The sequence below is a fragment of the Myodes glareolus genome, chromosome 8, assembly GCF_982192425.1.
Source record: "Myodes glareolus chromosome 8, mMyoGla1.1, whole genome shotgun sequence".
Classification (NCBI taxonomy): Eukaryota; Metazoa; Chordata; class Mammalia; order Rodentia; family Cricetidae; genus Myodes; species Myodes glareolus.
The window spans coordinates 73,332,500-73,620,857 of NC_142033.1; the positions used below are offsets into that span (position 1 = coordinate 73,332,500).

At 43.9% G+C, this 288,358-nt stretch overlaps 3 protein-coding genes and 1 pseudogene across 4 annotated transcripts; 2 read left to right on the forward strand and 2 right to left on the reverse strand.

Moving 5' to 3' along the window:
• The first annotated feature begins 25,722 nt into the window (after positions 1-25,722).
• Positions 25,723-184,384, forward strand: Znrf3 (zinc and ring finger 3). Its single transcript, XM_085692073.2, has 9 exons — positions 25,723-26,186; positions 117,859-117,984; positions 170,107-170,181; positions 171,299-171,430; positions 172,892-173,002; positions 173,949-174,116; positions 177,158-177,260; positions 178,097-179,800; positions 180,824-184,384. The coding sequence occupies exons 1-9, from the start codon at positions 25,896-25,898 to the stop codon at positions 180,859-180,861; spliced, it is 2,748 nt and encodes a 915-aa protein (XP_085548199.2). The 5' UTR covers positions 25,723-25,895; the 3' UTR covers positions 180,862-184,384.
• Positions 108,724-109,138, reverse strand: LOC125410402 (anaphase-promoting complex subunit 10 pseudogene; annotated as a pseudogene).
• Positions 184,385-185,142: 758 nt separating the features above from the next.
• C8H22orf31 (chromosome 8 C22orf31 homolog) lies at positions 185,143-187,877 on the reverse strand. The gene is given in 6 exon segments (XM_087909485.1): positions 185,143-185,306; positions 185,309-185,361; positions 185,363-185,477; positions 187,637-187,701; positions 187,703-187,775; positions 187,778-187,877. Coding segments are annotated over 6 exon segments (525 nt in total). The 5' UTR covers positions 187,833-187,877.
• An 11,341-nt stretch (positions 187,878-199,218) lies between these two features.
• Positions 199,219-272,798, forward strand: Kremen1 (kringle containing transmembrane protein 1). 2 transcript variants are annotated; one of them, XM_085692074.2, is made up of 9 exons: positions 199,219-199,396; positions 218,810-218,972; positions 223,522-223,613; positions 249,912-250,036; positions 254,513-254,666; positions 262,726-263,058; positions 264,677-264,886; positions 266,207-266,291; positions 269,299-272,798. In XM_085692074.2, exons 1-9 carry the CDS (start codon positions 199,306-199,308, stop codon positions 269,465-269,467), a joined length of 1,422 nt encoding a protein of 473 aa, XP_085548200.1. In that variant the 5' UTR covers positions 199,219-199,305; the 3' UTR covers positions 269,468-272,798. The 2 variants fall into 2 exon arrangements, with proteins under 2 accessions (XP_085548200.1, XP_048305806.2); XM_048449849.3 differs by having other exon boundaries at positions 264,677-264,835.
• Positions 272,799-288,358: the final 15,560 nt, after the last annotated feature.

The window sequence follows — 288,358 nt, forward strand, 5'->3', positions numbered from 1 at the left end:
TAGGACAAGCAGGATACAAGAAAAAAAAGACTGTCAAATCTTGCCAAGACAAGGTAAGACAGTTTTGAAAAATTTCCTGCCTCTGAAAATGGTCTGTCAGTTACTCTAGGCCTTGGCCAAAGTTGGCTGTTCCAAGGTTGTAAATGAGACTTTGGGTGATTGCCCAGTTGTCTCTGTCATTTGTTGCACATTTTGGAAGTTAATTAATTGCACTTCCTGCTTACTCAAGTAGTATTATTTTCCTTCTCAGGTCTTCGATGGGGTTGAAGACTAGATAGTTGTAGTTACTTTCCTCTCATGACTTGGCCAAGTTATTTATAATACAAGATTTAAACTCCTGGGGGCTGGAGAGATGGCTCAGCAGTTAAGAGCTTTGCCTGTTCTTCCAAAGGTCCTGAGTTCAATTCCCAGCAACCACATGGTGGCTCACAACCATCTGTAATGAGCCCTGGTGCCCTCTTCTGGACTGAAGAAAGAATACTGTATACATAATAAGCAAATAAATAAATATTTTTTAAAAAAAAGATTTAAACTCCTTATGATAAGATAATTATTGAAACATTTATCACATATTTCTTGTTTGATATTGTTTATGCTGGTTGTAATTCTAATTTATACTGGTTGTAACCTGATATTTATTCTTATTGTATATAATTTTGTATCTAGGCTTAGAACTTTCTTATTTAAACAAAAGGGGAGGTGCTGTAGGAATTCCTACTGCCAGTAGCCTTTAAATTACCTGCCCACTTGGGCGTGGCCTATTATCTATAAATGCCGATGTAATGCGCAGGTCCGGCTCTCTTCTGGTGGCATGATTCGGTTCCTGTTCCCCATTCTTGCAGAGGACTGTAATCTGTGAGTCTACCCCTAAATAAATAATCCTTTGTTATACTCAATTCTGAGCTAGTGTGGGATTTCCTTTTAGCGTCCTTCTTCAGGTGGTGATGGCACGTGCCTTTAATCCCTTTAATGCACTCAGGTGGCAGAGTACATGAATCTCTGTGAATTTGAGGCCAATCTGATCTACAGAGTTAGTTCCAGGACAGCCAGGACTGCTACACAGCGAAACCTTGTCTTACAAAAACAAACAAAGCAAAGAAAAAAAAAATCTCCTTAGCACTGACCAGCTTCAAATGCTTCAAATTTACTAGGTTAGGTAGTGGAGGATGGGATTGAACTTGAGTCTCCTACCTGCACATTTGGAGCCCCAGGATTGCAGGTGTGTGTTACTACACCCAGTTCAAACAGCACTGGAGATTTGGTGTTGAGAGACTACATCCTTCTTATGCATAAGGTTGTGGGTTCAGTATCTAGCAACACAAACATTCAAGAGTGTTCAGATGAACACACACACACACATACACACATGTATACATACACACAATAAATTCAATTACTCCTGTAATCACACCGTAGTGAGACTCTGTTTCCAAAACAAAACAAATCCGGATCCTCAGCCCTGCTGATCTCACTTCAGACACTCAGTAGTCAAATTGGTTACCTTTTTTTCAGATAGGGTTTTGGTATGTAGCCCAGGCTAGTTTCAAATTCAAGATCCACCTGGTTCCGCCTCCCCCGTGCTGGGATCACAGGAGTGCGGTTACACCCAACTTTCCAATGCCTCATTATAGCCTGTTTTCCTCTTTGGACGCCCTGCCTCAGGCACTGCGAAAAGACAGCAGAGGGCACTAGACTTAAACACGAGGATGCCCTGTGCCCTGAAAGTCCACTGCTGGCCATTGCCCTGCCAGAGTGAATGTTAGACTGCAAGACATATTCAAGAAACTTCTAAGCTAGACTTGGTGGCACATATCTTTAATCCCAGCAGAAATAGAAGAGGTGGGCATATCTCTGTGCATTGGAAGCCAGCTTGATCTACATCATAAGTTCTAGTCTAGGTCCGGCTACATAGTGAGACCCACCTACCCCCCCAAAAAAAAAGGAAAAAAATATTCTTTGCAACTTTGTATAGAATACCCTCGCACTGGACCCAAGCGCCCATCAGCATGCCACAGAGTTGTCATTTTGAAGTTCAACAGCCTAAATTAAGTCATACTGACAGGAGTCAGAATAATGTTCACTCTTAGGGAGCTGCAGTGGCAGGGGTATGGGGAGGCTGCTGGGGTGCTGAGACATTCCTCAGCATGGTCGGGGTGTGTGTCACATGGTGGAATCTGTGCAAACATCCTGAAATGACACGGTACTCACCACAGCAGAGGGTATTTTTTGAGAGCGCAGTACTGGGTCCGTCTCTTCAATGCCCAGCACTGGCCTCCGCCCCTTCACAGTAACCAGGACTATCCGTGTCAGCCAACTCCTGCTGCCAAAACACAAAAGCACAGATGTGGGGATGAGGAGCTGGCCAGTGGGAAAAGTGTTTGCCACCAAAGCATCATGACCAAAGCATCTCCAGAATCCACATAAAGTCGGCAATGACAGCATAATGCTGTCATCTCTGCTGAGATGGGAAGTGGGGTCAGAAGCTCAGTGACAAACTACAAGACACCCTGTCTCAAACAAGGAGAAAAGTGAAGATCCACATGACCTCCTTATGTGCACTCTGGCATGTGCACATTTCATACAGACACACAGAGAGATGAAAATATAGACAATGACTTAAGGCAAAAGGCATTTATTTTCTTATTACTCTAAACCAGCAGTTCTCAACCTGTGGGTCTTTACCCATTGGGGTTCGAACAACCCTTTCACAGGGGTCCCCTAAGACCATCAGAAAACACAGATATTTACATGATGATTGATAACAGTAGCGAAATTACAGTTATAAAGTAGTCACAAAAATAATTTGATGCTTGGCGTCAGCACTATGTAAGGAATTGTATTAAGGAGTCGCAGCATTGGAAAGGTTGAAAACTCGGCTCTATAATGATGTCAGAAGTCCCAGGTCAAGGCTCTACCACGATCTGGCATCTGCTGGAGGATCTTCTGTGGCTTCCAGAAGGTCACCTTCTTCCTGTTTAATCACATAGCCTCTTTGCACTCACAGTGAGAATGGAGGATGATGGTGTCCATCATTGAGTTCTCAGGGATCTCTGCTTTTGTTTGTTTCAGCGTCGCTAAGTCCAACAATAAATACAACCCAAGCCATATGGTCCATCTTCTCTTCTTAAGACAGGGCCTCATTAGCAGATCACGCTGGCATTGGTCCTCCTGCTTCTCACTCCTGGGTGTTGGGTTGCAGTTGGATTTTCTTGTTGAACTTTCTTTGGACTGTCAGCCCCCAAATTATGACATGGAGACTTATTATTAATTGTGAAAGCTGGCCTTTAGCTTAGGATTGTCCCAACTAGCTCTTATAACTTAACAGCCTGTTTCTATTAATCTATGTTTTGCCACGTGGCTCGTTTTCTTTCCTCCATAATGCATGTCTGCCCCCCTCCCTGTCTCTCTGGCATCTCCCACCTCTTTTCTTCCCAGAGTTCCTCTCTCTCCCCAGAGGTCCCACCTATTCGTTCCTGCCTAGCTATTGTTCATTCAACTCTTTATCAAATCAATCAGAATATGCCTTAGGGGGAGACACATGTTTCCATGGTACAAAAAGATTATCCTGCCAGACAGTGGTGGCGCACGCCTTTAATCTCAGCATTCAGGAAGCAGAGGCAGGAGAATCTCTGTGAGTTTGAGGCCAGCCTGGTCTACAAAGTGAGTTCCAGGACAGCCAGAGTTAAACAGTGAAACCCTGTCTTGAAAAAAACAAAAAGAAAAAAAGAAAAAAGAAAAAGGAAAAAAAATTATCCGACAACACGGGGTATATGCCACCCCTGGGGCTTGGTGTCTCTTCGTTAAAGGGAATGACATCCTTATGACATCATGCATCTTTATAATCCCATCTCTAATTGTTCACATTTGGGGTTTGAGCCTCAGCTATGAGTTTTCAGAGGACATGGGTTATTCGGGCCAGAATACCCTGTATTGGTTATTAATGTGTTTGTCACCCATTTTGTCTCCCTGATTAGAATCTAGTCTCTCTGACTCTGTTTTGGCCACAGTAGCAGCCTCAGCACCAAGGAAGTTAACTGGCACGGAGGATGCTGGATGTCCGTGGAGTGAATGAAGGAAAGCCAGGGCACAGAGGCGGTTGTGTTAGACAAGCCTCACCAAGTCCCGCGTCAGGCAAGTGGGACAGGCACACAGCGGCTGAGGACTGTCGGCATCTTTGTTGCCATTGCTTAATTTAAATCCATTTTAACTAATTCATGAAACATCTAAATTGTTTTAAGGAAGCCTTTTGACATTTGGATACATGCACATTGTGTAACGTTCTGTTTGTTGGCATGGAAGATGGAATCCAGCCCCTGGAGCGTGGCAGGCAAGCTGCAGAGCTCACACCTGGCAATTGTGGAACACTGAAATCAGGCCCAAACTACCCAGCCTGTACCCTTGAACATCTGTCATGTCTTTTAACAATTATTTTAATTTAATTTTTATTTATTATTAGTGTGTCTGTGACATGTATGGGAGAGTATGAACATTCATGTACCACAGCATGTATGAGGAGGTCAGAGGACAGACAACTTGTAGGAATTGGTTCTCTCCTTCTAGTGAGTACCAAGGATCAAACTTAGGGAGTTAAGCTTGGCCCGAAGGGCCTTTATCCGCTGAGTCATCTAATCAGCCCACTTTGCCATTTCTTTTTCTTTTGTTTTGTTTCTGCTTTTGTTTTTCTGTAGATTTGAAACCTGTCCTGGAACTCACTCTGTAGACCAGACTGGCCTCTAACTCACAGAGATCCACCTGCCTCTGCCTCCCGAGGCATGCACCACCACTGCCGGCCACATTGTCACTTCTTTTCTTTTTTCCCCCCCTTTGGATTTTTTTTTTTTTGGACAGGGTTTCTCTGTGCATCCCTGACTGTTCTGAAACTCTCTCTGTAAACCAGACTAACCTTGAACTCAGAGATCTACCTGCCTCTGGCTCCCACGTGCTGGGATTAAAGGGGTGTGCCACCACTGACCGGCCACAGTCATTTCTTTATGTGGAAGACATTTAAATCTCTTCCAATTTTATCATGGGTACTTGGTGTATCACCTACAGTCTGTGTCTTTAAACACATTCTAAAAAAGGAACACTTGGAGGTTTTGGTTTTGTTTGTTTACTGCAGAGACTGATCCTAGAGCTTCATAGTCAAGCATTCCACAGAGTCACATCTTCTAACCCCCAAACAGACTTTCTTTTTGTATTTTATGTACATTGATGTTTTTGCCTGCATGTGTGTTCACGTGAGAGCATTGTATACCCTACAACTGGAGTTATAGACAGTTGTGAGCTTCCGAGAGGGTCTGGGAATTGAACGTGGGTCCTAGTAGAGCAATCAGTGCTCCTAATCGCTGAGCCATCCCTCCAGCGCCCCCAGTAGACTTTTAATGTGCATTTTGCTGTGTGTTTTAGAGCATGTTTGGTGTTAGATTTCTCATTGCTTCCCCTAAGGAAAATGGGGTACAAAACAGGCTCACAGGATGCTCTTTCAAATGAGGGGGGATGTATGTTTCTTCGTTTCTCTCCCCACATCCTGGAACTAAAAGTATCCAAGTTAAGGACTTGCTTCTAGTCTCACTTTCCTACTGAATTGCCTGTGCCCTGGTGTCCCCTCTTCTTCCCTTTCTCAACTACCATATAGTAGTGGCTCAGAAGCCAATTTGCCACTGGAAAACGGTATCACATGCTGTTCTTGATTCTAACACAAGAGGGCAGTATAACCAACACATTTGGTTAACCTGGGTCGTGGCATAATACCTTGGCAGGGACTGCCAAAAGGTACCCACTTTGCTCTTCTTTTTTATTTATCTATACCCACGTCTAGCTTCACATGGCCTCTGAGTAGTCAAAAGAACTGATGTCCTCATGCTTTACGGCAAGAGCTTCACCTACTGAGATATCTCCCCTATGCCCCTTTTTCTCCCTTTTTCTGTGCTATTGACAATCAAATTCAGGTTATGCTATGCTAAGCAAGCCCTCTGCCACTGAGCTATATACTCCTAACCCCAAACCATAGCCGGTATAATGGATAATAAGTTGGGGTATAGTCATTCTGTGGGAGCTATCTAGCAGTGAGAATTAAGTAATTAAAATGAATTGCTACAATAGGGTAAATCTCATGAGTGTAATGTTAAACTAAAAATGCAAACTTAAAGTCATCTGGAAAGATGGCTCAGTAGTTAGTCACCTGGATTGCTCCCGATGACACCATTGCCCTTTTCTGGCTTACTCAGGTACTGCACCCACAGGCACAAACACATACACCAATCAATCAATAAATAAAATATTTTAAAATATAAAACAATCAAATAGTTAAACACTTAAACACACATGCACTTCACCTGGAATAGTGGTACATGCCTTTAAACCCAGCACTTGGAAAGCAGAAATAATCTCTGTGAGTTTGCAACCAGCCAAGGCAATATAACAATACCTTGTTTCAAAAACAACAAACAAGCCAGGCGGTGGTGGAGAACACCTTTAATCCCAGCACTTGGGAGACAGAGAAAAGCTGATCTCTGTGAGTTCAAGTCCAGCCTGGTCTACAGAGCAAGTCCCAGGACAGGCTCCAAAGCTACAGAGAAACCCTGTCTCGAGAAACCAAACTAAACAAACAAAAACACAAACAAATAAATAAACACACACTCAAAAGACTGCATGCCTTTTAATTTCATTTCTATTAAGTTCACAAGCAAGCCTGATTGACTGGTGCTGATTGAACTGACGCTGCTGGTTTCTCTCAGGGCAAAGGCAGGGTCTGAGAGGAAGTGTCAGGAGGGTTCCCAGGGGCAGAAAATATATCCAGCTTCTTGTGCTAGGCTCTTAGTACACAGGTGTGTTCACTTTGCTAAAATTCGGAGCGAGGCCTAGAGAGGTGGCTCAGCACTAAGAACACTTGTTGCTCTTGCAGAAGAGCTAGATTTGATTCTTGGCAGCCACATGGTAGCTTCCAACCGCCTAAAATTCCAGCTCCGGGGGATTTGATGCCCTCTCCTGAACTCTCTAGGAAGCAGATACAAAAGTGGTGCACAGACAACAGACAGACAAGACACCTGCACACATAAAATGAAATAATACCAACTCATACAGGACTTATGGCCTTTCGTGGGACATTTGCCTGTAGTCCCACCTATTTGGTAACCAAGGGCAGATGGGTCACTTCTGCCTACCTGGAGGTTAGCCTGGGTGACATAGCCCCATTTCTAAACAGCAATGACAAATCCTCCAGGCTGTGCCATCTCTGTGCACCCTTTCTGACCACGTTTCTCCTTCCCCGAAGTGCACCCTCTCCCCCAGCCTGATGAATTACTCTCATAATAAAGACTTCACAATTTTATGATGTCTATATGCCCATCCTAACAAGACGTGGTATTGTTTTGTGTGTTTGTACAGCTTATTTAAATGAAATCAGATATCATGTGCTCTTGGACTTTTTATATCACATTTATGAGTCTACTAAGTTGCTGCCTGCAGCTGCAGCTCATTCAGCTCCCTGGCTCTTCGCCATCTCACACTGAACGCACCGTATCCAGCCATTTGCCTGCGAATGCTCATCCACTCTCCAGTTTTCCTTCCTATTACAGTGTCTCTCCTCTCAACATTTTCCACATGCTTCCGTGTGTGCATGAGCAAGAATTTCCTCGGGTACACACAGGAAGGCAGACAACTCAGAGCTGTTGGGGTTCTGCATCATTGCTGGGGGTGCCAGATGCAGCTTGAGCATGCCTTATACAAAACGCTTGGGGTTATAAATGCTTTCAGTTTCTAATGTGTTGACCGGAATATTTGCGGGCTGGGGACAGCTCAGTTGTTAGAGCGCTTTCCCAGCATCCGTAAAGCCCTGATTTGACCTCTGACACTACATACTCTATATTTGGTGATACACACCTGTAATTCCAGCACTCAAGGGGTGCAAGCAAGTCTGGGTGGTGGTGGTGCACGCCTTTAATCCCAGCACAGGGGAGGCAGAGGCAGGCAGGTCTCTGAGTTCTAGGCCAGCCTGGTCTATAAATCGTATTCCAGGACAGCCAGGGAGGGCTACACAGAGAAACCCTGCCTCAAAAAAACAAAACAACAAACAACAACAGCCAAAAAACAAAAACAAGTGGTGGATGCAGAAAGTTCAAGGCTGGCTTGAAATATTTAAGGCCATATCCAAAATAATAAATAAAGACACTGAAAAGGCTTTGAGACGGCTCTGTGGGTAAAGTCCTTGCCATGCAAATGTGAAGACTTGAGTTCAGATAACATCACCCATAGAAAAGCCAGGGATGCATAGGGCTGGAGAGATAGTTAAAAGCACTATCTGGTCTTCCAGAGGACTCAGGTTCAATTCCCAGCACCCACATGGCAGCTCACAACTGTCTGTAACTCCAGCTCTAGGGGATCCAACACCTTCTTTGGGCTTCCATGTACACTGCACAAACAAGATGCAGACATACATGTGAGCAAAGCACCCAAACACATAAAATAAAATCAATGTTTAAAAGCTGTCACGGTGCCACGCACAGGTAACGCCAGAGCTGGGGAGTGGACTCCTGGGGTTTACTGACCGTTCAGTCTAAACTAAGAGCAAGCCCCTGCCTTAAGAATGAAGGTGAAGGAGGAGGTTGGAGAGATGGCTCAGGGGTTAAGAGTAGGCACTGCTCTTCCAGAGGTCCTGGGTTTGATCCCAGCACTCATATGGCAGCTCACAACTGTCTGAACTCCAGTTGCAGAGAATCCATTGCCCTCTTCTGGCTTTTGTGGGCCCAGACATGTTGTAACCATGTATAACACACACATACACACACACACACACACACACACACACACACACAGAGGATCAGAGAGAGAGACACCTTGAGGATGAGACTGGATTTTAAAAGTTGACTCATGTCATGAATATTACATATGGGCATGTTTACAGCTTGCTTACATAACCTGGCATAGATTTTATGCAAGGTGTGTTATGGCCACAACCTGTCAAATGAGGCCAGGTATGGAATTTACTGCCCACAGCATCATTTAAAACTTGGTTTTGGAGCATTTCATATTTTTGATTCAATCTGTACTATGAAATTGCTCTCCAAATCCCAGTTCCATACCACACCAGCACTTGTCAGACTTGATTTCTTTATACTTTGGAGACAGGGTCTCACTGTGTAGTCCTGATTAGCCTGGTACTTGTTAGACAGACTGACCTTGAACTCAGAGATCTACCTGCCTCTGCTGAGATTAAAGACATGCATTAACATACCCAGCCCTTACAGTCAGATTTTTCAATTCTTGCTAGCCTCCTGGCTGTTTCTCTGTGGATTAAGCTGGCCTTGAACTCAGAGATTCTCCTGCCTTAGCCTCCCTAGTGCTGAGATTAAAGGCATGTGCCGCCACTAGCCAGCATATTTATGGAAGATTTTATGGGTTCCCAAACACTGACTTTAATTGATTACATGTTGCCAAAAATCTTATCTGTGGCTTATTTAATGATGTCATTTGTTTAACAAAAGATTTTTAAAGATTAATTTTTATTGTTTCTTAAGTTATATGTAGGTGTATGTCTGTATTGGGATAAGCACAGGTGACCTTGGAGGCCAGAGGTGTTAGATCCCCTAGATCTGGAGTCAGACGGTTATAAGCCACCTGATGTGGGAGCTGGGGAACATAACCAGCTCCTCTGCAAGAACAGCAAGTGCTTTTAACTGCTGAGCTGTCTCTCCATCCCTTTAACAAAGGATTTTAAATTGAATCTGTCTGTTTCTTTAATGGTAGAACTTATTTAAGAACTCCATAGGAAACTAAGGCAGGTCAGCAGTTAAGGCCTTGCAAGCATGAGAACCTGAGTTTGGTGCCTCAGAAGCCATGTAAAAAAGTTGGGCATGGTGATACTCCTGTAATCTCAGCATTTGGCAGGCAGAGACAGGCAGATTCCTGGGCTCACTAGCTAGCCAGTCTAGTTTACTTGGCAGCTCCAGATGAATGTGAGAACCTATCCCCCCAAAACAAGGTAAACTATAGCTGAGGAATGGCAGGTTCCTCTGGTTTCTGCATGCATATGTATACATGTATATGTTTACCCCCAACAGGTATACCTGCACATACATGAACATACAACACACACAAACACACATAGATACATACACACAATATACAAAAAAAAACTTTTCAGAGTTATGCTTGGCAGTAGACCCTATGCATAGACCCTATGCTGTGTTCACTGCCCAGCAACACACACACACACACACACACACACACACACACACACATTTTGCCAACCAAATCAAAACAGTATTTGTTTCCATTTCTTTCCTTGAAGTTTTTTTTTCAAATATAGGTCTTTAGTTTTCTTTCTGTTCTTCTTTTTTTTTCTTTCATTTTCAAGAAAGGGTTTCTCTGTGTAACAGCTGTCTTCAAACTTGCATTGGAGGCAAGCCTGGTCTCAAACTCACAGAGATCAATAGTCTCTGCCTCCCAAGTGCTGGGATTAAAGGCATGTGCCACCACCCCGAGTTCCTAGTGCGCTTTCTATTGCTGCAATAAACACCATGGCCAAAAGCAGGCTGGGAAGGAAAGGATTTATTTGTCTCACATGGCCCTGTCACAGCTGATCACTGGGGGAACAGAGCAGGAACTTGAGCAAGAGCAAGGCAGGAGCCATGCAGGAATGCTAATTGGATTGATTGCTCAGCCTGATTCCTTACATACCCCCAGGACCACTCGCCCAGGGGTGGCACTACCCACAGTGCATTGGATCCTCCCCCATCAATCATTAACCAGAAAAGTGCCCCACAGACTTACCCACAGTTCCGTCTGATAGACAAAATCCCTCTGTTGATCTTCCCTCTTCTTAAGGGATTCTAGTTTATGTTAAGTTGAAAAAAATTGCCAACAATTAACTTTTTGTCAACTTGACAAATACACCACTACAATTCATAACCTGTTTTTCTTACCTTATGTAAATATTTAGAAATACAACTTTAAAAGCACCATAATCTTGGGACTGGAGAGATGACTCAGAGGTTAAGAACACTAGCTGGACTTCCAGAGGTCCTGAGTTCAATTCCCAGCAACCACATGATGATTCACAACCTTCTATAGTAAAATGTAATGCCCTCTTCTGATGTGCAGGTAGAACACTGAACCAGAACACTGGATACACAATAAATAAATCTTTTTTAAAAAAGTACCACAGTCTTTAAAAATTCCAATGGTCTAAAAGGTTTTTTTTTTTTTATTCCAGTCTGTAGCAGCACACACTTTTAATTCCAGCACTTGGGAGGCAGAGGCGGGTGAATCTCTGTGAGTTCTAGGCCAGACTGGTCTACAAAACTAAGTCAGGGATACACAAAGAAACGCTGTCTCAAAAAAAAATTATTGATTATTTTCTTTAAAATACTCAAAGTCTCTTAACTCTGGGCTTCTGCAAATCAAAAACAAGCTAAACACTTTCTTACTCCAGCAGAGAAGAACCAGAGCATAGTTAAAATCAGATCAAAGCAAAACCAAAATTCAACAGTATAAACATCCAGTGTCCAACATCTGGAACTCATTGATTATCTTCTGGGCTCTGCAGTGTCCACTGTCTGTCATAGGCTCAAGAGAGCCTATTGCACACCTGCTACCATCCGTGGTGGTGTTACCAGAGTCCTGGAGCCTTCAATGTGCGGGGTCTCTACTCTAAGTGAGGTTGCACCTTCTCCAATGGTTTCCTGGCTTCTCTGCAAGAGAGATTCCAAAGCTGCCACATGGTACCAAGCCTCAGCTTCTCTCCATGAACCTCTAACCTTCAGGTTACTGCAACCGAGGCTGCACTTTCACTGTTGACTTCCCCTGGGTTCACAATGACAAACCTCAGCTGTTCTCCATGGCTCACCCCTGATGCCTCAAAACCGTTACCATGTATGAAGTTTGGCCATCAGCCTGACATCCGGCCTTGGCCATCCTGGACCACAGCTTCAGTGTACTGACCCTGAGAAAATACTCCTAGAGGATTTCACCTCGGTGATGATGGCGGGCTCTTCTTCACCACAGCTGACTTCTCAGTTCCAACTAACCAGCCATTGTCCCAGTAAACAAAGGTTTTGCTTCAGTGACACTGGTCTCTTGTTAATCACAGCTGATTTTGTAGTACCAGCTCACCAAAGCCACTTATTATTATTATTATTATTATTATTATTATTATTATTATTATTATTTTGATAAAGCACACAAAGACCCTAATAGAATATTTGTTTCTGAAATTTTACAAGCCAGGTCTCCATTATCTGCAATTCTTTCCTCATTCATGTCTTCCAAGCTCCCACAGAACAGTCTATTAAATCTTTGAGAGCACTCTGGTTTTTCCAGAGCAGGATTCCAAACAAGTCCACAATCCTCCCCAAAACAATTTGGTCAGGTCTGTCACAGCAGTGGTCCATTTTCTGCTACTAAAAAGCCCAGTGTTATTTCCAAAATATGCACCCGATTAGAATAAGCAAACACAATCAATCCTCAAAACAGGTTTCTGCACAAATCATTAAGATAAGGATCTCATTTATCTAACTTCATCCTGTATTTCCTGGCTGGAACTTGAGCATAAAATTAAAAGTCCTTATAAGAGACCGAAGAGAAAAAGATGCACAGAGCTGTGGTGGTTGGAAAGGAAACGGCCCCTATAGGGAGAGGTACTATTAGGAGGTGTGGCTTTGGTGGAGTAGGTGTGGTCTTGTCAGAGGAAGTGTGTTAACTGTAGAGGTGGGCTTTGAGAAATTCCCTCCTATGTTCAAGCTAAAGCCAGTGACACAGTTCACTTCCTGTTGCCTACAGATCCAGAGGTAGAATGCTCAGTTCCTTCTCCAGCACCATGTCTGTCTGTACATCACCATGTCCTGCCATAACAATAATGGACTAAACCTCTGAGAATGTAAGCCGCCCCAATGAAATGTTTTCCTTTGTAAGAGTTGCTGTGGTCATGGTGTCTCTGCACAGCAGTAGAAACTCTAAGACAAGAGGGATGGAGAAGCCCATCTGAAGATAGGAGAATACCAAAGTGATGGAGTTAACAAGTTAAGGACCCCTGGCAGCCACTACAAGCTCAGAGAAAAAAAAGACGTGTCCTTCCCTTCTTTGGAGGGAATGAAGCCCTGGTGACACCACCGTCATTTACATCCTCCATTCTCCAAACTGTGAGAGAATAAAATTATATTGCTTAAAGCCACCAAATTTGTGACAATGTTCCAACATAGCCCTAGGAAATTACTCCAGGTATCTGGGTGGGATGGTACAGAACTGGAACCCTAGAACTCAAGAAGCAGAGGCAGGAGGATCAAGGGTTCAAGTCTAACATGGAACGTATCACGAGAAACTGTGTTAAAAAAAACAAAAGGGGGAGAGGCTGGAGAGATGACTCAGTGGTTAAGAGCACTGGCTGTTCTTCCAGAGGTCCTGAGTTCAATTCCCAGCAACCACATGGTGGCTCACAACCATCTGTAATGAGATCTGGCGCCCACTTCTGGCATGCAGGCATACATGGAGGCAGAATATTGTATACATAATAAATAAATAAATAAATAAATCTTTAAAAAAAACAAAAAAAGGAAAAAATAGAAAGAAGATGGTGGAAGGAAAGAGAGAGGAGAGAAGAAAGGCAGGTGCCTGTACTTAAAAGCTGTGACTAGGGAGCCCAATCTAGAAGGCTAGAGAAGACAAAGAGAGCCGTGGGATGAAGCTGTTCAAATCCTCTGCCGAGAGTGGCCATTCTGCCTGCCGATGAGTAGAGTCGTTACTCCAGGCGTGGGAGCTAAAGAGTTGAATGAGTGACAGGGCCAAGTTGTAAACAGCTTCGGCTCTCAATGTCCTCAAAGGAACGAACAAATCTACCAAGCACCTCCAGATGTCTTATTCACGAGAGAAGGAAGAGGGAGACCAGGGAGGCCTGGGAACACAGCGCAGCAAAGAATCAGAGGCATTAGGATGGCTTGGGGTGAGCTCTTGGTAGTGCAGTGTTCTGGAAGCAAAAACGGGGTTGGGGTGGGGTGGGGGAGATAAAGACAGAGGAACCAAGGCCGGGTGGTGGTACACGCCTTTAATCCCAGCACTCACGAGGCAGAGGCAGGTGGATTTCTGTGAGTTTCTGTGAGTTCAAGGCCAGCCTGGTCTACAGAGTGAATTGCAGGACAGCCAGGGCTACTTACAGAAACCCTGTCTCAAAAAAAAAAAAAAAAAAAAAAAGCACCAAAGAGCTGGAGGGTGCATGGTTTCCTGGTGGCCCCAAGGGAAGCCTACTAATCTCCAAGAGAAGGGCTAACCAGAGTGTGGCTACATGCAAGGTCAAGGGGCAACAGGGCAAGAGTAGGTGCCAGCGGGCTAAAGGACAATTCCGGGAGACGGCAGTGGGAGGGCTCCCGTGTCTTTGGGTGTCTTTGATCTCTGAGCCACTTTGGCCAGGGAAAGAGCCATGGGTACCAACGGGGTCGTGTCTGTTTAAACAAAATTAAACACTGGCGGTAAATCATTAACTCGTGGAAGAAACAAGCAGGGGTATAAACCACATCTCCCACACCAAGAGCTTACGGCCATGAGACTGGGAAGGACGCTTATCAGTAGTGGCAGCTACGCATTCCCTGAGCCAGAGCACGGGGCTGCCGAGCACCTTCCACAGTGGCGTCCCAGTGCCAGGTTCTGTGGGAACAGAGCATACAGCAGGTTAGAATCTACCCTGTGCTCAGAGCTCTCATCATGAGTACCCAGCTGCAAGTCGCAGCCCATCCAGCATCTCACGTAATCCTCAGGATGACCCTTTGATGTAAAGCAAGGATCAACTGCATTTTCCCGGCAAGGAAATCCAAGATCAGAGAGGGCGAGCAACTTGCCTTGGTCACACAGCTTGTCAGTCACGGAGGGAAAAAAGCAGGAGTTTCTTTGATCTCTGAGGCACTTTGACCTGTGACTTTCCCCTTAGCTAAAGGGGGAGAATTTGTTAGAGAAGGTATATAGGAACATACCAGCAGGGAAGGACGCTGGCTCTCCCAAATAACGGACGGAGTCAGCAAAGCTCTGGAAGGCAAGGCGACAACTGTCTTTTTCAGGCATTTATTTTCTATTGCTTTTGAATTTTACATGTGTAACAGGAGCTTGTGGGTGCAGTACCTAGGGAGGCCAGAAGGAGGTGTCAGAGCCCCTGAAATTAGAATTACAAGGGGTTGTAAGCTGTCTGCCGCGGGAACTGAACTCAGGTCCTCTGGAAGAGCCATATCTCCAGGCCTCACTGGCTTTCCTGGGACCCCATAGCCTCCCAACACCACTTCTCACTGAGCGTTCTTTATATCCATTCTTCTACTCGGGGTTAAGAGCAAGAATTCTGGAGTCAGATCTGGGTGCAGTCTTGGCTTCACCTCCATGTCGCTCTGTAACTTCAGGGGAGTCCACTTCCCCTTCTTCTCTAACTATAAAGTGGGAATACTACATGCCTCGGGTAGAGATCAAAGGAGTGAACCTGTGCCAAGCGTTTGGCCCAGTGCCTGGCACACAATAAATACTCAATAAACACAAGCTGTTATCATCTCACACGGAGGAAACTGCCTCTTCAGTCTTCCTGGCCCCCATACCAATGTGCATGCATCTCCCGCTCCGATTCCCTCAGTTGGGGAACCAACTGTAGCAAGGCAGGGAGGCGAGGTCACTTCATGCAAACAGTGTCAGGTGCGGCTGGACAAGTTGAAAGCAGAGCGAAGACGCTGAGCAAACTGGTCAGAGGTTTCTATGACTGAAATCTCAACTGCAGGGTCTTACGATCACCAAACTGGTTCGCCAACCTTTACAGATCTTTCCATCGGGAGTCTCTGGGGCACCTGGAGGACCGTCTTGCAGAGGATATCGCAGAATGAAAATGGGGGAGAGTGCCTGCTGCAATCGAGGGAGCTGCTGTGTGCTTGAGAGGGGTGCAGGGGGTGCAAGAAAGGTCAGAAGGATGGTCTGGGGTGCAATCAAGGAAAAATTGGACAGTTGGACTTTTATTTTGCCATAAACTCAAGAATCGGTCATTCATTTAGCAAATATTTATTGTGTGCCAACTGTATCTGAGGCATTTTGCCAGGGATTAGCTACGGAAGCAAAAGGCACAGTCCTTGTCTTCAGGAAAAGTGGCCTCGGAGGGGGAAACACAACAGGTCAGAAGCGGCTCAAGGGGCTAGAACCGGAACTCGGGCACCTGCCCACTCTGGGGTGGGGAGCCAGGAACCGTTAGGGGAGTCGACTCCCGGAACTGCTGTTGCCTTAGCACCCCTGCCCCACGTTTCCTAAGCAGGAGCAATCAGCCAGGATCAGTCCTTGCACTCCTGGTCCACCCCCAAGTACCAGAAAAAGGCTGTTAAAGCCAATCTAGACACTCAGCAGATGCCTTCCCGCGGGCCGTGGTGACGTCAATTAAGTCTGCCCAATGACAGTCAATCAATGTCTTGGGCGGGCCCCAAGAGGAAAGTAGCTCTTTTCCTGGGCACCCAGGGCAACGTGGGAGTTTTGCTCCAAAGAGAGGCGACTCCTGTAGTAAAATGACGTCGCAGAGGTAAGGACCGCGAGCTCGAGAGAAGCGGTACCTGATAGTACCCTTTGAGACCCTCAACCCTGCTGGGTTTTTTGTTTGTCTTTTTGTTACATTTTTTTGTTTCTTGAGACAGGGTTTCTTTGTGTAACCCTGGCTGTCCTGAAGCTCACTTTGTAGACCAGGCTGGCCTTGAACTCAGAGATCTACCTGCCTCTGCCTCCCCAGTGCTGGAATTAAAGGGGTGTGCCACCATGGCCCGACTGAACCTTGGGCTTTTAGACCACCCATTAACCCCCTCCCTCTTTTTTTGGGGGGCGGGGAAGCAATCTAAATTGGATTTCTGTCACCGTAAATGAACAGGTTTCAATATGTTCTGCCTCTTTCCTAGACTTCCCGTACTTCAATTTTGATATACATATGTATGTATATTCATGCACATTGAAATACTTACACATGCAATTATTTTCTCTTTGCACAAAATTAAAAACAATACTCATTACCCTGCGTTGCTTTTTATTTAAAAAATATGTGTATGTGTGAGTGTACGCATGTGTTCCACACACGTGCAGGAGCCTGAAGAGGTCAGAAGATGCATTGGGTCCCCTGAAACTGGAGTTAAGGACTGTCATGAGGTAGCAAGTGGATGCTAGAAACTAAAGTTGAGGATAACAATGAACCTCTGGTCCTCCTGCCTCCACCTCCTGAGTGCTGGGATATAGCAAGTTACTCCTATCAACTGAGCTACAAACACCAGCCTCTAGACTTTTGCCACAGTGACTCACTCACTTACCTACTTATTTTGACTTTTTTTTTTTTTTAACGACAGTCTCACTATGAAGCCCTAATTGGCTGGAACTATGTCAACCAGGCTGGCCTCAAACACAGAGATATGCCTGCTTCTGCCTCCCAAGTGCTGGGATTAAAGTTATGCACTGGGTTTATTTTAAAATTTCTAATTGCTTTTTTAAAAAAATTATTTGATGTGTATGAGTGTTTTGCCTAGATCTATGTTTGTGCACCGCCTGCATGCAGTGCCTTTGGCGGTCAGAGGAGGGCTTCAGATGCCCTGGAACTGGAGTTACAGACAGTTCTGAGTAGCCCTGTGGGTGTTGGGAATTGAACCTGAGTCCTCTGTGAGAGGAGCCAGTGTTTTTCTCTTTCTTTCTTTCTTTCTTTCTTTCTTTCTTTCTTCCTTCCTTCCTTCCTTCCTTCCTTTCTTTCTTTCTTTGTTTTGTTTTGTTTTACCTTCAAGCCACCTACCCAGTTTTTAGTTGCTTTGCTAACTTTATAAAAAAGTATTATAGTGAATTCAGTTGGGGGCTCATATCCTCTTCTGGGTAGTATATTGTTAAAAAAAAAAATCTGTCCATATTTGTCATTGCAGAGCAGAAGTCAGCTCTATCTACCAGGTGGGCAGTGAGCTAATTTCAGAGAAGGCTCTGATTAGTTCTGCTTTGCCACGGTCACTGTAGAGCCAACTGATCTGGTTAAAGGAGTGAAGTACTCGAAGTGGTCATTGTTGAGTCACATGTCACCCATATGGCCCCCACCCAACCACCCCCAGCACACACATCCAGGGTTTTCCTATCTCACCCTGACTGGCCTCGAACTCACAGGCCTACCTCTGCCTCTCAGATGCTAGTATTCAAGGCGTGAGCCACTACTCCTAACAACCTATAAACTTTCTAAGTCTTGTGTTTGACTACTTTGTGTTTAGGCCAGGAAGGGGTGGAACAGGATGCTGAGTTGATAATACCCGCTCGTCATACCCTCCCCCGCATGCTGGTGTTTTTCAGGCATGGTAAATGGAACACACATTTCCATGCTATCCTCCAAATGCTCGTTGGGCAAAACCAAGCAGGCAGCCTTTATTTCCTCTGGTTTCTTTCCCCTTTCTCTCCTAATAGAGGTTAACCCACATAAAAGCAGCCTGGCTTGTCTCTCTTCAAAGGTCTAATGACCCCTCATCCACCATCAGCCTTTCTTGGCCAAGTGGGCCTGTGATTCCACTTCCACTTCTGTTAAATACCTGTGTGTGCTGGACGAGAACTGCTGCCCCGGGACACGGCTGTCCCTCCCACATAGTGTGCTGTTCATACTTAGCTCTAAAAATTACTTCTTGCTCTATCAGCACGGCCCGGATAAACCTTATTTCTTAAGACAATCCGTATTTCTGTGTCTTTTGAACCAAAAATGACCTGTAAATATATTTAGCCCCGTAATAAGACAAATCTCCAAAACCAATTGCAAAAGCTTTTCTTTTTTTTCTTCTCTCTCTTTCTCAGTCTCAACTTCTTTTGAATAAATCAGAGGAGCTATGTGTCTCGAGCTTACATTCCCCACAGCAACTAGGCGCTGGAGTAACCTTCTTAAAATGGCCAGGCATTCATTCCCCAGGCCGCCACTCCCAAGGGAGTTTCTGTTTGAAGCCCCACCATCGTTTACCATGGCATTTGCTGGTTATTTTTGCTTCCACCTGGCCTACTTCACTCACTCCCATTCCCTGCCTGGCCCCTGGAGCATTGTTTGAGTTTTGTGACTCCTGGTTGGGTGGCCATTGCAAATCAGGGGCAGGTTGAAGCAGGGTTTAAACCACCGATGAGTCGGGGCCTAGATTGGCCTTCTGCCTCAAGGCTTGGGGGAGACAGAGATTGATGGCGTACATCAAAGGCAGAGGAGACACTTCTAAGGGGTTTGAAAGAACTGCCGTTACTTGTCTGTATAACTACTATTGTACCTTTCAAGAGAATTATATGATGTTTAAATACAATAAATGAAGTTTCCAGAAATAGATATAAATGCTGCAGAAGAATGCTAGCATAGCTTAAATTTGAATTGCCTAAAAGAAGTAGGATAAGATTCAAAGTCTTAAAACCATTTTGTAAAATAGTTAACGTGTACTTACATTTTATGGAAATCTTTTATTGACTTCTTTGTCTGTCTCATATAGTAATAAATGTTTGCAGAAGTAGGGAAGGCAAAAGAAAAAAGGCAGAAAGATAATTGAATACAGGGAATACTTAATACAACTGTAGATTTAATCTTTATTTTTTAAATAATTGAAAAAAATACAGACAGTCCTGTGTGCCCACTGTGCAGTTTTTCCCAATGATGACATCTTTTTCCATAACTATAGGCCAATCCCATTTGTCTTCTGGTGTCATGGCTTCATGTGGAAAACCTTATTGCTATTCAATAAAGTTTATTGAATGAATGTGTTTGCATATAGAAAAGGAATGTTATCATTTGTTGATTTAGTGGATTACTCTCTTCATTTATTTTTATTCTTTTGAGAAGATAATAAATATATGCACAGGAACAAAATTAGTCTTAGTCATTCAGGGAAATCCATTTATTTATTTACTCTTTTTCTTTTCTTTCCTTTTTTTTCTTTTTGGTTTGGTTGAGACAGAATTTCTCTGTGTAGCTCTGACTGTCCTTGAATTCACTTTGTGGATCACGTTGGCCTTGGACTCACTCTGCCTGCCTCTGCCTTCTGAGTGCTGGGATTAAAAGTGTGTGCCACCACACTTGGCTATTTATTTATTCTTAAAGATTTATTGGGTCTGGAAAAATGGCTTAGTGACTAAAAGAGTGTACTACACTGCAGAGGACCCAAGTTCTCTTCCCATGCAGTATGGATCACAACTGCCTGTACATTCAGCTCCAGGGAATCTCCAAGGGCATGTCACACACACACACACACACACACACACACACACACACACACATCTTATATCCCTCCAAGGGCATGTGACACACACACACACACACTACACACACATACACACACACACCTCACATCCCTCCAAGGGCATGTGACACACACACACACACACCTCAAATCCCTCCAAGGGCATGTGACACACACACACACAGATACCCACACATACACACACACCTCACATCCCTCCAAGGGCATGTGACACACACACACAGATACACACACATACACACATACCTCACATCCCTCCAAGGGCATGTGACACACACACACAGATACACACACATACACACATACCTCACATCCCTCCAAGGGCATGTGACACACACACACACACGCACGCACGCACACACAGAGAGATGTTTACTTAATTAAAAATAATATGTCTTTTAAAAGATTTGCTTATTGTTTTAGGTGTATGTGTTTTGGCTACATGTACTTCTGTTCACCAAGTGCACGTCTGATGCCCAAGGAAAGAAGAAGGTGTTGGATCCCTGGGAACTGGAGTTAGGGATGGTTATGAGCCACCATGGGCACTGGGAACTGAATCTGGATCCTCTTTGAGATGAACAAGTGCTCCTAACTGCTGAGCCAAACCTGGAACCCCCATTTATTTCTTATACCTCCTTCCATACAAACATCCATGTATCTGTTTTCCCCCATCCATGCCCTTTTCTGTTATAGCATTTTTTCACTTAGAAGTATATTTTGCAATAAAATCATATTCTATACATATATATTATACATACAAGGATGTGTACATATACATACCTTTTCTCACTTTATGAGTATATTTAAATCATTCCGTACAAGTTCATAGAATGTCTTTAAAAATTTGAGTTAGTATACAAAGTGATAAGTTTATGTAATTTTCATTTTTGTGTGTCATTGTACTTTAATTTTCATTCTCATCCTCTGCTGCCCTGTCCCCAAATTTCTTTTTTTAAATAGTTGTTTAATGTGTGTCCCCTTATGCAGTAAGTAGATGCACTTTCTGTGATGGATGGATACAGAAAACGTTTTCAACAGCTCGATTACAGCTCACACCTTGGATGGTTTACCGGATGTACCATGTATGATGGCCACGGGTCACATTGACAAGTAGTTCCAAACAATGTTTCTGAAAAGCGGAAATGCCTAAAGCTGTTTCCGAAAGGTGCTCTGGACTTCTTCCCCATGCCACATCACATCCCGGGTGCACATGGCAGAGCTCAAAGGCCACTTTTGAAAAAGAAAAACAAGAGCTGGGCGATGGTGGCGCACGCCTTTAATCCCAGCACTCAGGAGGTAGAGGCAGATAGATCTCTGTGAGTTCGAGGCCAGCCTGGTCTACAAGAGCTAGTTCAAGGGGAGGAATGCAGAAGGCTGCGGGGCCTTTCCCACATTGCCAGTGTTCCAGTGTTCTGTACAGCGACTCCCCAGCAGTAGCGTGTGTGGCACAGCTTTTGATGAGAGTCTCACCCTTTGCACCCTTGCGTCGGTGCACTGTCCTCTCCATTCAAGGGCTGTCAATTTCTCATTTAGTGCTGTGAGTCTTGAACGAGGAGACGTTGGAAGCATACCGAAAGAGTTGACAAAATCCTAGATTCTCTTGGTGCTGCTGACGATGATCTCAACACACTCAGGGTTTGGTCAGTCCCGGTGAACCTCTGGGAGCACGAGGGCCTCTAGTCCTGCCATGGCCTCTGCCTGAGAAAGAAGGTTGGATGTTACTTTCTCTCTCCGTTTTCTGCTTGCCAGATTTTGGGGAAACTTCATTACTTGGCAAATACCTCGGATTCTAAGTAACATCAGCTTTTGGAGAGGCAGATCACGTTATTTCTGTTTTGCTAGGATGTGTCTTATTGATCATCTCTTGAAGCAGAATTTAAACAATCAAAGTCAGCAGGTATGGTAGCACAGACCTGTAATCCAAGGGCCAGGACAGGAAGCCTGCTCTGAGGTCAGCTTGGGCTACACAGAGAGTCCCTGCTTGAGAAAACCAAATATAAAATAAAAGCCAGTAGCTTTTGTTTGTTCATTTATGTTTTTGAAACAGGGTTTTTTTTCTATGTAGACCAGGCTGGCCTCAAACTCACCGATCCTCCTGCATCTGTCTCCTGGGTGCTGGACTTAAAGGTATGTGCCACCACTGCCCGTCTAAGACCAGGTGGTCACAGAACAACTTGTGGGAATTGGTGCTCTCTCTCTATCACGTGGGTCCTAGGGAATGAATTCAGTTCACCAGACTTGGCAGCAAGTGCCTCTACTCCCAGAGCCACTCCACTGGCCCTAAACGAGTTTCTTTTCTGACCCTTGTGTGTGTTGTCATTGTCACTGAAGTTTTTGTTTTGTTGTTTGGTTTTTCAAGACAGGGGTTCTCTGTGTAGCACTAGCTGTCCTGGAACTCAATCTGTAGATCAGGCTGGCCTCGAACTCAGAGATTCACCTGCCTCTGCCTCCCGAGAACTGGGATTAAAGGTGTGCGCCACCACTGCCTGGCTGTCACTGAAGTTTTTGAGAGAAGCATGGTTGTTCTTATCCATATTCAGAATTTTGGACTCATAAAACCCAGTGCTCCTAGCAGCTGTTGACAAGCTGCCTTCAGTGTCTGAAGAATGGGAGGAATATGTGTTGATGAGCTCATCCCTCAGCCGTTTACTCATTAGTTCATGCAACAAATATTTACTGAGTGCCTACTCTGGGCCAGACAGCTCCAGTCTAGATAAGACAACGGTCCTTGCCGTTATAGCTTTCCTTTCTGTGGCATGTGTGCATGGAGACACAGAGGACAGACAAAATCAAATGACCATATTATTTAGTATGTTGGGTTGTAAATGCCATGGGGTCAGAAGAAGCAGATCTAGGGAGATTGGGAGTAGGGGAAATGCTGAAGTTTAAGTAGAATAGTCAGAATAGGCCTTTAGTGAGAGTATGAGATTCGAACTGAGACTTCAAAGAACACAAGATACTCAACATAGTATTTTATCTGTGGGCTCAGAGGTTAAGAGCACTGCCTGTTCTTCCAAAGGTCCTGAGTTCAATTCCCAGCAACCACATGAGGTCTGGTGCCTCCTTCTGGCCTGCAGGCATACACACAGACAGAATATTATATACATAATAAATAAAATATTAAAAAATTATTTTATCTGTGTATACTTGATGAAAAGATCACCAAGAGCTGATTTTTTAAAAGAGATTTATTTAAATGTGTATGGGTGTTTAGCTTGCATGTATATCTGTGCATACAACACATGCATGTAGTGTCCTTAGAACCATAAGAGGGTGTTGGATTTCCCTACAGAGGGTGGTGAGCCGCCATGTGGGTGCTGGAAACCAGACTTGGGTCTTCTGCAAGAAAACAAATGCTTTTAACCACTGAGTCATCTCCAGCCACTATTGATTGAATTAAAAGATTTTGAAAATCTCTCTCTCTCTCTCTCTCTCTCTCTCTCTCTCTCTCTCTCTCTCTCTCTGTGTGTGTGTGTAAAAATTGTATGCCCCATATGAACAGAAGAGAGGGCCAGATCTCCAGAAGCTGGAGTTACATGCGATTGTGAGCTGCAACTGGCTCCTCTCTTAACCATCTTTCCTGCCTCAAGACTCCATTTTGTTTGTTCGAGAAAGGGTCTCACTACATAGCTTGGCTGGCCTGAAACACACTCTGGACCAGGCTGGCCTTGAACTCATAGCTCTACCTGACTCCATTCCACAGGGCTGGGATTAAAGGAGGGCACCACCACATCAAGCACCCAAAGAGTTAATTAAATTTTAGCGGCTGTTTTGAGATGTAATTCATACACTATAAAATTCACCCTGTAAAAAGGTACAGTTTGATGGGTTTCAGATATTTACAAAGCATATAATCATTATCTAATTCCAGAATATATTCATTACCCTTAAGAGAAATTCATTAGCAGTCATACTATCCAATCCTACTTCCAGCTCAGCGTCTGGCAACCACTAACCTTTCCATCGCTCTAGATTCTTGGCATTTCATTCAGATCAAACACTATATGCTCCACTTAGTATAGTTTTGTGTTTCATTCATTCAATATTCAATATTTTGTTTCTTGGTAAGATCCCATTGTAGCCTTACTTTTATCATTTAAAATGCAATTGAAGATTGAAACTTTACCATGTTAAAAAAAACCCATAAGATTCCATTGTCTGGATAGACCATATTTGCTTATTCATTTTCACCAGTTGATGATGACCTCATACTTTTAAGAATTACGATGTCAAGCATGGGCTGTAGTAATTGTCCTCTCCTTAAAGACTGGGTTGTGCCTTGGTGGGTGAAATCAGAAACCTTGGTATTGACAGTGCTCCCATGTGCTGATTAATTTGGCTCGGGGAAACTAACAACTCTGTTGCTTTGTCAGGTGCCTTTGTGCCAAAGCTTTGGGTGGTCCAAATATAGTAACACAGTTGTATAAATTTCTTTTCAATTGTATTTTCTATTCCACACTCTGGCAAAACATTCCTTTTCAGTTTAAGCGGTAACCTCGTTGAGTTGATTACTCAAGGAAACCCTCAATGACTTTTCTTTTTGTCTTAATATTTTGGGTGCGGTAGCAAGTAGAAGCAGATCACCCTAACCAAATATTTAAACAAAGTCATTCAGGTCAGGGAGGGAAGATGGACTGAGGAAGCAGAAGTTAAATGTGGCTTTTAAAGGAGGGTTTCTCATAGACTTATTGAGGAAGGAAAAAGCCTGTTCAAAAAAGGCAAAGGGAATTAAAAGTTTATCTTCTGGGTGACTGGGAACGTCTGTGCTCGGAGCACGTGTCTTTGGTATGTTTGGCAGCCAGCAGTTTGTGCATTAAGCGTGTTGGACTCTTCCGCCCTTCTGCACATGGTGAGATTCAAACGTTTCACAACTTCTTCTGAAGTGGGGGTTAGAGATCGTCTCCAGGGCTGCAGAAAGATGAACTCCATTAGAATCCAGATAACTTCTTCAAGTTCTCTGCCACCCGTCCTCACTCTTTTAGTTGAGGGTAACTTTCAAAGCGACACCCACGCAAGAACTGGACATGTACCGGCGGGTTGCAAACTGCCCCTGACGGCCGCGGGGGCCTTTCGCGGTCCATGGAGGTGGGGGCGAGCACCGAGAGCGGATGGCAGGCTCGCATCGCCGGAACTGTGAATGAAGCATCCTTCCACGCCCCAGTGGCTCTAATTCCCGCGTCAGAGGAGGACGCGCCGTTGCGGCGAATAACCCGGGAACAGGTTGAGGTCCTTATTCTCGGTCATTTCAGCAACTGCCTGGAGAAATGTCCGCCGCGGAGGGCGGAGCATAGATGAGGGGGCGGAGCAATGGCGAAGGGGCGTGGCCCATGCAGAGAGTCGGGGAGGAACTCAGCCGATGGGGCGGGGCGGGCGGGGCCTCGGAGCCCCGCCTCTCGCCGCAGGCGCGCCCGCCCCGCCTACCGGCTCCCCTCAGAGGTGGCCGCGGCCGAGCGCGGGGAGGGAGGGGAGAGCGGGTCACGACGCTGCGGGGGCGGGGATAACCCCTCACGTGGAGCAGATGAAAGGGCCGCGGCGCGACGGCCCGGGGAGCGGAGCAGAGCCTGCGACCCACAAAGCCGCCGCTGCCGCCGCGATGGTGCTGTGAGGCGACCGCCCGCGCTCGGTCCTCCGCCGGCCCGCGACTATGCCCGGCCGCGCCCGCCCTCCGCGCCCTCCCGCCGCAGGACCATGAGGCCACGCTCGGGCGGGCGCCCAGGGGCCCCGGGCCGCCGCCGCCGCCGCCTCCGCCGCGACCCCCGCGGTCGTCGCCTGCCGCCGCCACCTCCGCTGCCGCTGCTTCTCGGACTGCTGCTGGCGGCCGCGGGGCCCGGCGCGGCGCGGGCCAAGGAGACGGCGTTCGTGGAGGTGGTGCTGTTCGAGTCGAGCCCGAGCGGCGACTACACCACCCACACCACCGGCCTCACGGGCCGCTTCTCGCGGGCCGGGGCCATGCTCAGCGCCGAGGGCGAGATCGTGCAGGTAGCTTCCCGGGCCCCGTGCTCCGCCGCCACAAGATGGCTCCGGGGGCTGCGCCCGCCGACCCCGCCGCGGGCTAGCGGGCGGGCGGGCGGTGGGGGGGGGGCGCGGAGCCCGGCGGCATCCCTCGCGGGCGGGCTGGCGAGCGGGACGCGGCCTCCGGGGCACTGCGGCTGGGGCTAGCGCACGTGGGGGCTCGGCCTCCGGTGGGGGCACCGCGCCGGGGTGGGGGTGGGGACTCTGGGTTGGGCATGGGCGCCGGGGCGGCAACTCTGGAGTTGGCGGGACGTTTTTCTCCCTCAGGTGAAAGTCCCGGCAACTACCTGTTGAATGCCAACTTTGCAAAGGCGAGTTGAAGGATGGAGCGGCTGCTTAGGGTCGCGGGCGTTGCTTTCTATCCATGCTGGCTCTGTTTTCGGAGAGGCCAGGTTGCCGGGGCGCACATCCTCGGGTAATTTTTCTTCCCCCACGCTGGGATCTACCGCCCGTCTTACCTGGCCGCTTACTCTCTGGCCGGGCTCTGGACAGGCACCAGCAGGAAGGGGAGCAGGCGGAGTTGGCTGGCGAGTGGGCATTGGAGGTGCACTGTAGTGACGGTGGAAGGCAGCCTTCGCTGCTTGCCTCAGATTACAAGGGGATGAGAGAGACCGCAGACTCGCCTCTGGATCAAGGACTAATACCGAAGAGGCCTGCAAAGCCAGGGTCGCTCACTGACAGGGCCTCCACCTTGTTCCAAAATGCTAGAGGTCTGCGTTCCAAAGGAAGCTGGCTGTGGAGAGCTTTAAGCTGTCCCCAGTCTTTGAGGAGCGACTCTCAACTGAAGCCTCTGCGGATGGTTAGCTGCATAGATTTCCCGCTTCCTTGACCATGATTTTAATCAACTTGTTATAGGGCCAGCGCACTTGTGGGCTGTTAGCAGGCACACCTCTAGTGGGGGCGATTTGAATATGGTTGGCTTGTCTTTTAATTTTGGGGGGGGGCTATAAAGGCCTATAGTTTGGATCTTCGGTGCGTTGTTCTTGGGTGAATTATGAAGAGAAAAGGAACTGTGTGGAATGACTTACTACATAGCAGCTTTGAGTGTAGACAGCATAATTCCCTTGCCTCTCCCGGGTGCAGCTTCAGAGCTCTGAGTTGATCGGACATAGGCCAGTACAGTGTGGCTCCTTAAAGGTGTCTGTCCTTCCAAAGCTAGAGGAGGTCCCGATGCCTGTACTTAAAAAGCATTGTTCCACGATGCTCTATTCCCATCTATAGGAAACGAAACACACGCTTGACTGATTTCTGTGACTACAGATGTTGCTAAATGTGATGGGACTTTTTTCCTTATAATGTTGTTACTGCCATTAACATACAAGCTTTAGAGAGGATGCTTTGCTGAAGATTCCTGAACATTGCTGTTGCAGGCTTTGAGAATAGTTTGAATCTTAAATCTTGCTTCTTGTGACTCTTGTCTTTCTTTGAGGCTTTCACTATGCCCTGGTGACTTTAGAAATGTTTGATTTACAGCCTGAGGGGGAGGTGGCAGCTGAGGGGGAGTGTGTTTTAACGTGGCACTTCACTTTTTGAAGGAGACTTTTGAAGTTTCAGATTTTTATCTGCAGTGTTTAAACTTGAGCCATTCTCCATGGCAGTTTGTCTGGCGAGCTATCCATTATGCATAGTGCTGTGCTTTGCAGATATTCTTGGGTGCACCATTTAATACAAAATTAGCCGTTTAAACACACCATTTGTAACTATTTTATCCTGCCTAGTAGAGAGATAATGTGTGAATTTGGCAGGACTCTGGTCTCTTGAAGTTTTTGAAGTACTTATCTAACTCTTTTGTAGTCTATTAGACTAGCACCTCCCAAATTAAGTCAACAATTGCTAAGGGAAAAAAATGGCTTAAATGGTATTTAATAAGTTTACCTGTTAGCCAGTCACTGATGGTGTTCTTAATTCCCTTATAACTGCAGTAATATTGATGTTCTTATCTGAGCTCTCTGAATAGTTAGTGCTTGGTACACTCTATAGTTTTAATAACTTTGTTGTGGTCATCAACATGTTGAACTTTGTGTCCACAGACAAGCACAGTGTCTTTCAGAGAGCTCTGTGTATGTACACAGACTGGCATGCTTTTATCCTGTGAATACTGCCAGACTGAAGGAACTGTTGTAGCTCCTGCCTACCAGCCCTGAAGTAAGTTTTGTAGGGAATGTCAGTGTTTTAGGACTGCTGAGAGGGACTATTAACAAGAGAGTGTGTAGTAAGAGTGTGGAAGTGAAGACAGTGTATAATTTCAGATTAATCATGTTTCCTAAGTACTCATTCAACTTTGGTTTTACCACCTAAAAAACTTCATTTGCCGTCTAGTGTGTCATAGTCTTTGTTTATTTCAATGCATGTTGCATTGTTTTGGTGATTTCCAGTGTGATTCTCTAGCAATTTTGTTTTTAATTGGGAAGAGGAGGGAAAGAGCTGTTTAAAAGTTTCTCTTTAAAAATTCTAAGATAAGAAATGTTTTGTAGTACTGATTTTTTTTTTCAATTTACCAGTGAAAGTGTGTGAATGAGTGTGTGTGTGTATGTGTGTACATAGTAGATACCTTATCATAGTCTGGCCATCCCAGAGACTTCTAGTTAGGATACCTGTTCAGTCTTTTGCATAAGTTAGGATGGGAGGAAGCCTGGATGTATGTGCTTTTGTAGAAGTAGGGTTAGTAATTCAGATGAATGTATTGGGATGAATGTATTAGGCATAAATAATTATCCTAAGGTCATTAGTCTGTATGAAGGGCTGTTTGTGTGTGTTTGATTTTTTTTTCCTATTTTGTTATCTCCGGCTGTGAACAGGATATTTGGGTGTGAAATTAATTGCTTTTATTATCTTGCCACATTATAGCCTGTTTGCATCTAAGTGAACCAATCAAAGATCTAATTGCTAGAAGAATTACACTTTAACTGTACTTCTGAGTTGTGTACCTTTAAAGAGCTTTTAGACATACTGGTACGTATTTCATCTTTAAACCAATGTGTTGCTGTTAATGAAATTATTATCTGAAACTTGTATACATGGCTGTGCAGTCCATGTGGTTGGTGTTGTTAAATGAAGGGGCTTGATTATACACTGGCTAGTGGTATGTGGATTGGCTGAACAAACATGGAAATTTGTATTACTAGAAATAAAAGATTGTTTTAAAGTGGAAATACCTATTTCTCCCATTGAAGTAAAATATTAAAATATTGAGAAATTAATTTGTAGAAGGAATTAGAATGATTGGTTCTGTGCAACTTTCAAATCAGTTATTTCGGATCCCAGGTTAAATGTCTGATGGACTTGAAGCTAAGAACATGAAGAACTAAGGAAGTTCTTTTAGCTGTTAAGAGTGAAATGAGAGGTAAATGGTGATTAGATAGTCTGGGTAACTAAAGGTATCACAGGGAATAATTGTAGGAGGCTAATTCCTCTGCCTTGTTTCCCTGTCAGTGTGTTTTTACAGTTCAGCATTTGATCAAGCACTTTCTTTTCATCTCCATTTGAAGTTAACTTAATAGGCCTGCCTCCAAAAATTGACTTGGTCTAATAGAACAATTGCATGCTGACAGCTGACTTAGATTTATGCAGAAGAGGGCTTACCAACCATTTTGTCAGATGGTCCTTTATTGGTTAAAAGCAAGCATTTCATTGTTGGGGGGCGGGTTTAGTAAATTCCTACGATCTCTTCTCTGTTTTTATACCCTGAGACCTCCTGGCAATTCCCAGTAATTCTGACTGGGGATGGGAGCGTGGAAGAAGCAGTCTTAGCTCCATTGATGAGCCTTATTTTGTGTGTGCAGGGTACTGTGTGCCAAGAACATTATGCTTGTTCATTTTATCTTTCATTCATACAGAATCAGACTCTGTGTTTACTCGGATTTACAGAGGAAGAAACTGAGGCCAAGAGAGACAGGTTTGTTTCTCTAATGTGACAGCTAGCAAAACCTGAATTGAAACCATGACCTGTTTTTGGTCTTGTCAAATAGCTAACACTGGGTTTGTAAGGATTTTGACATTTAATACAAACCTACTTCTCATAATTTGCTGTTGGAGTTCTTTCAGGTCTGTGATCCCCTGAAATTATGCACATATTCTTGTGAATGGATGTGTTTATTTTTCTGATAGCTTCCCAAGAAGGAAAGGGAAACTCCCCTCTAGTACTTGTCTTTGACCAGTACAGCACAAAAAAAAATTTGAGTGGAGGGCTTGAGAAATTGCTCAGTGAATAAAGGTGCTTGCTCTCAAGCCTGAGGTCCTAAATTTGATCCTCAAAACCCACATGGTAGAAGAGAACGGATTCCTGAAAGTTGTCTTGTGACCTCTGTGGCACACATGCCCTTCCCATAAATGTTTAAAAAAAAAAAAAAGTTGAGTGAGGTAATAGGTCACTCAGACTGGCAGGAGTTGGAGGGAAGCTGGCAACTTTGTAAGCCTCCATTGAACACATTTATTTGATAGATGTCTGTCAAAACCCTATCCTTTTCAGAATAACACTACAGTGCTGCAGTCCTGAGACAGGGTTGTACACAGAACTGACCCCTCTTGCCCACAGACATTTATATCTCAACTAAATTTGTGCATCTATCTCCTGCTAGTTCTGTATCATCCTTGGGGGAGATAAAAAAAGCAACCAACCAATCAAGGAGTTTTCTACATTTAGATGAAGTACAAGAGATGGAAATGAAAGATTTGAGAAAGCGAAGAGTTAGACATGTTTCCTTCTACTATAACATTACACAGCGAAGCAGAACAGCTCCTGGTGTTGGAAGGCTGCAAGAGCAGCCCCTGCCTTCTGGTGGACCTAGATCTTCAGGGAGACAGGTCTGTTTGTTGATCATCCCATTGTTAGAATACCAATTGTCTTTTTATAGGGTATTTGTATTCCAGAACATGGTATCTAGTCTGAAGATGTCTTTCCTGGTAGAACACTGAGCAATGAGAAATCCCTTATGTGGAATAGGTTGTACAGATGGAATGGCGTTTGAAACTTTAGTGGTGGTGGGAGTAACTATGAAGATCTGTTATTCATAATCGTTAACCTGTGTTACTAAGAGCCTGGCTTGTGGTGGATTCCTAGTCTGGAGAATATGAATTTGTAATACACAGAAAAATTATTTTTAAATTAATCTTCATAATCAAAAGAACCAAGTGTGTGTGCTTAAACATAGGTCAGTGCATAAGGGCCCTGGGTTTCATCCCTAGAAATGAAAGAAAGCAAAGTACCAGATGTAATACTTTTTAGTGCAGCAGATTTAATGCAAGGCTAGAAAGATGGAGTGCCATGTTTTGGGCCATGTGGTAAGAGTAGTGTCAGCTATGATTAACATTTAATTCGTGGCTTCTCAGTCTTGGAGCCTCTCTTCACCCTGGTGCAGAGACAGTGTCTCATGGAAGAGTGGGTGCAAAAGTATGGCTTATGATTAAACTAAGGAAAGTCAGACATTCTTGAGTTATATATTAAATATAAGTGGTTGCTTTTCTCCTGATTAATTTAAATTTTGAGTCTTCCAGTATTCTCTGTCAGAGCTTTTAAAAGTAGCAATCAGGGATAGACCATGGTGTTTTATACCTTTAATTCCAGCACTCAGGAGGCAGAGGTAGATAGATCTCTGTGAGTTTGAAGCCAGCCTGGTCTAAAAAGCGAGTTCCTGAATAGCCAGAACTGTTACACAGAGAAATACTGTCTCGGAAAATAAACAAATAAACAAAAGTAGCTCTCAGGGACTGGGGATATAGCTCTTTGGGTAAAGTACTTGCATTATAAACCTGAGGACCTGAATTCAAATCCCCAGCACCAAGAGAAAAACTAGGCAAGTAGTGCATGCCGATACTCTCAGTGCTGGAAAGGTAAAGTTAAATGAATCTTTTTGAGTTCCTGGTCAGCCATTCTAACTGAATCAACAAGCTCTAGGTTCACTGAGAGACCCCGTTTCAAAAAAGAAGGTACAGAGTAGTTAAGGAAGGTACCCAATATTGACTTCTGGTACTTGCATAAACACATAACGTGCGCACACACCTACAAAAAGTAGCTACTAATAAAACTTGGCACTGTGATTTTGGGTGTCAAACATCTCTAATTCCAGATATTTACGCTGAGGCAGGAGAATCAGATGAACCAGGAGTCCCAATCTAGCCTGTATAGCATAGTGAGATACACAAAAGACAACCACAACAAAAACCAAGCCTAAACAGCAACAACAACAAAAATCTAATGTTCAAATGCTTGTCATGTAAGGCACTAGGCACAGTGCTTTGTTTTAATTTGACAGACAAGGCTGCTGGCAGTTTTTAGGAAGCCAGGAACAAAATGGTAAAGTCACCTGTGACAGTCACTAAGCAGGTGTGTAATAGATAAGATTCAAACTGATCTTACTGATGCTGATACATATTTTGTTTCCCTGAGGTTGCTTTGCATGACACTTTTGTGATAAGGTTATATGAACTGGTGTTGGAATTCAGGTTTGGGTTTAGACCCAGAGCCATTGACTGAGAAATGAGTTTGTAATTTCAACTGAGAAAACCTCTACCCTATTAGAAATTTCTTTCTCTCTTGTCACTCCTTCCACAATCACAGAAGGCTCATTTCAGCTTGCTTTCCCCTAGAGCCAGGCTGCCAAGTTTACAAAGACAGTGACTGTAACTATGTAGCTATTACTTGATGGCACTTGTGCTGTTTTGGGCCATTGGCAAAGCTGGAATAGCTGAAGCAGCCTGGCCTTTAGGATGATTTCTGGTGTGAGACACAACTCCTTCCTGTGCTGTACCATTTTCTTCATAGAAATTATGTCCCATGTACATGCCTTTTTTTTTTTTTTTTTGCACAGCCTGCATATATGCCTGTTTGATTTAATGATTGTAAGAACATGAAACTTGGGACTGGAGAGATGCCTCATCAGTTAAGAGAACAGGCTGCTCTTCCAGAGGACCTTGGTTCAATTCCCAGCTCCAATATGGTGGTTCACAACTGTTTGTAACTCTAGTTCAGGGGATTTGAAACCCTCACACAGACATACTTGCAGGGAAAACACCAAAGCATGTGAAATAAAAATAAAGTATTTAAAAAAAAAAGTTGAAGCTCTGGACTGTCCCTCCTCTTTCCATTGACAAGACAGTCAGTGGTGCTTTGTGTCCACAAGATCCTGGATAGGGTATGGCAGGGAACATGAATAATGCTTTGCTTCTGTCTGCAGGCAGCCTAGTGTGGGGACAGTACTACTTTACCCTGGAACATGTTCTGTCTGTAGAATTCTGTGGGACTCCTGGGAGAGGGAATTTGGCCCTACTGCTGAGTTTGGGTTGGTCAAGCCATTGTATGCCACAGCTAGTATGTGAATTTGAGCATTTGAGCAGTCTCACCTTTTCCAACTAATTTTTTACCTATGTCTGAGGTTAAAAATGATAAACCTTTTGTGGAGACGTGCCTTTGTAACTGTCAAACAGAAAGGCAGGAGGCAGAGTAGAGGCTCTTTGTTCCCCTTGTAGGCTGAACTAGATATTTTAAAATCTTACTTCTAGCAGCTCTGTTGACTTATGATAGTGTGAAAAGACTAAGGTCAGCTGGCCCATTGTGGTTCAAAGGAGAGCCTTTTATTTTTATTACTCTTTAAGATGTGTTGTAAGAGTTGATATTAATTCCCTTCTCTGTTCGGCAGCCAGGGTGATATGGTTATTTAGAAACTGACTGTGAGAGTTGACTTGGTGAAAGTAAACTTTGATGATACTAGAAATTTGATGAGAAAATGTTGGAATGGGAACTTCTGGCCACCTAAGGGCTGCTGCATTTTGAAACTGGAATAGTAAAGATGGCTGAATTTTAAGTACATATAAAATCTGATTAAAGCACACTTTTTTTTTATGAGCCTAGAAGATGACTTAGTTGGTAAAGTGTTTGTCATGCAAGCATGCAGACATGAGTTTGGCTCCCCAGCATCCACATACACAGCTGGGTAAAGTAGTATGTGTCTGAATCCCAGTGCTGGCAAGGAGAGATAGGCAGCTCCTTGGAGCTCACAGGCTAGCCCTTGCTAAATTGATGAAACCCTGTCTCAGAGAAAATGGAGAGTAGCTGAGGAAGACACCATATCAACGTTTACCTTTGGCCTCCATGTTCTTGCACAAATATAAGAACACATATAAGTACATATCACACACAGAGAGAAAATGCATTTATACAATACTTGGGAAATACTGAAAATTATGAAAAAGAAAATCTTTTTATCTACATATCACTCTGTTAGCCTTTGTGCTTTTCCAGTGAACTGAATGTGGTTTTAAAGAAAATTAGAAAAACCTAGTGGTGATAACCCTTTGTCTACCTTGAGTGTTTAATTGTTGTCAAATATTTTGAAACATTTACAGAAACCATGTCACAGGTTATTATTTTCTGTTGTTATAGGTCGAACTATCAGGGACATCTTTAGAGTTACTAAGTATGAATATCTTCAAGGTTCTCACAGGTATTGTCAGATTGCAGAAGTCTTGTTTTAGTTTATAACCCACCAGTCACCATGCATGGAGAATGTTTACCTTGTGGTACATATCTGTTTCTTTAGAAAGTAGTGTAAATAAAACAGAACTTGGTAAGGTGGAAATCTGTATATTCTTGTCATTTAGTAAATAGCAAATATTGGTTCTTTTCTCTGTTGGAGTACTGAATGATAGCTAATTCTGCATAGTGATGTGCTGTTGGTAGCATTGAATGCCTTCCCTTTAGGTGTCTGTGAGCTTGATTCTGGAGCAGCAGCAGGTGGTGCCCCTGCTCTGGGCAGGGGCAAGATGACTGTCTACTCCAAGTTGGCTGAGCCAGCTTGAAGATCTGGAGACTGCAGAGAATGCCACAAGATGCTGCAGCTTGGTGCTGGGGATGGTAGTGGTGCTATTGTCTTGGATATTTTCTACTAGGCCTGTTTATCACAGAGTAACTCTCTGCTTATGAACAGCCTGGGTTTTTTGTTTGTTTTTGTTTTGTTTTGTTTTGAGATAGGGTTTCTCTGTAGCTTTGGAGCCTGTCCTGGAACTAGCTCTTGTAGACCAGGCTGGCCTTGAACTCACAGAGATCCGCCTGCCTCTGTCTCCCGAGTGCTGGGATTAAAGGTGTGTGCCACTGCCACTTGGCTGAACAGCCTGGGTTTAAGGAAGGCCAAACTAATCGGAATTCTAAGTGACACTGTCAGCTATAGGTGAGCAGATAGAGCCAAGCATCAAACAGACTCTCAAGTGCATCTCAAGACAGATCCGTGGGCTGAAAGCTTCTAGAAAGGTGGTTCCTCTTTAATGTCTACAACATGCAGATCAGCTCTTACTGAGAAATGGAAACTTCTGGCAACATTAGACCACAGTCCTAGAGTAGAGGAATAGCTCTTCCTTTGAGTGGGACAGGAGCTCTCCAGCTCAAATTCCTATGATATTGCCCAGCCTGTAATGGACTTTGCAACCCGTTCTAGCTCTGAAAGTTCTGAAGGTGGACCCTAAAGGTATGCTTCCTCAAACATTCTGTGTTAGATGTCCATCACTGGGCCCCAGGAACCTCACACTATGCTCTTGGAGAAGGCCACACCAGCTCTAATGTGACCTAAGTATTCTTTTTTTATTCAGACCACTTCCTATCACCCCAAAGGAGAGGCTGGGCTCAAATTCATAATCCTATCAGCCTCCCTAGTGCTGGTATTATAGATGCTGCTTCTTTGTGTGAACTTTCTTTTCTTTTCTCTCCTCCCTCTTTCTCTTTTTTTCCTTTGAGACAGTTTTATGTAACTCAGGCTGGCCTTTAACTGGGACTTGCTATGTAGCAGAGGAAGACTTTGAATTCCTAACCTTGCCTCTCCCTCCCAAGTACTAGGACTATAGGATGCCCACCATTTGTTTTGGATTATCTTCCTCTACTTTTCCTTTCTTCCCTCCCCTTTTTTCTTTCCTTCCAGTGCTGGGGATTGAACCTAGGACCTTAGCTCCACCAATAAGCTAAATTCTCAGCCCACTTTTGGGGTTCTGTCTTGGGGCCATTTGATCTGTGTGTTTGTAGGGATCTTCTCTCCCATCCACTGCTAAATTCTTAAAAAATTATTTTATGAACCTGTATGTATGTCGGTGCCTGGTGTCTTCTGAGGTCAGAAGAGGGTGTTAGTTCCCCCAAGACTAGTGTAGATGCCTATCAGCCACCATGTGGGTTCTAGGAATTGAACCCAGGTCCTCTGTAAGAGCAAGTGCCCCTAACTGCTGAATCAACTCTCCAACGTTTGTTTTTATTCTTTGAGTTTAGTTTTTACTCTATAATACAGGTTGCCTTGGAATTTACAGTGTAGCCCAGGCTGACCTCAAACAGGGCAATCCTCCTGCTTCAGTTTTCCAAGTAGTGGAATCACAGGCATGAGTCACCATGGGGTCTTGCTTTTTTTTTTTATTACAAGGGATAAGCTAGATACTGCATTGTAAATTTCATCACTCATTTCTCCTTTAGCATAAGGGAACTATGAGCAAGGGTCCAAGAGAGGCTGGGCTTAGTGTTCTCCTTACAGTGGTCTTTTAGAACAGTATTCTACTTTGGTTCAGTTCCAGGAAATCTCTAATGTGCCTGGTGCTTTAGAGTCCCTAGTGCACTTTGACTTGTGTTGTCTTTATCTTTCTTCTCTTCTGGGAGTGAATCATACCATTTAGGGGGTCTTGGTTGCCAAAGCTTGTCTCTACTTGACGGTAAATACTTCTTTGTACCTAATGTGTATTTTTCTGTAAATACATTTGATATTATGTATTTAACTGCTTTATGGAATGCCCCCTCTTTTTTTGTACTATCACTGAAACTTGGCATCTTTTCACAAAGTACCTCAATCTTGGAGTAGATGGTGAGCAGATAGCTGGTGGCTTGTAAAGAATGTTGCAAGCTTGAGTAGCAAAATTTTCAAAATGTAAATCAAGTTAGCTAGGGATTAAGTCACTGCAAAAGGAGTCCTCCAGGATGGTGTTTGATCTGCTCTGCCTGTTATTGACCTTGCTTTCCCTTCTTTTAAAGATACTTTTATTATTTTTTAATTATGTGTACTTATTTGTGTGTACATCTGAGTGCATATGTCTGCGGAGGCTAGATATGAGGCAAATGCCCTGGAACTGGTGAACTGCCCGAGGTGGGTGCTGGGAACTGAATATGGGTTCTTTTCAAGAATAGTACATTTCTGAACTGCTGAGCTATCTCTCCAGCTCCGACGTTACTTCTTGCTCTATGATATCTAAGTCTCCTCCCACTCTTACCTTCCCTTTCCCATCACATTTACCTTACTGCAGTAACTTCTGGTCACATCAGCCCTTGGTCAGAATCTTTGCTTGTTCTCTGAAGGATGGGTCCTGGCCTTCTTCCACCTGTGCTTTCCTTTCCATTGTCCTCTTGCTGAAAACAGTTCTACGTTTCAGCATTCCTGCTCTGTTATCTTACCTTCGATTCTTTTTGCCCTCTTCCAGCTCCCATCTGAACCAAAACTTGTAGACCTTCCATCAAGTTCTTTCTAGCTCCACCAGCATGGCCTTTGAGCCAGAACATTCCGTCCTTCTAGGTCTTTGCATGTACAACTTTGTTTCTTTATTTTTTTCATTTTTGTTATTTCAAGATAGGGTTTCTCTAGTTTTGGAGTCTGTCCTGGAACTCGCTCTGTAGACCAGGCTGACCTCAAACTCAGAGATCCACTTGCTTCTGCCTCCTGAGTGCTGGGAATAAAGGTATGTCTCACCACCGCCTGGCTGCATGTACAACTTTTAAGGTAATTACTGAACTGAAATGCTTCTAGAGCTATTACTTTGGAATAGCATAGAGGGAGTATTAGTGTAGGAAAAGACAACCTGTGACAGAGAACTGTCTCTGATTTAGCAACTATTCACAAGCAGTTTTCATACATGGTTGTGTCCCAGGTTATTCCAAGTAATCTGGGTAGACCAGATTCTTAAAATGATTTCACCTTATTGGGCATGGTTGGCATACTGTGATCCTTGCCATGAAGGAGGTTGAAGGCAAGGATCATTAGTTGAGGCCAGTTTGTGTTAAAGTCAGCCAACAAACAAACAAAAAACAATCATCTTCCTACCAAATAAAACTCCTACCTTGTTTGTGCTGTCTTTTGACTCCCTCTTCCTCCTCCCAGCCCTGGAATATGACTGCCTTGGGCATGTGTTGTGAGCATGTTGCAGAAGCAAGCATCTCAGCCTGACTCTAGACTTTAAGGATGTGTTTTATTTAAATTGTATGATGTTTAAGTGTCACTTACTAAATTAAAAGCAATTTGTTTGTATGTGCGTATGTACGCACACATGCTTTGGGGAAACCGCTCCTGAATGCCAGTAGAAGCTACATGTGAATCTTTAAGTGTATACTGGATGCTCCTGCAGAAATTTTTGCCCCTTTGGAAGCTCTGTCATGGGCCTTGATCAAAGGGTGATAGTAGTATTTCCAAGGCAGTCTATTTCTTTTACTCTTTTGTATGGGACAGTGTGGATTGCGTGGACATCAGTATCTTCAGGAATATTCCAGAAACAATCTATAGTGTGCTGTATTTTACATGTATTAGAGGATTTTTATGACTGCTTTTTTATGGCATGTTTTCTCCATATATGGTCCAGTGCCTATCAGTAAATGTCACCCTTGTCCTAGTTATTAAGTGAACAGATAATACAAGATTTTGAAGTTTTGGTGTTACTAGGTTTAAATGTCTAGAATGGTTTGTGATATTGAATGTGCAGTATGGATGATTGAAGGTTGAAGAAGCAGTGGTAGTTTTTGTTTCCTGATTCTTATATTTAAATTTGCAGTATCAACATTGCATCACCATAGGTTTTCACATTTAATGAATATTTATGTTGAGCTGTATTTTATACAAATGTGAGTTGCTTTTTTTTCCAAGTTGATTATAGTTTGCTATATACTGTGGCCAGGAGTGCCCTACAGACAACAGAGTTGGCACATGTCTCAGCATGCCAAACCCCAGCGGATGTGGTTAGAGACCATGGTGACTGGCCTTGGTTGCCATGCCAACCTTGTTTTTTTGGAAAGGGGAGACTCTAAAACAGCTCATGGTGTGGAGGCAAAATAGTTCTGGATATTTCAAGCAAAATAATTCCTTTCAAAGAGATGTAGAAAGATCTAGAACTCAATTTAATTATTATTAATTTTTTATGTACTTGAATGTTTTGCCTGTGTGTGTCTGTGCACTATGTGTGTGCCTGTTGTCCTTGGTGGTCAGAAGAGAAAGTCAGATCTCCTGGAACTGGACTTACAGGTGATTGTAATCTACCATGTGCTGGGAATTGAACACAGGTCCTCCAGAAGAGCAGCCAGTGCTCTTAACTAATGAGCCATCATTCCAGTCCTGTAAAGCCCTAGAATTCTTTTTGCATACTTGACAGCATTAAATTAATTTTCCCACTCCTCCCATTCCCTCCATACACCCTCCCACCCAACCCCCATCCAATCCTCAGAGAGAATAAGGCAGTCCAAGGAGTCCAAGGCCCTCCCTACTATATCTAGGCTGAGCAAGGTATACATTCAAAGAGAAAAAAGCCAGTTCATGCAGTAGAGATAAATCCTGGTGCCACTGCCAGTGGCCCCTCAGTCTGCCCCAGCCATGCAACTGTCAACCACATTCAGAGGGACTAATTTGGTCCTATGCTTGTTTCTTCCCAGTCCAGCTGGAGTTGGTGAGCTCCCATTAGCTCAGGTAGACTATTTCAGTGGGTGAACCCATCATGGTCTTGACCTTTGCTCATATTCTTATTCCTCCTATTCTTCAACTTGACTTTGGGAGCTCAGTCCATTGCTCTGATGTGGGTCTCTCTGCCTCTGTTTCCATCAGTTGCTGGATGAAGGGTCTATGGTAATATTTAAGATATTCATCAGTCTGACTACAGGACAAGTCAAGGTTGGGCCATGAATACCCTCTTTTTACCTCCTACAATACCTTTGTCCTTTGGTACCACTAGCCTAGTGATGACTGATTGGCGAGAGAGGTAATAGAACAGGAGAAAGGGTAGATAAACTCCACCACCTACAGCTTCTTATTCTCATTTCTTCCTTTATCTCCTGCCCCAGAAGACTTTCCTGTTCTCTGTCTTGTGTATCAGCAACCACCATGGCTGTAGTTGGAATGCTTTTGTTGTTTCTTTTGAGTTAGGATCTCACTCTGGCCTGGAAGTCACTATGCAGCCTAGGCTGAACTTGAATGTTGAATCTCTTGTCTCAACCTGCCTAGTAGTTGGGACTGCAGACCTCTCCTAACAGACCTGGAGTCTTATGTTTTCCTGCCCTCAACTGTTGGCAGGGAAAGCTAGGATTGGGGATAAACTGCCATGCAGATAGTGTTCTGCATGGCACTTCATCATGCGAGACAGGGAATTAATTGATCAGGCTTAGGAAGCTAGCTAAAATCCAAGAGTGCAGGCAAGTACGAGGTTTGCTGATGCCAGTTCTTGCACCTCTTTAGAAGAGATCTGTCAGCCGCTGGAGGCTGCACCCTGTCAAGGTTCAACAGCCTAGGCAGTTTGGCGTGTAGAAGCCTTGGTCCTCAGGTCTCCTTAATGCTTGGATTGGCCGCATACAATCTTTGCTTGCTATAACAGAATCTACTCTGACACTCTCCATTAGAATGAAACATTCTTCCCAAAGTGCCCCTGCAGATTACAAAAAGCTATTATAGGTTTAGTATGAGGACAGCTGTGCAAAATCCCTTAGAGTTGTACAGTTGCTCATGCTGCGTGCCCTTGAGTTGCCCCTATCCCTGTGATGGGTCTTATACCCGTCTATGAGTTGCTGTCACTTCTGCATTACTTCCTCTTTGCAGTCTGGCTTGTTCCTTCTGATATCTGAAATTCCTTCCTGGAAAAACATGGAATCTTGTATGTAATATGAGGAAACAGACACCAAGGGAGTGTCCGATTTAGTACATAGAATCTTGGCATCTGCTTTTTGAAATATTTTGTGCCAACTTTTTGAACATGAGTTGACTAGTGCATGGGATCCTCAGAATTTGGAAACATACTACATATATATATATATATATATATTGAGATAGGGTCTCATTGTGTAGCTTTGTCTGTCCTGGAACTCACAGAAATCTTCTTGCCTTTGCCTCCTGAGTGCTGGGATTAAAGGCGTGTGCCACTATGTCCAGCTGAAAATACATATTAATAATTCACTTGCAAGTTAAATTTTGGACTATAATCTGGTTTGTATATAAATTTTCTTTAGTTCTTGGTAACTATACCAGTTAGTCAACTGTGTCTGAGGGCTTTAGAAGGACACCAACATCATCAGCATTAATATATTGGACCAGTGTTTGCCAGATTCCTTAACATGTTGTGAGCTTTGTAGAGAGCTACAGTTCTGTTTCTTTTGATAGAAAGAGAGACTGCTCAATGTTTTGTCTGGGGCCAGACCATGTGGGTCTGCATTCTTACACTGCTTGTTACTATTGTGATGTTGCTTGACTTTTCCTGTTTGTATTTACCATCTGCACATAGGGCTACAACAGGCTTAAAGAGACAATTCCCCTTTAAAACCAAGTTTAATCAGAGCTACTTAGTGTATGGGAGGCAGAGGCAGGTGGATCTCTGTGAGTTCAAGGCCAGCCTGGTCTACAAGAGCTAGTTCCAGGATAGGCTCCAAAGTTACAGAGAAACCCTGTCTCAAACAAACAAAAAAACAAAACAAAAAAACCCACACAAACAAAAAAATCTCAGAGCTACTTAGTGAGCATGAGTAAAAGGTTATTTTCAGGAACATGAGCATCTTACAAACAGCTACACCACCAAGGAAGAGTGTTTCTGTTTGCTTATTGGTTTGGGGTGTGTGTGTGTGTGTGTTGGATTTATTAACTGCCTGTATATTCTTGAGGAGGAATGGGCCCAAAGCCTCCTGTCCCTTATGGACCTTACACGCCTCATAGCTCTTCCTAATGAGGGATGTTGGTGGGCCAACCTTGTAAAAGGATTCATGTGATAATCATAGCTGCTTTAATATCAAGATAAGCAGAGGATAGAGTCTCACAACAGATAGAAGCTGGGCTTTGTATTTGTGGAGCTCAGCTTCTTTATATGTCCAAGATTTGTCTCAAGGAAGACCTGAGTTATTGACAGTATGCAGTGCATGTTGGATCAGGGTGAGTGAGGATGAAAATCCCAGACATAGTTCTGAGACATTCTCATGTACATTCTACATGTACCTTATCTTTGAGCTGTGGTTCCCAGTGCTTAATCATTTTTACTCTAAAGCCCAAATGATAGCACTGATTGAGGAGTGACCAGATTTTAGGATTTTTTTTTTCTATTTTGTTTAGTACTAGGGGCACATTCTAGGCAAGCACTCTACCCTTGAACTATATTATATTCTCTAGCCCTTTTCCCAGTTTCATTTTGCGAAAAGATCTTGATAAGTTACTGAGGCTGGTCTTGATCTTGGAGTCCTCTTTTAATCTCTTGAGTTGCTGAGAGGACAGGTTTGTGTCACCAGGATTTTTTTTTTTTTTTTTTTTTAAGCAGCAACACAATCTATGCTCAGAACTGTTCTTGCACCTTTGTCTGGTGTAGAGGCTGTGGCTTCTTCCCTGGAGTGGTTTTGGAGACTGAGAGGCTCAGGCTGCTTGTTCTCTGGGACTCTTAGGATCTCTTAGCTCTGTGACCTGGGAGGCTGGGGGTTTTGCCTCAGCATTGCTAACTCAGCCCCGCTCTGTCCAAGTCAGACATTGGCCAGATAACCAGTTCCATTGCTAATGAAGGAACACAACACACATGAGTTCACATTCACTCTCATGCATACTCACTCACATATACCCTCTCATGCAAACACATACTCTTGGCACACACACATACAGGACAGGAAGTGTGGTGCAGCCTGTGTGCTTCTAGGTCGCCTTGCCTGTTTTTCCTGAGTCCTATGGTCTGCGTTTGGTCAAGGCTGTACTGACGGAAAGTGGGACAGATGATTCTGTCCTTCAGAGCACAGGGAGAGCTGTGGTATATTGAGTCCACACTGTGGGCCTAGTTTCGTGGCAGGCACAAATGACTTCAGCACTTGGTTTAATCCAGCATGAAATTTGCCAGAGCAAGTACTTTATTAATCTTAACCCCTCAATTTAGACATATTGGCTTTTTCTAAAAATGCAAATAGTTGGAGTGCATTGTTGGCTTTTAAAGTCTACCCATTGTCGTCCCCCCCCCCACTCCTACCTTCAAAGGCTAGACAGTGCATTTCTGTCCTTGAATGGAGAAGGTGCTTTTCATCACTGGCGGTCTCCTCTCACATTTTTAAAACTAGGCAATAGAAAGATGCCCCTTGAAGGGTGTTTGTATTTTTATGACAAGGTCTCTTGTAGCTCAGTCTGTCCTTGAGCCGAGGATGACCTGAAACAGTTAATCATTTTGCCTCTGCTCCCAAGTGCTGTGATTAGAGGTATCCTTCACCATATTTTACTCATTCTTTTAAGGCCAAAGGAAGGATTTGCTGTTAGGATGGAGTTTTACTGACTGGGAACTTGTCTTTTTTTTCTTGGGATTCGATTGAGGCTATGTGCAAGGAAAACTGTTGGATGACTTCTGTTAGTGACCTTGAGTGTATCTGGGAGAATCAGTCAGAATTTTGTGTCTAGTTTGCCTGAGTAAATGAGTGATAGCTAGAGGGCTTCCTGACACCCTGAGTCTGTTCACAATCTGTTGAGTTAAGGAAAGCTCACAGGGTATATACTTGGTATTGAAGGGTGAGTTTGTTCCTATCTATACTAGAAAAAAACTGGCTCTAAACAAGCATGCAGCCACACCTTACCCCACCCCAGAAAACTGTTCTTGATTTACTCTTCCCCCTTCCCCCATAGCTTCCCAGATAGCCTCTGCCTGTCCTGTCTGAGCTGTCCTGTTGGGAGCTAACAACTTTGAAGTCCTAAGGTGCCATTTTAATACTTTCTTTACGGTGCAGGTTTCGAGAGCAATTTAACTAGATTCTGGAGGGAGCTTACTTTACAGCATTCTTAAGAGCTCTGACAATCTTGAAAGAGTTAAACTCTAATTAGCTCATTCCTAAGGTATTTAATGCCCTTATTAAAACTCAACTGCTTGTTCACTTTTTTCTTTAGTGAATCAGATTTCTTGAGGAGCTGAGCCCTCACTCCTCAGATCACAGGCTCACATGTTGAAGCTGGCAGTGCTAGAGGCTAGTTTCTATCTGTGTGACAGCATTTTTAATTTAACAGGACCGCCTTTGATGTTCCCAAATATTTATAGGCAGCTTTAGATCATTTCAGTATGTGCTTTCTTTTTCTCTTCTTCTGTCTCTCAATCTTTTTTTAAAAACTGGAGCAAAATTCTTCGTCATGCAGCAGCTTTCTTTTTATCCTGCTAGTTTATTTTGCTTCCTTTGCAGCCTTGAAGACCACTCTGGCTGCATCCACACACAGGAGGCCAACTCCTCTTCTTGCCTCTTCAGTAAAGGCCCTCTCTCTGTATCATACTGTCTACTTGAGATTGCTTGAGGCATTTCTGTTTGTTTCTTGACCTTCTAAATTCTGAGTTCTTTTCAGATTTGGCTTGGAAATCTGTTTTCTGGCAACCTGAAAGCATTCAGACTGCTGTGGAGCCTTTTGCAGTGCATGTGAAAGATGACCAGTGGCCATGTCTTTCTCTGCCTGCCTGGGATGTCTGGACTTCCTAAAGTTGTGACTTGTAAGAGACCCTTGGAGACAATGCTGTCTTGATTGTGGGTTTGTTTCATGTGACTTTACTAGACTTGTCTAAATATTAGAGAATCAAAGACTTAAGTCTCAGGAATGGGATAAACAAGTAGTATAGAGACTTTTTAAGCCACTAAGAAAAAGAAAGAAACTTTGTACCAATGAAAACATGTGGCAAAGAGAGGGGACAGAGACCTGTCAGCTTAGGCTCAGGTAAACATTCTGCTTGTGAAACAATCCAAGTTTTTGAACTCTTGGCCCCCTGTTACTTACCTGGCCGAGACAAGCAGAAGCCGGGGCACTTGATGACTTTTCTCCAGCACCGCTGGCTCTGCCTGCTACTACATTGCTTTGTGAGACTGAAGGTCAAATAGGTGGTTGATGAAATGTTTGAATGAATGGATGCTCTGTTAGACACTGTCCTTGGGCTTTACACTATGTCACCAGATCCTCAGGAGGATTCTGAGTGATGAGGTTTCCTCCCTGTTTTTTTGGATGAGGACACCAAAGGGTAGTGAGATTTAGCACAGTTGATGACTAAAGAAACTAGCTGGAACTCTAGTAGACTTTGTTTGTAGGCTCACTGCATGCTAGTTCTGGGTAGGTGTATCCTGTGCTGGTCTCCTAGGCTTTTACAGGTTTTAAAGGGTGGGGGCTCTTGAGACTAAAATCTCCTGTGTGTTATGCTCTGAGAGTTCAGAGCTGACAGATTTTTGCCATGTAAAAGCCACAGTGGTGCTAGATATATATGTGTCAGCTTTGCCATTGCCAGTGACATAACCATTATAATCTTGGTCAGGTCATCCAACCTCTGAACTGTTTTCTCATCAGTAGCATGAGTTACTTAGCTTCTACCTCTAAAGAATTATAAAGGTTAAGTGAAAAAATACATTGCTGACTTAGTACTACCAAATTGTCATTGTTTGAAGGAAGGAGTTCATAGTCCTGTAGGGGGACAGGTAAATCAGTCATTAGAAAACACCATGGCAGCTATAGCTGGGAGGCCTGTCATTTACAGCAGGGTCCAGGCCAGAACCACTGGTGAAGAGCTTTACATTTTCTTTAAGCAGATACTTTTGAGTGCCTCCTTGAAGCCAGATGATACTAAGGGGAACTATCCTGTCAAACTGATTGTGTGTCTCAATTATCCCCAACCCCTGTCCATTTGTCCTTCTATTAGAATTTGACCTCTAAAATGTTAATTGCTACCTGAAGAAAGATTTCCTGAAAAATAAAATCTCAAGGTGCCAAATAGCACAGACACATTGCAGTTAATATCCAGTTTATCTTTTATGGTCCTTCAACTATTTAATCTTATCTAATTTCCCTTAAATTTTCTGGTCTCTTCTATATAAAAACCTTATAGTACTTGAAAATGTACTCGAAACTTGCCAAGGGAGCAGGTGGTGACGGTTTGGTTCCCCACAGTGCCCAGATGGTGTCCGTGCTTTCTTGTGATCTGGCTCCATGGGGATTTGTTGATAAGATTTTGCTTTGATTTGGTTTTCTCCCCAGCACCATGTTCAGAATCAGTTATGGCTTTTAGGTGTTTTCCTCTGCAAGATTCCAGTCATTGACAGTGCTGAAATGTAGGCCCTGTGCTATACCCTTGACTCTTTTGCACACAGTGAGGGATGGTTGCATGACAGAATTGTTTACTTTGTCCGTGGTACTTGGTCTAGAGTAGATGTCAGTGTACATTCAGTCGATTGATACATATTTAATCTAGACCAGAAGACTCATGGAAAACAATTGCTATTATTTCTGTAAACTTCTCCATGAAATAGACTTAAATATGACTTTTCTGTCGAGTTGGAAAGTTAGAAAACAACTCTGAAATAGTATTGTCTACTGTGTAAGTCCATTGGAGGGTATATGTGGCCATTACTAACTAGCAACATTTGAGTAAAAAGAAGATTGACTTAGTACCACTGGGGCTCTTGTGTGGCGATGTTTGCATTTCTTTTTCTTCCTTCTTTCCTTCCTTTTTTTTTTTTTTTTTTTGACAGGGTTTCTCTATGTGTCCCTGGTTGTCCTGGAACTCATTCTGTAGACCAGGCTTACCTTGAACTCACAGAGATCCTCCTGCCTCTGCCTCTCAAGTGCTGTAATTAAATACATGTGCCACTATTACTCTTTCTCTTTTTTTTTAAGATTTATTTTTTATTATTTTAAATTATGTACATGTTTGTGAGGGAGTCAGTTCCTCCTGGAGTTGGAGTTAGAGGCATTTGTGAGCCACCTGACATGGTGCTAGGAATCAAACTCAGGTCCTGGAAAAATAGTACACAGGAGGCCAACTCAGAGTCATGTTTCTGACCCCTGGAGCCATCTTTCTAACTCTTGGTTTGCAATTCAAATACAGAGCATCAATTTGCCCTGTGTCATGAAGTATTCCTGTCCCTGTGTGTATCCTATCTCCCTAATGTCAAAAATAGGAACAGAAGCAAAATCCTTTCTGCATTGACCCTTCTCCAGGCTTAGCTGTATTGTTGGCTGTGTGATCCACTAGGTTTAGTCTATGTTTGATGGAGAAAAGGGAAGGGCCTGCAGTTATAGTACAATGTTAGATAGGGCTTGCTTTCCATTTCAGTTTTAGAAATTGGTGATTAGATTTGTCTCTGGGAGCAAAGCTGAAGCTCATGGTGTAGTACAGATCACTGGTCCCCAGTCAAAGGCCTAGTGCCTTAGTTGGTATTTTTGGATGAAAAAGCTTTAATATTTTGAACTGCTTTCTAAAGCTCTGCTAAAGGTTGTCCTGCTTTTAACTCTATTGTCTGGGGAAATTTGCTGTTTGGGAACAGGCAACAATTAGAGCCAACAGCTTTTTTTTTTTCTTTTTTCTTTCTTTCTTTTTTTTCTTCCCGAGACAGGATTTCTCTATAGCTTTGGAGCCTGTCCTGGAACTAGCTCTTGTAGGCCAGGCTGGCCTCGAAGTCACAAAGATCCACCTGCCTCTGTCTCCTGAGTGCTGGGATTAAAGGCGTGCACCACCACTGCCAGGTAAGCCAAAAGCTTTGAAGCTAGAACCCTTCCTAAGGTCTTTGTGTATCAGTCCCACTCTGCATGTATTTTCCATTTAGATCCTTTTGACCAGGATGATTTTTGTGTGTGTGTAAAAATCCTCAAACCAAAACTCACCCTAACAGGAATAGAACAATTATGCAAATTAGATCTGTATGCTTGAATTCTTAAAGAGATGCAGTTCTCACAGGCAGGAAAAGGCTCCTTTGCTGGAGCCTCTTTCTTACAGAGGGTTCATGGATGTGGAGTTTGTGGTTTTCTGGATGGTGCTCACGGAATCATGGTTATCTCCTCTTGGGTATCTATCTACTGGGTTAGGTTTATTGGCCACTCAAGAAGACAGGATATGAATCTCCGATGGTGGCAGTGATAATAATGCATACTGAGTGCTACATGCCTGAGGCCAAAAGTGTGTCATGAAATCAGAGATTGGTCCTGGACTATGCCCCATTTAATGAAGGCCTGTTCTTGGATTTGCTCCTGATACTTCACTTCCTTTGCTGAGACCTAGGCTGGGATGGCACTTAGTAGGGGCTTAATTTTTGCTGTATAGATCAAAGTCAGCTGGCATGAATATGCCCAGGGCAAAATCAGGAGAAAGGAAAGACCATGTGAGGCATGGCCAGAATCATGACACTGAAATGAGACCTAAGGGTAGCCAGCTCTCCTCTCCTGATCCTTAGTCCTAATTTCTGTAGATTGGCAGGAGTGTGGACTAGGGGCATGAGGTCTCAAGTCAGAATTCTGGGAATAGGAAATCTGTAGCTGGATTTCAGCTAGGTGGGAGAGCACCTACCTGGGGAGAGAGGACAGCACATAGCTTAGAAGGTAGGGATGGCTTTGGGTATAACTTCTGTCTTAGGATCAGTGGGCCCCTCAGGCAGAAAACAGATGGCATCTGTGTTCAGTGCTAGAGTTTGGATGGCATGACCTCTCTCCTGCTCCATGTTCTAAAGCAGCACAGTTAGCAGGGGCTGGTCCAGCTGTTACTCCTATGAAGAAAATAGTTTGGAATGTCAGGGAGTGACGTTCATGTGACAGCCTTGAATTCACTTTATTAAAGATAAATATACCAGCTTTGACTTTTAGCGTTATTAGTAACAAATTGCTCTCTACTTGTTCACAACAAACACCTTGGGAGAAAATTGCTGTTGTGACATTTGACCTTGACTCAAATTATTTTCTAAGGTTTTGAAAAATAGACCAGGAGTGTGTGGACACTTGTGGAGATCAGTTCATTAGAGGCCTTTTAAATCCTGTCCCACACCCTTCAATCTGAAGATGTCTGTGAACAGGCGTATGGGTTTTAGTAGGGAGCTCGTAAGCACTTCCCATCTCCAGCTTTAGGATTAGGCAACAGAGTGATAGGCTGGTTTGGACCTTTTTCTGGTTATTGATGGGACTTATTGTGGTGTTTCCAAACTGAATGAGGAATTTTTTTTTTTTTCAAATCCAGCCTGTGAGCCAAATGAGCCACACCGGGATAAACTCTGTTTGTTTACAAATTATGTAAGAGAAGGGCCCGCCATTAAATTCTTCTGAGCCAGAATTCCTACTCCTCTTCAAAGTTGTAATCAAACTAAACAAACACTTTCCTGCAGGAGAAACGGGAGCAGATGCTCCTGGGAGGCCTTCAGCAACTGTGGAATGTTTAAAGTAGAAACACGCAACCAAGGTGGAGCTGTTCCAGAAACAGTGCTTGTTCTAGCCAGAACCAAAGCACGTGTCAGCTTTTTTATTTAGGGCAAGAGGTGCAGAATGAACCAGGCCAGTGCAGGCAGAGTTTTCTTCAGAATGTTTAACTGGGTTTTCTTACCCTGCTTCAAACCGTGGATCTTAGTCCCCCCCCCCTTTTTTTTTCCTTAAAAAAACAAAAGTCAAAAAACTTGATCATTATCTCTTACTTTTTAGCCAGCTGGATTACAATTGATCCTTATCTCTAAACTATGCTGGATTATAGTTGGGAGTCTAATAGACCTTCTGTGAGGATCATTCAGGGGAGAGAGGCAGAAACTTTGCTGGCCTTTGCTAGTGTCTCTGAGCCTGGGAGACTCTGGGCATAGACAAAGACTCCTAGGCTCAAGGACAGAGTTTTCTAGCTCTCACTAATTTGGGTTTTTACTGACTGACTTGATTTAAGATTAACTCATTTTTATTCATGTGTATGTGCCTATATCTGCCACATAGTGAATCCATTTTGACCAAGGGAAACCACCTGAGAGATCTCCATTAGGAACAGATGGCCCAGAGTTCTTCATCCAAAAGAGGTTCAAGACTGCTGCCTGAGATGATCAAGACTCACAGGATTCTCCAGTTAGGACTTGATTATAACTCTAAATTTTCATTAGTTTCCCATAAGATTTTCAGCGCCCCCAACCAGCAGGAAGTAGCCTACAATACTACGCCCACATTCCCTAAAAATGGACTATGGCTATTTTCCTTTGTTTAAAAAAAAAAAGAGGGAAATGGTGCGGGAGAATTGTCTGTATTCTGTCAATCATATTTTAATAAAATGCTGATTGGCCAGGCAGGCAGTATAGGCGGGAAAGCCAGACAGGAAGTAGGAATGGAACAAAAAGACTGGGGAGTGTTCTGGGAAGCAGGAAGCTCCCTCTGCCACTCCTGCACAGACCACCGAAGAAGCAGCATGTAACCTGCCCAGCTGAGAAAGGTACTGAGCCGTGTGGCTAACGTAGATAAGGATAATGGGGTAACAAAAGTTATAAGAGCTAATAAGTAGCCTGACCTAATGGGCCAATCAGTTTATAATCTTATGGAGTCTTGTATGTGATTTTCTTTGGGGTTTGCCAACTTGTTGGGGTGCCGGGTGGGATAGAAACCCCAACAAACCGGCCCCTCATGTTACAGAAGGTGCCCACAGGGCCAGAACAGAATTTCAAATCCCCTCATGCTAGAGTTAAAGGCAGTTGTGAGTCAGGATTTGGGTTCTAGCAACCAAACTTGGGTCCTCTGAAAGAGCAGTTTGTACTTTTAACTGCTGAGCCATTCTCCCATCCTGGAGTGGCTTGATTTAATTTGGCTTGGAAATATTATAAATTTTTTGAGACACCAGATAGCTATATTTAAATAGTTGTGTTCTTTTTTGTTTGTTTTTTGGAGACAGGGTCTCTATATAGTTTTGACTGTCTTGGAATTCACTGTATAGACCAGGTTGGCCTGAATTCAGAGATCCTCCTGCCTCTGCCTCTGCCTCCGCCTCCGCCTCCTAAGTGCTGGGGTTGAAGGAGGTGTGTTTTACAATGCCTGCCCTAGATGTGTTCTTTTCTTTTCTGTCTTCCTTTCTTTTTCTTCTCTCTCTTTCTTTTTGCTTTTTGAGATAGGGTGATAGGGTTTCTCTGTGTAGCCCTGGCTATTCTGGAACTAGCTCTGTAGTTAGGCTGGCCTCTAACTCAGATCTATCTGCCTCTGCCTCCCGGGTGCTGGGATTAACAGTGTATACCACCAGGTATCTTCTCAAGGTATCTTAAAAAAAGACACCAATTGCAGAATGTCCCAGTGTGAAAGAATTCTATGAACTAATTTTAAGAAATGGTGTTTATTATATTTTCCTTTTAGAAATTTTATACTTTAATTTGGTTTAATTAATTTAGCGAATTAATGGCTATAATAAATTCTACTGAAGAAAAAAATTATTTTTAATTTTTTTAATTTTAAAATTAAAATTTAAAATAATTAAAATATTTTAATTTATTTTAAATGTTTAATCTGGCATTACCCAAATACATTTGATCACAAAACTTTTTCTCATGGAACCCAAGGATTTGGGAAGATTCTGTTCTATTAGGCTAGTTTAGGATCTGTGCCTGTTGGATTATGAGTAGGACAGGCCAAGAGCATAGCCATTTCTATCTTAAAGGCCCTGGGATATATAGTCACCACTACTACAACCAAGGGCACACCTTTAAAGGTGATGTGATTGTTTTAACTTCAGCTCAGCAGAACATGGTCTTTGTGAGTGATGGCGTGTAAGAAATTAGAAGCCATGCCATAACCTCAAAGTGAGCCTAGCCCTGAACCCAAGAAACTTCTTATGTGGTATTTTGGGGGACAGGGCTAGCAAGAAGCAATGGAGGCTTTTATTGTGATAATTTAGCAAGCTCTTTTCAGGTTCAATATGTGTGAGAAACCTGGAAAGATCACTGTCCAATGTTCAAGTCTCCATCTGTTGGGTTACCATCTTGGGGTTGACGTGGCTATGTTTCCCAAATTTACTTTCATGCTGTAAGTTATGGTGGTCTGTTTCTGAGGTTCAGCTGCGTTGGAGATGATTGTCTGGGTTGAATGGATCTACTTCCAGACTTGTCTACCTTAATGTATGCATGAAAGTTGGGAGAGTGTTTAGCACAAGTTTGGCTAGTTTAGATAATCCTCTTTGAGGTTCAAAGAGGAAAAACTCTGAGGTGAGAAGTTTAATCTTCTCCAACTAAGTGCCATATATAATAGAGTTTTGACCTAGCACCCCTAAACTTTTATTTATTTAATTGAAGGCAGGGTTTCACTTTATAGCCCTGGCTTGCCTGGAACTCTTATGTAGGCAGGGCTGGCATCACACTCACAGAGAATTGCTTGCCTCTGCTTCTCAAATGTTGGGAATATTAAAGTTGTACACCTCAATTTTCTATCCCTCCCCACTGAAGTATATCATCACCAGCAGCTGACTTCCTATTAAGAAGCATCAAGCTTTTTTCCTTGCCAACTTTTGTTGTGATTCTAGGCCCTGCTTTTGCACTTACAGGAGCTCAGTTTCTCTTTAGGGTGTCTCTTGTTCCCCCTTCCCAATGGAGGAGCCATTTTTTTATTTGCAGAGAACTGATGGTTAGAAAACTTCTCCTTAAGTAGAATCAAATGCTCTGTAATCCCAATGCTACCTTCTAGTGTGTATCTTAAGGCAGGCATAACAAGTAGTGCAGACTGGATAGCCTGCAAACACATTTATTTTCTCACAGCTCTGGAGGCTAGAAGTCTAGGAGCAGGGTGTTGGCAGAGTTATTTTCTTCTGGGCCCTGGACAGAGGTCCATGGCTTAGAAGATGGGAGCTGTATTATTTTTGTGTCATATCTGTCTTAGTGCCCTAGAGAACGACTGGAAGGAGGAGGGGGAGATTTCTTTGGGTTCAAGGTTTCATAGCCTACAACAGTCATTAAGGCATGATGGTCCTTCAGGTTTTTGAAGAACCTGAATTTCCTTTTCATCAATAAAATCAGTAAACTTGATTTTTCATTGCTGAGCACCCCAAGTTCTTCCTCTTTTTCATAGGAGATGGTTTTGGAATCCCTCCTCATCATGAAACCTGGACTTTGTTCAGTTGAGGAAGGAACATGAATACCATGCACTTCTTGTGATGTTCCATATAGCAATCACTAATGTTCTACCCCAGCAAGAAGATGTGGTGATATCTGGGGGAGAGGGCTCAGATAGTCCTGCAGAGTTTACATTGCAGCTCTCATCTTCACTTTGCCTGAGTATGTGTGACCACTAACCATGATTCGTACCATGAGATGGTCAAGTAATCATCTGCTGCAGCTCTGCCCAGCAGTCGTGAGTCCAATGCTGACTGGACATCTTTGACAAGGCATCTGTGTTTAGAATAAAGCACCCAAAGCCATACTCACTTATCACTCTCTTGCCTTCCTCATAGACTTCAGTTTTAGGAAATCTTGAGGGGATAGATATTTCAAAGAAACAAACAAGCTTGGAATTTTTTGTTTTGTTTTAAAGTTTGGAAAGCTTAGAAGTCAATTACTGGGCATAACTTAATTTAGATACATAGTTTTATGCCAACCTGTACTGTAACTAGATTTAAAATTATACGGTAACCTCTTCATTTTGGCAAATTGTGTGCATTCATTATCCATCTTCTCCACTAGAAATTCTCAAAAGACGCTTCTTTGTTCTTTGTATTTTCAGTACTTAAAGTTCAGAAAGTTTGTTGAATGGCTAAATGAATCCTTTTACCTTGTGTTTATTTAACTAGGGACATTGTGTTTTAGAAGACTAAATGAAATAAAAATATCGACTTAAGGTTTAGGAATTATTCTGCCCCTGCCCCCACCAGGAATTATTCTGCTGGGGATAAAACCCTGGGCACCGTGCATGCTAGGTGCTTTACCACTAAGCTACACTACCATTTCCCTTTACTGTTGAATTGTGGAGCACTCATGAAAAACTCTTGGTACTCTACTGCTAACCTATGGTCTGTAAATCTTGATTGATAGTTTTGACAGCCTTTCTCGCTTCCTGTAGTCTCATGACATGGAGTTCCAACACTCTTGGAGTAACAGTCTTTAGTTGAAGAGGCTTTAACTGCACTGCCCAGGATTTCCAAATTATAGCCCTTTGAACCCTAGACTCCTGAGTCTCCCCCTCCCCAGCTGTTAGGCACCCTTGTTCTGGAGGCCTGACAACATTAAAAACACCAGCTATTTATAGCTTTCTTTTCAGTGTCAGTAAATTACAGACTGCCCTTTGCCAGTGGGATGAGGCTAACATTCATCTGCTGTCACATCTGATTGCCTGGCAGCATCAGCCAGGTGGTGGGAGGTGGGCCCCACCTGAGTGCTTCCGAGGTCTCCCCTGGTTCTATTAGGATACTAAGGCTTTCTGGAGTGTTGTGGAGTTTCTAGAGTTCATAGTCTTTGTGATGGAATGGTAGCAATTGAAAAGAGAGACATGTAGACAGACACACAGACACACCAAGGTATATGTGCTCTTGAGATAGAGGCCCAAGCTGATTTCACTGCCAACCTCCAACTTAAATTGGGGCTATGTGTATAGCTTAGTTGGTAGAGTGCTTTCCTGATCCAGGCATGGTGGTGAGTTCTGTATTCCTAGAAGTCAGGAAATAGGAAGCAGGAGGATCAGAAATTGTAGATTGGGCTAGTGAGATAGCTTAGTGGGCAAAGGCTCTTGCTGACAAGTCTGACAACCTGAGTTTGATTCTTGGGACCCATATGATGGAAGGAATCAACTTCTTTAGGTTGCCTGCTTGTATACCAGGGTACACACATATTTGTCCCTTACCTTTACAATAAATAAAGACATACTTAATAAAGAGGTTGAATTCATCTTTGTTACATAAAGAGTTTGAATCCAGTCTGGGCTACATGAAACTTTGTCTCAGAAAAAAAGGCGGGGGATAACTTAAATCACTGAACTGGAGGGTATCCTGTGCATTGTCCATTTTTGGGAGGGTCCTTCAAATTCAGCAAGGTAACTGAAGACCATTCATTCTAAATGTGGGCCAAATAATCTGCAGAGTGCATATTAAGAATTAAGAGTATGTGAAGGCCCTTAAGGCCTAGAGTTTTCTATCAGCCAACTCCTGACCTACCTGGGGGTAGGGAGCAGCTCTACTAGGCACTGTTTAGAAAGGGCTTGTTACTAGAAGGCTGCTGAAGTCATAATGCCCGGGTTAGACTTTTAGGAGCAGGTTTTGACCTGGTAGCTTTTGATTTGTGCAGTTCTTAGCATGGCTCAGGGAGGGCTAGGACAGCAAAAGAGGTCTGTGCTGTTAGCTGGAGTTTCCACTGAAATGCTAACTGCTGGCTTTTTTGACCTTCTAGCCTAAGAGGGTATTTATAACTAGCTGTTTGTATGCTTAGAGAAGCCCAGGCCCTGCCTTTCGGTAGTGGTTTAAGAGCTGTGCCCTTGCTGTGGTCTATAAGGGCAGGCCTGGTGAATGTGGGAACTCATGCTTTACTCCCCATGAACTCGTCCTCCTACCTTCCATCCTGCCAGGCCAGCAGCCCTTTCAGGGTTAATTTCTCTGCTTTGGAAGCAGCTGGCCAGTTTACACTCCTCCCTGAGCTGTACAAAAATACTTCCTTTGAAGTGTTAGGAGAAGCGGTGAAGGGTAAAACCTGGTGAAGAATAAAATCTGGAGTGGGATTCAAATACTCTTCTCTCCCAGGGATTTTGCTGGGGAACAGATTGTTCAGCCTTCATCTGAATCTCTCAGGCAGTGTTACTCCTCCTATAGTTTGCAGCTTTGAGCTTTGGTTTCAACCCCCGCCCCCATGTGTTCTTTTTCCACAAAGGAATTATTTCTCACCAAGGGGGATAGTTAGAACACAGTCATCAAGCCACTTGGTAGCTGGAATCCCTTTTGAAGACCTTTCTCTCTGGAGGCTGCTGCGTCCCTGCCTGCAGGAGTGATAGCTTGGAATATAATGTGAAGTTCTAATGCAGCCAGCCCTGCTCTTGCTTTCTCCTGGGGAAGGAAAGCTATCATGGATCTTCTCTCTTTTCTTCAGGTCCAAGGCTAGCATAGCAGTCCAAATGAACACTGATCTCAGAGTCAGGAGTTCTCACTTCTACCTTGGGACTCTCCTTGGTAACATGGAGCCAGTTTCAGAGGGTGCTTCAAGGATCTATATGGACATACTGGGGTAGGGGGCCATGTAGTGTAAGGCATTTTCTCTAATGCAGACCTACTGAGGAGCAGAAATTGGCATTTAGGTTAAAGGGACTGAAGAGAATGCCAGGGCAGAAATGACACAGAACAAGGCTTGAATGTCTTCTTAATCCCTGAGTATTTGCAGCCCAGGAGGGGTTGGGCAAGAGTAGGAGGAAAGGCAGCTGTTATATTCTGGAGAAGAATGCCAACCTGCTGCTTTTCACAAATGGGGCCTCTCACAAATTCCTTCTGAACATGGCTTGCTATCCTTCCTTTCTTTCCTAGGAGATAACCTCATTGGATCTCTCTTTTTTCTTTTCTTTCTTTCTTTTTGGTTTTTTGAGACAGGGGTTCTCTGTGTAGCTTTGGAGCCTGTCCTGGAACTCTGTGCACCAGACTGGCCTTAAACTCACTGAGATCCCCCTGCCTCTGCCTCCTGAGTGCTGGGATTAAAGGCGTGTACCACCACCACCTGACTCTCATTGGATTTCTTACATCTTCTTACATGACTTCCTCTGTCTCTCAGATAAGGGATGAGGGCCGCAGATTTAAAAATAACTCCATGTGGCTAGCATTTATTGCTGACTTTTGCCAGGCATTGTGTTAAGCAGCGGCATGAATGACCTCATTTATTCCACCCCAGAACAGCCCAGTGCTGTTAACTGTTCTTGTCCCCATTTTATAAATAAGAAAGGAAACTGAGGCCAGAAGAAACAGTTTTCCCAAAGTTTTACTTTCTCCTGTTCAAGGGTGCTAAAAGAGACCTCCATCACACTGACTTTAGAATGTTTTTGATGTTTTTTAGAGACAGGGTCTCATTATTTAGCTCACCAGCCTCCCGAGTGCTAGAATTTCAGGAGTGTGCCATCAAATCAAGCCCTTTATTTGTAGTAAAATAGAAGCTATAAAGTGATGGAGGTGAGATTTCATTCTGTATTCCAGACTTGGTTTTGTACAGATGGGAACTAGTTTTCTGTTAGAATGCCTTTTCTCTGTGCTGAGGCTTTCTTAATTGGAGATCTAGTTGTTGGGAGAAATAGGTAGTCTGTGCCTTTGCTGTAGGGTTTGGTCTTTCCTTAGCCTGGAACCAGAGTTTGCACTTCCTTCAAGGGGTTTTAGAACCTTCTTTGACCCTCCTTTATTACTGGAAGTGGGGAGAGATGGGGGGGGGGACTGGGAAAGTTAGAGGGATTTGCCCCTACTCACACATGGGGCCTGACCCTGGACCAGGCTGGCAGGTTCTCAGTGTACTGGCCACATGCCTCCTTCCCACCTGAATTTCACACAGGAAAAAAGATGAAAGGACTAGAAATGACAAGTCAGGAGCAGGAGGGCTCTCATTTGCAAACTGTTTCTTTTCATCTTCACCCCTTTGTTTCTACACACACACACACACACACACACACACATGGAAAATCCCTCTCCCTCAACTTGTAGCCCAAGCACATGGCTCCCTCTAGTTCACAGAAGGGCAGCTATTTCTCTTTTAAGTGGTCAGACCTCTACTCCCAGTAATCTATTTCCTTAGGGTCCTGGATCTCCTCTTGCTGTCTGCTGCTCAGCTTCCTGGTGCCACGGTCCTCTGGTCCTCTTTACAAATTTCTCAGAGCCTTTTGCTGATTATAGGATGGGGTCTAAATCCTGCCTTACCTTCATAGCCCAAATCTCTTGGTTCTTTGTTTCTGTGAGTCATCTTTGCATGATTTTAGTGTTTTGCAGAACCTCTCACCCCAGTCAAATGGTTCTTCCAAACATGCTTTGACCACAGCCTGCTCTTCTTTCAAGGCTGTCATCTCCAGAAACCTCTCTTGGACCAATGTAGTAGAGTTGTCTCTGCCATCTCTGAACTTGAAACAACCTTGTCTGGCTACTCATTTGAAATTTAATAATATATTATTTTGTGTTGTTTAATTTATAGGTATGTAGGTATGTTTATCTCCCAACTAAAATACAAGCTCACTAAGGTCCATGATATGCCATGCAATTATTGTTTGTTTGTTTGTTTGTTTGAGAAAGAGTCTCATTGTAGTTCAAGCTGGCCTGAAACTAATGGCAATCCTCTCACTTCAACTTCCTGATTGCTGGGATTACAGATGTGAGCCACCATATCTGGCCCATTATTTGACCTCCCCTTACACCACTATAATACATTTTTCTCTTAAAATATTTTATTCACCTTTAGCTGTTGTGAGGTCATACTTAGTTTTCTAGACCCCTTCTTTAGTTTGTGTGTGTGCTCTGCCTTTTGGCCTGTGTGTATGAAATTCTTGCCTTGAACACACCTAGTAGTGCTGTCACATGTCCCTTCCTCAGCTCTCCACCAGTCAGCTCTTCTGTGTCTGATCTATATGTGGCATGTTCTGTTGCACTTGAGGGAAGAACTGTTGCTTGCATCCTTTTTCTTTTGGCACGTTTTTCTTCTTTGTGCTCCAGTATATATCAGAAGTGTCAGGTGTATATCAGAAGTGCCAGCATTAATAGCTCTTGATTAAAGAATACAGAAACAAGCTTGGAGAGGTTAGGCCACTTAAGACCACACAGCTAATCATTTGGGAGCAAAGTCGATCTTACAATGCAGCCCAAGAATGTGACCATGTCCCATGCTTAGCTCCATATGTTGATGCTGGGAATTCGGTGGCTTGTCATGTACCTGCAACTCATGGAGGGAAGGAGTTGTCCAAGGGAAACAGCAGTTTAGAAGGCTTCCTCCAGGGACCATTTCTAATTTGGTTCCCACAGAGCTGGTTGTGGAACCTCCTCACTGTTGTATATTCATGGGTAGTTTTTTGCATGGATGGGCTCTCCCCAAAGTGAAAAGTTGTGAAAATGTGATACTGATGTCCTGGACAGTGTAGGAAAAGTGGACTCTGGTCTGCATGCCCTTTATTTCCTATTACAGTAACTCCCTGGGGATATAGTAGGAAAGTCAGATGAAATCTGCCCTCACCTTCACCCAGTCTCAAACTACTAAAGATCTGTGAGGAAATTGGGTCTGCTGATTTGCCTCATGTACATTAGTACATGAGAGGCCAATGTTAATTTAGTGATGACTTTTTCCCCTACCTGGCTCCCCTCCACCCAGAAAATATATGCCCTTGAGTACTTGGGAGGGAGGAGAGGCTCAGAGGCTAGTGTCTGGTAGCTAATGACCAATGGGCACTCAACCTTTGAGGCTCCAACCCTGCACTGGCCCCTGCCATCAGGATCTGAGATCCTGCTTGGGCGCCTTGATGGTATCAGCTTTGCTGCAAGCGGGAACCACAAGATCAAAAGCGCCGCACTCTGAGGCGCTTCAAAGCCGCCTGAGCAGCTTGGATTGATGTCGAGAATGAGAGCGCCCTGCTGATGTAATCATAGCCTGTGAGACAGGTTCTCTCTCTTTTTTTTTAAATTTAAACAAAGACTCCCCTTGTTTATTTAGCGAGGTGAAGCGGGTGCTATGAAGGGCACACGTGCACTGTGGGTGTGGGGGATGTCCACTCTAGCCTGGTTGGTTTGTGGAAGGGCAGTAGTGGCTAGTTTGCAGGTAGACTTGCAGATTTTCCATAAAAGACAACCTGTTTGTGTTGGTAACAGTTAATTTCCTCACACTTTTTTGGGATATTCAGGTTTGTTCCGGGGTTATATTGCTCAAATCTTGAAAGCAGCATTCCTCAACAGAAGAGACCTGGTGAAGCAGGTAGGGAGTGGCAGTCTGTGGGCTGCCTAGCCAGCCTGCCTTGGCCATATCTTGGAAAGAGGCTCACCTTTCTCTCTACAGAGACTTGTGGGCAGGAGCTTCAGCATGTGGCTAAGTACCAGGATTAACCCATCTCTATACTTGAATATTCATCCAATTTCTATAATTATTACTGACATTTGACATTGGCTGATCTTGGGGATTACTAGATTACACCTGTTCCCCCAGCCTTTAATAGAGGCATACAACTCTTTGATACCCTGTAATGTACTCTATGGATAAATATCCGTATTTTGTTTTCTTACCTAGTGAATCTTTTTAAATTTTTTAAAAGTTTTTTAGTTTTTTGAGACAGGGTTTCTCTGTAGCTTTGGTGCCTGTCCTCGAACTCGCTCTTGTAGAGAAGGCTGACCTTGAACTCACAGAGATCTAGCTGCCTCTGCCTTCTGAGCTTGCCTAGTGAATCTTACAAATGTCTACACAGACAAAGCAGACTTCTAAGTTGAGTCACATTGTTAGATGCTGAGTTTCTTTCCAAGACACCCCTCCTCCAATAAAACAGGATCTGTGTACTCTGTATCATTCCTCAGTTTAAATTTAAATCATAGTGACTGAAATCTATCTTTATATCTTGCATAGGTCCTAAGCAAACCTGCTATGTGTAACCATATTGCTCTTCTCTCTTCCCATGTCTGTTTCTCTTAGGATAATCAGTGTCTGTTCTTCAGCTAAGGAACTGATATCTTTCTAGATTATTTATCCTTCTCTTGCCTCATGCTTTTCTGTCTGTCCTTGTACATAGAAGCCCTAGAAGGCAAGAATGAAATTCATTCATTTTTTTCAAACCTTCCTCCTCTCTTCTCTGTCCTTCCTTTCTTTTCCAATTACAAATGATTTCCTTTACCTTCTCTACAAGCACATTCCCCAAATATTTCATTGTGAAAAACTTCCAGCAAAGGAGCATAGAAATAATTTTACAGTGAACACTCATACATACCTACCCCTTATATTCTACCATTAATGTGTTACTATATTTACTGATCTACATATTTAGCTATCCATACATGACTCTTTCTCCTTCCCCCTTTTCCCAGACAGGGTTTCTCTGTGTAGTACTAGCTGTCCTGGAACTAGCTCTATAGACCAGGCTGGCCTCAAACTCAAGAGATCCACCCGCCTCTGTCTCCTGAACGTTAGGATTAAAGGTTTGTGCCACCACTGCCTCTTTCATATATGATTTTAATATTTACAACACAAGTACATGTATATCCAGCTTAGGTATGCTTACCTATTCTAATGATTGCAAGGGGTTTTGAGGGCCTCTTTTAAAAAAATTATGTTAATACCACTTTTATTTGTAGATCTTTCCTATCCCCACACATTGGGAACAAATTTGGAGATCTTAACTACTTACTGTATTCAAACATTCAAGGGAGCCCAGGAGGTTGCAAAGACCAAAGGCTACCTGGTAGCTGAGTTGGTTGTGGAGACCCTTTTATGCTCAGGTGACTTGCCTACCCAAGTGTCTGAAATTTAACTTGGATATGGTGCATATGTGCATGTGTGTATGTGTTGGGTTTTTCAACACAAGATTTCTCTGTGTAGTCCTGGATGTCTTGGAACTAGCTCTGTAGAGCAGGCTAATTTTGAACTCTCAAGGATCTATCCTCCTGCCTCTGTCTCCCAAGTGCCGAGATTAAAAGTGTGTTCCATTTCCTGCCCAGAGATAGTGTGTGTTTTGAGACAGTATCCCTCTACGTAGTTCTTTCTTGGAGCTTGCTGTTGTAGACCAGGCTAGCCTCAAACTTAGATCTTTTTGCCTCTGCTTTCTAAGTGCTGGGATTAAAGGCATGTGCCAAAGTGCCACCAGTGCCTCCTAAATTGGAATTGAAGGTGTGAACCACCATGCCAGCTCCCATCTCTTTATAAGTGCAGATTTTGACACTTTTATTTTCATAACCACTCATGGGATAACTAGAGGTATTGTGCAATGTAAAAGAAAAAATAATATTGACCAAAACTGTTTTCTGTTTTATCACAAAACAAGAAATTCAGGAGATATTTGAGTTTTTTTAAGAACACCATGAAGCCTGTGGACTTTGAGTAATATTTGAATGTATAGGGAGAAAAAGGAAATCAACTCTTGCATTAGGAGCTTCAGAAGTGACCTCTTTGTGATGTTATAGAAATGTCTGGAGCTCCTAGGAGTTCTTTTTCTTACACCTGTCAGGGTTTCATGCTGTGAACTTTTTTTTTAAAAAAGATTTATTTATTTATTATGTATATAGAATTCTGCCTACATATATCCTATAGGCCAGTAGAGGGCACCAGATCTCATTACAGATGGTTGCGAGCCACCATGTGGTTGTTGGGAATTGAACTCAGGACCTCTGGAAGAGCAGTCAGTGCTCTTAACCTCTGAGCCACCTCTCAAGCCCCCATGCTGTGAACTTTTAAGTCAATTCCAATTTGAACATCTAGGAGTTGCTAGATGTTGAAAGTAAAAGGATCAGAAGTTGTTGAGAAATGAAAAGAGTTTTTTTCATAATTTTTTATACTTTAAGAACAACTTGTTTGTCTGAGACTATTAGGATCTCTAGGTGGTTGAGTATTTTAAAAAGGTCAGTTCATTTGAAGCACAAAATGGTTTAAAATGATAGTTTAAAATTACAGGTCTAGATCCAGGCTTGGTGGTGCACATTTGTAATCCCAGTACTTGGGAGGCAAATGGATCAGGAGTTCAAGGCCAACCTCTGGTTCATAAAGTTTGAGGCCAGCTGGGCTCTATGAGACTCTGTCTGGAAAAAAACAAACTAAATTTAAGGGACTGATAGTGCGTAGTTCAGCAATAGAGCACAGGCACTGAAAATGAAAAAGTAAGGCTTGAATAAGCTTTCAAGCCCAGGTCTTTAGGAATAAGACCACCTGCCTAGTACTAGTTTCAACCCTGATACCCTGATACATCACTTAAATATATACTTCCTTTTTTTTTTTGATAGCAGATCAGAAATTTAAAGATAGTTATAAAGCTACCAGGAACCTTCTAGAATTTTACCAGTTTTCCCCTTTGAATTTTCAAAAGTTTCAGTTTGTTCTCAGCAATTTAAAAAAAAAAATTGACAGGGCTTGAGAGATGGCTCAGTGGTTACAAGCACTGACTGCTCTTCTGGAGGACCTGGGTTCAGTTCCCAGTATAGCTAACAATTGTCTGTAACTCCTGTTCTAGAGGATCCAACACCCTCACACAGACATACATGCAGGCAAAACACCAGTGCACAGAAAATAAGAATAAATAAACCATTTTTTTTAAAAAAAGAGAGCATTATTTAATCTTTCCAAAGCATTTGACTTAGATTTTAAAGGATAAAACTTAAGGTTTTGCTTTGTAGTATTTAAGTGCCTAATTATAGGAGGTGAGCTTTCTTAAGCAAATATAGATGCAGACAACTCAGCTGGTGGGAACAGTGGAGCAACTATAGTGTAGTTTCCTGTCTAGGAGTGTGCAGGAGGTGGGTGTTCGGCAGAGACAGCACTTTCATTTCCTGGCCACCCAGACCCAAATAATCTTACAGAAACTATATTAATTACAACACTGTTTGGCCTATTAGCTCGGGCTTTTTAATTAACTAACTCTTACATCTTAAATTAACCTATTTCTATTATTTTGTGTATCACCATGAGGCTGTAGCCTACCCGTAAGGTTTTAGCAGTGGTATCTTTTTCTCCTTCGACAGCTACATGGTGTCTCTCTGACTTTGCCTACTTTCTCTCTATATCTCTTCCAGCCTGGCTATATTCTACCCTGCTATAGGCCAAGCAGCTTCTTTACTAACCAATGGTAATAAAACATTCCAACTTGGGCACCATTTGTAAACAGAGACTGCTCATTCGGTTTCTGACTGCTCAGACCTGAATAATCACACAGAAATTATATTAATTAACAACAGTGCTTGGCCAATAGCTTAGACATATTCCTAGCTAGCTAAATTAACCCATTTCTCTTATTCTGTGTATTGCCACGAGTCTATGGCTTTCCAGGTAAGGTTCCGGTGTCTGTCTCCTTCGGCAGCTACATGGCGTCTTTCTGACTTCACCTACTTTCTCTCTGTATCTCTTCCAGTCTGGCTATATTCTGTCCTGCTATAGACCAAAGCAGCTTCTTTATTAACCAATGGTAATAAAACATCGCATACAGAGGGGAATCCCACATCAGGTGGGGGCAGTAAGCAGTAGTTGGAGCATGAAGTTACCCTTAGAGAAAAGTTGGAGAGCTCTTAATAAAAGAGTGTGCCTCTTGCCAAGTGGTGGAAGCACACCCCCTTTCATTCCAGCACTCAGAAAGCAGCGACAGTGGATCTTTGTGAGTTCAGGATATCCAGGAATGTTACACAGAGAAACCCTGTCTTGAAAAAAACTGAAGTGCGTGTGTGTGTATGGGGTGCCTGCTTCCTTAAGAATTACAAGAGTGGCTTCAAAGCTCCATTTTTCATGCTTTCTGCATGGTTTGAGGGGTGGCTGATGGCTACTTTCCTTGGGTTTCTGTCTGTCAATGGGAATGATAGTAATGCTGGCTTTTGCTGTTGAGCAGGTTGTCCTGCAAACCACATAACAGGAATTGTGCTTGTGATTGTTATATTGGACATCACTTTGTTATTAATGAGCCAGCTATTGCTTAGCTTGAGAAAATGATGTACTCTGCTGTTAAAGTAGCATGGGTGTTCTGATGTTGGAGTTGAGAAAAGGGAAAACAATCAAAGAGGCTACTACACTCTTAGGGAATATGATGTATCCATCCGTTCAGTTGTGGGGTCTCTGCTGCAACTGAGGCTGCACACCTTTACCAGCAGCACTTTGGGTGCTAAACCTGAGCTTCTTTCTATCTTTAGTCATAACAGTAGGGAGACAGAGGCAGATGGATCCTGAGTTCAAGACCAGCCAAGCTATTCTATATAGTGACTTCCAAGACAGCCAGTGTTACATAATTGAGACCAAGTCTCAAAAAATAAAACCACAACAACAAAAAAGTGAGAGAAGAGAAAGAAAAATGTCCCATAGTTATGCTCACAGGTCATTGTGACGAGCCTCAGTTGAGGTTACCTCTTCTTAAGTGACTCGAGTTTGTGTCAGGTTGACAAAAACTAATCAGAACAATTGATCCCTTGTCAACTGGATACACAAATACATTACTATTAAACCATAGCTTCTTTTGCTTATCCCAGAGATCCTCATGTTCATATCATAGTATGAACATGAAAATAATCGAAGTCTCTAAACTGAGTTCCTGTATAATGGGAAGGATAGGATGGACAAAACAAGTTAAATACTTTCTTACTTTAAAAGAGAAGAACCAGGGCATAAGAACAACCATACTTAATCAAAACCAAAGCCCAGCAGAGTAGCTCCAGATCTTGTAGCTCAATGCCTGACTGACATCTGGGATGTACAACAATCTTCTGGGCTCCAAAGGGCTTGGGCACATCTATGTTTCCAGCTCTGCCTTTAGTAACACACAGCATGTCCTGGAGATTCAGGCCAGCTCCAATATTCTGGGGTCTGCATTGCAACTGAGGCTGTAACTTAACCAAGAGACTGACCTGGCCTCTTACTGTCCCAGGCCTTACCTTCTCTCTGTAACTTCTTCAATTCTGGAGTCTCTCCTGCAACTGAGACTGCCCCATGGGTACTAAGTTGTTCTCTACGACTCCTTCAAGTCTTCAAAATCAGTACACATTCCTGTGTTCCGCTGCCAGTTTTAGATCCAGCTGTGGCCTTCTCTGGACAACAGCTTCTGTGTACTGACCCTGAGGAACTACTTCCCAGATTTCAACTCAGTGATGATGGTGTCTAAATCACAGCTGATTCTTTAGCCCCATTTAATTAGCAGTTCCAGTGAAACACAGATTTTACTTCCATAGATTCTTATTTCCAAATATTACACAAATAGCACAATAGTTTTTGTTTTTCTTGGAAACTTCATATGCTAGGCTTCCATCATCTGTTTTTTCTCTATTATCTTCCAAATTCCTACAACAGCTCATTAAGGTCAGCACTTAATGACTTTTCCAGCCCAAAGCCCTCAAATCCTTTTCCCTCAAAGGCAGTCTACCCCTCTCTACACATGCGCGCACGCACGCACGCTCGCGCGCACGCACACACACACACACACACACACACACACACACGCACACACATGCACACACATACCAGTCTAAAAGGTATAAAGAACACATGGTCAGGCTCATCACAGTAACATCCCACTCTCTGGTACTAATTTCTGCTCCAGTTTGCTTCTGTGGTGGCAATAAAACACTGACCTAAAGGGTTTATAAGGAAAAGGTTATTCAACTTACAGTTCAGCTTACAGGTTAGAGTCTATCTGTCATTGAGGGAAGCCAGGGCAGGAGCTTGAGGAAGGAACTGAAGCAGACTATGGAGGGATGCTGCTTATTGGCTCACTTTCCATGGCTTGCTCATTTTGTTTATACAACTCAGGATCACCTGCCTAGAGGTGGTACTACCCACAAGTCTACCCCCACCCCTTCCCCATATATCAATCAAGAATCAAGAAAATTCCCCACAGACCAGTCTAGCGGAGGTAATTCTTTAATTAAGGTTCACTCCTCAGGGTCTCTAGTTTGTATGAAGTTGACAAAAACTAATCTTACACAGTCACCATGTCTAGCTGTACTCATCTTGACTCAGAATATCTTTGCTCCCTAGATATTCAGAATAGACAGAGAAGTGTGCTTCTGTAACTGGAAACCTGGTGTTAGAAAGGGTGACCTGATTTTTCACCTGCTTGTTACTGACTGGCTGGCCTAAGGAACTGCCATAGATTAGCTTCACTAGATGTTTGCTCATCAGGAGTTTCTGTAGCCCTCCTCAGCAGCAGTGACTCTTCTGAGAGTTGCTGTTTTCTCCCTTCTGCCCATGTCCCCCTTCTTCCTCTCTTTTCATTTATTGTGATAGAATGGAACAAAACAGCTAATTATATAAAAAAAACAAAGGGTTGCCAGAGAGCTTTAGGCTGAAGCTTTGGTGGGCATACCTCTGTGTTGCACTTATTGTAGTGGCCAAATCTATCAGAGTACACCAGTTGATACTATAGAATGCAGACTTCCTCTGGTAGCAAAGCTATATTTTAATAATAGCTTGTGGTTTATAAAATATCACCTAAACTCTAAAACAAAGGCATTCTTAATTATACCCCAAATTTACCTTAATCTTCTCTCTATTCTCCTTAATTTCTCTAGATAGTATTGGAATTTACTTTTAAAAAGTAGGGATTATATAAAAAAGTTGTTTAAGCACAAATCAAATGAGGCTTCAGTTTTGGGTGTAATTCAAATTGTTTCTGAAGCATACTCTGAACTTGAATGAATTCACAGCTGGGTAAGTCAAAGACAGTTACCTGGTGTTCACCATAACTATTAAGGAGTTAACATTACCTCTGCCATGCTTAAACATTAACACAAGGGTTTCTCTACTATGTCTGTCCTCAACAATAACTTGGAACACTTTCTGGCAGTCAGCTTTGTTCTTTCTTTGAGGAGATGCTAGAACAGGATGATACTAGACATTAGGCCACAACAAAGGAAGGTTCTTGATGATGTCCAAAGAAACATCGACCTTGTGATTCCTTAGTTTGCTCTTTTAACATTTTGAATTCCTTGTTAAAGGCTTTCCTGACCCCTGTTTACCTGGCTCTGGGGTAGAAAGAGGAAGTGATTATTTTATTGTGAAACAGAGAATAGTACCTCTTTTTCTGTTGGGGTGCTAACTCAAATTGATTGATGGAGACCGTGACAGTGATACTGGGGAGCAATTCAAGTGCTTTAATCTTAAGGATTAGGGTATTGATACTGCCTAGGCCACTCATATTTGGGAGGGTAGGAGAAGGGAGTTACTGCTTTACTGTACATGTGGTCATTTGGTTGTTAGCAAAAGGCTGTGTGATCCAGAAACCTTTTTTAAACAGGGCACTAGAAACTGAACTTAGGACTCACATGTCCTAGGCAACTGACCTGTATTCCCAGCCCCGACCCAAGAAGAACAGAAATAACATTTAGGAAGATCTCAGAGGCCCTGAATAGTGCCTCTGCTTTGCCACCTGCCAGCTGCTTCAGCCCTATGGCACCTAATAGCTTGTCAGCCTAACATGTCCCCAAAAAGTTTAGCATGTTTCTATATAGTATGCCTTGTAGTGGCCATTTCTCTGCCTCTTATTTACTTTGAAAAAACCTTTAGAAAAAGTGCTGATGAAGTGTATTGAGATTTGGCGTTAAAAGCCATTCATAGGTAGTTTTTGTATAGCCCTCCTGTACTCTTGGTCTTAATTTTCTTTTCTTTTTTTTTAATTGATATTTATTGAGCTCTACATTTTTCTCTGCTCCCCTCCCTGGTTCTCCCCTTCCCCCTTCAATCCTCCCCCAAGGTCCCCATGCTCCCAGTTTACTCAGGAGATCTTGTCTTTTTCTACTTCCCATGTAGATTAGATCTATGTTAGTCTCTCTTAGTGTCCTCATTGTTGTCTAAGTTCTCTGGGGTTTGTAGGCTGGCTTTCTTTGCTTTATGTTTATAAACCACCTATGAGTGAGTACTCATAGGTGATATGAGTAATTGATATGAGTAATTGATATGAGTATATGACATGATAATTGTCTTTCTGTGTCTGGGTTTCCTCACTCAAAAATAATGTTTTCTAGCTCCATCCATTTTCCTGCAAAATTCAAGATATCGTTATTTTTTCTGCTGTGTAGTACTCCATTGGGTAAATGTACCACATTTTCTTTATCCATTCTTTAGTCAAGGGGCATTTAGGTTGTTTCCAGGTTCTGGCTATGACAAACAAAGCTGCTATGAACATAGTTGAGCACATGTCCTTGTGGCACAATTGAGCATCCTTTGGCTATATACCCAAAAGTGGTACTACTGAGTCTTGAGGAAGGTTGTTTCCTAATTTTCTGAGATCGCTACACTGACATCCAAAGGGGTTGTACTAGCTTGCATTCCCACCAGCAATGCAGAAGTGTTCCCTTTTCCCCACTACCTCTTCAGCATGAATTGTCATCAGTGTTTTTGATCTTAGCCATTTTTACAGATGTAAGATGAAATTTCAGAGTTGTTTTGATTTGCATTTCTCTGATGACTAAGGATGTTGGTCTTAATTTTTGTCTTAAAAAAAAGTCACTTTAAGTTGTTGGTGGTGATGCACGCCTTTAATTTCAGCATTCCGGGGGCAGAGGCAGGAGGATCTCTGAATTCGAGGCCAGCCTAGTGCATAGCCTGAGTTCCAGGGATGCAAAGAGAAACAAAAACAAAATATCACTTTAAAGAATTGTAATGCCAAAAGACAATGCTTATTGAAATCTAAATAGTGCTCTTCCTGTAAGTGGCCTGAGGTGACCTGTAAAGATGGTTTGCTACTCTTTTGACTCAGAAAACCCTACGAAATCATGCAAATCAAGAGGTTCAAATCTTCATATTCATCTTAAGAACACCCGTGAAACTACACAGGCCATTAAGGATATGTATTCCTCAAAGCCGCCAAGTATCTGGAAGATGTCACCTTAAAGAAGCAGTGTGTGCTGTTCTGGCGGAATGATGTTAGAGTTGGTTGGTGTACCCAGGCCAGACAGTGGAGCTGGAGACAGGGTCAGTGGCTAAAAAAAAAGTACAGAAGTTTTGTCACATTTGCTTAAAAATGTAGAGAGTAATGCTGAATATAAGGATTTAGATGTAGATTATCTAGTCATTGGGCATATGCAGGTGAACAAAGCATCTAAGATGCACCAGTGAACCTATAAAGCTCATGACTGGACTAACTTATATTTGTGCTGCCTCTGCCACATTGAGATGATTCTCACTGAAAAGGAACAGATTGTTCCAAACCCAGAAGAGGAGGATGCACAGAAGACAAAGATATCCCACAAGAAACTGAAGAAACAAAACTTAGAAAACTGGAATTAATTCAGCATAAAATAAGTGCAGATAAAAGTTAAAACAAGGGGCTAGAGAGATGGCTCAGTGATTAAGACCACTGACTGTTCTTCCAGAGGACCTCGGTTCAATTCCCAGCACCCACATGCAGCTCACAACTGTCTGTGACTCCAAGATCTGACATGCAGGCAAAACACAAATGCACATAAAATAAAAATTAAAAAAAAACTTAAAAAAAAAGTTAAAACAAAATCTAAATAGTGAATGTATAGAAGCCCTCCCACCCAACTCTTCTTACAGTAGATGGGTTTCTGGTTTTGATATTGAATGCATTTAGTTATAGTCAATGTCATTTTGCTTTGACAGGATTATTCTGTGCACTTGTTACAAGCCTGGGACTTCTGTGGATACAGGATGCTTTAAAATGTACTATAACAAAACCTTATCTTGATTTATGACTCAGACTACGAGGCAGGACATGCTTCCAAGCACTTGTAGGGGAGTGGTGCTTACTTTTTTTGTTTTGTTTTGTTTTTTTGAGACAAGATTTTACACTGTAACCTGGAACTCTATATTCCAAGTAGACTGTGGTGGCTGCTATCTCACAGGGATCTGCCTGCCTCTGCCTCCTGAGTGCTGGGATTAGGGATGTGTGCCACTTTGCATAGTCTGAACAACATTTATTTTAGGCCCCCAGTTTCTCTTCTAGGTGTTTTAGATATGGTCCTGCTTTCTAGACATGATTTTTCCTGTTGTTTTTCTAATAGGACTCTACTGGTATAGAATTTCTGTATTGCTTAGTTCACATAAACCTATCTATGTCTGAAGGTATTACTGTTGAGTATTCTAATCACGTGGTTTCTTCTAGTTCTTTAGGGTCATAAAGCCCTGTTCACAAGTTTGCAGTCCTGTTCTTAATCAGTTTTGCTTAATTTTTTCTCATTCTAAGTTCTTCACCTGAACTATACTGACTGGCCTTCACTCCTGCTGGGTACAGATGCAGTCTCTCTTTGTACATTTGGGAACTGGCCTATCTCATGTTGAGTGGATGAAGTATCCAAATTGCTACCACCAACACAAATCTGACCTGCCACCTCCTTCCATGTCCTTCAAGATTTGTTGGTTTTTAACTTCTCATAGCTATAGAAGATGTTTTTTCACAGATCTTTCAGTGTGGATTCTGGAGGCCTGTTTCTAAATTTAAAATAGTCTGTGCAATCAACAGCATAATAGCATCTGCATAGAGGCTCCTAACATGAATTCCCAACTACCAACTAATCCAAGGGAAGGAGAAGGGAGTAGCTGTTTTTGCCTCAATGAGTTCTGCCTATATTTGTTGTCCTTCATCATTAGTGAGAAGCCTGAACTGGAGCCTCATCACCCATATTTTCTGGTGCCATCTGCAGTGAAAAGGGAGTTCAGAGTACTATTTGGGTATATAGCTGATGTAATTTAGGAACCTAGTCTCTTTTTTTCCTGGGCACAGACTTCTTGTGTCAGTCAGTTACTCTCAAGTATCTTCCCTGTCATTTACCTTGAAGCATTTCTTTGGAGTCTCCATTGGTGCTTCTAGACTCATGAGAAGTTCCATAGGTCCTGATTTCAAGGATAGTCTATGTATACTTAAGTAATAATCTTTCTTTTCTTTTTTTTTTCTCTTCTTTTTAAGGTTTTATGAGACAGCTTTGGAACCTGTCCTGGAACTTGATCTGTAGATCAGCTGACCTCAGACTCACAGAGATCTGTCTGTCTCTGCCTTCTGAGTGCTGGGATTAAAAGTGTGTACCACCACTGCCCAGCTACTTCTGTAACAGTATTATGCTGTGGCTAAAAGACCTGATCTAATTTAGCCACCACCAGGCTGGACCTGTTCTAGTCTTTCTAGCCTTGATGACTTCATCCATGGTGGTTGTGACCACCTTGCCCAGCCTATATACTATACCAGAATAGTTTCTTACCATTTCAGCTTGCTGGCTCTTGCTTAGGAGTGCATCAGTAGTCCTCCATGGTAGAGCACCTAACTCCACACCTGGACTGTGACACCCACTTCTTGGGCTCAGAAAAGTAACTGGAATAGATGTATCATCGTGGGTTTCACACTTTCTCCTCTTCCACCCTAGACAGTCTTTGCTCCAGCCAGTCATAGGTGGGAAAAAACTGATTGGTTTTAAGGTAGAGATTTCTAGAAGTTGGATTTCTGTTTTTCTTTCTTATAGCATGTTCAGAGTTTCATTAATGGACAAAAGCGTCCAGTTGGTGCTTGGAAAAGTATAGTGCATTCTCTGAAAACTGAGATAAGGGGAAAAAAGCCAACAACCGTGGGGTTTCTACCACAGGAGGTAGTCAATAGTCTGAGGATGCTCCTGGAGGGCTACAAATACTTGAACCCACAGAACAGAAGAGAAGGAGGATATGAGAGGATATCTCTAAAGCAAGGCCCACTGCCTGATGTAAGCACCTTGTTCATCCTAGCTGTACATCTCCAAGTTTAGGAGTCTCCAGGTCTTTTACTCCAGCTGGTATTATTTATTAATTTAAAACTGGGACTAAGAGGCCATTCATTTTAGATGAAGATCAGAATCTGCCAGTGGAGAGAGATGAAGATCAAAATACGCCAGTCTTTTGCATAACTTTTTTTTTCCACAAAAGGAAAAACCTCATGCCAAATTTTCTTGAGCCATGTCTCTGAAGGCATCTCAGAGGTTCCCACTAAACTAACTTGGGGACAGGAGGTAGGTAGAGCAAGTAAATCACTGAGTTTGAGAATTGCTGTGCCTGAGTTCCATAGTATGTACCATGTTTGGGCATGTGGTGACTCTTAAATGCTATTCATCCATCAGCACACTGACCCCTTTTTCCAGCTTTATTGTTCTATTGTTTTGACTGTGAAGTGGCACTTGTTACAAAACCAGTTTCTGTGATCTAGGACGACATTCTCTACCTTTCACGTACATCAGAATCATCTGGCCCCACCTCTTGGGAGACTGATTCAGTACCTCTGGGGTGGGGCCTGAGAATTTGCATTTCTGACAAGTTCTGAGATGCTGCTGCTTCTGCTGATATGGCATTCTCCCTCTGAAACCTCAGGTATAGAAGGTGCAAGGAGAGGAAGGTATGTGCATTCTGATACAGACATACTTTAAAGAGCAACATTCTGTATTGCACTCGGTATTGTTTTTACCCAATAACTATTTTATTTTGGAGTAGTCTTAGATTTATAGGAAACTTGTGAGACAGAATGGGTAACTTACAGCCTTTATAATGAAAACATACATAGTGATAAAAACATTTTCATTCTTCCACTTCCTATATATTTCAGGATTTTTTTACCCTACATATTTATATGTGCATGTAAGTAATTACATATACACAGATCTGTCTTATTTTAATTATTTTCATTAGTATCTCTGGATCTGCTCCATTGTTTTTTAATGGACAGTGTTCATTTTTTTATCCTTTAAAAATTTAATATATCTTATCTCTTTCCAGATTTTAAATCTAGGAGATGAAAGGTGAGGACAGACATGCCTCCCTTTTATCTTATATTGGAGGTTAGAGATTATTTACCAGCCTCTGTGGAGTTCTTAACATGTTCCAGACACTGTCAAGCACTTAACATATTATCTAACTCATTTATCAAAACAATCTTAAGAAATTGGTTTTATTATTTCCCTGTTAAAAGATGAGGAAACTGTGGGTCAGGGAGGTTAAAGGAGCAAAATCTTCTGACAACTTTCTAGTTGAAGCCGTAGTTCTCTGGCATTTTAGGTGCTGTGAACAGACTACAATAAGGCTTAGTATGCATGTTGCTTGTTTTTTTTTAGCCTCTCTGTGCCATACCTAATGTTGCTATAGGAAGAAGAATGGTATCCTTGAACACCAATTTATTTCAGACATGAAGTACATAGAAAAATGACATATATTATTTATGTTATATATAATGTGTGTGTGTGTGTGTGTGTGTGTACTTTATGGGGCTGAGTTGTAGAACACTTGGCTACCATGTGTTATCCCTGGATCTATTCTCAGTCTTGAAACGGCGGCGGGGGGGGGGGAGGTATTGTGTGAGAGGCCATGAGTTGTAAGAAGTTGCAAATTGGATTTTTTTTATGTCTTCAAAAGTCCTTTGAAGGTTAAGGTGTGTACATGCACAGCTATGATGGTGTAGAGGAGGTCCATGTGCCCCCAGTGATTATAGATAAACCCATGGTAAGTTGGAAATAGTATAAACTGAAACTGCATAGAACACACAGAGCATCCCTGCTTAGTAGTATAGCACACAGTAGGGTGTCTGCATTGTGGATCCTCATTGGAGAGTATTGTACTAAGTATCAGTAGTTTAGGAAAAGATCCAGATTTAAAATTTGAAGACTTATAGTGAATGTATATGACTTTCATGCTGATGTAAAGTTGGGACTCAGACGTTAGACTTGTCAGTAAGACCTACATTGAAATTCTCTGTGCTAATATGTGCTTATTTGTTGTATCTGGGTGTTTGTGGAAGCCAGAGGACAATGTGAAATATCATTCATCTCTGTTGTGAAGGAAAAAAAAACATTAAAATGTATCGAAGCTGCTGTTGGACGGACAGGTTTATTGATGATACCCAGTGTGTTTGTCCTGCAGCAGAGTTGTCAGACACATCCCTTGGAGTATTTTCAAACCAATGTTGGAGGTTGCTTTTACAATCTTGTGGTGGTGGCAAGGTACTGATACTTGTGACTTATCATCCTCTTACGCTGCTGCCTCTCCTCCTCCCGTCCCCCTTCCCTCCCAGATCCCTTCCTGGTTGTCTTGGCTGTCCTGGACCGCCTTGAACTCACCCACCTCTGTCTCCTAAGTGCTGAATGGCTTGCACCACTGCACTTTCCTTGTTTTTCTTTTTTGTTGATATGGGGTCTCTTGTTGACCTGGAACTTGCCAGGTAGGCTAGGCTGACGAGCAGAGAACCCCTTTGGGTACACCCATCTCTGCCTCCTGAGTGCTGAAATTACAAGTGTGTGTCATCACTCAGGGCTTTTTATGTGATTTCTGGGAATCAAACTCAGATCTTCATGCTTCAATGGAAGGCACTTACTTTACTGAGCCATTTCTCCAGCCTATGAATTTAACCAGTGTTTTAACTAAATTCTCTAGGCAAGGAAGTTAACCTTTATGAAAAATTTAAAATTATTTCCATTCTTTGAGGATTTCATACAATGACCTTCCTGAATTTTTGTTATGAATATTTAAAAAGGTATATTCTGTTGGTATTGTGGGTTGGGGTATGTTTGTAGCTTAGGCAAGTCCCAGGTGCTGATCCTCTGACTAACTAGTGCTGGAATTACAGATGTGTGCCCCCATACCCCAGTATATAGTTATTTTAGTGGTTAAATAAGTTTGGTCTGGACAGATGGCTCGGTAGTTAAGACCATGTGCTGCTCTTGCAAAGGACCCAATTTTAGTTTCCAGCACTCATGTTTGATGGTTTACGGTCATCTATAACTCCAGCTTCAGCAGGATCCAATACCTCTTCATAGGCACCTGCACTCACATGCACACATACCCCTATACAGACACATAAAAATACGTATAATTAAAAACAAAATAAGTCTTTAAAAATACTAAGTAAATTTAAATTAAGAACTAGCTTAATATTCTGTTCCATATATAAAAATAAATAGTATATTTAATATAAATGCAATCTCTGTTGTTGGTTACTAAGTGGAGAGCTTTACCTTTTAAAGTCTTTGAAACCATACCCAGAAGCCATCCTGAGGCCTTCTGTCCTTAAAGCATCCTCTTCCCATACTTAATTGAATTCTGTTTACATTACCTCTCTGCAGCTACCGTTTCTTGGAGCTCAGAATCTGTACCTTTCGATCCTGTGTCTCCTACAGTTTAATGGGAATACGTTAAATATCAGTTACTGAACTAGTTGCTAGAGAATGGTCTCACATCCTGCCTGACAGGCCAAGCTTAGACATGATAGTTTTGTGAAGTTTTCCCCGATTGTCCTAACTATTTTCCCCTCCTGAATTTTTAAAAACATTAGCCTTTGACACCTGACCTTGAGTTTTTAACCATAGACGGGTCATTGAAGATTCTGTTGAACAAGATTTTTAATGAATTATATCTTGATGTATGAGCAATCTCCATTATGAATTGACTTAACCCTCAGCTCTTTCTCTGTGAAGATTTATGTTGTTATTTCTTCCCACTACTTAGAAAAACAGAACAAAACCTCAGCAAGCTCATGCCTCGTATAACCAGGACAATTTCTTACCAGTCTGCCTTAGGTTAGAGAAATACTTCTTGCTCCTTTCTGTTCCTGCCCATGTTTGGATCAAAGTGCCTTCCCACAGGGATGCTGGGACAGCAATGTGGGAAGACCACTGTAAGAAGTTTTTGCTGAAGATGATGTGATGGTTTCTTCATTATATAATAATGGTTTGGGAAAGTTTTCAAGTTGGTCCTGTGAGGCGTGGTGTTCAAAGCAGGCTCCTTGTCAGCCTCACCTGTTGAAGAAGTATGGCAGTGTTGTCCTCCTCTTTGAAGTCAGCTGAATCTGTAGATAGAGCTTGCAAAAATCTCTTCTGCTAGATTTGAGGATCAGGACTCTGAGTTTTGGAAGTCTGTCAGAGAGAGCCACACTAGGGTTGTTCTGCTAGTTTCTTGCTTTTTAAAAAATATTTATTTATTATGTATACAATATTTTGTCTACTTGCATGCCTGAGGAGGGCACCCGGTCTCATTACAGATGGTTGTGAGCCACCATGTGGTTGCTGGGAATTGAACTCAAGAACTTTGGAAGAACAGGCAATGCTCTTAACTGCTGAGCCATCTCTCCAGCCCCAGTTTCTTGGTTTTTAAGGCAGTTGCTCCCCCTTGAGAGAGCCAACCATTCAGAAAATGTAATCATGGGGGCTTCTTCCATTCAGACTTAATCTGGTCATTCCGAGGCCCCTGCCTTTCCCTTCAGAGGCTGCTAGTACCTGACCCAGGGTCATTGAGATCTTCCTCTTAAGACTTTAGAAGGCTCCCAGGAACAGGCACCTCATTCTTTGGATGGGAGATTTGACTGGTCTTTTTAAAAATTAACCTCTGGTTGTGTACTGCTACCAGCAGGGAATTACTCTGTAAGTTATCATTGTAGAAAGCCTTTGATGGTTTTAGCCAAAAATTTAAATAAAAATAACCAACCCGTAATGGTTATTCTTCTACTGAGATTGTTCATTTTATGTACAGTTGTTCCTTTTCAATCACTTGGCTTACCATCATGAATCCCCCTTCTTTCCTTCTGTCTTCAATTCTCCAGTGTTTGACCACAGAAGTGAACGACCCTTAGGAGGTCTGTCTTCATGATAATAAACACTACATCTCTCCCCTCTTTTCTGTTTTTCCTCTTACATTAAAGCAACAGTGGAGTTTTGTCAGTTTTGTCACTGCTGAGAAAGAAGCTTGAGGTAATGAACAAGCAGTGGTGGCTGCAACTAGAGAAGAAAATCACCCAAATGTTGTGTGAGCATACCTGTTTATTAGCTGCATGGCACCAAACAGTCTAGAATAATGTCAGTTTATATTGATATGAATCCAGAGGTGTTTCTTTATTGTGTTTCGTTTTAAAATTTTAATTTCAAATCACTTTGTCAGTGCTCAAATTTTATGTATGTTCTAGCTTCATCACACTGATGAAATACATTTTTTTCTTTTTTGAGACAGAGTCTCACTTTGTAACTGGCCTGGAACTCAACAGAAAGAAGTCTGCCTGCTTCTGCCTCCTAATTGTTGGTGTTAGGGCAAGTGCCACCATGCCTGGCAAGATTTTTTTTTTTAATTACTTGTTCAGTCATTTGTACTTGGTGGGGACAGTCACTCATAAAAGCTCTTCAACAGTTGAACAAGTTATTAAAGTTTTGTTTTTAACCCAGGGCATTTTAAATCTGCAGAATATAATGAAGACAGGTCCACTGATACAAAAAGATGGCTTAAGTCTTTAACTTCTAAGTGAAATAAATGACCCAGGCCATTTAGCTTTGCCCCTACGCAGAACTGTGGGCCTCTCTGTTATGTTCCTCTGGTCTAGCCCTTTCAGGCACTGCTTCTGACCAAACTTCACTCTCTGAAGGTCTGAGCCCTTTTCTGAGCAGGGCTCATCAGCACCTCTGTCTGTATATGATAGATGCAGGGAGCTGGGGTAAAAACATGCAGCTTTGTCCACCTGTCTGTAGCTTGACTCTATTGTGACGATCTCCTAAAACCTACAGGTGAATAGTTGTGTTGTTGTTGTTGGTGGTGGTGGTGGTGGTGGTTGTGTGTGTGTGTGTGTGTGTGTGTGTGTGTGTGTGTGTTAGAAAAAAGGAGAACTAGCACTTTCAAAAAAGCCATTAGTAGCAACCACAAGGTAAGCAATGAAGACGTTTAAGCCATTTCCTTTTGGTCCTTAGGTGTCATAGTAGTAGTTGGTCCTTGAAGCTATGTTCCAAGAGTTGGGGAGACTTGTCCTTACTAAAGTCAGTGATCTGCAAATCTCTTATGTCCCAAGTTCTTTTTCTTCAGAGTGAGGGAATGGGACTTGCTTCTCTTTGGCATGCCATTCCCCATTCCCCACATCCCAGTCCTGTTCGATTCCTAGAGGCCAGTACTATACTGGATTTGGAGATCTCAAGAGTTAAAGGGACTATTTGAGGTACCTACTTAGGGGCTGTGAACTCTTGTGTCTTTCATTTGAAACAACGAGAGCAATTTGTACTTAGATTGATTGCTCTCAGATTCTTGTGTTTAGATAAATTTCCCTGACCCAGCATTGGGAAGGGGTATTTTAGACTAAAATTGAAAGCATTTTATATTAAGAGATGGTTGTGTTTGTTCTGGTGTGTCCTCAAAGCTTTTCCTTGCCTTTTATCACTAGTATTTGCTTTTCCATAGCTGTGACCATTCTCTAACCATCTCAGATTTGCTGAAAGATTTGACTAGTACTTTAAAAGACATGTTCAGGAAATTTTTTTTCTTTCTATTTTCCTCCTTGTTGAACAGTGCAAAACTACCAGGTTTTACGTTCCAAGGGGCAGCTGCTGAGGGTCTGATGTTTTTCCTCCTCCTCTTCCTCCTCCGTCCCTCCCCCTTTCTGCCCCACTCTGAAGTGAACTGCACCTTTGTGGTTCTTCTGCAGCTGCTGGACTTTGATGGGGACATGCTTGCTGCCTCTATACTTGCTTCCCTTAGCAACCAGTCTTTTGACGATGACCTCTTGCTGTTTGCCTGTTGTCTCTCGTGTTGGATTATAGATGAGAGGTTTACCAGGCTGGGGGTAGGGGCCTGCTGTTAGTGCATTTTGTTCTAGGGTTCCCAGTGTCCCTCAGCATGCATTTTCTCTATCTAAAATTCAAGGCTTGGGGAGAGGATAGAAGAGAGAAAGCTGCCCTCTGCACACGCATCCCCCTCCCTCTCCCCAGCCATACATTCGTAAGCTTTATCTTTGCAGGCTGGTCCTAGTTAATTTGGAAACAGATGCTGCAGTGGTTATTAAAACTTATTAATTGACTTCTCATCTTTCTAATAGTGTGATTAACATACGTAAGAGGGAAGGGAATACCACTCTTTCCTCTTATTCTTCCCAAGGTCTACATGCTGGCAGTAGTAAACTTGCTTTCTGGTGTAATCAGAGCTCTGGGAATTGCTAAATTACCTCTTTATACATTGTAACATTTTTATTTTCCCTAAAGCATCATCTTTACATGGTCCATGGCCCTTCCCTGTTTGTTCTTATGATGTGCTGGGGATATGTGTAAGATTTGCATTTGGATTCAGCTCAGTGCTTTTGACGTGGACAAGGTGGGGATTAGGATTTTGTGAAACAGCTAGGATTCCAAAAGAACCCAGGATTATGATTTTTCAGAAAAAGCTTTTTAAAAAAATCTATCCAAATAGTAAAGGCTGAAGAAAATCATTCAGTTTATTAAGAGGTAGAAGAAAACCAGCTCCCTTTATGTACTGTTGGTGGAAAGGCTGCTTGAGCATATATTAAGACTCAAAATACTCATATTCTTGGACCAACCCCCTTTCTTCTAGGAATTTACCCAAGAAAAGAAAAGTCCTGATTTTGTTTAACTAAAAAATTAAGAAAAAAACCCATGTGGTACTTAGAAGAGGGGAAGAAAAGGCTACCATGATCTCTTACACATAGGCTGTTCTTTTATAATGGGATTTTTAATGCTTTTATTTTCTTTATCTTACAGTTTTTTTTATAAGCTGAGAAAGTTAACTCCCTCCTACAAAGAATTTTCAGAGTGTTTTTTTAAAACCTAAAGTTAAATGCTTACTTAATAGGTGAACTATGTAAATAAATACCTCTATTCTTTATTGTTGTTGGGTATTGCTATATTATCTAAATCTGCTTGTAGATTTTTGTTTTTTTTTTTAAAATGTAACCCAGGCTGGCTTCGAACTTTGCTAAATTCCTGTCTTCCTGCTTTTGCATCCACCTTCCCTGTGAGGAGATTATAGATTTATAGACATGTATCACTGTGCCTGATTTTATGCAGGGCTGAGGACTGTGCATGTTAGCTAAGCAGTCTACTAACTGAACTACTAGCCACAACCCTTAATTTTCTTTTTACAAGTTAAAGTCATTGTCATTCCTTGTCTGAAAAGTTTTGTGGCTTTAAATTGCATTTTAATCTATCCCTTTACAATTTTCTGCATCACCTTCCTGTGATCATGCAGTGATGTCTTAAAATGACTTAAAAATGACTTACTAGTTTAGGGAAATTAGTGCTTGAGCCAGCTGTTATGACAAAGTCCAGGGGGATTTTCTAAAGGTGGGCAAAAATGGTGGTGGACTTGGGAGCTAGTTTGTCTGGTGTTGAAATAATTCTGTATCCTGGATTCTAGATTTTGATTCTAGACGATCAAAAGGGATGAGATGGGGACTCAGGAATTTTATTTGTGGTGGTAGTCTTTGAGGGTTAAATTCTGTGCTATGTTTTGAGGTACACTTGGTTCTGAGGTTGGTTGAATTGGGAGATAATATAGCTGTGAAACCCCGGGCTCTCAGCCTTTTTTGATTCTTTGGTCTTCATTGTCAGCAACCTTTGGAGAAATCTGTAAAGCTGGAAAAGATTAAATATGAACAGACATTTGGAAGTTGAAAGTTGAATTCAGAGTACTGGTATATGGATAAAACCACAATATAGTGCTTCTGTTGGGTTCACCATTTTGTGTACTGCATGTTCACGTGAGTTTTGTGTGTGATATATGTGACTTAGGGAATGTGCACAGGTGTGTGCACGTGAGGCCAGAACAGAATGTTGGGAGTCTTCCTTGATTATTTTCTACCATTTTCCATTGAAAGGGGTCCCTTGCTGAACCTGGAGCCCCCCATTTTTTCAGTAGGTTGGCTGACCATTAGGTCCCATCTGTCTCTCATAGTACTGCGGTTATAGATGCTTGCAGTCATGCCAGTTTGTTATGTGGGTACTAGAAAGCTGAACTCAGGTTCTCACACTTGGGCAGAAAACCCTTTTTCCTACCCAATGAGCCATCTCTCCAGCCCTAGGCTCACCATTTTTGGAAGATGAACAAGATTAGAGTTAGCTCGTTTGGAGTTTGTTTTTTCCCCCCCATTCTTCAGTTATTTCATACATATCCAACCCCTCCAACTTCTCCCGACACCCCCACATCCTAACTCACTGAGTCCAATCAGTGCTGTGTAACATGAGGACCGGCTTGTTGGGGTTTCTGTCCCGCTCAGTACCCCACAGCCGGCATATCCCAAAGAAAATCACACACAGGGCTTCATAAGTTATAAAGCTGATTAGCCCATTAGCTCAGTCGTCTTATTAACTAATCCTTACATCTTACAGTAACCCATAATTCTTGTCTGTGTTAACCATGTGGCTTCGTACCTTTTTCAGCGGGGCAAGTTACATGCTGCCTTTTCGGTGGTCTGCGCAGGAATGGCAGAGGAAGCTTCCTGCTTTCCAGAATTCTCCTGTTCTCATTTCATCACCTCTACTTCCTGTCTGGTTTTCCCGCCTATACTTCCTGCCTGGCCAATCAGCGTTTTATTAAAATACATGATTGACAGAATACGAATAATTCTCCCACACCAGTGCTGCCCATATGCAGGAGTTCATATTTTTAAAACTTCTACTTGGATTCCTGTAAATAAGCACATGAGAATATATAGCTGTCATTAAAATATTCTTTTACTAGTATCTTTATTATCAAGCATTTATATTTATTATTATATTTACTTTATTATACTGTGGACATTCCTAATTTTATTGATCCAGTCATCAGTTGATGAACATTTGGGTTCTTTTTACTCTGGTTATGACTAATATTACTGTTAACATTTATGTACATGTTTGTGGACACATTTTCATTTCTCTTGGGAAAAAGGTTAGAGAGAAATTGCTACTTCATTTATTCACCCTGTTTTACATTTTGAGCAGTTGGTAGACTTTTCCAATGTGACTATACCATCTGTGTTCCTATCAGAAGGTGTTGGGCTTTTAATTTCCCCATGTCCTCACTAATATTTACTATAAATTATCTTTTTTAATAATGATTTTATTATTTTTATTATTATTATTTTGGTGTTTTGAGACATGGTTTCTGTGTGTAGTCCTGGCTGTTCTGAAACCTACTTTGTACCCCAGGTTGGCCTCAGACTCAGAGATCTACTTGCCTCTGCCTCCCAAGTGCTATTATTAAAGCCATATGTCAACATTGCCTGACATGATTTTATTTTATTTTTTATGTGTAAAGAATGCTTTTCCTCCTGCATATCTGATGCCAGCAGAGATCAGAAAAGTGTATTACAGTCTCTAGACATGGGTTTATGGATAGTTGTGAGCCACCATGCTGGAAACTGAACCTGGGTCTCCTACAAGAGTAGCAAGTGGTGTCCTTAACTACTGATCGCTCTCTCTAAGCCTATGAAATTTATGTTTTAAAGCAGATTTTAATTTTCAATTATATGTTTGTATGTATGTTTCTGTGTAGCATGTGAGTGCATTGCTGGCAGAGGCAGTTGGTATTGAAGTTACAGACTGGGAACTGAATTGGGTTTTCTGCAAGAACATACTGTGCTGCTTTTTTAAAAAAAGCATTTTATGTGCATTTGTGGTTTGACTGCATTTTTGTCTGTTGTGAGGGTCTCAGAAGTTAGACAGTTCTGAGCTGTCATGTAGGTGCTGGGAATTGAACCTGGATCCTTTGGAAGGGCAGCCAGTGCTCTCAACTGCTGATCCATCTCTTCAGCCTCAGTATGTACTCTGAACTGCCTAGCCTTCTCTTCAGTACCATCTTTCTCCCTTTAATGGTTCTGATGTAAGCTGTCTTGTAGTACATGTAAAGTGATATCTCATTATGTTGTTACTCATTTGTTGTTACTCATTTGTTTTTCTTTTGCCTGCCTGCCTGCCTGCCTGCCTGCCTGCCTGCCTGCCTGCCTGCCTGCCTTCCTTCCTTCCTTCCTTCCTTCCTTCCTTCCTTCCTTCCTTCCTTCTTTCCTTTTTTTGAGTAAGGTCTTACTCTGTAGTCTTAACCAGCCTGGTACTTACTACAAAACCCAGGCTGGCATTAAACTTTGAGGCTGTCTTCCTGTTTCATCCTTCCAGGTGCTAGGATCTTAGGCATGCTGGCTTTGATTTGCTCTCTAATGGCTAATGATATTGAATATCTTTAGATTGTGCTCATTGGTCATTGGTTCTTTGGAGATGTATCTATTAGATCCTTTGCCCATTTCAATCATGATATTTGTATTATTATTGAATTAATGGTCACAAAGTGGTTTTCTTAAGTGGGTTAAAATCTATTGAGAGTTTCCATATGAAAAATTAGAACATTTAAAAATACTTTAAAATTTATTTAAAAGTAATTTAAAACCTACTACCTATACCTATATGAGTTTATGTGTACTGTGCATGTGCAGATATGCATGGAGGCCAGAAGGCATCAGATCCTCAGTAACTGGAGTCAGGGGTGGTTTTGCATTGCCTGATGTGGCTTTTAAGAACCTGACCTGGGTCTCTGCAAGAGTAGTATGTGTTCTTAACTGCTGAGCCATCTCTCTATCCCCAGAATAGTTTTGTTTTGTTTTGTTTTTTAATGAGAAAAAAAATTTGTTTTGGAAGATTTTAAGAAAAACAGCCTTATTTACATGCAACACCTCTTCCCTTCCCATTCCCACATTGATGTACCATTGGTCCATATCTCCAGCCCTGTAAATGTCTATGATACTTGTCTGAACAGAATAAAATCAGTTATATTGCTCTATTTAGTCTATGTATTAGTTGAAGTATATGGAGTCTGACTTTCTACAGATGTTGTTGAGAAAAATTACTCTTTAATGACTCTAAGGTAATTTGGACATCCTTTAATATTGTGTGAAAACTTGACAAGAGATTGTTTGGCTTCCGCCCTCTTTCCGTCATGACAGGGTCTTGTTTCATAAAGCCCAGCCTGTCCTCCAACTCTAGGTATAGCATACCACCATACCCAACATTTTTTAATTTACTAGGACTTTGTTTTATTTGTTTGTTTATGGGTTTTCAGGCATCTTTAAACATTTACTCTTGTGTGTGTGTTTGTATGTATATATGTTCATGCATGAACATCAGTCAGAGTACAGCATGTAGGTGTCTGTCCTCTTCTTCTGCCATAAGGGTTCTGGTATTGAACTCAGGCTTGTTAGCAAGCACCTTTTCCTGTTAAATTGTCTGCTGGCCTCCTGCCCGGGTTACCCCTTCTCCCTTTTGAGGCAGGGTGTTACTTTGTAGCCACATTATCCTTGAATTCCTGGTCCTCTTGTCTCCCAAAGGCTGCAGTCCTAGGCATCTGCTACCATACTTGTCTGAAGAAATATTTTCTCAAAAATGTGTTGACTTCAATGTAGAACTTGAAACCACATCAGTGAATTCTTCATAGACTGTTTTATAATGAAATCTGTTGGACACTCCTGGACCTTGAGTGGCTACTTTACTCATAAGTTGTATTTTAATGAATTGATCTTAGTAAATACTGAATCATTTAGTTAGGAAGCTCTTCAAATAATGACACATTTACTTCCAGAATATTTAAAAATTATTCATTCATACTAATATCATCTATCTCAACAATAAATTCCTTGGGTATTAGGATTCTATGAAGTACATGGTGGTAAATGTCTTAAACTACTTTTAGAAAATTCAGATTTTATCACTGGAAATAAAATTTTCAATTACTTTTTCTTGAAGTTATGGGCTGTTTTTCATTGGAGAAAATGTCTGCCCTGTACCCATCTGGATATATCTGAGATTTAATCACACTTGTCAGGTATTCTTTTTAAGTAAGATGGAGTCCTCTGGAAAACTGACTAGTTTAGTTTGCAACTCAAAATCACACAAGTTGAGACAACTGTCAAGTTTCATCATAAATCAAAAGTAGTTTGTGTATTCACAGTTTGTCATATAATAATAAAAACAAGGAACGTTGGGAAGATGGCTTTGTCTGTTAGAGTGCATGGCATGCTCGGATAAGGACCTGAGTTGGGAATTCTCAGAAACGACATAAAAGCCAAGTATAGTCATAAGTGTAACCCTAGTACTGAGGATTGGGGTGAGACAAGTGAATCCCTGGGCTTCTCTGGCCAGCCAGGCTAACCAGTCAGTGAATTCTGGGTTCAGTGACAGACCTGTCTCAAAAGAGAAAGTGGAGAATGATAGTCAATGACACTCCATATTGACTTTCTCCTCTCCGTTCATGTGCATGTAAGGGCATACACATGCATAAACCATACACAAAAGAAACGTACGAAAATAAGTGTACTCAATTGATATTGAATAAAGTTGATAATTTTTATTGTTCTATTACTATTGCTTTACCAACATTCTTTAGGAAACTTCAGGTGTGTGTGTGTGTGTGTGTGTGTGTGTGTGTGTGTGTAGTGATTAAAGTAAAGTGTGAGCCAGTTGGGCAGTGGTGGTGCACACCTTTAATCTCAGCACTTGGGAGGCAGAGGCAGGCAGATCTGTGAGTTCGAGGCCAGTCTGGTCTATAAGAGCTAGTTCCAGGACAGGCTCTAAAGCTACAGAGAAACCCTGTTTCAAAATAAAACAAAAAAGTGGAGGTGTAGTGCCACTCTACTGCTTTTATGAAACTTTTATCTTTGTTGTTTTTGTGCCATTATAATAAATGCCACCAGAATATCAAAAGGGAAACATTATGTGGTGGTTTGAATGAAAATGGCTCCCATAGTTTCATAGGGAGTTGCTCTATTAGGAGGTGTGGCCTTGTTGAAATAGGTGTGGCCTTCTTGGAGGCAGTGTTGCTGGGCTGGGAGTGGGCTTTGAGGTTTCAGATGCTCAATCTGGCCCAGTGTCATTCTCTTCCCGCTGCCTGCAGATTCTGTTATAGAACTCTGAGCTACCTCTCTAGCACAGCTATCTGTCTACCTGTGTGCTGCCTTGCTTCCTGCCCTGATGATAATGGACTAAACCTCTGACTTGTAACCAACCCCAATTAAATGTTTTCCTTTATAAGTTGCTGTGGTCATGGTGTCTCTTCACAGCAATAAAACCCTAAGACATGATGGCTTTGTATTTTTACAAAAATATTTGGCCTTCACATTTTTCTTGAAGAGGGTGAAGGATATATCACAGCTCACCTGACCCCAGAGCTTGCAGATTGAACTTTGAGAATTGCTGGTCTAGACAGCATTTAATGGAATTGGAGTTGAATTGTCTTAAACCCTTGCTTTTGTGAGAATGACAGTGTAAAATTAGCCCATTTTCCCATCTTCTCAGAATTTAAAATCACTAGGCTATTCCTATTGAAGCTTTTTTGAAAAATAAAATGTTTTCCCAGTTTATTTTCTAAGAAGACAGTGCTCTTCACCTTTGCAATATGCTATTTCTTTTTATATTCTGAACTAGCAGTGGCTGTGGCCCACAAGAGACTTCTTCCATGTCTTTTTCTGTCTTAGGACAGTCCTCCCACTGAGAAACTTTGCCTGATGTATAGTTCAAGCCCTGGCCGGTGGCTGGCAATGACCTGATCCTTGCTATGTAAATCCTCACTGAATGGCATGAGACTCCAACTTAGCAATTCATGAAATTGTAAGGTAAGCCCAGTTTCCCAGCCAATTATGACTCCATCTGAAGCTGTAGCTGGGCCATTAGTGTATTTTGAGCCTCGACCTCTTTTATATCTTGCCAGACTTTGAGAGTCTACTGTATAGCTACTGGCAACAGGCCACTGCCAAAACAGTCTACGAAGGTATTGTTTTACACCTCATTTTTCCTCTTTTCCTCTGAGGTGGCACCTTGCCTGTATTTCTCTCTCCAACATATTTTCATTCACTTTTTAAAAAATTACTTTATTTCTTCATCATGATATTACAGACTTGGCTTCTGTAGTTAACTTATTTTGAAAAACGTGTTGAAGAATGAAAATGCTAATGTCTTCCTCTAGAGCCCTTCCTATTTCAACTTAAGTAGATCTCTTCAGGATCCTTTTATGGGCTAACTCTGCCCTCCTAAAATTTATGAGTTGAAACCCTAGCACCAAGTATCATAGACTATGACTGTATTTGGAGTCAGGGTCTACATAAAAGAGCTAATCAAGGTACTATGAGGTAACTAGAGAGAGTCCTAATCCATTCTGGCTAGTGTCCTTAAAAGAGATAAGATTTGAACAAACTTAAAGGTGGGAAGAAGCCCTGATTGATAGTGATTGGTGATGTAGTCAAGAGTCTCTAGTGGTTGACAGCAGCCCACCAGGAGCTGAGAAAGCCTAAAAGTCTCCTTATAGTGCTCAGAAGGAATCAGCCCTTGCTGATAAGTCTTTAAACTTTTAAAAAGCCTTCTAAACTAAGTTTCAGTGGTATAAGCTACTCAGGTTATATTACCTTGCTCTAGCAGCCTTGGGAAAACACTATTGGCTCGAGGCTGACTGCTGTCTACCATAGCCCCTTTCTTTCTGTTACTGTCACCCTTTGTTTCATAAGGCCACCTCATTCATGGTTTCCCAGGGTGACCTCTTGCCCCCACCACGCAAGGTTCCTTCTTAGAGCAGTGCTCTGTATATGGTCACATTAATGAAGAATGCAACATTGAGGGTGATGTATTCTAGAAGGATGGTGGAAAATGTTACTGGGCACAGAGACAAGTAACTGTGTATACCTGCTTCCATCCTACTGCCTATTCTTGTCCTGTACCTGATTGGCCTTCACCTGCTTCCTTTTCCTGGGAACCACAGAGCCTTGACCTTGCATGGGACTTTCTGGCTGTATTTTCTCCAAGTACTTTCACCATGGTACCCTTCTGTGGGTTCCCAACTGACCGAGGATTTCAACCACACAGCTGGGAAAGGCAGCCAAGAAAAGCGAGCTGCTGGAATGCTCAGGGCCTCGAAACATTACCCTTCGTGGTAGTTTGGTTTGTGCCAGGATGTCCTTGTAAAACTTTTATGAAGATGTTGTTGTACTTGCATGGGAGGTTGAAGATTGCTGTTAACCTTGAGTCCCATGTCCCCCAGGAATGCAGGGCACTGAGGAAATGCTGTGGCCCTCCCTTCTAGATGGGCACTCCACAGCAGCAGCTGCCTGAGCAGAAAATTGAGCTGGATGGATGGATTAAGGGGCATCAGCTAGGCCTTTGTTTAAAAATATTTAAAATATGTTTGAACCTCTCCTTATTGACAGAGAACAGTTCCTTCCAGTGTAGAGAAGTTTTTTATTTCCATGTATTTTCACAGTTTTGTTTGGTTCTTTTGTATATTAGTGACTTGGGGGAAAGTATTTCCATTCACAGTTTTGAGCACCAAACACAGAAGCATTACATAGTTCTACTTTGCTTGAGGGAAAAGAAAGTCTACTTCCATTAATATTGTGAGTATAGTCTCTGGCTTGAGTTAATTTTTCTGGTGTGAACTTTGACAGTTAAAAAAATTAAGAACATGTTTGAGAATGTACATATTGCTCTGAATTAGGAACTGATGGAGGTTTATTACTTATAAGAACGCTGGAAGTTCAAAGAAATAAAAATAATAGAGATTCTTATATCTGTTTGGATTTATTGGTAAGAGAGCCTTGAGTATTAACCCTCTCAGACCGAGTCCTAGGTATCAAATATTTTGAGTTAAATATCAGAATACGGTAGTAGTAGTAGTGGTGGTAGTTTCCTAAAATAAGGAAGTGTAATGATCATGAGGTTCCCCTAGCCTTCCTCCTTGATGATCAAAGTGTATATCAGGTTTCTGCCCAACTTTAGATTGTCTTTGGTCATCTTCCCAGTATTATTAGAAACCTGAGCTACTTCTGCATACGTGCAGGAGGGGCCAGCATGTTGCACAACCCCAGCGGCCTCATTCATCATAGAGTGCTCAGGGTAGTCCTTGGCATCAAGGGCGTTGGGTGTCGTGCAGCTCTGCACGATGACACTAACGGGAAAGGACTAGTGGGTGGAGGACTGTTTGGGTCAACTAATATATAATTATTCTTAGAAATGAATCCTAGCCATGTTCCTGCTGTTCTGTCCATAAGCCAGATCATTCATTTTAGGGGAGTTTTGGCCATTTCTAGATTAGAGCTCTGCCTTGCAATCAGAGGCACAGCCACTAGGTCAGCCACAGCTTACAGGGCTACAGGGATTACAGGGCTACAGCCTGAGAGGTAGTCTGGAGAATTTGTTGACTCCAAAGGTTGCTATAAAACCACTGGCTAGCCTTGACACTAAGTAAGTGTGTGTTCCTGTTTTTTTCTTCTGTACTCCCCCACCCCCTTGAAGGGTAGAATATGAATGAGAAGATGAAAAGGGCTGTTAGTTAAGCATTCCAGAATATTTCAGAAGCTTCAGGACTCTTGGATAAGCTGTAGTGATGTGCACTAATGGCCAGTATGCCACTATATACTGAAAATGTTTCTTTCTGCAGCCAGTCATCCAACAGACAGTAATCAGACTCTTGACTGATAGCACTTAGGTGTGTTAAGTTGTGTTTGTGACTTTTCCATTCTTGGTAGCATATTGTCAGTTTCCTATGGATATACTTAAAAGAGTCTTACACTTTATAAAAATTGGGACCTGGGACCCACATGCCTATGCTGTGCTGTGCTGAAATTCTTACTTGGCACTTGTGTGTGACTCTTGACAGGTCACTCACCTTCATGGTATTTAGTGTACTACCCTGAAACTGAGAATGTTGCTGGTTATACATCATAGGCTTATTTTAAAGATGAAATATGTTTCTTATAAAAAGTATCTAGACTCGGGGCTGGAGAGATGGCTCAGAGGTTAAGAGCATTGCCTGCTCTTCCAAAGGTCCTGAGTTCAATTCCCAGCAACCACATGGTGGCTCACAACCATCTGTAATGAGGTCTGGTGCCCTCTTCTGGCCTGCAGGCATACACACAGACAAAATATTGTATACATAATAAATAAATAAATAAATTTAAAAAAAAAGTATCTAGACTCCAGCTCATTAAGGCCAACACTGGGGCATCTGTGGTTTCTTCCGTATTTGTCACCAAAGTAGTCACAGAGAATTTCACCCAGCTTCTCTAACAGAACACTGTAGATTGATCTGCTTAAGCAGCAACTATTTATTTCTCACAGTTCTAGACCTTTAACACCAAGATCAGACTACCAGTATAGTTGGCTTCTGGTGAGGGCAGGCTGGCTCAAAGTCTTTCTTGCTGTGTCCTCAGGAGGCAAAGGAAACAAGATGGGCAAAAAATATCTGGTGCCTCTTCTTTTAACACTTGTTCCATCATACAGCATTACCATGACTTCATCTAACCCTATTCACTTCTTAAAGCCCTCAGCTGCAGGGATACTTTGGGGAATAGGACTTCATCACTAGAATTTTAGGGAGACAGTTCAATTCACAATGGCATAATTTAATACTGTTCAATTTGCTATAGCCATGGGGGTACACACTTTTCATCTCAGCACTTGGGAGACCAGTCTGATCTACATAGTGAGTTCTAAATGAGCCAGGTTCTAAACAAGTTCTAAATGAGCTACATACTCAGTATGTGTTTTCATTTAAGAAATACATAAATACATATGTACATTTTGTTCTTTAAAAAGTAATTGTAATTTGAAAAATTGACAATTATTTTGCTGATTCTCATGCTTTTTTCTTTTTATATTTTATCAGCGCTGAAACTGGGATGTCTCCTCCCTTTTCTATTTGTTTATTTATTTGTTCTCTCCTACATTACACCCTGACTGCAGTTTCCCTCCCCCAAACTGGAGTATCTTAAAACTGATTAAAGTAACCCGTTTGTTTGTTTGTTTTATAAGAAATTTTTTAATGATTTGTTTAACTTTATTTTATGTGCAATGGTACGAAGGTTGTCAGGTTGCCTAGGAACTAGATTTATACACACTTATGAACTGCCATGTGGGTGCTGGGAATTGAACCCGGCTCCCCAAGAAGACCAGTCAGTGCTCATAACTGCCAAGCCATCTCTCCAGCCCCTGAATAATCTGGTTTATGTACCAAGTTCTGGGCCAGCCAGGGCTATATAGCAGACTGTCTTGATAGAAAGAAAAGGGAGGTAGAATGTAATAATCAATAGTATCTTAGATTTGATTTTAAAAAAATTATGTGAATTTTTTTTTTCGTTTGAGCTTTTGTTTCTTTTGGGATTTTTGTTTTGTTTTGTTTTTTTGAGACAGAATCTCACTATGTAGACCAGGTTGGCCTCAAACACAGATGTGCCTGCCTCTGCCTCGCCAGTGCTGGGAAATTAAAGGCACTCAACCACACTAGCTGTTTGTTTTTTAAAAAGGGATTATGCTGAGAAGATAGTTCAGTTAGTAAAGTAAGAATGAGAACTCGAGTATGATACCCTCTACCCCAGCATCTGTGTAAAAATCAAGGTTCAGGGTACATAATCCCAGCACTGGGGAGACAGAGACAGGTTGATTCTTGGGGCTCACTGGCCACTTTAGCCTAATTGCTGCATCCCAGGTCTTAGTGAGAGACCCTGTCTCAAAATGCAAGATCACTTCTGAGGAAGAACACACAAAGTTGATCTTTGGCTTCTATACATGCACCCACCCACACATGGACATATGCACACACACTCACACATAGATATGCACTAAACATAGAGTCTTATATAGCCCAGACTGGCTTAGAACCTCTGATATCCTTGCCTGTCTTTTAAGTGTACCACATTGCCTGACAAAGATTATTCCCTGGGAAGGTTGAGGGCTTTTTAATATGTAATTCTGTTTCTTTGTTTTAAGACAAGGTCTCATGTAGCCCAGACTAGCTATGAACTTCTTTCTGTCCAAGGACTGGGATTACAGGTATGCTCAGATTGTCTGTCTATCTGATGCTTTACCCGTGTTTATGTATATGTGCCACATGCAAATCTGAAAAAGAAGACTTTAGAGACCCTGGAACTGATGTTATGGATGGCTCCCCACCATGTGAGAGCTTGGAACCTGGGTCCTCTGAAAAAGTAACAAGCTCTCTCAACTGCTGAGCCATCTCCCCAGCCCCCAAAGATGATATTTTTAGAAGAAACATTTACCAAGAATATTTTCTAATTTATGTTAGAGTAAGTGTCTGTTTTCTGAAGCCCACCTATAGACTCCCTTGAATCTCTCTGGGTCAGCAGTGACTATGGCCTGTGTTTTGAGAAAAATCAATAGTTTTCAGGTTATGTTTTGTGAAATAGCTTGATGACTATACTGCCAGGAACAAGGAATTGCAAGGAACAGCCTTGAGCCTCTTTCACGGCTCAGTGTTTTTACTGGTCTTGAGCACTGGAGTTTAACTTCATGCTTATTTTATAGACAGGACTTCTAACTCTAAACATGACTTGAACCACACAACACACACCATTGATTCTACTTACTGCCTGTGGAGGACACACAGAGCAGGCAGGATGGGGCCTCGATATTGTCTTCCTTCTCAGGACAGAAAAGCAGGCACATCTACCACTGGATTATCCTGAGTGTCATAGAAACAAAGGACGTCACATTTCAGGAAGGAATGTGTCCATTACAAGTTGCTGTCTTGAAGGGAAATGAGCTGATAAAATAATCCATGAAGTTCACAAAATAGAAGGCACTGGACAAGCATATGATACTGGTAAGGTGGGAGTGGTAATAGGTAGTTCCTGCTTGTACTTGGAAGTCTTCCTATAGGTAGAGTGTTTGGTAACATTTCAAAGATTTTAACAGCCTTAATTTCCATTTCCTTTATACTCCCCAATCCCTACACAACATTTCCTTACACTAAGTTGAGCAAAACTCAACAGCTGCTTCTTAATTCTTCCCCTTCCCTCTTCCAGGACTGGCCCTTTCCTCCCTCCCTCTCTCCCTCCCTTCCTGCCTTCCTCCTGGAACAAGGTCTCACTCGGTAGCCTAGACTGACCTTGAATTCCTGTAATCTTGGAATTACTAATATGAGCCACTAGTCCCAATGGGACTGACATTTTCTTTCTCTGTTCTAAGTTAGAATTGTAGAGCGTGGTTGGTATACATAGTTCATCTTGGTCTATCACTACTCTAGGCTTTATGATTTAGAGCCAATGATAGTGCTTTCCAAATTCCATCATTGGGAGTTTTGTAGTTCTGAGGTTTTGCTTTGATGGCACTGGTTTCAAGATAAGGCTTATAGCCATAGGATTCCAGCTGAGGCTTCTCATTCCTCAGAACCACAGGACAGTTGGATCCTTGGAACTGCCTCTTTACTGTGTCACTATAGTACCTGTTGCAGTGTGTCTACTCAGAGTACTCAGTCAATTTATTCAGTAAGAATATAAACTTGTAAATTTCTTTCTCGTTAGATAATGGTAGTTACTCTTTCTTAGATCTCGTCCGTTACAATAAACCTTTTCTCTGAGAGGGCACAATATTTAGAGGTGTTTGTTGGGCTGATGTTTGGCTGTTGAGTTGAGAGCTTGGGCCAGGGGAACCCGTAAGGGTTTTTGAAAATGTTGACTCTCCTGTTCATTGTTATTACAAGCTGAGGTTGCAGTTTTGTCTTTCTTGAAATTTGGGAGCCAATTGGTGTATCAACTATTTGAGTGCCTACAAGGCAGGTGATGAAGAAATGATTGATAGATTTGGAGATAAACTAATACCTTTTGTTTTAGCTCTTTCTCTCTGAGAGCAAAAATGATGGGGTGATTAAAAGCAAGGACTGGTGCTGAAGATCAGAGCATTCTGGTGTAATGTGTAATTCAGCATTGTTGGGTTAGACTGAATTTGTCATCTAAGTGCAGGGTGTCCCACAGGATATCCATTTCTCTCTCATCTACCACACACAGTGGATGAAACCTGAATTGTGAGTTGTAAAGACCATTCCTGAATTATGAGTTGATTGCTACTCAAAGAGAAAAGATATTAAAATAGCTTTCATGAGGGCACAGAAGACACCAAGAGCCTGAGACTGTGATTGGCAGCTTTTGCTTCTTCCCTCCATGAGTATCCTAAATAAGACATATTCCCCAGTTTGGCTTCTCTTAGCTCAAGGTAAATATAAAACTCCAAGCCCCGTGGATTGCATTTGATATGCTTAGGCCTTACAGTGAGTACTTAATGTGGTTTTGGACAATAACAATGTGAGAATTTTAGGGTTAAGCTGAGGACTCTTTTTAGAATGCTTTATTTATGGTCTGAATTCAACAATTTCTTTTTTTTAAAAAAAAAGCTTAATTGATGTGCTTGCATGCAGTAAACTCATATACGTGAGTTGTGACACTGATCATCACAATCAAGATACAGACCATCACCCCTCAGTCTTTTGTCTCTTTGTAGTCTAGTATTTTCTTCACCTGACAATCAGTGATCTGCTTTCTAGCTATAAATTAGTTTACATTTTTTGGAATTCAATATAAATGAAAAACGTGCATTAGATATTTTTGTTGTTATTTTAGAAGGAAAAGAACTCTAAATTTGTTCATCCAAATCATGGCATATACCAGTGTTTTATTGCTTAGACATCTTGCTATCCCTACCTCTTTGTGAAGTCACACCTTTTACTCTCCCTCCCTTCCTCCTTCTCTCGTGTGTGTGTGTGTTTGTGTGTGTGTGTGTGTGTGTGTGTGTGTGTGTGTTTTCTAGAGGAATCCTAGGGCTTTGTGCATGGTAGTCACACGCCCAATTTACGTATATCCTTAGTCCTGTTTTCACTCTTCATTTTGAGGCAAGTTACCAAATTTGTTCAGACTTTGAACCCACTCTGTAGCCCAGGCTGGCCTTGAACCTGCAGTCCTCCTGCCTTAGCCTCCCAAATTGCTGGGATAGTGGGCACCACCATAGCTATGTTTTAATAAATATTTAATATTTTTAGGTAGTTTTGGTTGGGTTGTTGATGTTCTTATCATTGAGTTCTAAGAGTTCTGAGAGTCAAGTTGGTGGCACACACTTTAAATTCTAGCACTGGAGAGGCAGAAGCAAATAGGTTTCTGCAAGTTTGAAGTCAATCTGGTCTGCATAACAAGTACCCCAGAATAGCCTGGGCTCCATAAAGAGACCCTGTCTAAAAAAATAAAAAAACAGACAAAAAGCTTTCTATTTATCCTGGATTACAGTCCTCAGTCCTCATTTGAGTTTTAAAGTAATTACTGTATTTTTGCAATTGAGTAAGAATAATTTATTCTTTAGTGTTTAAAACTGAACTCTTAGACTGAGGTGTAGCTCATTGGTAGAACCTTGATATGCTCCAAGTTCTGGTTCCATCTTTAACACTGGAAAGCAAGTTAATTAATATTAAGGTTTTTGGAGGAGGGGCACTGGCCTTCCTCCAAAACAACCCTAAACCATCATTTTCTTCTGCTTAGGTTGTAATGTATCTGTGTGGAATAGTCAATTATTGGTCCCTTTTTGTTCTCCCATCCATAACTAATTCATCAACATGAAGTAGTAACACCACTTTCAGAGTCTAACCACTTCTCACTACCTTGGCTGTTACTACCCTGTTCCAAATTTCTACCATTTCTCCTCAAGCATCCTGACTGGCTTTTCTTCTGGTAGTCCCACTTTCCACTGTTATCCTCCTACCTAGTCTCCCTAAGTATAGCAGCAGCCAGAGCAATCCAGTTAAAATACACTCCAGACCACATTACCTCTGTGCACAGAATTAACCACTGATTTCCTTCCGAAGGCTTATGAAACTCTTTGTGGTTTGGGCTGCTGTATCCTTTTCCCTTTCCTCCTATCCTCTCCCCCTTGCCTGTCCTTCCATTTATTTGTACTGTGCCAGACCTACCTCAGGTGTTTTGTGCTTACTTTTGTTTCCTTGGTCTTTTATCCCAAGGCATAGCACTCTCCTTTACCACTCTTACACTTTCTCAGAGTGTAAATTTGACTTTAAATCAGTTCTCTTCCAATTCTTTCTTATTCATTCATTCATTCATTCATTTATTTATTATTTATTTATTTGTTGTGCATTGGCATTTTGCCATGGGTGTCAGTTCCTTGAAACTGGAATTGCAGACAGTTGTGAGCTGCCATATAGGTGCTGAGAATTGAACCCAGGTCCTCTGGAAGAGCAGTCAGTGCTCTTACCCACTGAACCATCTCTCCAGCACCCCCTTCCGCATTTATTTCATTTCTTTCCCTCCTTCTGTCCCTACCCCTCTCTCTTTCTATTTGTTTAATTTTTTTTTTTTTTTTGAGACAGAGTTTTTCTGTGTAGCCCTGCCTTTGCTTCCGGAATGCTGGGATTAAAAGTTTGTGCTAATAACACCTAGCACTTCACTTCCATTTCAAACAGCAAATATAAAAAGAAAATTAGAAATATAAATATCCTTAAAACTAAGATATATACAAGTCTGTAGACAAACAGAAATACAGAACAAAGGTTGATGCTGAAACCACAGGCCTGTCATGTTGAGTTTGAAAGTAGGCATTCGCTGGGCAGTGGTAGCACCCATCTTTAATTCCAGCACCCAGGAGGCAAAGGCAGGCAAATCTCTGGCTTCGAGGCCAGCCTGGTCTGCAGAGCAAGTTCCAGGATATCCAGGGCTACAGAGAGAAACTCTAGTCTCAAAAAACAAAACGTGTGTGTGTAAACAAGGAGAGAGAGAGAGAGAGAGAGAGAGAGAGAGAGAGAGAGAGAGAGAGAGAAGACATTCATGCTATTGAAGCTAACTCTACTCTGGAAGGCTCGTGGGACCTAAAAGTAGTCCAAGTAGTCCGTGTGGGAAGGACTGTAGTCATATTGACTGCTGGACTTTTCTGCCTATGAAAGGAGATTAAAAGCCAAAACAAAACCCGTCCTTCATTCACTGCTCAGGTAATCCTGGAGCAGTTGGAAGCCAGCATGGCCTCCTAGAGGTATGATAATTGAAGACTGCCAGTATTGCTCTGTACAGCTGTAAAGATCCTGGTAAAGAAACCACAGAACTATTGGGCAAGGAATGTTATGTGCAGAGAACCACCTTCTTTACTTGCACTTCACCTAGATCTGACTGTGAGTTTGCAAACCATAAACCATAAACATACTTCAGGAAAATGATCCCAAGGAAAGAGAACTGGGCCCAGGAAGTTTAGCTCAGTGGTTTAAAACAAAAAAAAAAACAAACAAACCCCAGAACAACAACAAAAACCTCACATAGCTGGGCAGTGGTGGCGCACACCTTTAATCCCAGCACTTGGGAGGCAGAGGCAGGTGGATCTTTGTGAGTTCGAGGCCAGCCTGGTATACAGGAGCTAGTTCCAGGACAGGCTCCAAAGCTACAGAGAAACCCTGTCTCGAAAACAAACAAACAAACAAACAAAAAAATCCATGAATTTGGCATACATGAAGCTCCAGTTTGGAGGGAGGAAAAAGATAAGCAACAAAACCACATCTTTTTTTTTTAAGTATTTATTCATTTATTATGCATACAATATCTGCCTACATGTGTGCCTGCAGGCCAGAGAGGGCACCAGATCTCATTACAGATGGTTGTGAGCCACCATATGGTTGCTGGGAATTGAACTCAGGACCTTTGGAAGAGCAGGCAATGCTCTTAACCACTGAGCCATCTCTCCAGATCCCACAAAACCACATCTTTAAAATTATAAAGAGATGAAGCCAGAGTGGTACTCCATGCCTATAATCCCAGTACTCAGGAGGCTGAGGCAGGATGATCACCATATTCAAACTAAGTCTGGATTATATAGTAAGACCCTGACTCAAAAACAATTCCTTCAAAAAGTTTTTTTGAAGATGAAGCATAATATTAATAAGAAAAAGTGTGAAACACAGCAGGCTAAAAAGTGATTCCTTCTATCAGCTGTGAATGAAGGAGTGACATAGAAACATTAGAAGAAACATGGCAGGCCTGCAGCCTTAACCATAAAGAGGGTTAATTCATCAAGAGGTTCACCAGGAGTTCAAGAACAGTCATCTGAGCATGAATCTGTCTCTAGAGGTGAGGCATTGAATTAGATTTAGATTTTAAAACAATGTTTGAGACAGTCTTTAACTCAGGCTGGCCTGGGAGTTTTGTGGCAATCTTTCTCTCCTAGCCACTGACTGCTGGGATTATAGGCTTCTGCCAAAACACTTAACTCAAAAATTAAATCTTTGTAAGTAAAACTCAAGTTGAACAGGAAGGCAGCTAGGATTGGTGAAGTAAAAGCTATGCTGAAGAATTTGCTTGAATGCAAAGAGGAGTAACAGAGTAGCTGAGTAACCCAGCGAGCAGCTCTAAGCTTCTGACCCAGTTCTGATTTTGTATTCCAGGGCACAGAGGGTTTAATAGAAGACAAGAAATTCATTCATTCATTCATCCATCCATTCATTCATTCATTATTTGCTGTTTCTCAAGGCAGGGTTTCTATGTATAGCCCTAGCTATCCTGGAACTCACTCTACATACCAGGCTAGCCTTGAACTCAGAGATCTGCCTACCTCTGCCTCCTGAGTGCTGAGATTAAAGGTGTGTGCCACCACCACCCAACTAAGACAAGAATTATTTAGAGCGGTGGCTCTCAGTCTTCCTAATGTGATCCTTTAATACATTTCCTCATGTTGTAGTGACCCTCCCAACCATAAAATTATTTTTACTGCTACTTAATAACTGTAATTTTGCTACTGTTAGGTGTTTTCTGGTGGTCTTAGGCAATCCCTATAAAAGGATTATTTTATACCCCCCTGCCTCCAGGAGTTGTGACCCATAAGTTGAGAACTTCTGATTTAGAGCTATGAAAACTTTCTAGAAGTGGAATAAGACAGGAGCTTTTAGAAAAAAATACAGTGTTTGGTTCACAGGACAAATTGGAACACATCTATAGATCTATTTCTAGACACATTGCAGCAGAATATCCCGATGCAGGATTGAAACAAAAATCTCTGAAGCGAGAAGACAAATACAAGAACAAATTTGAAGATGCTTCCTTTTCTTAGTCTGCAAGCCTTAACCTTAAATACTGCAGCAGACAGTAGTGTACTTAATGCTTCTACTCCACTGAGAAGGTTTGCTCTTAGGTAGCCACAAGATGTCTTTTGAGAGAGGACTATGCGTGTGTGCCTATGTGACACAGAATTGCCAAGGTTGTTAGAGGCTGCTCTGTATAGCTCTTCTTTGATGAAATGTACTCACAAGCCAAGCAAATAGTCACAAATGCTCAGTAGTTGGTGTTCTAAGCTTGACTGTGAGTTAAAGATCTCTAGTTGGGGTGCCTGTTGTAGCCAGTGACCTTTCAGACCAAGGCTGTCTGTCATTTTCTGACTTCTGACTCGGTCAGTATTGTCCTAATGAAGGAATTAGATGGGCTGGTTATCTTCCAGAACCAACAGACTAGCCTAGTGCCTGGTATGTATAGTTAGTCCTTACTTCTTTGTTTGCTTCCTGTAAAAAGAAAAAGAAAAAAAAAAGACATGTTTCTTGTATTGATGTTGTTAGGTCAAGTTAATGCCATAAATATTTGTTCCTATGTATTACCTTTTTTCTTAGGCATTACTTTTTTCTTTAAAAGTACACATTTGGCTGGGCAGTGGTGGCCCATGCCTTTAATCCCAGCACTCGGGAGACAGAGGCAGGTGAATCTCTGTGAATTCGAGGACAGCTCTGGTCTACAGAGCAAGTTACGGGACAAGCTACAGAATTACACAGAGAAACCCTGTCTCTAAAAACAAACGAATAACGTGCCCATTTGTTTCCTTTGCTTATTACCCTACTATCAAACATTTAATTTTTGTTGTATCTCTTATCTTTTCATTGAGGTAGGCCTGGTACTTTGTTGGAAATCAGAATTAAAGTTTTAGAGTCAACTTTGGGGAAAGCGTCAGAAACAGGACACATCTTAGGAAAATCACGTATGAAGTAGCAGACTGTGCTTGTAATGAAGTTGTCATGGGTAGATTTAGTATATAATACAGTTGTCAAGCAAGGCCAGACTGGCCTCGAACTCACAGAGATCTGCCTGCCTCTGCCTCCAGAGTGCTGGGATTAAACGTGTACACCACCACTGCCCAGCTTTTTTTTTTTTTTTCTTTTAAATGTTGGGTTTAAACCTAAGGTCTCTTGTATGTTAGTTAGGTGCTCTAACATTCAACTACACCCTTAGCCCAGTTTATTGCCCCCGCAACCCGACAAAAAGTTTCTCTGTATGGCCCTGACTGTCCTGGAACTCACTCTGTATACCAGGCTGACCTTGAACTCAGAGAACTGCCTGCCTCTGCCTCCCAAATATTGGGATTAAAGGCATGCATCACCACTTCCTGGCCAGTTTATATCTTTTTAATAAATTGGGGATTGAGGCTGATGTAATGGCTCAGTGGGAAAAGGTACTTGATGCCAAGTTTGACAACCCTAGTTTGATCCATGAAGCCCACAAGGTGAAAGAACATAACCAACTCTGAGGGTTGTTCTCTGATATGTGTGTGCATGTATGTATGTAAATGTGAAATTTTTGTTTTAGAAATGAGTTACTGTAATGTATACCTGTGTATTCACAAACTAGCTTAAGAAATAGTATTTCTTTTTTCTTTCTACAAAGTAGTATTTTCATTTGCTAATTTAGAATTTTCATTGCTGCATCTCACTTAATAGGGACGGCATTTGGCATGTTCTTGAATTTGGATCTTTGACCTATGGAGATACAGGGGGTTCTTAGAGTCAGTTTGTCCTTACCTGTAAACCAGGCCCATCAGTGCTAGAGTATTTTGTCAGTTGGAATACTGATAGCTCTTGTCTTTGTTTCATGTTGTTGCCTATTACTCAAGCTCAATCTAATAATAATTAAGATGTGGAGTCAGAAACTGTTCTTAGATTAGACTGGATAAAATGTTACTCTTTTCAGCAACAGTGAATAAATGATAATACTTTAATATCTGCTGTGGCAGTTAGTTAAAAGAGTTCAGACTCAGAGACTTCCTGAGTTTAAATGCCAGACTTGTAGCATTCTTGTTTGTAACCTCAGGCAAATCACTGAATTTGTTTTGTCTTCCTCATCTGTAAGACCATAGTGTGTAGTTCAGAGTGATTGTGAGAATCAGAAGAATCAGTGCCTGTATGATAGTGGATTAGTGCCAGTGATTTGATAAGTACACAGCAAATGCCAGTAGCTGTTGTTATCTCTGGGATCTTAATGGTTGTGTCAGACACTACTCTGAACACGTTCTGGGTTTTTTTTTCCCTCCAATCTTAGCAATGACCTTATAGTTCCAACATTGATCTTTTCATGTGAGTGATAAAAACAGATAGAAAGAATTCTGACTTCGGGACAGGGCTGACCCAGGAGTGTCTAAATTTGTTCACCCTCCTGGGTCCTGTCCTGCCTACTCCATTGTGACAGGTCATGGGAAGCCATCCTGTCCTCTTCACCTAAACTTTGATGCAATCAAGGTGAGTGTTGGGTAAATCTTGTAAAGACATAGGGGCAGAACCTTACTGATTGGGCTGATAAAGGTACAACATGGCCACTTTTTTATTCAGACTGTTTATTATTTACATAGATAGCTGAAGGTTGGGTAGCCAGTGATATCATCTCTTTTTGTCCTTCCTGGTAAAGTGTGACATAGAAATAGAAGGGTCAGGTGACTGTAATAGATGGTACAGGGTGCTCCACTGCTGAAAAGTTCATTCAAGATTGCAACCAGAAGGGTTTCTCCTTCTACAACTCTTTTTGGAGTGGGTCAAAGCAGACAGAATCCACAGGTGATGAAGTTCCTGTCTTACTAGGAGAAAAGGGATGAGTGGGAGATGACCTTAAAGTGTACCTAGTAGTCTCCAGCCTTTGCTTCCTCAGATTTTGGGTATCAGGAAGCTGTGACTGAGCATTCCCCAGGTTCACAGGCCCACTATCAACCTCTGCATCTTTTTCCTGAGGCACTTGGGTCTCCTCCTAACTTCTCTCCTAACAAATATAAAACTCTGAGGATTTTAGGAATAAATGTCAAGTTCACATAATTGGATAGAGAGCAGCATCGGTTAATATTATTGTTTGTTTTTAAAACACATTCACACAGCGTGATCTTGCCTTCACTCTGGAAGCACAATAAATACAGACTTCTGGCGTGTGAATTTAGAACCAGCTCTTCTTTATCTGGTTGCTTTAAAATTAGACACTATCATTGTTCTAACACTGAAGAACTGACTGGTTAAAAACTCTTTGAGTGAACCTAGCAACCAGCTCTTTACTGCCTGTGAAGGGTAACACAAAGCAAAGGGTCTTACAACAAAAAGTTTAGAGGGCCACTATTTCTTGAAAGAAAAAAAAAAGCTTTTGTTTTTTTTTGTCTTTTTGTTTGTTTGTTTGTTTTTTGAGACAAGGTTTCTCTGCATATCTCTGGTTGCCCTGGAACTCTCTCTATAGACCAGGCTGGCTTAGAACTTAGAGATCCACTTGTCCCTCTGCCTCCCCAGTGCTGGGATTAAAGATGTGCACCACCATATCTGCTTTCTGTTAAAATTATTTTTTTTAATTAATATTGTATATGGGGGTATCTGTACCATGGCATGCATGTGAAAATCAGAGGACAACTTTTTTTGTTTATTTGTTTTTTTGTTTTTTAAAGATTTATTTATTTATTATGTATACAGTATTTTCAGTACTCTGCCTGCAGGCCAGAAGAGGGCACCAGATCTCATTACAGATGGTTGTGAGCCACCATGTAGATGCTGGGAATTGAACTCAGGACCTTTGGAAGAGCAGACAGTGCTGTTAACCACTGAGCCATCTCTCCAGCCAGTTTTTTATTTTTTAAGACAGAGTTTCTCTGTAGTTTTGGAGCCTGTCCTGGAAGAAGCTCTTGTAGACCAAGCTGGTCTCAAACTAACAGGGATCCACCTGCCTCTGCCTCCTGAGTTCTGGGATTAAGGGCGTGCACTACCACTGCCCAGCATCAGAGGACAGCTTTGTGGTTTAGTTTTCTCCTTCCACCTTGTGTATTCTGGGGATCAAACTTAGTTCATCAGGCTTGTACAGCAAGCGCTTTTACCTGCTGGTCCATCTCACTGCCTACATTTTTTTTAAAATCATCCATTATTGGTATTATAGACTAAACACTGCTAAAATCTCAGGATATCCCATTGCTAACAAGTTAAGGTTTAGGAAGTGGATTTAACAAGACCAAGCAGAGTAGACCCAGCCTTACCAATTATCTCACCAGTCTACTCTTCGTTGGGATTAGACCTTCTATAAGCAGAATCAACTCCAGTGTAGGTAACAGGAGGTGAGGATGGGCAGGAAATCACCCTAATTTGTGCTGATAATTCCCTGATAGATGATGGCTGTCTCCTGGGATCCCACAGTACCATAACTCAGACCAGGAGACTTATTATTAATTATGAAAGCTTGGCCTTCAGCTTAGGTTCAGCTCAACTAGCTCTTATAACTTAAATTAACCATTCATTCATTCATTCATTCTTTTTTTAATGGCAGGATCTTTCTGTGTAACAGCAACAGCCTAACTGTCCTGGAACTCACTTTGTAAACTAGTCTGGCCTCAAACTCACAGAGATCCACCTCCCTCTGTCTCCCAAGTGATAGGATTAAAGGTGTTTGCCACCATGCCTAGCTAACCCATATTTTGTCTTTCCTTCTTTTTTTTTTTTCTGAGACAGGATTTTTTTGTAGCTTTGGAGCCTGTCCTGGTACTAGCCTCCTGAGTGCTGGGATTAAAGGCATGCTCCGCCGCCACCCAGCACTAACCCATATTTTTAAATCTATGTTCTACTACATGGTGTTACCTCTCTTCCATCTTGCACCTCCTGTCTCCTCTCTGGCAACTCTGCCTTTCTTCTCAGAGTCCTCTCTGTCTCTGGAAGTCTCACCTAACCTCTTCCTGCCTAGCTATTGGCCACACAGCTCTTTATTAAACCAATCAGAAAGTACCTGACAAAGACACATCTTCACAGTGTAAACAAATATTCCAAAACAGATCTGATTTCAAGACAACATCAGTGCTATGCCATTCAATACCTGGAGAACAGAATTCTATAACAACATGAGCATGTCCATAGGCACGCGTGTGCACACCATGCACATGTGCGCGCACACACACTTGACACTGATGATAATTAGAATCTTCTGCCACTGTATTTTTCCCACTTGTTCTTATTTGAATAACTCTTTAAAAACAGCTTTGTTGAGATACAGTTCATGTACGATGTAGTTCATCTATATAACATGTACAGTTCCATGGTTTTTTTTATTATATTATAGAGTTATATATTCTTCACCATCATCCATTTTGCAACACTTTAATCACCTCAAAAAAAAAAAAAAAAACCCATGCCAGACATGGTGGTGCCTCTAATCCACTTTAAAGTACTTGGAAGACAAAGAAAGGGTGTGCGCTGTGTTCAAGGCCAGCCTAGTCTACATAGTTCCAGGATGGCAAATGCTATACAGTGAAACCTTGTCTCAAAATATAAGCCTGGCAGTGGTGGTGCATGCCTTTAATCCCAGCACTTAGGAGGCAGAGGCAACCAGATCTCCATGAGTTTGAGGCCAGTCTGATCTACAGAACAATCCAGGGCAGCCAGAGCTACACAGAGAAACCCTGTCTCAAAAAACAATAAACACATAATTAATTAATAAAATAAATCCTGTCAGGCATTGTGGCACATGCTTTTTTATTCCTGTACTCCAGTTCTAAACAAACATCAATTTTATACTTGTGGAGTTCCTTATTCTGGACTGTTGTGTAATATGGATTCTTGTGCCTGACTTCTTTCACGCAGCATGATGTTGAGGTTTATCAGGTTGGAGCATGTCCCTAATGCTTTCTGTCTCTTTCTAAGACTGAACAATAATCCCAATGTGTGTATATACTACATTTTGCTTAATAGTTTATCAGTTGGTAGACTTGAGTATATATACCTTTTGATATATATATATATATATATATACTTTTATGAATAATCTTCAACACATTCACTTATAAGATTTTGTGTTTAGATAGGTGTGGATTCCCACACTTTTAGTCTCAGCACTTGGGAGGCAGAGGCCAGCTTGGTCTATGTTGTGAGTTCCAAGATAAGTAGGGCTTTTTGGATATGTCTGTGTGAGAGTGTCAGGTCCCCTGGAACTGAAGTTACAGACAGTTGTGAGCTGCTTTGTGGTTGCTGGGGATTGAACCTGGGTCCTCTGGAAGAGCGGACAGTGCTCTTAGCCGCTGAGCCATCTCTTCAGCCCTAATTATTTTTTATTTTATATGTATGAGTGTTTGCTCCATGTATGTTTGTGCACTGTGTATGTGCATGGTGCCTCCCAAAGGTCAGAAGAGGGCTAGAACTAGAGGTAAAGATGGTTGTAAGCCATGTGGGTTCTAGAAATGGAGCTCAGGTCCTTGGAAAGAGCAGTGAGTGCTGTTAACTACTGTGCCATTTCTTCAGTCTCAATTCTTCATTTTTACCAGCAGTGTGTAAGCTTTCTAATTTTGCCATATTCAAACTAGTGCTTGGTGGTTTTTTGTTTGTTTGTTTTTGTTTTTGGAGGAGTGGTATTATTCTTTTATTAAAAGTACATGGTATTTAGTCTTTGCACCATGTGCATGCCTGGTGCTTGAAGAGGCCATCTACTCCTCTGGAACTAAGTTCCGGGTGGTTTTGAGCCTTCATGTCAGTGCTGGAAATCAAACCTGGGTCATCTGCAAGAGCAGCCAGTGCTCTTAACTCCTGAACCATTTCTTCAGTCCTAAATGCTTGTTAATTCTCATTTTTTTTAAAAAAAAATGATACCCACTATAGCTGGTATGAAATGGTATTTGATTGTGGTTTTTGACTTGTCTTCTTTCGGGATAGTGATGAGTATCTTTTTATGTGCTTATTGATAAGCATTTATATATCTTCTGTGGGTATATTCAGAACCTTTTCCTATATTTAATTAGATAATTTGCTTTTTTATTATTGAATTATAAAAACTACTTCAGTATTTTAGGTATGGATGTTTTGCCAGATATATAGATATGCACAGTGCGTGGAGATTGTATGCAGAGCACAGAAGTGATTTTTCTTTTCAGAGAAAGTGGGTATTTATTTAGTGGGTTATGGGAGGGAAGAGCAGAGAGGGGCAGAGAGAGAAAGAGAAACAGCGATGGGGGAAGGGGAGAAAGGAGAGAGGCAGAAACTTCCTCTTCGGGAGAGACATGGAAAGGAAGGTGATAGTATCTTTTATAGCTCAAAAGTTACTAATTTTGGCCAGGTGTGCCAGTGGCACACGCCTCTAATCCCTGTACTTGGGAGGCAGAGACATGGAGTTCAGGACCAGCCAGTCCAGTGAGCTCTAGAGAACCAGGACCTACCCTAGACCAACCTAGCTCATATCTAGGTTCATTGGAAGCAGAAGAGCTGGGACCTGTCCCAGGGTACATTGGCCATGCCTGTCCCACAACCTGCTCACAGCACAGTGAGGGTTTCTGTGTGGATTCCTGTTCACATTCTAAGTCCTGACTCTCAGGACCATTCAGAATGAATACCCTTCTCTTCCTTAGCTATTGATGCTGAATGCTTATTCTTATTTTAGTTTCTGTTTTTCTGATTAAAGAGACTTTATGGAAATTAAAAATAATTTACAGTTCTGATTTAGAAGCAGTGGACCTGCCTGCCACTTGAGGGCTTCTTTCCTTTGTATTCCGAAAACCACTTAAAGCCAGGTGGTGGTGGCTCATTCCTTTAATCCCAGCACTTGGAGGCATAGGCAGGTGGATCTCTGTGAATTCAAGGCTAGCCTGGTCTACAGAACGAGTTCCAGCACTGGCTCCATAGCTACTGAGAAACCCTGTCTCAAAAAAAAAAAAAAAAAAAAAAAAAAGCAAAAAGCAAACAAAAAAAAATCCCACCATTTAAGATAACAAAAAACTGGGGTCAGACGATGTTGGTGCACACCTTTAATCCCAGCACTTGGAGGCAGAGGCTGGTGGATCTCTGTGAGTTCGAGGCCAGCCTGGTCTACAAGAGCTATTTCCAGGACAGGCTCCAAAGCTACAAAGAAAGCCTGTCTTGAAAAATCAAAACAAAACAAACAAATAAAAAACTGGGGAAATTATACCCTATTAGGTACTTATAAAGAAACCCCAAAAACAAGAGTCAATAGTCTTTATCTTACGCAAAATCTTTCTCTCTGTTTCTCTCTCTCTCTCTCTCTCTCTCTCTCTCTCTCTCTCTCTCTCTCTCTCTCTCTCTCTGTGTGTGTGTGTGTGTGTGTGTGTTTTCTTTCTTGTCTCATCTATAGGCTGGTGGAAACTTTTTATATTATCCCAGGGTGACTTAAGATTTGTAGCAATCCTCCTGCCTTATCCTATCAAGTACTAGGATCACAAACCTGTGCTGCTTGTCCACCTTTTAAAAAGAAGGTTTTCTTGTATTTTATTGTAATTATTGGAGGATGTACATTATCAGGCATGTAGTAAAAGCCCCCAATTTTTAATTATGAAAACAAGCAACAAAACCCTTTAAAACAAGCTTCTGGAAGAACTACTTGTTCTTGTCCATTTTATATCCTCAAATTTGACCATGCTCTCCCATTTAGCCTTGCCTTTCAGAGATGTCTTTGAAAACATCCTTGTTGGTGAGAATTTTATCCAAGAGAATATCCACAGAACAGGGCACAGAGTGACTGTCAGTTTCAAGTCCCAGGCATGGCTGAAGAAATGATATGAGGTGCCATCATTGTTCTTAACTTAACAGTGACAGCTTATGTCCAGAGTAGTATTCAGCCAGGACCACACTTTCCTGAGTCTTGTGAACTTGTCCATTTTGACAGCAACCAGAAGACATACAGCAGGAAGAAGTGGAGACAGCAGGAAGAACTGGAGGCTTTTTTTGGTTTTGTTGTTTTGAGTAATTTTGTCTCTGTTTTGTTAGAGAAAGGAAATTAAATGATTCCTATGGCCCTAGATGTGAGCTAGACCTGTGCCACGTGCCCTTGATGCTTCTGTAGTTGGATGATCCTCTCAAACCAGCTGAAGTGTTGGAATAATTGGAGCTAAGCACTGTCACCTCTGTGAGCTGTTAGTATTCTGGTGTTTTTCTTGCTGAGTGTTTGCAGGCAGCAGTAACTGTGTGTGTCCAGTGCTGTAAGTGTATTTGACTCACCAGTTTACATGGAGTAGTTTCTGGGGCCACTTAGCCCCTGGAGTGGCCCCTGGAAGGCCATTGGCCATTGTGTGTGAGTTGGTTGTTGTTGTTGTTTGTAATGTAAAATATATGAGCTTTATTGTATAAGGAAAGCAGGCATTACCAAAAATTATTTATCTAAATTAAAATGTTTTAAATGTATATAAAATTGTAAAATAACATGCTTTATCACTAAAGATACTTGATATAATATTCAATGGCAGAGTAAAACAAAGTCTATTTCACTTCTGTCCCATTTTTCAAGTCACCATATTGAACAATACATCAAAAATCAGTGGTTGTGCATCTATGGAACTTTTCAATGGCGCTCTCTTCCACTAGTGTGTATATCTTAATCTGTCTCATATGGGTGTCTCTTCTATTTTGGTGATTGGCTAGAACAGTGATCTGTATCATGAACATGTGAGTTGGCTTCTTATAATTGTCAGTTAAAGGAACATGAATCCAGCCATTTGGTTCTATCAATTCAAGTTGCTGAATTGGATATTCACTAAATGAGCTGAGAGCCATCACATTGCCAGTAAGTTTCTAGATTGTCATCTCGTAATTGATTCACTTTAAACCCTGGTTTGCATGATGAGAGTGACCAAACAGCTTGGGACCCAATTTTCCTTACTGTCGCTGTTCTTTCCAAATGCTTAGGATCAGCACCAGGAGGTGTTTTATTCAGTGTGGTCATTTTTAAATTATTCTGGTCTGCCACAATTCGATTCTCCAGGGCTTGCTGCAGGTCTGCACTACTCCCACTGCGCACTGTGGCTCCTGTTATGCTTGTTGTAAGAGAAGAGTGTGTCTCTTTAACAACACATGTTACTACTGGTTCTGCCATATTGCTGTTAAGATGGATTATGTTTTGGTTTTTTAAGTTGCCTCTTATGTCAGCAGATATACATGCAATTTAGAATCTTTCAAACACCTTATCAAACATTATAACAGTGGGGAGGGCTCAAAACTTAAATGCCTTTTCTCACTGTCCATCCGCTGAGAGCTATTCTCTCTCTCTCTCTCTCTCTCTCTCTCTCTCTCTCTCTCTCTCTGTCAAAACTATTATCCTTATTCCATAACCCATCAACTTTCAAAATTTTGAAAGTTTGTTTGTTTGTTTTACTAGAAACAGATATGATTTCAACTTCACTCTGTTCTATTTTCAGTGTTAAGGATCAAACCCCAGTGTCCAACATGCTACTAGGTCAGTAGTCTTACACTAAGCTGCATCCCCACTTTGACTGTGACTTAGAAATAGCACAGGTTGTACTTATTAACTTTCTTTAATTCTTTTGTTTTTTGTTTGCTTGTTTGTTTGTTTTTTGAGACAGATTTCTTTGTAGCTTTGGAATTAGCTGTGTAAACCAGTCTGGCCTCTAACTCACAGAAATCTGCCTGTCTCTGCCTCCCGAGTGCTGGGATTAAAGGCATGTGCCACCACCACCAACTTTCATTATCTTCTTTTCGTACAGAGGAACCATGTAGAATAAAGACTATTGTTAGTTAGTTCCCGGATGCCCAAAATAATCGCACAAAAACCATATTATTTGCAATACTGTTTGGCCAATAGCTTAAGCATATTTTTTGGCTAACTCTTATATCCTAAACTAGCCCTTCTCCATTAATTTGTGTATCACCACGTGACTGTGGCTTGCCAGTAAAGTTACATCCTAAGTGTAACTAACTTGGGGCTACATAGTGTCTCCTGACTCTGCCTTCTTCCTCCCAGCATTCAGTTTAGTTTTCGCCACCTACTTCTGTTCTGCCCTGGTATAGATAGATCCAAAGCAGTTTCTTTATTAATCAGTGGTAATCACAGCATACAGAGGGGGATCCCACATCAAAAGGCATTTTTGTTTTTTCTCTAAAAGGCAATGCTTATTGGCAGAGACTCCAGCTGAGCATTTAGAAAACTTATGTCTGGTGTAGAGAAGTGTTGGTTTAATCATAAGACCATTCCCAGTTGGAAGCCTTCACACATAGAGCTATCAGCTCCTTTTCTGTGTCTGGGTAAGTTCCCATCCTTATTACAGTTGCCCCAATAACTATGACAACAGGAAGAAAAGAAACTGTATTTAGGTTCTCCTGGATTCTAGATTCCAGGAAAAAAAAAATGGTTTAGACCATTCAAAGAGCTAGAGAGGCATCCATTTCAAGACAAGATTCTAACATTGTAGACGGCTCAGTGTGTAAAGCATGGTCAGCAAGCATGAGAACCTAAGTGTGGATCCCCAGAAGATGGGCACAGTACTGCAAGTCTGTAATCCTAGCACTTGGTTGTTAAGCTAGGCTGTGGAAAGTGGATACTCCTCAAAATCTTGAGACCTGCAAGCCTGTCTTGTGCAATAATAAAGAGCAAAAGGCCTTATCTCAAACAAGTACTGATACCTGAGGTTGTCCTCTGACCTCTTCATACATACTTGCCATACTTGCACACACACACACACACACACACACACACAGAGCTTTAAAAAATTTTTTTTGAAAGGGAATTGTGTATTCTTTTTTATACATAGAAAAGGGGGGTAAAGATCTTATGACTCAAGAGAAGAGTAGGTGGACTTTTATCCTGTCCCTTCACATAAATTAGCCTTGATTTTAGCCACCATACTTGTCTGAACTGTGACACGAGGCTCTATACCATAGGGACATCTTACATCCTGGGCCATATGTAGAGGACAGAAGACAAAAGGAGGGAAATCTCCCTTTTAAATCCCCAGGAACTCTTGGATGAGTTAATTTTATAGAGTGAGTTAGCTTGTCCTCCTGATAGTATAGCACATGGCTCCTGTGTAGCAGTCACTCACTTGCAAGCAAGTGGGTTCTTTTGAAGTTACTGTAAACTTTGAAGTGTACAGGTGGTATAACCTTGGGCAAAAGCATGGCTAGTCCCGACTTCGACTCTTCCACTGAGATGTTAGGAAACTATGCCGGTGTCTCAAGTAGTTTGTGTGAAAAGCTTCTGAAAAAGCTGCTCTTGGTTTCAGAGCTTGGCTTGTGGAACATCTCAAGGGAACAATTCTTTCCAGATACTTATGCCTAGCATCACATTCTCTTTGGCTTAGGGGTTCCTTTGGATTCTTTGTCCATTAACAAAACAATGAAACTATGATATAATCAATCTCACTTGGCCCTGAGAAATCTGAAGGTCTATTTTCATATTCTAGCATAAACCAGTTTTTCCATTTTTCTTTTTGGTTTTTCGAGACAGGGTTTCTCTGTGTAGCTTTGGAGGCTGTCCTGTAACTAGCTTTGTAGACCAGACTGGCCTCGAACTCACATAGATGCCTGCCCTGCCTCCTGAGTGCTGGGATTAAAGGTGTGCACCACCACCACCCAGCCTCCATTTTTCAGTCTAGTCACTTCATAATTGTTGCTTGCATCAGACTATCATGGTGATACAGTATTCTCAGCTGGATCTGCAGGTCTAGGTGTAAGTTCTGGCTTTCTCTGGAATAAAGAGCTGTGTTGTCATTTTTCTCTTCTTGCCATCAGTTAATCTTACCCTTAGTTACACTACTTTCCACATTTCATTCTCTTTTTCAGAACTGTAAAATTCCTCAGTACCACAAACCCATTTGGTAGTAATTCAGGTTTTGTTGTTGTTGTTGTTGTTGTTTTGACTTTCCTTCAGCTATCACCCTCTGGGCCTTCATTTTGAGATTTCCCCTTATTTCTGTTGGAATCCTTGTACCTGGATCTTATTCCTACCTGTTCTTGGCTTTATTTCCTCACTTTTGTTGTTGCTGACAGTGATTTTGTGGATTAGACATAAGTAGGAAAATTGTAGACGTGTGGAACTTTCTTTGGGGTGGGGTCATTTTCTATTTTCCTTCCCCATTCACTGACCTTTTAAGATATAGTTACCAGCCTGCATGGGTGAAGGGCAGCAGGGTTGTGTTCTCTGGGAAGTATTAGCTTCTTGTGCCAATACCAGTATTAGTGAGTCTTTTTGTCTTGAAAATGACTTTGATGAATTGGAGATCAACACTTAGTAGAACTAATCCTTTAAAATTCATTCACTAGTTTGGTTAAATCCTGATTTATTTGCCTTCGTCCCTCCATTAGCTGAGCAGAAACCCCAATGGTGTTCCAAAAACAAAGCAGGTAGCCTGATAGAGAGGCTAAAGGCTTTGTCCAGCCAGCAGCCATGTTTTGAGCACCAGCTGATGTCAAGACTAACAGTAAGATGATTGGAACCTCTGAGTAAAGTAATACTGTTCTAGAAGCAGATGTTCATATTAGGTGTTGGGTGGAAGAGTGAGGTATGGGCAATAAAAGGCCCTGTACACACAATGGAAGTGTTTGCTATCAAAGCAACTTAGTTCTGTGAGTGCATTCAATTCATTGAAGCTGGTCTTGAAGAGCAGATTGTTCTTGGCAAAGGTATAAAGTAAAAGTGAGCGTGACAGATTTAGAAAAAGAGAGGACTTAGTTATTGAGCATCTACTGTGCTATTTGTTTGCATCACATTTCATTTAACTGTTGTATCCCTTTAAGGCTTTGGCAATAGTAACAGTCCTGATAAAAGACAGGCAGTGTTCTTTCTTTTTTGACTCATGCCATATTGTACATCCCAAGTTACTTTTCCTATAGCACAGGATCAGAGTTAAAGACTGATCAGACTTTGTTTTATCCTTGTGCTTATTTATTTATTTATTTATATTTTATTTTTTGATTTCTCGAGACAGCGTTTCTCTGTGTAACAGCCTTGGCTGTCCTGGAACTCACTCTGTAGACCAGGCTGGCCTCAAATTCACAGAGATCCGCCTGCCTCTGCCTCCCAAGTACTGGGATTAAAGGCTTGCACTACCACCACCTGACTTATTTTTTTTAAGATTTGTTTACTTTATATATATGAGTGCTCTATCTGCATGTATGCCTGCATACCAGAAGAGGGCATCAGATCCCACTGTAGATGGTTGTGAGCAACCTTGTCATTGCTGGGAATTGAACTCAGGACCTTTGGATGAGCTGTCGGTGCTTGTAAGTGCTGACAAAAAACAGGAGGCAGGGGGATGACATCTTTTGCATCAGGTCAGCTTACTAGTGCATATTTTCAGTGTATGACTATTTCTACTTACCAAAGAAACATTTTCCTGACCTTGTAACTTGGACCTTTTGGATTAAATGGAACCCTGTGATGCAAATGGTTGTAGGTGTGGGACAACAGGCATTTCTGAAAGCTGATATTATTGTCAGAAGCAAACTGACAGCAGCCTGAATTCTACAATATTATCTCTAGGATATGAGTAAATGGATAGTTATATTGATTAACTGTACTAGCTAAGATTGAATTTGCAGGGTTAACTATTTGGGGAAGTAAATAAGAGTAGGAGCTGAGATGAAGGTGGGAAAGTGGCAAGGATGGTGAGGTAGGTGGTGGTCTTTGATGTCATCCCCCTGCCTCCTGTTTTTTGGAGGTAGGGTCTCACTGTGTAGACCAGGCTGGCTTTGAATTCACTGGCTATGAGGTGGATTTTCAATCCTGTGATAAATTTTTTTTATAACATCTTTATTCCAAAAAGAAGTAAACAGCCCTTGGCAACTGATAGTGCTTTAGAATAGTTTGTTTTGGTTTTGAAGGTTTTGATACTATTTAATAGTTGGCAACCTTGACAGGGCTGATATATTGAGCTGCCAACAGTTGCCCCAGTGTCAGCAAGAAACTCTGATAAGGAGTCTTACAGAAGAGTGAAAGGAGGGGAGATCCAGCCAGCCTAGTTGGAAGTATTTTCTAGAGTGCTTGCCTGACAGAACCTTAGGGACCTTTGGGTATGCTTGATATTTGTAGATACATGTTCTTTCTTGTCACACTATCCTTAGTGTTAGGCTCCTATTTTTATGTTGGCTGTAGTGAGTCAAGTTGTTACGTTCCAACCTTGGCTTCTGATGCTCTTCGTTCCCATTCTTATTATACCCTCCTCTCCCTGATCTCTCTCTCTCTCTCTCTCTCTCTCTCTCTGTGTGTGTGTGTGTGTGTGTGTGTGTGTGTGTGTGTGTGTTCTTTTCCTCTTGAGTCATGGTTGATTCTTTAGTATTTGAGGCCATTTAACTTTGTCTTGTATCAAATTTAGTCTCTCAGTATGTGTATGTTCTCCCTCCCAGTGTGCTCTCAAAATGTTTTTCATGGAACAGTGTGGTTATATTGATTGAACACAAAGTAGTCGTAGGAGCAGAGTAAAAAATTGTGGATTTAACAGCTATTAACCCCCCCCCCCATTTTAATAGCTGGACATGGTAGTGTATGCTTGCAATCTCAGATATTTAGAATATGAGGCAGAAGGATAACAAGTTCATGACCAGCTTGGGAAACTCAGCAAGACTGTTCCAGACTTATAATGAATGAATAAACAAACAAAGTGAGCAAACGAACAAACAAACAAATAAATAAATAAATAAATTTGTTTTGGCGTGTTGTGCCACCACAGAGCCAGTGTCCGATGCAAACACACTGGGGCTTATTGATTACAAGTTAGCTAACTTGGACCATAATCCAACACACTGACGCAGCGGGTGGGGGAAGCCAACCCCGAGGCTTCGGGGTAAGGAAATTTTAAAGGGAAAACCTGCAGCCTTGGCATGTCTGAATGGGTAAGAGCATACAACTTTTGAATTCATTGGTTGGGTGCATGTGCACATACACTCACATACATGAAGAGGAAAAGAGAGAAAAGAAACTGGCCTTCTGTAGAATTTCAGTTTACAAATGTAGATCCTGAGTCCCAGATGGAATTCATTGGACTGGGTATACTTGCTTGCCTAGGTTATCTTGGAAATTTACCTTGAGCTTTTGTTTTCATCCATAAATAAGTAAGAAATAATATGCATTAGCTTTCTATTTGCTGCTACAAGTTATTACAGGTCTATTGACTTAGAATAACAATGTTCTTGTTATACTGACCTACCTAGAGAGTCCAGGAAACTTCCATTTCATCATGCTTAGTCACATCTGCCAGAGTGTTTTACTTTGTGAGGTAAATTCATATGTCTCAGGTTAGAATATGGATGTCTTTGGGGTTTTATTTTCTATACTGGATTCTATTGTGGAACCCAGAAGTTTGTTTTGTGTTTCCCAAGCAGGGTCTCATTATAATAGATGGAGCCCTGGCAGTCTTAGAACTCACTATGTAGACCAGACTGGCCTCAAACTCACAGAGATCCACCTACCTCTACTTCCCAAGTGCTGGGATTAAAGGTGTGTGCTACTATTCCTGGTCCTACAAGGTGCTTAATACTAATCTAAAGACATTTCTTCAATTTAAGAGTTTAGCACTGGAGAGATGGATCAGCAGTTAAGATCTCAGACTGGAGAGATGGATCAGCAGTTAAGATCATTAGATGCTCTTCTAAAGGACCTGAGTTTAACTCCCAGTACCCACAAGATAGCTCACAATTATCTGTAACTCCAGTTCTAAGGGATCTGATTCCCTCTTATGACCTCTGAGGAGACTAAGCACATACCAGGTGCACAGATGTACATGCTAGCAAACCACTTGTACACATGTAAATAAAAAATAAATATTAAAAGGGGGACTTAGCCCATATAATGCTAGGCTTATAACTTGGTAAATTTTATATGAGAATTTTCTCTTTCTGGATTGCTCTTGGGTTCTGGAGCCTGTGGTATGTTGCTCTATTCCTTGGAGAGTCTTAAACAAATGTCTGCTCACCCCAGATAGGGAATCAGGGACAGACCAAAGTACAAATGCCACTTAGGTCCATGTTGGCAAACCACTGAGTTTATTGGGGCCACTTACTGGAGCAGGAATGACTTAAAGACAGCTGCATTACCAAAACCATCCCAGCACGGATAATGACTGCCAAAAGTTGGAATCCTGGAGCACACTGCTTGACTTCCAGGCAACTCACCAGGTCAGAGGGTATTCTTACAGGCAGCTTGATAGCCTTTATGACTTACATAAGCTTGGAGAGGGAGTTGCCTTGTACATCTGGTTAATTTCATGGACTTCCTGAGATGTTAACGTTGGCTTCCTGAATCTTAATGATCTTACCTTTAAAACCTTGGAGTCTTTCTTTTATTTTGAAGATTTGTTTTTATTTTGTGTGTATGTATGTTTATTTTGCTTGTATGTCTGTGCACTGTGTGCATGTCCACAGAGATCAGAAGAGGATCTTGATCCCCAGGAACTGGTGTTGAGAATAATTGGGTACTGCTGTGTGGATGCTGAGAACTAAATCCTGATCCTTTTCAGGAGCACCAAGTAACCTAACCACTGAACCAAATCTCCAGCCCTAGAACTTCTGAGTTTTAATGAGCTTCCTGGGTCTTAAGGAACCGGGGAAGAAATTACTGCAGAATAGCCTGATATAATAGTCAGTGCTAGAACTATGAGCATAGACTTTGGAATTTCTGTTGTTTCCAGACTTTTATAACTAGCCTGCTAATTATACTGATAGTTTACCACATTTCCATTTATCATAAAATCCTGAATGTGTCTCTAGACCCTCATGGATAAGTTAATGTGACCGTAAGATCTAGAAACCAAACAGGATACTGTCTTGGTGAGTTTCATTTATAATTGCTTTGTGTTAGATTTATAATATTTCATAGCAATTTAAATTGGCATTTATATGAGATTCTTTCTCTCCTACCTCTTATCAGATGGCTTCTATCTTAGACAATCATTACTTTCAAGGTAGAGAGAAAGAAGTCATAAAATATATTTATAGGGTCTGGAGACATGGCTCAGTCTGTAAAGTGCTTGTTGTGCAAACATGAGGTCTTGAATTCAATCCCTATTACCGTGTGAAAACCAAGCATGATGGTATACACCTATAATTCCAGCACTGTATAGGCAGAGACAGGAAGATCCCTGAGACATCCTGGCCAGCCATTCTAGCCAATTGAAAAGCTCCAGGTTTACTTAAAGACTCTGTAGAGAGAGATTGAGAAGATATCTAACATCAATCTCTGGCCTCCATGTACATGCACATGAATGTGCATGTATATACAGATAGATCTTTATTTAATTTTTATGAGTATGGGTATTTTGTTTGTGTGTATCTGTATAGAATATGCAGGGCCAGTGCTTATGGAGGCCAGAAGAGGGCATTAGATCCTTTGGAACCAGAATCATGGACAGTTGTGAACCGCCATATGCATGTTGGGAGTTGAACCTGGGTCCTTTGAAAGAGCAGTCAGTGCTCTTAACTGTTAAGTTATTTATCCAGCCCTTATAATATCGTCTTCTAGTTGTTTTATTTTGTTCTCTCCAGTGCTCAGCTCCTCGTAATGAAATGGAATTCCCTGTGAATTGAAAGACTATTCCCTGCCTTAAAGTTTAAAGTTTTGAGGTAGCTTAGACTTAGTACACAATAAGAAATGCACAAAAGGAGTCAAGACAGTCTGTGGCCAGCCTGTTGACATTTTCTTTTCATTTTGTCTCTTAGATGCACCCACTGGGCCTGTGTAATAACAATGATGAAGAGGACTTGTATGAATATGGCTGGGTAGGAGTGGTGAAGCTCGAACAGCCAGAATTGGACCCCAAACCATGTCTCACTGTCCTGGGCAAGGTAAGCACCAGGCCTTCTGTGTCACTGCTATTGTGTGGTGTTTTCCACTTAAGTTTTCTGAGTTTCAAATAACTGTTCTGGAGAAGAGTCATGCTGGCACAGCAATCCCGCTGTATCCCTGCCTTCTGTGTGGCCTTGGGCAAGTTGCTTTTCCTGAGAGTCTCAGCTTCTTGTTTGTGAAATGGATTATTACTAGAAACCCATAGTACTATATGTTATACCTTTAGGGTCAGATGTTTAAACCTAAGATTTGGGAGGTTTGGGAAAATATTAGGTGTATATATTGTCTCTTAAGTAACCTTGGGGACCTGGGGCCATACTCAGTAATCACACATATTCATATATGTATGGCAAATCATATGGTTATTCACATTAAGTATATAACTATAATCTAAATAGCCTCCTGTTAGCCCACAGCTGCTTTGCCTTCAAATGAGTTCAGGTCCATTAATTTTTGTTGCCAGGTACGTTATGGAAAACCTTGGGATTTAGAGCTTCCTTAGTTTCAGAACAGCAGACAGCAATTATGGCCCTGCATTAGAACTTACCTCCCAGGTGACTAGGAGGTTAGGTGACATGCAATGCTTAATGCCTAATGTGCCACTATAACTTCTCACTGCAGTATAAGATAGAAATAAATTTATTTTGGAAATCCATCCATCAGAAACTTTTAATCTGATTGATCATAATTGTTTTAAAGTAGATCGTTTTGTTAAAAGGGTTTTGTGAAAGTAATTTGATTTTTTGTTAGAGGAAAAATAGTCCCTAAGAGTAGTCTTATCGCCTAGACATTTTATGGGCCCCAGAGCTACAGATCTGTGTCCTCTAGGAAGACAACTGAGACCTGTTCCTGGAGGCTCGGACTCTTTTGGATATTCAGGCCAAAGAAGAGGTGGCATTGTGCAGGGAGCCGTCACCAAACCTAAAGAATTTCTTGCCAGACACTCTAAGCTTAGCATGTGGCTCTACCTGTCTACTTGCCAGTTCTTTGGTCCTGGAGACTCTCAGAAGCCTAATTTGCCTTTTGAGAAGCTCCATGACTCTTGACAAGTTTTTCTACCCTTTCATTGGAGGGGAAAACCTGACACACACAAATTATAGCCTGTTTGGTTTACGGTTCACTAAGTTGAATCAAGGTGTTTGAGGTGGCTCAGCCTTGATACTTCATCATTTCAGTAGTTGACCAGAGCTGTTTAATGATGGTTAGGAGCAGTAACCCTCTTGAGAGTTAGTGTTTTCTTAGGAGAAATGCCAGCTACATCCAAAGTGTAGGAACAGTACTCTCCTTGTAGGTGTCTGCTTCAAATATGCCATTTGCTCCTACACTTAAGCTGCTGCTGTACCATACTCAGCTTACTGGCTTCATTTGTTTTCCCCAGCCCAATGGGTTGTAACAGGACCCAAAGTATATGTCCTTAGATAATTTAGTGACGGGCATTTGTTGAAGTCATTCATAGCCAAATTGTTTTCTCCACTGCCTGAATCAACTGCACCAGGGTTTACTTGGTGAGTTTTATATGGTTTGGCCTGCTGGTCTATGAAGCCAGGGGGATAGAAACCTTAGATAGATATTGAGTCATGGAGCTCTTTTTGTGTTGACTTTTCATGAAATAGTTGAATGTGGGGGACTAGGAACTTAGCATATGGCTCTACCTGCCTAAGAGCAGCAGCTTACTTCTGTTGGAAAAGGCTAGGACTGGGAGTGTGGCACAAGGCAGCCCACATTTGCTATTGCTGTTTACCTTAAGAGTTTACATCTGAATAAAATCATTAGTAAAGATGCCTGGGCCAGACAAAGTAAGGTGGTTTACTGTTTGCTTTCAATGTGGGTTGGTAATGGAGTTGTGATAAATCCCCTCCTTCCTCTTCCTCCTCTAATTTCATTAACTTTGTAAATTCTGTTGTCTCCTTTTATGGTTTCCCAAGGGTAGAAACAAAAGACTCCAGTGTTGGGGAAGGCATAATAATCTTCCCAGTAGTTCAGCATGCCAGTCCCCTGCAGATAGTATGATTTTTCCTTCTATTTCTTGGCTTCCAGTGGTTATGGCAAGGAGAGATAGACATGGAGAAGCACAAAGGCATAGGAAGTGGACGGTGAATGTGGCTTGGTGATAGAGCTCCTATCTAGCATGTTTGGGAGGCAGAGGCAGGCAGATCTCTGTGAGTTTGAGGCCAGCCTGGTCTACAAAAGCTAGTTCCAGGACAGACCCCAAAGCTACAGAGAAACCCTGTTTCGAAAAACAAAACAGACAAACAAAGTACAGTACATCCAGCAGGTCTGGGCCTGCCTGTGTCCAGTGCTTCAGAAGATGGTATGGGGAAGTTAATGAAAAGATACTTAGAGAATTTTATGTTAGAAATGCCATCTTGGCTGAGTGACCTTAGAAAGGGAATTTTAGTTCTTAGTGCCTTGCTCCTTTGTGAAACACAGCCTTTCTGATTACAGTAGGGCCATGAGGTGTTAACAGAGCACTTAGCCCATACAATCCTGGATGAAGGCAAAAGCAGCCATCCTGGATGGATGCTCACAGCCTGCTAGGAGCTGTAGGTGTCTTTGCTTGTCACATTGACATCTTGTCCACATTTCCATGTTATGGTGAAAAAACTGAGTCCTAATTAGTTTCTCCACATGATCTGAGATCACACAGCTCACAAGAGCTGAAACAGAACTATTCTGTTTCACCAGTGTTGACTTCTTGTCTCCTCTTGTCTTGGCCAGTCTTCTAGATAATAGACACTAGCTGCTTTTAATATCATCCGGGTGTGGTCTGGACTGTTGCTTCTACATGGTAAAATCACAGCTCTCACTCTATAGGCAAGGGTTGTTCTGAAGGTTGAGCAATATCACAGAACCTACATCTGCCACTACTCACCAAGTCAGCAGCCCCCTCCCCAGATCTCTTTGTAGTCCTGCTTTATCTCCCCTGCCCCACCTACTCAGTGGAAGATAACACTCCAGCATTCCTGGTTTTGATTCTAAAAAATTTCAAGAAGGGGCTTCATTGGCCCATCTCAAATCAGACACTTTATAGGCTGATTAGCTGTTCTCGGGCTAAAATCACACTATGGAACTAAGCCTGTCTCACCTTGTCATGTGTGAAGGTAGGAAGAAAATATTTTCTTCAGGCCTGGAGAGATGGCTCAGCGGTTAAGAGCATTGCCTGCTCTTCCAAAGGTCCTGAGTTTAATTCCCAGCAACAACATGGTGGCTCACAACCATCTGAAATGAGATCTGGTGCCCTCTTCTGGCCTTCAGGCATACATGCAGACAGAATATTTTATATATAATAAACAAATAAATATTTTTTTAAAAAAAGAAAAAAAAGAAAGAAAAGGTTTTCTTCAGAAATGGGCTGAAGCCTGGAATAGTGCTGGTCTGTTATCCTTAAGTAGGCCCTTGTAGTTGCTAAGTCAAGAATGCTATCACAGCCTAGTGGGTGGTATTCTCAGTACTAGGTGACGTGAAGTTGGGTCTATTGAGAGAAGACTCTTGGGGCACGTGTTTTCATAGTAGAGATCTGTAAATGGATGTGGTCATAGTTATTGAAGGGATGGCAGCCAAAGTGGACTATGAAAGCAAGAGATGGGGGAAGAACAGTGTAGAACAAAGGGAGCCAGAGATTCTTTAGGGATGTGGAAAGTTGCTGAGGAAGAAAGGTTTCATGTTGAAGAATTTGGTCTTCATGGAACTACTAAAGGATTCTAATAGAATGACTGTATCATAAGATCTGACCCTGGGAACTGAGTAGGCCCACACATCAATCATTTTTACCCAGGGGAGTTGCTGAGGAGTCGTGTTTGCCTCAGTCCTGTTCCATTTTCACTCTTAGACATGCAGTGCAGAGACTGAATAGCCTACAAAGTGACAGGGAAGACCTGTCTGTGCCATGAGAAGAACTGCTCTAAAAACTGGCCCTCCTGGTGGATTACAGGAAACCAAGGGTGAAGAAGGCTGATAAAGAACTGCACCCTGTGTTTAGGCTGCCCCATCATCCAGACCAAAGTCTCAGAAATGCCATTGCAAAGAAAATTTTTTTAAAAAAATTGCTGTTCTAGTTTTTTGTGTTTCTACTGAGCTCTGACTCATACACCTGGTGACCAAAATGACCAGAAGTCAGAGCCAAGGGATGTTTTCTTTAATCAAGGTTTAAACCCCAGTCTTAACAGTTCTCCATACTGACGATTGAAACTAGGACCTCCCACATGCTGTACAAGCACCAAGTTACAGCCTAGTTTCAACCCTCTCAAGCTCTGACCCCTGCAGTCACTCAGCCCTTTGCGTGTTCCAACCTCAAAAGGAGCAGGATCTAAAGGAGAGAGTACATCTACTGTTAGTTGTTGTTCCTAGCACAAATGAATATACTAAACAAAGTGGCTTTTATTGCCTGTATTTCCTTGCTCTCTCCTTCCCTTATCATCCTTCTATTTCTTTTAGCGTCCAAAGTTATATTGCTTTTATAGTGAAATCCAGAAAGACAGAGTGAAATAAATGGTTGCCAGACTCTGGGATCCAGGAGCATAAAAGCTTTTTTTAAAAAAACAAGTGGAAATTTTCAGTTTAGAAAGATAAAAAGATTCTGGAGGTTGTTGATAGCCATGATTGATAATGCTGCTGACCTGTGTGCTTAATAATTGATATGGTAAATTTTGTATTATATATATTTTACCTAAATAAAATGGTGTGTCTTAAGTAATTTTATAGTATATGGAGTAGAATGACAGTAGGTATAAGTAATTATAATAATAAAGTGGAATTTGTTGGTTTGTGCCTGGAATCCCAATAACTTGAGAAACTGAGATGATAGAATCATTATGAATTTGAGGTCAGTATGAACTACATAATGAATCCCAGGCCTGCCTGGGCTCCCAAGTGAGGCTTTGTCTCAATAAACAAAACAAAGCACAGCAAAATAGCAACAACAGCAACAGTGCTGTTTTGTTCCTGAAGTGATAAAGTGTAGCCCTATGAAGGGATGCGTGATATTTCTGAGTCCTGGTATACAGAAGAAAAGGAGACAGAAATGGGAGAGCCCCATCCTTCTCTGCATTTGTCTGTCTGGGGAAATGTCTTCCCTGACTCTCTCTCAGATTGTAGCTATCAAAATAGACAAGTTTGTGGGCTTTGTTGTTTTTGTTAACAAAGTGCCTTCCTTTTTTAAAATAATAATTCTATGAGAATATCATATAGTATATTTTGATCATATTCATCCCTCTTCCCCAGCTCATCCAGATCATTCCTCCCTCCCTAACCATCCAACTTAGTTTTCTCTTTCTCTCACTCTCTTGCTCTCTCCCCCATTGAGCCCAGTTTGTGTTGACCTACCACTCCTGAGCTTGAGGCCTGCCCTGGAGTGTGATCAATATATCAGGTGCCACACTATCAAAGAAAACCAACTCTTCCTCTTCCAGAAGCAATCAGATGTCAAAACTCCTCAGGCAGGAGTGGGACTTCATGTCCAACTCCATTTCTCCATGCGAGGGTTTTGTCTGACTTGAATTTTTGCAGGTTTTATGCATGTTATCATAATCATTAGCAGTTCATATGTATACATCTGCCTTTTGTACTTGGAAAACAGTTTTCTTGAGGTCATCCACCACAGTGGTTCTTGACAATCTTTTGTCCTCCTCTTTCGGATAGATCCTTGAGCCTTGAGAGAAGGTAAGTAATATAGACATCCCATTTAGGACTGAACTCTCTGAAGTCTCTTATTGTCTGTATGCCTCTGAGTTAATTGCATCTACCGTAAGGGGCAGCTTCTCTTACCAGGGCTGAGACAGGACCTATGGGAATAGCAGTAAGTCATTAGGTGTTTTATTACTGTGTCCATTTCGTAGAATAATGGTAATAGGTTTTCCCTTGGGGTCCATAGCCCACCTATCTGTGGGTTCCATCTTCTGGAGTGGACCTTAAATCCATTTGTTACTCTTATACCATTAACACTCACTATTGCACCAGTGGACCTATCTTGTCTAGCAGAGTCATTGTTGTAGCTCACAGGGTTCACAGTTGGGTGAGACTGATTATTGCACTTCTCTTTCTATAGTATACATAGTGTCTTCCAGCCATGAAAGCCAGTAGAGAGGATGCTTCTAGATGATACTATCTATATTTCTCTGTGTTCTAACTCAAGAATGTGGTGTCTTCAGCAATAGGTTTCTGTTGTCATGTTCTGGAGGGTAACCAACATCATTGACAATCTGTAGTTCAAAACAGAAAATATGGTTAAAAGGTGAATGTACTTTTATTTCTGCTCTTTTTTCTCACATAGTAAGTAAATGGAGAAGAAAATGAATCTAACTGAAATGGAAAAATGTTTATCTCCAGATATTAACTCGAGCCTATATGCGATACAATAATGGCAACAATTGGTGCCTAAAAGAAAAGGGGCTGGGCAGTGAAGCTAGAGGCGGGTGGGTCTCTGAGTTCAAGGCCAGTCTGTCTGGTCATCAGAGTTCCTGGACAGCCAGGGCTACATATCTGTCTTGAAAAACCAAACCAAAACAACAACAAAAAAAGACACAGAAAATTTCCTCCAAAGTATCAGTGACTTCATGATGGTGAGTGGGTTTTGACAAATACCTTGAACATAAGGCTGTTCTCTCCTGGAATCTGCCTCACTGGCTTCTCTGGTTCCAGTATAGTTGTTAATCCAACACTTGAGATTTTAAAGTGTGGCCAGGAGACCCTAAAGTTCAGAACTATTTTCATAGTATACTGCAGTGCCATATGTCTTTTTCACTCCATCTTCTCAGAAATGTGTGATGGTTGGAGCTTTCCAAGAGCGTCATTGTATGTGCTGACTTCCTCTTTCTCATGAGTAATGGAATATGTACTTGCGTGTTCTGTGTTCTAACTTTATGTTTTAGTTCCCAATAAGCTAAATATAATAGCTGTAACCCATACAAAAAATTCTTAGAAGGTCTTAATTTTTGAGAATATGGAATAAAACTTAAAGTCTGAGTTTTCTAACCCAGTGTTATGTTCCTACTGCAAGATCTCACAGAACTTCATCTAAGCTCTGTGACTGTTACAGAGTCAGTGGGAATGAGTAGGCAATACAGGCCATAGAGGGCAATGTATAACAACAAATGACCAGACCAACAGGAAGAACTTCTCAGTGTCCTAGAACATCTTAGTATATTTGATGCTGGAATTAGTATGTAACTTTCAGCCATTACCTTCTAGAAGCAGGTTATAAAGATGAGCCTTTATCTGAGCAGGAAGTTTTAGGTGTCTGGTAAGCTTCAGAGTACTTTTTGAATCCTGCATGTATTGGGATGGGAAGAGAGGTACTTAATCTCAGCACAGCACTCTTATTTGGGGTTTTGCTCACAGGTGTTTTCTGGAATACTTGAGTTGTCCTGGTCCTTAACCCAAGCTCAGCTCAGTCTATTTCAAGAGGAATAATGGAACTAAAATTCTTGTGTCTGAAGGAAAAAAGGTGGCTGGTTACTTCAGCTGCTTTACTTTGCAGTCTTTTACCTCAGTATGCTGCCTCTGGTCAGCAAAACAAGTAGATATGTGTCATATTCTGACACAGGGAGACATGACTATAGCTTATTGCTTTGGCTTCCCTAAAAGCATTCTGTGCAATACTAAGGATATTTGCAGTATCAACTTTTTTAAATTTAATTTTAATTTTATTTAGTATGTGTCTTATTTGCAGATGCCTAGAGAGGCCAGAAGAAGGTATCTGATTCCTTGGAACTGGAGTTACGGGAAGTTGTGAGCCATGCAACATGGGTGCTGGGAATCAAACTCAAGTTCTCTACAAAAAAGGGTAGCACTCTTATCTGCTGAGCCATCTCTCCAGCCCATGTCCATATTTTTGTAAACTTTTTTAATGTATTACATTGTTTTTAATCAGGCACAATATTTGGAGGCATCTTTAGTTTTTAGAAAAATATGTTAGGGTGAGATGGGGGTGGAAAAGGTAGAAAAGGGGGTGGAAAGGCTTGTTGGTCAGTGTCCTATTGTGCATAGGACAGCCTACCACAGAGAATTCTCGGGCTCCACAAAATGTAATACACATTTACTTGTTTGCTAAAAATAAGGAAGGGGGCTAGAGCAATAGTCCGACAGTTAAGAGTTAAGAACATCTGTTGCTCTTCTATAAGACCCGGGTTCAATTACCAGCACCCACATAGCAACTCAGAAATGTCTGCAACATTCCAGTTCCAAGAGATTTAATGCCTTCTTCTGGCATCCTTGAATACCAGACACACAACTGGTACACAGACATGCAAGCAAAACACTTGCATACATGAAATACAAATAAAACTGTTTTTAAAATAAGAATAAAAAGAATAATCTGACTTCAAATATCAACAACATCAAGTTAGAAAAACCTTTTTTTAGCCAGACAATAGTGGCACACACCTTTAATCCCAGCACTTGGGAGACAGAGGCAGGTGATCCTCTGTAAGTTCAAGGCTAGCCTGGTCTACAAAACGAGTTCCAGGATGGCTCTAAAGCTACAGAGAAGCCCTGTCTAGACGTCCCCCAAAAAAAACCCCACCCTCTTTTATTGTGACATGCAAATATTCTTTTCCCAAAAGATACTAAGTTCTACTTCTTCCACCTTTATTCACTTCTGTGCCTCACTGTTCTTAGTACATGGTACTTTTAGTCTGCAGAGTGAATGAATGATAAGCATTTTGCACATTGAGATGTGTGCAGAATGCAGGCTATGAAAGCCAAGCAGCCTGTGTGTGAATGATAATTCTACTTAGCAAGCCAAGTGTCTTTTTTTTTTAATTTATTTTTTATGCTCATTGGTGCTTTTGCCTTCATATATGTCTGTGTGAGGGTGTTAAATCCCGTGGAACTGGAGTCACAGACAGTTGTGAGCTGCTATGTGGGTTCTAGAAATTGAACCGCTGAACCATCTCTCCAGCCCCCAAGTCAAGTGTCTTTAAGTCAACTAATGTCTATTTGCCTCTATTTCTGCAAATGTGCTTCTGTAAAGAGCTATGATGGACTGACAAGACAGTTCAGCTTGCTGCTCAAGTCTGATGACATGAGTGTGGCTTTTTAAGCCCACAGTGAGAAGAGAGAACTGACCAATAGTTGTTCTTCCAGCCTATACACACACACCTTTAAAAAGTTGTGATGATATATAAAATGTATATGCCAAGTTCATAGAAATTCAACAGTTTCCTTCTGTCTTCAAGCATACTTCTGCTGAGCAAACGGGAGTCCTTTCCTGAAGTGTGCTGAACTGAGCTTCTTACTGGGCAGGAAGTTTGGAAGACTCTACAGATTTATTTTAAGGAACACTTGGGTAAATATCTCCCATATTTGGTTAAAAAAGAAAGCAAGAAAGGAATTTAGTAAAAGAAATCAGACCAGGAGGAGAAGATTGGCCTGATATGAATGGAAAAAATTAGGAAATACCATTTTGCTTTTGAGTTCATGTGTCTGATATGAAAGTCAGAGTTTTTAAGTAATGCTTTCATCTACACCTAAACCTTCCATAACCTTCTTGGTTAAAAGGGTATATTAAACACCATCTGTATATCAGATACATCTTTTAGCTATAAAAGTCTGAAACCAAGCAGGAGACTTGAAGTAGTTTTGAAGACAATAAGTGAACATAACAAATACTGTGCCTGCTAACCCAAGAGACACAGGCAGTTTGTCACCTCCAGGTCTCAGAGAAGTCTGCCTCTCTGTCTTGGCAGTCCTTATCACTGTCTGCATCCATAGAACCACTTTCAACAGAGCTGCAGCATGAAACATAAAAACCTAGAGACAAATATTGGGGTTCAACCTAAAGATCAGAAAAGCAAAGCAGTCAAACCACTAGAGAGCTCTTATGTCTATGAAATCATCAGACTGAAAGAGAGAGAGAGAGAAAGAGAGAGAGAGAGAGAGAGATCCAGTCTCATCTCACCTTTTATTCCTCTCTAGTGCTGAGATTAAAGGTGTGTACTAACACTGCCTGGCCTGTGTAGCTGTTTTGCTTTCTGATCTTCAAGAAAACTTTATTTATTAAAATACAAATGAAATATCATTGTTGCAGTTTTAAAAGGTAGCTACTGAATTGTCTACTCTGAGAGGTTGTGACTCTAATACATTACATCTTCATACTACATAAAATACAACTACCAGCTCAATTGTCCAGAACCTCACATATCTGGGGACAAGTTTTTGTAATCAAGCCCGTGTAGACAAGACTTTACATATTTAATACAGTTCCTATCAGTATATCCCAGTTACTCTAAGCACTATTAGAGTCAATGATATTTTAATCATCCTGAAGAACTTATGCTCTTTCTTGTGCTGACTAAGGAACTTGGCCTTCACTTTTCAACTTGAACCTATTGCTATAATTCTTCACAAATTTATCCACTCTTAAATTGACTCTTAGAGAAAAGTGGAACATGAAAGGAACTTGTTGCCTTTTGGCCTTATTCCTAGCCCCCGCCTCTGATGTATGTGTGAGTTTATATGTGTGCCTACCACGGCATGTGTGCAATGTCAGAGAACATCCTCTGGTGTCCTCTGTACTTTACCCACTGAGCAGTCTCCCCAACTCAGTTATTTTTTAAAATAAAATTTGAATTACTATTTAAAGACTAAAAGCTTTCAAATTTTTCATTTATTTGTGAAAAGCTGATTTTTTTATAAAGATTTCTTGGGTTTTATTTGTTTTTAAGATTTTATGTCTTTGCCTGAATGTATGTATGTGCACCATATGCATGCCAAATCTCCATGAAGGCCAGAAGAAGGCATTGAATCTCCTGGAACTAGAGCTATAAGCACTTGATAGCAGCCATTTGTTAGTGACCGTTTAGGGACATCACAAGTACTCATCTCACTCGTGTACTTGGACTTTAGAAGCATTATTACTTGGCTTGGAAAGCTCTGGTTGGTGGAGGCCTTGCTGTGCTGACACTTTTCATTGTTAATTTCTGGACTCTCCATTACAACAGATTGTTATTGTTCTGCCTCAGCCTCTCACAGCTGTGGGAGTGGTGGTCACTATTTGTAACTGGCTTCAACAGAGGTGTCATCTGGGTCTCCTAGAAACAAGCTAAGGTTATATTGTATCCTGAGACTCAGAAAAGCTTATGTAATATAATATAATAATATTCTCCATACAGGCCATTAAATGTTACCATAAAATTTTTAGATTGTTTTTGCTGTTGTTGGTGGTGGTGTTATTGTTTTTCACACAGAGTTTCTCTGTAGCTTTGGAGCCTGTCATGGGCTAGCCTTGAACTCACAGAGATCTGCCTACCTCTGCCTCCCAAGTGCTGGGATTAAAGGTATGTGCCACCACTGCCTGGGAAGAACAGACAAGGAAGGCGCAAGCCATTCAGTGGGTCATCAGTGCACTTAACAGGTGTTAGGGCTAACAACCAGAAGAGACTCAGTGCCTGGTACCAGGACTTTTGAGGGAAGCCAAAAGGTGAAAACCAAGCTCAGAAATGAAAGGAAAAGTGTCAGAAGTCCAAGAGTACCAGAGACTTAGAGAAGCATTTACATCAACCAAAGGGGAAACTTACTGTTGCTGCTGGTGGATGGGGGACCCAACCAGTGAGCTGGAAGGATGAGCCTATTTCCATCCTTTTATATACCCCAATCTTTAAACAATAAAAAGCATATAGTGCCACCGAGATAGCTTAGCAGCCTGTGACACTCGCACCAAGAGAGAACCTACTCCTACCTTCATTCAACACGGGCACCCCTGGCACATATGCACCCCCCTACATATACTCAGTAAATAAATAATATCTTGTTATAATATGTAATACATATTAAAATTAATTAGGATCTCTGTTGCTGTGAAGAGACACCATTACTATGGCAACTCTTATAAAGGAAAATGTTTAATTGAGTAGCAGCTTACAGTTTCAGAGGTTTAGTCCATTTCCTGGCCAGCCTCTATAAGCTTGTAACAGTATCATAATGCAAAATGCATTGAGTCCAACTTCAAAAGTCCTCATAGTCTATAACAGTCCCAAACTTATTTTAAAAGTCCAAAGTTTCTTCAGAGAATTATGCAATCTTTTAACTGCAATCCCCTGTAAAATCAAAAAGCAGATCACATACTTCTAATATATAATGTACAGGATATACATTACCATTCTAGGATGTAGGGAAGGGAGCATAGTGAGGGAATACTGAACCCAAAGCAAGACCAAAAACAGGTGGGCAAACTCCAAACTCTGCATCTCCATGTCTGATGTCAAAATGCTCTTCAGATCTCTAATTCTGTTCAGCTTTGCTGACTCCACCATACTTCTTTCTCTAATGCTGGTTCTGTTCCCTGTTAGTGGCTCTTTTTGGCAAGTATCCCACGACTCTGGCATCTCTAACATCTTGGGATCTCCAAGGCAATCCAGGCTTCAACTTCACAGCTTCATGCAATGGCCTCTGTACTAGACCCCGACACATGCTTGGCCTCAGCAGCTTTCCTTAGTCTTTTGGGCAAAGTCCATAGCCTTTTTATTCTATCCTTAACGCCAGAACCATGTGGCCAAAACTACTGAGTTCTTCTGCTACTAAGGCTGGAACATGGCTCCCTTGTTCAAATACATCTTCACCAACTTTCTGTCCTTCACTGCCTAAGCTTGGCTGTCCTGAAACTGGATCTTTAGACCAGCCTGGCCTCAAACTCAGAGATTGACCAGCTCTGCCTTCCAGCAGTGCTGGGATTAAATAAAGGTGTGCTCCACCACACCTGGCTCTAAATTTTTCTTTAGTTCCTTTTCACAAATTGGAAATTTAGCTGGATGGGGATCTTGCCCTGAGGTCACCACTCCCTTTATTCCATTTCTTAATGTTTATCTCCTCGAACATAGGATTTAGCTCTAGTCTACTTCCTGGTGCCCCTTTTCTCAATCTGTACATTTTGTATTTTTATTTGTTCAGCTTGCTCCTTTTCATTATAAATCTCCATCAGAGTTAACACTAGTAACCACACAACAAGAGTGTATATTAGGCTGTTTTGAGATTTCCTTTGTCAACAGAAGTAACCCAGAACTCGTCACCTCTTACCAAAGACTGGAATTCTAGTTCCATCTTCCTCTTCTAGATTCTGAGGACCCCTACACTCTCACATGCACAAAGCCATGTACAGACATATACCTATATACCTAATTTAAAAGTTGGAAAACTTTTAGAAAATTGCCCCCCCAAAAAGCATTCATTTCGAGAACTAAGTGAACTGTGCTTGTAAATACACTTAAAATAATAAAGTGGATGCCTGGTTATGCCATTTTGTGTGTATGCATGCATACAAGAAGTGGCTTCCTTGTCCTTCATTCCCCTCAGCAGTTTGAAGGCTCTGAGTTGTCTGCACCCTCACTGACTTACCTGGCTTTGATTACTGCCATTCTGCTGTGAGGTTTTAATTTGCTTTTTCTAAGTGGCTTGTTAGGTTGAGCATCTTTTCCTGTGCTTACTGATAGTTTGTATACTTTTTGTTCTTGTTGTTGTTGTTGTTGTTCTTTTTTAGTTTCTCAAGACAGGATCTCTCTGTGTAGCTTTGGCAGTCCTGGAACTCAACACATTGACCTGGATGGTCTTGAACTCAAGGAGAGCCTACCTCTGTCTCCTGAGTACTGGGATTAAAACGCTTACCACCACTACCTGGAACGTTTTTTTGACTATTTGTTTGTTTTTTGGTTTTGGAGATAGTCTCACAGTATATCTCTACCTGGCCTTGAACTCAGAGACTGCCTACCTCTGGTGTGTGCCATTAGCAAATATTTTTTCCTACTGCATGGGTTGTCTTATCAAACATTACTCTCTTAATGAAGTCCTTTGCAATACAAAAGTTTTTCATTTTGATAAAGTCCAAGTTACCACTTCTTTGGTTGTTTGTGTTTTGATGTTCTGTCTCTGTAATCATTAGGTGGCTCTTTCCTGAAATCTACTAATTGTCTTTTCTATGATACTTTATTATGGACATTTATTTGAGGACCTTCTGGAATTCTTACTGAAGAGTTCCTTTCCTCTTTCCAAAAGCTTTTAAGTTAACAGAGAGCCAGCAAGCATTAATCTGTGTGTATCACTGGTTTCTGTCCTAATCTGCCATCTAGGCTCCCTTGACTCCATCTGGGCCATTGCACCACAATACTTTTCCACATATCCAACAGTGGGAGGGTGGCAGATTCCTAGGCATGCAATGCTCAGGCCCCTTCTGTTCATTCTTAGTAGCAGAATGAATGGCTAGGTTACAAATATGGTAAGATGAGAGAAGCACCACCCAGGAGCCACCTTTTTCAGCTAATGATTGTTCTAGAAGAAAGTGACATTCTACTTCCTAGAATTTCAAAAGTACTCATGAATATGGATGCACCTGCCGGCCAACCTTCCAGACCTTATTTCTTATGGAATTAAAATTATATTCTGTCTTGTCTAAGTAAGGGAAGACAAGACTGTCTACCTAAGTAAAGGTAATAAAGTTCTGCTACAGAAAGGATGTAGGCTAATAACAAGCTGTCAGTAAGCCTCCCACCACTCCTGTGCTTTTTAGTGCCTTTGAAAAGAGAACGTCTCAAAAAAGTTTCATTTTAGTATGATTAAGATCAGAATGTTTTCAAAGTAGTTTTTCGATCAAAGGTTTGCTCATGAGCACCAGAATGGAAATAATTTCCCTAACTGATAGCTAGGCCCTTATTCTCAGAAGGATTTGGGGGTGAGGGCTAGGTATCTAAAAGGGTGGGTAGGATCATTAGCTGAGATTCTGGAGAACCTAAGATGAGGACCAACAGACAATGCAGAGACCTTTTTTTTGAGACCTACCAATTTTGATGAAATGGTTTACTGAGAACCAGCCTCCACGAAAGCCTGCCTGAAGGCCGTTCATCCTTGGCAAATAGGCTGCTATGCAGGCACACATGGCAAAGAGATTGGCATATGTAGTTTCTCATCTACTAGACCTGTTTTCCCAAATTCTTTTAAAAAACTTCAGAAGAACATATATGATCCCCCAAGTTTTATTTTAGTTTCCAGTTAATGTGGGGCCTTTCCTATCATCTGAAATTCATGTAAAGTATATCAGCCTTTATGGTTGCAGCATCCCATTCTCCCTGGTACATGGTCCTCAATCTGATATTACAAGGCAGTTAGCTTTTATAGAATTGTTATATAAAAAATGATGATGATGATAATAATAAGTGCAGTTGACTACCACAGAGACTTCTACTTGGCATGAAAACCTACTCTCTTCTTAAAAACCAAAATAAAGGGCTGGAGAGATGGCTCAGAGGTTAAGAGCACTGACTGCTCTTCCAGAGGTCCTGCGTTCAATTCCGAGCAACCACATGGTGGCTTACAACCACCTGTAATGAGATCTGGTGCCGTCTTCTGGCCTGCAGGCATACATGGAGGCTGAACACTGTGTACATAATAAATAAATAAATGTTTAATAAAAAAAACAAAACAAAATAAAACCAATTTGATTTGCAAAAGTCTCACCTGTAAAATCTATAGGTTATTCATATAACCCTAACCCACAACCACATGCAGAAAACAAGAGACCCGGCTGGGCAGTGATGGTGCCTGCCATAATCCCAGCACTTAAGAGGCAGAGGCAGGCAGATCTCTGTGAGTTCAAGGGCAGCCTGGTCTATAGAACAAGTTCCGGGACAGACCCCAAAGCTACAGAGAAACTCTGTCTCCAAAAACCAAAAAGAAGAAAGGGGGGGGGGGTAGACCGACCCAGTTACCCATCTATTTAAGAAGTGACTGAATTATGCAAAATGGCATCTCTTACCAGCCTTCCTTTCTTTCTGGCCCCCTCATAATATTGTTATCTTTGCTTAGAGTAGACTCTATTACTTGAGTTAGAAAAAAATAAGAAAATTGCCTGTTTTCTACAATCCAGGTGTGTTTTAGAGATTTAGAGTTAAGAAGTCAAGTAAATATTTTGGCAGCCCAACAAAGGTAAGAAAGGGAGAATGCACCTAACAGGCTTCTCAAATTGCAGGCCTGTCCAAACACCGCCTTCTCAAGAGAACTGGTCTAATGAAGTCTGCCCTGCTCACCCAGCAGCCAGGCCAGTGGCTAAAGTGGGCTTGTGTGCCTTTCTCTGGCGCCTGCCTTGGTCTGGCGCTGAGCCAGATTTAATTTTGATTCCCTCTAGTCCAAGACAGAGAGATACTCATCTGTAAACAAGGATCTTTCCTCCTTAAAACTCTAATCACATTGTTTCCTCATCTTGCTGCACCAAAAAGAAAAGCCAGCTCAGTTTTTTTTTTATTTTTTTTATCCCTTTTAAGTTAGAACACTGAAATTAAGCCCAAAACGTCACAAAGACTCTCAGATAACATGGAGACTTTTTCAGTGTAACTTCATCCCAGGAGAAGGCAGACGGCTGTGAAAGGGAACCCAGAAGCACCATGTACAGTGCTGCTGGTCTTTAGGACTTCAAGCATCAGAGCACACCCCAGATACCAGTCTAGGTGGCTTTCCCAGACCTTCACTTTAAGAACAGTCATCCATCCCAGAAGTAGAGAACTGTGACCTACTAGTCCTGTCATGCTGTGCTTTGTGTCTCTTCTAACAGAAAAGCAGACATGAAAGCTGTCTCTTTCTCACCCTCCCCCAGTGGCTTTCACCGGATCACCTTGGCGGGCCTCATCCCAAGGGAGTAGGGGGTGGGGTGCGGCTGCAGTGACGGCTCCTTTGATGACCTCCTGCCGGTTCCAGGCCTGGCTGCCAGCAGGCCAGCTAAAGGTCCGACTATACTGACCTCATGAGGTTCTGAATAGGACCCAAGGGGCAGTGACTAGTGAGAAGAAAGCCTTGGGAATGAAAAGGATCTCCCCCTTTCCCATCAATCTGCTCAGCTTCATAGACTGGATTTTCCTAACAGGGAGCCGCTCAGTTCCTGCCAGCCAGGCTGCCCACCCTTTGCCTTGCCCCCTGCCTTTTAGATCTTGTGTGCTGTGTGTACATTTTGTGTTTGAATCCAGGCTGACTCTCCCTGGTTCTCAGGCTGGGAACCCACTGTGCCTGTTTCCATGGTCACTGGGAAGCTCTTAGCACCATGTGCTTCAAAGGGATCCTTTCTCCTCCCAGACTCGCTGCTGCTTGCCCTAGGGTGTGCACAATGAGAGGCTCCTCTGCCAGGCCTCTGACCCGCCTGCCAGGAGGAAGACCTAGCCTTTGCTGAGCATGTGAACTACGCCCAGTCCTTAGCAAGCCCCTTTATAGATGTTTATAGTCTTTAGATTGGTATTTTCCCTACACCTCTTTGTTTAGGAAGTTGTAGAAATTGAAGGAGAGCATAAACCCTAAGAAGGCTCTTGAAGTCTTCTCGGTGGATAAGAGGGAAAGAAAATAATGGGTTGGGAAAGATGTGGAGACAGGAGACTAAGAGGGACATCATCAGCTAGACTTCTGCCTTTTGCAGGCCAGCAGAAATAGAGTTGAAAAATGGCTCTTGCTTCCTGTCCCTGGAGACTGGCTAGGGAAGTGAAGCCTGCTCACTCTACAAGAGCCTGGGATCCAGGTTAGGCAATTGCTTTTGATCCTGTGTTTCTGAATGCAGGGAATATGCTCTCCCAGCTGAATGAAGATAGAAACTTTCAGCTTAGAGATATGGCAGGTGCTCCAGGATAAGGCTAGAGTAAAAGTGGATCTCCTGGTTTTAGATGCCAAACCTGACCCCTAGTTTAGAGCTGGCAGCTTGGTGTCTGCCTGGGGTTACTGTATAGCAGAAGTATGTGGGGCAACTGTTTTCCTGAATTAGTGGGGTTGAGATTCTTTATTTGGGTCTTCATCCTAATGTTGCCCTGCAGATTTTCCTGTAGTGATAGGACATAAATACCCTTTATATTACTAGAAGATACTTCACCTTAATGGGGTTAGCCGTAGTTTCTATTTGTAACATCTGGGGAAGGTTTCCAGAACTAGGATTATAAGGGTAATATAGCTTTGCTTCACCAAAAATCTGTGTTCACTGGCCTGCGGAACATCATTTAAGAAGGTGGATTTTTAAAGAACATCTCACTCTGTTGGAACCCTAAAAATTGGTACCCTTGGCATACCTATTATAGGCAGCATGATTCCTCCAGGAAGGGAATGGTACTAGATTGTTCTGTGAATACAGGGATGAGGTTTCAGAATGACCTAACAGTATGTGTAGCCTTGTAGCTGGTCTTTGGCAAACAGGGATCATTGAGCCATCCACTCTTCCCACCATTGCTTTTCCAATTTGCTATTGCCCTTTCTAGAAAGTCTTTAGTGACAGGGTTGATCAAAGATACCTTTTTAATAGCCTAGTGTGGTGATGGTACATGGCCTTTAATCACAGAATTTGGAAGACAGAGACAGATAAATTTCTGTGAGTTTAAGACTAGCCTGGTCTCCAAGATAGCCAACGCTATGTAGAAAAACCCTAACTCAACCCTCCCCCAAATAAAATTACATAAAAAGTAAGTACTTCATTAGTGCTTTAATATTTCAGAGCCTAATAAGAGAATGAAATGTCTCAAAGAAATCTTTTTTTTAATTCCTAGTTTCTCTTATGTTGATTGTTGAAGGAATAGCAATCTATCCCTTTTCCTTTTCTTTTCTTTTTTTCTTTTCCCTTTCTTACTTGCCCATACCAAATTCAGCAAGAAAGGAGATAAGAGGACTGAATTTCAAAATGTTATTCTAACCACACCCTATTTGGTGGGCAGAATGTGCTCCAGACTGTGTTCTTAATCATGGAAATTGAAGACCCTGTCAGTTCAAAATCTACCTGACCACAGCTTCAAATTTTGCAGCACTGGGCTTCAGTTACGGAGTCCTAGTGATGGTTTTGTACATTACACATTCTGAATCAATCTCCCAGGTTCTTTGTCTTTGTCTGACCTTAGGCTTTCTTAGGTATCAGGTCTGTATCCTAAAGAGAATGGGGCATTCTGGAAATTTATGTATTTTTTTTCTTTTTCCCAGTCTAAGCCCTTCTAACTTTTTTGGGGTTTTTTGAGACAGGGTTTTTCTGTGTATCTCTGGCTATTCTGGAAGGCTGACTTCCTACTCAGAAAACCACCTCCCTCTGCCTCCCATGTTCTGGGATTAAACTATGCCCAACAAGCCCTTCTATCTTTAAGGTTGAGTGGCTATTTGCATTCTCTGTGGTAAGAGGCATGGGATGGCCTCAGTCTTTGGACTATTCCCTGCAGGAGGGGAGTGTACTTTTAATGGCTTTTACCTTAAATTCTGATGTTTCTTGGTGTAAACTATTGTGTTGGTGTTTTTTTTCTCTCCTCCCTTTCACTAATGACCATGTTTTTGTTGGTAATTTAACTGGTTACAAAAGTAGAACATCAGCGAGGCGGTGATGGCACATGCCTTTAATCCTAGCACTGGGGAGGTAGAGGCAGGCAGATCACTCACTGTGAGTTCGAGGCCAGCCAGTCCTACAGAGTCAGTTCCAAGACAGACAGGGCTGCTCAGAGAAACCTTGTCTCAAAGAACCAAAAATAAAGTAGTACATCAATCACCACTTGCTATGGATTCCTCAGTTTAGTTCTGATGTCTATTCAAACTGTGTGACTGTGATCTAGGTAGCCACTGATCCTTTTTGTTACCCAGGACTACCCTACAGCTTAGGAGCTAGAGTTTGTGATTTAAGATATGGGTGTGTCCAAGATAGTAAAATCACCTATTACAGCAATCCAAATTCTCTGGCCACACTTCCAGATTCAGAGTTGTCATGGGAGAGGGGCTCTATGAGTTCCTTTAGGTCTTAACTTGGGCCACACTTTTTCCTGAAAGTTTTTTCTGGACCAATAGTACATCATCAGGGATGATTTCATAGAGGGAATGGATTTCAAAAAGGAATGAGTTTAGAGTAAGGAGAAGAAAGAATTCTGAGAGTGGGTCAGCAATAGCATAAATAGTATACCATGTGTTCCAGAAGCGCTCAACTGGGCCTGAGGCTCTTAGGAGTAGATCCTCTGGATAAACAAAACAAAACAAAACAAAAACTTGTGAGTATAGAAGAGGCAGGTAGATCTCTGTGAATTAAAGGCCAGCCTGGTCTACAGAGCAAAAAACTTGATGGCAAAGGGGTTGGGCATTTTCTGAACAATTTGTGGACATTCTCCAACACCCCCCGCCCAACAGGGTTTTTCAGTAGCTATGGAGCCAGTCCTGGAACTCACTCTGTAGACCAGGCTGGCCTCAAACAAACTCAAAGAGATCGGCCTGCCTCATAAGGGTATGCCCTTACAGTAATATTAATTCTCTCAGCCCATATTTTTTCTTTCTCCTCTATCTCTGTTTTTGTTTGTTTGATTGATTGAAACAAGGTCTCTCTCGATATATATAGCTCTGGTTATACTGGAACATGCTATGTAGACCAGGCAGTCCTCAAACTCACAGAGATCCACCTGCCTCTACCTCCTGATTGCTGGGATTAAAGGCATGCATCACTACACCATGTTCTCTCTATCTCTTTCTAAAATCGAAATTAAGGAGTTGGGTTATAATTTAATAGAAAGCATTTGCCTGGTATTTATACACGACCATGGTTCCCAGAATTGTGCCCCCTAAAGAAAAGAAAGGTATGTGTGGATGGGCAGATGAATAGATAGATGAATAGGTTCATGCCTAGAGGACTAGGTAGAGAAATAGATGATGATTAACTATATATAACACCAGATTTACCATTTTAAGTATTTTTGAATGTATAGTCTTGAGACATTCACATTGTTTAGAACTCAATGGCAACAGCTATGTCCAGAACTTTCTTCCCTACCTCAATTAAACACTAACTCTCCATATCTGCCAGATTCTGCCTTGGCAACCACTAATCTACTTTATGTCTCTCTGAATTTGCCTATACTTGGCATTTCATATAAATAGATTGACACTGTATTTGTTCTCTTATGATGGGTTCTTTCACCAGCATCTTCAAGGTCATTCATATTACAGCATGTATCAGAATTTTTTTCATTTTTAGGATTGAATTGTATGTGTTTTGTTGTATTTATCACATTTTGTTTGTCCATTCATCTGTTGATTAATCCTTGGGTTACTTTTTTACCTTAGGGTAATTATAAATAATAAAACTATGGATAAGAGTGTATAGACGTCTATTTGAGAGATCCTGCTTTCAGTTCTCCAGGCATATACTGTACCTTGAAGTGAAATTGCTGAACCACATGGTCACCCCCCGTTTAACCTGTTGAGGACTTGTTGAGGAATCACTCCACTATTTTCCACAGTAACTGTGTCATTTTACTTTCCCACCAGAAATGTACAAATACATATACGTATACATAGACAAATAGTAACTATCTTAATTGGTATGAAGTGGTATTTCATAATGGTTTTGGTTTGTGTTTTCCTATTGATCAGTGATGCCAAGAAACCTTTTGTGTACTTATTGTCCATTCTCTTTGGAGGAGAACAATTAAAATCTTTTGCCTATTTTGAAGGCAGATTGGTTGAATTTTGTTATTAAGTTTTAGGAATTTCTTTATATGTTTTTGGTATTAATCTTTTACCTTGTACACAATTTACAAATATTTTCACCTGTTATTTGGGCTGACTCTTCATTGTTGATAGTATCCTTTGATGCACAAATGTTCTTAATTTTGAAGAAGTCCAATTTGTCTGTTTTATTTTCTTTCTGTTGCCTGTGCTTTGGTGATTTTTTCCCTTTTATTTTATATTTGCACAGTTTTGTTTGTTTTAGTACATAAAAAGTTAAACAAATATATTTGTCTAGTTTATAATTAATTGTTATCCTGAGAATTCCAGAAAGGAAAAGAATCCTTGCATCCTGTGCCAGGCTCCTAGTATCTTCATGTGTTAGAAGATGTGCACTTTTAGACATGAAGAATGAGACGGAAATGTAGAAGAGGTATCCTGGGTCAGCTGCAGGGGTCCAGCAAGCTGGCTACACTGTTCTGTGGCCAACCTCTTGCAAATGGGAATTGCTGTCCTGTCTCATGGCCAGCTGCCACCAGCCCCATGGTGTGAATGGCAAGGAAATGGGGACTGGTGGCTGGCAGAAGTTCAGGATGCAGCCTTTGCTGGCTGAGAACCAAGGCGGAGGGAAAAACACTCTGTGTACAAGAGAAATAATGCCAATTCTAAAACCTGTAATTCTCAAGTTTAAAAAAAAATTAAAGAGATTTTTCAACCAAACTGTGCTTTTATCTTTAGGTTCTGAATGGAAGATTGTTCACACAGCTAAGCTGGCTGCAGAAGCCAAGCCAGTTAAAACAATATGCAGGCAGCACTCCTCTAAGTAACCAGAAACTGTTGGCTCAGAAGAGCCTGAACTGAGGAATCAACCTGCTTGGAGATGTTTTCCAAGTAACTCTAAGCAGTGGCCTGAATGTAAACCCTCCTGCTGGGGAATGGCACTTTGGCAAATGAAGACCCTAATTAGAAATGGAAGGGTTTCTATTTTGTTTTTCTTTAATCCTTACCCTGGGGCCTTTGCAGGGCCTGCCATGTCTCTGCTTGTGTGCAAAGAAATTTCCAGCTTCTCTTTGTAACAGGATACTCTTTTGGGAAACAGTGTGGGCCCACCACAGACAGAGGACCCTGTAGCCATCCTAATCCAAAACAAAGAGCTTGGGCTGGGTTACCTGGTTTGGCTGGTCATTGAAGTTATTGTCCAAGTTGGTGTTTATGCTGCCTCTGTCCCTTGAGACACTCAAACCCATGCTTGGGCTGCAAGTGAAGTTCCCTCCATTCCAGAGAAGAACAGAGGCATGAACACAATGCAGAGCAGTAAGGGAGAGCTGAGGCTCTGAGGTTCCAGGCCTGGGAGAGCTGAGGCACTGGCAAGGTCCACTTTCTTTCCTGTAGTTCCTTAGCTGTTACATCTACATGGGGGATCGGTTACCTTTTGATTCTTTTTTTTTATGATTTATTTATCTTTTATTTTATGTGCATTGGTGTGAAAGTGTCAGATCCCCTGGAACTGGATTTTTCAGACAGTTGTGAGCTGCCATGTGGGTGCTGGGAATTGAACCCAGGTCCTCTGGAAGAGCAGTCAGTGCTCTTAACCGCTGAGCCATCTCTCCAGCCCCCTACCTTTTGATTCTTAAGATCAAATACATGGAGACTGCACCTGAACCCATCAGTGCTACCTATTCTGTTGTTGCTGCATCCTTACCTTGTAATGCACTTTTGGGGGCTTAAAACAAAGGGTTACCCTCAACTATTTTGGGGGGGTCTCTGGACAGACAGATGGGCAGAGCTTCTCTGGACCTAAAGTTTCAAATTACTGGTAAGTCGTAGCACTGGTTCTAGATAATTTGATGTAAATTCAGTAAATTCTAGTGATTTGCCTTTGTAGCCTCAAAGGGCAGTTCTCTTTTCAGGCATCCTTCTTATCAGTGAATGTGGTGTGGCAAGGGAGCAGGGGAATTTCATGTGTCCTTTGTGTTTTAAGCACTAACTTACAGCTGCCAGCTTTTTTATTATTATTATTAATTATTATTATTACTACTACTACTACTATTACTGTCAAAGCCATGACTTACTTCAAAATACTTGTTCCTAAGGGGCTTCAAAAAACTTGCCGGGGATGTGTCTCCCAAGCAGCTGACTTCTCTCTTGACAGAGTCTTTAAAACTCAAAACCCTGGGAGCTAGTTCAGAGATTAATGATCCTAAACTTGGGGAGAGGAGCTTGGCTGCAGACACCTGCTAAGGTTAGCATCAGCACTCCTACCCCCAGGCTCTTTCTTTCTAGACTACTGCAGTTCTTCTTGGCACATTAGTTGGCACATCTTGTCTTCATGTTTGTGGAGCCTATATCTCTAGTTCTTAGTGTAATAGGATGGGTTCCTGGACAGTCTGTGCCCTCTCCTTGTTGAGAAGCTACTGCTGTCAACACACCTATCCCTGGCTGTCCTATGCCAGAAGAATATTTATCTGCAGCATTTATTTTCCCAAAGTGCCCCGCTGCCACACACACGCACGCGCGCGCGCCACTGTTTGCTCCCTGAGCCTAAAGTTAGGTTTCAAGAAATCCCTGGGCAGTTGTTTTTCAGTTCTGCTTGTGGTCCACTCTTTCTTGGAAGAACATTGTCCCAGTCAGCTTCCTAGGACAACTGCAGTTATACAGAGTATCCCTTTGTGATGTTTCTAGTGCACCTCTTGTCCCAGCTTCTTATTTTTGGTTTTAATTTTCGGGGACATTGAGTGACAAATCCAAAGTGGGAAAAAAAAAAACTGAGCTTTTTTTTTTTTCTCTTTTCTTTTCTTTCTTTCTTTCTTTCTTTTTTTTTTTTTTTTTTAACAAGCTACATGCTCTCTCTCAAGATATGTGAAGCAATGTTAGGGTTACTTCCTTGGTTTATTCTCTGATTCTTAAGAGTGTGTAGTATTTAAATGACGATTCAGGAGCAACTTTTATCTCTGGTTATCTGGAATCTTTGTCAAGCTATACCTCTACACTCACAGGTAACTTGTACCAACAGGTAAGTTGTACCAAACAAAGGAGGAGGGGGAGCCTGATGATTTTCATTTCATCTTATATTTGTACCTAAGGAAAAACTTGTTAAATGTAAGTTGGCATTGGTTATTTAAAAAAAAAATCTATAACTGGAGAAGTGTTCATCAGTAAGGAGCACAGACTGTACTTCCAGAACATCCTCAAAGCTGCTCAAATTCCAAGGAATCAGGCTCCCTCCTCTGTCGTCCATGGATGTCTAGGCATGCATGTGGTGCATAGGCATTATGATCAGACAAACAAATCCCCAATTATTATATCCAATAAGTTTTTTAGGTTTTTTTTGTTTTTTACTTTTTGTTTTTTGTTCTTGTTGTTGTTGGGTTGGTTTGGTTTTGGTTTTGGTTTTGGTTTTGGTTTTCTGTTTTTTGAGACAAGGTTTCTCTGTGTGGCTTTGGAGCCTGTCCTGAAACTCACTCTATAGACCAGGCCAGCCTCGAACTCACAGAGATCTGCCTGCCTGCCTCTGCCTCTGCTGGGATTAAAGGTGTGAGCCACCACCACCTGGCTTCCAATAATAAATTTTAAATTCTAGAGCTGGTGGGTAAAAGCCCTTGCAGCTTAAGCCATGTTGGGAAGAGAGACCTGACTCCATAAGTTGTCCTCTCACCTCACACACATGTGCGCACACACACTAAAAATGAAAGAAAAGAAAAACAAATTCTACCACAGATAATTGGATTACCTGTGTAAGTCATAAAAGCATGAGTATGTGGAGTAAAATGAATAATTATGGATTTATGAAGGTTTTGCTACAGTGTCAAGGGGAACTAGCTGGGGCCTGACATCATCTTAACATGGGCATCATGAAATAATGGCAATAGCCTTTACCAGAACAGGTTGGTTAGTATTGTGGATACTACTAAAAATGTCTTTACTTGGAGAAAACGGTGCAGAGGGTTTAATAGTCTTCACATCATTCTCTAAACATCTTTTCTCCATACTTTTTATTCTAGCCATTTATGTGTTTCTGTGAAGTCTACCATCCTGAATGCTATTGTAACAGCAGTGAAAAATCCTTGAAAATCTTGCTGCCCAAAATAGCTAAAAAATGATGTTCTATACATCTTGGTTTTGAGTTGTCTGTCTCATCCTCTTGAGCAGTGGTATATTTGATGTCACTTAGTTGTCTGAACATCTGGTCCCCTGGCCTGCTGGAACAGGTTTGAGACTATGAGATCTGTGAACAAATAGCATTTTAGCAGTTAGACTCACAGCCTATCTTGCAGCACATTGTGCAGGTTACAGAGATGCCCTAGCCTCCCTACTAAAGTAGCTCAGACATGAACTTATCTAAACTATTCCTTTTGCACAGTGTAGAACAGATCCTGTCCTTGGAATTTAGTTGTAAATTTATTAAGGCCCTCCTACAACTCAGGCAGGTGCTCCTGGCACAACGGTAGTTAGAGTAGACGAGTTTCCCTGATGTTGTGAGACCCTCAGTCAGTCAAGAGTGCAGAGACAGCCAACATATGACATGCACAACAGGGGTGACTGCAGGCTATGATGTGGTTGCAAGATCACCAAGGTAAAAGAGTAATTAAGGCATCTCTACTTGAGCTCCATTGAACCATCAACCCAGGGTCGAGGAGAGGGAGAAACATTGCACACACCTCTTCCCCCAAAGAGCTTACCTACCTCTGCTTTGTCACCTGTTCTTCATCATCACATCTGCTACTAAGGTGTGCTCTCTTGCTCCCTGTCATCCCTGTCATTTTCAAACCTATCAAATAGCTCTTTGCTACCATATAAGTATTAGCAAGGGCTAATAATGACAGGAAAGCACTTAGTCTTACAGAAAGTTAGCTGCTCTATTTTAGGAACCTTGTTAAATATTAACTACTTGTCTTCATGATAATACTTTTTAACTCTGAAAATTGCATAATATGCTGTGATATAAAGGGGTGTGTGTGTCTGTATGTGTGTCCTAAAACTTAACCTTTGGTATTGTTTTAAGGATTAATATAACCTACAAAGTTATTACAGTGTTTTGTTTTGGGCACCTATTCTTCCTTGAAAACTTCTTTCCCTCTTCTGGTGACTATAAAGAAGGAGGGGAGGGACAATCTGTTGAAAATCAAAACTGATAAACCAGACAGTGGTAGCACATGCATTTAATCCCAGCACTCAGGAAGCAGAGGCAGGCACATCTTTGTGAGTTCAAGGCCAGCCTGGTCTGCAGAGTGAGTTCCAGGACAGGCTCCAAAGCTACACAGAAGAAACCCTGTCTTGGGAGGGGGGGAAAAAAAACAATTAGCCATGCCTTACACCCTGAACTAAATATTATAAGAGCTTAAGTGATCATTAGCAAATGATGTCTTGTGCTGGTGAAGGTTACTGTCATAAAACGCTACTTGGTGTGTGTCTGCTTGTATTCACATGAAAATCCAAAGACAAACAAGTGTCTTCTCGACTGTCATCAAGAAGTTGGGAAGGTGAAGGAGCATTTGACCATCTTGAGAAAAGATGAAAGAATGGAAATAGATCATGATAGACTAGAGAACTTTCTCCTTAGAAAAAGAATGAATGAGAAAGCAAGGCTTTACAGGGAGTGGGGAGATGTCTAGCCAGTGTACGATGTATTAGAATCCACCTCCTTTGTTCTGTTAAAGTCCTGATAATACTGAATATCAGGAGTATTACAGTAGAGGCCTGAAGTCGGCTTTCATTTATTTGATGAAGATTGATTTAGGGCTCAGTAGAACTTAAAGATACTTTTCTAAATTATTTGTTAGAGGCCATAGAAACAAGTGTATTTGTTCCCTAGTATATGGATAACTTCTTAGTATTGTATTTAAGAGTACTTATTGATTAAACAGGGAGCTTCAAATGAGATATCTCCATATTCAGATTTAAAGAAGGTACCCCTATCTGGGCATGGTGGCACATGCCCATAGCTCCAGTATTTGGAAGGATGAAACGAGAAGAATAAGATCTAGGCAGTAAGACCCTGTCAAAAATAAAAAATATAAAAAATAAAAAGTTGTTCCAGTGAGAGAGTTCAGATGAGCTGTATGCAGAGAGAAGCTCTGCTTCCTTAGGGCACTGTGACTTCCCTGGGAGATGCCCACTAGCATCCTCATGGGCGTGCCAGGTGGTGTACAACATGCTCTCATCCCAAAGACCTGAAGTGGGAGGGAAAATAACATTTTCCTAGAAAGAAAAGTCATGTGCTCCTGATAATCTAGGTGAAGCTATTCCAGCAGTCTGCCCACAGATGTCTGTAGCAGAGCTAATGAAAGACAGAGACCACTTGGCCCTACTGTGGAGGCCATTCATGTAGTTCTGTTCCTAACGGTGGAGCATTTTCCAGGTAGATGCTGGTGGGTTTTATGAAGGCCAAAATACTGTGTAGGGCACAATTGCAATATCCTAAGTGTGAATTAGTTGCCAATCCTTCAATTAGAAGGTTTAATATAAACAACCATATTTCTACTTTCTGAAAACTCAGGTTTCTCAGTGTTGTTATTTCAGCTCTTCTGGCAAAAGAAGCTTGTATTGAATGGAAGTTGCCCATCAGACAGATATACACTGTCATCCCCACTGCTGCCACTACCCTCCTCATACTACAGCAGTCTGCCAATTACTATTATATGCATGTGTTCCTGTTTGATTTTCTGCTGCTAGAGGAGTACTGTTAAAGTGGTCTATGGAAAATTGCGTGAGTCAGTTACAACAAAGACCAATATTTTCTGACCATCAAACAATACATAAGAATTAGGGTTCAAAACAACTTGGCCTCTAGTTTTGTCCATCACTGGAAGACAAAAGTAGGATGACCATACTACTTGTTATCCAAGCTGAGACTTTGGAGAATGGAAGGGGTTGCTCTTATTAACTGTGATTGGAAGACAGATGTAAACTGGGGCTGTCCTGTGCATGCACCCTGGACCCTGGCACATAAGAACAGAGAGTCCGTTTTGTCAGCTGGGAGTGTAATAAAGACTCGGATAAGAGGCATGCTCAAAGTTGCAAGTGGCATGGAGGTGGTTCTAGAAATAGGGCAAGGCGTTGCAGAGAAAAGATGAGTTATTGAACATGAGAAGGGCTTCAATAAGTAGGTCAGGTTCCTGAAGAGCAATTGAGGTGAAAAAGAATAACCCAGCCAGGCAGTGGTGGCACACACACTCAGGAGGCAGAGAGAGACAAGTGGATCTCTGAGTTCGAAATCTACAGAGTGAGCTCCAGGATGATTCCGAAGCTACAGAGAAACCCTGTCTTAAAAACAAAACAAAACCAGACCAAAAACAAAGAAAGGATAGTCCATATAAAGCTTGAAGCTATTTGTTTCTTCAGTTTTGAAAGTTGAACTCTGTGGCTGGAGTATACAGTGCTTGGAGGCACATTACAACACGTAGGAAGGAGGCCAGGCCAGACAGACTGACTTCAAACTCAGAGGACTCTTGAACATTACATGTTGAGTCAGCACTTGTATCTGCAAAGAGTGAGATGATGCTGGGCATTGTGTGGGGGTGAACTAGAAAGCCACTGGAGACAGAGCTTTCAGTGCAGAATAGCAGTTGCAACGAGAACAGAGTGTGCTTGCAAGGACTCCTTACATTGATAGGATTAGACAGGCTGGATGTAGAAAGGAGGGGGGACTATGAGAGAAGGGGAAGAGAATGTTGGTTCTATAAATGTGAGTTTAGGAGAAATTTGATGGCTTTGATTTTGATTATGTTAAATTGCCTGGGAAATCAGAGCTGTAGAGTGTGGTGCAGAAGGTTAGATATTCCGAGTCCAAAATGAGCTTGTCCTATAAGAAAATTTAGAGAAAGGGGACCTAGCATAGAACCTATTGGGAAAAGAATGAGTGAAACTGTGAAGAAATCTAAAGATACGAGAGAGGAGGAGCTGGCACAGCACAGAAGATAAGCAAGTAAGGGAGCATGGCCTTGTGTATTAATTTAACATAGGTATGTCAATTTTGCTGCATAACAGCTGCCTCTAAAACAGTACCAAAACCAGACCAAACTATTTCTGCTCCTGTTTCTGTGACTTGGCTAAGCACTTTTAGTCTGGGCCACCCTAACTGACCTCTGTGGTCACCAGGTGGCTCAACAAAGATTGGATCGTCTAGGAAGGCCCTAATACCATTGGGACTCTGCTTAAGACAGCTGTGCCTCCTGTGGGGGTTCCCAGGAAAGGAGGAGGAGGAGGAGGAGGAGGAGGAGAGAGAGAGAGAGAGAGAGAGAGAGAGAGAGAGAGAGAGAGAGAGAGAGAGAGAGAGAGCCCAAATCATGTATACCGACAAAGTTTCAAGGAAATGGAGAAAGAAACTCCATCTTTTTCTGGTAAACGCCACAAAATATTGTGTCCATTTTCTTCAGTTCACTCAAGAGTATAAGTATCTTGTAACACATGGTAGGGGGATATACTTGATCCTTTGGATAAGCCATGTAACTTCTAGTTGAGCTAGAAAGCATTAAAAATCACAAAAGAGCAAGTGAAAATTTGAAGACCTTATTGTGGAGGTTATTTTTGTTTGGCCTCAGATGACGGCAAAAAGGCGGAGATAATGCAAGAAAAGAAAATGTACCAGTCTGATTCATGACACCAACCTAACAAAATTGATAATGCCAGATGTGGTGGCTCACTTCGATAGGAGCTAAGGTAGAAGGATTGTTGCAAATTCAAGGCCAGCCTAAGCTACATAATAAGTTCTGTTCCAGCCTGGACTGCAGTAGATCCTGTCTTAAAAAATTAAAAAAAAAAAAAAAAAAAGGAGGGGCTGTTGAGGGACATGATGGCTTAGTTTGCTGCCAGACCTGATCCCCTGAGTTCAATCCCAGAAATTCACGTGGTAGAAGGAGAGAATTAATTTTTGGAAGTTGTCCTCTACACAATTCTGCACAAGTACATACATATAACACACAATAAATGAGATAAAGTATTTAAAGAAAAAAATATATAATCAGTTATACTGAAATACTCCTGCTCAAATCTGCATTGTCTGGTCTATAGGATTCAGCACCTACTGCTAATACTCATGAAAGACTAAGCCAGTGAATAGTGATTGTAGCTGTCATTAGTTTGCCTCTACTGTGTCTCCAAACTGAGCCAAGCACCTTACACATAGAATTGTTTGGTACTCTGATCAACCCTATAACATATAACAATCCTGTCACTATCGCTGTCCTAGTTCTAAAGATAGGAAAACTGAGAGCCAAACTGTAAGTGACTTGACCCAAGGGCATATATTTAGTAAATGATAGAGCCAGAAATGAAAATCTTGCAGAATTCTGAATTCTTTTGTGGACAGCAGCAACAAATGTACATTTTATGTCATGCTCATCTCTCCTCCCTTCTCTCAAGGCAAGATCTTAATATGTAGCCTAGGTTGAACTTGAATTAATTGTGTACCCAGGCTAGTCCCAAACTCGATGTAATCCTCTTGCTTCATTTTTTCTAAGTCCTGAGATTATAAGCATGCATCACCATGCCTGGCTTCGGATTCATCTCTCCTCACTGCGTGGCTTCTCTTACCCTCCCTTCCTTTCTTCTTTCACAATTTCATACATACATACATATATAATGTACTTAGATGATTCCCTTTCCCATTACCCTCCCTTGTTCCATTTCCCCTGTCGAACTCCCCTTCCAATAAGTTCCCCCACTTTTCACCCCCTTCTCTCTGTATATAGAGGGTGTTGTTTGTGTGCAGCCACATGCACTTAATTAGGATTACCTACATGAACATGGGTGGTGGTTACTTACTGTTAGCCCCTCAGAGAGAAGTGGAGGTCTTCTACAGTAAGCCACAGTGGTCATGAGTTTATGAGTCCAGTGGCTGGGTCATGTCCAGAAGACATGTTCAGCAGCACTCTTCTCCACTCTTTGGCTGTTCTTCCACAGTTTTCTCTGAGCTTCAGAAAGGTTGCTATGGGTGTTCTGTTTAGGGGTGAGCACTCATTGGTCACTTGTCAGCATTTGACCAGTTATGAGTCTCTTCCTTGCCCACTGTAAAAATAGAAGCTTTTTTCACTAGTATGAAGCACAGCACTAATCCTATGAGTATAAACATGAATATTTAGAAAGAGTTTTACACAATTGTTTGTTTGTTTCAAGACAGAGTTTCTGTGTGTGTCCCTAACTGTCCTGGAACTTGCTTTTTAGACCAGACTGCTCAATCTCACAGCTCCGCCACACCTGGCTATCATCTCTTTTTTGTGTTTGTTTTTTGAGACAGGGTTTCTCTGTGTAGCTTTGGGGCCTGCCCTGGAACTTGCTCTATAGACCAGGCTGGCCTCAAACTCACCGAGATCCTCCTACCTCTACCTCCCGAGTGCTGGGATTAAAGGCCTGTGCCATCATTGCTCGGCTATCATCCCTTTCTTGATGAAATATTCGCTTTGTCTACTGACTTGGGATCTGCCTGCTTTCCAGAAACCAGGTGGATTCTGCACTACTAGCTAAACTTAGCCTTTATCCAGTTGCATTGAAAGTAGATTTCAAATACTTAAGACAGTTGGAGATATCAAAGGAATCTTACTCAAGCTGAGTAATTTTTAAAACTAACTTGAATTTTCTTATGTTATCTATAATTAATAGCATTCTCAGATGGGGATGGTAATACACATCTGTAATTCTATCATTTAAGAGTAGAAACAAGAACCAGGAGGTGGTGGTGCACACCTTTAATCCAGCACTCAGGAGGCAGAGGCAGGTGATCTCTGAGTTCGAAGCCAGTCTGGTCTACAGAGCTAGATCCAGGACAGCCAGGGATACACAGAAAAACCCTGTCTCTTGGGTGGGGGTGGGGGGGCAGCAAGAGGATCAGTAATTCAAGGACATCCCCAACAACAACTCAGGGCTAGAGAAATGGCTCAGAAGTTAAGAGCTCTTGCTGCTCTTTGAGAGGACCTGTTTCCAGCAGGCTCAACACCTCCCTGTTCTGCAACTCTGTGGCAATCCCAACATTTTCTTCTGACCTTCATGGGCATCCTTTCACATGCACATGTAGACACCCATGAACCAAAATAAAAATAAAATCTGTTAAGAAGATTCATACAATAAGTATCACCTGTTTTAGAATATTTTGATTTTTGATTTTAAGCAGTAATGGGAAAAGATTGTGAGTTATCCATCCATTTCAGCTGGAACAAACTTTAGGGGCCAGCAAGGTGGCTCAGTAGGTGAAGGCACTCACTGTCAAATCTGATGCTGCAGTTGAATCCCCAGGATATGCATGGTGGAAGGAGAGAAACAGTTCCTGCATATTGCCCTCTGACCTCTATATCATGTGTGAGTGACCTTGGCACTCACACATGCACACACAGTATATCTAAAAGTCTTTAAACTTTATTGAAGTGCAAAACGCATGAATAGCATGTAAAGTGGACAATTTTATGAAGTCTGGCCTGTAGACACACCTATAAAAACCGTCACCTAGGGGCTGGAGAGATGGCTCAGTGGTTAAGAGCATTGCCTGCTCTTCCAAAGGTCCTGAGTTCAATTCCCAGCAACCACATGGTGGCTTACAACCATCTGTAATGAGGTCTGGTGCCCTCTTCTGGCCTGCAGACATACACACAGAATATTGTATCCATAATGAATAAATAAATAAATATTTTTAAAAATACTCTTCTTTTAAAAAATAAGTAATAAAAACCGTCATCTAGCATGCCAAGAGTTCCCTCCATTCCCTCTTTGAAAGATCTAAGTGTTCCACTGACTTGCTTTCTCCAACTATAGTTTGTATCCTACAAAATTCTGTTAATGAGCTCATTCTCTCTCTAAATATACATATAGAGAAAAAATATATATATATAATAATGTGTTATATATATTTTACATTTCATTTATTGGTCGGGGGCACACCACATGTCCCAAGATATGTATATGGAAGTCAAGAATGTTCTCTTTTACTTTGTGGGTCTCTGGGGATTGTACTCAAGATGTCAGACTTGGTGGAAAGTGTCTTTATTCACTGTGTCATTTTGCTACCCTAGTATATAAATTTCATCTTGCCTCTTTCACTCAGCTATACTTAATTTAAGATTCATCCATGTTGGTCAGGTGTGTGTCAATGGAGTGCTCGCATGCTCACATGTATGTGTGTGTGATTTCAAATTTTAAAATAAGGGAGCATGTAAGCATGCTGGGTTGGTTTTTTTTTTTTTTCACTCTGAACATGGGCCAGGACCAGTAAAGTTACCTATGAATTGTACATTAACCAACTAATGGCAATGATGAGTTAATCTATAACTCCATCTGTTAGCTGTTAACATGACCCCCAAGCTTAACCTCCTCTTGACTATTAGACCCTGGTTCTAGACATACCGTCTCTTGAAGTGGTAGCTGAAGGCAGCCTGGAGGACTTGGGAGAGTGTGTAGCTCTGTATGCCCTAATGTGTATGACTTTGTAACCAGCAGACTGGCATGGGTGGTGTACTGTAAAAACTTCAGTTACTCTCTGACTGTCTCAAGTTATGCAAATACCCCAGCCTTGCCTTGAGGCAGACTCTGTTATATCAGGGAGATGATTGCTACAAAAGTATTCACTTTACGATTTAATAATGGCCAGGTGTGGTGGCGCACACCTTTAATCTCAGCACTTGGAAGTCAAGACAGGTGGATATCTGTGAGTTTGAGGTCAGCCTGGTGTGTGTGTGTGTGTGTGTGTGTGTGTGTGTGTGTGTGTGTGTGTGTGTGTGTGTGTGTGTGTGTGTGTGTGTGTGTGTGTGTGTGAGTTCCGGGACATCCAAGGCTACCTCGAGACTCTGTCTCAAAACACACAGGGGAAGGGGGGAAGGTTGGAAGGAGGGAGGGAAATAAGTTAATAATGTGGGATGGAGCATTGACTTAGTGGTTAGAATCCTGGCTGCTGTTCCAAAGGATTGAGGTTCAATTACCAGCACCCACACATTAGCTCCCCCCTGAATACCAGTTCCAGGGAATCCAATGCCCTCTTTTTACCTCTACAGGCATCAGGCACACGTGTGGTACACAGATAGATATACATGCAGACAAAACACCTATACACATAAAATTTAAAAGTAAAATATTTTTTAAAGATTCAATAACGGTGAGGTCTGAGGAAAGAATGAGATGCATATGGAGTTCCAGCTCTTCAAAGACATCAGAATAGTTTTGATTCTATAGTTTAGCTAGTCAGGAGTATATGTTATTTTCATTTTCCTAATAAAGCTGTTCTTTAACCTTTAAAAAGAAAAAAAGATACTAACAGTCAGGCACAGAGGATCAAGACTATAATTCCAGCACTTGAGAAGAGAGACAGGAGGCCTGCTACAAGGTCTAGACTAGCCTACATGCAAGTTCCCAAAACAACAAAAGCTACGAAATGAGAACAGACTTCAAAAAGGAAAACAAACAAAAAAGACTTATTGAGTAACTGAGTTGTACATTTGAAATTATTTTAATTTACATGTCAAGAGTATCTTCTGGGCAGGCAGTGGTGGCCTTTAATCCCAGCACTCAGGAGGCAGAGGCAGGCAGATCTCTATGAGATCGAGGCCAGCCTGGTCTACAGAGTGAATTCCAGGACAGTCAGGGCTACACAGAGAAACCCTTTGTGGGGGGAGGGGAGGTATCTCCCTTCTGAGCTAGTTTATATCTGTCTAGTAGCAAAATTCTTAGTCCAACTTCCTTTAACAAACAAATTCACTTGAATTCTTTAAATACTGCCTCAGTTGCTGTTCTATTGCTATGAAGAGACACTATGACCAAGGCAAATCTTACAAAAGACAACAGTTTATTGGGGGCTTCCCTACAGTTTCTGAGAGTTAGTTTATTGTCATGGTGGGCAGCAGATAAGCATGGTACTGGAACAATAGCCGAGAGCTATATCCTGGTCTAGAAGGAGGCAAGCAGAGAGTGACTCTGGGACTGGCATTTGATTAAGAAACTGGCCGGGCAGTGGTGGCACATGCCTTTAATCCCAGCATTCAGGAGGCAGAGACAGGGACATCTCTGTGAGTTGAAGGCCAGCCTGTTCTACAGAGTGAGTTCCAGGACAGGCTCCAAAGCTACAGAGAAACCCTACCTTTAAAAAAAAAAAAAAAAAGCAAACAAAAGAAACCAAAAACCTCATTAAAGTTCATCCCTGGTGACAGTTCCTCCAACAATACCACACCTCCTAATCTTTCTAATCCTTCTCAAACAGGTCCACCCCCTGATGACTAAGCATTCAAATATATGCGCCTACAGGAGCCATTCTCATTCAAACCATCACAAATGCTTACCTTTAGATAAAAGTTCTAGTAATGATTGCTTGAAACAATATATAAAATGTTTATAATTTTACAGAAATAACTCTTAAAGATATGTTTAGATTCTACCAACCTCAAGCAAAAACTTGGGCATTGCAAAACCTAATGGTACACTGGGGGCAGGTTTGAGTGGGATACACTCTGGTCTCAGCAAAACATGGCCTTCTTTACAAATAAGTGGGACTCAGGCTCCTTATCTAAGGTATGCTATGCAAGTCTTAGGACAGAAGCAGGCTTAGTGTCCTCAAGCGTGCCACATTGGCTTTGGGGCCAAGAGAAGTTGACTTGGTCTGTGCAGGAGCATCTGGCCAGAACTCTTAACTTCAAAGAAAGTAAGAGTCTTTAGAGTTGGCTCACTGATCTTTCCATGTGTTCCAGACACCCGACGGGTGTGCAGTTTGATCTCTTCAGCCTCAGACTAGCAAAAGGGTATAAGCTTGATGATCCAGAAACCTAAGTTCAAAACTCAAAATGCGGGGCTGGAGAGATGGCTTAGCGGTTAAGAGCATTGCCTGCTTTTCTAAAGGTCCTGAGTTCAATTCCCGGCAACCACATGGTGGCTCACAACCATCTGTAATGAGATCTGGTTCCCTCTTCTGGCCTGCAGGCATACATGTAGAAAGAGTATTGTATGCATAATAAATAAATATTTTTTAAAAAAAAACTCAAAATGCCCACATAAAGATAGAAAGAGAAAACATACTTGACAAAGTTGTCCTCTACCTCCACATATGCACTGTGGCATGTGCTCCCACACATAGACACAATAATAATAAGTAAATAAATTTTAATTAGAACAGGGACTGGGTGTAGTGGCACACACCTTTAATTCCAGCAATCAGGGGCAAAGGCAGGCTGTATCTCTGAGTTGGAGGCCAGTTTGGTGTACACAGAACAGTGGTTTTCAACCTTCTTAAATGCTACAACCTTTTAATACAGTTTCTCATGTGTGGTGACCCCAACCATAAAATTATGTTTGTTGCTAATTCATAACTTTTTGCTACTGTTATGAATCATACTGTAAACACTTGTTGTTGGGGACTGCGGACCACCAGACCCTGAATTTCTTGTAAACAACTTGTTTTTCTCTGCTGTGAGCAGCCTGCAGCTGCTCTGAGCATAAGACCCTGATGGCAGGGGAGTGGGTTCTGATGAGTCTGCAGCTGAAAGATCCCGAGAGCTGGGGCGTGGCCAGAGCCCTAAATAAGCTGCCCCTGAACACGGTAAAGTGGGCATTCTTGGCATTCTTCTCTCAAGGGTGTCCCTGTGCCACTGTCTGTCTTTCTGTCTCTGTCTGTGTGTGTATGATTTTTAAATTTTCAGCCTAGTTCCTGTAGCCAGTAGAGCGCAGAATGGAACCTGTGTAGTTTTACAATCTGTGTTTTCCAGTGGTTTTAAGTTACCTCTGTGAAACGTTTGTTTGATACCACTTTCAAAGGGGTTGTAACCCACAGGCTGAGAACCACTGACTTAGGGAGTTCCAGGCTAGCCAAAGGTACATGTGAGACCCTTTCTCAATAAACAGTTACAAAAGGCGCCAACAATATGACTCAGTGGGTAAAAGCTTTTGGTACAAAAGTCTGATGACGTGAGCTCAATTTCTAGAACCCACATAAAGGAAGAAGAGAAAAACAGACTCCACAAAAAATGTTCTCTGGCTTTTCCTGTAGCACCTGTGTGTACACACACGCACACACTAATAATAAAGTAACAGCCAGCAGCCACTTTTCCAGACCTGATAGCTGGATACCTCCTGAGCCAGTGTTGGCATATCCTGCAATTAACAACTTGTATTTGGGGTTCTACAGATCATGTGGTACTAACTCTACTCACCCACAAACCCACTGGCAAATTCTTATATCAGAAAACAGAGTTACACACATCATGATCCACTCTTTTCCTGTTCATTTGAAACTTCCCCGACAAGAAGGTTTCTGTGTAGCTGGTAGTGATTACCTCTGATTGATACCCTTACTCTTTCCTTTTCTTGGAATTAACCTGTCCCTTTACAAGAAGTACTTTTTTTTTTTAAGATTTATTTATTATGTATACAACGGTCTGCCTGCATGTATCCCTGCAGACAGAAGTTGGCAGCAGATCTTATTACCGGTGGTTGTGAGCCACATATGGTTGCTGGGAGTTGAACTCAGGACCTCTGGAAGAGCAGTCAATGCTCTTGACCACTGAGCCATCTCTCCAGCCCCAAGAAGTTCTTTTTTATTCATCTGTTTTTAACCAAAGGAAGTTATGGGCCTAGTCATAGTTTAAGTTTCTTCATAGGTCCTTAAGTTTCTTTCACTGTATTTTTAAATACTTGATTTTTAAAGGTCTGTCTGTCTTTTATTCAATCTTCTTTCCTGTTGAAGGCTACTACATTATTCTTTAAGATGAATGTGCCTTCTTACAACAGTTGTCTGTTGACTTGTTGATGGGTGTGAGTATTGGTATCAAGCAGATATATTTATATTAGCTGAGCAAGGAAGGGCTCCTAAGGGTGCTGCTTACAGCAGACTTAACCTGCTGAGGGTTGGCACAAGTGAAAGCACAAGTGCCTCTTGCATTTTGTCCTCCCTTCCTTTCTTTTTGCTATCCTCTGAAGTTCAAGCTCTTCAAAACACTTAATTCTGGTTGTGCTTATAACATCCCTGGAACTGCGGGAGCACCATGAGAAGAGGGACTGGAGCTTTGGGAATGAGGACTTGGAGGACATGCAGTTGTAGTCTCATGGTCGATGCTCAGTAAACATATATTAAATGTGTGAATCTTGATTGGAAACACTGAGCCACATGTAGGAGTTAGGGAACCTTCCAGAAAACAAAATTCCAAGTAGTGATCCAAGATCATAGGGACCACTTGGGAGCATGTAGACCAGAAGCTAGACTGGGCACACTGGCTGCTGCTGAAAGTAAAGCAAGGTGGCAGTAGGTAAGAAGTTTTTTGTGTTGAGCTTGTGAGAACTATAGTACAAAACTACCATATACCCCATAATAACTTACAGAACCATTCTTCTCACTTATTGGTGTAACCACTAGTGCCAGTTCTTGGGACTACACTTTCCTTGTTTTATTGTTTCCCCATCCATCATTATCACAAGTGTGGTGTCTCTTTATTGATAATGAATTCAGACAAACATAAGAGTATGCATAAAAAGGCAGCTTTTACTTTTTGACCTATAGGAGTCTGATTATAACACTTGCTTGTTGTTAGGAGGTTGCTTGTTCATTTACCGGCAGCTCAGACTGGAAATTATATTATTTCAATCACTACTTGGCCTATTAGCTCTAACTTCTTATTGGCTAGCTCTTTTTTGGGGGAGCGGGGGTTGAGACAGGGTTTCTCTGTAGCTTTGGAGCCTGTCCTGGAACTAGCTCTTGTAGACCAGGCTGGCCTCAAACTCACAGTTTCCTGCCTCTGCCTCTTAAGTACTGGGATTAAAGGTGTGCGCCACCAATACCTGGCTTGCTAGCTCTTACATATTAATTTAACCCATTTCTATTAATCTGTGTATCGCCACGTGGCTGTGGCTTACTGGGTAAAGTTTCATCCTGCATATGTCTCCAGCAAGACTACATGGCTTCTCTTTGACTCCACCTTATCTCTCCCAGCATTCCATTTAGTTTTCCCCGCCTAACTCTTTCTGCCTCTTCGATAGACTCAAAGCAGTTTGCTTTATTAACCAATGGTATTCACAGCATACAGAGGAGAATCCCACATCACTTGCTATTTAAATTAGACCTTGAATTACATCCTTTCCAGTTTAACTCATGCTGTGTTTATAGCCTACCCTATAACCCAGCTGTTAGAGCCAGCAGCTCTCTCCATACCCATTGTTCCCATCACTAAGACAACTGTTAATGACAGAACTTGGGAGGTTGACATGGAATTGCTGTGAGTTGGTAAGCACAGCTCATGAGTGTGTTTGAGGACTTAATTCAAGAAAGTAGAGACTTGGGTCAAAATGAAGTTCTCTTTTCCAGTTTTTGCCATCTATTATGCTACTGCTCAGTTCTACCAATAGGGAGGGACTCATGCAAGGTCATGGGCTCCTGTGGAATAGAAGTTAAAGTCTTAGACCCTGAAGCCAGGAATCTGTCCTTTACTACCAAAGCTTGCCTTGTTCATGTCCATAGCTATGTATCATCAGCATTTGTGTATCTCTTGGATTGCAGATGCTATGACATGGGTAAGGGTGGGATAGGTCTGTATAGTAACTCTCTGCAAGGCCTTTACTGTGAAGGACCCAAACATCTGCTTTTCCCCAGACATTACAAAAACCCCTGTTGTTTAGTGCCATAGAAACACATTGTCTCTTTAATATAGCTGTCCTTTAGTCTGAATTAGACTAGTGGATTTCTTGAAAACTGGAAATATAGTTGAGGAAGGAATTGGGTCATTCTATGTGGTAGACAAACAATAAAAGGTCTATGCCCTGTGCCCTGCCACATTTCCACTTCTTCAACCTTCTTAACTTCTAGGTCTCATGCATGTTTGTTGCACTTCAGAATTGGCCTGAGGAGCTTTCAGACCCAACAGGTCCCAGTGTACCTCTAGCAGATCCCCTCAGTTTCCTCCTCTCCAGGGAGTCTTTTTTAAAAAGATTTCTTTTTATTTATAAGTATGTGCGTTTCTCTCTGAGTGTATGCCATGTACATGGAGGTGCCCACAGAGGCCAGAAGAGGTGGCAGATCCAATGGAACTGGAGTTACAGGCAGTTGTGAACTTCAAAGCCTGAGTACTGGGAACAAAACTGTGATCTTCCAAAAGAAAAGCAAGCACTACTACACCATTGAGCTTTGATTTTAGCCTCAGGAAGAGTCTTGAGCAAGCTCCCTAGGCAGTTCCCACTGCCACCCTGTGCCTGATCACTCCATGGCTTTATTTATTGCCATATATATGATTTTCCTGTGGTATTAGGAGTGCAGCATGTCTCATCAGCCTCCAGAAATTTTCAGGTCAACTCACTGGTTCTTGAGGGCCTTCCTGCTTTGTACAGATCCTGTGCACCTGCAAGAAGGATCAGAAAAAGAGTACATCCTGCATGCATACATTAAGGGAAGGGTAAAGGTCCACAGAAAGATGTAGTGTGTGATGTGTTCATCGGAGGGAGATGTGTGTGGTGATCATCCCCAGGTACTTAGATCTGAATGCCAGGTGTCTGCTCTGACAGCCCTCCCAGCTGCTGTAAGTGTCCTAGTAACTCCATTCCTGAGGAAGCAGAGCAGAGAGCTTTCTCTCACACACTCATGGTCATGGAGAAGTAAGGTGAGTCAAGAGATCAATTCCAGGAGTTTCAGCTCTCTTCCCTTCCTCCATGGCAGAGCTAAAGTAAAAGAACATGTTGCCAGCCTGAGCTCATGTCACCTGACCTTCAGCTTGTGCCAGTACTGAAGGTCACCTTGGTGGGGTGTCATCAAACCAGTTATACACACATAAGACTAGCATAATGGGGGTGGGAGGTAAGAGGGTTTTAACTGCTCTTCCCTAGAGAAAGATTTAATTATGATATTTTTATAAATGGTCTTGGTGAGGGGTGTTAAGATGGCGAAACTATCATTTTAAAACTCTGCTAACTATAGGATTTAGAGTTGAAGTAATATTGAACAGCATAGGTGGATACATCCTTAAATAGTAGAAAGGAAGCCCGGCATGGTGACACAAACCTTTAACCATAGCAGAGAAGGTGGAAGTAGGTGGATCACTGTGAGTTCTAGGTCAGCAAGTTACAGAACAACCAGGACTACACTGAGAGACTCCATCTCAAAAATAAAATATAATAATAAAATATAATAAATAAGTAAAAAGTAAATAGGAAAGGTGAGAACTATTCTGTTTATGAGCGTACATTGACCCAAATGCCAATGGGTATTAACACCATTGAGTGAAATAGCTTGTATCTGATAAAGCAGACCTTCCAAGATGCTAGTTTGCTGCTATAGTAGGAAAAGTTTCTTCCTTGAAACCTCCTAAAGGTGGGTACTTAGGAACCAGTGTGATAGGCAACTAGAGGGCATACGACCCCTATTTATGTTGAATATTTGATTAAGATGACATTTTTAACAAAAAGTTATTTGTTTGTTGTTATTTTGGGTTTTTCAAGACAGTTTCTGTGTAGCCCTGGTTGTCCTGGAAATTGCTCTGTAGACCAGGCTGACCTCAAACTCACAGAGATCGCCTGTCTCTGTCTACCATGTGCTGGGATTAAAAGCATGTGCCACCATGCCTGGCTAGCAGTAATTTAAAGAGGAAGAAGACCAAATGAATTAGAATAAGAACTAAATGGGGCCTGGGAAGGACAATGGAGAGGTGACTTGGGTTGAGAGCACTAACTTCTCTTGTTGAGGACCCAGGTTTGGTTCCCAGAAACCATATGACAACTCACAAGCACCTGTAACTCCAGCTCCAGAGGATCTGATGCCTTTTCTGGCCTCTGTACACACTCCAGTCATGTGCATTTAACATGCATGAAGGCAAACACTCAGACATATAAAAATAAGTGTATCTTTAAAAAATAAAAAAGCTGGGCTGGAGAGCTGGCTTAGTGGTTAAGGGCATTGGCTACTCTTTGAGAGGACCCAGGTTCAATTCCTAGCACCCATATGGCAACTCATAACTGTAACTCAAGTTCCAGTGGATCCGAAAAGATATGCAATCAAACATCAATGCATATTTTTGTTTAAAAAAGCAGAAATCCAAACAAGAAGGGGAAAAATTTAAATTTAGATTTAATTAATTAATTTAGTTATTTAATTAATTAAAAAGCTATCTAGAATTTCCTTGTGGGGCTATAGAGTATGAGACTCATCTGACCTCACTAGTACAAGGGATTGAACCTAGGGCCTCATACATGCTAGGCAAGAGTTGTACTGTTAAGCCTAGTCCTCTTGTTTTTATGTTGAGGCAGGGCCCATGCTGACTTTCAACCTGCTCAATAGTTGGGATTATAGGTCTGCTCTTCTAAGCCTGGCCAGTATAACACTTGTATAAGCTATCAAGTCATAGTTCAACATTCATGCTTCCAAGTGGAACAAGATGAAAACTTCTCTGGGGTGGAGTGGAAGAAAAGGTTTAGGTCAAATGTCAGCCCTCTACTTCATGACCATAGGCAAGATATATAACACATGAACTTCCAGCTATACAGTGGGGGCCAGCTGCCCCGCCTTGCAGTTGTGCAGATTCAATACCATTTGGAAGCACTGATTCATTAATGAGTACTTTACTTTCCCTCCTGAAGTTTCATGCTTTAAGTCAGTATTGCTGATGACAAGATACGGGGTGTTGGCAGCTTATCAAGCTGGTGAGCCAGCTTATCATGCCCCTAATCCACCCTCAAGATGGCCCTTTGTTAGTTCCCAGTCTTTACAATCCTTGCTAGAGTATCCTCCTAGGAACAGACTGCAACAGCAGCACATCCCTAAGCAAGGTGATGAGAACTTGGCCTTGAATGCTGAGAGTCTACCTGCATGTGTGTAAAAGTGGCAGGTGAACTATGGGCACACTCTAATCAGGAACTGAAGAATAGGCTATATATGTCAAGAATATATTGTGCTTAGTGATAAAGTTGTTAATCAGAATGCTCTTGTTTTGGTTTTGTTTTTAAATCTGTCACCTGATTCAAGAGTATTGTAATATTTTCTTTAACCTCATCCTAAGTATTGCTGGGGTTCTGCTTAATTAGATTCAGGCTCCGTTAGCCCAACAGCATTAGTACAGTGATTCCCAGCATCAAACTCAGATCTCAGACATGGGGACAGGTCCCCTTACCTACTGAGCCACCTCACCAGTCTGTGATTTTTATTTTAATTTTAACTCCCCAACTTCCCCCTCAGTGGGTCAACCTTAAGAACCAATCTCATAGCTGCAAAGGGCTTCCCTCTTTCTCCAGAGGACAGCTTAGGTGTTCAAACTTTGCAGGCAAGGTTGTTAAGCCTGATTCTGCCACTTAATTAACACTTGTTTATATTAATTAGTTGCCACATGTACAGAAAGCAGTGGTCCTTTTTGAAGTTTCCAGTTATAGACCTAATAAGATCTGGCCTGAAATGGGACTTTGAGAATCTCCCAAGGCAAAGTAATAGCTTCCAAGTTCCTCTACAAGTTTCTCTTTCAGGCATAGACAGCTCTGTGACCATTTTTCCATAACATCCTTCACCCAGAAGGATGGATGGAACAAGAGGGTGTGCACAGGCTCTCTCTCCTAAGGTTTTGGTACTCCTTGTCAGGTGTTAAAACAAAGAGGACCATTGTGTTTCTTGGAACTGATCTAAAAGTCTATGTTTGAGATTAAGATCTAAGGAAATGCATTTCCGTTTAACACCCAGTAGTTTCTGATTGTGAACAGGCTCCCAACCTGTGCACCGGCGCCGTGCATGACTACAGACTCAGCCTCTGCTGATGGTTCCTTTAATTAGTAGGAATTAAGTGGAGGCTGCTGCATATTTTGAGAATAAATAACACTGTTTAAACTTAGGCAGCCTTAACCATTAACTTAACCACTGGATTCTCGCTGCTACATGTCTCCTGAATAGATCAGCATAATCTTAACTAGGACTTAAAAATGCTTCATCCTCTCTCGGGAACTTAGAACTTGAAGCCCATGGGAGTCTTTGGAAGCTTAATGACTTTAATTATGGCAAGAAATATCTTCTGGTGGGTAGGAGTGCAGCTGGTGGGAGAGCCCTTTCTCAGAGAAGCCGGATGAGAGCTGGCAGAAGGGGGGTGGTGTTGGCCGCAGGGCCCCTGAGTTCTGAACTGTGTTTGTGGCTTCAGAGCTTTGATCACTTGCCAGGGAAACCTGGAAGGTCAGGCCAGGCTGCAGCCAAGCCCTGGAATGAGGAGCCAAGTCAGTGGAGCGGGTAGCTCTATGTCACCACCCTTACCTCCCACCCTTGAAAAGTAACCTTGTCTGACCACCCAGTCTTCCAGCCTTTCTTTTACCATTGGTCCTCTTTCCGTGTTGGTCTCCTTTTGGATTAGGCCTGAAAGAAACTAACAAAATGCTCTCTAAATGTAATTTGGTAAAATCAGATACGCTGTGTGTACTTTAGAAGAAATCAGGGCTGGGTTTTTTGTTGTTGGTTCTTTTTGTTTTTAACTCTGTGTGTTCCAGCACAAATGACCCCTGAGCACAGGTGACCTCTCCTGGTGGCTTATGCCAGGTTTCCCCATGTCTTCTAACATTACCACCAGTTCCATTTCTTGGCACCAGGGTTTTCTTACTGGTTCCCCGTGTGCCCTGCTGTGTGACCTCATTTACTATGGAATGAAAAGTTTCTGTCGAAAAACAGGGCCCTTGGTGAGTTGGCTTCGTGAGCCCCTTTGCTTGGTGTGACTCATGTTTCGGGGCCCAGGGCTGTCCAGAGTATGCAAGAGCCTGGTACCTGGGTGGTCACTGCCTAGAGAAGAGTAAAGGAGGAAAAAGCGAGGAGTAAAGGTTTAAAATCCATTTAGTGCTCTCCAGAAAGAGGGGTACAAGTACCCAATGAATGGCTGTTCGGACTAGGAAAAACCACCAAGAGAAAGCTGTGATGGTAGATATGGTCAGCCCCCAGGTCCACTGGCTGGTCTTCACTGGAATGAATAGCATACCACCATCACCACCACTTGCCCCATCGTGACCTTCCTGCAGCAGGATCAGGACCCCATACACCACCACCAGAAGCTGTTACTGCTACTCTGCAAGACTGTAGGCTACAGAAATCTCCCATATTGGTGCTTAGATGTCTTAATACTCTAAGGCAGGTTGCCTTTGAGCTTGAAAGCTGTGAAGCTGTGGAATCTGCAGCCACTACTCCTAGAGAGCCATGTTCCGTGTGTCAGCAGACCCAGTGCCCTGTTCTCTTTTGCAAATGGCAGGATAGATTCCATCAGTTCTCTAAGCCAGAGGAAGGCCAAGGGCACAAATCCAGAAGTAGTCATCTGTCTAGCTTTTCCTCATTGGAGTTCTAAGAAAAGTTCACTTTCCTCCAGAGAGAGAAGGAACAGAGCACACATTTCATTGTAAGTGTCTAGGATGTTTTTTAAGAGCTTTGGAATCCAGAGGTGAGTGTATACAAAGCCCAGGGCCTAAGAACTACAGGCAGAGCTACTTTTGATTTTACTGCTGGCCAAGGTCAAGATGTTTGCCTTAGAAGTCAGCAACCTCCTCAGCAGTACAACAAAAGATGGTATGGTGAATAGGGAGGGTGGGTGCTGAAATTGGAAGTGTGAAGGCTTAGGACTGGAGTTCCAAAAAGGTACAGCTAAACAGACATGTTGAAGAGTTGGAGGATCCACAGGTGACCAGCCATTGCTCACCATTGAGTGAAACTGATGCTGTGTGAGCCAACACTGTTGGTCAGTTTCCTGGTGCTGAGAGTCAACTGTGAAGTCTAACACCCAGACTGCCCTCTGCTGAGGGAAACTTTTGAAGATTGAAGCTGCAGTGAGGAACTGGCAGCAAGGCTTAGGGAATATTCCATGGAAGGCAAGCTAAATGAGGTAAAGCTGAGCCCTAGGGTTGCCACATGCTACATCCTTCAATGAGAAGGACACTTAGAGAACCAGTAGAACTGTCTAGTAAGGCTAAGAATTAGAGGGGTGTTGAGTTTGGAAGCTGTGGGCAAGGGAAGTCAGATCTTACCCTAGGAGCAGCACAGTTAGGTCCCTGACTAAGAAAGGTCTTGTTCTGTGCTGTAAGGCTGGCTGGGTAGGGAGAGCCTCAGGGAAAAAATAGTTGTGACTCACAAGGCACTAAGGTGGCAGCAGTGGGGATGGAAAAATAGTAGGTAGATTTGGAAGTTGGAATCAGTATAGCTTGGTGAGCATTTAAATGTAGGGTGACACAGCAAGCTACAATTTCCATGTACCACCTTGAGGATGGAGACCAAGTTGTAGGAAAGTAAGAATTTATTTTATTTGTTTGGAGTTTTCTTTTTTTCTTTTACTTTTTTTTCTTTTTCTTTTCTTTCTTTCTTTTTTAGTTTTTCAAGACAGGATTTCTCTGTAGCTTTGGAGCCTATCCTGGAACTAGCTCTTGTAGACCAGGCTGGCCTCGAACTCACAGAGATCCACCTGCCTCTGCCTCTTGAGTGCTGGGATTAAGTGTGCGCCACCACCACCAAGCTGTTTGGAGTATTCAAGACAGTATCTTACCATGTGTCCCAGGCTGGTCTTAAACTCTGTTTACCTCTGACTGACCTCAAACGTGCAGCCTTCTGAGTGCTGGAATGACCGATATGCACCATCACAAGCAACTTAAAATGAATCATAGGCCCACGGCACCCACATCATCCTGCTCTAAAAATGTCCTGCAGGGTCTGGGATAATGTGCTCTGCCCTGCTCTGGAACTAGCTGTAAAAGTTTAGAAGAATCTAATCTGAAGCAGAAAGTTGGTGCTAAGTCATGGAAAGCAGTTCTTGGGCCTCTAGTACCATGAATTCTCCACTATTGTAATGTCTGCCACCTTGTGTTAAGCTATATGTAAGCATATCTGAGAACCCCATAAACATGTTCACATGGCTGAAAGGAAGAGTCCCTAGAATCCTCACCTTGCTTAAGAAGGAGTGCCTCACCAGCTGTGATGCCACCACGCCTTTTATCCCAGCACTCGGGGGGGGGGGGGGGGGGGGCAGAGATAGGCAGATATCTGTGAGTTCAAGGCCAATCTGGCCCACAGAGTGAGTTCCAGGACAGGCTACAAAGCTACAGAAAAACCCTGTCTAGGGGTGGAGAGGGGAAGGAAAGGAAGAAAAGACATTGTCAGGTGTATTATGGTAAATGCTTTCAAAAGGTTCTTGTTTGTGTCTTTGGAGTTCCTATCACACAGTTAGTTAGCTATCTTAAATTGTTCATGGACGGAACTATGTAATTTATAATTAAATGTTTTCATACCAATAACCGTTTCTGTTAAGTTGTAGATGTGTGCATTATTTAGTAATTGGCTACCAGAGCAAAATGTCATCCTTCTACCTTGAGAGTGAGAAGTGAGAAAGGTGTTAATAATCCTTTATCCAAGCGTGCTACCTACCATAGAACATTAATGCAAAGCCTGCTATACAGCAGGGAAAGTATTCTATGCATTGCTGAGAAAGGCTTTCTAATGCTGGGTAGTCAGGAACAGCCAAAACGAATATGCTTCACATTTGTCATGGATAGCTCTAGAAAATGCAATGCTTCCCAGAAGATACCAGCCAGGAAAATAGGTCATTTCCATATGTGTACTTCGTGGAAAGCCACTCTAGAGACAGGATAAGCAACCTTGTATTTTTTATCTCTTGCCATATGCCCCTGAACTAAACACCAAACTTTCCTGGTGATGCCCCCAGAGGTATGGTGTATTCCACCATCATCACATGCAGAAGATGTGCTCCATAAGGATAAATACCCATCATTCATTATGTCTGCTGTTAAATAAATATAATAAAATTATATTCCATAGAGCCACTGGAATAGCTGTATGTCAGAACTTCCCATAAGAAGCTGTCGACACATATTCCAATTAGCTATCGACAGTCCAGCTCCTTGGTTATTCTCTCATCAAGAATCCAGAGCCAAGATTTTTTGGTTATTTCCTGCTGAGATTATGTTTTGTCTTCATTTTCCTACAATAAAGCTTAGACATTAGGGAACTTACATCCAAGTGCTTAACAGATATAACTAAATAAAACTTAATGTATCTCAGAAGTTCCAAAGGACAGGTATTGATTGGTAGGTCTGAGCCCCAAACCAGGTCTGGATGTAACCGCATACATCTCACACACACACACACACACACACACACACTCTCTCTCTCTCTCATCATCATCCCTATAAGGCCCTATTATAACAACCATTGTCATCAGAATGCTGTCTGCATTGGGAGTTTATATACTTGGTCTTGCAGAAGAACCACCCCCATTGCTGTAACCTAAATATGGGCCCAGACAGGTTTCTTTCAATTTACTGACCATTGATTGAATCATCATAGGAGTGATAAGTGATTAGTAGGGTCTTGCCTTCTGAGGCTTCAAATTTTGTGCTTTGTAAAATAGAAGTACACAGATTTTGTTCTTTCGTTACTTTGTATCACCTTCAAACATCTCCTTGCCACCATGTTTCTGGTTGCCTCTCCTTTGGTTCTACCTGTGCTGGCCTAGGTAAGGATAAAAGCAACCTGAAGATACCTCTGATGGGAAGGGTTAGCAAGGCAAGACCTTTGGCTGCTGTTTAGTTTTGCAGGGATGTCTCACTTCTAAGAAAGCCACGGCCTTTTCTTGCTTTTTCATCCTTTCAAACAGCGTTACAGGTATAACATTATAAAAATAAAGTTTACTCTAGTCACAAGACTGGTAATCTAGCTAGGATTTAGATTGTTTGAAATATAATAATTTGGCAGGAGATTGGCAATAGATAAAATTGGAAAATTTGTTCAAAGAACTTGGCTACTCAAGTTTTTAAAATTACATTGGGGCAGGAGGAAAAGTGTAACCAAACAGTATTTTATGTTTTTAAAATATAATGAAAGTTCCCATCTTGTAAATTAAGGTTACCCATGACCTTTTCTTGAGGATTAAACAAACTCAGGATGAATGTATGCTAGCACATTTTACCACTGAGTAACATCCCCAGCCATCAGTCTTTTCTAAGCCACCCAGCTCTCAACAGGCATGCTCTCAATAGGAACTCCTTCACTCAGTCCTGATATGTGCTGAAAATGCAAATTACTTCAAACTCTGTGTTGCTGGGATGATCTTGAATTTTATGATTCTTCTGCCTCTACCTCTTAAATGATGGAATTACAGACACCATACCCAGTCCTAATACCATGCTAAGGATCTCTTTATGAAGGGCTAGGGCTTTAGGCATGGTTGGCAAGCACTCTGCCAATCGCACTACATCTCCAGCCTCCATAAATAAAATTTTTATGGTAATTCACTGAAAATTTGCTCAGCCACAGGACTTGTCCTTAGATTCCATGCATTAGTGATTTGTCTGAGGTTGAGTTGTAGATGAGAGCTAAGCGCTTTATTCTCTACCTGCCCTCCTCACCAAAGAAATAAGGTTTGTTTTTGGTTTGGAGTTTCAAGACAGGGTTTCTGTGTGTAGCCCTGGCCATCCTCAAACTCACTCTACAGAGTTTTTGGTCAGGACCAGGCTGACCTCAAACTCACAGAGATATATATACCTGACTCTGACTCTGTCTTCTTCTCCCAAGTGCTGGTATTAAAGTTGTGTACCACCATGCCTAACAAAACCATGTATGTTTTGAATGATCTTTTGTATGACTGAGAATGTATAGCCCCATGGTAAAGTACATAACCTGGTATGGATGAGGCCTAAGGTTTACACTCCCTGCCCCCAGCTTTGTGATGTCTGCCCTGAACAGGTCATGCCTCTGAAACAAATGAACATTCATGTTCTTGTGAAACAAGAAATACAGGGAAGTCAAGGAGGCCCTCTGGCTGTGTAGTTCCCCCGAGGCACATTCCAGGAAGGCATTCCCTACCCAGGCACTGCAGCCTGTGCCAACCTCTCCAGGTGCACTAGCATCAAAGCTGGAGGGACAAGCACTCCAGTCAGGACATATCTAAACTCACACTCTTCACAGGTACTGTTTGATATGCTGGATCCCTGGATGAAAACAGAATAAAAGAATGAGAGGCCCTCTTTATTTCTTCCTCTGGGAATGGAATTTATGAAGAAGCCTAGGGTACCACTGGGGCAGAAACACAAGCACCCATCAGGAGTCTAGGAGCTGTGGGTAGAGGTCTGCTGTGCTAAGGAACTGAGAGAACAGTCGTGCCATTTTATCTTGGTCTCACACAGGGACATGGTTGTTCTGAGGCTGGGCATGAAAGATTCGGTGACTTAAGATGCAGTGGTAGAGCACTTGGCTCAGCATTAACAAAGCCCAGGTTTGACCACAACACTACCAAGCAGAAAAGAGAATGACTGAAGTTTAGCAGGGACAGCCCACTGGTCACCAGCGAACACTGATAATAAAACAGCCGGGTAATCCTCAGCTGACTTTCTGATTGTTCAGTCTCAGTTTGTTTTTAAGGATAAATCCTGCATCATTGCATCCAGGATTCCTGGCTTTCTTAAGCTTCCAAGAAACATACTTTATCTTCAGTGTCACTAAGTTTTGACTTGGTCCCAAGTGCAGGGGGTTGACTTTAAAAGTAACGAAGTGACACTGCCCTCTAGTGGTCCAATAAAGTCATTGATCATTCTTGTTGATGCTCTTTGGGTTTGTGCACCTGTCAGTACGGATTATTCCTATGGAAGGAATTTACATTTATTCTCTGCTTATTTGTTGGGTTTATTCACTGTTTGGGCCCATAGTAACTGGCCTGGATGATAATTTGCCCATCTTTTAGCGTGCTGGTTTGGGAAGTTGGCTTGTTTTCCCTGTATTTTTTTTTTTTTAAGAGTGGCTGCCTCTGTTACAGTAGTTCAAGTCCTAAAAGCAAGGGAGGGTCTGTCTCATCTGCAGATTCAACTCTGTTGTTCACTTAGCTGGAGATAAAATGAGAAGGTTCACTGAGGTGGAAAGGAATCTTTTCTCCCATCTTTTCCTCTACCCCAACAACAAAATAAATTTCTATCACTTCTCATTTGTTTCTAAGCCTTCTTGTCTTGTCCCTCTGACCTCTAGTTTTCCAACTGGTGAGATCAGCTGAGTTCCCAGAGCTTGGTGAGCCTGCCTCCAGCTCCACTGAACCCATCTCTGTGGTCAGAGCCAGGAAATCTGCTTTACAAACTTCACAAGTGGGTTCCAATGTTCAGCCAGGCTTGGCAGCCAACTGCTCTAAATCCCCACTTATTATTTCTTGTAAGCCCCCCAATGGTGTCTGCAGCTTGTGTTGTGTGTTAAACGTGACCATTTTGAGATTTATTCAGTAGTAGTCAACATGCTATTCTAACTGGATGGCATGAGAAGGAAGAAAGGACCACAAGAGACAAACCAAAGGCATTTACTCTGGTTGCCAGGGGCAGTGTGTTTATAGCAGAAAATATCAAAAACCAGTGCCTCTGCACTGGCTGGGAAAACTGCCCATCCATAGACTTGTTTTTAATATTCCAGCTAGATGGGAAAGAAAGGCTTTGCAATAGTCAGTTACTCATTTTTACCCATTCTAAGTCACCAGACTATTGGGATGATAGGACACAGTAAGTGGCTGTGTCTCCTGTTTTTCAGATGAGAATGTCAAGGCTTGGAAAAGTAGAACAACTTGCTCAGAGGCACAGATATTGCTTACTCTCTGGTTCTGCATTTGAAGTCAATGCTGATTTATGAGGCCAGTATTGGTAGGGTCAAAAGACAGAGTTGCTAGGCTGGGCAGTGGTGGTGCACACCTTTAATCCCAGAACTTGAGAGGCAGAGGCAAGTGGATCTCTGTGAGTTTGAGGACAGCTAAGACTGTTACACAGAAAACCCTGGCTCAGGGCGGGTGGGGGACAGAGTTGCCAACCTTCTCTTTTTCATGTTCCAGGCCAAGAGAGCAGTTCAACGAGGAGCAACTGCAGTGATCTTTGATGTATCTGAAAACCCAGAAGCCATTGACCAGGTAACTCTCCACCAATATCATTCCTACTGTCTGCCTGAGAGGAATTTGCTCTGGTTATATTGAGTAGGCACTGTTGTGACACCCTTGTCCCAGATTCTTTGCACCTATCTGCTGAAGTAATATGTCTGTGTTTGAGTATCATACCCTGGGGGAGGCATATAGAAAGTGGTTATAGGTCAGGAGTTAGGGATAAGGGACATTTTCAGATAGTCTTCTGGACTTTCAGCCAGCTCAAAACAACTTTCAGCCATCTTAAAACAAGTATAGCACCCTATCCTCACCTTTCTGGGAATCCCAAGTCTATAATGCTTGAAGACTTTGAGAATGTCCAAGTGGGGATTTAATGTTCTTTCTTGTGTATGCATTCATAAAACACACGTGTGCATGTGTGTGCTGAAATCTAGACCTTACATTGCCAGACAAGTGCTCTACCACAGAGCCACATCCTAAACTCTCTTATTTTTTTCTTTCTTCCTCTCTTTTTTTCTTTCTTTCTGTCTTTCTTTCTTTTTGTTGTTGTTGTTGTTGTTTGTTTTTTGAGACAGGATTTCTCTGTAGCTATGTGGTATAGGAGGGTCTTCTGTCTATATGTTACTTTCATTGGTCAAATAAAGAAACTGCCTTGGCCTTTTGATAGGACAGCAGCTTAGATAGGCAGAGTAGACTGAATAGAATGCTGGGAGAAAGAAAGCAGAGTCAGGCAGACACCATGGCTCTTCTCTCCAAGACGGATGCTGGATAGACTCATGCCAGTAAACCACAGTCAAGTGGCGATACAGATTATTAGAAATGGGTTGAATCAATATGTAAGAGTTAGCCAATAAGAGGCTAAAACTAATGGGCCAGGCAGTGTTTAAATGAATACAGTTTCCGTGTAATTATTTTGGGCGTAAACTAGCCAGGAGCCAGGCAGTGGAAGCAGCCTGCAGCTCCTTTGACTACAGCTATGGAATCTGTCCTGGAACTCAGTCTGTAGACTAGTCTGGCCTCAAACTCACAGAGATCCTACCTCTGGCTCCCAAGTACTGGGATTGAAGGTGTGTGCCAACACCGCCCAGCCTCTCTTGCTTCTTAAAGTAAGCATGTCTTTTAATTGGTGCCCTCTCTTTCTTGCCAGCTAAACCAAGGCTCAGAAGACCCTCTTAAGAGGCCAGTAGTGTATGTGAAGGGTGCAGATGCCATCAAGCTGATGAACATTGTCAACAAGCAGAAAGTAGCTCGAGCAAGGATCCAGCACCTCCCTCCTCGAGTAAGTGGTAACTTGTCTGTTGCCTACCGATCGGTGCCTTCATTTCCTTTGAGCTTTGACTTTCAGCCATCTTGTCCCTATATCTAGAATGCTGGCATAGTATCTGTTCCTATGGGTTGAGCTCAGCTACAGGACAGGAAAACAGAAATTTTCACTAAATTTCTTTATTTGTAAAAAAAAAAAAATGTAAACGCTTACAGAAATAGGCTCTGGTTTCACTCTTCTGGCGTTGCCCCTTTTCAGCCCATCCTTCTGAGAAACAAGCTGAAAAAAATGAAGGATGACACATTTAGCACTTGTTTCCCTTTGTCTCTTCCCTGCCATCTGACCTAGAGATAAGAAAAGGCCTATACTTCCTTCTGCCAATCAGGTAGATCACTGGCTTAAAACTCCCCAGCTCACAAATACAAACATTAAGAATTTCTCAGGCAATGGTTGGTGATGAGTAGCAGTCAGGCATTACTTCATTATACTGAAACAGTAGTACTGCTCACCAGTACTTTACTGACATCTTCTCCTCAACCTTGGAATCGGGCTAATGCCCGTATATGTTTTCTTCCCTCTTCACAGTTACTGAACTGTTCCCATGCAGAATGATTCTTCCTCCCGCACCAAGTATCTGGGTAGCACAGCATCTTATTAGGGCCCTGTTCTTACTGGCTAAGTGGTTGTCCGAGGTGTAGCAGCTTCAGATGGCAGAAGTCAGTGTTTTTTGTGTGAAAAAGATAAGAGTTGCCAAGTGCAGCTAAGTTGGTAGAGGACTTGCCTAGTATCCACAAAGCCCAGGCAGGGTTCATTCCCCAGCACTACATAAAGCTGCTGTCATGGCACAGCTGTGATTCCAACATTTAGAAGGTGAGTGGTGATAGGGTTAGATTTTCAGGGTCATCTTCAGCTCCATAGCAAGGTAAGACCAGCTTAGGATAAATGCTACCCCCTACCCGACACCAAGAAAAGAAACAAGACATTTGCAGAACTGACTTGCTGTCTTCATTTTAAAGGAAGAAGGAACTCTTGGACAAACGTGACTCATTGTAGTGGAAGCTGATTTTTGTGGAAGCACCATACAATTTTCTAAGTTGTTGTAAACCATTAATTATATGCTTAGTAATCACTGTTCCCTCAAAACACAACACTCACTCCTTTGTCTATAACTGTGATTGTGTTTATTCAGAGGGGCTTTTCTCAGGAGGTATACCAAACTTTGCACTGTTTTAATGGGAGACTAAACTTTACTACTGCCTCTCTCAGTTACTAGGAGGCGTGAGGCTACTATAACTCCCTCACCCCCATCCTGGCCACTATCACTGTGTTCATTTGAGCAGAACCCCACAAGCATCCTACACACTGAGGGATCCTGTCCTCACTCGCCCACTCCATTTCCTGACCAGGACTGACAGCCCACATGCCCACAATCAGGCCAAAGAGAACATGGCTCATAGCATTTGTGTTCTATTCTAGCAACCCACTGAGTACTTTGACATGGGGATTTTCCTGGCTTTCTTCGTCGTCGTCTCCCTGGTTTGCCTCATTCTCCTTGTCAAAATCAAGCTGAAGCAGCGTCGTAGTCAGGTAACCCCTAAGAGCAACCTGTGAACCCCGTTACCCTGTTGCTGATGAAAGTTAGAGGTCTAGCCAACCTGCTGTCCTTGCTCCCCTTCCTTTCTCAGTGTTCTGGAGAATTCCAGACCTCAAGTGCTGAGCTCTAGTGTTGAGAAGGGCAGGCCTGAAAAGGCCTTCTCGTTGGGGGTATTCCAAGCAAGTATTTTGAAGGAATTGTCCAAATAAAATTTTGTTTTGGAACGTGAGACCTTTGCTCCTCAGGTAGAATTAGGGTTGGTAGAAATACAGACTGTCAGGGCCCCAGGTCTTGTGATGAAATTTACCTCTGCCAGGTCCTTATGTTGACTCTTGATAAACAGGTAGCCATACTAGTACTCTAGCCAACCCATTACTTCTGCTTACAAGAAAGAAAGGTCTGCAGGCAGAGGGTAGAGAGAGGAGGGGAAGCAGGATAGACTGAGATGTGTGACACCTTGGCGAGAAGGTTCCCTGGAGAGTGACAATCAAAAGAAAAATGGTTTCAGTTGTCAGGAGGTCTGACGGGCCATCACCAGCAAAAACAGGGATTATTGGCTAGTATTTATCCACTCACACTGTGTGTCAGATGCTGAACACTCATCTAAACACTCATTTCCCTCAACAAGGAGGTATTTGACATAGGGCCTTCTAAAAACCAAAGTCCCACAGAATTGGGAAGTACCAGAAACAGAATTTCCTTTTACCTTGAAGGCAAGACTTTGGAGTAGGGTCACTTGTGAAAATCCTAGACAAATGTCATGGGCATTCTAAAGGGTCTATAAAATACAGTGGCAGGATGAGTTTTGAACAGTTTCTCAAGAATTTGTTTGACCTGAGTGAGACTATTATTGTCTGTCCCAGTGTCCTGAGTGCCATGGCCTGGGGTATGAATACTACTATTAATATGTACCAACACTGACCATGTTCTACCTTGCAGAATTCCATGAACAGGTTGGCTGTGCAGGCTCTGGAGAAAATGGAAACCAGAAAGTTCAACTCCAAAAGCAAGGGGCGCCGGGAAGGAAGCTGCGGGGCCCTGGATACACTTAGCAGTGGCTCCACATCTGACTGTGCTATCTGTCTGGAGAAGTACATTGATGGAGAGGTAATGTTAGAGACAGGACCTGTCTTGGGTGAGGAGGGGATATACGGTCCCCAGAAGTGCTGGGGACCACCAGAACCAGAGTTCCCTACAACGTTGATTCAATATCCAGGCTTCTAAAGGTATTTCTCCTAGGGCCTGGAAGACATAATAGTCTATAGATGGTCTACCTAAGTGGGTGACTTTAGAAGTTAATCAGAAGTATGTGAATGCCAGGCGTGGTAGCACCTGCCAGTCATTATAGCACTTGAGAGACTAATCAGGAGAATTGGGAGTTTAAGGTCATGACTCCAACAACGAAACAAAACAAATAAACAAAAAAGTACATGATTAGACAGAAAATACGTAGATGCAAAAATAAGTTGTCTGCTTTGCTTTGAAGAAGTGGTTATGTGGTATGTTTACTTGGAAAAAATCAAGAGATTTGATGCCTCTGTTTTCACTTGTGGCTCTTTATTAAAAGTTGAAATTAAAGTACTAGAAGCAGCATAGACCATTCACCTATAACCACCCATCATTAGCGCTTTGTTACTTTGTTCCTATCTCCAGTTGGACAGGTACACACAAAAGAGTTGGGGTGGAGGGATGGAGCAAACCGTTTGAAAGTTCAGACCTTGGATAGCCCCTGATGTATAGATTGCTGAAAGGAAGTGTGTTTGCACACAGGCACTTGGAATGATGCTCTTGCATGGACTGTAGGTACAGACCTAGCCCAGGGTTCCAACCTAGCCCAGGCAGGTTCTTGGTTTGGCAAGTGACTTCATCCAGTGTCTGCATTGATGATCCGAACCAGCATACTAGACGCTCACAAAGGCTACTTAAGTGAGAAGACACGGGCATTCTAAAGCACCACATTGGTTATTAGTGTGATTATCACTGTGTCAGACTTGTGAGAAAATAAAAGCAAAGCAGCAAGAATAGTCAGGATGACACTTGGAAAGCCATCACATTCTGTCATAGACTGCTTTCCTTAGAAGCTAGGCAGCCCCAGCAAGTGTTCTTTGTACTTGACCTCCTTCAAAAGTGCCAAGAAGCAACTGTCTGTATATGGTTCAGTGGCTGTCAGCCTTCCTAATGCTACAACCCTTTAATATAGTTCCTCATGTGTGGTGACCCCAACCATAAAATCATTTTCGTTGCTCTTTCATAACTGTAATTTTGTTACTGTTATGAGTTGTGATGTAAATATCTGTGTCTTCAGATGGTTTGGTGTGTCGCAAACCAAAGACTGAGAACCACTGCTCTACATCAACGTAGATGACCTAGGGTGTTTGTAACTCTCCCTGCAAACCCATACTCTCTAGCCTGCAAACCCATACACCTCTAGACTTAGGTGTGCCCTCCAGCTCTGGAAAGGAACCCACTCCCTTGCCTTCCTTGTCCTTTAACCTTGAGGACTATGATTGGGCCATGTAGATTGGGCAGTTTCAGTTTCCTTCTCCCTATGAGCCCTACTTGAAGGAATAAAACTGGCCCTTAGTTGGAATTACGGGAAAGAGTACAAAGTGTTTTAACTTTCCATTCCTATAACAAATACCCGCAATAATAAACATATAAAGAGCAAAGGTTTGTTTGAGCACATAGTTTTTGGACAGTTTGACCCATGATCATTTGACTGCAAATAGGATGGCAGCATATCATGACAAAAACATGTGATGGATCAGACTGGAGATACCACAGTGGTTAGGAGCACATGCTTCTCTCGGAGAGGATCTAAGTTCTGTTCCTAAAACCCGTATTGAGTGATTCATCCCTACCTGCAACTCCAGCTCCAGGGGACTAGTACCCTCTCAGGCAACTACTTTCACATACATACACTCAGTACAAACACGTAAGCACGCATTCATATAACTAAAAGTAAAAATTAAGGCAGTCTTGTACAAAATGCAGCTGTGCTGCTTTGTAAGTCTGCCTGTGTTTCTGAATTACTCAGAAAAATGTACCTTTTCTTATTCTTTTTCCTTGTTCTTTCTCCGTGAATCTGACCTCTGTGCCAGCTTAACTCTAGTGACATGATCTTCCTTCTCTACTCCATTCTCCTGAGCAACTTCTGAGATACACTGCTTTCCTACTCTGAAAGTTTCCTCTTCATCTCTAATAAAATTTATTATCTCGGGTTGGAGAGATGGCTCAGAGGTTAAGAGCCACTGTCTTCTCTTCCAGAGGTCCTGGGTTCAATTCCTAGCAACTACATGGTGGCTCACCATGTGCCCTCTGGTGCCCTCTTCTGGTGTTCAGGTATACATGCAGGCAGAACACTGTATACATGATAGATAGACAGACAGACAGACAGATAGTCATCTACCTTAAAAATAAATAAATAGATAAATAAATAAATAAACCAGGTAGTGGTGGTACGCACCTTTAATCTCAGCACTCAGAAGGCATAGGCAGACAGGTAGGTCTCTGAGTGTCAGGACAGCTTTGTCTACAAAGTGAATTCCAGGACAGCCAGAGCTACACAGAGAAATTCTGTCCCCCCCCCCAAAAAAAAACAAAAACAAAAACAAAACAAACAAACAAAAAAAAAAACCCTAAAGAAATAAAAGAAGGATTGGAGATGGCTCAGAGGTTAAGAGCACTGACTGTTCTTCCTAAGGTCCTGAGTCAACCACATGGTGGCTCACAGCCATCTATAATGAGATCTGGTGCCCTCTTCTGGCCAGCAAGCATACAGACGGACAAACACTGTATACATAATAAATAAATCTTTAAAAAAGAAAAAGAAATAAAAGAATAAGTAAATCTAAGTAATCTAAGTAAATCTTCAGCATTGCTTACCAAAAGGACACAAAAAAGAAGGAGAGGGAAATCAGGTCCCACTAGGCCCTCCTTGACTGCCTAGATTGGTACTGCCAATCTAGGAACACTTAAGATTCATATTTTAGCAGGAGGGCACTAGCACACTCACTGTACAGGACTATTCTGTCCCCCATAGGATCCATTGGAGGAGGCACAACAGACTGAAGTGTGTGAGACTGAAGGTAGAAGTACCCTCCCTTCAGTCCATTCTTCATGCTATGTCCCCCTCTTTCCCTTTGCAGGAACTTCGGGTCATCCCCTGTACCCATCGGTTCCACAGGAAGTGTGTGGATCCATGGCTGCTGCAGCACCACACTTGCCCCCACTGTCGGCACAACATCATAGGTAATTATTACAGATCTTGGAGGACACTGTCCCTTCAAAGTATGATAAGTGCTTAGTGCATGCTGTAGGCTCATGAACAAACTGAACCAACACGGCATGGTCTTCTGGACATGTAGGCGTGTAAGCATTAGGTTTTGAAACTTGGCTGCACAATTCTAAGCAGAGCTTAGCATTAAGGATCACTTTTAGGGGCAGGTAATGAGGCTCAGTAGGAGATTGTTGCCTAGATTGTGCAAAATCCCAGGCTTGGACTCCCCCCCCCCCCCCCGCGCCCCCAAGAAAATCATCTTGCATTCAAGTTTGAGTTTCCCATTAAATAGGACCCTAGCTGGGTATATGGTATACACGTGGTATTCCCAGCACTTGGGAAGTAGATGCAGGAGTTCAAGGTCATCTTTAGCTACATAGCAAGTTGAGGCCAGGCTGGGGTACATATGTGAGGAAAGTAAAAATCAACAGATCCTAGCATCCTGGCCTGGCCTCCCTAGGCCTAAAGCCCCTGTCTCTTTAACAGATGGCAGTAATGTTGACTGCCCAGGCCTAGACTACAGGGTTGTTTCCAGGGACACAAGGGATGATGAATATGCAATAACAGTGTTTGTTGCTCTACTTATGTCATCATTACAGGGCAGGGTGGGAGACACTTTCATCTTTGTGTTTTGCTCTCTGTACTCTGTGTGGGAAGATAGGAAAAAAGACAAATCAGTCTCTGTCAGCTCAGCTGAACTTGGAGACAGCTTACAATGTGGCAGGGTCAAGCATAGACTCCCTGGCACTTGGCTTTATTTGATGCTTCAGGCTCTGACCCATTACCTTGTTTCCTCCTCATCTTCCAGAACAAAAGGGAAATCCGGGTGCTGTTTGTGTTGAGACCAGCAACCTTACACGTAGTCGGCAGCCAAGAGTGACCCTGCCAGTACATTACCCAGGCCGTGTGCATAGGACCAACGCCATCCCAGCCTACCCTACCAGGACAAGTATGGACTCCCATGGCAATCCTGTCACACTGCTGACCATGGACCGGCATGGGGAGCGGAACCTCTATTCTCCACAGACCCCTACCTATATCCGTGGCTACCCATCCCTGCACCTGGACCACACTCTGGCCCCTCACCGCTGCAGCCTGGAACACCGGGCCTACTCACCAGCCCATCCCTTCCGCAGGCCCAAGTTCAGTGGCCGCAGCTTCTCCAAGGCAGCTTGTTTCTCCCAGTATGAGACTATGTACCAACACTACTACTTCCAGGGTCTCAGCTATCCAGAGCACGAGGGCCAGCCTATTCCCAGCCTTGCACCCAGGGGTCCATCCCGTGCCTTCCCACCAAATGGTGGCAGCAGCCTGCTCTTCCCCACCGTGGTGCACATGGCCCCTCCCACCCACGTGGAGAGTGGCAGCTCTTCCAGCTTCAGCTGCTACCATGGGCACCGTTCTGTGTGCAGTGGCTATCTGGCAGACTGTCCTGGCAGTGATAGCAGCAGTAACAGCTCTGGCCAGTGCCGCTGCTCTTCCAGTGACTCCGTGGTGGACTGCACAGAAGTCAGCAACCAAGGTGTGTATGGGAGCTGTTCCACCTTCCGCAGCTCTCTCAGCAGTGACTATGACCCCTTCGTCTACCGCAGCCGGGGGCCTGCTGTACATCTTGAGGGCTCCCCACCACCAGAGGAGCTCCCAGCAGCACACAGTCAAGGTGCTGGGCGGGGTGAGCCTTGGCTAGGCCCTGCCTCTCCCTCAGGGGACCAGCTGTCCACCTGCAGCCTGGAGATGAACTACAGCAGCAACTCCTCGCTGGAACCCAGAGGGCCCAACAGCTCTACCTCAGAAGTGGGGCTCGAGGTTTCTCCTGGGGCTGCCCTAGACCTCAGGAGGACCTGGAAAGGGGGCCCAGAGGGACCATCATGTGCTTGTTGCTTTGATTCCCAGCCCTCTTCCCTGGGCCCTGGGACAGGAGCAGCTTCTGGTGGCAGCACCTTATTCCTGGGTCCCCGACTCCTTGAAGACTGCAACCCTACAAGTGGGGAGCCACAACCAGGGAGCTCCCAAGGCCTGTATGGCCTTCACTCAGACCATTTTCCCAGGACAGATGGGGTAAAATATGAGGGCCTGCCCTGCTGCTTCTATGAAGAGAAGCAGGTGGCCCACAGTGCTGGCAGGGGCAATGGCTGCTACACTGAAGACTATTCGGTGAGTGTGCAGTACACACTCACTGAGGAACCCCCACCCAGCTGCTATGCAGGAGCCCGGGATCTGAGCCAGCGTATCCCCATTATTCCAGAGGATGTAGACTGTGACTTGGGCTTGCCTCAAGACTGTCAAGGGATGCATAACCACAGCCCCTGGGGTGGGATGTTGGGCTTGGACGTCCCCAGACTCCAGTGGAGTCTGGGGACAACTCGGGAAGAGGAACAGGCTCCATGCTACCAAGCTGAGGTGCCACTGCAGCCTGGCTGCTCTCCAGAGGAAGCGGATGCTTCCAGGGCTAGCCTCTCCAGTGCTCCCCAAGACACTCAGGAGTTCCATGCCCTGGATGCTGAGGCTTCAGGTGAGAGCAGATGATAGTAGGTATTTGTATAGGGGTTCTCTTCTCAGGCCTTTTCTGTTTGGCTTCTTCTGTGACTTGGCTTCTGTACCTGATAGTTTTCAAACGTTGCTTCTTAGCTCCACCCATCCTCAAATCCTCTACTCATGATGGCATCTGTTCCCTTCAGATACTTCATACCCAATAGGAATTGCAATTTCATCAACTATTCTGCATCTCCTATGGTCCCCTTAGTCCATCTCTGTGCTTCTTATCAAAGTCCTCCTGACAGACCTCGCTATACTTGCCTACTGTCCCATTTGGGTGACCTAAGTCACCATCCTTACACTAGAAACACTGTAATGACTCATTCCCTTTATAAGATGTCCTTTGACAGGGAGGGAGGTTGTTTGGTTGGGTTTTGGTTTGATTTGGTTTGAGTTTGATTTTTGGTTTTTTGAAACAGGGTTTTTCTGTGTAGCCCTGAATGTCCTGGAACTCAACTCTGTAGACCAGAGTGGCCTTGAATTCAGAAGATCTCCCTGCCTCTGCCTCCCAAGTGCTGGGATTAAAGGCGTACACATAAGATGTCTTCTAAGTGGAGCTTCTCCCTTTGATCCCTGCATGTCAGGTTCATTTTCATCTCTAGACCTCTCTAGATCTCAGCTCAGTGGCCTTCCTTTCCCCATCAGCGTCACTCTTGCTCCCTCTGCTCTTTCCTAAGTCCTTGTGGGAAGGTCTGTGTGATCTGTCTTCCCTGCTTCTTCAATGCCACTAGGAATTCAGTTTTCTACTTTATGATTCCATGACATCTTAGTACTTTCAGAAGACTGTATAGCCAAAAAAGGAAGACCTGTCCCCAGAGACAACTGTGTAGACTTGAGCCCCTCAGGAAAGAAGCCATTGCTGTCCCTCCCCCCATCACTCACGTAGTCCACCCACCATTGTGAACTGTCACTTCCAAGAGCCCACCTTACCTGGTACATACTGCCCAAGCCTGCTGTGCCAGCTCTCCACAACCTTGACTTTTCTCCCTCTCTCTCCCAGGACCAGGATCTGGCCCAGGCATCGGTACGGGAGCTTGAGCTCAGAAGGAACTCTTTTGTAAAAATCGGAAACTGTATGGAGATTTCAGAGTCTGGCTTCCTTCAAAACTAATATATATATATATATTAGTATAATATATATTTTATATATATTAACACGTAATATATATAATATATATATATATATATTAGTTTTGACAAACACAAAAGTGGTAATAAAGAGAGTCCTCCTCAACCCAAAATGTGAGCCTCCTGTGGCATCCCCTTCCCATTAACAAACCAACAGACAAAATCTCTTGAGTCCTTTGTCTCTTTTAATAATGTGTTATTCTGTTTTGTAATGTGTGTTTGGGGTTCTGAAGTGTGTGGGATTGAGTTCTCTGCTTTTTTTTCCTAAGATGTTATATGTAAATGTAAAAAGTTATTTAAATATATATTTTAAAGAACCCTAACCACCAACTTTTGTTGAAAAAGAAAAAAAGATCACTGCTGCATTAAATGAACCACATCATGTGTCGATACTGTTGTCTCCTTGGTGGGACCTCAGGCCTTTGAAAAGCTCAGGGTTACACCTGCCTTATTGAAAATGAACCAGAAACTTGAAGTAAAAAGCTAGTTGATAGGGGTACAAACTCCGAGGAACAGTGCAAAAGCTGCCTCTCCTTTTTCCCTTTTTTGAGGCAAATCTGGACTTCAGGGCTTCTGGGAAACCCTACCTCTCCTGCGCAAACCTGTAGGCAGCCATTGAACTGCTAGGAACAGGAGGGAAAGGGGAGGTGTCAAACCATTGTTGCCTATGTCCCAGGTTGTTGGGTAGCATTGTGCCCATTGTCTTCTGTTCCTTTGGGTCATCACCTTTGTCCCAGCAGAGTCCAAGACTGACCAGCCCTGTCACTAGGCCCTCTCCTGCATTCTGACCACTGTGGCAAGGAAGAGAAACTCTCACCCTTACTGTCCGGCTCTCAAGTCTTCTGTAAAATTGTTCTGGACTTCGTGCCATCAATTGCAGAGGTGATTTGAATGGGGTGATTTGAATGCAGGACAGACACCCAGGAGAAATGTTGCTTTGTGGCCTTGGTGTCCTATGGGACTGGAGAAACAAGCGCTCCTCTCACCCAGCAGCAGTATACCGCTCCTTGAAGAAAGGCATGCTGGGGCACACCTGTGCCCATGAGTCTGGGGGCAGCCACACCCCTCAGCTACTGCCCCCTTTGGTTGCCTTTCTAGGGGACATATGCTTGACCCATGGGGGTGTGCACTAAACTTCATTTGAACCAATTTTCCAACCCCAGCAAAAGGCTTCAGGGCTCTTTGGGCCTCTGTCTGGTAACTGTAGTGGCTCACCCCACCAGCAGAGGTCTGCTAGCTGTCTGCCTGATGCACTATTATGTACTGATTCTCCGCGAGACAGACTATCAGATAGTTCAGACCCAAAGGGTATATGTTTTTTCCGGCCTCTTCTTTTTTAAGGGGAAGGGAGAGTTTTTTAAACCCAAACCATTTTTGGTTGTTTTTGTCGTTCTTGTTGTTTTTAAGATGTTTTGTTTTTAAAAGGGAGAGAGAATTTATTGAAACCTACTTCAGGGATTGTAATCCTTTTTGTTCAATATAGTCCTTGTTCTTCAAAATGTTTTTCTTTTCCTTAGAGAAAACTAATCGGGTTGGCCCTGTGTCACTAGCTTTTCTGGTCACTTTTTATTTATTCATTTAGCCGATATCTTTTGCCATCAGAAAGAGTTTGGCCTAGTGGATCTGAAAGCTCAGTTACAGAATGGGAACCTTGAAACTGGGGGAAATAGGGACTACCCTATGTTACCAGAGATATAAATGACCCCTCTTCCAGTCAGACTCCAGGAAGTCAATCCAGGGGCCAGACTACAGAGTTTGAGACTATCGGACTGCTTTGTTCTTTAGAACCCCATCTTTAGATGAGGACATTGACTTATTTCTAGCCAGGATCTGACAGAAAGAAATCACCACATCAGGTGATCCAGCCATTTACCCTTTAGGAAGTGGTTTCATAAAAATCTGTCCTTCTGCCCAACTCTGGGGGTCTGTTGCTTGAGGGTTCCTCCCCCAGGCTGTGCTCAGTGCACCTGTTGGTGAGGGTGTGAGAAGGGCCTAAGCTGTTGACATGTGATCAGGGTTGCCTTTATTTCTGGGGCCAGGAGTTGCAGCTGCTAAGAACAAGAGCTTGCATTATTTTGCAGTGGGAATGGGGCACAGCTTTTAACATGTTTAACTGCAAAGCTGCAGCTTCTCACTGTCGAAATGTTTGTTTTTTCAGGTTGTGCTTTTTTTTTTTCATTTTTTGTGTCTGCATGTGCATATCTCTCCCTTGGCTGACACAAACCCCAGAAAGACATGTCTTTGCCCTGGCTAGAAAATCCCTTCTCAATAGTCTTAAGACGGAAAAGAATAGAGAATTTGAATGCCACTGGAAGAAGTCAGATGAACAGGTCCAGCTATCCTCTGAAAGAGTGGCGGTGGTGGGGGGCAAACACTTGGAGTTGTTATAGTTTGGGGGGTAGTAGAAACAAAAAGGAAGATTTAGAAGCAGTCACCATCTTTGTGTTCCCTCATCAGACCAGAACAAAGTCATCTGTCAAGTATCTCATGTCACCATTTCAATAAAAAGAAATTGTGTCTTTGAAGTTCCAAGTACCCTCTTTTGAGGAAGGGGAGGCAGAAATAGAACATCAGTAGTGTGTGGTAATTGCATAATCATGGACAAGGAGTACCTCACTTTCCCCTGGGAACCTTTGTACCATCTAAGTGTGTGTGATAGCTAGTATAAACTTGATTCCACCCCTGGGTGTAAAACAGTCATGTCAACTGTAGCATTCTAGAATCAGATGAAAATGGAAGTTAGGGCCTTCTGATCCGTGAGATACCTCTTCACAGCTCCTATGGCTAACGGTTCCTCTCTCCTCCAGTCCCAGGTCATTCTTCTAGGTTCCATCTTTAGTCCTGTGGTTCAAGTCTGCCCCTGTGTCTTCTGATCTCAAAGTTCACACAGGACTAATGTTTTTTAAATGTGGTCTATAAAAGAATTAGTTGAAAGTATCATCCTTTAAAGTGATCAGCCTTTTTCTGTTCCTTCCATAAACTTTTTGTATTGTTGGTCTAATGAGACACTTTTTTAAAAAAATTTTCTTCCATAGCACTTAAGATTTTTGTAAAGACTTTGCTGTAAAGGTTTTGTGATAAAATGATCTAAGGGCTCTATTCAACATTACCATTTGAAAAACTGTTTTTAAAGCTAGAAAACAACTTATGTATATTCTGTATATGTATAGCAACACATTTCATTTATGGAAATATGTTCTCAGAATATTTATTTACTAATATATTTATCTTAAGCCATGTCTTATGTTGAGAGTGTGATATTGTTGAAATAATCATTGAAAATGACTAACAAGGCCCTGTAAATACATGATAATTGCACGCAGATTTTACATATTTGCAGACCAAAAATGATTTAAAGCAAGTTGTAGTCTTCTATGGTTTTGTAACAAATTGTACAAATGACTGTAAAAAAAAAATACAATTTTATCAAGTATGTGTTATATGTGGTCATTGCTGTGGTCGGCTAAAGTCTAGAGTCTGCTACTTTATACAAGCCAGTGTTCTGAGCACTATGTTATTCAGAGACTCCCTGTGAACTTCTGCTTCTGTTAAGAGTCCAAGTTATGGGGCGTTTGCAGTCATCAGAGTTGGCTAGAGTCTGTGGGTTTTATCCTTGCATAGCAGTGTGTTGCAGGAGCCTGAAGCTAGATGACTACAACTTTCAGGCCAGCCTGGACTACAGAGTGCATTCAAGGCTAACCTGTGCAATTCAATGCAACCCTGTATCAAAAAAAATAAGAAGTGTGCTCAGTATTCAGCCTGGTGATAGAGTGCCTGTCAGCAATCAAGGCTCTAGGTTCAATCCCCCATAGCTGCCTTGCCCTACCCCATATCCTCACCCCCCCACACACACCACCACCCCAAAATCCCAGCTGGGCATGGTGGCTTACAACTTTAATTCTTGTGCTTGGGAGGCAAAAGCAGGTGGATTTCTGAGTATAAGGCCAGCCTGACATACATAGTGAGTTCTAGAACAGGTCTATGTAGAGAGAGCCTATCTCCAAATATAATAATAAAGCCTGGGGACTTTGTCTCTTTTCCAAAGGAGAGTAGTTACTACACCTTGAGATTGGGTGAAGGATACAGTTTATTATTCAGACACACTGCAGAAGACACTCCAATCCTATGCGTTCCTGTTATTTTTCGTCTTAGCTTGGGCCATTCATCAGGGACAGCAGCCATACTCCCCACTCAGCTCCAGGTTCCTCTCTGCACTCCTGGTGGCAGCTGACTGTGCAGAGCTTCTTGGAGCCTTTGTTTAATGGCTTTACCTAGCTCCAATCTGTACCTCTTGGGGGTTTTAGAAGGATCTCAGAGCATGGGCTCCACCACAGCATGGTGCAGAGCCTGATACCATGGATGGTTGACATGTCCTCCAACTGCTGTCCCTCTTGGGTTTCAGGAAGCAACCTTCCAGGCTGTCATCCCACTGTCCCTGGACAACACTTGAGTAGCAGCTGCATATTTGGCATATCTATCCTCAAGATCTTGGCTGACTGTTATTTTTTCCTTTGAACTTTTCTTTACTCAATGCCAAGAAGAAAGCAGAGACGTCGAAGTTCAAACTTGGGAGCTCAGAATAATCGGGTTTGTGTCTCAGAATCTTCACTGCAGCAACAACCAGCATGTTCCTAGCATAGCCTAGTTACCGAATACCTTCACATATGGCACTGTTTGTCTTCTCTAGAACCCCGTGAAGTCCACTGAGACAGATTAAAAGGTGGGGAAATTAGAATTGGTTTGCTCAAGGCCACAGAGCTTAAGAAGCTCATAACCACAACTGACATCTATTGCATACTAAGCAGGCTCCTAATTATTTATTCTTTGCCAAACTGTTCAAAAGGCCTTTGCATCTATTAATTCATTTAGTCTTCATGGAACCCTGTGAGAGAAGAGCCAGTGTCAGTTTATATGATAAAATCAAGACAGTGGTTTGTCAGAGTTGGGATTTGAACATACGCTGAGCTCTGCTGGCCACCATGAAAAAGTAGAACTGGACTCATCAGGTTAGGTCTCTGGTGGCCAAGTTCTCTGAATGCAATTTCACAGGCTATTGGTACCTTAGGTGTGGATACATGAGCTAGAATTTTCACCACCTGGATATATATATATCTGTATGGTAAACTCTCTGGCTTTAGCTTTTCCTTTCCCAACCCATCTCATCACCACTGGCCACTGGTTACCTCTCTGATACGGCCTGCAGGCCCTCTGCTCTGGAGTGCCCAATAGCTAGCCTACTGGCCTTTCTTGTTCAATGTCTCTTTGTGCCTGTAACAAGTCTTTTTTTTTTTTTTATCCTGCCAGTCAACTCCCAAATAATGACACAGAGACTTTAAAATTATGAATGCTTGGCCTATAACTTAGGCTTGTTCCTAACTAGCTCTTATAATTTAACCCATTTATATTCATCTACGTTCCATCACATGGCATTACCTCTTCCTGTCTTCTCTGTGTCTCCTTTGGTCTCTACCTTTCTCCTTCCAGAGTCCTCGGTGTTCTAGAAGACTTCCCTAACCTCTTCCTGCCTAGCTATTGGCTATTCAGCTCTTTATTAAACCAATCAGAAGGTGCCTTGGCAAAGACATATCACAGTGTAAACAAATATTCCACAGCATACCCCTTTTTATCTAAATAAAAAGGAACGGCTTAACTCTAACCCAGTAAAGCTATATGTAATAACAATTATCAGGTAAGAATTACATTTACAATATGCAGTCTATCTGTAGTTAGCAATTTAGAGAAAATATTTATCCTATCTTGGTGAATTAAAAGTTTTCTAACTTACTTTAAAACATTTAAAACCTTAAAACATTTTTTTAGATCAACAGCTTAAGCTTTTAGGTCTTTCAACCTTATATACTTTTTCTCTTTTGCAAATTTCTTTTTGGAATTTGGTAACAAGGAAAACTAACTATAACCATGATGGCTTATCCCATCATTCTTATATTATATACCCCTCCATTTTCCCTTCAGAAAGATTCTTGCCGGGCAGAGGTGGCACACGCCTTTAATCCCAACACACAGGAAGCAGAGGCAGGCGGCTCTCTGTGAGTTCAAGGCCAGTCTGGTCTACAGAGTGAGTTCCAGGACAAACTCCAAAGCTACAGAGAAACCCTGTCTTGAAAAAATAAAAAGAGAGAGAGAGTGTGAGAGACAGATACATGAATCTAATTAATCTCCTTTGTTCAGCTTTTTTCCTGACCATTACCAATAACAACTTGTAACCACCACCACTCAAAATAACAAACGCCTAATGAACAAAACCCACTCACCCCACCTTTTGGGAATGTGGGTGTTGTGTTTTCTAAACTGCTTCCTGCTATCTGGGGCAACAGCATCTTTAGGGGACCCTGAGAAAATTGGGATAACAGTCAGGTCCTGGGAGAGCTGGTTGTATCATTTTTTGTTTAGTCTTCGAGTGGTGAGAAAGTGTAGAACTTATCTGAAGTGCTGACTGGATAGTCTGTGAGGCTGGACCATCTCAGCTAGCAACTTTGAAGTTGTTATGGATGAGGAATTTTGAGGCGACTGCAACAGAGGCACTCTGAGAGGCTGGATCACCTGGGCTACTTCCTTTCTGGAAACAAAAACGTTTAAAGGTAGCAGCATGTGCCTTTCAGTATTATCCTATCTCTAGGCTTCAGTTCCTTGGAGGATTTTGCTTCTCTGAGCTGAGAAGGCATACTATGGCATTTACCCTTCCTTTGTCGTCTGAGCACAACTTTGACCAGAGAGAATAGGCTATCTGTGGCTCCTTACCACTTCCCGACAAGAGGTGGCACCTGGTGCTGGGGCCTTGCTGTTATGTTTTGTACACATTCTGACCACATGGATGTCGGCGAGGCTACACAGCAGTCCTGAAGCTTGGTGTTTAATGACATGGGTTGTCCATAGGTAGGGATGCTGGACTCTTGTCTCACATTAATTGGGTGCTAGAAATTTAAAGAGGGAGTGATTTTTGTTGTTAGAGAGCAGTTCCCACGCAGAAACTAGAAAGTATGTTAGGAACTGACATCATTTCACGTGCTATTCCTTTACCTCTGGTCTTAGCAATCTTGTTGGGGTTTGTGCCTCTTGCTCATCTAGACTCTATCGGCGAATCAATCCCACATCAGTTATGTTTTAAGGGGTTATTTATTTTGGGGGGTAAAACTTACATATATCATAAACCGTCAGGAAGGGAGCCTAGTCGCAGGAGCCGGGAGTAGGAGCCAGGAGCAAGCACCGGAACCAAGAGCCGGAACCAAGAGGGCCTGATCCGGATATGTTTCTCTTTTTAAAAGAGAAATATACCATGCCCCAGTGGGCTGGTATTTTAGCAGCTATTGGCTGACGGAGCGGAAGTCGCTCCCCGCTGCATTGTGGGCTCGTATTTTAGCGACTATTGGTTGAGGCAGTGGAAGTTACTCCCACAACAAGACTCTTTTATACCAAGTAAGGGAAAGATGTGAATTTTAAAAGGTCATAATGATATTTTGGTTCTTAAAGAATAGCATGCTGGAGCAGGAAGTTGGAGTAAGGAAGAGCTCAGTAAGAGCATAAGGCAGTTTGCCTACTGGAAAGATAATGAATCCATAGCAAGCAGGAAAGAAAAGCAAGTTCTACAAGATTTCTGCATAGGCTGTGATCACAACTCATGCACATTCGAACACAAATGACAGCAAGTAAATCCTGCTGGACCACGAAAACGCCTTCTAACTTGATAGAAAGAGCCTGGTAAAGCCAGGGAAATGCACTCTGGGGTCCATAAAGACCAAACCATACTCCCTGGTACTGGCTAAGAACAAGGGAACAATGGATAGATTTAATCACAAGGAGACCTATCTTTTTAAGAAATGTTACCAATTCAGGGAATAGAGAGCTCAGCAGCAGCCAAGAGCTGGCTGCTCTTGCAGAGGACCACGTTTCCTGTCACCTGCATTTGAGGTTCATAGCCACCTGCAACTCCAGTTCCAGGGGATCCAATGCCTGTTTCTGGCTTCCTTGGGCTCCTGCATATATGTGGTGCACATATTAGGTTCACACACATACACAAAATAATTTTTTTTAAAGTAATATTACCTTGCCATATGTCAGTTGCCTTAAATTGTATTTTAGCTACATTAGTAGGGGGAAGAAATATGTATCCCCCCCATCGTGTGTGTGTGTGTGTGTGTGTGTGTGTGTTGTTGTTGTTGTTGTTGTTTTTATATTTATAGTCTAGTCACCTGTCTTATCTGAGGCAAATCACTGTCTAGATTCTGGCTGGCACACGGCCAGTTTTGAGCCATTCACTCCAGTATTTGTGATGTCACTTTTGTTTGTGATGTGGGTGTGGGCAGGTGTTACATAATTAGATTTTATGATCAAATGATGTTAGAAAAAGCTCAGAAACTTCTGGAGTCTTCCTTTTCCCTTAAAGGCTTGGGAGAAAATCCTGATGTCCTTAGGGAGCATGCTTTGAGTAAAATAGCACCAAGCATGCAGACCATATTATGTGGGTGTAGATGTAGAGATCCATCCTTATGTACACACAAGTGCCCTTCTCCATGCACATAAAAGAGGGTACTTTAAATGATCAAAATAGCTGCCAAGGCTAGGGAACAGAAATGAAAGAACACATTCCTGTAGCACTGAGCACCTCTCCCTATGTCTCTCGCCCTAGGAGATGACATGGTTTCTGTGGTTCTATTTGGCATCACATGGCCAATGCAGTAATTAGAGCTGTTAGCACTGTAAAGGTCTGGAAATGAGAACAAAGACTGCCTCTTCCTGGGAACTCTTGGGCACTGCCTCACTCACCCCTTCTCAGGTGCTGGTCCTGTTGGTGGTTATGAGTTTTTTCTCATACACAGAACGCCAAAGACGGCTCCTTCCAGAGTGGGAGGGAAGTGACACTACGGAAAAACAAAGGATGAGTCTGGCAGGGACTCCTGGAATTGCCATGTGTTGCCTGTTTGAAATTTCAGCTGTTGTCCCTGGAGAGAATCAAAGCTGGCAAGCCGACTGCAACACAGGCTGCCCTGTGGTAGAGCCACCCCCAGTCCCATGGCATCTGGACCCACAGACACTTGGGAAAACAATGAGACCTATTCAGCAGCAAGCTCTGGCTTTACCTCCCAAGAGGTGGGTCAGTTTTAGAGCAGGCCACTGGAAAAGGTTTGTCTTTGGGAAGGGTTTGCAAATACCTAAAACCAGACAAGCAAACATCCTTCCAAACCCTAGAAAGATGGCACCACGCTTGTCGGTCTCCAGACCTCTACCATCTGTGTTCAGCTCTGCTTGGTAGACTAGTCAGCGACAGGAAGCCATTGTGAGAATCATTCTATTTTCCTTCCCTTCCCCAACTCCCCTCCCCTGTCCCAAGTCTCTTTGTGTAATGCTACCTAGATTGGGATCTGCAACTCATGATCCTCCTGCCTCAGCCTCCTAAGTACTGGGATTATAGGCGTTTGCCACCATGCCTAGTATTCTTCCCCATCACAAGTTTAGTTTTCTCACTTCCAAGGTTGTCCACCATGTTTACTGTATTAGTTTTGCCATTCATTGATGGAGAGACACAGCTTGGCTCCTGAGAAGCACTGGGAGCCTTCTGGCACATAGCCATTCACATGAGTGTCTCAAAACACACCCCCCATGCGGCCATTTGAACCTTGGGCCTCAAACATGCTAGAGACACACTCTATCACTGACCTCCAGCCCCAGCCCCATTCTTTATTTTTTATATTATTTTTAAAGATTTATTTTACTATTTGTGTGTGTGTGCGTGCATGCGTGTGTGCACGTGCGCACAAGTGGCCATGAAGGCCAGAGGAAGACGCCAGATCCCTTACAGGCATCTTTGAGCCACCATGTGGGTGCTGGAAACCAAACTCAGGCATTCTCAAGTGTGTGGCCATTGCTCCAGCCCTGCACTCTTCAACTTTGACTCAGTTCCTTCTCCATGTTCAGCATGGCTCACTTTCAGTTGACCACACCCTAGAGGTACACCTCATTCTTCTTAACCCAACCCTGAGTAACTTCACTTGTGCTATTTCTTCTGCATCAGTAAAATTAGTATGTATTGAATACCTAATGAAAGCCAGCTGCTGTTCAGGCTCGTGTCATGAAATGCTACCCACAGCCAAGTGGGTATGGGTGCTGCTACCACCCCTACTTTGCACATGAAGAAACTGAGTCACAAGTTGCTCAAAAACAATGCCCCAGGCCCTATGGCTAGTAGATCTAGCCACAATCTGCATAGCCCTTGCTCTGGGTCGCTCACAGTTGTCACAGTGACTCTGTCTTTTCTCTGGCTCGTTATCCAGCCACTGTCCCTGAGCTCAGGTCTAGTCTTGTCTGGTCCCAAGAGTTTCTCTAGGCTCAGAAATTGTTCTGATCTAAGTTGGTACCCCAGAGCCATCACTCAGAAGACAAATGAATGCACATCTCTGAACTGGACTGTTCTTCTCCGTGAGACAGGGATAGTAACAGCATCTTCAAAAGGTTCACCATGAGAACAAGGTGAAGCAATGCAGAGGGAGTTCCTGGCCCCCAAAAGCCAAATATGTAATAACCTTGCACTAGGATTCTGAAGGAAGAAGCATGGCACTTTTTGTCTTCAGGCGATACATACTGAATTGAGGGATATATCTATAGATAGTAGCTAGCAAGAGGGCTTAGCCATAGCTCAGCAGTAGAGTACTTCCTGCTCTTCCAGGGAACCTGAGTTCAGTTCCCAGAAGCTCACAAACACCTATAACTTTGTGGAATCTAATGCTTTTCTGCATCCTCCATGGACACCACACACATGGCATGCATTCATATAAATACATGTATACATAAATATAAATAAATCTATTTTTTTTTGAGACAAGGTCTCACCACATAGCCTTGACTGTCCTAGAACTTACTATGTAGACCAGGCTGGCCTCAAACTCACAGAGATCTTCCTGCCTCTGACTCACAAGTGCTGTGATTAAAGTCATGTGACACTACACCCAGCTTTAAATAAATCACTTTAAAGAGAAAGTCGATAATGAGGGTCAGCAAGATGATTCAATGAATAGATGCTTGCTGCCCGCCCGACAGTGCGGGCCTGCTGCCTGTGCAATCCTGCTGCCCGCCCGACGGTGCGGACCTGCTGCCTGTGCAATCCTGCTGCCCGCCCTGCGGACCTGCTGCCTGTGCAATCCTGCTGCCCACCCGACAGTGCGGGCCTGCTGCCTGCTCGGTGGTGCAGTCCTGCTGCCCGCCCGACAGTGCAGAACTGCAGCCCTGACAGTGCAATCCTGCTGCCCGCCCGACAGTGCGGGCCTGCTGCCTGCCAGATGGTGCAATCCTGCTGCCTTGAGTTCAATTGCCAGAACCCACATAAAGGTGGAAAGAAAGAAGCAACTCCACAAGGCTGTCCTCTGATCCCTACATATGTGCCACGGCACACACAACATGCTTATATCTCATACATACATACACACATATACACACATGACAACAGCAATAATAATAAAGTCAATTTTAAAGCAGATAATAGGGCTATTGAGATGACTCAGCAAGTAAGAGTGCTTGCCACTATGCCTGCTGACCTGAGTTTGACCTCCAGTGGAAAGAGAAAACCCACATCTGCAAGCTGTCCTCTGACCTCCATACACGTGCTGACACACAATAAATATTTCTTAAATCTTAAAAAGAAAGTAGATAATGCTTTTATCAGTGCTCCATTGTGACTATTGGCTTATCATCCCCTCTCTGGTCACTGTTGCCCATAGTCCTAAGTGGCACAATCCAACCTTTGGTATGATCCTCATCTCAGAGTTTTGTGTGAATCAGGTTGGCTTATAAAGCCAAACAATGAGCCTCTCTCAGATAGAAAAAGGATTTCTGATGCAGCTTGGCTATAATGCATCCCTCTTCTTACCTCCTCTCTCTCCCTCCCTCCCTCCTATAGCTAGGGAAGTGCTTGGCCGCTGAGCTCTGCCCCCAGCTCCACAGCATAGACGGAGTAGTCATTAGCTTGTGATTCACCTGACTGGAATTTTCTGGAATACTGCATTTTTGGAAAGTTCTTTGCTAGATGGTACGGGAAAGAGACAACTGTGGCTACAGTAAGGAAAGCAGTTAGGCTCTTCAGAGGGTCTTCCCTCAGAGGTTGTTAGGATCCTTAAGTCAGGCTCCAGATACTATTTGGCCCAGGTTCCTGAACCCACAGTGAGGGTTTTGGTCATTGGTATCATCATTTGATCTGGGCGGTGAGATCAAGTTCAAGGCAGTACCACCCTGAACACACATGGTTTGATCAATTGGAATCTGAGTTAGGCCTGGTTAGTGCTTGGGTAGGAGTGCTTGGGGTTGAGAGAGGAGGATGTTCCTATTGCCTTGTTCCTGTGTGTCCTGCTCTACGGACCTTTTTTATGGTATTCTGCTGAGCTCAGTCTCCTTGCTTCCCACATGTTTGGAGCTGAGCTCCTTGACATATGCGAGCTCATGCTTCTATTTGAAAACACATCTGTCCTTCTCTGATGCTCAGCCAAGCTTTCTTCCTAGTATTTTTAGCTCCTGTAATCTTTCTTTCTTCTCTTTAGTTTTTCTCAGCTATTATTTTCTTTCTGGAAGCCCAGCTAATCAAGAAGAGCGTGAGCCTGCTTTTATGAATCTTGTCTTCCCCCTTTCCGGCTCCGCCCTTCGAGTGCGGGTGGCATTCCCCCTTGTCCTGGCACACAGGCAGCAAATTCCCACACCCATATGGGGACACAACTGAGGTCCATGGTGCAAAAGGACAGAAAAACTCAGGAGAGAATGTGGAGAGTACTGCACTGTGATACCATGGCCTAGAGACATGTACTGAATGTCACCAGTTACAGGCCTTGCACCCGAAATGGTAACTGGTGTTCTCGTCACCTTGGGGCCAGTTGCCACCTGACTTTCAATTCAAGATTACTCAATTTCCTTATTTTCACCCAAACATACCCACACATTGTGCTTTGTACCAGGACCAGATTCTTTCTTTTCCCATACTTCATTAGAACAGTCAATTTCTGACTTTCTTGAATTTCCTGTCACTAGATTCCTGAGCTGGAAACCTGGGGAGGCAGGATCAGTAAATAACACGGTGCTGAGCCAGGCTTAACTCCAGAGAACAATCCGATGTTTGTTTGAAATATTGGGAATGGATGGGTATGTGTAGTTGTTCAGTGGTGAAAGCCCATGTGCTTGATCTAGACAGGCAGACAGAAAGACAGAGACAGAATTATTTTGTTCACCCTGGAGTTTTGGTGAGACTGTACTTTGTATCCAAGGCTGGCCTTCCACTGCCTTACCTGTTCCAAAATGCTGGGATTACAGGTGTGTGGACACCCAGTGTAGTCAGTACTATGTATGAAACCCACAACTTCATGCATGCAAGACAAGCACTCTAATTAACCTATATTCCCAGTCTCTTTTTTTTGTATGTGTGTGTGTGCGTGTATTTAAAATTGCATTATTCACTTAGTGTGTCTTTCTATGTGTGTGTGCCCGTGTACTTGAAGGCTTGAGTTTGGAGGTCAGAGGGCAATTTGTGGGAATCAGTTCTCTCTTTCTGCTGTGTGAGTCCCAGTGATCAGGTCACTAGGCTTGGTGAAGCATCTCATTGGTTCTCAGGGCCCTCCTTCTTAATACTTGGGGGAGGGTTCTGTGGAATATGATCTTATGATCATATGCACTGCAAAGCATAGGATTTTTTTTTTAAGACAGTGTCTCACTCTGTAGCCCTTGATAGCATGGAGCTTCCTGTGTTCGGACATGCTGGCTTCAAACTCACAGAGACCTTCCTGCCTTTGCCTCTAAACTGCTGTGCTTAAAGGTGTGCACCACTTTGCCTGGCAAGTAAAATCTCTAGAGGTTTGGGCCATACACCCTTGTGTTGTGCCTGTCTGCAACATGACAGTCTCTGAGCAAAATCATTCCAATTTTAAATGCCAGATTGACCCAAACCCCACCAACTTAGGTAGGCCTCCCAGGAAGAGGAAAAGGGTCTGACTGGAAAGTGTAAGCAGGCGAATAGACTCCGATGCAGCATCTTCCTGAAGGCAAAGGGCTACCGTGAATGTCCTCATTCTTCCCATGAAATCAGTCTCCGAAGCTCCCCAGGCATGCAAAGCACGGAAGTAAGCATCTGGGGCTGCTCCCCGTCGGAGGCCAACACCACATAACTGAGCAAAAGACCTTGAGCCCGTGAGTGCCATGACCTAGACACACTCAGCTGTATTTTTAGCCTCTCGTGGGATGTTTCCATCACCTGTGCTGGGCTTTTAGCTTCAGAGAGAAGGTGGGGGTAGGGAAGGTCAGGGGATGCCTCTGTCTCACAGCTGCCCAATGCGCAGGCGCTCACAGGCTGAATTACACACAGGGTCTCACTTTCATGAGTGTGCCTCCTGTGTAGTGACCAAGATCCAAAGGGCTTAGAAAAGCCGCAACTTTTGGGGGGAGAAGGTGCTCGAGACAGGATTTCTCTGCATAGCTCTGGCTGTCCAGGAACTTGCTCTGTAGACCAGGCCACCTTGAACTCAGAGATCCACCTGCCTCTGCCTCCAGAGTACTGGAATTAAAGGCGTGCGCCACCACCTCCACTTGACTTTGAAACCATTTTTTAATGCTCTGCTGTCATCATCTTGAATGTCTTCTGTTTTGTTTGAGACAGGCTCTCACTCTTTGCCACGAACATTCAACAATCCCTCTACCTCAGTAAGTCTGAACATAGAGTCTTGTATTTAGGGTTTCTCTGTGTAGCCCTGGCTGTCCTAGAACTCCGCTGTAGACCAGGCTGGCCTCCTGAGTGCTGGGATTAAAGGCATGCACCACCATGCCCAGCTAGAATCCTGTATTTCCACTTCCTGTTTAGCTGTACAAACTGTAGAGCTCATTCTTATTATACCAGAGCCTAATGAAAAGTTGTCCTGCAAGGGCAACTTTCTATACAGCCCAGGAGCAGAATCGTCTAAAGCTATCATCGGAAGCCTGGACACCCTGGGTTGGCCAAAATAACCTTGTTTTAAATCTTCTGTGTGTTCCGTTCCTATTTTCTCCCCTGACACCCAAAGGAGATACAGAGGCTAGTAAACTGCAGGGAACTTCAACTGCAGAGTACTGGCCTGCTGAGCTTCTCCCTAGCATCCCCATTCTTTTGGGTGCAAAACAACCTCGTGTTTTGGATGGGACCCAAAGACTCATGTTAGACTGCTCTCTCTCTCTCTCTCTCTCTCTCTCTCTCTCTCTCTCTCCAGATGTGAGCCTGCCTTCCTTCAACAAATGTTTAGGGTTGGGGTTGTAGATGTGACTCAGAATGCTGGCCTAACATGCACAGAGCATCGTTAAGCTGGTTTCTCTACAGTACTCTGGGGTGTCTAAGACGCACACACACCCTGAACTTGGGCTGTCCTGTCAGGAGCTATGTCCTCAACACTTCCCATGTTCCTAACTATGCATCTTTATTTTGAGACTGTGTCATGTAGCCCAGACTGGCCTTGTTTTGTATATCTGAGGATGACCTTGGATTCTCTTGTTTCTCCTGCCTCTACCTCCCTAAAGCTGAGATGACAGGCACCTGTGTGCCGGCCACCTTGCTTATTTGGTACTGGGGGTTGAACTCGGGTCTTTTGGCATGCTAGGTGAACACTCTACTGAGCTATATTCCCACCCCATTACTGATTATTTGTTGAAGCGGAGCGGGAGGAGCAGGTTCACCTTTACCTAGAGTCTGCACCATTGTTACCTGTTCATTTTCTTCCCTTTGAAGGTGATTCAAGCCAAGAGTACAGAGACCTGGGATCTTGCCAGAGGAGCAAAAAGGCTGGTGTTGCGGTGCTTTTCCTGAGGAGGCTGAACAAACACCCAATAGTCCTAAATTTAGCTCTGACAGTACGCAACGAAGACTCCACCCACGCCCAGTTTTGTGAACCAATACATTTATTTGGCTTTACTACGGGGACTTGAGTGACTCAAAAGCAGGCATCCCACCAAAAAGCCCTATCCTACCTGGGTAACAACCTCCGAGAAAACAGCCCTGTGGAGAGCTGCCTTCAGCTGGCCTTCCAAATCCTGTGTGCTCTAGCTGCATCTCCCGAGATCACAAGCACCTGGGACAGAAGTGAGGCTGGAATCCCAGGTTAGGATGCTGTGACATACCCTTCCTCTAGAGAGGGTGTTAGCAGTCCTTCGCGGTTATCGCATACTAAGTGATAATTTTACCGCACTTGTTCCAACTGTGGGCAGAAACTCTCTCTGCTTAGTAATGACCAATATTCATGGTTCATGTTAGGCCCTGAGTAAAAAAATTATACAACAGACCCACGTGTGGAACATGGAAGCTGTGTTCTCACTAGCAGGTGGAGGGTGTGTCCACTGGTTAGTGGGGGCGTCCACTCAGGAGCACCGAGGGTTCTTGAATTCAGGGACTACAAGGAAAACAAACAATTGAACAAGATTCTTCTTGCCACAGCTCTGGATGGTGTGGGTGGAGAGGGACAGAAAGGCAGGCGCCTCGTGGGAGGTAGCTACGCCCTTGGGGCCCCTGCTCTGGAAGCTTCCTCGTGATTGTGGCAAGGCTGGGGGAACACAGGCCCAGCAAGAGGGCAAGGGGCACAGGAATGGGTGTACCCCATGCAGGCCAGGGAATCTCGCAGGGCTACGACCGCCCAGCCCTGCTCCGGGTGCAGTGAGTCGGCACAGGAGGGCAGATGTTCCTGCCGCCCATCAGGGCGCAGGCCCGCACTTGCCTGTCCGGGACCAAGGACTTGAAAGCTCCCGGTGTGAGGCCCGGACCTGTCCCGTCGTGCGTCACCTTGGCGCTTTGGGAGGGAGCAATAGGAAAATCCAAGCTGCCTGGGGGTGTGAGGAGGAGGAGGAAGGAGATTCGAGACACGGGGCGGGGTGGGGGAGAGAAGGGTGAGGGGAAAAGGTCCTGCCTCACGGAGGCCAAGTTTAAGCCCCCAGCTTTCTGGAGCCCCAGTCCCTGGTGTGCAGAAGACACAGCGCCTGCCCCATCGAGTTGAGCATTTTAGTTGCTTCTATCTCTTTGAATCTTGAGGTCTTTCATTGTCCCTATTTTGCTGATGGTTGTACAAATACAATATATAAATAGTGTCACTCATTTTATGATAATCAAAAATAATTTAACCGAGAGTGGGGGTACACACCTTTAATCCATCACTTAGAAAGCATAGGCAGAAAGATCTCCGTGAGTTCGAGAACAGCCTGGTCTACATAGTTCCAAGTCAGCCAGGACTGCATAGTGAGAGCCTGACTCAAAATAATGATAAAGAAGAAGAAGAAGAAACTGGTACAATGGCCCAGCAGTTAAAGGCAATTGTTATGAAGCCTGACGTCCTGAGTTCGATTCCCAGAACCCACATGGTACAAGGAGAACGGACTCTGTCAAGTGGTTCTCTGACCTCAGGCATGCGCCCACACACATACACACATGGACAAAATAATGTATGTATATTTTACCCCAAACAGCTCTGACTGTCCTGGAACTCGCTTTGTAGACCAGGCTGGCCTTTAATTTACAGAGATCCACCTGCCTCCTGAGTGCTGGGATTAAAGGCATGTGCCACCACTGCCCGGCAATAAATAAAATATTTTTTAAAAGAACAATAAGTTGTCCTAGTTGACACAGGATGCGATAGGATTCTATACAGGGCTCAGTGTGCTGTCGCTTTGATAGCTGCAGGACTTCTCCAGGAAGAAAGAACTCCACATTTTTTGAGCTCCTGCTGTGCTAGTGTGTGCTTTCCAGGCACCATCTCATTTTGGACAACCGCCTTGGGGAACAGATGGTGTTGACACTCCACTTAGCAGAAGGCAGCCCCGTTTCCTTTAAACTTGTACAAGATCTTATGAGTGACCAAGTGGGATACGAGCCGAGGGGGTCTAACAAGCCTTGGCTAACCATGAGCCTAGCAAGAGAAGGCTGTTTGGTTACTACCGCTGTGGTGGAGCCCGCGCGTGGGTCACGACCCAGGTGAGAGTGGAGCTGGGGTCATTGGGCGTCCGGCTTGTCACCCCCGCCAACCCTCAATGAAGGCAGGGTCGGGTCCCAGGTCCCACCCTCACCTGTAGACGCCTCACCTCCAGTGGCCTCGCCTAGCGGCCCCTGGGGGCGGAGTCAGGAGAGGCGGGGGCGGGCTCGGGGGCGTGAGTGGCAGGCGGCGGGGCAGGGCGAGCATGCGCAATCGGCCCCGCTCTGAAGCCTTGCCGGCGGCCGGCAGCTGGGGCGGCGCTGAGGAGGGCGGGCCGGGGCGGGCCGACCGGGAGGGGCGGGGCGACGCTGAGCTCCGTCTTGCTCCCATGGCCGTCCCCGGCTCCTGGTGCTGCCCCCTCTGCCCCGGGCCGCGCCCGGGGGTCCCGCACTGACGGCCCATGGCGCCGCCCGCCGCCCGCCTCGCGCTGCTCTCCGCCGCTGCGCTCACTCTGGCGGCCCGGCCCGCGCCCGGCCCCCGCCCCGGCCCCGGTGAGTGAGACCCCGGCCCTCCCTTCCCCACGCCCGGCTCTCCTTCCCTCGCGCGTGGACCCCGGCGAACGCGATGCCTGAGCTTCTGTCCCGGAACGCGGCGTGGATGCGCTTGCCCCGTTACCAGGACTCTGCTCCGCGCGCCGGCTTCGAACTTCCCGGGACTCAGCTCACTGCTTGCGGGAGGGAAGGGGTGCGTGACGGCTAAGGTCGCCCGTACCAGTGCAGGCTACGCCGTGTCCGGCGTCCTGCTTCCCAGGCCGAGTCCCCCGCGCGGTCCGCCCGAAGTGGTGTCCTCAGCCAGGATAGAAGCTGGGGCTCTGCTCAGTTTCCCCACGCCCTTCCTTGCCTCAGAATCCCTTCCCTTCCCGTGGAAGAACAGGCATGAGGATGTTGTCCGGCCCAGTTCAGTTTCTTTGCGGGTTATTGGGTGCTGAGCATATACTGGTGAACCTGCCGCTGGGGTCTCCACCCTAAGTTGCAGATTGGGATGTTGCAAAGACAGGGTTTTGCTGATGAAAGAAAACTCTAGACTTGCTTTGTTTTCTTGCCAGCTTGGATTAGAGAAAAGGCTGAGACTTATTTTCTGTGTGATTTAAAGACAAACTTTGAGCTCCGTGAACCTCGGTTAGTAGATCTGTAGAAAGGAGGACGATGATAACTCACTCCCGTGCCGAGTGTTGGTGATACACTGTAGGCAACATGCATAGACTGTACCACCATGTACAAACGGCCGTCAGTGAACACTTAAAATATTTTCATAGTCTTTCCCAGTTCACTAAAGACTAGACACCTGGTTTACCCTGGGAATACTGAGCTTTTTACATGATGAATCCTGGCAAAAGGTAAAGGTGGGCTTTGGAACTGCAGAATGAAGGGTTCTCAACACTCCAAAACTGAGGCTCCGTACAAGTGGTTTCTAGGTGATTGGTGCCTTCTATGGGATTTCTATAATTTGCCCACTTCTTCTGTTTGTAGTATGTGAGCAAGGAGGGAGGGACGTTCCTAGAGCCAGGACGTGTCAACATAACTGTAACCTAGTAACCCCTTAGCTCCACTTTGTCATCTATGTGTTCGGAATTTAGTGTACTCTGTGGAGAGAGAGGTGCGGGTAAAAATAAGCTGGTTTCCCCTGTGGAAAGGGCACAGTAATATAGCTCCGAAAAGCTATATGTGAGCCTGATTGGCCAGTGCTTGCTGGGAGGTGGCATGTGCTAGGCACCTTTGCCATGCTAGGTCAGATGCAGCTCTTGGGTAAAGTTGGGATGCTTTTGTTTAGGAGTCTTGGCTATGGACAAATACGTGGCTGTTAGGAAACAGTTTGTGCTTCAGATTCTCATCAGCGGGCTTTCTTAGCATTCTGCTACATCAGTGCTTTTGTGACATTTCCCCCCTGGTTCCAGAAGCAGTTTCAGAGACACACCACATGGTTTTCGGCATCACATACTGTCAAGAGCCTAGCCACTAGTTTGTTAAATCCTTTCCAATTAAAAAAAAAAAGTTGTATACCGAGAATATGCCAAACTTACCATTTCATATTTTGTGATACTATAATTTTCTCTAAAATTTTGTGGATGGAAAAAATTATTCCAATACTTATATTCTGCACAACTTTGTAATATTTAAATTACTGGTGGTTTGCATTTTTGAATGCTGACTTTATGAAAACAGTTAGCTCATTCCCCTTCTGTGTTATTCTAATTATAGTGTGTAGTCAACCCCAAATGATCTCCCGTCTCTCCATTCTTCTTCTGACGTGCTTTCTCTTCTTTCACAACTGATAAGAAGGAAGATGGAGGTTTAGTGGCAGAGTCTTTTCTAGCCTCTCACCATCCTCCCCTACCTTCTCGTCTGGAATTTGTTGTTTAAGATAGCAGTGAGCCCTTTTATAAATCTTATGTTTGTTGTTTTGTGTTTTTGAGACAGAGTTTCTCTATGTAGCCTTGGTTGTCCTGGAACTCTATCTGTGGACCAGGCTGGCCTCAAACTTTGAGATCTGCCTCCTCTGCCTCCGGAGTGCTAGGATTAAAGCAAGAAAGTATTGCATTTGGGCTCACTGCTAACCAATACAAGTTGGTGCGCTCAATACAGCTATTAATGTGCTCAGAGATTAGTATAGATGGACCAAAAGCAAAATGATTAAGACAAACTTATAGCTTCATAATATCCAAATTGGGACTTTTTGGCAGTAGGCAGTAAACCATCTTTAGTTTAGAATTTAAAAACTTTAAAGCGTTTTTTATTGGTGGTTATGAACATGGGGGTATAATGTCTTGAATAGGGAGGTCAGAGCACTTTTGGGAGCCAATTTTCTTTGTCTATTCTGTGGGTCCCAGAGATTGAATTCATATTTCCAGACTTGATTCAGACACCTTTACCTCCTGAGCTGTCTTGATGGCCCCTAGTTTAGAATTTTTGATCCTGGAACTCTCATGAGGCTCTAGACCAAGGCAAAACAGTAAATGATTTAGACTTTGTGGGCCATAGATGGCCACAGTTGCAATCACTTACCTCCAACTCTGGAGGCAAAAGTAGTCAAGACAAAATGAACAGGCATTGCTATTTTTTTGTTTTTGTTTTTTTCCAAGACAGGGTCTCTCTCTCTCTCTCTCTCTCTCTCTCTCTCTCTCTCTCTCTCTCTCCATCCATCCATCCATCCATCCATCCATCCATCCATCTATCTATCTATCTATCTATCTATCTATCTACCAGGCTGGCCTTGAACTCACAAATATCTGCTCTCCCTCCCAAAAGCTGAGAGCAAAGGTGTGTACCACCTGAATGTATTGTTGTGTTTTAATAAAACTTTTTGGACATTGAAATTTGAATCTTTATATCATTTTTACATGTCTCAATATATTGTGCTTTTGAATTTTTATAATTAAAAGCTTACACAACTAATCGTAACTTAGTTTATGGGTCATGATTTGGTCCATAGGCTGTATATGTACTAAGCCTTGCATTAGGTCCACGTGAATTGACTTTTAAGTGTTTACTGATCTGGAAAAAGCAATAAAGAGGGCTGATTTTGGCGAGTGGATAAACCTTTTACCCTTTACTATGAATTAACTTTGACATACACGTGCAAGTCGGGCACAGTGACGTGCGCTGTACCCTCGCTATTTGGAAGGCTGAAGTAAGAGAGTAACTGGAGGCTCGCAGCCTGCCTGTACAATATAGCAGGGGGGAAATGCTAGCTAAAATGGTAAATTTTGCATTTTACCATGATTTTTTAAAAAGATACAACTGGGAAAAGCTTGTATACATAAATTCCAATCATTAGTAAGTGGGAATTCAGTGTGATTCAGTGCACTGCTTAAGGAAATCATTCCTGCCTCAGCGCCGACCCTAGTGTGTTCACTCCACTATACCGGCAGATGTTGGTTGAGAATTGTTTTGCAGAAAAAAGTCAGGCAGCAGGTGGCACCAGCCCTGAGACCTAGAGAAACAACCAAGGGGGACAGGGGAGGAAGAGTCCAAACTCCTGGCACTTCCTAAGCTATTGGCTTTTACTGCTACACTTCTGCTTTCCTGTTAAAATAGCAGTGTGCTTTCGATAGCTGTTTTTTATTTTTTAAATTAAAGAATTTTGAAAAACAAACTGAAACACTGAAACATATCAAGCCAGTTGTGTTTGTCCTGCTGGATAGTTCATGGGAAATGCTTGGGAGAGGCCCACAGTTGACCTCTCTAGCTTTTGTCTGAGGTTTTACCTCCTGAATAAGAACAAATATTAGGAATCGAGGTTCCCCAGCACCCCTGCACAGGTTTAGAGGTGGGAGCGCTTCCTCCAGCTTCTGTCTCCATTTGGCAGGTGCATATCTGACTGGTGCAGGGTGTAGCCTCTGCACAGGTAAGAAGGATGAATGACATTCTTTCCGTGTTCAGTTTGACCTTGACACTTGCTCTAGAACCCAGGAGTATTCTTTTAGGTATGGTGGGCACTGAGGTCAACCATGTTTTTTCCCCTTTCTTGTCGTCATCAATGTCCTCCCAAGATGAGATGTCGTGTCCCTAGACCTCATCCTCTTAAGACAGTCTGTATTCAGCCAGGACAGGGAGAGAAGAGGGGCCATTGTACAAATGTTATTCTATGCAGTTTGCCTTCTCCTGCAACCTCTTTCTAGGTAAGCACCTCCTTAGGTTGTCCTTGTACCAGCCTGAAAAAGGAATGAAGTTGAGGGCACTTTATAAGATGGCCATCTTATGGGCAGAGTTGACAGTGTCCCTCTTACTTCTGCAGTAGGACCCTCTTGGGGGTTCTCCCCTGCGAGGACCAGCTTCCAGATTCTCCTGCCACAGTTTAATCCCTGGCACATAACCAAAGCATTAAACTTTTATTGTTCAATTTACCGCAAGGGCGAGGCCCTGTTCCTAGTGGACTGAAGAGGCTGTGACTGCTTCCAAAACCCGAGTGTCACAGCACATTAGCAACTGCAGACTTTGAGGGCTGGATTTCTTTCTGTTTGGTTAGATTCTTGGTTAGAACCAGAACAGTATACTCACACTCAGAGCTTTAAAGCCAGGAAAGAGTAAAGACAGCATAGGCAACTTTTAAAGATGAATCATAATGGTGGTAGCCATCAGCCTGTGTGAGGACACTGTGTGGTTTCTTTTTATCCTCAAAGTAGATACATTATGGTGTTTGTAGCTTTCTTGGTATCCCCAAATCAAATAACAACATGGCAGCCAACATGGCAGCCTTCTAGAATAGTAGGGATTGCTAGCCAATCCCATCTTAGTATGTAAATTACTTGCTGCTGTTCAATCTATAAAAATTCATCTTCAAAGAAAATTACTGGGCTGGTAAAAATATTTTTAATAATGACCACAGAAGTCATATTTATTTTTCTTTGAAGTTCTTCCGAAGAATCTTCTGGTTCTAATCAGTTTGTTCCCACATAAAATACAGTGGAAATCTACAATAATAAAATCCCCATTTCTCTGTCTATGGGGAAATAAACAGGGTGAGGACTGTCTTTTTCGGGGGCTTTCCCCTCGCCTTGCCCCAGACTCAAAGCCTCTATTACTGATGGGTGTTTTGGCATCAGTTAAGGGCCTTCAATCCTTCCCTCCCTCCATGTTTTGCTCTTTCATTAAAGTGTTTCTGTTGTCTAATTATATCCTTTCAATCAAATTAGAGGCTGCAGCATCTGGTGAGGGCCCTAAGTGCTGCCATCTGCACCTCGCGCACACAGGCCTTTTCAGCTGAGAATCACTCAGCTTCCAAATGGCAGGAAGAGATTTGGAAACAGTTCAGTTGGAGAGGAGGTTAGCTTAAAAAGAGCCTCTTCAAAGGCTGGGTGCACCGTCCTGCCTGCGTGATGTATGCATGGTTATACAGGACGTCATTGGCTTGGCTCACCCAAGATTCTTCCTAAGTGCTTCTGGCAGCTGAAGGGTTCCTAATTGTCTTAGCTGAAGTGACCAGGCTTTCTCCTCCCTGTTTGAGTTTTGGAGGGCCCCAGTATTGCTGAGAACGTCTCCCTTGAGAACAGTCTTTTGTTATGTGACCACTGGCTAATGGATGTGACACTTTCTCTTCATTTGGCCATTTCTTCTAACTCAGTGATTTCAACAGAAGGAGATTTTGCTCCCTAGGAATAATTTGTAATACTTGGAGGCATTTTTTTTAATTGTTACGTGGGAGATGCTATTACTGTCTAGTGGGTTGAAGCCTGGGTGCTATTAAATACTCTAGAATGTATGGTATGGTTCCCTATGCCTGAGAATCACCTATCTATAAAGATGGTGCTGAGGAAAAAAACCTGCCCCGTGTCATCATTTCGTCTTTTCAGTGTGGCCTAAAAGCAGGCAACTCACATCAACATCATTTTTACCTGTCCTGAAACTGGCTCTGTAGACCAGACTGGCCTCGAACTCACAGAGATCCACCTGCCTCTGCCTCCTGCATGCTGTGATTAAAGGCATGTGCCATCACACCCTGCTGAGATGTAGATTCTTGCTGGAAATAACAATACAAACCTACACTCTCAACACTCAGAAAAGCTGAGGCAGAAGAATCAACAGTTTGAAGCTAGCCTAGGCACAAACAAAACCCCATCTAGAAGAAGGGAAAGGAAGAGAAACAACAACCGCAGGACATTAGATGTGGTGACACACACCTAGCACCCCAACATTCTAGGTGGAGAGGCAGGAGTCAGGAGTTCAAGGCCAGTCTCTGTTATAAAGCAAGTTTGAGGCTAGCCTGGCTGGCATGAGACCCTCAGAAAGAAAGCACATTTTCTGTTGTCCACATCTAAGTTCCTTTAGCATTTCCATACATAGCCTTCTGTAAACCTGCACGGAGTGAGGACGCCTATGATTTCCTGCCTTTCTACTTCCACTTAAGATTGTCAGATTTAAGTATAGGATGCCCAACTGAATTCGGGTAAACACAAAGTAATTTTTTAGTTTTAGTGTACCTTATTCAATGTTTAAGAATAGGTCTAAGAAATTATTCAGTAGTTGGGTTAGGGGAAGGGGAAAATTTGCATTTGTTTGTTTGTTTTTCGTTTCTGAGGGTAGAATTCAGGACATTGCACAGCCTGGGCGTGCACTCTACTACTGAACTACATCCCCAGTCCCTCCTTAGCATTGATCTGAAGCTCAGATGTAACCGAGCACTTTGTGCTTCCATTTGCTGAGCTGACACACTGCATGAGACTTTCTACCTTGGGCAGTCAAAGTTACTCTGTTGGCCACACTCTGTCCGCGGCCTCTCTGTTCCAGGTGTCTACGATGACAGCACTGCAGCCCTCCTCCCTGCATAGATCACAACCGGGCTGAGTCCTCCCTTCAGCTCCAACCCTCTCCCTGGCCAGCGTTTCTGAAGTGTGATTCTTGAGTTGGATTTTTATGTGGGGATCAATTAACAAGTGCTTATCTAATGTCTACTGCATACTGTTATCTCTCCCTAGGACTTGTTTGCCCCCTTGAGCCAGAGCATAGAAGCCAGCGACTATTGCTGTAGGGTTAGTTTTGTCGATGTGCTCCAGAGATAGCTTGTCCACCTGGCAATTAGCCCCCCCCCCTCAGGAACACGGCTATTATTTGGCCCTCCCATATCAGGTAAAGGGAGCTGGAAAGCCCAGAGCCTGGCTTCCATGAAACTAGGACCACACCCTGCAGGACTCCATTATTGGAGAACTTGCTGATCATCTGACAGGCAGTGCTGATAAAACTTGTCTGGAGTCTGGGTTTTATTTAATTTATTTATTTATTTAAAGTTTATTTACTGCATTTTTAGTCCAATGGAGAGCTTTAGACAGTGCAAAATAGGATTGGTAGGGGCTCTAGATGTAACTCAGTGGACCACATCACTTGCCTAACACGAGTGAAGTCCTGATTGAGGCCTGCAAAGAAAGAAGTAGGATGGCTCATGACCATGAGGCAAGGGATAGCTGCAAACCAGGTGCTTCCCGCGTACAACATACTCAGGATGTAAAAATGGCTCAGTTGGCAAGATGTTGGCCTAGCCCACACAAAGTTTTGAGTTCATTCCCAGCACCAAGTAAAACATGCTTTGTCACCGCACACCTGGAATCCCATATCTTTTAAGGTAGAAGCAAGGGAGATTAGGTGTTGAAGACCATCAATCAAGACCAGCCTGGACTACAGAAGACTGTCCTAAAAAACAAAAGGCACAGGGGCGACTTTATCGTCTATTTTATTAATTTGCTATGTTGTTTGTTTGTTTGTTTGTTCATAGACAGGAGCTCGTGTAGCCTAAGCTGGTCTTGAGCTATAATTTTTCCGCCTTTGGTTTCTGAATCCTGGGGTTATAGGTATCTGTCACCATGCCTGTTTTATTAACTGATGTAGAGAGAACCCGGAACTGGGCTACATCCTCAGCTTTAGTTTGTGTTTGGAGACAGTGTATCTCTGTGTATCAGAGGCTAGCTTTGTGTTTACAGTCTTCTACCTCAGCTGGGTTGACAATCGCTGGACACCAAGGTCTGACAGGCTTGTTTTTGTTTTTGTTTTTTTTTAATTAACAAGTATTTGACTTTTAAGTACTTGACTTACACAGAATTTCCTGGAACTGATTCTCAGAGGTGATTACCAGGCAGTCAGAAAGACTGGTCCACGGGCGAAGAAACTAGGGTACTTGATTGTGTAACAGAACCCCCCAGCTATACATTTATTGTCTTCCCTCATTTGACAAACATAAACAAAAACAGCTCTTTCTGTGAGCTGTCTTTTTCTCTCTCTCTCTCTTTTTTTTTTTTTTTTACTCAAAACAGGGTTTCTCTGTGGAGCCCTGGCTATCCTGGGCTATTTTTTTTCTATGTGCCCAAATTTTATTTTGAAATTACAGTAACCAAACGGGCGGTTGTGGCGCATGCCTTTAATCCCAGCACTCAGGAGGCAGAGGCAGGCGGATCTCTGTGAGTTCGAGACCAGCCTGGTCTATAAGAGCTCATTCCAGGACAGTCTTCAAAGCTACAGAGAAACCCTGTCTCGAAAAAAAAAAACAACAAAAAAAACCCCCAAAAGCCAAACAAACAAAAACAAAAGATCTTAACACAGTGTGTGACAATAACAGTAGGGTACCCTGAACTGGGTCCCCAAAACAAAAAGTGTGAAATGCTTGAGAAGCTCACCAGAAGGCAACTGGGCGCTTTGAGGCACATCAGGCGGCCAGTGTCTGAGCCGCCAGGAACTCTGTGATCTGTTGGTGCCCTTCCTATAGGAGCAGCACTGCCTCTTCTTGTCCCTGCCCTACAGAAGCTTACTTTATGTCTTCTTGAGGACTTTGTTTATTTTTGTTTTTTAAGAGTAAACTGAGATACTGTCCATCAGAAAACGGAATTCAGATATCTGAAAATATATCATGTTTTCTGTTTCCTTATGTGAAAAACATTTTTGTGTGAAATCTAATTTCAAGATTGGACAGGCTATTTATAGATAAATACCTCAAGTAGAGTACATCATGGTGCTCACATATTACATGGATAAATGAATGGTTCATATCATTGGTCAGATAGGCCCGTGTAGTATGTTGTTGTGCTTACATGTTACATGTGTAAATAAATGGTTCATATCATCAGCGCATGATGGAATATATCCTCTTGACCCTGCCGATAAAGTCCCTCAAGGAACTCGGTTATTAGTGAAACGTTTTAGGATTCTGCTGAGCAGGTAACTTCTTACTACCCCTCTTAAACTAAGGCTTGTTTTATCTGTGTAGGCACTAGGAACTGCTCAGTTAGTGCAGAAACTGGCCGGGCTAGGATGACGGCAAGTATGCTTAGCATGTGTGATGCTCAAGGCTTCCATCCTCAGAACACCAAAAAGAAAAGCACTAAACAAACCCCAACTATTTTTTGTGTACTAGGGAAATGATTATATGTATTCACAATGCCCTAAATCAGCGGTTCTCAGTCTATGGGGTGTAAGCCCTTTGGGGGGTCACATATCAGTTATTTACATTATGATTCGTAACAGTAGCAAAATTACGGTTCTGAAGTAGCAATGAAATGATTTATGACTGGGGTCAGCACAGGATGAGGAACTGTATTAAAGGGTTAAAGCCTTAGGAAGGTTGAGAGCCACTGTTCTAAATGGTAAGGAGAAATTCCTCAAGCACTGCTGCATATTCATGGTGGCTGTTCCCAGCAAAAACATATGTCAGCAGCAACACCCATAGCGTGTTTCCCAGTGGGCGCTGCCTGGGTGGGAGGGAAGCATACTCCAGATGAGAGCCAGATGGGGCAGACCGTCTCCCAAGCCACCTTCTCTATTTTGACAACTAGTTTTTTTTAAAAAATTATTTGTTTGTTCGTTCATTTATTTTTGGCTAGGAAGCCCTGACTATCCTAGAATTTATGTGACTCCTCCTGCCTCTGCCTCCTTAGTGCTTGGGATTATAGGTGTGTATATTTATTCCAGCTTCATTTTAGAAAGGAATTTAATTATATTTTAGTGTGTGTGTATGTACATGTGAGAGAGAGACAGAGAGACTGAGCTGCACCCATGCTCGTGTTTGAGGTCGGATGACAGCCTGCTGGAGCTGACTCTCTGGAACTTCAACCATGTGGGAGTGTCAAACTTTTTTTTTCTTTTTTCTTTTTCTTTTTTTTTTTTTTTTTTTTTGAGACAGGGTTTCTCTGTGTAGCTTTGGAGCCTGTCCTTGGAACTCACTATATAGACCAGGCTGGCCTCAAACTCACAGAGTTCCACCGGCCTCTGCCTCCCAAGTGCTGGGATTAAAGGCGTGTGCCATCGCTACTTGGCCTGAGTGTCAAACTTAAATGATTAGTCTTAGCTTCAATTGCCTTTATTAACTGAGTCATTTCGCCAGTCCTCAGCTTTATTTTAAATTTTTGCTTAACAAATAATAAGACCCACTCTACGTCATATTTTGAATTTAACCTTCTGGTCCTATGCTTACCATAGGCTTTTTTTCTTGGAATGGTCTTTTATATAATTTAGTATTTATTTTTTTTATTGTTTTGTTTTTGATACAGGGTTACCCTGTATAACCCTGGTTGTCCTGGAACTAGCTCTGTAGATCAGGCTGTCCTCGAACTCACACAGATCCACCTGTCTCTACCTTCCGAGTGCTGGAATTAAAGGTGTGCACCACCACCGCCCAGCCTCTGTTACTGTTTTTAAGAACATTGTCTCCTAGATCTCCTGAGTAAATTGGGATCAAGGGGATCATGGGAGAGGGTAGAAGGGGAGGGGAGAGGAAGGGAGTGGAGCAGAGAAAAATATATAGCTTAATAAAAACAATAAGAAAGAGAACAAAACAAGAAACAAAACAAAACAAAAAGAACATTGTCTCCTTAAATGAAAAGGAAACTCTGAGAGGTATTTTAATAGAAAAGCTACTGATGTCTAAAAGATTATAGTGATTATTTATGTGCTTACTCTACTTTGGGCAGAAGTACAGCTTGCCCTATGTTCACGTTGCAAAGTTAATGTATAATACAAGAAGTAATATGTGAATGTTCGTCTGGAGTCTAGATGGTTACAAACTTGGCTGATTGAGTTTATGATTCTTGACAAGAAGCTAAGGCATATTTATTACAAAGCAGTATGCTATTTAATGATTTTTTAGGGTGGCTTCCATTCTTTTATTATGGGATATTGAGAAATGCACAAAAATGGTCCAGGAAAGCCACAAATACCTGTTGTGTAGGATCACAGTTCCCAACTGTGGTTACTGTTACTTCATTCTCGGCCCTCCCTCACAGCACTTAGAGTATTTTAAAACAAATCTCAGATATCATCTCATTTCATTTGTATGTGTTTCAGTTCTTATCTCCAAATGATAAGGATTCTTTGAAATATATATATATATATATAGCTAATTGTAATTATATAATTATGTAATATATATTGTAATATATATATATATATTACAGTACTTATTGCCATTATGGAGACTAAAAACATGGCAATTCCCTGATATCATTAAATATCCAGTATCAATGCACTGATGCCTCCTCAGAATTTTATTTTTATTTATTTATTTTTTTTTGAAGCAAAATTGGAGTTTACTAAAAATCAACAACAGCAACAAAAGGTTTTACCTGGGCATGGAGGCTCATGACTATTCCAGTATTCAGGAGACTGAAGCAGGAGGATTGCCACAAGTTCGAAAACCAGCCTGGGCTGTAGAGCAAGACCCTATCTCAAAAATAATGAGTTTTTTTTTTAACAAGGAGATTTTAAATGTAGATTGAGTACAGGTATTAGAAGGGAAACATTTAAAAGGGCAACAATGTATCTATCACAAGGTAGGCGGGCTTCTCCAGAGTCCTCTGTGAATGACATTTCCCAGTCCTAGTCCAGATTTAAACAGATACATCCAACCTTAAACCTCTGTTAATCCTTTCCTTCCCTTTCTTCTTTTCTTTTGTTTTTGTTTGAGATAGAATCTTGCTATACGGCCATGTGGGGCTTGGAACTCCGTATGTAGCTCAAGCTCGTTCCAAATTCACAGCAATCCTCCTGCCTCTGCTTCTGAGTGCTGGAATTTCAAGGAAGTCAAACTCCTCATTTTTGTTTATTTTTCCTCCTTTTGGATAATTTATATGTTTAAGATGTCATTTCCTTTTAGTAGAAGGAGGACCTAAGTGCCGTGTGTCAAAGGCCCAATAGGAGGCAAGTGTCAGTCACACTTGTCTGTGTGACAGACTTCTTCCCTCCATTAGAGACATGGAGAACTGTAGAATTTTAAGCCTGGAAGAGAATTTAAGCCGTGAGTCTTTCCTATTCAAGTCACCCCAGACTTTTGAATCCTAGTTCTATTTTCTTATATCTTAGGAATTGTAACTGCTTAGAGTTTAAAATAAAGGGGGTATCAAAACCTTCTGAGCCCAAACCCCTTGTTTCACAGAGAAAAAAAATAAAGAAGTGAAGGCCAGTGTCTGGGGTGACCTGAACCATGCAGTGCCAACTATTGATCTCGGTGTCATTGTCCTTCAATTCTAGTGACTCTCGTTATGTGCTGCATGTGTAGAGGGCTTTTGTCCGCTTATTGGCCTCTCTCCTGTAAGTCTGATAACCTTCCTACAGAGAGTGCAGAGATCAGTGCTCTTGGGAGTAGTGGGGCGGGGCTGTGGATGTCGTGTTGTAGCCTCAGTGACATTTTATGGAGGAAAATTGGGAGCCACTGCCTTCCCAAGGTCACAAGCCCTTTTACCACAGGGTCTCTCATAACTAAACCATCCCATGGTGCTTTGGAATATCTGAAGGCAAAGGGCAGCTTTCCTGGGAGCACAGGCTTGGAAGATATTCCCTCAAGTACCCACTTTAGCTGACACCCCTCAGAACAACAGGTGGTGTATGAACATTTCATAATATCGTCATGCTTTCCTCTAAATAAGAGTTTTTGTAGTTCTATAAATTACTGCCTACCAAACTTCATAGATACTTTTTTGGTGGTGGGGGGGTTGAGACAGGGTTTCTCTGTAGATTTGAAGCCTGTCCTGGAACTAGCTCTCGTAGACCAGGCACTTCATAGATAATTTAAGAAGGGAAAGACTGTTAAGATGGTTCTGTGGGTACTTACCACTAAGCCTGATGACCTGATTTTAATCCCTAGGACCCACATGGAGAAAGGAAGAGAACCAAGTGTGACCGTCATACATATACCACACACATGTACGTTCACACACAGAATAAATAAATAAATCTGCAATTGTAAAAGGTCCAGAAGATACTCTCGTCAGAAAATGTTCTCTGGTATCTTGCTTTAAACACTGGAGTTGGTAGCCAGACAAATGGACTCACACTTAAAATCCTAGTACTTGAGAGACCAAGGCAGAGAGGCTTCCTCTGCTGAGTTTGAGGCCAGCCTGCTAAAATGGGAGACCTTGACTGAAAACACAGGGTCAGGTGTGGTGCCAAAGCCTATATTCTCAGCACTTGAGAGGCACTGACTGGAGATTGGGGGTTTAAGGTTAGCTTGGCTATCTCTCAAGTTTGAGGCCAGTCTGTGCTACGTGAGACCCTGTCCCAAAGAAATGTAAGTGTATGTTGCATATTGATTTCTTTTTCTTCCCACGCCACCTCACCCTTTTTTTTTTTTTTTGGACATAGGGTCTCTGTGACAAAGTCTGGCCTTGAGCTGACTGTTTCTCCTGAATGCTGAGCGAGCCACCATGCCCAGCTTCCATGTTGATTTCAAAGCAGGCTAAAATTAATCAGTTAGTTCTAACATGGTCCATAGAAGTGCTGAATCATCCCATGCAGAACACAGACTTAAGTTTTGGTGAATTAAGGCTCTCATACCTGTCACATGGAAATACAACTATAATTCTAGTCTAAAATCATTAATTCCATAGATTCCCTGTGAGGAAAACATTCTTTCTCAGTAATGTGTAGTTTGGAGTAGTATGTTAGGTCTTCTGTAGCCTAGGTTAACCTTGAACTTGCTCTGTAGTTGAGGAGGAATTTGAGCTTCTGCTCCACCTCCTAAGCACTGGGTTTGCTTCTGTGAGAGGCTCTTGCCTTGGTATCTGGGCTGATCTGGAACTCACAATGGTTCTCCTGCCTCAGCACCCTGAGTGCTGGGATCACAGGTATGGGCCACCATGTCCATCTTGTAGCCAATTTCCTGTTACTATCTGAGGCCACCAACTGAAGGAAAGGTATATCTGGGGCTTACGCTTTGGGAGCCTTCGGTCCATGGTCTGTTGGCGTTGTTGCTTTGGAGCCTGGGACAAAGCATACTGGGCAGAAGAGAAGGCTGAGGTTCTTGAACCTCAGTGATACTGTGAACTTCTAGTTCCATGGTAGCGCTGTGGGTGTCCTTTTCATGCAGTGTGCATTCCCTTTATGTATGCAGTGTGACCTCAGGAATACCCTGTGGTTCCTAGAGGGCCTGGAGAACGTACCTGGGCCCTTTTCTCTTTCCCTTGTGTTCATTCTGGTGAATTATGTTCTTTGTAATAGTTTTGGTGTAGGTGTTTTTTGTGTTTTTGTTTGGTTCCTTTTTTCCTGTGGCTTTATGAGACAGTCTTTGCCCATAGCTCTGGCCCTGAACTTACTGGCTTTGTAGTTTTGACCAGGATTTTTTCTTTTCCTTCCTTCCTTCCTTCCTTCCTTCCTTCCTTCCTTCCTTCCTTCCTTCCTTCCTTCCTTTCTTCCTCTTTCTCTCTCTCTCTTTCTTTTTTGAGACAAGGTCTCTCTGTGTGTCCCTGACTGTCCTGGAACTCACTTCATAGACCAGGCTGGCCTCAAACTCAGAGATTCACCTGCCTCTGCCCCCCGAATGCTGAGATTAAATGTGTACACCATTACACTTGGCTTATACATGAAATATAAAATACAGTGCTTGTATTAATTTGTTTCTTCTTCTTCTTCTCCTCCTCCTCCTCCTCTTCCTCTTCCTCCTCCTCTTCCTCCTCCTCCTCCTCCTTCTCCTTCATTTTAGTTTTTCGAGACAGGGTTTCTCACTGTAACATCCCTAGCTGTCCTGGAACTAGCTCTTGTAGACCAGGGTGGCCTCAAACTCACAGAGATCCGCCTGCCTCTGCCTCCCAAGTGCTTGGTTAAAGGCATGCACCACCACCACCTGGCTTGTATTTTCTTCTTAAGTATAATTATTGAATTATGTAATTTAAGTGACATATATAAATGAAGGTACATTTTATATTGACAGCTGGATTTTGGTCAGAGAACAATTTGCTTCATTTCTTCCTTTTCTCTCCACCCCCTTCTTGCTGTGTGTGCACTCAAGTGTGGGCCTGTCTGTGTAACCCTTGAGACCCTGCCTGTCCTGGTGCAGTCACCCCACCCATCGGAGAAGCAGCAGCTTTCTGGGCTCTGTGCTGCTGGCCAGGGCTTGCCCACCTTGTACCCTGCCCACAGTGTTCTTACCACTCTTTTCTAGTTAGCCCTTCACATCTCTGCTCAGATGCCGACTCCTCTCCAGGCCCTGCCGGACCCTTCTTTTCATAGCACAGACCACTGTCTGATACTGATGGGGGTTTATGAACCTGTGTTTCCTGTTAACATGGGAAGGCCAAGAATCCCCAGTCTATCCGCTCAGCCCTGGGCAGTGGTAAGGGCTGAGTGACTGTTGAATGAATTCATGAATGGGGTATAGACATTAGGTCTCTTGCCTTCATTCATTCTCTTGTACTGAAAATGTGAATATGCAAGGCTCCAGGTGATTTTCTTTGTTGTTTTAGCCTCTCCTTGTTTATCTAGACAAAGCTTTCGCCAGTTTCACAGCAGTAGAGAAGAGGGGAGGCTGGGTCCACACCCTGCTGCAGTCAAAATGCTTAGATAACTTTCAGTCCTTAGCACTGTTTCTCTTTTCCTCACCATTGACATGCACTTGGCAAGTCTGGTTTTTAAAAATGCCATTAAAATCTAGTATGCTTATTTAGAGTGGAATCAAGAACCACCTACCACACCTACGACTTGCTTGAGAGGTAGGGGCAGGAGGGCCAGGCATTCAAGGCCAGTCTCAGTTAGCTCTAGGTTAGCTTGAGCTAAAGGAGACCCTGTCTCTCAAAAAAAAAAAAAAAAAAAGAGTAAATCTGAGGAAAACAAACTGAACCAGAAAAAGCACATTCCTGCTGCTAAATGACACCTCGACCCCATTCATGGCACATTCTTCTGTGGTACAAATAAGATCCTCTGAATCCTTGGGAACATGACCCGCAGGTTGCTGTGTATTGCTGAGGCTATTGGTGTTAAAGTCTATTTTGATGGCTTTTGATGACTTGTGAGCCATTGGCCTTTTTATTTCCTGTTTGCTTGTTTGTAGCCCAGGCTAGACTTTAACTGACTTTGTAGCTAAGGATGACCCAGAACTCCTGGTCCTCCTGCCTCTGTCTCCCAAGTGCTGGGATTTCAGGTGTATTCCGCCATGCCTTGCTTTCTTGCCACTTTTAGATTTGATTTTCTTTTATTTGTGTGGTCTATTTGTGTATAAGTATGTGCCATGTGTTGGTGCCTGCAGAGGCCAGAAAGGGCATTGGATCTTCTGAAGCTGGAATTCCAAGCGGTTGTAAACTGACTAATTTGGGTGCTGGGAGCAGACCTCAGGTCTTCTGAAAGAGCAGCAAGCACTCTTAACAGCTGAGTCACGCTCCAACCCCCCCATTTTTTTAAAATGTGTTTCTTAATTATATTTAAGGTAGGCAACATAATGTATTTTTGTTGTTGTTGTTGTTGTTGTTGTTGTTTTGAGACCGCCTCACTATGTAGCTAGCTTCAAACTCTTAGAGACCCACCTTCCTCTGCCTCTGGACACTGGGACTAAAGGTGTGTGTTACCACACCCAGCCCTGCAACATTATGCTTTGATGTGTAAGATTAGATAGGTCAGAAAGCAGTTGACAGAGGTTGGCCTGATATTCATAGAAGTCTAGTCCTTTAAAAACAGCCCTTAAAAAACAACAACAAAAAAAAAATAAGGCCATCAGTGGTGGCACACACCTTTAATCACAGTATTCAGGAGGCAGAGGCAGGCAGATCTCTGAGTTTGAGGCCAGCCTGGTCTACAGAACAAGTTCTAGGATAGCCATGGCTACATAGAGAAACCCTGTCTTGAAAAGCAAAACAAAAAAAGCAAAACAAAAATAAATAAATACCAATCTGCTTAAAATAAATAAGTAAATAAATAAAAAGAATCTAGTCTTGTGACTCCAAGACTGATTAGGCAACAGAATTGCCTAGGTTGGAATAAGGCTCTGATGAGGAACATACCACACAAATATTATCCCCCTCCCCCCATCCCTTCAGATGTAGTTGCCCCTTGGTATCTGTGCAGTATTTGTTCTGGTCCTCTGAGGACTCCACAATGCAGATTCTCACGTTCTTGTTTGTATGTCTTATGTGTATCCCTTTGTGTACTTTAGGTCATCTTTCGATTGTTTAGAATCCCAACACGATTAGAATGCTATTTGAATGGTTGTTAGACCACACTGCTTGGGGAATGATGAAGGGAGGAGATGAGTGTGTGTGGAATCTGGGTTTAGGGCTGGATATATGTATATCCCTAGTGATAGTGAGCACTGTGGACCAGACAAAGGAAGGAGGCCGAGAGAGACAGAGATGAGAGGGGCTTCTGAGGAGGCAGTGTTTATCTTGCAACTAGAAATATTAGAGGAAGAGCATTTGGGCAGGAAATGGGGAAGTGTGTTCCCAGGATTAAAAGCAGACCAGTGTGGTTTGACCACAGTGAGTGACTAAGGGAAGAGCGGGGCTTACAGCAGGGAGGCCTTGAAAATACCCACAAGACAAACCTTCATTCTCCCGGAACCTTTGAGTTCTGTGTGGAAAGTGGGTTGTATAGCTGAAGAGGCAACCCTGAGACCTAAACTGTGCCCTCGTGACTAGTGGGGCCAGAACAGAGGTTCTAAAGATGAGAAGAGAAAGGGAGTTCCAGGAAGTCAGCAGGGAACTGCTGTTGGTGAAGGAAAGAATGTCACTGCCAGGCTTCTGCTAGAGTCCCGTGGGGCATATCCATGTGGACTGTGAGCAAACAGCCTGGTGCACACTCAAACATGCCGTAGATACTAGAACTGGTGTGATGGTGGCCATTTATCCACAGAGCTGGTCAGCGGCAACCCTAGACAGGAGCCCGAGCTGAGCCTTTGTGTCTGTCCCTCTATGCTGAGCCGCCGTCCTCTAGGACCTCTGAGTTTTTGTCCATGAGGACTCACATGTAGCATGTTAACGTTGCACCAGGCATAAGCTGCTGTGGTTTTCTGTGTCTCCTCGGATTTCAGATTATTTGAGCTATCCGTAAATGGTGCCATTCCAGACAAAACACAGCGCCTAACTGGTAGGAGGAAGGTGTGACTGGGAGGAAGATGTCCGGTTTCTGAGTAGTCAGAGAAACATCTTTCAGAATAGAGCTGTGTTCCTATTGTCCACACGGCTGGTAGTCTAGAGCAGGCACAGGCACTGCCCAGTGGGAGACAGCATCATGTCCTTATTACCGGAAGTTATAGGTCGCCGTATGCTAGGATGAAAAACAGAGGAAAGCTAAGAATGTCTGTGGAACTCCCCCAGACTGTCAGGGTTCTAGTGATACATCTTAAAGAAGTGTTTGAAGTGCTTCTATCTGTCAGTTTCAACTAAGCTAATTTAAAAAAATTGCTCTTTGTACTCTGCCTTTCTCATGAACCTCTGTGAATTTAATGCATACAATGTGTGGGAGGAAGCTTGTCAGCCTCGGCTCCCGTCTCCTAGAGCCTGAGACGTGGATTTTAGAAGTGCATGATTGCACCTGCAAGGATTTGTCATCTCGTGGAATGGGACCTGGGACTATTTTCAACACACATTTTCTAGGGAAGCATTGCAGGAGGAGGTGAGAGAGCGTGCTGTCCCCGCCCTCCATTGCCCCCTGTTTTGTTGCACCTCAGACGACGCAGGGAGGACTGTTCCTCATTACCAGGGAATGTGAGTCATTCCCAGATTTGTGTGATTGGGATTCCAAAGCGTTGCTGTATCCGATGGCCTTATTAAATCCAAGTGTCAGAGCAGCCTTTCAGACTGTAGGGGAGCACTCAGTTACAGCTGGTGACCTGGTTCTAGTTACCACACAGAGACGCTGGCGAGAGCAATGGCCCCCTCTGAGTGCCCAGAATTCCGTGTGCGTGGCTATTTGCAACGATTCTAGATTTGAGGGTTTGTCTCCTGACTCACGTCATGGGCTCCAGTACATTTCAGCTCCATGTTTCTATCCTCACTGGGACCTGTAGACTTCAAGGGGAAGTGAGTGCCCCAGTGACCCAACAACCTGTTGCCAACAGTGCCTAGCGTTGCAGGGCACCTCTTTGCAGATTCCCTCAGCCCAGCGGGCCGCCCAGGATCTAGCAAACACAATCCTTTTCTAGCTTGTTCCAAACAAAACAAATAAAATATTCATCAGAGAGGGAGGAAACTATAAATGTTGCCAGAAAATTAGTATGCTGTTTTTTCCTTCTTCCAGAGTGTTTCACAGCCAATGGTGCAGATTACAGGGGAACACAGAGCTGGACAGCACTGCAAGGCGGGAAGCCATGTCTGTTCTGGAACGAGACATTCCAGCATCCATACAACACGCTGAAATACCCCAGTGGGGAAGGTGGTTTGGGTGAGCATAACTATTGCAGGTAAGATGGGACATAGTGTTGTAGGGTGATCTCTGGTTCTTCCAGTTCTATCCAGCCCTTTTCATAACAGCAATGCTTTCTTATCTCCTCCTGGCCAACTCAGAGAGCCACATCATTCTTATTAAAATGAATTAATCAGCGCTGGAGAGATGGCTCAATGGTTAAGAACACAGGCCTCTCTTCCAGAGGACCCAGGTTCAGTTTGCAGCACCCACAATACCACTCAGAATAGTCTGTAACTACAGTTCTGGGGGATCTGACACCTTCTTTTGGCCTCTGCAGTTACTGCCAATGGGAAACACACACAAGAAATAAAAACATAAAGATGAATCAGTCTCTTCCTCTGTCTTCCTGTCTGTCTCTTTCTCGGTCTCTGTCTCGTTCTCTTTTCTCTAACTTAGTTGGCTTTCATACTGGCTTTCAGAGCTGTGTCCTGTCTGGTCACTCTCTTGTCTCTTTGGGAGGATTTTCTCAGGTCAGTCTCCCACCAGTGAGCATTTCATGGATACCAAAGCTGCTGAAAATGTTCAGGCTATTTGGGACCCAAACCTCCCTCTACCATGTTCCTAGGCTGTACTTGAACTCCTGGATTCAGGTAGCTCTACTCTTCAGCATGGTAGCTGCGAGGCAGCAGGCATGTGCCACTTTGGGCTCCAGCAGGGAACTCTGATCTCTCCCCCATGATCTTCAGGTGTATATTTATGATTTTCTTGGGAGATGAGCCCCAGCCTTGATCAGGTTCTAAGACTGAGAGAGTTACTAGATGCCCAGTGGTTAAGGTGCTTCCTGTGGAAAAGTGAGATTCAGAGTTGGGATCCTGAGAACCCCAGTAAATGCTGGGCTGTCGTAAAGCCCACCTGCCATTCTAGTGCTCAGAAGGCAGAGGTGAAATTCCAGGAGCCTTCTGGCTACCTAGACGAGCCATATTGACTAGTGTGAGACGTTGTCTCGGTGAAGAATGTAGAGATCAAAGGAGAAAGCCTCCAAAGCCAACCTCACACCACCACATACATATATCCACAGGTTCAAACATGTACATATATGTTCACACATACACACGAACAGACAGAAAGATAAAAATAGAATTACAAGTTTTTAGAAACTAGAGGAAAAAATCCAAGCGCCTTGTTTATACCTTTCAGCTCCTTACACCCGAGATGGTGCTAGCATGACTCATGGTTCAGCAATGTGTTGAATTTAATCATTCTTGGGACAGGTGCACAGGCTGCCTCCTGCACCATTAGGGCAAGAAAGAGTGATTGCAGAGTCCTACTCTGAGTTCTGGTTGTTGTACATGAACATCTCAATCATGGGGCACTGTTGACCCAGCTGAGCCAACACATATATTTCTGCATTGTGTGGGCCACTGTTTACCTCCCATCCTCCGCATGCCCAGGCTAACACCCCGGGCCGTTGTGGTGTCTTGCCATTGCCAGGCTTGTAGTCCATGTCTCTTTACATCACTTCTATCCTAGCTTGCATCCACGGACTACCCCCAGGTTTGCTGTCGCTATGGTTCTTCGTGTGTCACTGTAAGAGCATTACAGGTTTGTTACAAGCCAGGAATGGTTGTTTGTGTACCTGTAATCTCAGCAATTGAGAGGTTGTGGGAAGAAGATCAAGAGTCCAAGGTCATCTTTGGCTACATATTGAGATGGAGGCCAGCTTGGGCTATGTAAGATTCTGGCTCAAAAACCTAAATCAAACAAAGTAAAAGCTTTATTTAGTGTTTGGATAGTCCTGAGCCCTGCCTGGCAACGCCTCCAAGTGCTATGTGTGTCATCTTTCCACTCTGCTGTCATTTGTATTTTTTAAAGATATATTTTGTTATTTTAAATTGTGTCTATATGTGTTTGCATGGGTCTGTACACAAGTGCAGGCGCCACAGAAGGCAAGAAGTGCCAAAACCCCTGTAACTGGAGTTACAGAGGGCTGTGAGCTACCTTAGATGGATTTTGGGAACTGGACTCCAGATCTACCTGGAGAACAGTGCATGCTTTTAACCTCTGAGCCATCTCTCCAGTCCCTGTCCTTGTGTTTTATGGTTGGTGCTACTTAGGCTCATTAATCAAAGTTCTGCATATTAATATTTTGTGTACATCAAAGCTTACAGTCTGCTAAGGTGGTTTAGTGGGGAAAGGTGCTTGCTGCCATGCTTGATGACCTCAGTTCAATACCCTGAACCCAATGACAGAAAGAGAGGACCAGCTCTCTGTGTGTGTGCCATGGTACATGCTCACTCCCAAGTGTGCACAGACTTACTGCAGATAAGTAAGTGAATGTTTAAAAAAATGCTAGGGAGATAACTTGGTAAAGTGCTTGCTCAAAGATCTGGCTTTGATTCTTCAAAACCCATATTTAAAAAAGCTCTGTACCAGGTAATGGTGGCACACATCTTTGATCCCAGCATTCAGGAGGCAGAGTAGATCTCTGTGAGATCAAGACCAGCCTGTTCTACAAAGCAAGTTCCAGGGCAGCCAGGGCTGTTACACAGAGAAACCCTGTCTTGAAAAACAAACAAACAAACAACAACAACAACAAAAAGTTCTGTGTGTTTGTTCTCTTATAATCTTAACAGTGGGAGGCAGAGACAGGCAGGTCCCTGTGGCTTCTGGCTTGCCACTAGGCAAGTTTCAGGCCAGTGAGAGAAACCCTGTCTCAAAATTTAAAAAAAAAAAAAAAAAAGATGAACTGCCCCTAAAGAATGAGCCCCAAGGTTTACCTCTGGTCTTCAAATGTTCACTGATGCCCAAGCATTCACATGAACATGCACACATGAGCGTGCACAGACAGGTGACCATGCGTGCACACACATACCCCATTCCCTTCCTCTAACATATGGCCACTTGTTGTCTCAAGGTGTTTTTGCTTTCCTTGGCAATGCTGGGGAAATGCTCTTCCACTGTGCTGTCCCTGAAGTATCTCCTGGTAGATTGGTTTACCCTGTTACAAAGCATCCCCAAATCTCAGAAGAGCTATTTTAAATTTGACTCTAATGTAAATTTTAAATTTCCAATGAGAGAAAAACAACAGTTTACTAGCTGAGTGCTCATGTCTGCTCACAGACTTGCCGAGTGCGTCTGTAAGCATACTGAGGGCTGTACCTGAGGGCTGTGAGCACCTTCCCATAGTACCTGTCCCCTTAACTCCTTGGACTACAGCCCTCTGGTTTGATGGAATGTACCAGACCTGAATTACCAGTTTATACTTCAAAAGGAGAGAGGCTGAACCTATCATGTTGATAACGCTGCAGAGAAGTAAGGATGGGTCTGCCTGCTCTTTATTAAGCTGTTCGACGCTTTTCAGAACGGCTTGGATGTTGATAATAAACACTTGTTGTCTAGGGGTTTTATCCAATACTACATCAAAGCTGAACTCGGAACAGAGGGAGGAAGATGCTGGTGAAATACTGTTTAAAGAAGGGCTTTGTACAAGCTCTGCCACTTTGATTTCTCAGCTGATATCTGACACCATGTTTGTCTTGTGCGACTTTTCAGATCCATCTCGTCTGAGATGTCTGCCCGCTTTCCAGTGATGGGAACAGGCTTCTCCTGGCTGGGCCTGAAGTATCTGGATTAGAGGGGGAGGCAGGGCCAGGGAAGAGCAGAGTCGCCTCTCACACCTGCCTTTGGGCACAAAAAATAAAAGAACCCTTTGTGCCTGGGAAGCTTATCTCTAGGCCACACAATGGGCTTGTCTGCTCAGGCCCAGAAGCCTGCCACAGAGCTCGCTGGGGTGGGAGTGTTGGAGGGGGGGTCCTCATGTCCATTTCCTGCCTAACTGGAGTGTTTGGTTTCCAGTATTCTGAGTCTAAATAAAGGAGGCTTGAGAAGGGATGAAGAGAGGTGAGCTTGTCTTGCTGTCGCTGCCCCGTCATTTGTTGAACTGCTTCACAAGCATAACCCTTTATTGCGATGACATCTCTGCACCAAAATGACCTTGCAGGTCATTTACTCCAAGCTTCTCTCACTTGGGAATATGGAAATAAGTCTTTAAAAACACGATTGTCATGTTATAAGTCAGTGTCCTGACTGAGAAGCCTCTGTGAGGTCTGTGTGGTGATGGAGGAGACCACTTCTGTCATGTGTGAGGTAGAAAGCCTCGGCTGAGTAGGCTTGCCAGCTGACATTGTGTTATGTGAGTTTATTTGGTTGTTTAGAAACTGTACACTTGGGATATTCATTATTGAAGAAGGTAGAAACTAAAATCAGAAAAGAAAAAAAAACAAACTAAAATTGCCAATAGTCTTAACACCTAGGAACAAACATTCTTTAGACCTGAGATTAAACCTTTCCTTAAATATGCCTTTTCCAACTTCAGAGAATTGTATTGTCTGTGGTTTCATTATTATTTTGTTTATCTCAGCTTCTTGGGTGTTGTGATTACAGTCCTGAGCCACTGTGGCCGACTTATGTTTTTCTTCCTAATGAGAAATGACATTGAAATGCACAGCAGTTATTAGAAGCGACAGGAAGCAATTCTGTAAAGCTAAATGGGCCAGGTGGCTTGAAACACAGCAGTATCATCACTGTGTCCTTATTCCCAACAGAAATCCAGATGGAGACGTGAGCCCCTGGTGCTATGTGGCGGAGCATGAGGACGGCGTCTACTGGAAGTACTGCGATATTCCTGCCTGCCAGAGTAAGGTTGACACACCCTCTGATGGCTTGGGGCCTGAGTATTAAACTCAGAACAGAAGGCACTGCTCAGGTTAACTCCTGTTGCTGGCTTTCAGTAGTGAGTGCAAAGAGAGGTATCATGGGTTACGGGCTTCCACTTCTCTTGTTGAGTTCTCAAGCACTAGGAATGCCCAGTTCCTGGCATACCATTTCCTGGGTGTGTCCCAGGTGGATAAGCTCAATGAAAAGTCCCATTTTTGGTATTATTTGGCCTCAATTTCTCTGAAAAATGATAGTAACTGGTCACATAGGACCCACAGCTCTTCAATTCACAGTATCTATTGTGTTTTTAATGATTCATAACTCAGTCTCTTCAACCTTTTGTGCTTATGTATATGTGTATTTATGTGTGTGTGGATATGTGCATGTGTTCATAGGTATGCAGAATATATGTATGAGCATGTGTTCATAGGTGTGCATATATGTGTATGTACATGTACACATATGTCCTTTATTGTGGAAGCTGAAGGTCAACTTGGGTATTGTTCCTCAGGAGCCACCCAACTTGTTTACTGAGCCTGGATCTCTAACTGGAACCTGGGGCTGATGGGTTAGTCAAGGCTCTCTGGGCAGAGCCATGAGATCCTCTTGTCTCTACCTTTCTAACTCAGGGATTATAAGCCTTTGTCACTGTTAAGTATTTTCTGGTCAACAAACCTCTCCACCGATGCAGATAATCCCAATCAGACCAAATCAGACTGAATTAAAAGATACCCAGCTTTAATGGGTGCCAGCACCCCCCGGGTAGCCCCAGGAAAACACGGAGGTGGCGGGGAGGAAAACCCAAAGGACCACCTGAGAGGGAAAAGGGGAGACCATGTGTTCATTTTCTGGTGGGCAGTTTAAATAGCCTGTGGGAGTGGTCTTGACCCTCCCTGGGGAGGGGTTACCGTTTGGCAGGCTTTCTCGGAGGTGGAGTCTGGACTGAGGGAGCCCCCAGAGAAGGGAGCTTGAAATGGAGCTTTCTGCCCAGCGTTCCAAAGATGAATGTCAGGGGCCTGCGGTGAAGCCCCAACTAAATATTCCAGACTCTTTGTATAAAGGGGTGCAAGGGAGCTGAGGTGATGCTTCCGACCAAACATTTCAGACTCGCTTTGGATAAAGGGACGCCGGCTCACATCTGGCTACTTCCTGCGGACATGGGTGACGTGGGAGAAGGGAGAGCTAAGAGTTGGTGGGCTGGAGAGGCATCCGGTTTACTGCCATCCTGGAGACGTCAGACATCTGCTCCTTGAGGGAGATGAGAATGCAAGTGTCAGAGTTCAGTGGAGAGCTTTTTTTAGCTGTTGTTTGATGAGTCCATTGGCCCTCTCCGCCTTTCCCGAGGATTGTGGGCAGTAGGGGATGTGGAATTTCCAGGAGATGTTGAGAGCTTCTGACACAAGCTCCACGACCCTGGAAGTAAAGGCTGGCCCATTGTCCATCTGTATGGTCCATGGGACACCAAACCGAGGAATGATATAGTCCAGCAGTACCTGAGCCACCACATCTGCCATTTCCCTGGAGGCTGGAAATGCTTCTATCCACCCTGTAAAAGTGCCCACAAGTGTTAGGAGATAACGGAGCTTTTTATGAGTAGGCATATGGGTGAAATCAACCTGCCAGTCTTCACTCGGTTGATGTCCACGAAGCTGATGCAGAGACTGACGTATATGGAGAGCCCCCTGTGGACTGGCGTGGGTACACGTCTGGCAGAAGGAGCCAACCTGTGAAATACGATCTCAGAGATGGGTGGGGTCAAAGAGGGGCTCTAAGAAATGGAACAAAGCTTTGGGGCCTATGTGTAAGGTCTGGAGATGTCTGAAATGATCAACAGTGCCTGGTCTTGAGGAAGGATGAGACAGTTATTTAAGTAGAACCATTCATTCTTGGTTTTTGTGGCCCCCTTTTTTATGAGCTTGGTTGGTAACAGGGATGATAGGAGGGAGTCCAGAACAAAATATGTCCTGTTGAATCAGAGGAGCTGGAGGCCAGCCCCCGGGCCACTGACTCAGCCTTGGCATTGCCTAAGGCCACTGGGTCCTTGGAGGACTGGTGTCCCCAACAGTAAATAATGGCTACTTCTGCAGGGAGCTGGAGGGCCTCCAAGAGGTTGTCTATAAGGGGTCCGTTAACTATGGGAGTACCCTTGGTAGTAAGGAAGCCCCTTTCCTTCCAGAGTGCAGAATGGGTATGGGCTATTAAGAAGGCATATTTAGAGTCAGTATAGATATTAGCCCATTAGCCCTTGGCTATCTGGAGTGCGCTAGTCAAGGCAATTAATTCTGCCTTTTGTGAGGAGACTGCCATTGGCAGTCAGGTTGCTTCAACTATGTTAGTGGAAGTGACCACTGCATACGCTGCCTGGCGGTTTCCTGATTTGTCTATATGGGAACTTCCATCAACAAATAGGTGAGTTGGGGATCTGTAAGTGGCTGGTCTAGAAGACCTGACTGAGGTGAGTTTAAAGCCTCTACAACCTTTGGGCAAGAGTGAGAGGAAGTACCAGAGTGGGAGGGAACAGGAAGGAGAGTTGTGGGGTTTAGGGCAGGACTGGACACCAAAGTAATTTGGGGGTTTTGTAGAAATAGTAAGTGAAAACCCTCGACTCGTGAAGGCCCAAGGAGGCGGGGGAATGACTCAGAAGGTCTGAGAGTCGGTGGGTGGAATATACCGTGATTGCTGGACAGGGTGATCTTGAGAGCCTCTTGAATACATTCAGCTGCTGTTGCCAGATGGTTGCCATCCACAGATGGTGAGGTCCAGCTGTTGGGATAAAAAGGCAACAGCCCGATTCAAAGACCTAGCCTGTTGGGTTAGAACTCCCGTGGCCACTCCTGACCTCTCATCTGCATAAAGATGATAAGGTCTCATGGGGTCTGCAAGAGCAGGGGCTGTTAGAAGGGCATCTTGCAGTAGAGAAGTGGCGGCAGATAATGGCCGATGGCTGAGTGGGTGAGAGCGCCCGTGGGGTTCTCTCTGGCTGCCTGGTACCAACGCTTGGCTGTAATGGCAAAGTCAGGGATCCAGTGGTAGAAGAACCCTGGCAGGCCCCAAAATGAGAGAATCTGAGCCCCTGTTGTTCGGGGCTGTAAACACCACAGGGCCTGAACCCTGTTAGAGGTGAGGGTCTTAGATCCCGGGCTGAGTTGAACACCCACATATACCACCGTGGGAGAGCACAGCTGAGCCTTAGCTGGTGAGACTCGATATCCTAGGGATCTGAGGAAGTTCAGGAGCCCAGAGGTGGCCTGTTGGAACAGAGACAATGAAGGACTGCAGAGAAGGAGATCATCAATGTACTGGAGAAGCGTGCTAGGACCTGGGTCAAAGTTTGAGAGATCTCGAGCCAGAGCTTGGCCAAAGAAATGGGGGCTGTCCCGAAAACCCTGAGGGAGAACAATCCATGTAAGCTGATTGGAGGACCCGGGAGTCAGGGTCCTCCCAGGTGAAGGCAAAGAGAAAGTATGAGTCAGGGTGTAAAGGGACAGTAAAGAAGACATCTTTTAGGTCAAGAATAGTAAAGTAGGAGGTGGTAGGAGGGACGTTAGACAGGAGAGTGTATGGGTTGTTAACCAGTGGTGAACTGGAATGACTGCCTCATTTATGAGGTGGAAGTCTTGAACCTAGTAGTAAGCGCCAGAAAGCTTACGCACACACGCATGCAGGGGAAGGATGGGAGTGTTGCAGGGTGAGTGAGTCGATAGGAATTAAAAATCCTTGAGATAGGAGGCGGGTGATGATGGCTTAAGACCTCGGTGGTGGGTTTCAGGAGTAGGAAAGTGGGGTCTGGAAGGGAAGGACGAAGGGTCTTTAAGGCAAACCAGGACTGACTGGTGGTGAGTAGCTAGTGGACTTGTTCCCCACTGTTTCAGTCACTCTTTTCTATACTCAGTGGTTACAGTCCTGATGTAAAGGCAGAAGGACCCCTAATCTTGTTCTGGGGTGTTTGGGGCTGCTGTTTTATCTGTCTGTTTTTCCTATGAAGCTGTCATGGTGGCACAGACCTATAATCCTAGCATTCTGAACACTGCAACAGGAAGAGATTGAATTCCAGGCCAGTTTATGTGCTAAAATCCTGTCTTGAAACAAAAATTAAAAATAATAGTTTGAGGGCTGGAGAGATGGCTCAGAGGTTAAGAGAACCAACTGCTGTTCTGGAGGTCCTGAGTTCAGTTCCCAGCAACCACATGATGGCTCACACCCATCTATAATGAGATCTGAGATCCGGTGCCCAGAACACTGTATACGTAATAAATAAATTTAAAAAAAAATCTAATAGTTTGAGAGCACTTGTGCTCCTGGAGAGGACTCGAGTTCCATTCCCAGTACCCCCATCAAGAGGCTCACAACTGCAGCTATTCCGGCTTCAAGGGTTCCAGTGCTGGAACTTCATGGCACCTGCGCTCAAAAGTGCACATGCCCACAGGCACAGACACACATGGCTTAAACGTAAAGTAAACCTTGCGTGTGTGGGATGTGTGTTTTGTTTTGCTTTGTAACAGGGTTTTCACTATGTAGTCCTGGATGTCCTGGAACTCACTAGGTAGACAGGCTGGCTTCGAACTCAGAGCTCCTGCCTCTGCTTCTGCCTAGAGCTAACTTTTTCCCCTTATTATAAGCCTGCTCCTTGCCCTGCTTCCTTGTCCTTGGGTCTGTGAGCTTGTGTTTGTACTGTGAGGTGAAGGTCTTCCTGAGGCCTGGGATCTCTCTTTCCTAGAACAGTTGGAATACTGATGGCTGCAGGCAGAGTCAGCCCTGTGGGTCCCCTGCTCCCACTGTCACTGCCCTCCAGCATAGGCTGCTTTAATGCAGGTCTCAAATGGGAAAACGGTAAAGACCAGAAGAATGGACTCTGCTCATTCTGCTTAGCCAAAGCCTTAAAATGATAAAACATGTCATTTGGCAGTGACTGGGTAAAGAAGAGGCAGAGAGGAAAGCCCTTGGTCCTCTTGTTCTACACAAAGATGGCCTTTTCCTCAAGGACTGTGCCATTCTCTCAGGAAGATCACAGGGTATTTCGATCTGGGCACTTTCATTTCGAAAGATAGTGTTCAACCCATATTTATAAAGTATAATTCAGTCCAGCAGGAGTTGATTCATGTAGTCACCAAAACTAGTTTCAAGAAAATTGTGGCAGAATCCAACTAGCATATCTCTAACATCCCCACAGTTCTTTTTGTTTGCTTGTTTGGGTTTGTTGTTGTTGTTTTTGTTTTTTTGAGACAGGACTTTTCTATGTGTCTCTGGCTGTCCTGGAACTCACTTTGTAGACCAGGCTGACCTTGAACTCAGAGAAATCCACCTGCCTCTGCACTGAGATTAAAGGTGTGTGCCACCAATGCCTAGCTACATCCCCACAGTTCTAAAAACAGAAAAGTAAATACCGTCTCCATCCTTCTGACCCTTTGATGGCCTTCTCAGATATCAGGGTATGGAGGCTTACAAATGGTAGAAAGGAAGAGGTAGTGGTCCAGGGTGGGAGGTGGAGGGTGGGTGGTACCTGGATTTGGGTCTGTCCTATCAAATCTTGTCAAGCCAAAGCCCTGGCCTCAGTCAAGTCTCTAATGTGCTTAATTGGCATGGCTGAAGAAAGGCCATATGCCATTTGTAGCTGGGGACCTGGGAGTAGCCCATGGGTTTAACAGAGATACAGCTTGCCTCTTTTTGGCTGCATTTGTCCTATTTCTGGATGTTGAGCCACTATTTCTGGTTTATTTTTTATTTTTTTTTAATAAATAATGCCAGCCTCTGTAAAACTTGCTTGTTCATGACTTGCAACGGGGTACTCATCATACAGGAAAATGCCTGTAACATGATCAAGTTTCTGGAAAGTTCATATCTGAATATAACAGGCACCACAGGAGGCAGAAGAGTAGATGTGTGGGGACAGAGCTGAGTGGTGAGCCCTTACGTGAAGGCCGGAGTCTCTGCTCCTGGTGTGTGTGAGCAGGGCTGCAGCAGCAGGAGGGGGAGGAGGAATGAGGTTCAAAGGAAGAGCTAAACTTCCCTCAACTCTCTAGCGCTTGGATCACAGCTTTCTATTAAAGGACTCAGAGGTCATTGGATTTGCCCCCACTCCCACCAACTGCTTTTGCCACCATCTTTGTCCCCAAGTTCTTACAGCTTCCAAGAGAAATAACAGATCCCAACGCTGTGGAATCTCTGAGGGGAACTCTGGGCCTGGCGACCTTTGCATCTTTCTCTTATGTCACATAACTGTCCCTTTGTGCCACGCTGTGTAGTCTCTAACATGGCTTTTAATTTACTCTTCTACCTGTGGATTTTTTTTCTTTGTCTTTTGAGAGAGGATCTCAACTTGTAGCACAGGCTGGACTAGAACTCATAACCCTGGTCCTCAGCCTTCTGAATTCTAGGATTACAGGCATATATCACACTCCAAATTTAGGATTTTAAGTAAATAATATAATTTCTGAATGAACTTAAATGCAAATGCTGGGCTCAGGAGAGGCTCAGCTCATCAAGAGAACGCCCCTGTGCACTGGAGACCCAAGTTAATGACCCTGAGGAGAGAACTGACTCCCACACGTCATCCTCTCCTCCCACACACGTGCTCCCCTCCTCCAGAAATAAATAAAAGGCACTAAAGCAACCTTTAAAGAAGTTATTTATTTTAATTATCTGTGTGAGGATAAGCGTACATGTGTGCAGGTACCCAGTTCCTCTGAGTAGAGCCTTAGGAGGTGTGAGGCACCTGACATACATGGCAGGAACTGAACTCAGGTCCTCTGGATGCTCAGTATGTGCTCTTAACCATGGGGCCGTCTCCCTGGCCTTTAATAGAAAAAGTAAAAGTCAAATAGAGTTTTCTGCACCTGGCTGATTTGGTTCTGAGGTTCCTGGCATGAAAAATTTACATTCTCGTTTCTGAGAGCTATTTTTTATTTAAATCTACCCAAAATTTTTACCTATAAATCTATCTATGAAAATTCATGATTGAATTAGAGAAATTTGAAAGGGTGAATCCTATGATATTAATAAGATTCTATTAACTTTAGTAACTAAAGCAATGGATGGTGGCTTATGTCTCCCAGGCTGGTCTTGATCCCCGGGATCAGGTTACCATGTCAGCCTCCTGCATAGATGGGGCTGTAGATCAGAGCACAGTTTCCAGGGCCATTTCCCCCTTTATACTGCACAATGGATCCTAGGATTAGACTCTAGCTGTCAGGCTCAGCTGCAGTTGCCTACTGAACCAGTGCTTGAAAGAACCTTTTGTTTTGGTTTGATTTTTTGTTTTTTGAGACAGCTGTAGCTATTGACCCTGTCCTGGAACTAGCACTTGTAGACCAGGCTGGCCTCAAACTCACAGAGATCTGTCTGCCTCTGCCTTCCAAGTGCTGGGATTAAAGACAAATTCTTACTCTGTAGGTCTTGCTGGCATAGAGCTCCCTATATAGTCCTGGCTGGTCTTGAACTCACAGAGATCTCCCTACCTCTGCCTCCTTAATTCTGGTGGTACGTGCCACTATACCCAGCTATATTTTTTAAAATAAATTTTCACACCTTTTAAGATCTTAAATATGTAAAAGTGTATATATTTACCACTCAGAATATCTGGATTGAAACATGTAGCATGAGACCAGCGCAGGGGCTCTCTCACACGCTGGCCAGCAGCCTACTACGAGGCAGCGTCCCCGACTCCTGCAGCACTTTGCATTAGCTTGTCAGTGCCTGAATTTGTTGTTAAAGTTTGTTATTAAGGCTTTAATTAAGCTTATTACAACTCTTAATTATTACTTAAAGTTGTGAAAACTATTCATTATTGAAGTAGTTATTAAAATTAATTATTAAAGTTTAAAATCGTAAGAACTTTAGGAGCCAGCAGAATGGCTCAGTGCATAAGAGTGCTTGCAACCAAGCCTGATGACCTGAGTTTGATCCTTAGTATTTACATCATTCAGGCAAAACCAACTCCTGCCGCTTGTCCTCTGGCTGCATGCTTGCTGTGGCATGCTAGCCCATATGCAGCACACATAGATAAATAAATGTAATCAAATGACAAGAACTTTAAGAGTTGTTAGCTGTGACAAATGGTACTTCTTTCTTCCCCTTTTATGTATTTGATGCTGGAGGTAGAACCCAGGGCCTTGACACATGATGGGAGAGTGCTCACAACTGAGTTGCACTCCCAGTCCCTATTTCCTAGGCTCTCACTAGACGTAAGATCTTGTACCCAGGTATGGTCTGCAGCCTATGGAAGCCTGTACTTTAAGATAGAAGACTGGCACATGAACAGATGAGCGTATACACAATGCTCTGTGGAAGTAGGGTTGACAGAAGTCACAAATGTGAACTGGAGGAATCAGGTCACTGGTTGTCAGCAGGACAAGTGTAAGGCTCTAGAGCAGCAGGTTCTCAGCCTGCGGATGGAGAACCCTGGAGTGGGGGGTAGAATGGCCCTATCACAGGGGTCACCTAAGACCTTCAGAAGACATAGATATTTACATTATGATTCATAATAGCAACAAAATTACAGTTATGAAGTAGCAACAAAATAACTTTATGGTTGGGGTCACCACAACACGAGGAACTGTATTAAAGGGTCGCAGAGTTAGGAAGGTTGAGAACCACTGCTCTAGATGTTAGAGTGGAGAAATGACCCAGCAGCTAAGAGCACTGGCTACTATTGCAGAGGACCCAGCTTTGATTCCCCGCATCCACATGGTGGTTCACAACCATCATTAACTCTAATCCCAAGAGACGTGACACCCTCTTCTGGCCTCCTTAGACCCCCAGCCATGCATGATGTGCAGACATAGTACCATACACATGAGAGAAATAAGTGAGAACCAGTCTGAAACTGTAAAACTGAACAGTAAGAACAAGCAGGGTGGTGGTACATGTCAATAATCCCAACTCTCTGGAGGCAGAGGCAGGCATGTTTCTGTGAGTTCAGGGCCAGTCTGGTCTACAGAGCAAGTTAGTTCCAGGCCAACCACAGCTACATATAGAGAGAAAACATCCCAGGATAGTTTTGTCCCGATAAATGCCAAGCAGGTCAGTATTCTAAAGCAAGAAGGAGCGGAGATAGGATCTGAGACGATGGTGACACTTGGTGTGGAAAGTGGTGTGGTCTGCCAGTAACCTCACTAGGAGGATAGTGATGAGCATCTCCAGGGAGATGTTCTCCACAGCACCTTTCTACTCCACTCTATGTGTGTGTGTGTGTGTGTGTGTGTGTTCCCTCTTGTGGAGATCGGACGATAATGGGAGGGAGTTGGTTCTTTCCACCATGTGGATTCTGGGGATCCAAGTTAGGTTGTCAGGCTTGGTGGCAGGCCCCCTTTCATGCTAGCCATATTTCCTGCCATTCTCCATGACTTCTTAAGCCCGCCCAAGGATTTGGTGTGTGAGTCTCTGTTGATTGTCACTCACACAGGCCAGCCTTGAGAGCATGCCAGCAAGGGAACTTCTGCCACATGGATCCCACGGTCTTTCTCAGTCAGTAACCTCACCAGCTGTATCAGGTTCTCTAAAGGAGCAGAATTGATAGAAATATAGATATACATTTGCGATATACATATATGGGATTTTTTTTTTAGCATGGCTTACAGACTATGGACCAAGAAAAAGGCCAAGGATCTGGAAGTTGTTCGGTCTATGAGACTGGATGCCTCAGAACCCGAAGTCTGATGCTGGAGTCCTAGGGAAGTACTAGAGAGCTGCTCCGTCGGAATTCCAGCCAAGTAGGTTCTACCACCAGTGAAGGCATGTCTTAGGTCAGGGTCAGGGAACTTGCCTTCTTCCATGACCGTTTATGTGGGCTGCCACCAGAAGGTATGGCCTAGATTTTAGAGCGGGTCTCAAATCCAGTCAAGAAAAATCCCTCACAGGTGTGCCCAGCTGCTTGGGTTTTAGTTATTTCCAGATGACATCATTGACAACCAAGAATGCTCATCACACCAGCTCAAGTTCCTCTCAACCACGTGGCACTCTGGTTTGTATTGGTCTCCCTTAGCTGATGTTCATTTTTGCCCCCAAACAGAATTTGAAAGCTTTCAGCTGAGCTGTCTTATAAGAGTCCTGAAAGCTGCACAAGGGTGCTTTGACCGTGGCGGCCAAGTCTGTCTCCACCTAGGACGCATGCCACTGCTGGCACACCTGTATCATTGATGTCAGCAGTCACCTCTGTGTCTCTCAGCTATAACTGAGTGCCCAGCTTGTACCACACACATCCACGTTCTCTCGCAGACTTGAGTATGTCTGCTCATCCCTCTCCCCATTCTTCAGTAAGAAAATGGAGGCTCGTTGGTATTGCCACCTTCTGTGTCAAATTGGGTCTAATACAGAACTCCACAGCAAGATCTTTCCTTTTCCTTTGGTCCTTGTAAGCAGCCTTGTTCCCTTGAAAACTGGGGCCCCAGGATGAATCTGGACTTTTGAGATAATTGTGTATGTGTGTTCTTTGGGAATTAAAATAGAAATTCATATAGGATAGAGAAGTATTAAGGTTCCCTTTTTGACATCGTGGAAATGAAAAGATTGACTCAATGATGACAGGAAGCAGGTTAGCAATCATGCTGCTAGCTCTGAGTTGTTTTCTTCTCTGGGCCTTGGCAATCCCAAGCCCTGGGAGCAGAGCAAGCCGCCGCAATGTCCAAGAAACCTCTGCTGCACATCACAGCTGCACCAAATGCTGAACTGGCACTGTGGGTGTTCTCTGCCCAGCTGTTATTGTCTGTCTGACAGAAATCTCTGTCAGCCTTGTCTTGGGGTCTTCCCCACTTCAAGCATCACTGCTGTGTGCTGAGTTCATCTCTGTTTTGTTTTGTAAATGTCTCTCTACAAACAACTGATTCATACTGTCTCTGGATTTTTTTTTTAATTTTTATGTGCCTGCATGTATGTCTGTGTGAGGGTGTTGAATTACCTGGAACTGGAAATACAGACAGTTGCAAGCTGCCGTGTGGGTGCTGGGATTTGAACCTGGGTCCTCTGGAAGAACATTCAGTGTCCTTATTGCCTAAGTCATCTTTTTAGCCCTGAGTTCATCTGTTAAAGACAGAACTCATTGCATCATTTACATTTTACAGTAGCCAAAGCAATGATGGAGGCAGCGTAAACACTGCAGGTCTCCAGCACCTCTCTGTGTTGGCATTATGACTATTTAGCACTTTTATTCTTGTGCACCCTTTCAGACTGCCTATTTTGGCTCTGTTAGAATCCTGTTTTTATATCATTTGTCTTGCTTTCTGTGAATTCATGTGCACCCTTTCAGACTGCCTATTTTGGCACTGTCAGAATCCCGTTTTTATATCATTTGTCTTGCTTTCTGTGACAAGTTTTGTCTTTTCAGCAAGATGAAGCTGTTTGATGACAGGGGCTGGGATGGCTCTGGAATTCCTGAGCAGTGGAGAGCCTAAGTTAGAACAGGGTCTCCAGGATTTTCCAGGAAGCTGTGCTTGCATAGTAGGCACCCACCACTGGGATCTGTGTGTATCTGTGAAAAGGCACTGGTAGAAGTTAGGGATGATTGCCAAAAAACCAGAATGCATTAAATCTCCCCACATCTAGTGCAGGAGGCTGGAACAAATACTAAACACTCTTCCTCCATCCCATGAGATCGTGTCTCTTCCTGTGTGACACACGTGAACGAAGGGACAGCATCTGGCCTTAGCCTCACTGGCTGGGTGCATATCACCATGCCTTCAGTAGCTTTAGGAAGAGCACCCTTCTCTGAGCCCTCTCCGCTCAACCTCAAGTTTAGGGTCTAGCTAGTAGAAGGTATGAAACTGTCCCTCGCTGTTGTGTTGGTGTGTTCTCCTCAGGATGGACTGCCCCTGGTATGCTCCTGCCAGCTAATTCTAAAATGTTTATTTGTGACCTGCTTTGGTTTCTGTCTACCCTCATCCAACTTACCATGGGATTGGATGGTCCTACTGCACTAACCATTCAGCAGGTGTGGCAGTGGACCTCATTGTTGGGTCTTTGGGGGTTGGTTTGGCTTTGTTTGTTTTTTTGGACAGTCTCACTGTAGCCTGGATGGTCTATCTAGAACTCATTATGTTCTAAGAAATAAATAATTTAGGCTGTCCTCGAACTCATAGAGATACGCCTGGCTCTTCGTACAGGATGCTGGGACTAAAGGTGGTGTCACCATCATGTTTTTTTCTTATGATGCAGTTTTATGGTTTCAGGTCTGGTATGGATTCAAATTTTTGTTGTTGTTTTGTTTTTTGTTTTTTGAGACAGGGTTTCTCTGTATAGATTTGGAGTCTGTCCTAGCACTTGCTCCATAGACCAGAATGTCCTTGAACTCACAGAGATCCTTCTGCTTCTGCCTCCCAAATGCTGGAATTAAAAGCATGTGCCACCACTGCCTGGCTGTATTCAATTTTTGATTTTTGCAGCTGAAGTTATTTAATTTCCCATGAAAAAATGTCAACTTTTAAAGTCACTGTAGTTCAGTGGCATGCTATAGCATTTGCCTAGAATACTTGAGGCCGAGTTTTAATCCCTGGTACTTTGAAAAAAAATGAAAAAAAAACAAAACAAAAACAACAACTGTAGACTTCACATGGTGTTCTAAGCATAGTTGTGCAAAGTACTTGTGTAAAGGTAAAATTGGGGTGGGTAAGATGGCTTTGTGGATAAAGGGAATGCTTCCAACTCTGACTACCTGAGTTCACTCATTGGGAACACACAACATGGAAGTAGAAAACCCACATATCCTCTGAGCTACACACACACACACACGGGCACACACACACACACGGGCACACGGGCACACATGTACCTCCACATAGGCAGAAAATAAGTAAATAAATAGGCAATTCATAGTTCTGGGCAGCATGTTGAAATCTACTTCCCCCTACTTCCTGTCCTGCCTTCCATGCTCTGTGCTGCTTGCCGTTGGTCCCCATCGAGGTGGCCCCTTTTGTGTTCAAAGGACTTTTGTTTATTTATTTATTCATTCATACCCATGAGAAGCCCTAAAGGTATTTCTTTAATGAAATACGAGGGAATTCCCATAATCAAAGTCTTTAGGTCAAAAGCCTGGGCTTCAACTGCCCCAACAAACTAGGCTTATCCAACAAGGCTTGGCCACCCATCCTCAGTCTGTTTGCTAAAGAGACAAGCAAAAAGTAGAAAAAGTTTGTTCAATGAGATCATGCTGGGAAGAGAACAAATAGTTAAATAAAAATAAAGTGGCCCCAGATCCTTCTTTGAGATATTGATGTGAGCTTCAGGCCTAAAAAGCTTCCATTCTGCAAAGCAGTCCAAAGAAGTCTTTGTCCTTGAGGGGACGAAGTGGTTCTAACTGATGATCACTTTTGCTCCAAGATGTATCCCCCCACAACCCACTCCTCTGTGGATAATTGCTTTCCTTGGGAGTCATACAGACTTAGGGCAATGACTTAGCAAAGGAGACATTGTGCTGTTGTGTCCTTGGCTGCCTTTGAGCAGCTCCTGAGTGCTTATCTCATTCTGTCTGTGCGCAACAGCTCTCACTGCAAAGGGAGCGAAAGAATAGTTATCCAAACACATGTTCATAGCCTGGGAACCCCAAGTTCCAATGTGCTAAGTCTCGTGAAGGTTTTATGGTAACAGAACAAGGAAAGTCATAAATCAAGGCAACTTTCAAGTATGTTGATAGAAATACCAGGTAGGTGGGATACAGCCAAGCGGGGAACCTCAATGCGGGTTCCACAGGTCATCTGATAACCTTTGGGTTAGTGGAAGCTGAGGCTCTGTGAAGTGACTATGTCCCTGTGTTTTCACATGATGTCACTAGAATGTTAGGTCAGACACAGGGTGGGCATTGAGGGAGCTAAAGGAAGCTCAAGATAATTTGATTCTTGATCTGCATCATTTCACCTCTCCACAGTCACAAAGTTCCATTCAACCAATCAGCCTTGTAAAACCACAGATGTGACTGTTTTCTTGGAACCTGAGTTCACAGTCTTTAGCTGAATAAAGGGGGAAATATACACTGAGGTGTCTGACATCTGTGGTAAGAATGAATCTTCTATCTGTGAACAGTTGTTAGGAAGAGAAGTCAATGCTAGTTCTGTGGTCACATCTAGGACTGCACAAGTTTGAGCCAAGGGCTCAGTCTGGATGGAGAAGGCACTGAGACTGTGTACTCTCCTGTAGGAAGGAAGATCAGCATGTGTGGTTGGGTACTATTTGTGGTTTTTGGCATCCTCTGGAGGACTTTGGAATCTATCCCTTGCAGATAAGGGGGCTGGGAGCGCTACTGTAATTAATTGTCATGAGTTTCAAAGCCTCAACTGTGATAAACAAGAGACCTGTTTGCGTATTACAATTAAAAAACGTGATGAAGCTCCCTTGTAAGATGAGAAATGTATGCTAAAGCCACAGACTTTCAAGTGGCCTCAAAAGTAAAAGAACTAGAGAACAAGAGTCCCTTTTCAAAGGACTTTCCCTCCCTGCTTCTGGGAAGACCAGAGGGTGGGACACAGTCTGGAAACCCTGCATGACGTGTCTTCTCTGGTGAAACTTGGAGCCACATTTTCCAGTTTGAGTTGAAGAGCTGCGGCACCCCCACTGGCTGACACTGTCCCAGAGGCTTTCCTGTGGGTGCACAGAACCCTGAGGGACCGGTGTCTTTAATTATTTCGTCTTGGCAGGCATTGGTGGAACATGCCTGTAGTCATTGCATCAGGAAACTGAGGCAGGAGAAGCAAGAGTTGGAGGCCAGCCTGGGCTACATAGCGAGGTCTTGTCAAAAAAGAAGGAATTCCATTTGGGGCTGGGGTATATAGTCAGTGTTAGCCGCTGTTTGCCTCCTATTACAGGACCCTGAGTTGGATGCCTAGCACTAAGCTGGGAGGAGGAGCTGTCTTGGATCTTTCTGGTGATGTGTGTTTGCCTAGGCAATGTGAGCAAGTACCTCTTCATCTCGTGGAGGGCACCAGTAGACTGAAACTTGAGTGCATTTGGGGCTTGGGCTTAGTTACAAGAGCATGGGTTATTCAGAATCAGCTGTGTGGCTGGAGGTCCCCACCCCTAAGTCAACCTTCCTCCTTCATTTCTCAACAGTGCCTCCCAAGACCCTGTGGAGCTGGGAGGCTGTGCTTGGTGTAGTGTAGTCTTGGGGGATGGTCTGGTGAATTCCCTCCTCCTATGAGGGGATGCAGGCAACTGAGTTACCTTAGCTTGGTAGAAGCATGCTGTTTCCTTCATCACAATGACTGCAGGCCAAGCTGTTTTGTAAGAGACCACAGCAGTTTCTCTTCCATGATAGTAATAGTCATGTTTACATAGTACAGTCAGCGGGCTTCTGCACTCTGACCTTATCCTGCCTCCAAGGCCTGCTTATGTGTCCCCACGAAAAGCCCTTCACATGCAGGGTTCTTTGTCCAAAAGGAACAATGTCCTCTTTCCTCCTTCCCCAGGGGGCTGGTGATTCAAGAGAGATGACCTGGTGAAGCATGCTACAGGGCACAGATGTAAGAGATGAATATTTTAATATCTGGGGAAAACATTCTGAGGTGGCCACTTTTGATGCTGCCTTTTAGATCAATGCTGTTTTAATTTTCTATTACCCAGCAAGTTACTCTTGTTTGTGTAGTAAACAGTGAAAGCTTTACTATACATACATACTGGTAATAACTGGCTTTGTTCAGCATACACCATGCTGTCCAGCCTTATGGTATTTACCTACGTCACCCACTTCTCATAAGATTTGAGTGTGGAAAGGCTGCCGTGGGTGGGATGGTGGCTCAGTGCTAGAGCACTTGCCTATGCTGCACGAGCCCCTGGCTTCCATCCCCAGAACTGAAAGGGGATACAGAAAGGAAGCCATGCAGGCCACGATGGAGACGCCTGAGTGTACAAATGCTGCTGCTGGGCACCGGATGTGCAAACCAGAGTCTTCAGGCTCCTGCCAAGAACTGGGAGTGAGCTAGAGGAACAGTTGCTGGGCTACCTCAAGGATGAGGAGCGAGGCGGGAGCGCCCTGCGCAACCCAGGTTAGCCTAGAGAATTATCCCGCTCCACCTCAGATGCTGGAGCAGGGTGCAACTCCGTGCTCAGGATTTGTTCTGTTTTTATAGCACAACTCTAATAAACGGTATAGTTTTCTTCTGAGCCGTGAAGTCCAGAGCACAGATACCAACAGCTGTAATTAGATACCCGCTTAAGACCTCTCTGAAGATCATCCCAAGGTTCCCTTAAGCCACCACAGCATCTGTTTTAGAATAGACATGCCCTCCCAAATTTCCTATGTTGAGTCATATATGTATATTCCACCTGGTTGTCCTGGAACTTGCTTTGTAGACCAAGCTGGTCTCCAACTCACAGAGATCCACCTGCCTCTGCCTCCCAAGAGCTGAGATTAGAGGTGTGCACCACCATACCCAGTCTCCTATGCTGAGTCTTAACCCCCAAATACTATTTGGAGATGAGTTCAGGCAGTAATTAGGTTAGAGGTCATGAGAGTGGGGCCCTCAGAATGGGATGAGAGACTAGGGCCCATTCCATGCCACGCAGGAGCGTGTCAAAGACAGGAACGTCAGACTTGAGCCGAAGAAGACACCTGGTGTGGTCCTTTTGTTGAAGTACAATTGATGACCTGAAGTCACCAAGAAAAATTTAAAGCAGGTTAAAAGAAAATCTTAAATTCACTTAATACCTTTTAGTAGGTTTTGGAAAGGTTTCATGCATGATTTAGTACTTTTAAGTTTTATGTCTAACCTGTATGGAATTAGTATGCTGTTTCTAGATCACAAGACAGCATGGCCAGCTGTAAGCAGATGCTGTGTGTCTATTCACCACTTCCTGAGAAGGAGCCTCGGGTACTCCAGGGTCAGCTCCTTCAGAGTCATGGAGCGTCTGTGGGGAACACAACGATGTGAGGAAGATAGTGTCCTCCCCTTGAGCTATCCATGGCTGTTTGGAGAGAGAGACAGAAAACTTTGGGATCTAGCTCACCACGCTGCTGTTCCACTGCTTAGCCATACAGCTCACTTTCAGGTGGAGAAAGGTGGGGAGAATGGGCAAATCCAAGGGGTCCCTCAGGACAATGATACACAGACTGAAATTTTAAGTGTGGTAGAGTTTTCTAAGCAGAGAGAATACGAACGTAAAAATCCAAAGACTGGGGAGCAGGGTAAAGCTGAATGCTTACGAACAGTTCAGTTTGACTGAGGAGCAGAGGTGAGGTTGTGCTGTTGGAAAGGAGGAGAGGGGCGGAGGATGCAGATGGTACTGTGCAGCCTAGAAAACTCCAGCCCGGAGCCATGCAGGGTGGATGTAGGCCCACACAACTCTTATGCTGCTCCCCCTAGCAAACACCCTGGTCATTTTTTTTAAATTTATTTATTTGTATTTTATGTGCATTGGTGTTTTGCTTGCATGTATATCTATGTGAGGGTGACAGTTCCCTGGAACTGGAGTTACAAACAGTTGTGAGCTGCCATGTGGGTGCTGGGAATTGAACCCTGACCCTCTGGAAGAGCAGCCAGTGCTTTTAACTGCCAAGCCATCTCTCCAGTCCCCTGTTACTGGTCATTTACCTCCTACTGTTCCTGCCTCAGGCCTCTGTACCTCCTGTTCTCCTGGCAGGTACAGATAGTTGTGTCGGCAGCGTGGTACCCTCAAGTAGGGCAAACCTAGAAACAGATGGGACAGGAGCACACATGTGGAGTTCAGGGGACAATCAGTTCTCTTCTTCCACCATGTGGGTTTCAGAGATTGAACTCGGGTAGGCAGGCATGGAAGCAAGCGCTTTACCCAGTAACCACTCAGCAGCTCTAAGTCACAGCTCACAGGGATCCTGTAACTGAGTGTAGACTGTGTCACAGCCCACACGGGGTCCTGTAACTGAGTGTAGACTGTGTCACAGCTCACACGGGGTCCTGTAACTGAGTGTAGACTGTGTCACAGCCCACACGGGGTCCTGTAACTGAGTGTAGACTGTGTCACAGCTCACACGGGGTCCTGTAACTGAGTGTAGACTGTGTCACAGCCCACACGGGGTCCTGTAACTGAGTGTAGACTGTGTCACAGCCCACACGGGGTCCTGTAACTGAGTGTAGACTGTGTCACAGCCCACACGGGGTCCTGTAACTGAGTGTAGACTGTGTCACAGCCCACACGGGGTCCTGTAACTGAGTGTAGACTGTGTCACAGCCCACACGGGGTCCTGTAACTGAGTGTAGACTGTGTCACAGCCCACACGGGGTCCTGTAACTGAGTGTAGACTGTGTCACAGCCCACACGGGGTCCTGTAACTGAGTGTAGACTGTGTCATAGCTCACACGGGGTCCTGTAACTGAGTGTAGACTGTGTCACAGCCCATACGGGGTCCTGTAACTAACTGAGTGTAGGCTGTGTCACAGCTCACGTGGGATCCTGTAACTGCATGAAGGGTTGTGAGAGATTTGTCACAGTAAAGGTGTCTGAGTGTGCAGTGGCTATAACTAACCAGAATGAAACCTGTAATGAGTCTGGCAGCTCCTGCCTGTGTGGCACCATGTGGCTTCTATGCTGCCTACTTCTGAACACACCATGTACACTCAACTCTGCACATACATCATGGCACAGCTAATGCTGCCTGAAAATCTCCGCTGAGACTGGAGATGACTGTGTTGTGAACTGCAGTGCTGTTACTGCTCATGCCAAGTCTTTAAGCAGTGGTGCTCAGCCTTCCCAGTGCCGAGACCTTCAACATAGTTCCTCACGTGTGGGGACCCCAGCCATAAAATTCTTTCATTGCTACTTCATAGCTGTCATTTTGCTACTGTTATGAATTGCAGTGTTAATGCCCATGTTTTCCAGTGGCAACTCCTGTGAAAGGGTCAGTTGACTCCCAAAGGGGTCACAATCCACAGGTTGAAAACCACTACTAAGGAAACATAACAGTTTAATTATGGAAAATAAAATCTTTTAATACTTGCATACCGTCATTCCTCTGCATGTATCAAATTAATACACCTTTGAATTATGTTAGAAGTTTACTTTAAATATTGCTGCTTGAGTTGCTGGTGTTTCATTTTTAAAAGGAATCAAGTATGATCCTAGAGAGAGATAGGTCAGTCCATAAGTATTTGTCATGCAAACATGGAAGCCTGAGTTTGATCTCCAGAACCCATGTGAAATGGCAAATGTGGTATCATGCATTTGTAATCACACATTAGGGAAGCAAATGCAGATCCCTGGTGTTCACTGGCCAGTCAGACTATCCTCATTGACAAGGCCTGCTTCAAGAGAAATGTCAAAGAGACTGCCTTCTGGCTTCCACATACAAACAAGGATGAACACACACACACACACACACACACACACACACACGAAGTTCAATGATTTTTTTCTCCTTCCCCTCCTTTGAATAAATTTTGGTTTGAAATTATAGAACAGAATTTCCAGCAATTTTTTTTCTTTTGGGGGTTGGTTTTGTTTTTACAAAACAGGGTTTCTCTGTGTAACAATCATGGCTGTCCTGGAACTCGCTCTGTAAACCAGGCTGTCCTGGAACTCACAGAGATCCACCTGCCTCTGCCTCCTGAGTGCTGGGATTAAAGGTGTGCACCTCTACCTGGCTCAGCAATTATTTAAATAACCCCCACCCCACTTTTGCCATTTTGTATGATTATGTTAAGCAGTGTTCTCGGCATTGATGATAAAACCAAAATGTAAACAATTATGAAAAACCGAAGATGCTCATGTCCTGCAGTCAAGATTTAATTATGGAAAAACAGGTGAGTACATCTATTTCATTTATATACAAATTTATTTTGGTCTTTAATGGATAGTAAAAGTATATGCACACCAAAGAATAGTTTTAAAGAACACTTTTAATTATTTACTACTAGTAAACCTATTTTTCATGTGTGTACCTGTGATCCCAGCAAGTGTGTGTGCAACCATATGAAGCCAGAGGACAACCTCAGGTGTCATTCTCAGGAACCATCAAGTTTTTTTTTTGATACAGTGTCTCTGTGGCCTGAAACTTGATAATTAGGCTAAACTGGTCATCCAGGGAGCCTCAGGGATCCTGTCCCTACCTCCTCAGCCTTTGGTGGGCATGGATATTTTGTGTGCGTTCTGGGGATCAAACTCAGGTCCTTGTAGTTAGAAGGCAAACACTTCACTGACTGAGTCATCTCCCTAGTTCCCTATTTTATGAGCCTCTATACCCCGGGTCATATAAAAGTTTTGTCACGGGGAGGAGGGGTGAAAGGGTTGTGAGAAGAGAAAGTTTAAGAGGCTGTGGTCTAAGAAAGAGACAGAACTGGGAGCAGTAACTCAGAGTGTCATAGAAGTAGAGCTTGGGGGTGGGGCAAGGATCTTACCTTAAACCACCCAGGTTCAAGTAGATTAGGACAGCAGCAGAGGGCAGCCCGATTCCTAATGATCCCTTTAGAGAACATATCAGGACCCCACTGCCATGTTGAAAAACAAGCTGCCTGGATTTGCTCACCAAACTTTTGTGAATAAAGCTTATAGAATCCATGTGTATTCATGTAGCCTAGAGCCTTGCATTTATGACTGTGCACCTTGGGCTGGATGTAGACTAATACATAATAGCATGCTTACTTGAGCATAATGGAATAAATGAGACAGAAATCAGAGTAAATGATCAAGATGATCATGACCAAGTAGTTCTTAGTAAGAATCACTAAGTATGTGTTCGGGTCTCCATATGGAAGTCCTCTTTAGCAAGCTCAGCTTGGATCCTACGCCCCAGCTACAGCTGCTTGGCTCTGCGGTTGTTTAAGCCCTAAACCTCAGACATTCTCAGGCCTGGCCTCCACTAGAGATTGGAGTGCTCCTGTTTATACTTGCTACTGTAGAGATTTGATTTGTTTCTGAAAGATTCATTTTAAAGTTTGTATGGGGAGCCACATTGGTTACATTTGAACCATGTGTGGTGCAAGGGAACGGGAGGGCAACTGCGTGACTTAAAGGGGAAGCGTGAGGATTGGAGTAGCCGAGATACTTTCTGCAAATATAAAATAAACTGGTCAGGTGGTCTGGGAGGAAAATTTCCTATGTGTACATCACATACATGCATATGTTTTATATGCTCAAAAAGACTGATGTGGGTTGGGCTATTTCCAGTCTTAAAGGAAAATACTATCCCAGACTCACCAGTCTCCTGGGTTAGCGTTTTAGAATTGGATCTAGAAGAAACTGTAGGGTGTTTGAAAAGGGAATTCAACTAATAATCCTGAGTTAATGGCATAGATTGAAAACTAAGTTCCTAAGAAACCAATGTGTCACTGGCTCATTATGAATTAATTGCAAGGAACTTATTTGGTATGTCTCATATATTAATGATCTATTACTTTGGAACAGATTACTCCCAAATTTAGTAGCTTAATGTGGCATATTGTCACACATTCTTTGAGTTAGAAATCTAGTCTGACTTAGTCTTGTGCATTGAAGTCTCTTACAAAGCTGCAGCCAAGCTGTTGCCAGGGCTGGAATGTCTCATTTGAAAGCAGGAAGGGGAAAGAGCCACTGTCCGGCTCACACGCTCTTAATAAGATGCAGTTTTATGTGTGCTATTGGCTGGAGCCCAACCCACCCTCAGTGCTTTGCCACAGGCCTTTGCCGTGGCCTATTTGTATACTTGTAATCCTCAAAAACTTGAAGCCTGCCAGGGCTACGTATTGAGACCTTGTCTCAACAAGAGGTATAAACTAGGGTGGCCTACATGTGGCATGAACTTTAGGGACAGGGGTCTGCTTTAGGCAATAGATACGTTTTTATTTGGTGCACATGGAGGTTGGGAGAGACAGGGTCTCACTATGACTGGAATTCATGATGTAGACCAGGGTGGCCTTGAACTCACAGAAATGCACCTGCTTCTGCCTCCGGAGTGCTGGGATTAAAGTGCTAAAATGCCCTGAAGTAGTATAATTTTTTTAAAGCAAAATTGCTCAGGCCCAAGCAGCTCCATAAACATAGTAGGCCGGAAGTCGAGTCTGCAGTGTGCAGTGTGGGCCCTCTCCCTGCTTGTTGATGGCTGTGTTCTGATGAGTGCTCACATGACAGGGAAAGAATGGGCTCTTGTCTCCTCTTCTTATCCCATTGTGGGAGCTCACTCTTCCTGACTTCATCTAATTACCTCCTGGAGGCCTCACTCCAAGTCCATTCACACTGTTTATTCAGACTTCAGCATACAAATTGGGGATAAAAGGAAAGAAACCAATCTTTTTCCCATATATCCAGGCTTTACTCTGACACCAGACGGGTGAGTTTTTCCCAGCAGCCAATCCTTCAGCTCTCTAGACACCAACAAGATGGCTTACAATTCTGTCCTGCCTCTGAACACCCAGAGTCAGTGCCGTGGGTTAAAGGCTTGGCACTGCAGGACCACACCCTGCTGCAGATGCCAGTCACAAATGTAGGTCTCTAGGCTTGTCTACAAAGTAAAGGTTTCTAAGACTTCCTCCTCAGGTTTGGTAGTCTGCTATAGTAGCTCTTAGAACTCAAGGAACACATTCTCTGGTGTGTTGGCGAGGATGTGATAGGTTGAAGATGTTGAAGATGTTTGTAGGGTTAAGGTCGAAAAGATTCTGAGCCCCACAGTGTCTGTCCCTGTGGAGTGCAGTGTTTCTCAGCATGGATATGTTAATCACCCCAGAAGCTCCGTGGACTCCATCTCTAATGGTCCTAACAGAGTCTTCTTCAGGTGGGCACATCCTTGACTCCATCTCTACCCTTTCCTCTTCCCTGGAGGACGGGGGAGGGGGGCTGAACGTTCCAAGTTACTAATTGTGGCTTGGTCTTCCTGGTGTTCAGCCCCCGCCATGAGGCTAACCGGGAGCTCACCACGAGGTACCTCATTAGAAAGGAGTCACCCAGAGTCTTGAGGGTTAGAGAAGTGGCAGGAAGTGGGTAGAAACCAAGTGTATTTCTTATTACATCACAGTGGTGTATAAGTATTTAGTCCATAGAAGATCCCTGAGGCTATGTGAACACCAGCTACCATGGTTGGTACCCATATTTATGTTCCTCTTGCCTCACTAGGCCAAACAATCTAGCATGTGGCTGTAAAACACTGATATGCTCCCTGTGGTAGGCTGAATAATGACCCCCCAAAGATAGATTTTATAATCCCAAGTCTATGAGAATGTGACCTTAAATGGCATTAGACTGTGCAAGTGTGGCTAAAGACTTGGGAAGGGGAGATTATCCTGGATTATCCATGTGGGTCCAGTGCATTTACAGGAAGATATGAGTCAGAGGGCCTCTGGCGGGACAGTGGAAGCCAGGGAGGGAAGGAGTGATGAGGGAACTGGTAGCCATGTAGCTGTAGCTGAAGAGTGTGGGCTGCTTCTTCAAATCCTTCAAATATGGCTCAGCTGTGCTGACACCCTCATTTTGGTCATTAAAACCTGCTTGGCTCTTCCGGCCCTCAGAAAATGGAAGGTAATGAATGCTGCCGGGAGATGGCAGGTTTGTGATTCTTTGTTCCTGCAGCAAAGGGGAAGCACGCTGTTCAGAAGACCTGGGGAAACCACTCACTGTTTCAAAGAACAAAGGTTTAAGTACAGTGTGAAGGTAGGGGGGTTCTGAGGGCTTGTTTTGCCCTCTAGTGACTGAAACATTTTGTTTGTTTTGTTTTATTTTTTGTACATATTTATAAGATTCATAAAGACATTGCAATGCAAATACTTTCATATACTTGACTCAAGCATATCATGTACTGTGGTCATTTTCATTCCTTATTATGCTCTCCTTCCTCTCCTGTGTCTACCTCTTTTTAGTCTGCTCTCCCCTCACAGTCCCCCTTCTACATCATTCAAATGTATACAAAAGGCTGTGGAGATTGCTCAGTCATAGAACCTGAGTTTGATCTCCCAGAGTCCAAGTTTTTTAAAAAAAAAAAAAAAGTGGAGAGATGGCAGGAGGATCGCTGCTCTTGCAGATTTGATTGCCAGCACCCGTATCTGGTTCACAATCACATGTAACTTCCATTCTAAAACTCCCATGGCCTCTGCAGGTGTATATGGTGCACAAAAATTCACACATACACTTAAAAATAAAAGTAAATATCTTTCAGAAAGCTATGCATAGCAGGCTGTGTATATTTCTCCTAGTGCTGGCAAGGCAGACAGGTGGACCCCTGGCACTCACCAGCCAGACAGCCTAGCCGGTGTGGTGAGCTCCAGACTGGTGAGAGGCACCCGAAGAACAGCACCGAGGTGGTCCTCTGGCCTACACACACCCACACACTATCTTTTTGTTTATTATTATTAGTTCTTTGAGAATTTCATGCGTTTTTAAGCCATATTTACCCCTTCCCCAACTCCTCCCATATCCACTCCCTTTCCTCCACACCCAATTTTGTGTTCTGTCTCTTTTGTTTTTCTTCCCATCAAATCCAATCTATACTGCCCATATATAGATTGGATTTGATATATATATATATATATATATATATATATATATATATATATACACACACACACACACACACACACACATTTTCATGGATATGTGGTCTTTCCCACTGGAGTGTGTTCAAACTACCAGGGGCAACACTGTTAAAGAAAACTAGCCCTCCTTCCCTCAGCAGCTGTCACTTGCCATTGACTGCTCAGCTAGGAGTGGGACCTCGTGCTGCCTCCCCTCTCCATAGTGGGGCGTGGTCCAGGCTTGGGTTGCATGCTGTCGCAGCCAGTATGAGTTCATATGTGCAGCTGAATAATTTTGTTTACTTATTTTTTTTGAGTGGGGGTTTCTCTATGTATCCCTGGCTATCCTAGAACTCACTATGTAGACCAGGATGGCCTTGAATTCACAGAGATCCAATTGCCTCTGCCTTCTGAATGCTGGAATTAAAGTGTGTACCACCATGCCCAGCTATAATTTTTTTCTTTATGGTTAAATAAAACTCCATTGTCTGTGTGTCACTTTTTTTTAATTCATTCATTTGTTGATGGACATCTAGGTTGATTCCACAGTAAACATGGATATACATCTCTGTACTACGCTAACTTAGGGTCCTTTGGGGAGTTTGGGGTTGTTTGGTTGTATCTCTGTGTGTGCCTGCATGTATGTATGTGGCAGAAGAGGGTGTCTGGATCTCCTGGAATTGGAGTTACAGATTGCTTTGAGCCACCATTTTGGATGCTGGGAATCCAATTTAGGTCCTCTGGGTGAGGAGCCAGTGCTCTTAACCTTGGAACTACCTCTCCAGCCCCTTTGTTTTTTTTGCCTGTTTGTTTATTTTTGAAACAAAGTCTAAATGTCTTGTGTAGCCCAGATTGCCCTCAAACGCCTATGCTTACCACCTGTGCTCCTCCAGTAACCTTGGAACAGTTTAGATCTGATTGCTTCACTGTTCTTTTGCAGGGGAGGGAGCAGGAGGAGGAGGCACATGCCACAGCACACATGTGAAAGCCAAAAAACAACTTTTGGGAGTTGTTTCTCTCTGCCATGTGGGTTCCAGAAATCAAACTGAGGTCATCAAGAAAATGCCTTTACCCATGAGACATCTTGCCAGCCCACTTCCCTGTTTTGTTTTGTTTTTACAGAGTCTAGGTCTTTTACTACTTTTGTACTTTAAGCCATGAATTCGTCGGAAACAGCCCCAGAGCCCAGGCTCCTTCCCCTTAGTTCCCCCAAAGCATGCTCCTCTGGGTGAAGTAGGCAGATGCCCTACTCCAGGCTTTCTTTTTTCTCATCGTTTTCCTTCACCAGTTTCAGGAACTTGGCTCAAGTCTTGGTTCTTAACATGTCCAATGTGCACATTACTTCTCTTGACAAGAACCTTGCCCCTCACCTGCTTGTTTACAGTGAAGCCCCCGGCCTGCTGAGTGACATAGATGCTTCCAGTTTTGCTGTAGAAACACATATGGTCATTCTATTTTGAACACTCTCCATTCCCTTGGTATCTACAATATCACCCTTCTTGTAGATTTGCATGTATGTGGCCAAAGGAATACCTTCATGTTTCCTACAGAGCCCAGAGAACATACAGCCGGCTCCTTCTATGTCTGTCATTTTGATGAATTACTGGGAGATTGCTGCCATGTGCCAAAGCAAAATCACCCTCTCTATCTTAAGAGTTCCTCCCCAGTTCTCCTCAGTACCAAATTCTGCCAACATTGGCAAAGTAAAATAAATGTCTTCAAGTTGCTAAACGGGGACCTACATGCCACACTTTCTCGCAGATGGTGCACCAGAGGGTCCATTTTAGAACTTGTTGTCATTTGCCTGTGTTGTCCCTCAGGGCTGTAAACACTGGGACAGCACACCTGGCACAGACAGGGTTCCCTCTTAGCCTTACCAGCCAGATGTTGTGAAATTCTTTTGTTTTGTTTGTCTCCAGTGCCTGGAAACCTTGGCTGCTACAAGGATCATGGAAACCCACCTCCTCTCACTGGCACCAGTAAAACGTCCAACAAGCTCACCATACAAACCTGCATCAGCTTTTGTCGGAGTCAGAGGTTCAAGGTACCAGCTCTGCCATGCATAACTACAGAAAAGATAAAGATAATTACAACAGCCCACCTGTCAGGTCACATGGGAAGAGTGAGCTCATGAGTCAGGAGCACAAGGCAGCACTCAGTTTAAAGATAGGGAGTGGGTAGTAGCCCCTGTTTGGCCTCTGACTGAGTTTTGATCTGTTATGAGCAGGGTTGTTAATGATTCCACAGAGAATCAAGTCAAGGCAATGAGTCCCTTCTTTGGCAAACTGCCAGTCTACCTCTTCTCCAAATGTTCTCTTTTCTTCCTCTTCCTTATCTGAAATTTATTTCCTAATCACTAAGGTTCAATACTATTGTTTTTCTATTAAATTAGGCAGAAAAAGATCCTTCCCTCTCTTATTTTCTTTCCCTCTTTCTTTAACTAGTTCAGTCTAAAAGCCATTAATTAATCAAACCCTGCCTGGGTTTTAAACCCATATGGCAGATGACTAAGCAAGACGTTGAACCCCCATGACCGTATGGTTGGTTGCTTGTGCAGAACTTGAGCATATGAGTGTATCAAGCTAGTGCATTCCAACTACTGGAGAAGGCTGTATAAATGGGAAGCTGGGGAAAACTGAAATGAAGCCCAGAGGTACTGTTCCCTCTGGAATTGGAGAGTATAAGTTCATGACCTTGACAGTAGAGAGGTAGACAATGGTATGTGTGCAATGACTGTGTACACACACACACTTCATTAGATAATGATAGAAGTGTGCAATGATTGTGTACATACACACGCATACGCTTCATTAGATAATGGTAGAAGTATGCGATGACTGTACATACACATGCATACACTTCGTTAGATAATGATAGAAGTGTGCAATGACTGTACAAACACATGCATACACTTCATTAGATAATGATATGTATGCAATGACTGTGTATGCACACACACTTTATTAGATAATGATATGTGTGCAATGACTGTATGCACACACACTTCATTAGATAATGATATAAGTGTGCAGTGACTATGTATGCACACACACACTTCATTAGATAATGGTGTAAGTGCAAGGACTGTACGTACATACACACTTCATTAGATAATGATATAAGTGTGCAATGACTGTGTATGCACACACACACTTCATTAGATAATGATTTGTGTGCAATGACTGTATGCGCACACACTTCATTAGATAATGGTATAAGTGTGCAATGACTGTGTATGCACACACACACTTCATTAGATAGTGATAGAAGTGTGCAATGACTGTGTACGCACACACACTTCATCACTGTCCAGCAGGAGCTTTAGTTCACACTGATAACGAAGAACACAGCAAGCACTCAGCTCTCCACCAGAAAGCAACTCTATGGGGAAATTGCCCATGTTGTGCTGGTTCTGAGAAAACACCTCGTGTAGAATGGAAACATTAATGCAGGTTTACCAAAAGGACAAAGATACCTTGACGGGGGTCCCACGACTTAAACCCAAACCTTAAACATGCTTTAAGCTTCAGATGATGGTATTAATACATGCATCTTATTGACTCAAAAGAGAGCACACCTCTCCACAGTGATGAATAAATGAGAAGATACACAAATGCAAACTAGAAAGTATAGAAGAAATGATGTAATTATTGCCATTTTACATTCATCATAGTAATGATTGATAGGAAATGACCAGCAAGGTCTGCTCACCTGATTCTCTTTTGCAGTATATTTCAGTAATCTTTTTGTTCAAAAAAAAGAGAAAGAATAGAAAAGAAGATATTAACAATTTACACGAGTATAGACAACTTGAGAATAAGTTGGGAAAAAGTGTTGCCTAGTTGCAGGGCGCTTGCCTGGCATGTGTAAAGTCCTGGATCCCGTCAACACTGGGAGTAAAAATAAGGAGAGGTTAATAAATGAGATTTAAGAACTCATTCAGAAGCTATCTAAGACTTTAGAAAACTACATAATAAAGACTTTCTCATTTACAGCTTCTTGAATATTGTTAAAGTGGAAATTCCTCCCAGATTACTCTATAAATTAAATGGAAGCCAATTAAAAAAATAGAGCTTTAAAAAAATGGTGAGCTACTCTGGAGACAACATTCAGTAGTAAAGCTTGCCCAGGACAAGCAAGGCCAGGGCAGGGTTAATGCCTCAAAAATTCAAAACAAAAATAGCTGACCCTAACATGCAAAGGCAGAGTGTTTAAGATCACCAAAGCGGTTTTGGTTAAGGGCGGTATTGTGAGGCTTGGTCACCTGAACTGTAGATTTCCATAAAATCACCAAGAGCCATCATGAGCCCGTCAGAAACTGACCACAAACAAATCCCACCACCCATCTGTTATTTTTTGTTTGGATAAATAAAGTTTTATTGAACAGAGCCGTGCCTATTCATTTACAAATTGTCTCTAGCTGTTTTCATTGTGTGGCCTTGAAGCTGGGTGGAGAAAGAGACTATGTAGCCCACAGAATAAAGAATATTTACTTCTGGTCTTTATAGAAACTTTTATGAAATCTGCTGCAGATCAATGTAACCATCTAGAAGCAGACCTACACTGATGCAAACAATTGATTTTTATGAACGTCTCAAGGCAGTTCAACAGTGAAGTTCTGTTTCACTGTGCCTTGAGGTGCAGCATCGGGAGCATGAGGCAGCTATCAGGAAACCAAACGGTGAGGTGCTGGTGCTCAGTTCACTTTCTCCTGCTCAATCTGGGGCCTTAGCCCAAGGGAGGCTGCTGCCTACAGGCAGGGTCTAGCTTGATCTAAAACATGTAAAAAATAAAGATCAGTGGCAAATGAGCAACTAACACACCAGTGGTGAATGAGCAAATAAACTTATATACATCATTAGTCACTAAACTAAGCAAATTAAAGTCACCATGAGATAGACAATCCTCAGAGTGGCTAAGGTCAAATATATTTACAGTAGCCGGTGTTGACAAGGGTCCAGAGCAATGAGAGCGCATACACAGCATTGATATGTAGCTTTGGCTCAGTTGTCCTGGGAAAGGTTGGTAGTTTCTTTAAAAAAACAAAAAAGTTAAACCCAATAATTTCCCCCCTAATTATTACCCAGGACAGTTGAGAACTTACACTCGGACAAGAATCTGTACACAGATGCTTACAGAAGTCTATTCATCATAGTGAAACCTGGAACTGGGTGCCATATCCACATGTTACAGAACTGTATTGGGTGAGACAAAGGAGTGAACTGGTTGCAGAGGCTCCGGTGTAATGAGCTTCACAGGAATGCTGAGCTGGGCTGTTGTTCTTGTTTAGGCTATTTTATGTTCTCAAAATGACAAAATGAAACTAGCAGAAAAACTTGGATAATTGTTGCAGGGTCTGTGGGAGGATCTATAAAGCAAGACCAAAAGGCTACCAGTGTGGTACAGCTTGTTCCGTATTGGAGGATTGGCTCCTGCAGCACTATGTGCTCAATTAGTGTATTAATATTAAAAAGAAAATTAAAATGTAAATGAGGCTTAAATGAGTTTTTTAGGGACCTGAGAAATAACTCAGCAGTTACGAGTACATATTGTTCTTGCAGAGGACTGGAGTTTGGTACCCGATCTGTTCAGCACCTCACAGTCACGTCTAACTCAAGCATTGGGAGATCTGACACCATCTTCTGGCCTCTGTGGGCACCTGCACTTGAATATAGAAACACACAGACACACCATACACAGATGGACAGATGGATGGACACGCAGAGTCACACACATAAAAAAATAAATCTTAAGGACTGGAAAGATAACTAAAACTCCAAAGGATCTGAGTTTAATCCCCAGCACCCACACTGCAGTTCAGAACTGTCTGTAACTCCAGTCTCAGGAATCCAGTGTCCTCTCTCTGACCTCTCCAGGCACTGCACACAGACAGTGCACAGACAGACATACAGGGAAAACACCCATACACATAAAAGTAAAGGTTAATTTTTTTTTGTTTCCGTTTTTTGTGTCTTTGGTTTTTCGAGACGGAGTTTCACTGTGTAATAGCCCTGGCTGCCCTGGAACTCACTTTGTAGACCGGGCTGGCCTTGAACTCACAAAGATCTGCCTGTCTCTGCCTCCTGAGTGCTAGGATTAAAGGCATGAGCCACCACCACCCAGCTGAAAGATTAAAACATTTTTAATAAAATCTTGGCACATAGTAAACAGTCAATAAAATGTTTAGCTGATTTCATGAGTATTTCACGTTTAAGGAATGTTGTCCTCCTTAAAGATTTAGTTAAATGCAGTGGGAATGAGAACATTAGAAAGGAATTCTCAGAGACAGAGAACACAGTAGTGTGGAGCTTAGTTAGACTAGGCAGTAAAACTAAGGAGAGGTCACGGGAGAGGGGTGGACTAGGGAACTGAGGCTGATTGCTCACTACTACCCCCCATAACATTCCCAACAGTGAGTGATAACATTTACCCCAGACCCCCCAAGTTCATAGCCATCTCATAGTGCAAAAGACATTTGGTCCAGCTTAGAATTCCTCACAGTCTTTTTCTCGTGTGGCAGTTTGCTGGGATGGAGTCGGGCTACGCATGCTTCTGCGGGAACAATCCTGACTACTGGAAGCACGGGGAGGCAGCCAGCACTGAGTGCAATAGTGTCTGCTTTGGGGACCACACGCAACCCTGTGGTGGAGACGGCAGGATTATCCTCTTTGACAGTGAGTATGGTGCCAAAGGCATGACCAGGGCAGCAAGTCTACCCATTACCTTTCCATTTATTTATTCACTCCCCGTCAGTATTCAGGAAGCACTTGTCATGTGATGCCAACCATAACCCAGCTCTTGGGACTGAAGCACAGAAAGGCTGACTGTGACCTCTTCTAGAAAGACAACAATGTCTGGTTGTAGTTGTGACTAGTGCTCTAAGAAGCTTGGCTATTTGCAAGTGTCTTTGCTGGTCATAGACCACCATGGCCAGCAGAGTAACAATTCTTGGGGACAAGTTCAGCATGACTCAGTAGCTGCTGTTGGTTCAAACTTCATCTGACCCCAAGTAGTTTATTTTAATCATATTTAAGCTGCGCAATTTGGTGAAAATTTTCCTGGTGATAATCCACTCAGTCCCATGTACACAATAAAGCTTAAGATGTGACTACATCGAAACTCTTTTTAAAGTACATGTGACATCTTCCATAAATGATAAAGGTTTGGGGGAGGATCCACTGTGATCTCAGCCACACAACACATAGGTCACCAAGCTATTAACCACATTCCCTCCTAGTCTTCTGGGTGGATAACAGGTTAGTCATCCCTCCCCGTGTGCTTATCATTCCTGGTTCCCCTGGTGCTCATCTGTGCGTGGAGAGCCTCTGTGCTTCCCACAGGTCATCTTGGGGCTACTTTGACAACCTGAAAGACGAGGCTCTCAGGTTAGCCCAGAGACTGCATTCCTGCATTCCCATAGAGCATCTGCTCTCGCGTGCTCTTGTTAAAACATCCCCCTTTGTGTGTTTGTAAGCACTGGGGCTTTGGGCCTCACCAGTGTGTATCTGAGAAGATAACTTTGCAAATACTTGAAGTTGTTTTTCCATCCCTGTCCGTGCGTTTGCCTGAGCCACCGCTTCTCTGCCCCACCACATTTGTGAGGCACCAGCAAGAGCTGTGCCAAGTGAGGGATGGGTCCTGAGCCACACACACTCGGTGAGACCTCATGAGAGCTATGGCACCTGATTTTAACATCTAGAAAGAAAAGTCACAGAAGAGAGACTAACTGAGGAGTCTTCAGCCCATCTACACGTCTTTGACGGCCTAGGGACCAGGCATGCACTTCTGACATCTTGACTAGGCAGGGAACTCCACTTTGAACAAAACCTTCATGAGACTTGTTTCCTAGAGCTGCTATAGTGAAGATCACAAATTGTGAGGCTTAAGTCAATAGGAACTCACTCGCTCACAAAGATAGAAGCCCTCAGTCAAGATGTCAGCAGGCCATGCTCTCTCCCAAGGCTCCAGAAACTGTGACTGACACACAGAAGAGAAGCAGCTTATGGCAGGAAAGGATTTCTTCTGGCCCGTGGCATCAGAGGGGTTTCAGGGCGTTACAGCAGCAGGGAGTGATAGAGTGTTTGGTTCATGGCAGGACTGCATAGCAGAAACAGTTCATATGTCAGTTGAGCAGGAGAGTGCCAGAACCAGCCAGTGAACTATGACCTTCAAAGGCCCGCCTGTTGGAAGAGCTTACTTCTTCCATCTGTGTGCATTCCATAACTTCCCAACCAGAGGAATAAGCAAAGACATTTCAGACTCAAGTGGGAACAGTCACCTCAGAATCCCCAAGTTCGTAGCCATCTTAGTACAAAATGCACTTAGTCCAACTTAGAAGTCTTCACAGTCTTTGTTTGAAACCGAGACTTTATTTTTTTTCATTTTGCTTGTGGGTGCTTCTGCTGCATGTTTGTCTGTGCACCATATGCATGCCTGATGTCATCAGAGGCCAGATCCCCTGGAACTGGAGTTACACATAGTTATGAGAAGCCATATAGGTGCTAGAAATTAAATTCAAGTCCACTAGAAGAACAACCAGTGCTCTTAACCACTGAGTCATCTCTCTAGCCCCCAACCCTAATCTTAACAACCTCACTCTGTTCAAATGTCTAAAGTCTCTTCCAAAACATAGGCAAACTTTGAACCCTGATCCTTATGACACCAAAAGGAGTTACACATTCAGCATCCTCATTTCCAAACAGCAGGAGCAGAAAAGCAGGAAGAGTGAACCACAGAAAGTTCAAAGCCAGGCATATTAAATCCTAGTGCTTCATTGCTGCCGTCCGGATATGTATCATGGCATTGACTCTGACAGGCTTGGTTACCCCTGCCCACATGGCCCTGCCGCTCGAAACACACATACGTTCTTTCTTTGCTTTTCTCAGCAGACATTCCATGCTCCTGGCATGTCCCAAGTCCCCACTACATTTATGCTTTACTCTCATAGCTTCATGCATGGTCTGTCAGGGACTTTCTTCAGTCTCCTGGGTAGGGCTGGGGCGATGGCCCAGCTGGGCACGGTGACCCCTGCTTGTCATCACAGCACTAGGAGACAGAGGTAGGTCGGTCCCGGGACTCAGTGACTAGCCAGCCTAGCCTACTTGGCAAGCTCCTGTCTCAAGAAACAAGGGAGACAGCTTCTGAAGATCATCTGAGGTGTCCCCTGACCCCCATGCACAATACCAACGAATGTCAGTGAAACCACCATGACTCTGTAGGTCTTGCCTTTGGCATGCCGGTGAAACCAGTACCATATTACGGAGCGAGCTCTGCTGACAGCCTGTGATGTGCCCAGGCCTGCTTGGACTGTGGCTGTAGCTACCTGAGTGCCTGGGTACATAAGCTCGGAAACCACTTCTCTAGCAAGGCACATTGGCTGCCCCTCTCCTGTAAAACCTCCTAAATACACCCAGAGCCTTTGGTGGGTGACAGTTTGCCACTTCCTGAAATGCCATTAAAGAACTTTGTTGTCTCAGTTCAAAGTGGCATTCCTGTCTTTGGCAACTGTGGCCTCTTCTTCCAATTTGCTTTGTCTGTGACTTTAAACACACTCATTTCTGACCAAATTGTTTAATTCTCATTTTCTGCTCTGTGTCTTTTTCTCTGAAATCTCATGATAAACCTAGTTAAAAGGCACCCATAATAACCATGTTACAAGCAGAACACTGTACTGTCTTCATTTTTTTCTGCTGAGTTATTTTCCATTATTTTTTAATTAGCCTCACTCAGATTTTCAGGATACAGTAGGACATAGACAAAATCTATGCAAGGATGCACAGGACAGGCCACAGTTCTGCTCACGAGAGCCGTTGTTGTGACCCGAAGCCTCGCAGGCCTCACACTCACTTCTGTTGATATTCTGGCTCCTGCGTTCACGAGAACCACTTAAGTAGACAGACACCACTCCAAGACTCCTGCTGCTTGCATCTCCACCCTCTACCCTCCTCCTGGGAACTGGTTCCTAGTACCAGTTTCTTGTTAGTTACTTCTGCGTCATTTTAACCAAATATCTGACAGGAGCAGCTTCCAGGAGGAAGTGTTTAGTCTAGCTCATGATTTCGGGGGGCTCTGTCTGTCATGGCAAGGAAAGGGCAGAACAGTTCAGTTCATGGTGGCCAGACCATGAGGCAGAGACTGTTCACATGGTGATAGACCAGGGATCATAGAAGGTACCAGAGCCAGGTATTAGTGTACTATATAACCCTCAGCTGCTCACCCCTTCCAAGATAGCACTACCATTTAGGGACTGGAAATCAAAACATGAGCCTGTAGGGGATATTGCAGATTCCGACCATCACCAACTATCTCTGGTTCCATTGGCTTACAGCTGCTTCACCCACTCCTCTGTTTTCCCAAACATTGCCATCTTCCCACTTTGTTTGTCTGTTTCTGTGGGTCTCATGAAGGCTCTGGCCACAGTACATAAAACCCTCTCTAACCATTTTGACATCATCTTAATGTGATTAGTGTGTAAAGACCCTAGTAGTAGAAACTGAATCCATCCTTTCGGGGGACACAGTTCACTCATCGTATAGCATAACTGTCCAGCCCAGTTTATAACAGATCTCTTGCGATTCTAACTTGGACATTATACAGTGTTTACCTCAAAGCTTGCCTTAGCTATATAGTAGGAGTTTATCTCAAAAAACAAAAACAAAAATAAAAAAAAACACACAAACAAAACAAAGAAACCCCAAAATAAAGTGAGTTACCTCAGTTAGTAAGCACCAGAGCCAAGGTGAGCCCAAGTTTGCCAGCTTTAATTCTTTTTAGCAGCTAGGATTCCTTTTATTAACAATATCAAAATAAATAGATCATAATATAACTGATCCAGTTTTGTGCTTTAAAGTCTGTGGTCAGTGATGCCCAGTGTCCCTGATGATTTTCTTTCTTGGTCCACGGAAGCTTGTCGGGGTCTGAAACCCCAACATAAAAACTACTTTTTCCTAACTGGACTAATACGGCGGCATGGAAATAATGAGACACAGTTCCACACAGCAATATCGGAAGGGCATCTCAGGCTTTATTCCTGAAGACCATCCGCGTTTATTCGTCAAACCGTTTATTCCCCCAGGTAAACCAAGGTGGAAACTCATTGATATTTTTTATCCCGGGTATGGGGGCGGGGGAGTACCTGCAACTTAGTCACCAGCTTAGGATCCACACTTCTTCGCAGGCGATCTACATAACAACAAAGAGAAGGAGCGGTTCATCCTGAGTCTTTTGTTAGGTGGCTACAGGTGTCTGGCAGGAGTGCAGCTGCCCTTGGATCTAAGTGTGGCCAGAGAACCTGACTGCACATATCTCCTATGAAATATGGGCCTACAGAAGCTGTGTTCTGTGTGCGCTCACACAGAACAGGTCGCATGGTTAGCCCTGCCACCCCACCCCCCACCCCCCGCAGACGTTAGATGCTCTGTTCTTTTTGTTTCCTCTCTGTTTCATTTTGGATAATATGTTTTACTGATGTGTCTTTATTAATTCTCCTCAGCTGTGCTTTGTGTACAGGTAAATCAAAGGACTGCTTCACCACCGATGCTGTTTAATTTCTTTTCTAGTATTTACATTTGACTCTGGGTTTTTTGTTTGTTTTTTGTTATTTTTTGTGGGGTTTTGGTTTTATTGTTGTTGTTATTTTGATTTAGTTTAGTTTTGTGGTTTTTCAAGATAGGGCTTTTCTATGTAGCCTTAGATGTCCTTGGCTGCCCTGAAATTCACTCTGTAGACCAAACTGACCTCAAACTCACAGAGATCTGCCTGTGTCTGTCTCCTAAGTGCTGGGATTAAAAGTATGTGTCTCCTCCACTGGCCTCATCTTGTTAGTTTGTTGTTGTTTGTTCATTTGTGTTTTGTTAAGATTTGTTTATTTATCATGTATACAGTGTTCTGCCTACATATATCCTAGGCCAGTAGAGGGCACCAGACCTCATTACAGATGGTTGTGAGCCACCATGTGGTTGCTGGGAATTGAACTCAGCACCTCTGGAAGAGCAGTCAGTGCTCTTAACCTCTGAGCCATTTCTCCAGCCCTGTTCGTTTGTTTGATTGGTTGGTTTTGTTGTTGTTGTTGTTTGTTTTTATTTTTAGGTTTGTGTGTGTGAGAAAGAGAGAGACAGAGAGGAGAGAGAGAGAGAGAGAGAGAGAGAGAGAGAGAGAACAGTGCCAGTGGAGGCCAAAAGAGGGCTTCAGGTCCATTGGAGCTGGATTTACAGGCAGTTGTGAACCATCTGACATGGGTGCTAAGAGCTTAACTTGGGTCCTTTGCATGAGCAGTGTGCACTCAAAACTGCTGAGCCATCTCTCCAGTCCCAACATTTGATTCCTTTGGGTTTTTGAAACAAGGCTGATCTCAAATTTCATGTAGCCATGAAATTTATAATTCTCCTGCCTCTGTCTTCTAAGTGCCAAAATTACAGTCTTGTAGTACATGCCTTGTTCACTTAACTCTTCCTGTAGTGCCCACACCCGTCCTGGGTTTCTCATCTGTCCCAGTGTGCGTCTTTCTTTTCACTATAAGCTGTACTGTATTCCTGCAGCCTCCGTGGCTGACAGTTCCAACATCTGGGTCACTCATGCATTTTGTTCGTGGATTGCTTTTTATCTTGACAGTGAATCTTTCCCCATGTTGTCTTGCTTTTATGTGTGTGCTGTGGTATTCTGTTTAATGCCACACAGTGTGGGTGGAATGGTAGATGCTAAAGTAAATAGCATTTACACTTGGGCGGCCTGCTTAGTTTGGGAACTAGGCTGGGTCTGTCAGTAGCTGAGCTAGGTTTGGGTTGTTTGTCTGTCATTCCCTTTGATGCAGGCACCCTCAGATCCCCAAAGTTGTGGTTACAGTAGAGTGAATAGTGGTTTTTAGTATTCTGTTCCACGCTCAGCTTTGTGTCCTGCCCTTGTAGGCATTGTCTGTTACTTGGTGCTCTTTGTGGAAAGCCATGGGGATTGCTGGTTCCCCTGCCTATCTTCATCCACTAGCCACGGGATCAGGTGATCTCAGTGGCTCGCCAATCCCCCCATCCCCTTGGCAGCCACACGCCACTTTGGTCTTTGGTGGAACTTGGTAAAGAATGCTGCTCTCTCCTTAAGGCAACCAGGGCTGAGGTCTTTGCTTCTCCCAGAAGCAGTGGGCCTTTACCTTGTTACTAAGAAAGTAGTCTCCTATTTCCTCCCCAGGCACAAACATATTTCACATCTGCCTCTCTCTGATGGCCCTGGGAGCAATGAACTAACTGCCCTCTCCCAGCAACTGGAGGCTTTTGCCTCTTTTGAGAGGAGGGCCCGGGAAGTAGGAGGTGTTCCAGGCTTGCCCCTTAGCAACAACCTATCACCTCCTACACGCCTGTGCCACCAAGTGGAACTCTGGCTTGCTTGACACGGGTCACTCCTGCCAGTGCTGGGAGGCCTATGCAGAAGAGCTTGCAAGTGAATGCAAACCCACAGTATCTCAGGCTCTCAGTGCCCTCAGTGGAAAAGTCAGGCTGATGCGGCCCCTGGGAACCTGTTATAGTTTTAACTGCAGCTGTCTCTGTGGTGGTCACCTCTCTCCTGTGCTCTGGCACAGATGAGCCCGATTCTGTGGCCCAATTTATACTTGTTAGTATTAAATTTCCTTGGTTGTCTTGAGACCTCAGCTTCTGGTCTTGAGCTTTCTCATTCCTAGGATGAGAAAGAAGCTTGCTTTGTTTGTTTTCCCAGTGCTAGAGATCAACCCCAGGGACACACATGCTAGTCAGGGGCGCTACCACTAAGCTCTCACCAGAGTTTGGTGTTTTGAGACAGGGTCTTGAACTGACCATCCTGCCCTCAGCCTCCTCCGCATTAGAACTACAGTCTCCACCACCAGGGCCAACAAAGCAGCATATTTTCTTTCCTTCTCTGTGTACTAAATAGAGAAGAACTCCCCTAACGCCTGCTGGAGTTGTAGCTCAGTGGAAGAGTGCTTGCTGAGCCTGCTCATGGCCCTGGGTCCCATTCCAGCACTGAGAAATAAGCTTTCTTTTAAATCCTATTCCTGTACTCCCTCCTGCAGTCTTTCATCTCCAAGGTCGTGGTGAGACAGAAAGTGGCTGTATCACCTTTCTAAAGACTTGTCAATCAAAAATAAGTCCAGAGAAAGCATAGCTGATACAGAGCCTCCTGAATCTAGGCTCACCCCCTCCTTCCCCTTGGGTGCTTCTGGGGATCCAGCCATGGCCGCACATGCTAGGCACTTGTTCCCCCTCAAGCGAGCACTGTGCCTCTGAGGTCCTGCAGCCCTGAGGAGACACAGGCCCTTCCCTTGAGGACTTCAGTCTGCAAAGCCCCTCCTCTGCCGGGAGGTCCCAGAGTCATGCTCTTTATCTCGTGTCCTCTCACTGTCACAGGATACAGGAGCAGGTGGTGGCCTGAACTGGAAACACAAGTGAGAGGCCTGGGAATGAGGTGCAGCCCCTAGGATCACATGGCTCTGCTGGTCCTGAATCCAGACTGCCTGACTCCAGCCAAACCCCAGTGTAGGCTGCTCTTCTGAGCACTAAGTGTACAGTCTCCTGGGGGAAACCAAATAGTCTACCCAGGCATTCGTTCAGGGTGTAAGTGATTCCTTTTGTGATTTGATCCTAAAACCCAAGATGGTCTGGTTTTGTAGCTGGAAACAATGTCCCTAATAGGATCACATTTCTTAGGAGTTTGTGCCCGAATTAGAGAGGAGCCCAAGGCTGAGACTCAGGCCCACTGTCTTCTCCTCTGCAGCTCTCGTGGGCGCCTGCGGTGGGAACTACTCAGCCATGGCAGCCGTGGTCTACTCTCCTGACTTCCCAGACACCTACGCCACCGGGCGGGTCTGCTACTGGACTATCCGGGTCCCAGGAGCCTCCCATATCCATTTCAACTTCACCTTATTTGATATCAGGGATTCCGCAGACATGGTGGAGCTGCTGGATGGCTACACCCACCATGTCCTGGTCCGTTTCAATGGAAGGAACCGCCCGCCTTTATCCTTTAATGTTTCCCTGGATTTTGTCATTTTGTATTTCTTCTCTGATCACATCAATCAGGCCCAGGGATTTGCTGTCTTATACCAAGGTAAGACATCCTTGTCTCTGGGAACATAGGTGCCTTGGCCTTCTCTTTCTTACCAGGGTTTTCAAGCCTAAAGTGGTTCTTTTGGGGCAGACATGGACCTACTGACTCAGCTGCAGATGATCTCAACACTGATTCCTCCCCATCTTCCGGTGCCCAACTCCCCACCTTCCAGTACACAACACCCACCTTCCAGTGCACAACTCCCCACCTTCCAGTGACCAACACCCTACCTCCCAGTGCACAACTCCCTACCTTCCAGTGCACAACTCCCCACCTTCCAGTGCACAACTCCCCACCTTCCAGTGCACAACTCCCCACCTTCCAGTGCACAACTCTCCACCTTCCAGTGCACAACTCCCACCTTTCAGTGCACAATTGGTTTATATTTCAATTTCATTATTTTAATATCTTTGTTTATTTTAGATTTTATGTATTTCTTTGTGAGTGTATGCCACAGATATGTGGGTTGCTTTGGGGACCAGAAGAAGGCACCAGATCACCAGGAGCTAGAGGAATAGTCAGGCAGTTGTGAACTGCCCTACATGGGTGCTGGGAACTAAACTCAGGTCCTCTGAAAGAGCAGGCCATTGAGCCATCTCTTCAGCCTGATTTAGTAGTGTTAGTGGCAGTTTTATAGACAAGTAAATGGATAGATAAAAGGAGATGGATGCAGACGAAAGGCTCCTAAATGGTCACTTCGTCCATCCTGCTTCTTCTAAACATCCCAGGCAGTCCCACAAACTTACTTGCCATCTTTCCTCAGAGACGTATACTCTTCCCCTCTGATATGAACACATGTGCAGACATGAGCCTTTGCTAGCCCCTGAGAAGCACAGGTATTGAACTGCACAACTCAAGAAAAGTTAGGGTAGTGGGCTGTAGTAAGTGGTGCAGATTAATGGGGCAGGTGGGATTGGATCGGTCATAGCAAGGAGGTGCTGCAGAGCACAAAGGAGGGGTTCCGTGTCTGAGAGACCAGTCTCATGACTAGAATCAGCGGTCTCTACTTTCCACCCCTGCATAGCCACTACCTGCCATTGCCTGACAGGTTCTACTTTGTTATCAGTGAGACCAGCAAAGGAAACTGCATGTATACTTGAATCAGAACAGGCCTCATCCAGCACTTCTGGCACATACCTGTAATGCCAGCTCTTGGGTGGTAGAGGCAGGAAAATTAAAAGTTTGGGGCATCCTCAACTACATAGCTGAAGGCTAGCCTGGGCTATATGAGACCCACATACATGCACCCCACATGCATATGCATCCACACACTTGCACCCCCACACATGTATCCCACATGCACATGTACCCCACACTTGCACCCACATGCATACACCCACACACATGTACCCTACATGCATGTGTGCCTGCAACACATGTACCCCACATGCATGTCCACCCACACACATGTACCTACATGCATGTACACCCAGACACGTGAACCTTACATGCATTTATACCCACACACATGCACCCCACATGCATGTGCACTCATACCCATGCAAAACATTCTCTCACAAACAGAGAAAGAAAACTAGAAAAGGCCTCATCCCAACTAGAGCAGTGTTCTCCTTCTTGCTGTCTTCCTTGACTTTGGTTAATCCTTTTGATCTTCTAGCCACCAAGGAAGAACCACCACAGGAGAGGCCTCCAGTCAACCAGACACTGACAGAGGTGATCACCGAACAAGCCAACCTCAGCATCAGTGCTGCCCATTCTTCCAAAGTCCTCTATGTCATCACCACCAGCCCCAGCCACCCACCGCAGACTGTCCCAGGTAGCCATTCCTGGGCACCATCAGTTGGGGCCAGCGGCCACAGAGTGGAAGGTAGTTCCCTCAACCCTTACAGAAACAAAGGTGCTTGTGGGTGCTTCTCCTTCAGACACAGGTTAGGATATTGGCTCTGCAACCTCTAGTCTGCATGACCTTTGAGAGAAATGTTCTCCTCAACTTACTTAGGTCCTTCCAAAGACAGACTCTGTGTGCCTTTGGCAACTGTGATTAACAGCTATGCTGGTTTCTTCATCATTATAAGAAAAGACATCATTCTGGGAGCATCTTTCTAGAGCCCCAGGGTAGAGCTGATTCAGAAGGTACATACAGGCTAGAGGTTAGCTTAGCCATAGAACATGCACCAAAATGGAGAGAAACAATAAAACAAAAGACACAGAATTCCTTCCGTGATACGATGCACTGTTCTATTTTTTTTTTTATTTATTTATTATGTATACAATATTCTGTCTATGTGTATGCCTGCATGCCAGAAGAGGGCACCAGACCCCATTACAGATGGTTGTGAGCCACCATGTGGTTACTGGGAATTGAACTCAGGACCTTTGGAAGAGCAGGCAATACTCTTAACCTCTGAGCCATCTCTCCAGTCCCCGATGCACTGTTCTAAACACTGGACCATACACTGAACTAGATAAACCCCTGCCTTTCTTTTGTCTAGAAACATGAGGCTAGTCTCTAAGCTGTGGGCAGCATAGGCCAGACATTCCTCCCCTTCTGCAGAGTGAAGTGCACACAGAATGCTAGGACAATACTGTGCATGTTTCCCTTGGTTGTCAGTGGGAGAAAGAAAACCAGACACACTGTCAAAAGTCAGGAGCACTAAGAGCTGTGAAGAGAAGCCATGCAGAAGAGACATGGGCCATGATCTCCTTCCCTCCTTTTCTGTCGAGGGCATAGTCTCTGAATGAGCTGGGACCATCTATCATTTGATCATGAGGTCTTCATACTCTCCCTGTCCTCTGTAGAGCTCACCATAGAAGGTCAGGGAGGGAGGCCTCTCCAGTCCCACATCATTCGACTGGATTCCAGCAGGATTTCATAGGTCACACTTCTCATTGCTCAGATAGAGAACTGGGACCCAAAGACTTCTAGGTAACTGATTGATGAGCTCTGGTGGCAGACAGATTCACCACACCCATTTTGACTCCAAGTCCAGTGTTTGAAATTTACAGAGGAAGTTTCAGAACAAGGCAAAGCCATAAGAAAGCTCCATGCTCAACCCAGCTCCGGTTACTCCCACTACCAGGTTTGCTGGCTGCTCCCACCTGCAGAGTGGACAGAGCCCCTAGCACTGCCAGTCTCCTTTGGAAAATAAAGACAAACAAATCTGATGAGCTCTCTTTGCACTTGCAGGATGGACCGTGTATGGCCTGGCAACCCTCCTCATCCTCACAGTCACAGCCGTTGTTGCCAAGATCCTTCTGCATGTCACATTTAAGTGAGTACAAGAGAGGGCGGGGAGGCCCGGCAGGCCTTGCCTCTGTCATTCTTCCTTTGTCTGGGTACAGTTGTAAACTGAGCATGACTCCAGAGGCCGAGTCCCAGCAGCACAAGGCGGAGACCATTCCTCCTCCTCTCAAAAGAAACAGACAACAGGACAGATCACACTGAGGTGGAGGAATTCTGTGTTCAGTAGATTCAGTTCCAGGAAGGGTTGGAACCATCCTGGCAGAGAAAACAGCAGTTCTGCTTGAGTGTTTGTGCTGTTCCCTCGAAGAGGTTTGCATTTAAGTCAAGCTTCCTAGGACAGTACTGTCCATTTTCCTTCGTGCCTCTAGAAACTAAGGAAGTCTTACAAAGAGAATTTCAACATTTCAGCTAGTGCTTAATAATTTGTACTAATTTATTCTTTAGCAGTCGCATACATGTATAGAATTCCCTCTGCTCACAGTCATCCCCACACCTCTCCTCTCCCCTCCTCCCATCACCCCTACGAGGCCCCCATCCCACTTCCATGTCTTTCTGGTTTGTTTCTGCTTTTACTCTGTGGCCCACTGGGCTCAGGCAGGGCTGCCCACATGGATGTGGGTGTAGAGCTCTGCACTGGAGCATGAGCAGCTCACCAGGGGCTACACCCCTGCAGACAGTGATGACCTCACCTCCAAACCCCTCACTGCCGTTAGCCCATGAGCCACTCCCTTACCTGTGACTAAACGTTTAGGACTCAGTCTTATACAGACTCTATGTGTGCAGCCATAGCTGCCACAAATCCCTGAGGGAAAAAGCCATGGCACAGCCATGAGACAGCACTCCATATCACCTGTCTCTTGCGTTATTCCCTCCCCTTCTCCATAGTGTTCCCTGACCTTTGGAGGAGGTTCAACAATCTCTTGTTCTCCACATTTGACCAGCCATGGCCTCTGCATTTATTGCTGTTTGCTATGGAAAAATTTCTTAGATCCAGGCCAAGAGCAGCACTGATGCCCTGTGCTGTTTGTGCACTCACCACTGCTTGGTGCCTGGGGCCCCATGTGCATATGCAGGCCCAGGCCCTACTCTATCCTGGGCCACAGCCCCTGTGCCTCTCTGGTCTCTGTGCCCACTGCTGGTGTCTGGGGCTCTGTTGGCCTGTGTATGTCCATACTCTGTCTTATCCCCAGGTGGCCAGTAAATACACCCATCACCCTAAACATTATTTTTGAACATTTGTTTAAGCCAGATACCTGTAATCATAGCTACTTAGAAAGTTGAAACAGCATTATGACTGAAGCCAATGTGAGCAACTCATGGAGACCCTATTTCTGCTAGGGACAGTAGCTCATGCCTGTGATCTCAATACTCACTGAGCAGAGACAGCAATATTGCTGCAAGTTTGAGGCCAGCTTTTTCTACATAATAAATATCAGGCCAGCCTGGACTACAAAGGGACACTGTCTCAAATAAAGCAAAAAGCAAAACCTGTCTTCATTTTTTTTAACTAAAGGATAAAGGCCTTATCACTTAGTCCAGTAAAACTGAAGAAAGGAAGTTGTTCACTGTGTGCGCTGCCTTCCAGGAGAGTGCTGTTTGTGTGCTTCGAGTTTTTCTTTCTATAGACTCCAGTTATCTTTTCTCTGGTTCCACTTAATGCTTCCTGAACTCCGAGTTCTAGTAAGAGCCTCCTTTCCTGGCCTCCTTTGCCCTCTGCTGCAAACGTTTACACATGAAGCCAGCTGTGGCCACACTAGTGACCTTACCCACCTCCTCTCTGAACTTTTGTAGTAGAAATAATGTCCTTACTGTTGTCAACTGAGCTCACCGTTCAAACAGATACACACATACACACACACACACACACACACACACACACACACACGCGCAGAAAGAGAGAAGTCTGGGGGAGAATGTCTTATCTTCATATCTGTTGAGAGTTTCAGAACATAATGTGGGTGTCAAATCTTGAGTCTTCTCAGTGCCCTTGTGTAAAATGATGCTGGACTGAACACAACTAATGTCTTCCCACACAGTGTAGACTCCAGTGCATCTGCGTATTACTCTCCCCACACAGTGTAGACTCCAGTGCATCTCTGCACTGCTCTCCCCACACAGTGTAGACTCCAGTGCATCTCCGTACTGCTCTCCCCACACAGTGTAGACTCCAGTGCATCTCTGCACTGCTCACAGTATCTAGCAGTTCCACTGCAACATCATTTTTAGTGAATAATGAAAAGGAGTAAATACTAGATGTGTCAGCACAGGCTGACCTCATTGATACAGAACCTGTACCTTCTAAGGACCTACTAGGTATGTTAAATGTTATAATCTGCATTCTAGGAAATCCTGTCTGTGTGTCCCTGCACTAGCTCCAGGGCCCAGTGTCTCATAGCAAGGCTGAAGCCCTAAAGCACACACTTCATTCCTCTTAACCCTGGAATCCTCCACAGTTTCTCTGCCTGTCAGGAGGTGAAGAGAAGGGTGGGCTAGGAATACGACTGTAAGTCAGGGCTCTCTGCTTCAAACTGAAAATTTTCCCCTTACCTGTTTAAGATAGGTGGGTTTTTAGGTAAGTGGCCTTTGTAGATAATATTGTTTTATGTGGTGGGGGAGAGAAGAAGAATATTTGAAAATTCATAATCTTTCCAACAGCCTTTTCCAGCTTTGAATTATTTTGACAGAAAGTCCCTCGTTACCACGAGGAGAGTGCCCTGTGGCCTGCGTTGATGCCCATGCCCACAGGCCAGATTTCATTCTTCACTCTTTGTTTTTCCAGACAGGGTTTCTCTGTGTAGCCCTGGCTGTCCTGGAACTCTCTCTGTAGACCAGGCTGGCCTCAGACTCACAGATCTCTGCCTCCTGCTTCTTCCTGAGCTGGGATTAAAGGCGTGTGCTGCCTTACCCAGCCTTGATCCTTGTAAGTCAGCACAGTCCTTCCCAAGGCTGTGCCTCACAGGTCCAGGTGCCTCGTGAGGCGATGATCTGTGAGTGCTTTGTTCAGATATACTTGAAAAATTATTTTCATTTGGCAGGTCTCATCGTGTTCCTGCTTCAGGAGACCTTAGGGACTGTCGTCAATCAGGGGCTTCTGGGGAGATCTGGACCATTTTCTATGAACCTTCCACTACAATCTCCATCTTTAAGAAGAAGCTCAAGGGCCAGAGCCAACAAGATGACCGGAACCCCCTCGTGAGTGACTGAAGCCACACTGCACCGAGACAGGAGGCTGCTCCTGAGCTGAAGGTGGCTGGGGTCCCTTCCTCTGTAGCTCTCCATTCACCTAGGTCTACAGACTTGGAAGGGGCGCCTGGTGCAGGGCACTGTGGCCTGGAGTCCTCCATCACTTGCACTTAGGCTGAACACTCGAAGCTCGGCCCCTGGCCTGCAGCTCTGCCAAGACTGGGGCTGAGTTGACAGGACACAGCTGGACCTGATTCTAGACGACTGTTGGGTGGTGGGTAGTTTAGTGTGTGATGCATTTTTATTTTCTATTTTGACCGTGTATGGATCAGTCTCCCCTGATCTTTACAGTTTGGAGCAGAGCCAGACTGAAAAAATTCTCGGGTTTTCTTGAAGGCTGGCCTGGTTCCCTGCCAAATGTGGTTAGCACCTCAGAGTGCGCAGAGGCCCAGTGCTCTGTACCAGGCCTATAGCGTTCTCTCTGATGCCGACTAAGATGTGCCTCATCTAGTCTGAGGGGACTGAGAACAGGGTCACACTAGATGTCTTCTTTCTAGAGGGTATTTAACAATACTTACTGGTCTGCAGGGCTAACCTGGGGATTGAGCATAAAAAAATCTACCTGTTTGTCCATGGGGCAGACAGAGTAAACTGCTTATATACTAGATTTACCTTGCCTGGCCCCCAAGCAGTTCACAAGTCTGTGGAATCTGAACTCAGCCTGTCCCTCTGTCCTCTCAGCTAACTCCTAGTTCAGAACCAGGAGTTTAAAGGCTGTAGCATAGTATGGGGGCTGTAGCTCAGTGGTAGAGAGTTTGCCTTGCATACATGAGGCCCTAAGGTCATTGCTAACACTGCCAAAAAAGAGAGAGAAAACTGTAGCATAGCTTGTGGGCACATCCTGTGATGAGACAGAGACCTGTGGATCCTACATGAGGTGTCTACCATTTTAAAAGAAGATCACAACTACCAAGAGCCATGTCCTTTGTCCCTTATCAGGGGGACAGAGTAGTTAGGGTAAGGGCTCTTGTCTTGCCCCATCAATCTGTCCCTTAGACAGGGAGGCAGACTACAGAAGCTGGCAAAAGGAAAAGGCAGGGCCTGGGAACTGGAGCTCTTTTCAGGAGAGGCTGAAAGATTTAGAGTCCCAGTTACAGTGGCCGCCAGTTGTGAGAGGAAGGGCCATCCCTGATGGAGAAGTCCTGCAGTCTGGAAGTGACCTTTGTCAGCAGTAGCTGAGAGGAACAACCCGTGCCCTGAAGGGGGACCTTGGTCGCTCTCCTGCCAGCACTTGAGCTTTGGAGCTGTGCCTCTGATCTCCTGGGTGCCCTCCTGGAGCACTGCTTACCTCCCCTGCGTCTCTAAGCCGCTGCCATTGAGGCCTTTGTAGGGTTGGCCAGCCCGTCAGTAACTGGCTGCTCCCAGGACAGAAGACTGTATGGGACCATGGGAGAGCATCCTCAGGGAGAGGCAGTGACCAGAGCTGATGGGTAGAGAGGCAGCTGGAGGAGGAAACTGTGTCTCTACAGTGGGCCAGGGTTGCTGTCCAGCTCCCATGGGAGGCCTGCAGGGTACAGAGCTGCTGGGGGTCATCTGGAAAAGCGGCAGGCGCCTGGGTCTGAAGACAGGCTCACCACGCACAAAGACCGCTGGAGACAGACTGACAGGAGCAGGTTCCAGTCCGGGCTGTTCATAGCGTGTGTGGGAGTCTCGGAAAGCAAGTGTTGAGTCACAGAGCACCATGTGGTAGTACAAAGAGGATGTGGGCTCTCCCGGGAAGGCTCAGCTGGCCAGGACATTTGTCTGCTCACTGGCACCACCGCTCACCTGCTTCTTCACATTGCAGGCTCAGGAAGGAGGAAGCTGCCCCGGTGGCGGCAGCTACGTTCAACTGCCCTTTACTGGCGTCCTCAGGAAGGGCAGTGGACGTGCCCACACTCCTCTTGCTGTTGGCCCGGGCACAGCCCAGCATCCCAGTATGCACTTCCTCTTTGGGGACCAGCCCCAGGAAACACAAGCCCACCTTACAATAGCATGGGGCAGTGGGAAGCTGTGAATCGCCTAGGCCAAGCCCCCAGCAATGACAGCACACTCTGTTAGAGCCTGTCAGCGGCATGTGTACCAGTCGGGGTGAACGCGGAGAGGTGGGCAGCCCAAAGCTGAGTGTGCTGGGGTCAGGGTGTTTGAGTCGAGGTGGGTGGAGATCGCCTGAGGAGAGCAGCACAAAAGACTGCTGAGACCCTGAGACCTTAGGTGTCAGCACATGAAGACCCCACGGGTCTCACTGCTTAAAAAGTAGAGACAGAGTAGGGAGAAGCCTGTGTCTTCCCCACGTCAGACAGGATGGGACTGTGGCTGCCTGGGGTGGGCAAGGTGACCAGACCTCTCAGACTTCCCAAACTGTGAGCCCCGCTGTGAGCCCTGGCTGCAGATTCCTCAGCCAAAAGCTCTCAAAGATCAAAGCTCTGGCAGGTACCGCTGTCCTGACCCTGAGCCAGCCCATGGGATGTGCCTGGGCCAGGTGCCAGCCCACGTCCCAATGTCAGCCCAGGCAGGACCCCACCTGACCCTCGTCAGCCACTGGCCTGACACCAGCAGGGCTTGCCCAGCTGCTGCCAGCATGGGGACAGTCCACACTTAACCTTCAAGAGCACTTAGAAGCGGATGGCCTTCCAGCTCTGTCGGCCTATCTGCAGGGCCCACATTGGGTCTCCTAGGCCAGCTCCTCACTCCACAGTCCTCCATGGTTCTTGGGGCTCCTCTGGGGGTTGGAATCTCCTGTTTGGAGTTTGATGTCCACTTTGGGTGCTGCCTTGGGAACCTCTGTCCTTACCCTCCCTCCAGGCCTCTTTCAGCCTAGCTGCTTTGGTATGATGTGAGGGACTTGTCAGACCCACCAGCCACCCATGTCAGCCAACAGAGCCATGTTGGAACTGAGCGCACTGGCTAAGGTTGAGTGGGCAAAGGAATAGTAGGAGGTGATTCTCCCATGTCAGAGGGAAGTATACAAGGGATCCTTTCTTGCCAACACAGGGAGCTGCCATCCCTGCCACCCTCATGGCACCAAGACCTTCCCATTTCCAAACTCTCCCTCCAGCAGGGATCTGACTTTGGACAACAAGGCTTTATTTGTAAATATGCTCTTAATATACAACGTTGAGAATAAAACAGAAACATCGTGTATTTTAAAATATAAAATGAAGTGTGACACACTGTATACAATTTAATATATATTTTTAGGATTTTGTTATTTAAGAAAATGGAATGTGATGGTACTTAACTTTTACAAAAGAGAGAAAACTGTTATTTTTACTGTTTGAATAAAATAAATATTCTCATTGTTGTAGAAACAGTGGTGGGCCCTAGGCTGTCATTTGTACAGGGGTCCCAGGAGCCGGGCCCACAGCAAAGAGTGTAGTGCTGGGACTCTTAGCCTCCCGGGCACCGGGTCAGGCCCTGCTGGCTCTCTCCTGGTGGTCATTGCTTGGCCATAGCCATGGCACAGCTGGTGAGCTCTGAAGACCAGGACTCCAGATCAGCTCCACCTGCTGTCTGATAGCCTCAACCTACTCACTGTGTACCCACCACCTCTTCTCCACCTGGATGCAGCCGTTACCCAGACAACAGATGCCTGATGGAGAGACTGTAACTATCCCGGGAAGAACTGGGCGGCCTCCCAGAATAACCTGTGCTTCTCTCCGCTGTCTGCCCCCATTCTCTCTGCTGTTGGTTTTTAGACAAGGTCTTTCTCTACTGTGCTGCCCAGGTTCCCCCATCTCAGCCTCCCCAGTAACTAGACTACCGTGCCCTTATCAACCCTTTCCTTAAGAAAGCAACCCTTTGCCATGGCCCGTCTTGTGCCAACAAGGAAAGAAGTCTGGTGAGGCAGTGTGGGTTGGTAGCTGGAGCACAGAGCTGTAGTCAGCGGCCGGGATTCTGTCCATCCACTGGGGCCAGAGCGTCAGACTCCCGGCTTAGAAAGAGCTGCTCTTGGCGTCCACAGAAGTCAGGTTAGAGTGAAGGGCAAACTGACAGGAGAAGCCAAAGACACAGATCCAGGCAAGTGATGTCAGCGCCCCACCCTGCACCCCAGCAGGAAAGGCCGACTCTGCCCATAGGGCAGGGCACATGCTTGGACCCCAGAGCTCAGATTACATTCAAACCCCTCTTTCCATGAGGCTTCTGTGTCCAGTGCATTGGGTTGTATGTGTCATTACCTATTGTGCGTCATTAGTTAAATGGTAGCTATTGCTTTTATTCTAGAATATACCTAGGGGTTAAGAAAGCAGGTGTGTGGTCTTGGTGTCTGGGCAGTGAGAGCCACTCTGTGATAAAACCCTCAGGAGTCCACTGATATCAGTGCGGGCCATCAAGGCGGGACTATTGGGCATTTGACAGATGATCCTGTGTGACTCTGGTCTGAAGAGCTCCTTCCGTGCTAATACCCTACTATCCTTGGGCGAGTGTAGGACGTGCCCAGAAAGCTGCAGGGACAGTGTTGAGACACCGAGGCAGGTGAGAGGACTGAAAGGGACTCAGGTGGTGCAGGAGTTTCCCATAAGCAGCAAAGCCAGCCTGCCTTTGAGACAGGCTATCTGACACCTGCTGCTCCTTCCAGAGCCCAGCTCTCGAGTCTCCTTGGCCCAGCCAGGTTTTTGGGGGATACAGGCCAGGCCAGCCAAAGAATCCCACCACCATCTGAGATGTGGACTGTTCATTAGAGTCTGAGCCCAGTCCCAGTCCTGTCGTATCGGCTTCCCCTAAGACGTGCCCACCGTGTCTGACCACCACTACAGCCATTTGGGAACCTTTACCACAGTCAGCGCTGGACGGAATTATCCGCACAGCCAGCTGTGCAAATTGTTGTCCCCACGGGGTTGTTTGTTACCCAGCTGCAAAGGCTCCCAGCCCAGATGCATCACAGCACGGAGGGGTGTGGCAAGAAGACACATCAGGTGTTCCCAGAGGCTTCTCGAGTCAGTACCCTCTCCCCGGTTCTACCCCAGTGGGGACACTTCTGCCACCCTTGTGGTGACCACACCACGAATGGCTTTTATCTTTTCTGAGCTTTCCTCTGTTTGCCGAGCACCGCTGTCCGTGATGGGGAATATATTTGTAATGGCAGGAAATGGTTGGTGAGAACATGGGCGGCCTTGCTGATGGATTTCAGACACACTGGGCAGCAACAGGATAATAATAATAATAAATGAGACCAGAATGTGCATCTGGTCTGCCCGAAGATTCCTCTTTGGATTATGAAACAACAGGAAGAGACCCCCAAGCCCATCTGAATAGAGTTTAGGGCCACCTGACCTTGACCTGGCATGTCCCACATCCTCACAGCCTCTGATCCATCACCAGGGCGGCTCCAGTTGCATCCTTTGTCCTGCAGTCAAAGGCTTTTCCCGTGCAGGGGAAAGGCTGGACAAAGGTGACCTTGTCTCCAAGCCTGTGAGTCACAGGGGCCGTATCCTCTCCCAAGTGGGCCATGTGTGTTGAAGCTGTAGGCAGACTCCAGGGCTCAGAGAACTGAGAGGCCTTTGTTCCTCCGTGGCAGTGTTGGGTCCCCACAGGGGTATGTGTTTGCTCCGCTGAAGGGGACACTTTGGGGATAGACGATGTCAGCTATAGTCCCGCAGCACTGTCCCGCAGCCACAAGTCCTCTTTTCTGGTCCCCAGCTGCTCTCACTGGGCCTACCCTGCTGCTGGGAGTGGACAGTGGGTTGAACATAGAAGCCCATCTCCAGGACAGTCAGCTGCAAGGATGGCCTGGGAAATGAACCTGTCAGGTCTGTGGGGACTGGGCTGGGGACTTTAGAAGAAAAGGAAATTGGAGCTTAGAAGCCCTCAGGAGATCACAGAAAGTTCTAAATTACACAGACTGCAGAAACAAAGCTCAGAATCCTCTTTGCTCATGGCCAGGAGTGGAGCAGCTCTTTGTTCCGGTCACTCAACAAAGCAGGGCCAGTACCCACTTCTTGTGCTGATCATGTGATTATATCTCGTTACGTGGCAGAGGCTGCAAGGAGTATTCAGACCTCCAATTTAGCCAGATACAGGGGCAGCACGTTAAGGGCGTCCACGAGCTGAGGGAAGCCGCTGGACATGCCGGGGCTAATCGCAATGGCACCAATAACTCCCGCTCTCCGAGGTGCTCACTGTGGCGCTGACATTGTGCCAAGCACTGCACAGACATCACTAGAGCCTTCGTTTGTTTGTTTGTTTGACATTTCAGCGCTGGTCAAGATGACCTACAAGCTTGAGGTCTTCTTATGCTGATCCAGACAAAACAAAGAATTCAATTCAAACCAAAGCCCACCAGCCACTAGAACAGCCATTTTCCATTGACGAGTGTCCCTTGAGGTCTGAGGTGGGATGTTAAGGATCATCCACCCTGCCTTGGAACTGTTCCTGATAGGAATATTTTTTTAAGAGAAGTAAGCCTTTGTCTCCATGCTTCTCATAGAAAGCTGACTGAATTGGCTTCTTTGAGGAAGAGACTAAATCCACATCCCTGTCTGATTCCTCCTAAGCCTCCTTGACTTAGGCAACAGCAGTAGCAGGAATGGCAGTGGTGGCAGCAGCCATGGGGGCCTGGACCTTTTCAGCAGGTGGGAAGGTGTTCTCCATGTCAGCAAAGCCAGAACCCAGTTGTATCCATTGACGACTGTGGTTCTGAGGCAATGATTGGGTAGCCAGTCTGCAAATGCTGGCAACCCGTGAATGCCCTCCAGGAAGTGAGTGCAGAATCTGCTCTGTGATATCTATCAAGCATGATGTGGCTGTAAATGCAGCCAGTGTCAAACACCTGCTGGATGACCAGCTCAAAGGAGAAGGGGAAGCTCTTCACTGAGTTCAGCAGTGTAGCTTCACTGGCCCCACCTCCTTCGCCTCTGGTCTTTGCCAGCTACACATCTTGCTGGATGTCAGTGGTACCCTGGGGATTTTAGTGGTGAAGTCTAAAGCCTAGGAGAAAGAAGCCTTCTCAGACCACAGACCAGTGTTCTGGGGTCAAACAGTGACCATACATGGGGTGATGGCACCAGCGTGGGCTGCAGATGGCACATTATTGGCCTGCAGCAGGCCCCTGACCTTGTAAACACAAAGCCCATGTCCTCTTGCTATTTGGCAGGTTCCTCCACAGCTGAGTTGGTTTCCAGACATTCCTGGTGGCCTCGCACACCACGGTGTTCTTTCCTGCTGGTACCTCAGCCTTCCCTCAAAGGGGCAGCAGGTCTGCCTAGAGCCCAAACTCTCTGCTCCCACAGTGACATTTTGAGCTATCATCCAAAAGCTGGAAGTAGTTGGACTTCCAGGGTGCTCTGCCTTCCTTGGTCACCACGGAGTACAGCAGGGATCTCTACAGGGAGTTTAAAGACGATGTCACTCTAGTGAGGATGCCTGGCAAGAACCCTACAGGTTCTTAGTTGGAAACAGCCCCTGGTTGCACAAGCAGATTAACAAGAGGAAAACACAGCAGTCTCAGAGAAGGGTTCAAGCTGGAAGTCGCAGCCAGGATGCTGTGCCCACGGTCCACCAGGTCCAGAACTGGAGCCCCACCCCTCGTCGAGCAGAGGAGTTCCCAGAAGCTCATTGTAGCTGTCTTCAGACAGCCCAGGAAGGGTGGGCACATTTGCCTGGGACAAGGAAAGGTTCCGTTCCAGGCACCCACATCTGTAACTTCAGCTCCAGCAGACACACGTGCACACATGTGGTACATACACATATATGCAGGCAAAATATCCATATACATGTTTTCTAAAGAATTAGATGGATGTGCACAGCCCCTTCCCCCCAATGATGCTATCCACAGAACTTTGTATGACAACCCTGGAGGTCCAGACATCAGGAAGTGTCCCGCGCTACCGTCTCGCCAGCAAGAACCACGCGGTACACATAGGATACTTCTGCAGTAAAGCTTTAATGCCCCTTGGGAGAGCGGGCATCAGCCAACATGGCGGAGACCCAGATAAGATGGAACCCATCCCTTATAAAGGAAACAGACCCTGCTTCGGACGTGTCACTCTTGGATTGGTCCATTGTCCATAATCCCAGGTGAATGCCTCGGGAGTAGGCGGGGACTCAGTGGGAAATTACCGAGCACATGTGCGTTCACCTGGCGGTGAAGCCGGATGTCAGCGCCATCTTGATAATGGAGAATGTGGCTGCGGCCTTCTACAAGGAAGCCCTCCATAGACTTCAGGCTTGTGACTTAGGAAGCCATGACAAACTGGGTAACAGCAGCAATGGTAGTGATCACAGATCCATCTTACAAACCGTTAACACACAGGGCTTGGGAAGCTTTTGACTAAATACCCAAATACTAAACATTTCATTATTTAATATATTTCAAGATTTAAGAAGCATTTATTGTCATGGGGGCTAGGGATGGCGCATGCGCTACAGCGCAGATGTGGAAATCAGCAGACGGCCCTGTATTTGGTTCCCCCACTTTTATATGGATTCTGGTCATTGAATCCAGGGCTCCAGGCGTTCATGACAAATGCTTCCATTTGCCTCGCCCTGCACAGCTTGGGTCCCAGAGCTGTGACTAGGGCTGCCAGGGGAATGAAGACACCAGCACATGGGCACAGAAAAGCTGGGATCCGATAGACTGGGCTTGGCCGGAAAAGCTGCGGCAACCCAGCTCAGCGTGTTTATCCTATGCATTTGAAAAAGAGGCAGGGTTATCATATGCAAGGAACGAGGAGGAGGGGTTGTCATATACAAGGAACGAGGAGGAGGGGTTGTCATATACAAGGAACAAGGAGGAGAGGTTGTCATATACAAGGAACAAGGAGGAGGGGTTGTCATATACAAGGAACAAGGAGGAGAGGTTGTCATATACAAGGAACAAGGAGGAGGGGTTGTCATATACAAGGAACAAGGAGGAGAGGTTGTCATATACAAGGAACAAGGAGGAGGGGTTGTCATATACAAGGAACAAGGAGGAGGGGTTATGACTTACAGATAAACAAGGAGGCAGGTCCAGCTAATCTCAGTAGGGGACAGTCTCCGGGGCATGGACACCCAGGTGGAGAAAGCTACATGAACATTTTCTGCGCACAGTGTCAACATTTGCTTCCAGACCCGAGGAAGGCTTTGTCCTCCCTCTGAACCACCTCACCCATGGAACTAAGCTGTCAGGGTCCCTGGCTTGTGGCAGCAACTCACAGTCCCGCAGAACTGCGCTTCTTTTCTACATTTACCTACCGAGTCCACTTGCTGGCCTGCTGTTTAGTAGTTTGTTTGGTTGGTTTTTGAGACAGGGTCTCACAGTGTAGCCCTGGCTATCTAGGAACTCCCTCTGTAGACACGCTGACCTCAAACTTACAAAGGCCTGCCTCTGCCTCCCAAGTGCTGGGACTAAAGGCGTGCGCCACCAGTACCTGGCAAAAAAATTTTTAAAGGGCAACCAATTTTACAAAACATGGATGATGTCTCTTGATTCCCACCCCCAACAATGAAAACCGTGTGAAAGCTCTGCTCAGGGACTGTGTGATAGCAGATGCCGGCCCTCAGGCCTTTGCTCGCCCTCAAGCCCTGCTCTCCACTACCTTCTTAGGCTCCACAGCAACAGTATGGAGTAAGTCTTGTTTCTGTTCCCACTCTGATGGAAAAAACATGGTTCAGAGTTTAAATAACTCATCTGTAAAGCACTAGAATCAGGTCTTGAGTCTTCTTCCAGCCAGCTTGCTTTTCTGAGGGACACCATGGATGAGTCTGGATTGTGGGAAAGGGGAAGGAATAATGGTGGGGAGACAGAAGGGACTGGCTGGGCAGGGACGGATGGACACACACACACACACCATCCACAGAAGGGACTGGCTGGGCGGGGATGGACACACACACACACACCATCCACAGAAGGGACTGGCTGGGCGGGGATGGACACACACACACACACACACACACACACACACCATCCACAGAAGGGACTGGCCGGGTGGGGACAGACACACACGCCATCCTCTTCCTCCCTCAGTCTGGTCTGCCCAGCAGGGGAAGGCAGCTGACCAGGCCGGGACGGACACACCACTCTCTCTCTCTCTCTCTCTCTCTCTCTCTCTCTCTCACTCACACACACACACACACACACACACACACACACACACACACATCTTCACCATTCTCCCCATCCTCCCTCAGTCTGGTCTGCCCAGCAGGGGAAGGCAGCTGGCTTCTGGGGTTGTCTGTTCCTGCCCCACCCCCAGCTCCAAGGAAGAAGCCCAGATCCAGGACAGCTGGCCGCCCTCACATTGTTTTCCAGATCCCAGGTTCTTTTAATTATAACCAGTTTGCCACCCTCAGCAAGTCTTTGTTTCCCTCAACAAGTCTCCCAGCCAACCCCTGGGTTAAAATCATTTCCTTCCCTCGTCGAGACCCCTCCAGTCTGTTAGGAGCTTGCCTTTCTTCTGCTAGTGACTGAGGCAAGGAGGGTCGCCTTGGTTGGCCGGGATTTGCCACAGGATCTTCTCCATCTCAGTTGCCTTATTTATTTGCTAAGACTTTGGACTCTCGCTCCCAGAAACACTCCCAGTTTGAATCGTGTAATATTTGGGGACACAGGGTCTACAAAGTGGGGCTGCAAAAAGCAACAGTGTGCAGGACGTGGGCTTAATGTCACACCGTGTGCCGGTAACTTGGCCAAATGACCTTCCTTTGCCAAGGAAACCAAGGATTTACTACCAGAGAAACACAACCGGACCAAGGCTCGAAGCAGTCTCTGCTGTTCCTAGTTCCCAGACTCTGCTCACCCATTTATAAAATAAATTAAGTTGGTGTTTAGTTAAACACCAACTGCATATGGTGGTGCACCAGAAATTCCTACAGCCAGGATGCTAAGAGGGTTGTGAGTTCAAACCTAGCCTGTGCTACATAGCCCTGTTAGTGCACAAAACAGAGCACCTCATATTAGCTCAGTCACTGGCCTGTGCCTTTCATGCTTTGTTTTGTTGTTTGTTTTCAAGACAGGGTATCTCTGTGCACTGGAACTGGCTGACTCCAACTCACAGACATCTACCTGCCTTGGCCTCCCGAGTGCTGAGATTAAAGGCACATACCACACCATGCCCAGTCTTATATATATATTTTAAATTTCATATGCATTGATGTTTTGCCTGTATGTCTGTGTCAGGGTGTCAGATGCTGCCCTGGAACTGGAGTTACAGACAGTTGTGAGCTGCTGTGTGGGTGCTGGGAATTGAACCTGGGTCCTCTGGAAGAGCAGCCAGTGCTCCTAATAGCTGAGTCATCTCCCAAGCCTTGGTCTGTGCATTCTTAATATAATGGAATGGCTTTTAGCAGTAACTAAGGATCAAAGTCAGGAGAAGATCCAGAGTAATAATTATGTGGCCTATTCTTGGGGTTTGGCGGGTTGATTTTGTTTTATTTTGAAAAATGATCTCGTGCAGCCTAAGATGGCCTTGAACTTGCGATGTAGCTGAGATCAGCCTTGAACCTGATCCTCTTCTCTCTACCTCCTGGGAGCTGGGATTACAGACTTACACCACCACGCCCAACCAGTGGTCCCTATTCTGCAAATAAGAGCTGAGTCACAAACCAAACCTCACAGGGACTTTAGATGAACCCGCCTTTGGGTGAACATGGCCTCGTATCAAATGACAGCATGTATAAGGACAGTGTGCTTCTTAGAAAAGCATTCCTGACTTGTTCTTGTCAGTGACTGATGTCCCCTCGATGCATTCAATACAGTGCATGTGTGTACATGTGAGCATCGTATGTGTTGGGCCATGGTGTGCATGGGACAGCTTGGGTGAGTTGGTTCTCACAGTGTGGGTCCTAGAGCTCGAACTCGGGTTATCAGGATTGGCAGCAATCACCTTTACCCGCTGAGCTGCCCCGTGGCCCTCTCCACCTTATTCTTTCAGACAGTCTCACTGCACCTGGAGCCGGCCATCAAGACAGGTGTCCCTGCCTTCACCTCCTCAGCCCTAGATTATCGGTGTGAGCCACTGAAAGTCTGGCTTTTTTATGTGGCTGCTGACAGTGGAACTCAGGTTCCTATGCTTGCTCAACAAGCACTCTGCCCGCTGAGCCATCCCCTCAGGCCCCACAGCCCATGTGTCTCCTGCCCTTCATCTCAGGGACCCATCTAACTGCTGCCCATCTTCCTCCAGGGAATTTCATTAGCCTTTGCTTCAGTTAAAGCTGTGACCCTTTAATACAGTTCCTCATGTTGTGGTGACCCCAACCATGAAATTATTTTTGTTGCTACTTCATTACTATAGTTTTGCTACTGTTACGAATCATAATGTAAATAGTTTTTGGAGATTGTCAAAGGGGTCGTGACTGCTGGATTAAGGGACAAAACACAGAAGAACTTGAATGACTTCCAGTTCCTTCAAGGCCCCAGGTGGGCAAACAGACAGGCCAAGGCACCTGGCCCAGCTGGCTGCCAGGCTCCTGCAGGCTCAGTGCTGCTGAAGCCCTTGACTGTGCAACCTTGCTTACCAGCGCCTCCCTGTGGTGAGATCTGAGATTGTGAGGAAATGTGCGCTCTGGATCTCAGCTTCCAGATACCCTGTCTTCCTGTATTACAGTCCTACGTTTCTTGACCTCAGGGTCCTAAACCTGGACTTTGCACTTACGCTTTTGCTTCTCATGGTGACAGAACCTCTCATACTAGGAGCTTGTGTTTCCATTGCCTTGACGTTGTAAGACTTAGTAGGAAAACAGTTCATACACACACACACACACACACACACACACACACACACGCATGCACAAACTTCCTGCATTTTGCCCAGTTCCTTTTATGTCCCTGTAACAAATACCAGACAGAAAAAAAAGTGGGGGGCGATTCCTCTGCTCCGTGGTTTCAGAAGTCCAGTTCTTCACACTGAAGAAAGCACAATGGAGAAGAGGCGTTGGTATCACAGAGGCCAAGAATGAGGCCAGGGCAAGACATAACCCCACGCAACTCCTTGGAGCCATAAAAGGTTCCTGAGGATCATCTTTTCGCCTATCAAAGGAGCTCAGCCATCAGCAGGAGTGTGATGGGATTACCCCCCCATCTGTGAAATTCTTTGTTGTCCTGAAGCTAAGCTGCTATTGCGCATGTCAGGATCCCCGTGAACCATTCATGCGTGTGGCATATAGTTTCTCTCGCTCTCTGATGTGAGATGCCCTTCTGTGTATGTGTTGCTTTTATTGGTTGATAAATAAAGGTGTTTAGGCCAATGGCTTAGCAGAGCAGAGCAGGAAATCCAAGCAGAGATATATTGTTGGGGACTGCGAGCCACCAGACCATGAATTTCTTGTAAACAACTTGTTTTCCTCTGCTGTGAGCAGCCTGCAGCTGCTCTGAGCATGAGACCCCGATGGCAGGGGAGTGGGTTCGGGTGAGGCCTGCAGCTGAAAGATCCCGAGAGCTGGGTCATGCCTATCAGTTAAGGAGTCCTATATAAGCTTCCCCTGAGCACAATAAAGTTGGTACTCTTGTTTCAAGGATGACCGTGTCCCCATGTCTCTGTTTGTCTGTGTGCGTGTGTTTTTAAGTCTCCAGCCTAGTTCCTGGCTTGCGTATTGTCCCATAGTGCAGGCGCCACGATATACACAGAGAGAGTAGGTGGAGTCAAAGAGATGCCATGTAGCTGCCAAAGGAGAAAGGCGCTGCTGGAACCTTACCCATAGGCCACAGCCTCCTGGTGATACATAGGTTAATAAAAATTAGTTAATTTAAGATGTAAGAGTTAGTTAATAAGAAGCCTGAGCCTATAGGACAAACAGTGTTGTAATTAATATAGTTTCTGTGTGATTATTTGGGTCTGGGCAGCCAGGAAACCAATGAATAGTTTTCACTTACATCTCTCATTTCTCTTTTCAAGACAGGATTTCACTATGTAGCCCTGGCTGTCCTGGAACTAGCTCTTGTAGACCAGGCTGGCCTCGAACTCACAGAGATCCACCTGCCTCTGTCTCCCGAGTGCAAGGATTAAAGGTGTGTGCCATCACTGCCTGGCTCAGTTTTTGTCTCTGGAGAGATGGCTCAGTGGGTAAGAACACTGGCTGCTCTTCCAGAGGACCTGAGTTCAATCCCCAGCAACATGGTGACCACAACCATCTATAGTAGGATCTGATGCCTTCTTCTGGCACAAAGGTATATATGAAGGTAGACCACTTATGCACATACAATAAATAAATAAATCGTAAAATAAAAACCATTTATTTATATTTGTGTGAGAGCCTTTGTGAGTGTTTGTAACCACATGCATGCAGGAGGCCAGAAGAAGGTGTCAGATCTCCTGGAACTGGTGTTACAGGTGTTTGTGAGTCACTATATGGGTGCTGGGAACCAAATCCTGGTCCTCTGAAAGTTCAGCCAGTGCTCTCGATTGATGAGCCATGTCTCCAGCCCCACTATATTATTTAGCTATTTTTATTGTGTGTATGTAGTGGGGGGTGGGAGGTGTGGCAGACATGTGCCTGTAGATGTATGTTTCTTCTGAAGCTGAAGTTACAGGTGGTTGTGAGCCATTCAACATGGGTGCTGAGCGACAGCTCACTCCTACCTGCAGAGCTATCTCTCCAGCCACCTCTTCCCCTTTCAAAGGCAGGGTCTTGGTGGCACATACCTTTAGTCCCTGCACTGGGGAGGCAGAGGCAAATGGATCTATGTGAGTTTGAGGCCAACCTGGTCTACAAAACAGAACAGCCAGGGCTACAAGAGAAATCCTGTCTCGAAAAACAAGCAAAAGTCTTGTTAGGTTACCCGGGTTAAAGGACGTGTGCAAGGCTTTGTGTGCAAAGGCACCGAAGTCCCAGCCAAGCTATCAGTGGGCACCTCTGGATGGGCAGGAGGAGGAAGTGGGAGGGCAGGAGCACTCTGGATGGAGGAGGAAATGGAGGGCAGGAGCACTCTGGATGGAGGAGGAAATGGAGGGCAGGAGCACTCTGAATGGAGGAGGAAGTGGGAGGGCAGGAGCACTCTGGATGGAGGAGGAAATGGAGGGCAGGAGCACTCTGGATGGAGGAGGAAATGGAGGGCAGGAGCACTCCAGCTACATTTGATGTCTTCACACATGGCTCAAATTTTTGCATTTATGAACTACATGTGCCATTTTGAAAATACAATGACATTGATCTTAAAAAAATAGGGAGGCACAAAAAGCATGGACAAAGTCAGTGTCTTGTCACCCAAAAGAAAGAGTTATGCACATTTCCAGAGCACCAAGGAGAATCGTGTACCCTGCTTGAGCCAGACACCCGGGGCTGTGCCAAAGTGCTGGCCTAGCATCCATTTTGCTGCCCAGCGTTACCCATGCCACTGTCCTGCCTCACCCAAGTCACCCCAGACACCTGCTGGGACAAGGCACCGCCCCAAAGCTTCTCTCCAAAGCCACACACCAAAAGTCCTTTTCTTTGTAAACTACAGGATAAACATCTTCAGCCACCCCCTCCCCAGCCCCCCTCGCCCCCACCCCTTCATGCCGCTGGCAATACACGTGTTTATGTCTTTGGCAAGAGAAAGGAGAGGAATGAAAAAGAGAGAGAGAAAAAACAGCTTTGGCAAGTTCCCCTCAAGCAGATGGCGCCAAGTCAGTAATGAACCCTCGGCATTTGGGGCGTTTGATCTGCCAGTGGGTCTGCAGCGAGTTGATGGAAGACTGCTGAGGGAGGCCTTGGGATGCTCTCTGGAAGGATGCTGGCAGCATCTTTAAAACTGAACCAGGCCCTAGGGACCTATTCCCAGAAAGCTTCCCACACCAACGCTCAAGGAGCAAGCACAAGAGTGAGCAGGGCTGGCTTGCAGAGCGGGCAGTCTGGTTGCCCTGATGGCTTATTAATACCTGAGGAGCAGGCTTCTCAGGGAAGATGGGCACACTGTGTTATTTCATTTGACCCTGTGGGGCTTGATACAGAGATCACAGGTCTTCTCTGGGAATAACTGGGGAATGAGAAGGGCAGCTGTTACCCAAATGCACCATGACTACAGAATCCTGTCACCAGAGGCTTAGCCTCTCTGTCTCCATCAGGGACACCCAGGTCGGAGAGCAGCACTTGTCCTGAAGGTCCCCATGTTTGTCAGTTTCCTGTGACTGTAACAAACACCTGAGGATAAACATTGATCAAAGGCTTGCTTGGGCTTGTAGATTTAGGGGTCGCACCTGCAGTCGGTCAGCCCTGTCGCTTTAGGCCTGTGGCAGCACATTATGGTGGGCACATGTGGCAAGGAGAAACCGCTCGCTTTTTGGCCTGGCAACAAGAGAAAAAGGAGGAGCAGGGCAGTGGTGGTGCACGTCTTTAATCCCAGCAGAGGTCAAAGTCAGCCTTTCCAGGGCAGCCAGGGCTACACAGAGAAACCTGATCTTGAAAAGCCAAGGAGAGGGAGAGGGAAGGGATCAGGTCCCCACAATCTCCTTCAAGGGCACACCACTAGAACATTCCTCTAGGCCCCTCCTCTTAAAGGAACCTCTGCTGCAAGGTGGGGTGTAAGCCTATAATCCCAGCACTCAAAAGGCAGAGGCAGGCGCATCTCTGTGAGTTCAAGACCATAACTTGGTCTCCATGATCAGTGCCATTTCCATGACTACATGGGAGGTGTGGAAAGAGCCAGACTAGGAAAACAGGGATAAAGAAGAGGGCTCCATCTGTGCCAGGGTTAGCCACCATCCATGCTGGGTGAAGTCTCCAGGGTTAGCCACCATCCATGCTGGGTGAAGTCTCCAGGGTTAGCCACCATCCATGCTGGGTGAAGTCTCCAGGGTTAGCCACCATCCATGCTGGGTGAAGTCTCCAGGGTTAGCCACCATCCATGCTGGGTGAAGTCTCCAGGATTAGCCACCATCTATGCTGGGTGAGGAGTCTCCAGGGTTATTGTTTAGGGTCACCCACGCTCCTGTAGGCAATCCTTCACCCAAGCTCTGGACATGTGAGCCTTGGAGGAACTTAACTTTAGTTTGTCACCAAGTCACTAGGAGGGAGAGGTAAACATTCACGTCTCCCAGGGAAGAAATTCTCATGTTGCTCAAACTACAGCACCAGCTCCATCTGGAGAGGGTCAGACCAGGCTGCGGCAAGAGCAATTCATGGAGGGACACTCACTAACCACGAGGCCATGCCAGACAGGAATCTAGCTCTGCAAGAACAAACAGGAACCTGGGAGATGAATGAAGCAAGCAGGGGAGGGGCTGTGGTGCAAGCTTGTGGTATCAGAGAGTTCTTAGGGAGCAAGGACTGGGTTGTAGCTCCTGGGGCTGGCTTCCCAGGCATACGACCTTTGCAGTCTTGGCTGTGTGTATTTAGACTTCAGCTTTGGCTCTGGCTGGTGGCCTCCTGAGGTTCTTCACCATCTGTCTAAGAGGAGGCCGTATATTTTCATTCTGCATCGGTGTCCACAGTCAGCCCTGAATCCAGAGAACCCCACTGTGGAGGTTGAGCATTTTACCTGGGTTTCTCGTCTCCAGACGAGAGCACACGAAACACGGGTGTGCTCACCATACAAGCACACCCTCTCAGTCTTCTTCCCTCAGACACCACATGGTTCATTTTTTAAAAACTATTTCTTTATTTAATGTGCACTGGTATTTTGGCTGCATGTATGTCCGTGTGTTGGTATTGGATCCCCCTGGAACTGGAGCTACAGACAGTTGTGAGCCTCCATGTAGGTGCTGAGAATTGAACCTGAGTCCTCTGGAAGAGCAGCCAGTGCTCTTAACTGCTGAACCATCTCTCCAGCCCCCACAGGGTTCATTTTGCCCACAGGTATTTACTGAGTATCCTATGAGCCTGGCACGGTGCTGGAGACGAGAAACCCAGTGGCGCTCACCAGCAGCATGGTCTGTGCTCTGGTGGAACCTGAGGCATGCACCTGATGGGAGCTGACTCTCTGGAAGTCACTTGTCCTCTTCTACCTACTGTTCACTGAGCATGAAGGGCTCCCCTCTGACCTAGGACTCTGGTTCAGTTTGCCAGAGGCTTACACAGGGTATTGCTTGTCAGTCTAGTTGATAATATTCTAGAGAAGTGGGTCTCAACTTGTGGGTCATGACCTCTTTGGGGTCACACATTAGACACTTACATTATAATTCATAACAGTGGCAAAATTACAGTTATGAAGTAACAACTTTTATGGTTGGGGTCAGCACAGCACAGAGAACTATATTAAAGGAACGCAGCGTTAGGGAGGCTGAGACCCCACTGCTCCAGACAGAGCGTCTAGTGAGACTCAGGAGCTGCAGAGGCTGTAGACGCCCATCCTCTCAGCCACAGCAAGATGAGGCTTTCGGAGATCAAGAGACCACGATCAAAGGGTTTTGATGTCAGTCTTTCCTTCCTCCCTCAGGCTGTGGTAAGCGGCTGATACGCACATCCTGCTTCCTGCCTCTGCTGGCAGCCAGATTCTCTTCATTTCATTTTTTTAAGCCACATCATGCCAGGGCCTCGGCACAAGTGCTACCCCTGAGCCACCCTAGCCTTGGATTTTTGAGACAGCATCTCACTATGTAGCCCAGGTAGCCTCGAACTCACCCTCTTTCCGTCTGAACCCCCAGAATGCTGTGGTTACACGTCTACAGTCATGCCCCACTCAGGAACTGACTTCTGCAGTCCTGGCCTAAGCCCAGAGCCTTGAGCGTTCCACACAAGTGTGCTGCTACCGAGATAGTCTCCGATCCAATTTCTATTTAACCTCACCATCCTCCTGCCTCAGCTTTCCTAGTGGATGAACCTGCTAGCCCTTGCCACCAGTCTGACTCAGCATCCAGATTTTCTTAGACCCGGGCAATTCAGAATTCTGTGATGATGTAACTCACCAGGTCTCAGGCACCGCCCGGAAAGACCTGCCTACAAAACAGTCCAGCTAAGTGACCAGAAGAAGCTAGTGATTCGGAGGGCTTCAGACAGGAAGGGTACTCAGGATGACAGGTCACAGCTACGTCACTCACTTGA

Excerpts from the sequence above, each read along its gene's own strand:
- Znrf3 (XM_085692073.2), top strand. The coding sequence starts at position 25,896 with ATGAGGCCACGCTCGGGCGGGCGCCCAGGGGCCCCGGGCCGCCGCCGC. Across the intron at positions 170,182-171,298 it reads ACCCAGAAGCCATTGACCAG|CTAAACCAAGGCTCAGAAGA; the intron begins GTAACTCTCCAC and ends CTTTCTTGCCAG. Across the intron at positions 174,117-177,157 it reads AGAAGTACATTGATGGAGAG|GAACTTCGGGTCATCCCCTG; the intron begins GTAATGTTAGAG and ends TTCCCTTTGCAG.
- Kremen1 (XM_085692074.2), top strand. The coding sequence starts at position 199,306 with ATGGCGCCGCCCGCCGCCCGCCTCGCGCTGCTCTCCGCCGCTGCGCTC. Across the intron at positions 250,037-254,512 it reads GTCGGAGTCAGAGGTTCAAG|TTTGCTGGGATGGAGTCGGG; the intron begins GTACCAGCTCTG and ends CTCGTGTGGCAG. Across the intron at positions 263,059-264,676 it reads ATTTGCTGTCTTATACCAAG|CCACCAAGGAAGAACCACCA; the intron begins GTAAGACATCCT and ends TTGATCTTCTAG.